General features: G+C 44.7%; 2 protein-coding genes across 2 annotated transcripts; one reads left to right on the forward strand and one right to left on the reverse strand.

Moving 5' to 3' along the window:
• The first annotated feature begins 16,046 nt into the window (after positions 1 to 16,046).
• On the forward strand, positions 16,047 to 17,198 carry CCR9 (C-C motif chemokine receptor 9). Its single transcript, XM_030208033.1, has one exon. The coding sequence runs from the start codon at positions 16,047 to 16,049 to the stop codon at positions 17,130 to 17,132; it is 1,086 nt and encodes a 361-aa protein (XP_030063893.1). The 3' UTR covers positions 17,133 to 17,198.
• Positions 17,199 to 80,484: 63,286 nt separating this feature from the next.
• LOC115473286 (thyroid hormone receptor beta-like) lies at positions 80,485 to 200,596 on the reverse strand. Its single transcript, XM_030208150.1, has 9 exons — positions 199,684 to 200,596; positions 198,974 to 199,172; positions 170,291 to 170,364; positions 145,700 to 145,800; positions 135,896 to 136,043; positions 114,345 to 114,550; positions 102,831 to 102,977; positions 92,218 to 92,476; positions 80,485 to 81,014 (listed from the first exon to the last, which is right to left on the reverse strand). Exons 1-9 carry the CDS (start codon positions 200,594 to 200,596, stop codon positions 80,773 to 80,775), a joined length of 2,289 nt encoding a protein of 762 aa, XP_030064010.1. The 3' UTR covers positions 80,485 to 80,772.
• Positions 200,597 to 288,358: the final 87,762 nt, after the last annotated feature.

Consider the following 288,358-nt stretch of genomic DNA (forward strand, 5'->3'; position numbering starts at 1 on the left):
CGCTGGGAGCTGCGTCGGCTCCGCTGGTTCCCTGCTCTCTCTGCCCTGGAACAGGAAATAACCTGTTCCAGGGCAGAGAGAGCAGGGAACCAGCGGAGCTGGTGTGCACCCAGGGCGAACCGCCCCACCGCCCCCCCTTCCTACGCCACTGCACCTACTACTACTACTACTACTTAGCATTTCTATAGCGCTGCCAGGGTTACGCAGCGCTGTACAAGTTTAGACAAGGGGAAGGACAGTCCCTGCTCAAGAGAGCTTACAATCTAGGGCCTGATATTGAAAACTATTTAACCAGGCTGCAGAGGTTTCTGCCCAAGTAAATCACGCTGTCCGGCCATAATTTGGAGGCCCATTTACTAAGTTGTGGTAAAAAAAAAATGGGCTTAACGTGTCCTAATGTGTGATTTTTCCCTTGCGCCAAACCCATTTTTATTGCGACAGTAAAATAGGGCATTTTAAAAATTTTTACAGACTCTGTTCTAATTTTTCAATTAGTGTGCGAGACTTGCAAAAGAATAATGCAACAGCACTTGCTGCCTTTTATTTAGGAGTTGTTAAGGGTTCCCACATCAACAGGCCCTTTTACTAAGGCCTACCATGGGCCTACTGCATGCTAAACGAGCATTATCACAGGAAGCGCTGAGGTGTCCCATAGCAGTGATCTGCTTAGCGTGCACTAATCCCGCGCTGGAAGGTATTTTTTATTTTCCAGCATATGAGGTGTGTCTGGGGGTGGAGAGTAGGTGTGCCTGTGCTAATCAGGTAGCGCAGGCACATTACTGTGTGGTCCCCGATTAGTGCAGGAGTAGCGTGGGAGCTCTTACTGCCTGCTAAATAGGGGATGGTAAGGGCTGCCAGTGGTAATAGCCACACGCTAATAGGGAAATTAGCACATGGGCATTACAATAAAACCCCCGAACACAGCCATTTTGCTACCATGCAAAAGGTGGTTGCAGCATGCAGGAGACCCATGCGCTGATAGCTGCACAGGCCACTTTTTAGCACGGCTTATTAAAAGGACCCCTTAGTCTGCGTTATCCAGTTAGCGTGTGCTAATGTGAGCACGCTAACTAGATAATGTTTCCTTGCCCATTCTCTGCCCATGACACATCCCCTCCCAAAAATACAAAAAAAAATGAAACAGGGAATATATACCACAGGATGCCTTAGTGTGTCTTGCGGTAAAAGCTTGAGTTAGAGCTTAGCACATCTTCATTAATGGGCACCTTGAATATTCAGTGGCACTTACCCAGATAATGCCACTGAACATCTGGGCAGGTCACGCCCGGCTACTGCATGACCTGGGTGGTAATTCTAATTTTTACGCATATCCGATATGTGCGCCAGAAAATATTTTTTATTTTCTGGCATGTAGCGCTAACTGGACTGTAATCGGCAGTGTATGCACGCTGACGATTACCGTCTGGGTAACAAGTGAGACCTTACCAGTAAGTCAATGGGTGGCGGTAAGGACTCGGACCCAAAATAGACGCGCACCAATTTTTATTTTGCCAGACGTCCATTTTCAGCTAAAAAAAGGCCTTTTTTTTGCAAAAATGTTTAAAAATGGACCTGTGTGCATCCAAAACACATGCCTACTCTAGTGCAGGCCATTTTTCAGCATGCCTTAGTAAAAGGACCCCAAAGGCACTATCCGGGTAGTGCCACAGCGGTCCAGGAATAACGCATTGGTGATATTCAGTGCTGGCACCTGCATAACTATCTAGGCAAGTGGAACCACATAAATAACAGAGCTAATCTGCCCGAATAGCTATCCTGGTCCTGGGACAGAATATGACCAGTACCTGATAATTTCCAGGAGCCGGCAGGTGAGCAGATATTCAATGCCCATGCCCAGAGAGGGGCTGGCACTGAATATTTGGGCATAAATCAGGGGCCCAGTTACTAAGCCACACGCACCAATTCGGAACTACCGCCCAGCTACTGCGTGGCCTGGGTGATAAATGTCATCCAGTACATGTGCTGGAAAATTTCCAGCACATGGTGCTAATGGCTGGTAATCAGCAGTGTATGCGGGCTGATGATTACCACCCGGTTAACGTGTGAGACCTTACCAAGCCCCCTCCCTACCCATCTTCAAATCCTTGCTCAAAGCCCACCTCTTCAATGTTGCTTTCGGCACCTAACCTTTATACCTTTCAGGAAATCTAGACTGCCCCAATTTGACTGTCCCTACTTGACTGACTGTACATTTGTCCTTTATTTTATTTTTTTATTTTTGTTACATTTATACCCCGCGCTTTCCCACTCATGGCAGGCTCAATGCGGTGGGCAATGGAGGGTTAAGTGACTTGCCCAGAGTCACAAGGAGCTGCCTGTGCCGGGAATCGAACTCAGTTCCTCAGTTCCCCAGGACCAAAGTCCACCACCCTAACCATTAGGCCACTCCTCCATTCTTTGAGCAGGGACTGTCCTTTATGTTAAATTGTACAGCGCAGCGTAACCCTAGTAGCGCTTTAGATATGTTAAGTAGTAGTAGTAGTAGGCCCAAAATGGACATGTGCCAATTTTTATTTTGCTGCACATCCATTTTTGGCCCCCTAAAAAAGGCCTTTTTTTGCAAGTGCACTGAAAAATGGACCTACGTGCTTCCAATACATGCGTATACAAAAGCGCAGGCCATTTTTCAGCGCACCTTAATAAAAGGACCCCTCAGTCCATAGTGCACAGCACATATGAAAAAGCTGACCTACCACTGGCTGATATTGGGAGGGGGGGGGGAGGTTAAGTGGAGGAGTGGCCTAGTGGTTAGGGTGGTGGACCTTGGTCCTGAGAAACTGAGTTCAATTCCCACTTCAAGCACAGGCAGCTCCTTGTGACTCTGGGCAAGTCACTTAACCCTCCATTGCCCCATGTAAACCACATTGAGCCTGCCATGAGTAGGAAAGTGCAGGGTACAAATGTAACAAAAAAAAATGTATAATTTATTAACTCCAACGGCATACCAAGGGCGGGGCGGTGGGGGCAGTCCGCTCTGGGTGCATGCCGCTGGAGGGGTGCAGAGAGCGGCCACGCGCCTGTCGGCCCCGCTGGTTCCCTGCTTCCTCTGCCCCGGAACAGGTTACTTCCTGTTCCGGGGCAGAGGGAGCAGGGAGCCAGCGGAGCCGACAGGCACGCGGCTGCTCTCTGCACCCCTCCAGCGGCGTGCATCCGGAGGGGGGGGGGTTGATACGCCAGGGGGGTGTCGTGCTCCACCCGGGGGGGGGGGGGCGCATCGTCACTGATTAACTCCTAAGAATAGAAAAGTGCTACATACAGAATGAAGCAAAAAATTCAAAGCAGTTGCTGAAAACTCTAGGGAGGTTTTTTTTTTTTTTTTGCATCACCCTGTATAAGTTATATAAAAAGATAATGTCAGTCATTCGCTTTGATTGGGATGGAAACTCTTTGAAAGTTTTTTAAAAAGTCATCATAAGCTATAGTTTTACATTGTGCCTGCTGTGTTTTACCATGTGCAGGTAAACCACAAGGCTTCAAAAGCTGCAGGTGTGATTTAACACGAGACTTACTCCCTGCATCCTGTAGCCCTCCAGCATGGCTGCCTGCAGAAGTTGAAGATTAGGTCTGGGCTTTTTTTTTCTTTCTGTTTGACAATAGCTGAAGAACACTTTGATGGCAAAGCAGCCATTCTGTGTCAGGAAAAAAAAATCCTCTTCACTGCTGTAACTGAAAAACCTGCATCTGTTGCTTTGTCAGTGGTCACAGTGGAATATATGTGTATGTCTGATCTCAAACACACTCAAATAGCTCTGGGGGTTCATTAAAGGTTGTCAATAGAAATCAAACAAAATAAAACATGGAAAAGAAAATAAGATGATACCTTTCTTATTGGACATAACTTAATACATTTCTTGATTAGCTTTCGAAGGTTGCTCTTCTTCGTCAGATCGGAAATATGCAAATGTGTTAGCAGATAGTATATATAAGAGAAACATCAAAGCATTACTTTGAGAGTCTGACAGAGTGGGAGGGTGGGGATGGGTAGAAGGTATGCATGAGGACATCAAAGCATTTCATTGATAGTCTTGATACCAGAACTCGTCCCTGCCAGAGAGGGCAGCACTTCTCTCTGCTGTGAAATGGCCACAATATTTGTGTGCTTTGTCCCCCTGATTCTGTAAAGGTCACCAAAAATTGTGTGTGCAAATTTAGTTATGCTCCCGATTCTCATGCACAATGTAATAAAATAACATGCCAATTAGTGCCGATAATTAGCTTGTTAACAAGCAATTATTGGCACTTATATTTAATTGGGACTTGTGCGCATAAAGTCAGATGCATGATCCATGCCTAAAATTTACCTGCGGCCCCTAAAAAAGGGGCATGGAAATGGGAGGGTCATGGGTATTTTGGGGCAGATCGGGGGCATGGTTTTGAGTTACACATGTAATTGTAGAATAACAGTGCTCCATGCATACATTTGCGCACGGGCATTTACACCACATTTTCATTGGTGAAAATGGCGGTACCTAAATTTACGCCCAATCTCTCTGCTTAAGTGTTAATTCCATATACTGCACCAAACTTTGGCTTATAGACATGGGCATAGTTTGGGGAGGGCGAGGGGGCATTGCCCCCCCCAAACGCAGGGCTGGCACAATGCTGCAGGCAACTCACGGTCCCTCCTTCCCGCCCTCAGCTCCCCGACAGCCCTCCTCTTCATTTCTTCCTGCCCCTCCCCCCCCCCCCCCCCCCCCGGAATTTAAACCTTTTATTTTCAGTCACAACAACGGCAGTGAATAAAACAGCTCAGTGAGCAGGCTCGCCTCCATCCTTTCCTTTCCCTCACAGACAGTGTTCCGCCTTCCTATGATGACGTATTTCCTGTTTCCGCGAGGGTGGGATACTGTCTGTGAGGGAAGGGAAAGGTTGGAGGCGAGCCTGCTCACTGTGCTGTTTTCTTCACTGTCATCGCTGCAACTGAAAATAAAAGGTTTAAACGCGTGGTGGGGGGGGGGGGGGGCAGGAAGGAACGGAGAGGAGGGCTGTTTGGGAGCTGAGGGAAGGCAGGTGAGGCTGGGTTGGAACTGAAGGAGACTGGAAAAGGGGAGCTGGGGAAGTCACTGGACATGGATGGGATGGGAAGTTATGAGCGTGGCATCCCAATTCTGACTTGGATGTTCTTTTGAAAATGCCCCTCCATGTGTAACAGCTATGTGTTATGCGCACGGCTTCCTAATGCAAAAGTAATGTCAAAGGTTTGTTCCTCAATGCAGAAATCAAAGAGTATGTAAATAAGCCCGGTGCAAAAAAAAATAGGTGCTACCATGTGTCTGCCCTAGCAGCAGTGACATCATGCAGTCAAAAAAATGTATCAGCACCTGGAGTCAGTGGCGTTCCTAGGGGGGGGGGGGGCGGTGGGTGCGGTCCGCCCCAGGTGCACGCCGCTGGGGGGGTGCCACGCGCCTGTTGGCACCACTCGTTCCGTGCTCCTTCTGCCCCGGAACAGGTTACTTCCTGTTCCGGGGCAGAGGGAACATGGAACGAGCAACGCCGACAGGCGCGCGGCAACCCCCCCCCAGCAGGTAAAAATGCACCCGGGGGGGTGTTGGTTCGCCGGGGGGAGGTGTCGTTTCACCAGGGGGGGGAGGTGTCATTTCGCCGGGGTGGGGGGGGGGGTGCTGCACCCGGGGGGGGGGGGCGCATCGGCGATCCGTCCCGGGTGTCAGCCGCCCTAGGAACGCCACTGCCTGGAGTTGCATGTGAACACCTTTACACATGTGCTGGAATGCAGGGACAGACTGACAGTGATCTGGGCCCAGCTGCAGCCTGCCATCCCCCCCCCCCACCACCACTGCGCTGCTGCCCTCCCTACTGCTGCAGCTGCCGCCCCCTCCCACACACCACAGTTCCCCAAGCCTCAGTGGGTCCTTCCCGGTCCTACCTTGAAGGGCCCTGGTTGTCTAGTGGCTTCTTTGCGGGCAGGAAAGAACCCCACTCACTACCGCTATTCTGCCCTCTGCCGCCGTATTTTCCAAATGGCAGCCGAGACCGGTTCTCGATAGTCTCACGCGACTGCAGCAGGGAGTCTCAGCAGTCATTTGTAAAAAAAATGGCACCAGGCAGAGTAGCAGCAGCGGGCGGGAAAGAGTATTGTTCTTTGCTGCCCACCCCCCACAGAGGCCAGTAGACCACCAGGGTCCTTCAAGGGACCAGAGGGGCAGTGTGTGGTGGTGACGGGCAACTGGGCAGAGCCTCTGGGTCCCCTAGAGTACTACTACTACTACTACTTATCATTTCTATAGCGCTACTAGACGTACACAGCGCTGTACACTTGAACATGAAGAGACAGTCCCTGCTCGACAGAGCTTACAATCTAATTAGGACAGACAAACAGGACAAACAAGAGATAAGGGAATATTAAAGTGAGGATAATAAAATAAGGGTTCTAAACAAAGTGAATAAAGGTTAGGAGTTAAAAGCAGCATCAAAAAGGTGAGCTTTTAGCTTAGATTTGAAGACGGCCAGAGATAGAGCTTGACGTACCGGCTCAGGAAGTCTATTCCAGGCATATGGTGCAGCAAGATAAAAGGAACAGAGTCTGGAGTTAGCAGTGGAGGAGAAGGGTGCAGAGCCTCTGTGTCCTCATTCACTGCCTGGTTGCCCGAATAGTCAGTCTGCCCCGCTGGAATGCTATTTTGCCATACCAATTTTTATGCAAAGTGTTGTGTTCCAACACATGTACAGATGTATGCACATAAATCTCCAGATGCTGATAAAAATTTTTTATATATACACAGCCCCGGCCCCCGTATGCATATACCTCTCAGTAATCCAGCTCTTTTGCTTTTGTTCCAGCACCCCCCCCCCCCTCCCCCAGTTACGTCTCTCTCTCTCTTTTTTTTTTTTAACGCATGCTCTTTACTGAAGCCAGAAAACAGTTGCAGGTCTTATATACATACAGTAAAGAGAAGAAACAGGCATGAAATCTTCACTATTGCTGAATGTAGAAGAAGGAGCTAACCTTTTACAACTCCTCAGATTTATGTTAAAGCTCCAGCCTTTTGGTCCTCTGTGCACTTATCTGCATCTGCACAGAACAGCTCAAAGTATCATTAGCGTGGGCTTGAATGTGCTGTGTGCTAGGGTCTACACAAGGCTTTGTGCATGGTTAACTTGCGAACAAAAGCTGTTTTTGCAAAGGTTACCCACAAAACAGATCTGAGCTAACTGATGCGCAAAGCCTTATGCACTTTATTCTATCAGCCATTAAGACAGCTACAGTGCCAGAAGAAAAGAGAACAGCTGTACCAATTTCAAGCCTCAAATAAGGAGGGTATGTATCAGGGCCAAGAGATAGCATGCCACAGTAAAGGGCCATAAACCAATACTAAATGGACTTGGGAAAAATCCACAATTCCGGGAATAACATGTATAGAATGTTTGTACGTTTGGGAAGCTTGCCAGGTGCCCTTGGCCTGGATTGGCCGCTGTCGTGGACAGGATGCTGGGCTCGATGGACCCTTGGTCTTTTCCCAGTGTGGCATTACTTATGTACAGTTAGGGTTAAATGAGGTCCCCCTGGCTCCCCTGATCCTTAAAACATTGCCTTAGAAAGACAATCTCATGGGCTGCCAGATCTGGAGGGATTCAAGATTTACCCATCTTAGCAGTGCCAGAACCCCCAGATCCACCTATCTGTCTTGGTAGAGCCAGATCCAATGTAGTGCACATTAGAGGAGCTGCTGGCCCTGAAGCTCCTGGGGGATCTGGCTTTTACCCATCTTAAGGCACCTTCTTTAATGGGGAATGCATCAGATCTGGAGGTTTCAGCTGTACTAACAAGGACAAAAACCAAACCCTCCAGATCTCCCAGAAGCTGTCAGACTGGTGGCTCTGCTCAGCTGTACTAAGGTGGGTAAAAGCCAGTTCCTCTGGATCTTTCATGGTGGAATGCATCAGATTCAGAGGAGCTGGCTTTTACCTGCTTACCAAGCTAAATCCCCAAGCTGCTCCGTTCACTCCTCATTTGTAGTCTGTAATCACACATGTGCTTCATTTAGACCACAGACTCGATTTGTTCACAATATGTGCTATAGGCCATAGGCCTTAAAAAAATTGTGTTCCACCACACTGACTGTAGCATGAAAAGAAATCTACATTTAAGCGCCTCTGGCTTATAGGTTTATGAAGAATCACTGTAACCATCTGAGGTGGAGATGCAGTAGCAGAATGGTTTACATCTTCTCACTGTGCTAAGGTAGGATGGTACAAGAACATCCAGGATCCAAAGAGATCTTTACACTAGAGAGCTGCACAGGAACGGGAATAGCGTGATTCTCGCACGTACCGTGGGAATTCCGCAGGGATCCCCTCCATGTCTGCGGGGATCCCGCCGGGATGGATCTGGGTCTGTGGGAATCCCATGGGGATGGACCTAGGTCCTGTGGGATCCCTGCAGAAGTGCCTTTCCTCCCTCGAGCGCAGGCTGCCCTCTGGGCACATACTTTGAGGTACCCTGGTGGTCTAGTGGCTTCTTTGGGGCAGAAAAGATTCCTACTCTTACCTGCCCGCTGCCGCGGCACTGATCCTCTCCTCTCTGCTCTTTTAGCATGGCTGCTGAGACTTCCAGCAGCAGCCTCGCTGGAAGTCTCGGCAGCCACGTTAAAAAAAAAAGCAGAGAGGAGAGGATCAGCACTGTGGTACCAGGCAGGAAAGAGTGGGGATTTTTCCTGCCCTGAAGAAGCTATTAGACCACCAGGCTGCCTCGAGCTATGTGCCAGGAGGGCACCAAGGGTCAGAGGGGAGGTGGATGGATGGAGTCAGGAAGGTAAAAGGGTGAGTCTGTTTCTCCTTCCTTGTGCCGCCGTCATTGCCGTACACTCAAAACAAAGTGCGTGAACATATAAGCTGCTGTATCCATCTTTGTTGGTGGCATTTTTATTTAATCTGCCTTATATTTTTTGTGCAGCATACAGATGTACACAGAGGAATTATAATGATGGAATAACTTTTCATAGATAGAATAGTAATTTGTTATAAATCGTAATCAGTGTGTTATTTGGAGGGGCTGGTTCTAGGGACACCCTAGCATGTGATATATTCGTGCAGAGATTTTTTTTTTTCTCCTGGTAAAGGGCCACTAAAACAGACATGTTATGAGAATCGTGTGCTCAACATTCAGAGTTTCTATCTATCAATTTACTTATTTGTGAAATTTATATCCCACATTAAACATGAATTAAGTTGAAACCTGGGAGCATTAAAAAAAATGTTCCCTGTGCCTACATCAAAAGAAAAAGATGGAATGTGGGAACTTGCTCCTTTTGTTTTGAGAATTTCAGTGGTATAGTATAAAAATGCACTTGTCTTTTTTATTACTACTTTTTCATAGAAATGTACTGAATAATTAGAGAAGGGCTTCCTCCATGCAGAAGTTGTGTCCAGCTCAGCACACTATTAGCCGCCAAGTTCATACAAAGTTAATTATGTTCAGTAGAAAATAAATTTGTTGCCTCAGGCTGCTTGCTATGTGAATACTGCATCAAGTATTACATATTAAGGGCATTTGCTTTAAACTTTGCTTTAATTCATTTATCCAGTCCTTACATGCACATGGTTTTGTGTTTTAATCCCAAAGGTGAATCCTAAGGGTGGTTGAGCAATTAGGAATAAACTGTGGTGTTTCTGACTTTACTTGTTTTGGAATTTGGACTGCTTTTGGTCCTGTGCTGATCTGTCTTAGAGTACGGAAGAAAATGATTTATGTTACTTTTACTAGTATTTTTACTGCTTATAGAATCTGGCTTTCTTGGGTTGGGGGGGTCAAGGTGATTGGGGCTAAAAAGGAGGACGGATTGAGCCAGCCGGGTTTTACTTCCATTGCATTTCCATTGAAAGCAATGGAAGTAAAACCCGGCTGGCTCAATAACTTCCATTGAAAGCAATGGAAGTAAAACCCGGCTGGCTCAATCCGTCCTCCTTTTTCTGGAGCCATATGGTAACCCTAGGCTTGGCGAGCCAGGAGATGGGATGGAGGAGATTACTTGCAGCGGGGATGGGGGACGGGGATGGGTTAGATTCCTGCAGGGATGGATTACATTCCCCGCGGGGACAGGTTAAATTCCAGTGGGGACTCGCAGGTCGGGTTGGATTTCTGTCTCCATGCAACTCTCTACTTTACACATATAACAGTGAACCAAACCAATGACATGAGATATGTACCCATACAGAGAAAAGAACGAGCCAAGTAGTAGCCATGCAATGTGCAGAAGTGCAACTATGGTACACTAGAGGAGAATCGCTGGACATGGATGGGAGGGGAGGGCAGAGGTGAATCGCTGGACATGGAGGGGAGGGCAGGGGAGAGAGGAGAATCGCTGGACATGGTTGGGAGGGGAGGGGAGGGCAGAGGTGAATCACTGGACATGGAGGGGAGGGCAGGGGAGAGAGGAGAATCACTGGACATGGTTGGGAGGGGAGGGGAGGGCAGAGATGAATCACTGGACATAGAGGGGAGGGCAGGGGAGAGAGGAGAATCACGACATGGTTGGGAGGGGAGGATAGAGGCAAAGGAGAATCGCTGAACATAGATGGGAGGGGAGAGCAGAGGAGAATCGCTGGACATGGATGGGAAGGGAGGGCAGGGGAGAGAGCAGAGTTGCTGGACATGGATGGATGGAGGGAAGGGCAGGAGAAATGCTGGACATGGATGGAGGAGAGGGAAGACAGGAAGGAGATGCACATGGATGGAGGGGAGGGGAGAAAGGAGAAATGCTGGATATGGATGGAGTGGAGGGCAGGGAAGAGAGGAGAAGTGTTGGAGGGAAGGAAAGACAGAGGCAGGAGAGGCACATGGTTGGAGGGGAAGGGAGAGAGAAGAAATACTGGACATGGATGCAGGGGAGGGAAGAAAGAGGAAGTAGATGCAAATGGATGGAGTGGAGGGGGAGAGAAGAAATGCCGGACATGGATGGAGGGGAGGGGAGAGAGTTGAAATTCTGGACATGGATGGAGGGAAGGGAAGAAAGGAAGTGAGATGAACATGGATGGAGGGGAGGAGAGAGGAGAAATGCTGGACATGGGTGGAGGGGGAGAGGAAAAATGCTGGGCGTGGATGGAAAGAGGAAGGAGATGCATACTGACGAGATGAGGGAAAGGGAAAAGAAGAGAAAAACTGCACATGGATGGGTAAAATAGGCAAAAGCTGGATCCACTCTATACCTCCTCCAGTCAAGTCAGCGGAGGGCCCAGCTTTTACTTATGGATGTAGGGCAAGAAACGAAGAAGAAAGGAGGAAAGTAAAGAAATAAATGGAAAGGAAGCCCTGGAAACGGAGCAGAATCAGAGACTGGGACCAACATGATCAGAAAAACAAAGTCACCAGACAACAAAGGTGGAAAAAAATCATTTTATTTTCATTTTAGTGTTTGGAATATGTCCAATTGAGAATTTATATCTGCTGTCTTATTTTGCACTGGGTATACTGGAGCTGTAACAGCTTATAGAAATTATTTATAATAAAAAAAAAAATCACAAGTTATTTTTTTCTCCTATACTGGTATAGTATTTTCAATGATACTGCTTATATGCGCCACGGCAGGTATAAGGGATGTGGCTACTGTGGGTGTGGCTACCATAGGGACAGAGCCATAGATGGTGACCCCGCCCATAATGAGTACCGGTACCTTATTTCCTACAAAAAAAGCACTGAGCACACATAAACACAACACAGCACCTAACGTACCAGCATTCAAGGCTGATATTTTACATGAAATCACATTTTCCCTTGCACACAAGACATCATGCTTGACAGCAAAATACTCAGAAGATGTTTATGCAAGACATGCCACAGCTGGGATCCTGGTCCCTTGTACAGCAGGGCTTCTGGGGACCTGGGAGCCCATGAACTGTTCCTTCATGCTAGCAATATTGGATTCTGTTTTCAAAAATAATTTGTCATAGATATAGACCCCTGGATTCTATAAATGGGGCACTACACTGCGTGTGCAAATTTGGGTGCATGCCCAATTTGTGTCTGCAATTTCACTGAATAACAAGCCAATTAATGCCAATAATGGGGTGCTAACAATCAATTATTGGAGTTCATTGGCAACAATATTCAAATTCAACTCCAGCAAATTCAAATAGTACATGAAAATATCGTGCAAAGTGTATGTCCATTAACTGGTGATTTACTTAAATCAAAGGCACCGATACTCCATCCTGAACAACAACAGAGATGCCAAATCTCACTCATGGAGTGTGTCGCACTGGTTTGACAACTTTCTCACTCTCACACTCTTCGAGCCCTATTTCTCACTCATTACAGTTTCAGTACCAGTGCATTGATCTTGTTCACTGCTTTCGTGAAAGGGAAGCCTCAGAGAAGTAAACCATGTGGTCCAACCAGTAGAAAGAAATCTGAGCACACCTTCCTGCCTACTGCTTTCTCTTGTCCTATCCCTTTTCCCTTTACTGCAAGTACATGTGCTCTGAAACTAATGTACATAGTACATACTAATGTACTAATGGGTGGAGAATAATTTTCAGCTCAAACAATTTACTCAAATTGTTCCTCACTTTGTATTCTTTCAGAGGCTCCAAAGAAAAGCCAATCTAATTAATGCTGCCTTGAGTCCTTTGCAAAACAGTCCAAGTAAATCATTCTAGATTTGTACCCTGGGGGTTTCAATGCTCTCTAGCCCTCCCCAACCCTCCTCCCCCTGATCCTGCTTGGTGCATCCCAGGATGAAACACATGGGGTGAGGCGTCACCATTTTCCAAGATGGAAACAGGAGTGAGTGGGCATCACTCTTGTATCTTGAAGAGATATACAGGGGAGGTAGTTGTCTGAGTAGCCCGGATTGATGGGGGTTGGGGTTTCCTCTAGACGCCATGAAGTTTGTTTAAGTCAGGGGAGCAGGACGCTAAACTACCAGGGAATTTTTGTTTTTATGTTGGGGATGGGGGGTTGAATTGGGTTAAGGGACTGCTAGATTACCAGGGATTTTTTTTAAATGTTGGGTTGGGTGGGGAGCCACTAGACTAGCACAGATTTTGTTGTTGGAGGACATGCTGACTGCGGCTTGTTCTTTTTTTAAAGTCACCCTTTCTGTCAGTATGTGAGTGAATCACCCTTCAAGCAGAGACAGGAAGGGGGACAGTTTTGCAATGAACTGCATATTTGCATGCTCTTTGCTTACTACGTAGAAGCAGTATATTTTATTTTTAATTTTGTGATAGAAGCCACGCACTGAGCCATCAGCATACAGCTCTACAACAAAGCTTTCTGCATGAAGAGCTTTGGTGAAGCCAACTATACTTGACATGAGAGTACTGGCCTAATCAGGGGTGGCCCAAGGCAATCTGCCGCCTGAGGCAGGGATGAGATGCAGCCCCCCACCCCGTCCGCACCCATGCCTGGTCTGGCATCTCCCCCTTCCCTCTTCAACACTCTTCCCCACATATACCTTATTTTTTTCTTTTTCAAGAGGCAGTAGGCTGCTCTTCCACAGTGCTGCTGGTACTGGTCTCTTCACTCTATTGCGTCCTGCCTCTGAGGAAACAGGAAGTTACGTCAAGAAGCGGGCCGCAGTAGGGAGAAGAGGCCAGTGCCGGCAGCAGGGCAACCTATGGGAATCGCTATCGCTGTTGCTGCCACTGCCGCCTTTTTGGAAAGGTAAAAATAAGTTAAACGTGGGGAAGAGGGTTGTGGCAGGAAAGGGAGAATCCTAATGGTAGGGCTGCCATGCTGTTAGAATCAATCCTTGTACCACCAGAAGAAACTATTTTGAAAATAGCACCCACTGTATCTGAATTTTATGTTCTCACTTTGACTCATGGCTGCAGTTAGGTCTTGCAGTAATGCTGAAGTCATGCTTGCTTATAGTATATCTTTGCTTTGCTTGCCTTTAAAAGCAGTAGTATGTGGTTATAAGGCTAAAGGAACTGGGGTATGTGAATACTCTTTTGCTATGTGACAGAGAAATTGCAATGCAGTGTGGAAGATATAATGATTCAGATTTTGAAAAGAAGAGCTTTACTCACTAAATAAAATTATAAAAGGCAATTTGATAAATTGATGCCTCAATCTAGACGCCAAATGCCATGTGCTTAGTGTCAGTTCTATAATGGCATCTCGGCACCAAGATTCCATTATAGAATACTAAGGTAAGGTTGGCATTGGCACACCCATGTACACCATGTCAATGACAGGCTAAGCTGGTGCGCCTAACAGGCTTATTTTCGAAAGAGGACGCCCATCTTTCGACACAAATCAGAAGATGGGCGTCCTTCTCACAGGGTCGCCCAAATCGGCATAATTGAAAGCCAATTTTGGGCGTCCCCAACTGCTTTCTGTCTCGAGGATGACCAAAGTTCCCGGGGGCATGTCGGAGGCATAGCAAAGGCGGGACTTGGGCATGCCTAACACATGGGCGTCCTCGACCCATAATGGAAAAAAAAGGGCATCCCTGATGAGCATTTGGACGACTTTACCTGGTCCAGTTTTTCTTATGACCAAGGCACAAAAAGTTCCCAAACTGACCAGATGACCTCCCCTTACTCCCCCAGTGGTCAGTAACCCCCTCCCACCCTCAAAAAATAGTTTAAAAATATTTTGTGCCAGCCTCAAATGTCATACTCAAGTCCATCGCAGCAGTATGCGGGTCCCTGGAGCAGTTTTAGTGGGTACAGTGCACTTCAGGCAGGCGTACCCAGGCCCATCCCCCCTACCTGTTACATGTGGTGGTAAATGTGAGCCCTCCAAAACCCACTGTACCCACATCTAGGTACCTCCCTTCACCTGTAAGGGCTATGGCAGTGGTGTACAGTTGTGGGTAGTGGATTTTGGGGGGCTCAGTACACAAGGTAAGGGAGCTATGTTCCTGAGAGCTTTTTCTGAAGTCCACTGCAGTGCCCTCTAGGGTGCCTAGTTGGTGTCCTGGCATGTCAGGGGGACCAGTGCACTACGAATGCTGGCTCCTCCCACGACCAAAGGGCTTGCATTTGGTCATTTATGAGATGGACATCCTTAGTTTCCATTATCGCTAAAAATTAGAAACGACCAAGTCTAAGGACGACCATCTCTAGGGACGACCTAAATGTCAAGATTTGGGCGTCCCCAACCATATTATCGAAACAAAAGATGGACGCCCATCTTGTTTCGATAATACGGGTTTACCCGCCCCTTTGCCGGGACGTCCTGCGAGGATGTCCTCAGGAAAACTTGGGCGCCCCTTTCGATTATGCCCCTCCACGTGTGTCAAGTAACATGTGTGGTTTATAGTATTCTATAAACTATGTGCGTAACTGGGAGATGTGCCCATGGCCTGCCCATGCTCCACCTATGTGTGTGCCCTCCTTGCAGTTAGGCACTATCTGCCTGATATTTAAAAGCATTTAACCAGCTATTCGGCAATATTCAGTGGGAGATAGCCAGCTATTACCCGCTGAATATTGCCGATTAGCGTGTTCAGCGGATAACCAGTTATATCATACGATATAACCGGCTATTGGCTAATATTCTTACTGTACACTGCCTTGAGTGAATTCTTTCAAAAAGGTGGTAAATAAATCCTAATAAATAAAAATAAATAAAATTGCCAGTTAAGTTTGGCAGCCAAATTAGGTTGCCGAAATAACAGGCCTATTTTTGGCCGGTTTCAACTTAACCGGCCAGCACTGAATATTAACTTGGCCGGTTAAGTTAAAACAAGCCAAAAATAAACCAGATATTCAATGTCGGTCAGCGGAAATGGTCTGGCATTGAACATCCAGGCTCAACGCTGACCGTGGGAGGCAGCCCCACTACCTCCCATGCTCTGAATATCAGCCCCTATGACTCTTAGGTGCTATCTTATTGAATAGCTGCTAGTGCACATAAGATGCCTAACTGCACTTTATGGCACTTCTGACATGTGTAAGTGGGCACCACTTAATAGAATTGCCCCATAGATTCTACAATAGCTTCAGTTTATCAGAAAACAGCTTCTGTTTTTTTCTTATTTCTCTTTAGTGTATCTTGGCTGTCTTTATTGGCCAACTAATTGACTAACTATGGATGTTTTGTCTCATTGCAGACAATGGAAGTGACGGAGGATTACACCATTGATAATATCTCCGATCTTTATGAAGATCTTGGCTCTTTTTGTGATAAGAGCAGCGTCAGAGAGTTTGCAAAATATTTCCTTACAGTCATTTACTGCTGTATCTTCTTCGTGGGCATCATTGGGAACAGTCTAGTTGTCCTTGTCTATATACAGTTTAGAAGGATGAAGACCATGACTGATATGTATCTGTTGAATCTGGCTGTCGCTGATATCCTTTTCCTCTTCACTCTGCCTTTCTGGGCCATAACTGCTTCTTATCATTGGATTTTTAAGACAGCCACATGTAAAATTGTCACCAGCATGTACAGAATCAATTTCTACAGCTGTATGTTGTTACTTGCCTGCATTAGTGTGGATAGGTACATTGCCATTGTGCGAGCGATGAAATCACAGAACTATAAACCCCAAAGATTCTTTTACAGCAAGCTTGTTTGCCTATGTGTTTGGTTATTCGCAATAGCTTTAAGTATCCCAGAATTGTTATACAGCACAGAAATACCTAGCTTTGCCATGGGAAATGATACAACTATAAAATTGTGCACCATAGTTTACCCCTCTGATGTCAGCCAGACCTTGAAAATGAGTGTTCTTATTTTAAGACTCGCCATGGGATTTGCCATTCCTGCTGTTGTCATGATCTGTTGCTACACTGTTGTAATCAGGACTTTGCTTCAGGCCAGAAGTTTTGAGAAGTTCAAAGCCCTAAAAGTAATCTTCTCCGTTGTGGCTGTTTTTGTCCTCTCCCAGTTGCCGTACAATAGCATTTTAGTGCTGAAAACCTTAGAGGCTGCCAACCTGACTGCTCCCGATTGTGACACCAGCAAAAAAATTGATATTGCTGGTCAGGTAACTCAAGGCCTCGCTTTCCTGCACAGCTGCCTGAATCCCTTTCTTTATATGTTTGTTGGTGTGAGGTTTCGGCATGATGTTTTTAAAATCCTGAAAAGTTTTGGCTGCATCAGTCATACAACTTGGGCAAAGTACATGAGGTCAGAATGGAACGCAAAACGGTGCTCTGATATACTAGAAACCAAATCCTCTGGTACACTATCATTATAGGGAGAGCCAAGTGGAAATATTTGCCATAAAAAGTGCCTGAGTATTCATAAAAAAAGCAGTGTCTGATTGAAGAGAGAGTTGGAACCATTCACAAAAGAGACAGGAGTATTACTAGTACAGTCAAACTTTTATCTAATTTTGGGCCTCTTTTGCCAAAGTGTATTCAGCAACAGAAAAAAAAAATATCATGTACTCCTATTAATATGGCATGCACAGTCTCATGCAAGCAGAGGTGGCAAGTGGGCCAGATGTTTGAGAGGGAGATTTCAAGACACACCCCTAGCCCCACCCCACACCCCAGCCCCACCCATTTTGCCTCCTGGCACACCAAAATTCTGTTGTATCAAAGCACCAACAAGCCACCTCTCCCTCTGGCAGCAAGAGACATCTTTAAAAAGTCATATTCTGCTGCTGCAGGACCAGTCTTGCATTAAGAACTGTGAGATTTTGTAGCTCTTATCGCATCTTATTAATGCATCTCCTGCTACCGATGGATAGGGTTGCCAACTTTTTAACAGAGAAAAGCTTGATGCTCCATGCTTCTCCTTTGCTGTATCTGTACCCTTCCTTACGTTGCCACATCTACTGTTGCACCCTTCCCCTGCCCCACCCCTCTAGATCCAACCGTCTGCCATATGTTCTAGGATTTTTTTCACAAACACTGTCTGATGTTATAGCAAACTAAAATTATATTAAAGTTTTCTTCTCCCCTCATTAAGGCAACAAACAATCCCTCCACTGGAAAACACTATGCAAAACACACTCAGAACCTTACCATAGCATAACAGCACCAACTCCCAGGACTCCAGTAGTGTAGCCAGGTTGAGGGCGTAGGGGGAGTGGAGAGCGGACTGCCAATGGTGCCAGTGCGTATTTTAAATGCAACAGATCACGTGAAAAATAGGTGCCATCGGAAGTCCATTTTGGGGAGCGTCTGCTCCCCTGGTGACCCACCCATCTACGCCTCTGCAGGACTCAAAGAACAAGAAACATCCATGAAAAGGAAGTACTATAAATATTACAGCAGGCATTACAACACCAACACACCACCTAGTGAGAATACAGAACATACGGGACTTCTACAGATGTCTACACAGAAACTACATGCTAGCAGAACATTGCATCTTGGTCACATATGCAAAACATAGACAGACCCTCAGCAAATATGAAACAAGGGACCACAGATTAGTAATAGAGATATGAAGGCAAAAAAACTGTAAACCTCAAGAAGTCGGACCTGCATATACCAGGGGCGTAGCCAGACTTCGGCGGGAGGGGGTTCCAGAGCCCGAGGTGAGGGGGCACATTTTAACCCCCCTGCTGCCACCATCACCTTTGACCCCTCCCTCTGGCGCCAACCTTTTCGACCCCCCTCTTCCCGCCACCGCCGTCGGGTACCTTTGCTGGCGGGGGTCCCCCCATTTTGAACTAGAAATAATCAGACACCATGAAACAAATACAAAAGGGACTCACTAGATTCATTGATTCCTTAGCTATTATTAACATGGAGGAGCATTTTTGCTATGACATCTAAACTCACCTCTTCAATGCTGCTTTCGGCACCTAACCTCTTGAGAAATATAGTATGCCCCTCAATCTATCTGCCCTATCAGATTGACTCTACACTTGTCTTTTAGATTGTACACTTGTCTCTAGATTGTACACCTGTCTTTTAGATTGTAAGCTCCTTGAGCAGGGACTGTCCTTCCATGTTAAATTGTACAGCACTACGTAACCCTAGTAGCGCTTTAGAAATGTTAAGTAGTAGTAAATCAGATTTTGAACATTTTGCTGAAAATGTCCAAAAATGAAGTGGCAAACATGTTGACAACTTTTGCCCTTACTTGAAGTTTCCATTGTAATGTATGGTATTGTATAAAAGTGTGCATTTTTTTGATTGGGAATAGCCCTGTTTCTCCCGCTGTTGAAGTTGTTGCTTAAATTGCCTCTGCTAGTGCTCACACCTAAAATCTTCTTTGTGTAATATTGGGCAGGGCCGTGCCAATACGGTAAGCGAGGTAAGCATGGCAGGGGGGCGCCGTCATTTGGGGGGCGCCGCCGCACCATGCTTACCTCCTCGCCCTCCCACTCCCATTGCCCAACTGCCCGTGCTCTCTTCTCCTGCAGCAAGATCCCTTTTTCTTTTTTTAATACTTTTAATTTTACCTCCGTCCGGCAGCGCAGCGTCAGTGCAGGAGGCGGCGCTTCCGATCTAGCCTTCCCCTTCGCTCATGTTCCGCCTTCTTCTGACGTCATTTCCTTGACGTCAGAAGAAGGCGGAACATGAGCGAAGGGGAAGGCTAGACACGTCGGGAGCGCTGCCTCCTGCACTGACGCTGCGCTGCCAGGTGGTCACGGAGGTAAAATTAAAAGAAAAAAAAAAGAAAGGGAATAGTTGCCGGAGAGCAGGGGAGAGAGAGGAGCATGCAAGGGCAGGGTTCATGGAAGGGAGAGAGAGGAATTGCTGGATAGGGTCAGAGATGAATGGAGGGGGCAAGGGACAGATGGGCATGGATTGATGGGAGGGTAGGGCTCATGGAGAGAAGGGAATTGCTGGATAGGGATGAATGGAGGGGGCAGGGGACAGAGGGGCATGGATGGATATGGATTGCAGGGCAGGGCTCAGGGAGAGAGGGGTATTGCTGGATAGGGTGAATGGAGGGGGCAGGGGACAGAGGAGCATGGATGGGCATGGATTGGGAGGGCAGGGCTCAGGGAGAGAGGGAAATTGCTGGATAGGGTCAGAGATGAATGGAGGGGGCAAGGGACAGATGGGCATGGATTGATGGGAGGGTAGGGCTCAGGAAGAGAGGGGAATTGTTGGATAGGGATGAATGGAGGGGGCAGGGGGCAGGGGACAGAGGGGCATGGATGGATATGGATTGCAGGGCAGGGCTCAGGGAGAGAGGGGAATTGCTGGATAGGGTGAATGGAGGGGGCAGGGGACAGAGGAGCATGGATGGGCATGGATTGGGAGGGCAGGGCTCAGGGAGAGAGGGAAATTGCTGGATAGGGTCAGAGATGAATGGAGGGGGCAAGGGACAGATGGGCATGGATTGATGGGAGGGTAGGGCTCAGGGAGAGAAGGGAATTGCTGGATAGGGATGAATGGAGGGGGCAGGGGACAGATGGGCATGGATGGATATGGATTGCAGGGCAGGGCTCAGGGAGAGAGGAGAAACTGCTGGACATAAAGGGGAGGGAAGAGAGATGAAGGAGATGAAATGAGGGAAAAGGAAAAGAAGAGAAAAATTGCACATGGATGAAGAAAATAGGCAGAAGCTGAGGACCAGAAATGAAGAAGAAAGGAGGAAAGGAAAGAAATAAATGGAAAGGAAGCCCTGGAAACGGAGTTAAGAGGACAGATAGCCGCAGAATCAGATACTGGGCCAGCATGATCAGAAAAAGAAAGTCACCAGACAACAAAGGTAGAAAAAAATCATTTTATTTTCATTTTAGCGTTTGGAATATGTCCACTTTGAGAATTTACATCTGCTATTTTATTTTGCAATGTATAGCAATTTGTTTCTAAGAATATTGCTGACAATTCCTGTCAGTGTGGTAAGTGGTGAGCGATCATTTTCACTGGGGGGGGGGGGCGCCAACTGATAGTCTGCAGGGGGGCGCCAGAGACCCTTGGCACGGCCCTGATATTGGGGGTACATTGTACATTGAGGGGGAGTTATCAACATGGGCTACTGTTAAGTCAGGTTACTTTAGAAAGGGTCACATTTTATTAAATGACACCATGGGTTAAAATAATCAAACTTGTGAGAAAATAACCCAACTTAACAGTAGCCCAAATTGATAACTTCCCCACCTTTATGCTCTGAGATCCTGTGCTAAATTAACCCAACTTGTGGTATAATAACAGTAGCCTGCATTGATAGTTTCCCTCCATACTGGCCTTCTTTCCTAGAAGTACTTCTTTTTCTTCTTTCGTGTCTCCAGTGTAAATCATTGCTCCATCCCATTTATGAACTTTGATTAAAGGGTACATTTTGATTTGTAAGATATATATTTAGTGATGCTCAAATTGCTGCCTTGTAATATTTCTTATTGTGTACTTTCTTTCAGTATTTGTTTTATTGTACTCTTTGTTTCTTTACAAGTTTTGTATTTGGGTGTTTCTATTTGAAAATGGTTGAAATAAAACAACTAAGCAGCCATGATTTATATGTGCTCCCTTGAACGTAGCGGCATTGATGATCTAGAAGGGATCAAGGGAGATCAATTTTGTAATACTTGGGCACCATTTTGGGACACCTTGACTCCAGTGGCCCGCAGCAGAATATTGAATTCCTGAAGTGAGAGAGGGATGGGGAGGGAAGGGAAGGGGAGGGATTGGATGTGGAGGGGGGGAGGTGAGGTAGTTGGGTAGATGGGAAAAGTTTTAAAATGTTGCAAACTGTTATTTGATTGTGCACAAGGACATGTACAGTGCCATTTTGGAATGTTAATGCGGTTGACTTTGTCCTGTTATATTGAATTATGCTAATAAACATGAGTTTTAAAAAAAAGCACAATGACACTGAATTTCAACACTTGGCAAGCTCAAAACTAAAACTGAATCAAGAAGGTGTGTTCCCACAAAATTTTTTAGCAGGTCGTACATTAACATATGGATTAACACATCCTGCTCTGAGTTACTGCAGGAGCAGTTACATCTCCTATTTTAAGTAGAGGAGTGTGGTAGCCGTGTTAGTCCACTCTTAAGGTTATCAATAGAAATCAAACAAAATAAAACATGGAAAAGAAAATAAGATGATCTGACGAAGAAGGGCAACCTTCAAAAGCTAATCAAGAAATGTATTAAGTTATGTCCAATAAAAAAGGTATCATCTTATTTTCCTTTCCATGTTTTATTTTGTTTGATTTCTATTGATCTCCTATTTTGAAAGTGCTAAGCACTCTGGCATGAACAGTGCTTTAGTCAGTTAGTGTGCAGTAAGTATAACATGCTTTAATGCCCACCTTTGGCCCATGCCACACCCCCTGAATGAAAACTTTTAGAAAATTCAGTGATGCATGGTTTAATGCACAGAAACAGACAAACTATCACAAAGCCCCTTAACACAGTCATGCGGAAGTCTATTTTCACATATTAACTCTCCAGGTTAAGGGCTTAACACCCTTTTATAAAAGGGCCCCTACAGTAATAAAACAAAATCAACATAGATAGATAATAGATAGATACTTGAATGAGACCTGGCAAGAGCCACCTTGATTAGCAAGTGGTAAAACATCTTACAGCCTACTTCCTTATGGCAAAGTATTAGTTTCTCAAGTCTGAATACACGAAAATAACCGTTAATAAAGGCAACACTATTTTATTGGACTAACTTCATAGATTTCTTCCATTTCAAACATTTTATTGAGTTGAAACAAAGCTAACAGAAACTGTAATAAGTTTGTGTCAGGGAACCATATAGTTCGTCACATGACCGGACTACAAACGTCCATGCTAACTAAACATTAATCAGCTTACTACTGGCGGCCATAGAGCAATGACTTTCTGCCCAATGAATAATTTGCTTAGCTCATGCCTTTCACATTTTTGTACCACACATACACTGTTCCACCAATAATAAACATTCAGGAAGTGAGCGTTTTTCCAGTTGGAGAGAATCATTTGAAGAGGCAAAGAAACAAGCAAGTCCACAAGTTGTCTAGCATTAGGTTAAGGTCTACTTTCAAGACCTGAGCTTAAAAATAAATCACAAATCCAAGTTTCAAATCTTTGTTTACAAAGATTTTTTTTTGTATATAAACCCATATTTGGTTCCAAAATTCCTATGCAAAAGGTCACTCTGGGAGCTTTTACAATGCCAGCACTCATCGTTTCTCAAAAGCTTCCGCAGTGTCCAAGTTGTCCTATGAGTAGGGGATGGAACTTGTTATACCACCTTTCTGTGGTTACAATCAAAGTGGTTTACATATTATATACAGGTACTTATTTTGTACCTGGGGCAATGGAGGGCTAAGGGGCTCTTTTACTAAGGCGCCATAGGCACCTACATGCGTCCAACGCTTGGAACTACCGCCTGGCTACTGCATGTCCCAGGTGGTAATTCCATTTTTTTTTACATCCGTCTGATATGCATAGCAGAAAATTTGTTATTTTCTACTGCGTAGCGCTAACCAGGCGGTAATCGGCAGTGTACACGTGCTGACGATTACCGCCCGGTTAATGCATGAGACCTTACTGCTAAGTCAACGGGTGGCAGTAAGGTCTGAGGCCCAAAATGGATGTGCGACAATTTTAATTTTACCGCACATCCATTTTCAGCCCCCCCCCCCAAGGCCTTTTTTGCAGGTGTGCTTAAAAATGGACCTGCATGCGCCAAATACACGTGCCTACAACTGCACAGGCCATTTTTCAGCACACCTTAGTAAAAGGACCCATACGTGACTTGTGTAGGGTCACAAGGAGCTGCACTGGGAATTGAACCTACTTCCCCAGGTTCTTAGGCAGCTGCACTAACCATTAGGCTACTGAGCGAGGCTGGCTGAAATAGCTGGACAATGATTCAAACAAATGGTCCAATCAATCTCATCATCTGAAAGTGTCATATCTCTTTCTCAAGCCCACTCAAGTCCCACAGTAGAGATAAACTGATGCCTCATGTCCCATGCTAGAGATATGTAGACACATTTGTATTATACCTGATGCTTACTATACTTGACTTAAGATATGAATTTGCTTAATTGGAGCTATTTGAAATAACGCAAGCCAGGGAGGTGATATTTGGTCTGAAGTGCAACAAAAGCCTGTAGGATATCTTGAACAAACCTCACAGATTTCATGACTAGCATTCAAGAACTAAAATCACCTTCCTTAATTCAGGAAAGAATGAGCAAGAGATGGCAAAGCTGAAAGCAAGTCAAGAATTCTGTTAAGTTAGTACAATAAAAATGTATTATTTTATAATTTTGTTTTCTTTATTAAAGTGTATTTATGTGCATTTAAATGGAGTAGTACAGCAGCCACAGTTCTTTATTCAGTTTTGAATGGGATCAGTAAACCCCCTGTTTACAAAGCTGTGCGAGTGGCTCCCAGTGCGATAATGCCGACTCAGCCCATTCACTTTGCCGCACGGTTCAATGTTTTTGATGGAAACTTTGCATTGTGCATTTATGTAAAAATAGCCACAAATAAAAATTTCTTCTAAAATCAGGTGATAGCCAGCCCTCAGATTCAAAATGTACACACAACATATTACTTAGGTAATCCACTTTCACAGTACAGTAACATGCACTGAATTACACTTTTATATGTAATTGACAGGAATCACTACCACACAGTACAACTTATTTTAGACAAATTAAAGCTGTTTTTTTAAAACATATTTCTAAATGACCTAGGGGGTTGTTTACTAAAGCTTAGCTCGAGTTATCTGCAGCAGGGCCCATTTTATTCCTATGAGCCCTGCTGCAGAAAACTCAAGCTAAGCTTTAGTAAACAACCCCCCCTAGAAATGGGAATAACAAGTGAAGCGATCAAAAGTGCTGATAACATGAAGTTATTTAAAGTTGTTAAATCACAAGAGGATTATGAAAAATTGCAAGAGGACCTTAAGAGACTTGGAGACTGGGCATCCAAGTGGCAGATGCCATTTAGGACTAGAATCTATAAATGGTGCTGAAAAATCGGTACTGAAAAAAATAAGCGCTCAGCGCTATTCTATAAAGGATCCGCTTCCTTTATTAATAAGTATGGTTTCTAAGTTTTTAGTTGATCATTCTTCAAGATTGTTTAAACAACTTATTCTCTGCCCTTTGTCTTCTGGTTCCATAGGGTATTTAATACTATTTATGCGGTTATTGTTATCCCACTATGGAACTCTCTTCCATTAACCATCAGAGTTGAGAGAAATTATTTGAAATTCTGTAAACTGTTGAAAACATATTTTTAAAAAGTTAACTATATTATTTGCTTTTTTAATTATTTACTATGAATAGATTGTGTTATATGTACCTTTGGGATCACTCCCAACTGTACATCATGCTGAACCCTTGATTAACTACGTTTACTAAGCGCAATATTGACACTGTCAATAGCACTAAGCGCATAAATGATGCCGAATTTTAGGCACTGGCAATTATGCCTGTTGAAAGCATGTAAGTTAGGCACTAATCAAGTCTATTCTGTACCAATCTGCGTAAATTCTGGGAACTCTCCTAGAACACTCTCCCAAAACACCCCTGTCGTCCATGCCCCCTTGATATTACGTGCTATAAGAGTTCCATGCACAGCGTTATAGCATTCAATGTGCGCGTAGCTTCCAAGTAATGCCAATAATTGGTTGTTAGCAGCCAATTATTGGCTCTGATTGGCTAATTAATCAAGTTCCATGCGCAAATTGGATATGCATGCTGATTTGCACACATAACTTTAGTTGCCATATATAGACTCCGGGGATTAATGTGAGCAAGTGCAAAGTGACACATATAGGGAAGCTGAACCCAAACTATAGCTATATGATGTAAGGTTCACCACTAGGAGTCACTGCCCAGGAAAAGGATCTAGGTGTCATCGTTGATGATTCGTTGAACCCTTTGCTCAGCGTGCAGCAGCATCTAAGAAAGCAAATAGAATGTTAGAAATTATTAGGAAAGGAATAGAAAACAAAACTGAAATATTATAATGCCTATGTATCACTCCATGGTGTGACCACACCTCGAATACTGTGTGCAATTCTGGACACCGCATCAAAAAAGAAGATATAGTAGAAATAGAAAAGGTACAGAAACGAGCAACCAAAATGATAAAGGGGATGGATGACTTCCTTAAGAAGAACTAGGGGTTTTGAGCTTGAAGAAGAAGAAACAACTGAGGGGTGATACGATAATATGATATGGATGATATGGAGCGATACAAAGGCATTATAACATCCTCATTTTTGTTTTCCATTCCTTTCCCAATACCACCTAACATTCTATTTGCTTTCTTAGCCGCCACAGCACACTGACCACAGGATTTCAACGTATCATCAACGTCGGCGCTGAGATCCTTTTCTTGGTCGGTGACTCCTAACGTGGAACCTTGCATTTCGTAGCTATAATTTGGGTTCCTCTTTCCCACATGCATCACTTTGCACTTGCTCACATTAAACGTCATCTGCCATCGGTATATTAAAGATAGTGGGTGAATGGAGATATCTTGGAAGTACTCAACATGCATGGCAGACTCTATTTAAAATCATTAATAGTAGGTTAATGCAAAAAAATATAAAACTCATAATACATATAAATACACAGTCTATTTAGCAAAGTAAGATAAATCGTGCCACAAGACAGAACTAAAATTAAAACTTGCATCAAAATTATTTCCTTACCAAATTAAAGAACACAAAAGATTGAGAAAGGGAGTTACATCCTAAAACAAGTAAAAGGTTAGTCCAAATAAAAAAACAACAAAAAAAAAAAACGAACAGCTCAGCCTTTATATATTTCAGTTAAATATTCTTGCATGGGTCAATTTTACTGTACACAAGAGTCATCTTTTTTTCTCCTTTCCTAGTCCCAGAGGAATAACGCAACTCTTCCGATGTACGTTTCCCTAATGTGGCTATGCCACATGAACTTCATCTTACCACAACATCACTTTGTATTTGTTCTTACAGGAGTCTGCAAATGCCTCTCTGGTACTATGTAAGCCACATTGAGCCTACAAATAAGTGGGAAATACAAATGTAAAAAATAAAATAATAAAAATAATAAATAAAATAAAGGTCTATCATATCTCTCCTCAGGTCTAGAGTGGAGTAGAATGGATAGACGTGAAATCCTTGTTTACTTTTTCCAAAAATACAAGGACTGAGCAGCACGCAATGAAGCTACTAAGTAGTAAATTTAAAACAGATCAGAGAAAATATTGCTTCATTCTGCATGTAATTAAGCTCTGGAATTTGTTACCAGAGAATGTGATAAAAGCAGTTAGTGTAGCAGGGTTTGAAAACTGTTTGGTCAAGTTCCTGTAAGTCCATAAGACATTATTCAGGTGGACTTTGGAAAATCCACTACTTACTCCTGGAATAAGCAGCATAAAATCTGTTTTATTCTTTTGGGATCCTGCCAGATACTTACGACATGGATTGGCCACTGTATGGCAATGTTTATGGTTATATACCTAAGACTGAAAGCTTAGGGTCTGAATACGGCTGCTAATCAAATAACACTTCTGGGTTTGCACTGACATCAGATATTCAGCACTGGTCAATATTTGGTTACTGGCACTGAGTATATGGACTGGAAAAGTAGCCTAGTGATTAGTGCAGCAGACTCTGAACCTGGGGAACTGGGTTCAATTCCCTCAGCAGCTCCTTGTGACTCTGGGCAAGTCACTTAACTCTCCATTGCCCCAGGTACAAATAAGTACCTGTATATACCATGTAAACTACCTCAAATGTAGTTGCAAAAACCACAGAAAGGCAGTATATCAAGCATCCTTCTCCCTCAAATGTGATCAGTAATCTTAGTAAACAACAACAAAAAAGGATATTATTCTGTCATTGGAGACCATCCTTTCTCTCCCTCTGACATTAGGAGACAGTACACACCATCATAAGAACAATATCTTAACATTTCAGCAAAATCTTACAGATCAGTTTTAATTTTGATGAGTTACCTTGAACTGCAATGAATACTGCTGGTGTCAGCATGATGTATGTAATTAGATTTGCTGCAAGGAAATTAGCTTCTCCAGTAAGAAGAGAGCACAGTTTGGTACACCTGTCTCACCTGACACTGTTCCATTTGTTTGGTTATGAGAATTACTATTATGTCGGGCTTAATATAGTTTAGAGCATCAGTGAACACCAATGCACATGTGGTGCATTCAGTGACAGCTGACAGATCCGTGAATTGTCAAAACCTTTAGTATACCAAATCTTAGGGCTGAAAGAAATACTGATCCACATTGGCACAAGATATGAGGAAACTTTTGTACAAAGGGGCAGATTGACCACTCTTCCCTAGCCTCCTAGTTTAATCACTTTTGATAGGTGGTGAGGGGCCCATGACTTTTATTGCCCAGGGGCCCAAATTACTGTAATTCTGCTTCTGTTTGTACAATAGGATTTAAGGTACACAAGCACATTGTTATAATGGGGAATAATTGCAGAAGGATAGTAGCATATGCTAATCTCTATATCTGGCTCTGGGAAGTGGTGCCTGAGAGTCATTACTAGTCTGGATGCCATTGCTGGGGCTCTATGAAATAAGTTAGTGATCCCAGTTCGGCTTTCTCACATAATTTTGCAGTAATTAGTCTTGTCAATAGTGTCGGTAAAGAGACCACAAGATAGCAAAAGTGCAGAAACGGAATTCTGCTGGGGCAGCTGGGACTGTGCATGAATGCAGGGCTTCGGTTTCCTCTACTGTCACTCCGGAACCTCACATGCATAGGAGCCAACTTTTCAAAATTATCAGGGGTGCTAAACCCAACAGAAATTACCCCTCCCTGGACAGAGACAAGAGGTTTGTTCAATACTAGGGGAGCTCAAGAGCCTACAGCATCCACAGACCTGGCTCCTATCCTTTCATGCATTTCTACACTCACTAGATACAGGAACATGATTTGGGATTTAGCTCATGTTTTTTGGTAGCTTAAGGTGAGTTACGTTCAGGGCCAGTAGGTATTTTCCTGTCCCCAGAGGGCTTGCAATCTAAGCGGATAATATTCAGCAGTGTTTCTTTTAAAAGCTGGTTGCCACTGACTAAATTAGTCCTGGATATTCAGGGCCGACCCCTATCCAGGGCTGCTAGGAGTTAACCAGGTACCACTGATATTCAACAGTGGTAGTCAGAAAGCTACCCAGTTAACTCAGGACAGCTTTTTTTCTGTTTTAAGTTAACCAGATTATTATTCCAGCTCTGCTGCTGAATTTCAGCAGTGTTTGGGTAATTCTGGGTTTCCACCACTGAACCACCCAGCATTAACCAGTGAGAAGTCAGAGGAGTCAGGGCAGATATTCAGTGACTGTATCTGGTTAAATGCTGCTCAGCACCTCGCCCAGGCAGCACTACTTAACCTGGTAGGAGCCTCTTTTACCTAGTTACCAGTAACTAGCAGTAAATATTGATCCTGAAGGTTGTACATAAGTATTGCCATACTGGGACAGACCAAAGGTCCATCAAGCCCAGCATCCTGTTTCCAACAGTGGCCAATCCAGGTCACAAATACCTGGCAAGATCCTAAAAAAGTACAAAACATTTTATGCTGCTTATCCCAGAAATAAGCAGTGAATTTTCCCCAAGTCCATTTTAATAATGGTCTATGGACTTTTCCTTTAGGAAGGCGGGCAAACCTTTTTTAAACCCTGCTAAGCTAACCGCCTTTACTACAGTTTCTGGCAATGAATTCCAGAGATTAATTACATATTGAGTGAAGAAAAAATTTCCCTGATTCATTTTAAATTTACTACTTTGTAGCTTCATTGAATGCCTCCTAGTCCTATTATTTTTGGAAAGAGTAAACAGATGCTTCACGTCTACCCTTTCCACTCCACTCATTATTTTATAGACCTCTATCATATCTCCCCTCAGCCGTCTTTTCTGCAAGCTGAGAAAATGGAAAGTTATGTGACTTGCCCAAGATCACAAATCACACTGGGATCTGAACCGAGCTTCCCTAGTTCTCAGCCTATTGCTCCGACCATTAGACAATTAACGCATGTGAAATTTGTGAGAGATAGTGCTTTTTCATCCAGGGATCACTCCCACATGCTTGTTTTTCTAGAAATTAAAAAAAAAAAGCATTTCCTCTTTTTTAGGAAATCTATCTAAAATTCTCCAAAAGTAGGTCATGGGATTGATCTGCAATTTTCCTTGATAATATTACACTTTTGTTCTTCCAACCAAAGACAAGTTCTCCCTTTTACCACTGCCACCTCTAAGAGAGCATCATAAGCCACTACTGAACACATTAACGGAGAAAGTAAAACTCCTGAGCTAGAACTGGATCTCTTAGTCTGGTACGATTCTGCTGCTTCCAGTTCAGATGAGCAAGTCCCACCTCAAATTTTTTGCCTTCCTTTGGATTGTAATCCTTACTGTTAAAAATGGTTTAACAATGCCTAGCTAACCAGGGTTTAGCTATTTTTTTCTGTTGAAGTGTCTTTGAAGTGGAGGTGTAGCATAATGATTGTAACAGTTGGCGGGGAACCATGGAATAAATCCTACTATCACTCCTTTTGATCATGGGCAAGTCATCTGACCTTCCATTGCCTTTGTTAAAAACTTACCCCCTAATATTCAGCAGATGGCGGTAAGCATTTTACTGCCCGCTGCAGGCATTATTCCCCGATATTAAATGCTGGCCCCTGTACGGATTTTGGCATTGAATATCCATTTTTTAATTTTTGAGCCATTTAACACATAGCCACTTAAGTCAATATTCAGCCCTTGACTCCATAAGCCAAATTGCTTAAAGATAACAAGATAAGATAATTACTTATCATTTCTATAGCGCTACTAGATGTACACAGCACTGTACACTGGACATAACGAGACAGTCCCTGCTTGACAGAGCTTACAATCTAATTAGGACAGACAAATGGGACAAATAAGAGATAAGGGAATTACTAAGGTGGGAATGATAAAACATGGGTACTGAACAAGTGAGTAAGGGTTAGGAGTTAAAAGCATTAAAAAGGTGGACTTTTAGCCTAGATTTGAAGATGGCCAGAGATGGAGCTTGACATACCGGCTCAGGAAATCTATTCCAGGCATATGGTGCAGCAAGATAAAAAGAACAGAGCCTGGAGTTAGAAGTGGAGAAGAAGGGTGCAGATAAGAGAAATTTACCCAGTGAACAGAGTTCCCAGGGAGGAGTGTAGGGAGAGATAAAAGAGGAGAGGTACTGAGGACTGCTATTTATGCGGCCTGATTTAAGCGGTTTACTTACGCAGTGAAGGGCTGAATATTGGCACTTAACCTGACTCTGCCCCTGGAATGCCCATGAGTTAGCCACTTTTGAATCAATGCTAACCAGTCATTTTCAGCGAAGATAACTGGTTAAGTGTTGCTGAAAATGACTGGATAGCTGCTAACAAGCGATTTAGTCAGTTGGTGGCCATTTCCGGCCAGTTAAGTCAGTTTGAATAGCGGTCGGTTAGATTGTAAGCCCTGTGGAGACAAAGAAAATACCTATTGCACATGAATATAATTCATCTTGCACTATTGAAAAAGGTGTGAAATAAATCCAAGATCCCTCACATGCTCATCATTTATTTCTTTATCGCCATTTTGAAGAAATTCCCCCAAGGTGATGTACAGCAAGAATAAACCAGACATAAGCAATAGACAATTACAACACTAAAACTATTCAAATAACAGTCCACATTGTGGCATAGTATGTGACTTACGTTGCCAATAAAATACATATGAAATTCCCCCATTCACTCAAATATATTATCTACCTTTGAAAAATTTTGTATCTCAAGAAAAACCAGCTCTAGATGTCTCGATGATGTTGGCAGCCCCAGATAGTGAATCAATAATGCAATCAACATTGATAACCACGGTGGCCCTGTCACCAGACAAGAACTGGTTAATGAAATTATTTTTCCAAAATAAAGATAAGAGCTTTCTTGGACTTAAGATTTGACTCTTTCCTGATGTTACTAAAGAAACACAGAAACGCAGGCAGAGATTTCTTCTATTGAGATCAGGTGTACTCCAATTGGGGAGAACTTTGTTCCTAAAATACCCCTGTAAATGTGTTATAAAATATCAATCAAATAAGTTTGTATTGTTTGAACCCTTGCAATTAACTGCCTTTTTGGCAGCTAAAGGTTCTAAGGGAGATATTGGAACTTAGCTCTCATTGAAGTAATTGGGGTATTGGCTGAAGCAACTGACACAGCTAAGTTTCTTTGATACATTTTCTTAAAAATATCCATATTTGTAGATCTTGAATCCCAAATATTGTGGACTTTAGTAAACTGGCATTAATGTTACTTAAATACTTAAATGTTTCTTTTATCTCTTAAGGGGTATAATGTTTGCCAATGTTTAATTTCCAACGAGTATTAATGTGCTTGTTTTTGGTATTGTAAATCAATAAATAAATAAATTTAAAAAAATACATATGAAAACATTTTAAAAGACAGCATAAGGAGTAAGCGGAGATGGAACATATATAAGACAAGAGTATCAGGAGTAGATAGAAATAAGGTTACTAATTTAAGGAAAAATTGCACATGAAGTCAGAAAGGTTGGCCCATTTTTTTGAATCATCATCCATCTATCTCAGCCAGTCTCATTCAGTGCCTCTACTTCTTTGCTCATAGGACAACATGGACACTGCGGAAGCTTTGGAGGGCTAGTATTAGAAACGTTAATGAGGGTTGGCATTGTAAAAACTTCAAGGGTGGCCTTTTGCATAGAAGTTTTGGAACCAAGTATGGATTTATATACAACAAATCTTTTTTTGCAAACAAAGATGTGAAACTTGGATTAGTCATTTTTAAATTTCAGTCTTGAAAGTGGACTTTAACCCAATGCTAGCCAACTTGTGGACTTGCATGGTGTCCTTTGGAGAGAGTATGGCTAAAGATACTCCTTGAGAGGACCTTAGTGGCCTTGGAGGTTTGTAGAGGGAGATCTTGATCTTCAAGTCTTGAAGATGATACATATGGGTCTAAATTTAGCCCTGTATTGAACTGTATCTAATGGTGGGGGGGGGGGGGGGCAATTTGGATTTCATGGAAGAAGGCAGGGGTTAAGGAATCTGAGCAGTGCTACTGCCTAGCCTTTGATTTTGGTGTCATTTTTACTGAAGATAGATTCTGTGTGTGTGTCCAGCTCATACCAGTTTGCCAGTCAGATGAAGAAACGCCATCAGAGGTGAGGTGAATTTGGCTCAGATTGGTAATTCAGGCCAATAACAGCAAATCCTAACAACTCATCCAGGCTTCACATTTACCAGTTCAAAAATTCTGAAATCACAAAAAGATCCTGCTCAGTGTTACCAGTAGCTCTGTATCTGCTCTAGCCCATTCTTCCTTTGTAAAAATGAAAATGCTTCTGGAATCAAAATGGGTTCCTGTTGCATCCTGCTACTCTAGGAAGAGCTAATTTGTTTAGGATGAGAGTTTTTATTTATTTATTGCTTTTCAACAGTCAAAATACAGAAAATAGGAGAGGCTAATATCTGAACCTTGAAGCAGAAATTAAATGGGAACTCCATTTTTACCCCCTTTTCAACCATTATCCCTTCATGAATGAGCAAAAACAGTTCCCATAGCTACTGACCTGGATGACATCTGTCCCCATCCATCAGTCATGGCAAGGATTGCTCTGCAGGCTGTTCAGGGGACAGGTACTCAAACCTGAATCTTCATGCTGAGGTGCTTTGTACAGTCACAATTTCACTGCTGGAATCCAACTGACCCTATTCTGAAAGGGCTCTGCAGTTTCTTGCAGGTCCTGTATGAGAACTGTCTTGAATAAAGAAGCCATCACATGACACAAATATCTAGCTACACAAGCCACATATCACATTATTACTAAGGAAAGCCACAAGCTTTGCACTTGTCGTGGGAAAAGTGGAAGGACATAGTTCATGGCACGTACACTACTTTTGTTCTTACTTTAGCTCTCTGTCTCTCTGTCATTTGAATTCACATGTTGCCTTTCTAATGAAAGTGAGAACCGGAAAACACTGTGGTATTTCCCTAGCCTGAAAGAAAACAGATCATTCTCACAGTCTGTCACGTAAGCTGATTTGTAGGCCTGTGAAAGTTCATGTCATGCTTCTGAATTTGTGAGTGAAAGGTTAAAAGGTTAAGATAGTGGAGAGACTTGGATTAGGCTGGTATTTCCTAACTGGGATTGAACTGGTTATAAAACCAGTCCCAATCCATCTCACTGGATGGATATTTTACATGGAGATCTCAGGGCAATTCTCAAAACCATTACCCCAGATAAAACAGTGCTTCACACATGGAAATGAGTTTTATAGAACTGCCTGCCTAATACAAGGGTAAACATTGGTGCAAAATCCGTCCAGATTGAGTGAAGGGTTGGCTTTTATGTATATACATTTGCAAATTCAACTATATGTAGATAAATAAAATGTAAGCACACAGAGGCTAATATTGAAAAGGGTTTAGCCAGGCAAGAGATACTCCTGCCTGGTTAAACACTGCTGAGTGAGCGACTGCTGATATTCTGAGACACCTAACTGGTTAGTACTGCTGAATATCTCCACTAACCAGCCATCCCCTAACTGGCTAGATTAGGGCAGAGCAGCAACTCAGCCACTTAGCAGCAATATTCTGTCTGCTAACCAGCTAAACAACTGAATTAAACTGGGACAGCAGAACAGCTGTCCTAATTTTGTGTGGCAGTTACTTTTCACATTGGTGATATGGGTGTTGGATAACTTTGTTCCTTAAATAAATAAAGTCATAATGTAAAAACTGTGTTATGTGTTTAGTCAGATTTCCTTTGTCTAATATCACATTTTGTTTAAAGATCAGAAAACATTCAGTGTGACATATATGCAATAATAGGGGACATCAGGAGGGGAAAATCTTTTCACATCACTGTATCTATCCTTACCTTCTTTTGCAACAGTTGTGCTACTTCTAGTCAATTTAGTTCAAAATAAATAGAAACAGAGAAAAATGTAGGCAGCTAAAGACCATAGGCCTATCCAGTCTGTCCAGCCGTGCCATCTACTCTATCAACTCCCTTAGAGTACTTGTCCCAAGCTCTCTTGAATTCAGATATTGTTTTCGTCTCCACCACTTCCACTGGGAGGCCATTCCATGAATTCACCACCATTTCCGTGAAGACGTATTTTCTCAGGTTACTTTTGAGTCTATTCTCTTTCACCTTCATCCTACTCCCCCCTCGTTCCAGAGCTTCCTTTCAATTGAAAGAGACTCGCCTCCTGTGCATTTATGCCGCATAGGTATTTAAATGTTTCTATCATATCTCCCCTCTCCTGCCTTTCTTCCAGAATATACGTATTGAGATCTTTAAATCTGTCCTCATACACTTTATGACGAAGACTACTGAACATTTTAGTAGCCGCCCTCTGGACCGACTCCATCCTGTTTATATCTTTTTGAAGGTGTGTCTCCAGAATTGTACACAATATTCTAAATGAGGTCTCACCAGAGTGTTACACAGGGGTATTATCACCTCCTTTTTCCTACTGACCATTCCTCTCCCTCTTCATTCAGACACCCTTCTAGCTTTCACCATTGCCTTTTCTACCTGTTTTGCCACTTTAAGTTCATCACATACGATCACATCCAAGTCCATCTCCTCTTTTACACACAAAAGTTCTTCACCTCCTAAACTATACCGTTCCCTTGGGTTTTTGCAGCCCAAATGCATGACCCTGTACTTTTTTAGCATTAAATCTAAGCCTCCAAATTCCAGATCATTCCTCTAGCTTTGCTAAGTCTTTCCTCATGTTATCCGCATCATCAGATGTGTCTATCCTTTTGGCATCATCTGAAAAGAGGCAAACCTTAATAGACAGCCTTTCAGCAATATTGCTTTCAAAAATGTTAGAAAGAACTGGCCCAAGAACCGAACCTTGGAACCATGTCAAAGGCTTTGCTAAAATCTGCAAAGAAAAACCCCATATCCAGCACTCTCCCTTGATGTAACTCTCTGGTCACCCAGTCAAAGAAATTAATCAGATTTGTCTAACAAGACCTGCCTCTTGTGTGAAACCATTCTGCTTATTTTCGAAAGAGATCGCTGGCCATCTTCCGACACAAATCAGGAGATGGCCGGCCATCTCCTGAAGCCGGCCAAATCGGTATAATGGAAAGCCAATTTTGGCCGGCTCCAACTGCTTTCCGTCGCAGAGCTGGCCAAAGTTAAAGGGGGCGTTTTGGAAGGGTATGGAAGGCAGGACGGGGGCGTGGTTATGAGATGGCCGGCTTCGGCCGATAATGGAAAAAAAGATGGCCGGCTCTGATGAGCATTTTGCTTGGTCCATTTATTTTTAGGACCAAGCCTCAAAAAAGTGCCCCAATTGACCAGATGACCACCGGAAGGAATTGGGGATCACCTTCCCTTACTCCCCCAGTGGTCACCAACCCCCTCCCACCCCCCCCCAAAAAAATTTTAAAAAAAAAAACATTTTTTTTGCCAGCCTGAAATGCCATACCCAGCTCCCTGTCAGCAGTATGCAGGTCCCTGAAGCAGTTTTTTTGTGGGTGCAGTGCACTTCAGGCAGGCAGACCCAGGCCCACCCCCCTACCTGTTACACTTGTGGTGGTAAATGGGAGTCCTCCAAACCCCCCCCCCCAAACCCACTGTACCCACATGTAGGTGCCCCCCTTCACCCTTAGGGCTATGGTAGTGGTGTAGAGTTGTGGGGAGTGGGTTTGGGGGGGGGGCTCAGCACCCAAGGTAAGGGAGCTATGCACCTGGGAGCAATTTTTGAAGTCCACTGCAGTGCCCCCTAGGGTGCCCGGTTGGTGTCCTGACATGTCAGGGGGACCAGTGCACTACAAATGCTGGCTCCTCCCATGACCAAATGCCTTGGATTTGGCCGGCTTTGAGATCGCTGGCATTAGTTTCCATTATTGACGAAAACCAATGCCGGCCATCTCTAAATCTGGCCCAAATGTTGAGATTTGGCCGGCTCCAACCGTATTATCGAAACGAAAGCTAGCCGGCTATCTTTTTTCGATAATACGGTCGGGGCGCCGCTTTCTGGGGCCGGCCTTAGAGATGGCCAGCCATATAGATGGCCGGCGCCATTCCCACTCAAGTGGGCTTCAGAATTCATTCCATACTTGGGAGTTAAGATTACTATGAAAACCTCCCTGTTATACCACCTAAACTTCACTAATTTGCTAGATAAAATGAAAAGTAGACTAGTTAGGTGGGAGGCATTACCACTTACACTGCACGGGCGGATACATTTATTTCGCATGGTGGAATTTCCGAGGTGGCTATACACGTTCCAGGTACTCCCCTTGCGGCTTAAATGCAGAGATCTAAAACAGATACACCGACATCTGAGGAGATTTGTGTGGAAGAATGCGAAGCCAAAGATGCCACTGACTTTACTCATGGGTTCCTGGAAAGAGGGGGGCTTGGGCCTTCCAAATATTCGTAGATACAATCAGGCCTGTCTGTTGAGACATTTGGGGGACTGGTTGTTGGGTAGGCAAGACTACACACCACGAAGTATGGAGTATGATTTCTTTAAACCATTCCATCCGCACTACCTATTACATGGGGATGGGAAAATGGTACCGGCCCATATTCGTCACAGCGTACTTCTGGGCCCTTTGAGGGAGGTGTGGAAAGATTTGAATAAGTCATGGGGCTTGGAGGCAGATATTTTGGATTTATTGCCGTTGCAGGATAACCCACAATTCGGCCCCGGTACAGAGAACAAAATATTTCATAGATGGGCGACACTGGGGATCACGAGACTGGAGCATGTACTAGACGCAGGAGGGAAGATCCTGTCCTTGGGAGCTTTGGGAGTAGGTATAAGTATGAACCACATATTTGCATACAATCAGCTAGCCCACTATGTTCGGTCCTTGGACCTACTACTCAACACTACTACTCAACATTTCTAGAGCGCTACTAGGGTTACGCAGCGCTGTACAATTTAACAAAGAGAGACAGTCCCTGCTCAAAGAGCTTACAATCTAATAGACAAGTGAACGGTCGGTCCGATCGGGGCAGTCAAATTGGGGCAGTCTGGATTCACTGAACGGTAAGGGTTAGGTGCCGAACGCAGCATTGAAGAGGTGGGCTTTAAGCAAAGACTTGAAGATGGGCAGGGAGGGGGCTTGGCGTAAGGGTTCAGGAAGGTTGTTCCAAGCATAGGGTGAGGCGAGGCAGAATGAGCGGAGCCTGGAGTTGGCGGTGGTGGAGAAGGGTACTGAGAGGAGGGATTTATCCTGTGAACGGAGGTTACGGGTGGGAACGTAAGGGGAGATGAGGGTAGAGAGGTAGTGAGGGGCAGCAGACTGAGTGCATTTGTAGGTAAGAAGGAGAAGCTTGAATTGAATGCGGTATCTGATCGGAAGCCAGTGAAGTGACCTGAGGAGAGGGGTGATATGAGTATATCGGTTCTGGCGGAATATGAGACGTGCAGCAGAGTTCTGAACAGACTGAAGGGGGGATAGATGGCTAAGTGGGAGGCCGGTGAGGAGTAAGTTGCAGTAGTCCAGGCGAGAGGTAATGAGAGCGTGGACGAGAGTTCGGGTGGTGTGTTCAGAGAGGAAAGGGCGAATTTTGCTGATGTTAAAGAGGAAGAAGCGACAGGTCTTGGCTATCTGCTGGATATGCGCAGAGAAGGAAAGAGAGGAGTCAAAGATGACTCCGAGGTTGCGGGCAGATGAGACGGGGAGGATGAGGGTGTTATCAACTGAGATAGAAAGTGGAGGAAGAGGAGAAGTGGGTTTTGGTGGAAAGACGATAAGCTCGGTCTTGGACATGTTCAGTTTCAGGTGGCGGTTGGACATCCAGGCAGCAATGTCGGATAAGCAGGCCGATACCTTTGCCTGGGTCTCCACGGTGATGTCTGGTGTGGAGAGATACAGTTGGGTGTCATCAGCATAGAGATGATACTGGAAACCATGAGATGAGATCAGGGAGCCCAGGGAAGAGGTGTAGATTGAGAAGAGAAGGGGTCCAAGGACCGATCCCTGGGGAACACCAACAGATAAGGGGATGGGGGTGGAGGAAGATCCATGAGAGTGAACTTTGAAGGTGCGGTGGGAGAGATAGGAGGAGAACCAGGAGAGGACAGAGCCCTGGAACCCAAATGAGGACAGTGTGGCAAGAAGTAAGTCATGATTGACAGTGTCAAAAGCAGCGGATAGATCCAGGAGGATGAGGATGGAGTAGTGGCCTCTGGATTTGGCAAGGAACAGGTCATTACAGACTTTAGAAAGTGCTGTTTCTGTCGAGTGAAGAGGGCAAAAACCGGATTGAAGCGGATCAAGGATGGCATGAGAGGAGAGAAAATCAAGGCAGCGGCTGTGGACTGCGCGCTCAAGTGTCTTGGAGAGGAAGGGTAGGAGGGAGATGGGGCGGTAGTTGGAGGGACAGGTAGGGTCTAGTGATGGTTTTTTGAGGAGTGGCGTGACTACAGCATGCTTGAAGGTGTCGGGGACAGTTGCAGTGGAGAGAGAGAGGTTGAGGATATGACAGATGGAGGGGGTGATAGTAGGAGAGATGGTGTTAAGTAAGTTGGTGGGGATGGGATCAGAGGAACAAGTGGTGCATTTTGAGGAGGAAAGAAGGCGGGCGGTTTCCTCCTCGGAGATATCAGGAAAGGAGGAGAAAGAGGTCTGGGTTGGTTGGTTGAGGGAGAGGGTTGAAGGGTGAAGAGGAGGAGGTGGCTTGGTAGTGAACTCAAGGTTGATCTTTTGCACCTTGTCGCGGAAGTAGTCAGCCAGTGATTGAGGAGAGAGTGACGGGGGGGTGGGAGCGGAGGGCACTTTGAGGAGGGAGTTAAGGGTGGCGAAGAGACGACGAGGGTTAGAGCTGAGAGAATTAGTCAATTGGGTGTAATAGTCCTGTTTGGCAAGGAATAGTGAGGACTGGAAGGAGGATAGCATGAATTTGTAGTGAAGGAAATCTGAATGGGTGCGAGATTTCCTCCAGAGGCGTTCAGCAGATCGGGCGCAGGAGCGAAGGTAACGGATGCAAGGGGTCAGCCAGGGCTGGGGATTAGTACGCCTTGTGGGACGGGAGGTGGATGGTGCAAGGGTGTCCAGAGCAGAGGAGAGAGTGGCATTGTAAGCGGAGACAGCCTCGTCAACAGACTCGGAGGACATGATGGAGGGGAGGAGATTAGAAATACTAGATGATAAGGTGGGAGGGTCAATAATCTGGAGATTCCTGGAAGTAGTGGTTAATGTTGGGCGGGGCTGAGGGGGAGGGTGAAGAAGTGTGAAGGTGATCAGGTGATGATCAGAGACAGGAAGAGCTGAGGTGTGGAAATTGGAGGGTGAGCCGGAAGAGGAGAGGACGAGGTCAAGGCAATGGCCATCACGGTGAGTAGGGGTGGTGGAACAAAGCTGGAGGTTGAAGGATGATGTTAGAGTGAGGAACTGAGAAGCGTGAGAGTTGGACAGGTCATCAACGTGTATGTTGAAGTCTCCGAGAATGAGGGATGGAGATGAGGGTTCAAGAAAAACAGAAAGCCAGGCATCGAAGTCGGTGAGGAAGGAAGGGAGGGATTTATCAGGGGGGCGGTAAATGACTGCCACTCTGAGTGGCAACGGGTAGAATAGACGGATGGAGTGGACTTCAAAGGATGAGAAGCAGTGAGACTGTGGTAGGAGGAGGGGTTGGAAGCTACAGGAGGGCGAGAGTAGTAACCCGACGCCTCCTCCACGGCCAACTAGGCGGGGAGTATGGGAGAAGAGATAGCCTCCATGGCATAGAGCCGCAACTGAGGCAGAGTCGTCAGGGGAGAGCCAGGTTTCAGTTAGGGCAAGCAGGTGAAGGGAATGAGAGATGAAGATATCGTGGGTGAAGGGAAGTTTGTTGCAGACCGAGTGGGCATTCCACAGTGCACATGAGAAGGGGAGGGAAGAGGGGGGGAGGAGGGGAATAGATATGAGATTGGAGACATCCCGGAAACGTTTGCATGGATAGGACGAAGACAGGTGTGGGGGACCTGGATTGGGATTGATGTCTCCTGCGGATAGCAGGAGGAGGAGCAAGAGAGTGCGGAGGAGGGTGGGGGAGGTAGGGCGACGAAGGCGACGAAGACGGGATGCGCTTATGAGGAATGGGGATGGGTTAATGGCAGGAAGGAAGTGTTGAAGGTTGAGAGCTAGGAAGGAGGAGGGGGACAGGAGAGATGGTGAGGTGGTGAGGGACGGGGGTGAGTAGGGTATTGCAGTAGTGAGCAAGATGGGAGAGGACATGGGTGGGCAGTGAGTTCCAGTGGTAGACAGCGGTAGGGGGAGGGGAAAAAGATTAGGAAGGGACAGGGCAAGGAAGAGAATGTGTAAAGGGGCCATAAGTAGTAACTGAGGTGTTATGGGTATATATGTAGTGACTGAGGTGTTAAGCGATAGATAGAACGGCAGAGCTGGATTAGAGGCTTAAAACTGGAATGGTAGGCAGCAGGCAGGTAGGCACTGCCCAGTAAGAACAAGTCACACCCACTATGTTTGAAAAATGTGGGAGGAAAGGAGGTGAAGAGCCTGAACACAGAGACAGAGCAGTTATCTGCAGGCAGATTAGGTTGCTTGGGAGGGTATATAAGAACTATCACCCTAGGGGTGGGTGGGTAGAGGGACCAAAGTAAATTAGGGAGCGGTCACGGCAGGAAGATTAGGGCCTTCTTTGGGAAGATCACAGGAGACAGGCTGTCCGTTTCAAGTTTGCATAGAGCTTTGGGGGAGCTAGAAGGAGAGAGAGACACGTCTGCTGCCTGTCAAAGATGGGCAGGAGACCTGGGGCAACCGCATTTAAAACTAGATTTCCGCAAATTGATAGCACGTGTCCCTCAGATATCAGTAAATGCGGGCCTACGGGAATGCCAATACAGAATCATGTATAGGGCCTATATGACCAAAAACCAATTATTCAGGTTTGGGGGAGTCCCAGACCCGCTATGTCTGAAATGCGGGCAGGGGGAAGGCACGTTGGGGCACGCTCTCTGGACGTGCCATAAGACTCAGGCTTTCTGGAAGCAGTTAATCCAATATCTTGAATCTTTGGTGCACCTGCGGATTCCATTCTCGCCCCAGGGAATATTATTAGACAAATATGAGGTATTTAGGCTTCATGGGAAGGGGACCCAGCAGCTCATTCGCAAAGCAAGTCTGGTGGGGAAAAAGATCATAATGGGCGTCTGGACGAATGAGTCTCCACCAGACTTTTGGCATTGGAGGAACAAGCTCCATGATCTCCTCTTGATGGAGCGTAGGGGAGTAGGGTCCTCCCCCAAGAGGCGAAAAGCATTTCTAGCTGTTTGGGAGCCTTACATACAATCACTGTCACCAAAAGCTCGCAGTTTAATATTCAATAAGCTCTGAGGGGAACTCAAAAGGCACATATGGGAGAGAGGAGGCACAAGGGGTCACACAAGGGGGGTTACAAGCCATAAATAAGTAAAACAGCAATTTTGGGCTCTCAGATGGGGTGGGGGGAGGGGGGAGGGGGGGAGCAAGTTTAGGAGGAAGGTATCCAATGGTTAGTGACTACAATAACGGAGGAAGTTATTGATGATATGTTTCTGTTGTAACGCTGAGGGTGTAGTTCTGGTTTCTGTGAGTTGTAACGGTAATGGATATACACAAGAAGTTATGTTTTGTAAGAGGGAGGATGGGAGGGTGGAGGGAGAAAATTAGAAAGTCTGATGGCAGACAATTTTACGCTGTTCAAGGAATTAGACATACACATCTTGTATTATAGATTTGTTTGTTGACTGCAATAAGCACATAATTACGATCAATAAAAGCGTTGACATATAAACTAAAAGGAAGGGAGGGTGGGGGGAGGGGGTGTTCGGGGATAAAAGAAGAAAATGATTTGATGTACGTGGACGGATTGCAAGTTGTCTGTTGTATTTGAAGGTTATTTGCTGGACATTATATATATATGTTTTATATAATACATCAATAAACAGATTTAAACATAGATGGCCGGCGCCGTTCAATTATGCCCCTCCACGTTGCCTTGGGTCCTGTAATCCATTGGATTCCAAAAGCTTTACTATTCTCTATTTTAAAAGTGTTTCCATTAATTTACTTACCAAAGAAGTCAGACTTACTGGCCTGTAGTTCCCAAGCTCTTCCTTACTTCTGCTTTTGTGGAGAGGGACCATATCTGTTATTCTCCAGTCCTCCAGGACTACTCCCGACTCTAGAGAAGCATTGAAAAGGTCATACAGCGGAGTCACTATAACTTTCCTAAGTTTCTTCAGTACTCTCAAATGTATGCCATCTGGCCCCATTGCTTTGTCCACCTTTAGTTTAGCCAGCTCCTCACAAACAGAGTCCTCTGAAAATTGTCCAGAGACTACCACCTCCCATTCCTATTTGTGTTTGTCTTCTGCAGTCCTGCTCCCAGCCCTTCAGCTGTGAACACAGACCAGAAATATTTAAGCAATTCTGTCTTATGTTTGTCAGCTTCTATATACTCCTCCCCTTCACCTTTGAGTCTCACAATGCCACTTTTGCACTTTCTCCTATCACTAACATAAATTAAAAAAAAAAGGCCTCCCCCCCATTTTACTTTATTGGCTAGTTTTTTCTTCCATTTGCATCTTTGCTTTCCTGAATACTCTACCAACTTCTCTTAGTTTTTCCAGATATTGTTGCCTGTTCTCTTTCTGCGATCTCTTTTAGTTTATAATGGCTAATCTCTTTTTCCTTACCTGTTCAGCTACTACTTTTGAGAACCAAAGCAACCTTCCTCTTCTATTTACTTTCCTTACAAAAAAAGTTTGTTGCCCTTACAATAGCCCTTTTCAGTTTTGCCCACTACTTTCCAACTTCTTCCAGATGTTCCCAACAGACAGCAATTCCTTGAGGTAATCCCCTATCAGAATACATTTAGATTTTTTTTAAAGTCTAGAACCTTCACTTTTGAATGAACCTTCTCCACATCTGTCTTTATATTAAACTACACCATCTGGTGATCACTGGATGCCAGATGATCACCTACTATAACATCAGAAACACATCAGTAACTACTAAGTCCAGTATGACCCCCATCTCACTTGGGTTCCATTACCAACTGCTGGAATAATTTCCCCTGTAGAGAATCCAGGATCTCCCTGCTTCTAGAAGAGCACACAATAGGGATACCCCAATCCACACCTGACATATTAAAATCACCTGTCAGTAGTACTTCCCCCTTCACAGCTTTATTTTGAAAGTCTTGAATTAAATCTCTGTCCACTCCTTCTGTCTGTGAAAGAGGCCTGCGTGTCACACCAATGTAAATACATTTGCCATTCTCTCTTTCCAGACTGACCCACAGTGCCTCTTCCTTACCCTGTAGGTCCTGCAGTTGTGTGCCTTTGATATTATTTTTAGCATATAATGCCACTCCTCCTCCCTTTCTTCCTACCCTGTCTTTCCTGAATGCATTATAGCCCAGTATAACTATATCCCAGTCATGGTTCTCTGTGACCAGATGAAAAACACAGAAAAACAAACCTTTGCAACCAACATGAAGCTACAAAGAAACACAGCGAAGGGGATGAAAACGCATAAAACAGTGTAGTAGGGTGCTGGTAAAAGTCTTTATTGTGAACAAGACTCGACATGGGCCATGTTTCGGCCACTAGGCCTGCATAAGGAGTCAAACATGACATTGTATGTGTCTCAAGTTGTTGATCTGTATTTCTCAGATCCGGAAGTGACAGCTGTTACTCCGGCATTATGTAAGCCACGTTGAGCCTGCAAATAGGTGGGAAAATGTGGGATACAAATGCAACAACTAAATAAATAAATAAAATCTGAGATATTCTTGTTTTATTGAGAGCAACATCAGTGAGTGCTTTGGTGTATTAGTACCTAAGCCACAAACCCTTTTAGTCTGATATTGATCAGTGATCTGAGTTGAAATGACTTTACCCTCAACAGGGAGGATCGACGAGAACACCACCTGTGCCCCTATCTGCTTCACCCTCTCTCCCACAGCCATGAAGTCATTTTTTTGATATGTTCGGATGGGTACCTAGCAGTGTCATTTGTGCCAACATGGATGAGCAGCACTGGATAATAGTCATTAGGCTTGATGAGTCTTGGCAAGCTCTCTGCAACATCTTAAACTTTGGCACCATACAGACAGCACACCTCCCAAACATGTTGCAGTGTGGAACGTTTGCTGTTCCTGTCTCTCTGCATTTGACCTGATTTTTCTTCAGCACAGGAATTGCAGTATATATTGGATACTTATGCATTTAACAGAGAATATATTTGGAAATCACTTTGACCCCTGATGAAGGTTATCCAAAACTTGGCCAGGTTGGGTCTAGTTTCCATTAAAGTTACATTTGAGTGAACTTTTGCTGTCTGGTCCTTCCTTGGATCACTGCTGCTAGTTTCTACTATCTGCTTGGATAATGCAGTGGGTTGTCTCCTGTTTCGTTTCCGCAGCACTCCTCCCAAAACATCATGTCTGGTCTGCAGATGGGACGCCTCTTTACCTCTCAGAAGAGAATCACTACCTTTCGCCTCTTAATGGTCACTGATATAGCAATTGGGATTCTGAGCTTTGATTCCTTCTCTCTGGGATGCTCTCACCTGCTCTACTTCCAGGGCTGCAGATCGGTTCTTCAGTTCGAGGGCAGGTGAAGTCCTGGTACTGATCCTGCAGAGTCTAGTGATCTGAGTCCAGTTGTCCTATTTCAGCACAGCTTCTTCTTCACCACTACTGGAGATCTTTGATGTCTTATGAAGCGTTTCATCGACTTAGTTCTCATTTTTGCAGATGCCTCTCAGCCTTGCCACCTCCTCTCTCAGTTCGTTCACTCCTTTCAAGAGGGGTTCAAGCTGAAGTCATCTTGCGCATGGAACCAGCCCCTCTCCTGAGTTCACATTTTCTATCTGCACAGAGGCAGAAGCTATAAATGGGGCAACAGCTTTGGTGATGTTTCCCAGCCATACTGCAGTTGCAAAAGTATTTGCACCTGTAGAAAGAAAACAAAAAAGCCCTACCCAAATCCCTACCATTCCTTAGCTGTAATGTAGGCTAAAGTAGCAGCTGTTTTCTTTTGTGTAAGGTCTAACCCTCAGAAATATGGGGACTTCAAAAGAGATTATTTAGGTCAGCTCTGCTTTTGAAATGGAGGTAAAAGAAGCTCCTTAAACAGAAAATTAAACTAAGTTCTCTCTACTAAGAAAAAGAAAATAAAGAACAATTTTCCCAGCAATATAAAACAAGAATTTAAATAAACCTGTTCCTAAAATAAATAAATAAATAAATAAATCACAGCATTTGTTGCAAAAAAACCCAAAACAAAACAATTTCAATCTACAATGAGGGGACTTTTTGATATGACATCTAAGTCCGATTTTGGATGTTTTGCACCAGGGGCGTATCTGAGGTTCGGCGGTAGGGGGGGCCAGGGCCAGAGTGAGGGGGCACATTATAGCCCCCCCATCGCTGCTGCCGCTGCCATTACCGACCCCCCTGCCACCGCCGCTGCCGCCATTGCCGACCCCCCTGACGCCGTCACCTACCTTTGCTGGCGGAGGACCCCAACCCCCCACCAGCCGACGTCCGCTTCCTCCTGCCTTTAAAAATATTCCTTCAGCTGGCGGGGTCTTCTGTTCTTCATCCTCCGTGGCGTGCTGTTCATTGAAAGAGCTGCAATCCAGTTTCGGAGTCTGAGGAAGCGGCGGCTGGCAGGGGGTCGGGGTCCCCCGCCAGCAAAGGTAGGCGGGGCCCAGGCCCCTGTGATCCCATGCAGATACGCCCCTGTTTTGCACAAAACGTCCAACATCCAAGTAGGAAATAAGGTCATTTTTGAAAAAGAAAAACGTCTATCTTTTTTTTTTTTCAAAAATACTGTTTCAAATAAGGTTTTATGCTTTGGACGTTTTGATTTTTGTTCCATTTTTGAAAAAAGAAAACCCAAGTAAGTGGAAACGTAGAGATTAATGCTATTGGGATGTAGGAGAAGCCAGCATTTCTGTGAACATAAGAACATAACAGTAGCCATACTGGGTCAGACCAATGGTCCATCTAGCCCAGTATCCTGTTTTCCAAACAGTGGCCAAGACATGTCACAAGTACCTGACAGAAACCCAAATCGTAGCAACACTCCATACTACAAATCCTAGGGCAAGCAGTTGCTTCCCATGTCTGCCTCAATAGCAGACTATGGACTTTTCGTCCAGGAATTTGTCCAAATGTTTTTTAAACCCAGATACGCTAACCAATGTTACCACATCCTCAGGCAAAGACTTCCAGAGCTTAACTATTCGTTGAGTGAAAAAATATTTCCTTCTATTGCTTTAAAAGTATTTCCATGTAACTTCCTCGAGTGTCTTGATCTTGTGCACTTTATATAAATGCTCCCAGGTGCACATCTCACCTTTGCTCCCTTATCTTGTCCCCTGAGCGCTCCAAAACCCACCCAAAATACACTGTCCCCCACTACAATAGCCCTTATGGGTGAAGGGAGCACCTATATGTGGGTACAGTAGAGCTTTGGTGACTTTGGGAGTTGCCATAGTTTCTATCACAAGTGTGACAGGTAGAGGGAGATAGGGACCTGGGTCTCCCACTGTGTACTACACCGACCACTATGCTTCTCCAGGGACCTGCATGCTGCTCTAATAGACCTGCCTTTAACATCAGAGGCTGTCATAGAGGCTGGTAAGTCATATTTTTATTTAAAATTTTTAGGGGTGGGATGGGGTCAGTGACTACTGGGGTGGTTATTAAGAGGTTACCCCTGGTTCCCTCCAGTGGTCACCTGGTCATTTAGGGCACTTTATTGTGTATTATTCATTCTGAAAACAGGTCTAGACCAAAAAGTCTTGGTTTTAGTCCTGGATGTTTTTGTTTTGTTCCATTATGGCTGTAAAATGTCCAACAAATTCCAGAATTTAATTACATGTTGAGTGAAGAAATATTTTCTCTGGTTTGTTTTACATTTACTACTTAGTAGATTCATTGTATGTCCCTTAGTCCTTGTATTTTTGGAAAGAGTAAACAAGTGATTCACGTCTACCCATTCCACTCCACTCATTACTTTATAGACCTCTAACACATCTCCCCTCAGCTGTCTTTTCTCCAAGATGAAGAGCCCTAGCTGCTTTAACCTTTGCTCATAGGAAAATCATTCCATCCCTTTGTTGCCCTTCTCTATACCTTTTCTAATTCCACTATATCTTTTTTGAGATGCAGTACCAGAATTGCACACAGTATTTGAGGTGCGGTCACACCATGGAGCAGTGGGTTAGCCACAGGTGGCCTGGGTGGGCCAGGGCTCACCCACTTATGGCTCAGGCCCACCAACAGTAGCACATGTTTAGAGGTAGCTGCTTTGGATTCCAAGATCCGCCAGCTGAAGACTTCCCCCTGATGGTAATTCAAATGCTACTCTCCACGATACCGGAATCTGCGCATGCCTGCTGCAGACTACCAAGGTGGAAAGAAGAGTTTTCCAACCAGCTGAGATTTTTTTTTTGGTGGTGGAGGAGGGGGAGAATACTTGGTGCCCACCCACTTCTTGCCTAGGCCCACCTGAAATCTGCTGTCTGGCTACGCCCCTGCCATGGAGTGATACAAAGGCATAATATTCTCATTTTGCTTTCCATTCTCTTCCTAATAATCCCTAACATTCTAACGGCTTTCTTAGCCGCCACTGCACACTGAGCAGAGAGTTTCAACATATCATCAACAATGACACCTAGATCTCTTTCCTGGGTGGTGACTCCTTGCATCACAAAACCATAGTTTGGGTTCCTCTTTCATATATGTTTCACTTTGCGCTTATTCACATTAAATGCCATCTAATCTAATCTAATATAGGCATTTCTAGTCTGCTTTACCCTAAAAAGGCTCAAGGCAGATTACAGATAAAGACAAACCCACAGAACTCTTGCGAGGCCACCGCTGGAAGTCTCGGCAGCCATTTTATAAAAGCAGAGAGGAGAGGATCAGCACCATTGCAGAAGCCGAAGAAGCCACTAGACCACCAGGACGCCTCGAGCTATGTGCTGGGAGGGCACCCAGGGTCAGAGGGGAGGTGAATGGATGGAGTCTGGATTCGGGAATCAGGATGGTTAAAAAGGGTGAGTCTCTGTTTCCCCTCCCTCACACCGTCGTCACCTCCGTACAATCAAAACAAAGCGAGCAAACCTATGAGCTGCTGCATCCACATTGTCGTTCTTTATTGTTGGTGGCATTTTTATTTAATCTCCCTTATATTTTCAAACATGCCAGCTCGTGCAGCATAAGGATGTACACAGAGGAAGTAATGACGGAATAATTTTTCATAGGTACAGTAGTAATTTGTTATAAATCATAATCAGTGTGTGATTTGGAGGGGATGGTTATAGTGACAACTTTACACTGTTATAGTCATGCAGAGATTTTTTTCTCCTGTTAAAGGGCCACTAAAACAGATATCATGTTATGAAAATCAGGTGCTCAACATTCAGAGTTTCTATCCATTTATTATTTATGACATTTATATCCTACATTAAACATGAATTAGGTTGAAACCTGGGCGCATTTAAAATCTTTTTTTTTTTCTGTGCCTACATCAAAAGAAAAAGATGGTATGTGGGAACTTGCTCCTTTTGTTTTGTGAATTGCAGTGGTATATTATAAAAATGCACTTGTCTTTTTTATCACTACTTTTTCACAGAAAGGTATTGAATAATTAGGGAAGGGTTTCCTTCATGCAGACGTTTTGTCCAGCATCAGTCTAAATGCACCAACATTATCCAGTTCGTAATCAACTTCACCAAACAAATGAATAGGCTGTTGCGTGATTTATTATGAACTGCACATTCGTTGTGTGAGGGGAGAAGTCTCATAATGTCACTCATAGGCGCCCCGTATAAGAGGCTTGGGGAGGCTAAGCCTCCCCAGCCCGCCACTGCCCCGCCGCCGCCCGCCATACCTTTAAATATTATATTTTTGCTGGAGTCGCGGCCAGCGCCGGCATTGAAGGCATCAGCAGGCTCATCGCGGTTCCAGCAGCATTCCCTCGCAAGTCGGATGATGGCTCCGCCCTCTTCTGGCGTATTTTCTGTTTCTACGAGGGCGGAGCCATCATCCGACTTGCGAGGGAATGCTGCTGGAACCGCGATGAGCCTGCTGATGCCTTCAATGCCGGCGCTGCCCGCGACTCCAGCAAAAATATAATATTTAAAGGTACGGGGGGGGGGGCAGGAAGGAAACGAGGGCAGACGGGAGAGGAGAGGATGGTTGCTGCAGATGGTGGATGAAGGGGAGAGGAGAGGGCAGGGGAGAGGAGGGTTGCTGGACATGGGTGGATGGAGGGGAGGGGAGAGGAGGGTTGCTGCATATGGTGGATGAAGGGGAGAGGAGAGGGCAGGGGAGAGGAGGGTTGCTGGACATGGGTGGATGGAGGGGAGAGGAGAGGATGGTTGCTGCAGATGGTGGATGAAGGGGAGAGGAGAGGGCAGGGGAGAGGAGGGTTGCTGGACATGGGTGGATGGAGGGGAGAGGAGAGGAGGGTTGCTGCATATGGTGGATGAAGGGGAGAGGAGAGGGCAGGGGAGAGGAGGGTTGCTGGACATGGGTGGATGGAGGGGAGGGGAGAGGAGGGTTGCTGCATATGGTGGATGAAGGGGAGAGGAGAGGGCAGGGGAGAGGAGGATTGCTGGACATGGGTGGATGGAGGGGAGGGGAGAGGAGGGTTGCTGCACATGGTGGATGAAGGGGAGAGGAGAGGGCAGGGGAGAGGAGGGTTGCTGGACATGGGTGGATGGAGGGGAGGGGAGAGGAGGGTTGCTGCACATGGTGGATGAAGGGGAGAGGAGAGGGCAGGGGAGAGGAGGGTTGCTGGACATGGGTGGATGGAGGGAAGGGGAGAGGAGGGTTGCTGCACATGGTGGACGAAGGGGAGAGGAGAGGGCAGGGGAGAGGAGGGTGCTGGACATGGGTGGATGGAGGGGAGGGTAGGGGGGAGAGAAGGGTTGCTGGACATGGAGGGGGAGGGAGGAGTGAGGAAGGAGATGAGATGACGGAAAAGGAAGAGAGTAGAAAAACTGCACATGGATGAAGAAAATAGGCAAAAGCTGGATCCACTGGACAGTCAAGTTTGCAGAGGACCCAGCTTTTACTTATGGATGTAGGACAAGAAATGAAGAAGAAAGGCGGAAAGTAAACAAATAATTGGAAAGGAAGCCCTGGAAACGGAGTTAAGAGGACAGATAGCAGCAGAATCGGATACTGGGCCAGCACAATCAGAAAAACAAAGTCACCAGACAACAAAGGTAGAAAAGATCATTTTATTTTCATTATAGTGTTTGGAATATGTCCACTTTGAGAATTAGGTGTTCAACATTAAAAGTTTATTTACTTATTTATGACATTTATCCCACATTAAACATGAATTAGGATATTTTGTGGCTCTACATGAGAATTGTGATATTATGATCCCTTGTTTCATATTGTTGACGGTCTGCATTTACCGTTTGGGTGATATATTAGTGTATTAGGGTCTGCCCAGTGTAATATTTATGGTACAGTAAGGTTCTGAGTGTGTTTTTGCACAAAGTTGTGCATAGTGTTTTGCAGTTGAGTGATTGTGCTTAGAATATGCTTTGAGCAACCACTTTATTCTTTGACATATGATACATAACTAATATCTACATTTAATAAAAGGTATTAATTGTGACATTTATTATTTTTTTCTGTGTGTGATCAGACAATTATGGATTTAAGCTCCACCCCTGGCCCCACCCCTAACCCCGCCCCCTTTAGCCTCCCCAAACAGTTGGGCCACTGACCGCCTATGATGTCACTGTACTTATGTCCTATGTTATCGCTCATCATCTGGATATACTTTGGTATTCGTGACTTGTCTAATCACTGACTAAAACCCCCAACCTCCTATATTTTAAGTGTAAAAGTGCAGTAATTCAAATGTTGTGCATAACACATAGAAAATGGTTTTTTTTGTTGTTTTACATCTTTGCTTTAAACTATCATTTACAATGTTACATCACAAATTGTGCTGTTTATGGCGTTCACAGAAGGATAATCACTTATCTGCATAACGTAAGCATTCTCCGGACCCCGACAGATTCCTGTTTCACCTGAGCTTTATCGAGTGATCTGGGTTGTTGCAGATTTGTGTCCTTCTCACTCCTGGTTCAGGTCATCAGGAGTGAGGACACAAATCTGTAACAACCCAGATCCCTCGATAGAGCTCAGACGAAACAGGAATCCGTCAGGATCCAGAGAATGCTTACGTTATGCAGATAAGTGATTATCCTTCTGTGAACGCCATAAACAGCACAATTTGTGATGTAACATTGTACATGATAGTTTGAAGCAAAGAGGAAAAACAAACAAAAAAAAAACATTTTCAATGTGTTATGCACAACATTTGAATTACTGCACTTTTACACTTAAAATATAGGAGGTTGGGGGTTTTAGTCAGTGATTATACAAGTCACAAATGCCAAAGTATGTCCAGAGAATGAGCGATAACATAAGACTCAAGCACAGTGACATTATGAGACTTTTCCCCTCACAATGAATGTGCAGTTCATAATAAATCACGCAACGGCTTATTCACTTGATTGGAGAAGTTGATTACTTATTGGAAGTTTAGGCCATTTTTTCTTTGAAGTAATAAACATTATCCAGTTCAGCACACTATTAGCCACCAAGTTCATACAAAGTTAATTATGTTCAGTTGAAAATAAATCTGTTGCCTCAGGCTGCTTGCTATGTGAATATTCTATTCCTGTTTCATTATTGCTACCAAGTATTACATATTAAGGGCATTTGCTTTAAACTTTGTTTTAATTAATTTATCCAGTCCTTACATGCACATGGTTTTGCTTTTTAATCCCAAAGGTGAATCTTAAGGGTGGTTGAACAATTAGGTATAAACTGTGTTGTTTCTGACTTTACTTGTTTTGGAATTTGGACTGCTTTTGGTCCTGTGCTGATCCGTACATCTGCTGTCTTAGCAGAGTATTGAAGAAAATTATTTATGTTACTTTTATTAGTATTTTTACTGCTTATGGAATCTGGCTTTCTTGGCGGGGTCAAGTAACTGTGGCACGGAAAGGGCTTGGCGGGCCGGGACTCGGGAGCTGGGATGGAGATTACTAGCAGGCGGGGATGGGCGAGGTCTGGCTAGATTCCTGTGGGGATAGGCGGGGACAGACTACATTCCCCATGGGGACGGACAGGGACGGGTTAGATTTCTGTCCCCGTGCAACTCTCTACTTGAGACTTCTAGTGGCATAATGTCCTGAGTCTGCAGATTATAAGCAGAGATCTTGTGCTCTGCAGCATCATTTTCCTCCTCAGAGTTGAGAATGCCCCACATGCATTGGAACCTTCTCCAACAGCACAGCCACAGTGGGGAGAGTCTGTGGTAGTATTAGCTTCTGAAACTGGGGTGCCAAACGCCCCATTCCTTGGCCCTCTCCAAGAAATGGACATCAACCCTAATGCAGGTGGATATGAGGTCGTCCAGATTGGGCGGCAGGTCCCATCCCGCAAGCTCATCCTTAATGTGCCCAGCAAGACTCCTCCAAAATACCACCACCTGGGCTTCTTAGTTGCACTGAAGTTCTGAAATCAGGGTCCAGAACCACACGGCATACTGGCCCACAGTGTTCCTTGTCTGATGCACAGTAGCTTGGATGCCACTGAGGAGGAGTGCCCCAGCTCATCGAACACCTGCCAGACGTGGGTGAGGAAGTCCACCAGGCTGAACATAATTGGGTTATCCTGTTCCGACAGAGGGGATGCCCAGGCCAGCACCTGCCTAGAAAGGAGCGAGATGATGAAGGTAACCTTGATGCAGTCAGTTGGAAAGCTAACTTGCTGCAGTTCAAAGCTCATTTGCACATGATTTCCTTCCTAAGGAGGGGAAGCCAGTGCAGAGCAGCCAAGCATTACGCGTGGCTGCTCTGCGCATGCCAAAGACGGCTTCATACATGCAGACAAGCTGCATGTATAATAGCCATCTACAACCTTAAATAAATTGCTGTCTACAACCTTAGAAAAACAGAAGTCCAGGTGAAAAAGTCCAAGTGCTTGGGATGTCTTTTTTTTTAGGCTATGGGTGAAGGATATCCTTTGCTATGCCTCTGTGATGGCAGTTGATGTTTCTGTGAGAAGGATGTCCATGCCTTTGCTATGCCTCTGACATCCCCTTCATTTATTTGGATTTTGGATCACAAGTAGCAGTGGTGGGACTTGAACCAGCCACTGCTGGATTGCAAGACCAGTGCTCTAACCACTAGGCCACTCCACTCCCTTGAAATTTGGCTGTCCCTGTGGGTGGGTGGGGGGGGGGGGCAGTTCAGGATGTCCAAAATGTTTGAAAGAAGGACGTCCACGCCTTCGCTATGCCTTCGCTGACACATACATACCTCCCTCCCCAGGGACCTGCATACTGCTGCGATGGATCTGAGTATCACATTTCAGGCTGCCAAAAAAAGTTTTTAAAGTTGCTTTTTTCAGGGTGGGAGGGGGGTTAGTGACCACTGGGGGAGTCAGGGGAGGTCATCCCCGATTCTCTCCGGTGGTCATCTGGTCAGTTCGGGCACCTTTTTGAGGCTTGGTCGTAAGAAAAAATGGACCAAGTCGCCCAAGTGCTCCTCTGGGACACCCTTCTTTTTTCCATTATCGCTCGAGGACGCCCATCTGTTAGGCGCGCCCCAGTCCCGCCTTTGCTATGCCTCCGACACGCCCCCACAACGGGAAGCAGTTGGGGACGCCCACAATCGGCTTTCAATTACGCCGATTTGGGCGACCCTGAGAGGACGCCCATCTCCCGATTTGTGTCGAAAGATGGGCGCCCTTCTCTTTCGAAAATAAGCCTATTGTCATAATTCCCATAGAAGATATATCTTTTGATTGCTTGTTTGTAAACTTTTTATACTATAGGTAACTGCATATATATATATATAGTTCTCATAGTTTATTTTTATGATAGTGTATCCTATTAAACTACAGCATTTTAATGCTGTCAAAAAGCAGGTTCGGAATGTTCTTTTCAATTAAAATATTAAATTAAATGTAAGCTATTAGCTTCCAATGCTCATTTTACTTGAATATGGTCATACTATTATTTTGTCTTCTAAAATGAAGAAAGAATAGTTCCAAATTTGAATGTTATTAATTTATTTAATTTATGTACTGGGATTTATAAACCGCTTTTATGAAGAGATTCACTCAAGGTGGTGTATAGCAGGTACACTTTAACTTATAATTTTGTTAGCATAACAATAGTAAAATAACCAAGAATAAACATAAATACAATAAACGAGGTAAACTTGAAAACAGTAAACTAATAATAGAACTACCGTACAACAGTATAAAAAAATATACACATTTAACAGCACTGGAATTCAAATACCAGAGATATATTACATAAGGTTTTGACTTCTAGAAGCTTTCTTGGTGCCTAGAGATGGATGTCCATTTATAGAATTGCCCTCTAAGGGGGTAATTGTATAGCTCGGCACCTATGTATATGTGTCCGATTGGCACTTTATAGAATACTAACATAATCAGGTATATATATATATATATATATATATATATATATATATATATATATATATATATATATATATACACACACACACACTTGTGCCAGCCATAGATTGGCTAAATCTATGCATCTATGTTCCTGAGATACACGCATAACTTATAGTGTTCTATTACATGCATAAATGTTAGTCCAACCTATTTGTATGCCTACCTGTAAAATATGTGCTATGTAAGCGATGTGCACATTTACAAAGTAATGCTTAGGTCCAAGAAAACAAAGGGGCAGACGATCTGCAAACTCCAAGATGGAAACTGTACAAAGCAGATCGTAGATAAACCAAAAAATATATTTATTGATATAGTAAAAATCAAAATAAAATATGCATACAGTAGATAGCCCGACACAGGCCGTGTTTCGCCCGACTGGGCTGCTTCAGGGGCTAAGAAATAATAATAAATAAATAAATATATAAATAAAAATCATATAACAATAATATTGTAAGAAGATATCATACAAATCATATAACTTCTTAAAGACAACAAAATTAATATAACTTCTTAAAAACACCAAAATTAATAATAAAATAATAATAAAATCCCACAATATTCAAATTATGATAAAATCCCACAGTACTAGAATTGTAAAAAAATATATATATATGTGGTAAAACAATAATAACTACTAATATATCTGCGACATATATATACATATATATTACAGAAATGCAAAAATATATTTTGTACCAACATCTAAAAAGGACACATAGAAAAACAAAGATAATTTCTAATTATGAACTCAAAAATAACATATGCACCAGACAGCCATCTTTTACAATATACCATACAAAACACCCACCTAAAAAAATGATTCCTCATTACCAAGCAAGGGATATGCTTTGGAAAAAGCAACTATAAATACAAAAGGAAAGAGAAAGAAAAAATGATGAAAGAAATAACATATAATGAAAAGATCTCTTAAAAAATGTATATATAAAAAAGACTCACGTGTATGAACAAAATCTTTAAAAAACGGCTCATTCAGAGATATAAAAGCAAAGGATTTGTAAACCTGCATGAAATAAAACTTGAATGTAAGAAAAACTGTTTAAGGCAGACGGACAGCAACTGCATCGGGGGACAAATACATCGGGGGAATACTATGGAAGGCTATATTATTAAGCATAGGTCTTCTTACTTAACTGAAAGGGGTTAAATCCCAAGCCGTGAACCTCCGTGGTAGTATAACAGCGTCTGCTATCGGGAGTATAGTGACTATGTTAACCTATTTTAAAGCGATGCCCCGGTGACGCATTATTTTATTTAAACCGGGCTTAGTGTCGAAAGGTATAGATCCCGTGTTATAATTGTGAAAAAGTAAAAGTAGTAGTCAAGGAAAAGTAAATAACACTTACCTAGAATCGTATGAACAGTCTCTAAACTCTGAGTTTGCCGAAAAAGCTACGTCGAAGAACCGGAAGTGTATTTAAAGGGAAGTGGAGGTCAAAAGTCAGAAGTCAAATGTTATGTTCTAAAAATATTCATTATTCCGAATGCAAGTCATGAATAATGATCACCCATGAATAAGAATATTAATAAGTACTTATATTAAAAAATACTAACGTTAGAAGGACATAGAGGTATAAACAAATAGGCAGGCTTAAAGAATAGCCAATCAGAATGGCCGCAATGACTCAAACAAACGGGTCATAATTTGAACCGAAAAAAAATATATACATGTGTAAACTAAAAGAGACAACTTATGTGGTGGAAAATTTAATACAAAAGTCAATGGACACCACGAAAAAAAGGGGGGGCCACGAAAAAAGGGGGTTATCTCATATTTAAAAATTTTTTTGGCAGCCACGGAGGTAGGGGTTAAAGGTCATCTTGTTTACTTGCACATGTCTATTTAATTAATGGGAAGGCACAAATCGTCACTATGTTAACAGACAAATAAAATGGGGGACAATATAATAAATAAAATAAATGGATAAGGAATAAAAAAATATATATAAAAATATAATATAAAAAGAGAAATAAAATAGTAATAGTGATAATAATAATAATAAACAACCAAGGGGCACTGGAGATTAAATAAAAAATCGAAAATAATATGGTATAGTATATTGTATATTATAAAGATGGATGTCTAATGTACCTACTTGTATTTAGAATCATAAAAATACAGAATAATCCGTTTCACCATTTAGACCATATGGATGGAGGGTATTTAACATGAAAATAAATTCTTGTTCTTTCCGTAATAGATACATATCAGTCGGTCCACCTCTCCATTTGCTTTTATATACAAAAATTGCACAGAACCTATAGTCATCAAATTTATGACCTAATGATATTGAGTGTTGTACTAGTGGTTTGTCTATTTGTTTTCGTTTAATTGCACTTCTGTGTTCAATAATTCTAGTATTAAGTTTCCTTTTTGTTTTTCCCACATACACTAATTTGCAAGGACACATAGCAATATATACAACGTTGCTAGTTTGGCAATTTGAAAAATGTCGAAGATGAATGTCTCTATTTGCTGATGGTATATAGAGATTCTTGGTCTTAGTATTAACTTTACAAACTGAACATTTCCCACAAGGGAAATGACCAGTTGGCAATTTATTTAGTGTATTGGGAACATCAGGTAATGCAGAGGGAACTAAAAGGTCCCTCAAATTGCGTTCTCGTTTGTATGCAACTATTACTCTCTTCTGATGAAATGGTTCTAGACCTTCTAACAGATGCCAATGTTTTTTAATAATATTGACTATAGAGCTGGACATACTGGTAAATGGTAAGGTACAGACTATCTTATTCTCATTTGTTCTCTGGATTGGGTTGAGCAGTGATTCTCTCGAATTATTGGATGCTTTATAGAATCCTTTTTTAATGCATTTTGATGGGTACCCTTTCTCTTTAAACCGTCTGGACATATCCTGGGAGCGAAGTGTATATGTTCTTTGTTCTGAACATAGCCTTCTTAGGCGTAGAAATTGGCTGTATGGTAAATTAGCTTTCAAACTTCTACTATGACAACTTTCATAATGCAGAAATTTGTTCACATCCGTGGGTTTGCGGTATATGTCAGTAGTGAACTTGTCTCCCATTATGTTTATGTTGATGTCTAGGAAAGGGATTTTTCTTCCATCAAATTGCATTTTAAATTTTAGATTGATATCCAGAGTATTTAGCCAATTATAAAAATCTTTGAGCTCCTCTTCTGTACCTTTCCATATCATAAAGATATCATCAATATATCTTTTCCAAGTGTGTATATGATCTATATATTCATTCCTTACAATGAATTTCTCTTCAAATTGGGCTACATACAGATTAGCAATTGATGGTGCGAATGTGGCGCCCATCGCTGTACCTTTAGTCTGTTGATAATATTTGCCATCAAATGAAAAAAAGTTTTTTGTAAGTGCTATTGTTGCAAGTTCAACAATGAGTTGAGTCGGTATCCTAGGTCTTAGATTCTGATTTGCCAGTTTTTCTTTGATAATTTCTATTGATTCTTTCTGTGGGATATTAGTGTACAAACTCTCTACATCAAAGGTTACTAATAACATATCTTTACTAGGTGTAATCTTATTCAACATATTAATAATATCTGAAGAATCACGTGTATAAGAAGGGATGCTGTGAACCAGAGGACGTAAAAACTTATCGGTAAAAATTGATAACGGTTCTAATAAGGAGCCACAGGCAGATATGATTGGTCTACCTGGAGGTTTAGACAGAGATTTATGTATCTTTGGGAGAATATATATAGTAGGTATAGTGGGTTCTTTAACCACTAGAAAGCTGGCTTCTTTTTCAGTTAAATACTGTGCTTTTCTTCCTATTTCAACAAGAGAGGAAATTTCATTTTGAATATTAGTTGTGGGGTCTTTATTCAATACCTTATAGAAGGACTGATCATTGAGTTGTCTATAAATTTCATCTATATAGTCTTTCCTAGTCATGACTACAACGGCTCCGCCTTTGTCTGCCGGTTTTATAATAATACTATGGTCTTTCTGTAATGTTTTAATAGCAGTATTTTCTTCCCTTGTTAAATTATAGAAAGTCCTCTTATTACCTTGTTTCTCTAACGTTGCTATATCTTTAAGTACAACAGTTTCGTAGGCTTGTATTAGATGATGGGTGTTGGCAGGCGGGAGCCATTTACTATTATTTTTGACAATTGATTGGTCATTATACTTGGATGATTTTTTTGAAAAAAATTCCATGATTTTTAGTTTGCGTATAAACTTAAAAAATTCAATTCTTGTTTTAAAAGCATTATATTTTGGCGTGGGTATAAATGACAAGCCCTTACTCAAAACGTTCTTCTCTCAAAACGTTCTTCTCTATTCTTTAAGCCTGCCTATTTGTTTATACCTCTATGTCCTTCTAACGTTAGTATTTTTTAATATAAGTACTTATTAATATTCTTATTCATGGGTGATCATTATTCATGACTTGCATTCGGAATAATGAATATTTTTAGAACATAACATTTGACTTCTGACTTTTGACCTCCACTTCCCTTTAAATACACTTCCGGTTCTTCGACGTAGCTTTTTCGGCAAACTCAGAGTTTAGAGACTGTTCATACGATTCTAGGTAAGTGTTATTTACTTTTCCTTGACTACTACTTTTACTTTTTCACAATTATAACACGGGATCTATACCTTTCGACACTAAGCCCGGTTTAAATAAAATAATGCGTCACCGGGGCATCGCTTTAAAATAGGTTAACATAGTCACTATACTCCCGATAGCAGACGCTGTTATACTACCACGGAGGTTCACGGCTTGGGATTTAACCCCTTTCAGTTAAGTAAGAAGACCTATGCTTAATAATATAGCCTTCCATAGTATTCCCCCGATGTATTTGTCCCCCGATGCAGTTGCTGTCCGTCTGCCTTAAACAGTTTTTCTTACATTCAAGTTTTATTTCATGCAGGTTTACAAATCCTTTGCTTTTATATCTCTGAATGAGCCGTTTTTTAAAGATTTTGTTCATACACGTGAGTCTTTTTTATATATACATTTTTAAGAGATCTTTTCATTATATGTTATTTCTTCATCATTTTTTCTTTCTCTTTCCTTTTGTATTTATAGTTGCTTTTTCCAAAGCATATCCCTTGCTTGGTAATGAGGAATCATTTTTTTAGGTGGGTGTTTTGTATGGTATATTGTAAAAGATGGCTGTCTGGTGCATATGTTATTTTTGAGTTCATAATTAGAAATTATCTTTGTTTTTCTATGTGTCCTTTTTAGATGTTGGTACAAAATATATTTTTGCATTTCTGTAATATATATGTATATATATGTCGCAGATATATTAGTAGTTATTATTGTTTTACCACATATATATATATTTTTTTACAATTCTAGTACTGTGGGATTTTATCATAATTTGAATATTGTGGGATTTTATTATTATTTTATTATTAATTTTGGTGTTTTTAAGAAGTTATATTAATTTTGTTGTCTTTAAGAAGTTATATGATTTGTATGATATCTTCTTACAATATTATTGTTATATGATTTTTATTTATATATTTATTTATTTATTATTATTTCTTAGCCCCTGAAGCAGCCCAGTCGGGCGAAACACGGCCTGTGTCGGGCTATCTACTGTATGCATATTTTATTTTGATTTTTACTATATCAATAAATATATTTTTTGGTTTATCTACGATCTGCTTTGTACAGTTTCCATCAAAGTAATGCTTAGACACACTTTTGGTATTTATGCACTTACTGTATGTTCTAATGCGTGCTTATTAGATGCATCATTAGTATTGTGCTGACATTGTATTATATCTCTGGGATTTGAATTTCAGTGCTGTTAAATGTGTATATTTCTGATACTGTTAAACGGTAGTCCTATTATTAGGTTTCAGTTTGCTGTTTCCAAGTTAACCTCATTGAGGGGTCCTTTTACAAAGGCATGCTAGCGTTTTTAGTGTGTTCCTAACACTTGGATATTTTACAGCCATAATAGAAGAAAACAGAAACTCTAGAGCTGAAACGTCAATGTTTTGGTCTAGACCTGTTTTTTAGAACAAATAAGGCACAAAAAGGTGCCCTAAATGACCAGATGACCACTGGAGGGAATCAGGGTTGACCCTCCCTTACACCTCCAGTGGTCGCTGATCCCCTCCTCCAAAAAAAGATGTGATTAAAATGTTACTTACCAGCCTTTATGACAGCTTCAGATGTTATAGTCAGGTCTATTAGAGCAGCAAGCAGGTCCCTGGAGTAGTATACTGGTCAGTGGAGTGCATTATAGAGAGGACAACCCAGGCCCATATCCCACTCTACCTGTTACACTTATGGTGGAAAGTGTAAAGCCCTCCCACACTCCCCCAAAACCTACTGCACCCACATATAGGTGACCCTTTTACCATAAGAGCTATTGTACTGGTGTACAGTTGGGTATAGTAGGTTTTTGGAGGGCTCAGCACACAGTTTTAAGGGATAATGGTGGTGAGATGTTTACCTGGGAGCATTTATTTGAAGTCCACTGCAGTGCCCCCTAGGGTGCTCCATTGCTCTGCTGGGATATCTGTGTGGCCTATCTACTAAGAATGCTGGCTCCTCCTACATCCCAATGACTCGATTTTCTACATTTTCACTTGGATTTTATTTTCTTCAAAATAGCCCCAAAAGATAAACACACAGATCATGAAAACATCTTGCACGTGGCCATTTTTGAACAAAAAATATAAATGTTTTGCTGTTTTGAAAATTGCTATATTTCCTGTTTGGATTTGGAATGTTTATCTCAAAATGTCCAAAGTCTGAATTAGACGTCATATCGAAAATGCCCCTTTATATCTGCATACAAAACCTGTGCATATATGCTTCCACGATCATTTAATAGATTTGAAATTATAGATTTTTTGTTGCTTTTTAATCTTTTTTCAGATGAAAATATATTACCATCTGTAAACATATTACTTAAATATACTATTCAAAGTTTGAAGCCCAGCCATATACCTGCTGTACCTGAATGCAACTCTCCTAAAACTACAACTGATAAAGGTGTGAGCCAAATCCTAATACTATAATAATACTACTAATAATGATGATTTTTTTTAATTACATTTGTACCCCGCGCTTTCCCACTCATGGCAGGCTCAATGCGGCGTGCAATGGAGGTTAAGTGACTTGCCCAGAGTCACAAGGAGCTGCCTGTGCTGGGAATCAAACTCAGTTCCTCAGGACCAAAAGTCCACCACCCTAACCACTAGGCCACTCCTCCACATAAATTGTGTCACACCAGAATTTAGTTCAGATCAAGGCAATTCTATAGAAAATCTTTCCTTATTTATATATTTTAGAAAACATTACAAAACATTCATTTTTGAAGTTCTCTGTACTTCAACAGAAGTATAAAATATACAATTCAAAATCTTTGAAATCAGCAGGCTTACAGAATAGTGAATCTTTCTGTCCCAGTAACACCTCTCTCTCAGCACTGCATCTAGTTTAATGCAATAACATTTCATTTTCTGTACTGTACTCAGAAATATAGACAGGATAAACATATTCACTAGTACTCATTTTGGTGGATAATAGCAGACAATCCTTTTGCATGCTGTGTACCTGGCTACAGATATTTATTTCAGCAGTGTGAGATCACCATCACAAACTGACAAATTACCATTCAAAGACGTCCGTGCAGCCATAGAGTCATATGGTGCTAACAGTATTACAAGATGGAGAAGTCACTTAATTCTACATTGCCTCAGGACAAACTTAAGATTATGAACCCTCCAGAGACAGGAAAATATCTACTGTACCTGAATGTAACTGACCTTGAGTTACAACTGAAATGAGGTATGAGCTAAAGCCCAAACCCCCTTCCCTTCCTATCAGAATAGTGCAGGACGCACATTACAATCTGCAAAATTCATAACAGATGCTTTAACAAAATACAAACGATTTGCCAGGTTTCTTGAGATTGTGTAGCAGCAGGAATCAATTCTGTAAATTTCTGAAGTCATATTTGTTTGAACACACATAGAGTTGATATTCGTCTGCTTTATGAATGGTGATTTCTTGATCTGCTTTTGATTGTATATCAGTTTCATTGTTTGGCTTTTTATTGTGTATGTTGATTTGTAATCTGCCTAGTTGTAGGCGGAACAGAAATGTTTACATAAATAAATCCTTAACTGCATTTAGAGATATATACTGCACTTTCCTGTTATATACCACCTGCATGTACATGTATACTTTAAGGCAGGGGTCCTCAAATCCAGATCTCGAGGTCCACAACCTATCCTAGTTTTCAGGATTTTCACAACGACTCTATGTATGACATCTAGATCTCATACATATTAATTGTGGAAATCCTGAAAATCAGGCTGGGTTGTGGACCTCGAGGACTGGATTTGAGGACCCCTGCTTTACGGTTTGGTATCAGGGCATTCATCCCCTGCATCTTATTCAGTTTGGATGTTAATACACATGATAAACACCACATTTACACAAGGCAATTGCTGCTGTTAGTACACTTTAGTACATCATCCCCTTTGTCATGTAGTAAGTATGCACAATGAAATCTGCTTGTTAGTTACTCCCTGCTGCAAGATATACAAATGTGCAAACTTTGTACAAACAAGTTCCATTTTAATTTGATAGATGTGCAAGGTCCACAAACATTGAATTATTTGGAATACGTACAGATCAGTTTAGTGCAGAATCTTGAGTTTAAAAAAGCCAATGGATTTTTTTCAGAATGAAATAATATTGATTGGGCTGACTTAGTTCACATTTCCCTAGCTACGTGTATACATTCACTGACAGCCTGGCTGTAGCCCTTAATATGGTTGATTTTCTTGTGCATAAAAGAAGTTTGCTTTAAAAGGGGCCCTTTGACAAAACTGCATTACTTGCTAACGTGCTTAGGACTAGATTCTATTTATAACGCCTACAAAATCAGCGCTGAAAAAAAAATACACCTAGGCGTATTCTATAAACTATGGCTAAAGTTAGGTACAGTTTATAGAATACACCTAAATTTAGGCATAGTACAGAATATGCCCAGTTTCCTGTGATTATATTTAGTCGCAGCCATTTATGCCAACTAAAACCTGGTATAAATGCCAACGCCCAAGTTATGCATCGAATGGGCATGTTCTATAACACACCCATACCCCTCCCATGCCCCATTTTCAGATTTGTGTCCTTGAATTTACATGCATCTTTTTTTAGAATATGCTTAGAAAGTTGTATGCGTAAATTCTAATTAATGTCAATTAGTGTCAATAATTGCTTTTTAAGTGGAAATTATCGGTGCTGATGGCTTAAGACGATTACGTTGTGTACACAATACAGAATATGACCAGATTTGTGTGCAAAAATGAGGTCATACTACATAGAATTTGGGGGTTAACATGCAAAACGTGGCCTAATGCAGGACATGATAAAGCGTTATGTATTAGTTTTGCCATATGCAGTATACTTTTTTTTGGAGGGGTGTGTTAGGGGCAGAGAATGGATGTGGAAGCGCTATTCAGCCAGCGTGTTGATATTAGCACGTGTTGACTGAATAACACTGTCTTAGCATGGAAGCCCTTAGTGCCTCCTAAATAGGAGGGGATGAGGGCTCCTGCGTTAGCATTAACATGCTGCCAGAAAATGAAATAATTGCAAGAGGCCAAATTTACAACTGCACTAGAAATTGGCTTAGTAGGCAGAAAAGTCCTATGTTAAGACACAATAAGGGCCAGATTCTATATATGACGCTAAGAGTTATGCGCATTAAATTGGGCACGTGCCTAATTTAACAGGCATAACTTAATACAGTAATGAACCAATCAGCGCTAATTGGGTGATAACCAATTATGGCACTAGTTGGCAATAATTAGGATTTACATGCATATCGTATTCTATAATGATGTGCACCTAAATCCTAACGCGTGAACATATTTGGGGGTGGATAGGGGCATTTCTGCAGACGTTCCCAAATGTTATGTGTGTTGATATAGAATTTGGCCAAACTGCGCCTAATTGTAGGCACCTGCATTTAAGTCTGTCCATAGCAGACCTAATCACAGGCGCCTGCAGTTAGGTGCAGTTTATGTCTAAGCGTGATTCTATAAAGTATGTATACTCTTCATAGAATCACGCTAAGCACGTTACATTTTCAGTGGTACTTATATACCCCTAAGTCCTTTTACTGAAGCTTAGTGTACACTAAAGGACATTAATGTGCGCTAAATGCCACATGGTCCATAGGTATAAAATAGGACGTGCAGCATTTAACGAGCGTTAATGTACATTAGCCCATGCTAACCTTTAGCAAAAAGACCCCTAAGCAAGCTGTGCAGTGAGTATGAACACCTTATCGCCTGCACAGTATTGCTTTGAAAGGAATCTTCTGCTCATACATACAAGTTTACAGAAGAAATGCACATAACATTTATATGACACAGCAAAACCTTTATGGTACGGCCAAACCTTTTTTTAAAATTTATTTATTTGGTAAATGTTTAAAGCAACAAGACTTTAGTTGTAAAAATACACTTGTACTAGTTTGGATCTTTATGCTTAAAATAAATATCTCTATCACACTATTATAAAATTTCTCTATACAATTTATATACGACTTATGTCTGTATCATATGAAATGCTATCTTACTATTTCCATATTACAATAGCAATAAAATAAAATGCAACTCAACTAATGCACTTATTTGAACAAAAACACTTGTACCCTGGTCCCCTTTCAGAGAGATTATAATTCATCTCATATTTTTTTTAGATTTCATTCAAAAGGTTTATCCTTTACAAACAACCATAAAATGATTGCATAATTTCAACATGATTCATACAGCGACCCTTGGAATACAGCAGAAACATGCATTGCTAGCATTCACATGAGGCAGTGATCAGCAGCTCTGTTCTTCTGTAAGACATCCAGATTTTACATTTATCTTTAATGGTGCGCCTACTTGAGCAGTAAGCAATTATGGTAATAGTAATGGTACTTATAGTTTGCCGACTCCCATATCTAGGTTCAATGCGGATTACAAAGAGTCATAAAACAAGAAACCAAATAGAAATTTAAGACCAGAAAGTACAGTAAAAACTTAATAAACACATTTTTAAAACAAATAAGTGTTTAACTGTTTACAAAATGCCAAGTATGATGGAATCATCCTAATTTTAGCAGGCTGAGAACACCAGCTAAAACTGCTTGATAAGGAAATGAAACGGACAGAGATTTTTTATACTGACTCCAGCAAAAGATGGAAAATAGACAAGACACGACTCACCAGTTCATGATGAGGATAAAGATAATGGGAAATGTCTTGTAGATCCAGCAAGAAAGTTTAAAAATAATATGCGCCTTAATAGGCAGCCAATGAAGTTTATTAAAGCAGCTGTAATTTGATCTGTTTCTGTCAAAATCATCTTAGCTGCGGAGTACTGTAGTACTTGTAATTACCCCCTAAAATTCTAGAGTACCTTTAAGATAGCAGCCATTACAGATAACATGCTGGTCCATTTGACTGACCCTCAGAGCTCCTTTGAGGAGCTGTTAGAAGTTTTTCGAGAAGACAGGGATTATGTGGATTTTAAACTAAATCTTTCAAAGTTGGAAGTTTTGGCCACTTGCATTTCGCTGCACTAAAATTCGAGGAGGGAGTTTCCACTGCAGTGGGCCACACAATCTTTTAGATATTTGAGGATTCAGCTGCCTCATTCTGCCAAGTTGGTGCGCTCTCTTAATGTGGGAACTCTCTTGGCCGCAACAAAATGACTACTAGAGGGTTAGTCAGCATTACCTTTATCCCTGTCCTGCTGGATCAGTCTGTATAGGATGGTGGTCTTTCCCAAGTGGTTGCATGTGCTCCAAATTTTACCCATCTGCCTCCTTAGGAAAGACCTTTTGCAAGCAGCCAGACTTGTGACTAAATTCTGTTGGGGAGGGAAAAAAGTGAAACTGCGCTTACCATACTTGTATGGCAAATGGCAGGGTGGAGGACTGGGTCTGCCAAATTTGCAACTATATAATTATGCTTGCCTTCTGCACCATATGGGGGACTGGTTGTTAGTCCGAACGGATTATACTCCCATCATATATGAACAATTGCTCTGTACTCCATATAATATTCGGTCCTTTCTACAGGTATCCCATCTCCTTCCCTACTCATTGGAGAGGAGTGTCCTATTTCGGTCACTAAAAGACACCTGGAATACACTGACATGATGGCTAGGTAGTACTCCCATGGAAACTGACCAATTTCCACCGGGGTCAGATAACAATACTTTTGTTCATTGGGAAACAGCGAAGATACTTACCTGTAGCAGGTATTCTCCAAGGACAGCAGGCTGATTGTTCTCACCTGTGGGTCGACGTCCGCATCGGCCCAGGAAACGGCAATTTTTTAAAGCAAAAAATATGTATACATAAAAAGTTTTGCCAGAGTCTTCTGGCGTGCAAATCGTGCACACTGCACATGACTTTCCACCCATCGCACGAGCATGTCCCTTCAGTTAAATCAAAAAGCAAACAAACAAATAAATAACAACTCCAAAGGGGAGGTGGGCGGGTTTGTAAGAACAATCAGCCTGCTGTCCTCGGAGAATACCTGCTACAGGTAAGTATCTTCACTTTCTCCAAGGACAAGCAGGCTGCTTGTTCTCACATGTGGGGTATCCCTAGCAAGCAGGCTCACTCAAAACAATGAACACTGGTCAACTGGGCCTCGCAACGGCGATGACGTAACATACACTGACCTGAAACTATAAAGTAACTGAGATTGCAGCCTGGAACAGAACAAAAATGGGTCTAGTGGGGGTGGAGTTGGATTCTAAACCCCGAACAGATTCTGCAGCACTGACTGCCCAAACCGACTGTGCCGTCGGGTATCCTGCTGAAGGCAGTAGAGAGATGTGAATGTGTGGACTGATAACCACGTTGCAGCCTTGCAAATCTCTTCAATGGAGGCTGACTTTAAGTGAGCCACTGACGCAGCCATGGCTCTAACATTATGAGCCGTGACATGGCCCTCCAGAGTCAGCCCAGCTTGGGCATAAGTGAAGGAAATGCAATCCGCTAGCCAACTGGAGATTGTGCGTTTTCCGATGGTGACTCCCCTCCTGTTGGGCTCGAAAGAAACAAACAACTGGGCAGAATGTCTGAAGGGCTTTGTCTGCTCCACGTAAAATGCCAATGCTCTCTTGCAGTCCAAGGTGTGCAAACTGTTTTTGCTAGGGTGGGCATGAGGACAGGGAAAAAATGTTGTAAGACAATTGACTGGTTTACATGGAACTCCGACACCACCTTTGGCAGGAACTTAGGGTGCATGCGGAGGACTACTCTGTTGTGATGAAACTTGGTATAAGGTGCATCCACTACTAAGGCAAGAAGCTCACTGACCCTACGAGCTTCATCGCATGCCCCCTAGTCCTAGTATTTTTGGAAAGAGTAAACAAATGATTTACGTCTACCCGTTCCACTCCACTCATTATTTTATAGACCTTTATCATATCTCCCCTCAGCCGTCTTTTCTCCAAGCTGAAGAGTCCTAGATGCTTCAGCCTTTCCTCATAGGGAAGTCATCCCATCCCCTTTATAATTTTCGTCGCCCTTCTCTGCACCTTTTCTAATTCCACTATATCTTTTTTGAGATGTAGCGACCATAATTGAACACAATATTCAAGGTGCAGTCGCACCATGGACCAATACAAAGGCATTATAACGTCCTCACTTTTGTTTTCCATTCCTTTCCTAATAATACCTAACATTCTATTTGCTTTCTTAGCCGCCGCAGCACACTGAGCAGAGGGTTTCAATGTATCATCAACGATGCCGAGATCCCTTTCTTGGTCGGTGACTCCTAACGTAGAACCTTGCATTACGTAGCTATAGTTTGGGTTCCTCTTTCCCACATGGATCACTGCACTTGCTCACATTAAACGTCATCTGCCTTTTAGATGCCCAGTCTCCCAGTCTCGTAAGGTCCTCTTGTAATATTTCACAATCTTCTTGCGATTTAACAACTTTGAATAGCTTTGTGTTGTCAGCAAATTTAAATTACCTCACTAGTTACTCCCATCTCTAGATCATTTATAAATATGTTAAAAAGCAGCGGTCCCAGCACAGACCCCTGGGGAACCCCACTATCTACCCTTCTCCATTGAGAATACTGACCATTTAACCCTCTATCCTTTAACCAGTTTTTAATCCAATCCACAGTAGGACACTACCTCCTATCCCAGGACTCTCCAATTTCTTCTGGAGTCTTTCATGAGGTACTTTGTCAAACACCTTTTGAAAATCCAGATACATAATATCAACCGGCTCACCTTTATCCACGTTTGTTCACCCCTTCAAAGAAATGTAATAGATTGGTGAGGCAAGATTCACCTTCACTAAATCCATGTTGGCTTTGTCTCAATAATCCATGCTTTGAATATGCTCTGTAATTTTGTTCTTTATAATAGTCTCAACCATTTTGCCTGGCACCGACATCAGGCTCACCAGTTTATAATTTCCTGGATCTCCTCTGGAACCTTAAATATCTGCGTTACATGGGCTACCCTCCAATCTTCCGGTACCACGCTCGATTTTAACGATAAATTACATATTACTAACAATAGTTTCACAAGTTCATTTTTCAATTAAATCAGTACTCTGGAATGAATACCATCCAGTTCAGGAGATTTGCTACTCTTCAATTTGTCAAATTGCCCCATTACATCCTCTAGGTTTATAGAGATTTCATTCAGCTTCTCAGACTTGTCAGCTTTGAATACCATTTCTGGCACCGGTATCTCTCCCACATTTTCGAAAGCAAAGAATTTATTTAATCTCTCCGCTATGGTTTTGTCTTCCTTGATCACCCCTTTTACCCCTTGGTCACCCAGCGGTCCAACTGATTCTTTTGCCAGCTTCTTGCTTTTAATATACCTAAAAAAAAAAAATTTATTATGTGTTTTTGCCTCCAGCACAATCTTTTTTTCAAAGTCCCTCTTTGCCTTCCTTATCAGCGCTTTGCATTTGACTTGATATTCCTTATGCTGTTTCTTATTATTTTCAGTCAGTTTATTTTTCCATTTTCTGAAGGATTTTCTTTTAGCTCTAAAAGCTTCCTTCACCTCACTTTTTAACCATGTCTTCTTCCCTCCTTTTTTAATACACGGTATATATTTCGCCTGGGCTTCCAGAATGGTATTTTTGAACAGCATCCACGCCTGATGTAAAATTTGACCCTCACAGTTGCTCCTCTAAGTTTTTTTTTCACCGTTCTTCTTATTTTATCATAGTCTCCTTTTTGAAAGTTAAACACTAATGTATTGGATTTCCTGTTTATACTTACTAAAAGTAACAGAGTCTGGAGTTACCAGTGGAGGAGAAGGGTGCAGATAAGTGAGATGTTGTCATGTAAGCTTTTTTTTTTTTCTCTCTCTCCCCTCCCCTCCATGTCCAGTGATTCTCTCCTCCCCTCGATTTGTACCTGAATGTTCTCTGGCTGGCTGACGCTGGCTTCCGTTCCGTTCGTAACATCCCTCCTGATGTCAGCTCGCCTCCAGCGTTCCCTTCCCTCTCACTGTTCCGCCCTCTGACATCATTACGCCTTGACGCGAGGGTGGGACAGTGAGGGGGAATGGAATGCTGGAGGTGGACTAATGTCAGGAGATGTTATGAACCCAGGCTGCCAGACATGGAACGTTGGAGATGCAAATTATTATATAGGATGTGCATGGTTGACTCCTGAGCCCCCCCTCTTTTTGGCCACAGTGCTCTCAGATACATCACCTTTCCAGGTTGTGGGAAAGAAATATATATTATGTGCTTGGTTGAATCCTGAGCCCCCCCTCTTTTTGGTCATGGCACTCTCAGGTACATCACCTGGCCTTATGGGAGACGAGGGAGGCCAGCACTTCTGCAAAAAGAGAAAAAATATATCTGTCCACTTGGGACACATATATCCAGTCTCTCTCGTCTACAGCAAGAAGCTCGATCTTGAATTCTCTGTAAGTTGGTACTCCCTAAGGTTGTATATTATTATATATTCTGTACAGGTTTTACACTATCACTAAGTGCAGGGTAGGGTGGAACTGGGCAGGAGGAGGGTGGGGGTTGTCAGAAAGGAGATTTGTGAAGGATTGTGCATGGTACGGGGGCTATAAGAAACCAAGCCCCTTATTCCATTTGACTGTTCAGTTGATATTCTTTGGTTCCATTGCATTTTGTTTTTGCAATAAAAAGAGTTAAATATAAATGATCTACAGACGGGAATAACTAGTGAGGTAATTTTATTTGCTGATGACACAAAGTTATTCAAAGCTGTTAAATCGCAAGAGGATTGTGAAAAATTGCAAGAGGACCTCATGAGACTGGGCATCCAAATGGCAGATGACATTTAATGTGAGCATTTGCAAAGTGATGCATGTGGGAAAGAGGAATCTAAACCATATTTACATGATACAAGGTTCCACATTAGGAGTCACCACCCAGGAAAAGAATGTAGGTGTTGTGGTTGATGATATGTTGAAACCCTCTGCTTAGTGTGCAGTGGCAGCTAACAAAGCAAATAGAATGTTAGAAATTATTAGGAAAGCAATGGAAAACAAAAATGAGATAATGCCTATGTATCGCTCCATGGTGTGACCGCACCTCAAATACTGTGTGCAATTCTGGTCACTGCATCTCAAAAACTTTGGAGAGACTATTTATCTTGGGTGACTGTTCTGGACTGAGTATTTGTTTGCTCCTACTTGACTATAACCAGTGACATTTGTTCATCATTTTTGGAACTGTTTATCATGACACCAACGTCTTCAGATAAGTGCAGCACAGTGATTTGCTTAGCTTTGTTTTAGTGTGCTGATTGGAATTGTCACTTTAATATTTACTTGTGTTTCTATAATTATACAAGTAGCTATATTTATGTACAATTTACATCTCCTTTGCTTCTCTATACTTGTCATCAGTGTGTTTTATGATAGTAATATATATCTCTGGTTTAACGTTGGGCATCAATATACAGTGGGGGAAATAAGTATTTGATACCTTGCTGATTTTGTAAGTTTGCCCACTGACAAAGACATGAGCAGCCCATAATTGAAGGGTAGGTTATTGGTAACAGTGAGAGATAGCACATCACAAATTAAATCCGGAAAATCACATTGTGGAAAGTATATGAATTTATTTGCATTCTGCAGAGGGAAATAAGTATTTGATCCCCCACCAACCAGTAAGAGATCTGGCCCCTACAGACCAGGTAGATGCTCCAAATCAACTCGTTACCTGCATGACAGACAGCTGTCGGCAATGGTCACCTGTATGAAAGACACCTGTCCACAGACTCAGTGAATCAGTCAGACTCTAACCTCTACAAAATGGCCAAGAGCAAGGAGCTGTCTAAGGATGTCAGGGACAAGATCATACACCTGCACAAGGCTGGAATGGGCTACAAAACCATCAGTAAGACGCTGGGCGAGAAGGAGACAACTGTTGGTGCCATAGTAAGAAAATGGAAGAAGTACAAAATGACTGTCAATCGACAAAGATCTGGGGCTCCACGCAAAATCTCACCTCGTGGGGTATCCTTGATCATGAGGAAGGTTAGAAATCAGCCTACAACTACAAGGGGGGGAACTTGTCAATGATCTCAAGGCAGCTGGGACCACTGTCACCACGAAAACCATTGGTAACACATTACGACATAACGGATTGCAATCCTGCAGTGCCCGCAAGGTCCCCCTGCTCCGGAAGGCACATGTGACGGCCCGTCTGAAGTTTGCCAGTGAACACCTGGATGATGCCGAGAGTGATTGGGAGAAGGTGCTGTGGTCAGATGAGACAAAAATTGAGCTCTTTGGCATGAACTCAACTCGCCGTGTTTGGAGGAAGAGAAATGCTGCCTATGACCCAAAGAACACCGTCCCCACTGTCAAGCATGGAGGTGGAAATGTTATGTTTTGGGGGTGTTTCTCTGCTAAGGGCACAGGACTACTTCACCGCATCAATGGGAGAATGGATGGGGCCATGTACCGTACAATTCTGAGTGACAACCTCCTTCCCTCCGCCAGGGCCTTAAAAATGGGTCGTGGCTGGGTCTTCCAGCACGACAATGACCCAAAACATACAGCCAAGGCAACAAAGGAGTGGCTCAGGAAGAAGCACATTAGGGTCATGGAGTGGCCTAGCCAGTCACCAGACCTTAATCCCATTGAAAACTTATGGAGGGAGCTGAAGCTGCGAGTTGCCAAGCGACAGCCCAGAACTCTTAATGATTTAGAGATGATCTGCAAAGAGGAGTGGACCAAAATTCCTCCTGACATGTGTGCAAACCTCATCATCAACTACAGAAGACGTCTGACCGCTGTGCTTGCCAACAAGGGTTTTGCCACCAAGTATTAGGTCTTGTTTGCCAGAGGGATTAAATACTTATTTCCCTCTGCAGAATGCAAATAAATTCATATACTTTCCACAATGTGATTTTCCGGATTTAATTTGTGATGTGCTATCTCTCACTGTTACCAATAACCTACCCTTCAATTATGGGCTGCTCATGTCTTTGTCAGTGGGCAAACTTACAAAATCAGCAAGGGATCAAATACTTATTTCCCCCACTGTATAGTGCAGCTGATTTGCAAGGTCTGCACTTACGAGAACACAAGTGGTGCAATGATGGTTCTCTACTCAGCCAGTCACTTACTTTATGACTGATGTGTGAACTGAGCACTCTTTTAAAAAATTCTAAAAATATTTTTAAAAATCAGATATTTTTCGGGTTATTATACCTAAATTTATATTGTTCTAAGAGAAACAGGTAAGGAACACCAGAACTTTATTGCCTAGTAAGGAAAAGATAACTCTAAAGACTTCTTATATCTAACACCCACTGATGATGGAAAACAGAGAAGTCGAGGAGAAGAGGGTGAAAATGGAAATGCAAAACAGTTTTACCAAATATTTTGGACAAAAACCTTCAAATATTTTATAAATCAGACAATTCATGACTGTTGCACATATGAAGAGACCTAGCCTAATTGATATTCAAATTAAACAGAGGGAAAAGTAATAGAATCTGTATCTACTATTCAAGCAGCTACTGTAACCATTAAGGTGACTCCACCAGAAATTCGAAAATTAAATCAAATTGCAGCATATAACAATGAACCACAAAATAGGTGCCATGTCCTAGTAAGGGGTAAAATACTTTGCATTTTAACTTGAGGAGAGCTAATAAATATCTGAATTTTCTTACTGTGACTCAAACAGTCAGGGATCACTTAAAGAAAACAAACACCAGCTGACAGAAACGGAGGAAGAATTCTGGTGGGAAAAATAGAACACTGAGGAAAATGTAGTCATATAGAAACAGGAGTAGCAAATCCTCCACATAACAGAGTCAAAGAAATATTCACTGCTTATAGGTAGTCATATAGAACATTTCACTGCATATAGAAAGCGGAACCTTCAGTGATCCCTGCTGTGAGAAAAAGTCAAGCCAGATACCAGTGAGAACTTAATAAGGAACAGAGGCACAAATATCAGAGTGCTGAAATAACTGAAATAAATCAGAATAGGCTCACCCAATGCAGACTGACTTCCACAGGCTAGGGGAAGGGGGAAAGGAAGGAGGGGGGCTTGGAGATGTTGATAGTCCAATGGTCTGGTGTTTAGAGTGTGGGGGGGGGGGGGTGTGGAAGGGATGTCAGAGACCTCTGAGATATACCTCAGCTCCATAGAAAAGCTGCCTTTTTAATTTTTTTTTTAACAGCACCTTATGCCAAAGAAGGCACTCCATCTCAAATGAACCCTAGGCATTAAACTGGGTTAGGAGAACAAGCCTAGGAGGGCACTCCCAACTCAACTTTAACACAGCTAAGAAGCTGTTTCAAGAGAACAAGTCAAACAGTCACCCCCCAAACTCAACCAAGTCTCAGTATAAAATTGGCTCAGTAGCAGAAAATCCCAAAAGGGTAGTAAAGCTCAACTGAAACTAGTTATAAACCAGGTCCGCCACAGGGCTGTTAGCCCATCATCCATCCAACTTGGGAGACACAGGAAATACTGAACATCTATGCTGCATAGTACCCTTAAGGGGTGAGTCACCAAGAACTACTTTCTTCCTCTGTCTCCATCCGCTGATAGAGGGACACAACCCATTGGTCTGGACTGGTCTCACAGGATGCTATGGAATGACTAAATATGAACTGTCCATATCTTTTTTGTAGCTGGACTTTCAGGGTCTGAATCCAAACTGGACGTTGTTGGAAAAGTGCCTGTTTGAATCATATTGAACATAGAAAACTATGGCAGATAAAGACTATGAGGGTAATATTCAGCTGGTGGTGTTAGTGTTTTTTAAAGTGTTGATTGGGGCCAGCTAAATTACCTACACATATTCACCACTGGACCATGTGTGGGCCCCGGCACTGAATACCTGGGACTAATTATACTGCTATTAGCACCCACAGCTTATGCCAGTCCCGGCTGATATTCAGCTGAGGCCCACTGGCCGGGACCCACATAACAATTTAAAATCTTTCTGGAGCCCTCCAAGCCCCCTCCTTCCTTTCTCCCTTCTCCTAGCCTGTGACATTCAGAACCCACCCCACCTCAGAATGTTTCTCCAAACCCTTCCTCCAGTCTGGATAGGCCCCCTGGGCCTACCTTAGATCTCTGGTGGTCAAGTGGGGGGTGATGGGGTGCCAGGAGCAAACCTCACTCGTTCTTGTCCCTAGTGGACATTCTAGGCTTTGAATGTTGCAGTCTGGGGAGTGCGAAGGGAAGGAGAAGGGCAAGAGTGGGCTTGGAAGGCTCCAGAAAGCTTTTAAACAGTTATGCAGGGGCCAACTGATATTCAGTACTGGCACTTGTATAGTTAAGTGGCTGAATTTAGGACAGCTTTTGAGCTGTCATAAATTTTCCCACTTAGATATGTGGGTGCTGACACTGAATAATGCCAGCACCCACATACCTGCCAGTTCCACCCCAATGCTGCCTCCTTACTACCCCTCACCTGCCCATTTTTTTATTGGCCAGTTAGAGCTGATATACAGGGGCACTGCCCGGTTAAGTGCCATTGAATATTGGCGATTGGTCCACCAGGAGTGATTTAAGTGGGCCATGGCCTCTCCTGTCCACTTAAATTGCTTTGAATATTGGGCAGAACATGGCCTACCAGCCTGTCATCCACACAAATAGCTCATCTCTACAATCCCTTTTTCTCCCTCAGAGATACTCTTTGGTTGTTCCATGCTTTCTTGAATTCAGATACTGTCCTCGTCTCAATCACCTGCGCTGGAAGGTTGTTCCACATATCAGTCACCCTTTCTGTAAAGAAATACTTTAGATTACCACTGATTCTATATCACCCTCTTCTAATGACCCCTTGGTTTTGAATTTCCTTTCCATTAAAAGAGGCCCACTTCCTGTACATGTATGATAAAGGTATTTAATTGTCCCCAAGGTATCTCTCTCTCTTATTCAACCTTTCTTCCAAAGTATAATATTTAGATCTTTCAGTCTATTTGGCTACCTTAATATATCCGATACAATCATAGTCAGATCCTGTTCTTTCATGCACAAATCTTCATCCTCTATACAGTATCACTCCCTTGTGATTTTGAATCCCAAATATATGACCCTGCATTTTGTTTAGCATTAAATCTTAGCTGCCAAAATCCAGACCATTTTGTAAGCTTCACTAGATACTTCCTCATATTATCCATGCCCACCCTTGGTATCTACCTTGTTGTAGACTTTGATATCATTTGAAAAGAAACAAACTTCTTGATAGGACTTTCCATTATTGTTTACAAAAATGTTGAAAAGAAACCATCTGATAACTGCTCCCCGCAGCACATCACTGACAATGCTCCTTTCCTTTGAGTGAACTCTGTTTAGCACTACCCTCTATTGCTTCCCACTCTACAAATTTGTAACCCAGTCAGTCATTTTAGGTTCCATATCAAGGGTGCTTATTTATGTCCCTTCTGTGGAACCACGTCAAAAACTTGATGAAATCTAATTAGACCATAACTAGCACTTTTCCCTGATTCAACTCTTTGATCATCCAGTCAAAGAAATGAATCACATTATCCTCTGTGATAGCAGCAATTCCATTAACTTACCACTGAGGACAGATTAACATAGTTCCCAGCCTACTCTGTATATCTGCTTTAGTTACTCTTTATATCTGCTTTAGTGAAGAGGAAACCTGTCTGCCCAGAGGTCAGACAGTAGAGCTGTCTGGATTTCTGTAAGTTCCTTCAATACTCTCAAATGTATCCAATCAAGTCTCATTAGTTTGCCTACTTTTAATTTAGCTAGCTCCTTACAAATACAGTCTTCTGAAAACTGCTTGAGGCCCACCTCACTTTGATTCCTATTTGTATTTGTTTTCTGATGCTCTGCATCCAGAGGTGGAAACCGATTTATACCCAGTCCTCTCAAGGGATTAAAATGTACTTTACCCCTGGAAAATCCAACTCCTACTCCATTGGGCTACTCCTCGAAGCATTTAGGACATTCAGGGATCGATATTCCGCCAGAAGTGCTCAGCGTTTTGCTGACCGCTGCTGGCATCATTCCTGGATATTCAATGCCGAGCCACATCCAGGCTTGGGAACTGAATATCCGGTTTTGCGTAGCCAGTTAACACATACTCGATTAAGTCCGATATTCAGTACAACCGGTTATACATTACCGCAAAAAGGGCCTTTTTTTACAAAGCCACGCTACAGTTTCTCAGTGCGGCAAATGAGAGGAAGCCCATTCAATTCCTATGGGCTTCCTCTCATTTGCTGCTTGGGAATCGCTAGCACGGCTTTGTAAAAGAAGCCTAAAGATAGGATTGACTTGTTAAGTGGTACTATTTATGTGGTTAATCTGGCTGGGTAAGTGCTGAATATTGTCATTTAACCAGTTAAGTGTTGACTCCGCCCTGGAATGCCCCCAAAATAGGCAGTTTGCAGTTCACAGCTAACTGGTAATTTTCAGCGGCACCAACCGTTTAAGTGCTGCTAAAAATTAAAGGTTAGCTCCGAACAGGCGATTTAACCAACCACGAGCTATTTCTGGCCGGTTAAACACTTTGGGGCCGATATTCAGACTGCGGGAAGCAGTTCGGCTAACTCCTGTGGCCGGTGATGAGAACGGATATTCAATGTCAGGCTGTTTCTAGTTACTAGCATTGAATATCTGGTTTCAGCGTTGGCCAGTTAAGTTTATAGTGGCCAAAGATAGGCCTGCTATTTGGACGTCCAGGTTTGGCTGCCAAACTTAGCTGGCGATGTGCTTAATATTAGTGGATAGCCAGTTATATTATGTGATATAACTGTTTAGCTGCTAACCCCCGGATTCTATATAGACCGCTTAAATTTAACCCCCGGATTCTATATAGACTGCTTAGATTTAGGCGCCAAAACTTGCACAGATTCTATAACACCGCATGTAACTTAATTGGCTTAACAAGCTAATGAGCGCTGATAACAGCACTTAACAAGCAATAATGAGCACTAATTGGCACAGATTAGAATTTAGGTGCACAACTCGCTAAGCGTATTCTGTACTGATGTGCGCCGAACTTCTAATGTACGGAGGCAAAAAGGGGCATGGTTATGGGTGGGGAAATGGGCATTTCATGGGCTTTCTAAAATTTAGGCACCTAGTTATAGAATATGGCCCAGTGTACCTAAATCTATGCACCAAGATTTACACCAGGTTTTCGTTGGCGTAAATGGATGCGTGCAGATATCGGCGCTGAAATATCAACTAAGCATATTCTATAATCGGCACCTAAATCTAGGTGCGAATTACAGAATACACTTAATCAGCACTGATTTCAGTGCCAATTTTTTAGGTGCCATATATAGAATCTCCTCCTATCATGAATATTCAGCGGGAGATAATTGGCTATCTCCTGCTGAATATTCATGGATAGCCCATTAAGCACTATTTAACTTACCAGGAGACGTTCCTGGCCAGTTAAACAGCACTGAATATAGGGGGTATGACTATCAACCCATCAGTGCTTCATAAGCTTCACAAACATTTATTGCCAGTTCAACCAGCAAACTTACAATGGACTCTTGAGTCACAGCAGACTTTAAACATCTCATAAAAGCATTTATCATTGCTCCCCTCTTGGTACACTTAGACCCTTGCCCCACCCATTTTGCTTTACATATTGCACTATACATTTAAGAAGATTTGTACATATAGCACTATATATATAGGAACAATTCTAGAACATAGGTGCCAACATTTAATGTGACAATTCCACGTGTAAATGTGTTGATTAATCAATCAATTTCAAAATAGTAGATGCGATCTCAATGTATGGGCTCAGCAAACATCTCCAAAAAAGAGGCCCAGCGCTAATGCAATTTTTCTTCTTAATTCTTTATTAGAGTTCATATAAGAGCTGATTTGTAATAAGAAATTTTGCAGTAGCGCTGGGCCTTTTTTGGAAATGTGTTGACTAATGGCATTTACACATGTATGTGCACATATAAGCACGCAAATGTCAAAATTTCACCTAAAATATGTGCATATCTTACATAGCATGCATTTGTGGGGGGGGGGGGGGGGTACACACAAGAGTGGAACTAGGGCACAACATGGACGGGGTTCAAACTTATATGCGTAACTTACTAAACACTGTAAGTTATGTACGTTTCTTCACACTTAGTTGCCAACACACCAGCTGTATGGATGATGTAAGTGCTTTACATCTGTCAGGTGCCTATATACCCAGCTAGGCTAGTATTTCATAAAGGAAAGAAGTTACCTACATTCCTTCATATAATAAGCTCCTACCACATACCCTGTTATGGTACTGCCCTTATAAAAACGTATGTATTTTTTTAAAAAATAGATACTCTTTTGGCATGGTACCAAACATAGAACTGCCTTTTGAATATTGACCTGATAGAATATAATAGTACCTAAGGATCATATGGCCCATCAAGTCTGCCCAATTTACTCTCTGGTGCAATGCCATGCTGCTCTCTGGTCTGAAGATATTTGGACTACTAACTCAAGAAATATTTGACCTGTATCCTAAGATTACATAGTTCCAGATCTCTAAATATAGAGTCCAGTGTAACCTGTTCATATTATTTGGGCTGCTGGTATGCAAATTGACTGATTTTAGCAAATATCATCAAGATATACAGGCCATGCAAATAAATATGCCTTAGTCCCCCTAAGGAGTTCTGTTACCTCACCAGTGATTGAAAATCCCTCCTTAATGAACAAGGATCCCAAGGGTTGCTAATGCACATTTCACCACTATTGTAAAGCATTCAATCCAGGGCAGAATAACAAAACACTGCAGTCACAAATACCCACAATAGAGGGACTTGTCATTTGTTTGTAGACAAAATATAAAAATAGAAGATGATGATAAAGACAGTGGAATGACAAGACACTCCAGTCATGTTACTGGACTCCATAGAATAATGCTGTGTCTTTCTAATCCTCGAACACTTCCAAGAATAAAGGGGGAAAGAGTTCTGTGGGGCACTCCACCTTCATGTGCAAGAATCGGCTAGCATGGCAGGCTCCAATCATTCGGAGGTCAGTCACCTTCATCAATAGCTTTGGCCAAAAGTGTGCAACCTTGTGCTTTCTGTAATTGATGTAGTGTTCAAATGCCAACAGGAACCCTTCCTGACATTTCTCTATTCTCTCTACACTGATGAGACCCGGGCGATCTGTAGACAACAAGGAAAGACATGCTGAATGTTATTAATGAACGTAAAAGGACCAGGCACTTAACTCTTGCAGGAACTCCTAAAGCAGGTTACCAGTTAATATGTATTAACTTGCCAATTGATGGTTTCATGTTAAACAGAGCAAAATTGAAAACTAAAAGAAGGTAAATTGGAAACTTCAATTCATACACAGGTAAAGAAGACACACAATGAGGCCTCAGATTTCAGTGATACCAGAATTCTGATGAGAGGTACATTTGTTACTCTGGCAATGACTGGTTAGAGATTGTTTCAGTAGAGCTTTCAAATTTATGGACCTTTCTAATTTAAAAGCTTTGGGTAGATTCATTGTAACTCAGAACTACTGGCATTCTAAGGTTCAGGAGTAATCAATAGAAATCAAACAAAATAAAACATGGAAAAGAAAATGAGATGATACCTTTTTTATTGGACATAACTTAATACATTTCTTGATTAGCTTTTGAAGGTTGCCCTTCTTCGTCAGATCGGAAAAAAAGGTAAATAAAAAAGGTATCATCTTATTTTCTTTTCCATGTTTTATTTTGTTTGATTTCTATTGATTACCTCTAAAAGTGGACTAACACGGCTACCACACCTCTCTACTTAAGGTTCAGGATAAACCTAGCCATATTACCATATTACAGAGCATATGAATCTACATTCTGAACTGGTATCCCAAAGAGAAACTGGGTGATTCATGGGCTTCCAATGATCTTCACTATTTTGAATTGGGGGGAGAACAAACAAACAAACAAACAAACAAACAAACAAACAAACAAAAAAGCCTTCAATGTGAGAGCCAGAATCAGTCTTTGATAAAATGGTCCTAGAGTCCTGGCTATTAAGGGGGAGGGTGTTCCTCTCCAGTGATGTAGCCAGTCCAACTGCACAGATGAATGTGTGTAAATAAAATTAAATTTGCTTCTTCAGACTCTCTCTCTCCCCCTTAGCTCATCTTGCCTCCCCAACCCAGATTTATCAAAAAAACTCTTTTTTCCAATATAAACTCTCCCCCAATCCTACCCTAATCAGTCTAAACTCCACCAGTCTCTCTTCCCAGTCAGCCATCATCCGGTCCACAATCCCTCAAAGCTGTGTTTCCCTCTTGCTGTATAACTCAAACTCACTGATGGGCAGATTATTGAAAGCCCCGCACTGTTTCAAACAGCGCTCTAAAATAGCAGTGGAACAGCGCAGGGCTTTACCGCCCCTATGATCAGAGATAACAGTATGCAAATTTAAGCACGTTATTATCTCTGATCATAGGGTAAAGTGCGGGAGGAACCTCCCACACTTGTTTGACAGATCTGGGCTGTAAAACGCCCAGACCTGTCAAACACAGGGTCTGGAGGTCCATGGGACCACCAGACCCCTAGTACCCCCACCCTGAGCCAAGCGACACGGGGGCTGGAGGTCCGGCGGGCCTCCAGTCCCCCGACACAATTTCAGGGGGTGCGGCTGGAAATCCAGTGGGTCTCCAGCCCCCCCCAACACAAGTTCAAGGGGCTAGAAATCTGGTGGGTATCCAGTCCCCCCTAACCCCCCCCATCATCCCCTCACATGGAGCCTTGGTGGCTCAGTGGGCCACAGGTCAATCCCCCCCTGACCAGGTGCTCTACTGGCCCTTCCCCACCCCCCTATCTTCATTGGAGGGAGGTGGCCTGCCTCCCTCCCTCCCATCGGTGCTGCCTCGAAAATGGTGGCACCCAGCCCTGGGCACCGCCATTTTTGAGGTGGTGCTGATAGAAGAGGAGGGAGGCCACCTCCCTCCTCCAATGAAGGTAGGGGATGGGGAAGGGCTGCTAGACCACCTGGTCGGGGGGGGGGGGATTGACTCATGGACCACTGGGCCAGCAGGGCTCCATGTGAGGGGATGCTAGGGAGGGGTTAAGGGGCTGGAGACCCACTGGACCTCCAGCCCCCCCTGAACCTGTGTCGGGGAAACTGGGTTGGGGTACCTGCACCTGAGGGGGGAGGGCGGGCTGCTGCTACATTGGGGGGGGGGGGATTGGGGAAATGGGGGCCTGCTAGCATGCAAATGAATGCTGGACAGAGCTCACCATTCCTCCCCAATGGTCTGCAAACCCTAACGCCAGCTCCGAGCTGGAGTAGGGTTTGCCGCGGACAGCGCACGTTACTTGCACTAAAAAAAAAAAAAAGCTGTGTTTTGCATGTATTTGCATGCTAGTGCATTCAGAGCCCACGAGCGCATTGTTTCACATGGACGGGGCTCTGATCATGGGGCGGTAGCAAACGCAGGCGCTAGTATGGCACTAATAGCCTCTAGTACCTACATTTGTTTCTGATCATCGGCCCATGAGAGCCATACAGTCCTGAAGGAAAACAAAGCAGTTGTTCTGGAGACAGTGCCAGTAGAAAGCCTCTGGACAGGGTGGGGGGAAGTATACATCATTGAGGGGGTCTTTTACTAAAGCTTAGCTTGAATTAAATGCAGCAGATGTCCAGGAGGTCAGTAATCAGCCACTGCTGAAGAACAGTGCTGATGCCTGTGAAGCCAAGCTCCCGTCTGTGACTAAAGAAGCGGTGAACCAGAGCATTGGACCTGGATGCCATGAGATTCATCAGAGGAGTGCCTCACTTCTGGGTGATGAGGTGAAAAATCTCTTTTGACAATGCCCACTCCTCTGGATCCAGGGAAGTCTGGCTGAGGAAATAGGCCTGCTCATTGTCCACCCTGGCAATATGAGCTGTGGAATGCAGGGGCACCCAGAACTCCACTCACTGAAGGAGGAGACAAGCTTCAAGTGCAAGCACTGTTGTCCGTTCTCACTGTTGATGTAAGTCGCTGTTGTCTGATTGTCCAAGAGAACACGGACTGGACGTCCCCGGAGCATCTCCTGGAAGAACTGGAGAGCCAGCTGCACCACCTGCAATTCGAGATGGTTGATAGACCAAGCAGCTTCCTCCAGGATCCACTGCACCTGAACAGAGTGGTGAAAGCAATGAGTCCCACAGCTGCAGACAATGGCATCCATTACCACCGCAACCCATTGAGGGGTCTGTAATGACATGTCAAGATGAAAATAGTGTGCCTGCAGTCACCAGCTCAGGCTGGCCCTTGCTTGAGGGGACCAGCAGAAGCGATGGGCTTTGTCCTGGGACAATGGGGACCAGTGGGAGAGAAGCGAGAGCTGTAGAGGTCTAATATGAGCCCTGGCCCAAGGAACCACCTTGAGAGGCGCTGCCATGGATCCCAGCACCTGGACATGGGCCCAAACCTGAGGGGCCTGCAGCTGGAACAAAGCACGAATGTGGCCCTGTAACTTGATTCACCTGTGATCCGGCAGGAAGACATGACCCTCTAAGTATGTTGAACAAAATTCCCAAATACTCCACTGACTGAGTTGGTTGAAGTGAGGAACTTCCCCGATGATCCGCAATAATGACCAATCTCAGAGTCTCCTTACGGAAATGGCGGACTTTGAGGGGCCAATTCAACCACTTGAGGTCCAATACCGGCCAAACTGAACCTCTTTTCTTTGGGACCACAAAATAGAGTAGTGGCCCTATTCCCTTTCGGGGACCGCAACCAATTAACTGCCCCTAGTGAAAGAGCTCCCGAAGCGTGACAGCGACCACACACTGCTTCTGAATGGCTTTGCATGAGGAGACCAAGAAAAAATTTGCGATGGGAGAGGTGAACCCTAACTTGTAAATGTCTCTGATAATGTCCAACATCCATTGGTCTGACGTTATCTTGGTCCATAAGACACCCCCCCCCCCCCGATGACTGAAGGGGAAGAGTGGACCTGAACCCCATCATTGGGAACCGTGGGCAGCAGGAGTCACTTAAGAAGTCTGCTGAGGAGACTGCTTGTCTCCACGAAAAGGCTGTCGTGACTGATATGTGGGCCTCTGAAAGGACAGGGCCCAGCCAGGTCTGTAACGCTTTGCATCCTTCAACTGAGGGAGGGAATGAGTCTGACGTGAAGAGGCATGGGGCCTATCCTCAGGCAAGCGCTGACCCTTAGAGTCACCTAGCCTCTTCACCAACGTTTCCAGGTTCTCCCTGAACAGAACCTTCCCCCAGAAGGGAAGCTTGGTAAGGTGCTGTTTAGAGGTCGCATCCGCCAACCAATGCCAGAGCTACAGGAGCCATTGGACTGTGACTGCCAATGTGACCTGCTTACCTGAAGCTCTGGGCAAATCATAGAGGGAGTCCACTAAGTACACCAGCCCAGTCTCCAAGGCAGGAAATTCCAGGGTGGTGACATTCTTCATATCCGATAGCAGATCAGTTGCCAGCTGTACCCAGGCCAAACAAGCCCAAGCAGCATATGAGCTGAAAACGAAAGCCTGGAGAGACAAACCTGCAATAAAGGAAAGAGAGTATTGTCCAACTTCCTACCCTGGGTGTCCTTGAGGCAAAGCCACTCTCCACCAGAAGCATAGTCCTCTTGGTGACTGCCGCCACCAAGTAATCCATCTTCAGGAGCTGAAGCTTTTCCAGCTCCTTGGAGGGAATAAGGTACAACCTACCCATAATACTGGCCATCTTAAGCCTGGCATTCGGCATCTCCCACTGCACAGAAATGAGCTCCTGCATCGCCTCATGTACTGGAAACGTGCATGGGGGCTTCTTAGTACCCGCCATCAATGGATTGGAGGCTGTCGAAGGATGAGCAGGAGCGGAAATATTGAGAACCTTCAGAGCCTTGGTGATAAATGAGGGGAGTTCCTCCTTATGGAAAACAAGTACCACTGTGGGGTCATCTGACTCATCTGAGGGCAGATCTCCTCCAAAGGTTCAGGCCACTGGAAAGCCACAGAGAGGACTGAAAGCCCCCCATCCAAACCTGGGGGAGGGGGGAATGAGGAGAAGTGGGGTCCATTTCTGGCACCAGGTCCACCCTCCTCCTCTTCACCACCACCACTAAAGGGGACCCCAAACCCTGTGAACCAGAACTCTGAACAGAAGCTCCAGGAGGAAAGGATCTCTTCAATAAATATGCCTGGTGAAGTAACCACACAAACTCAGGTGAAAAGGGCACCTGAACAGGTGGCAGCGAAGGGTCCACCCCATAGGAGGTAGAGGAGGCAGCCAAAGAGCCTGGCAGGCCCGCAGATACAGGAAGAGCAGACCATCTCAGTGAGGGGAGCAGAGCCACAATTTTCCAAAATGGCTATCGGTGACGGGCTTGCCGAGGAGTTGGAGAGTGTAAGAATCAGTAGTACCCACCATGATAACCACCCCGCATGCCCCCCACACGCTCTACACTGCTCCTGCCACCAAAAAACCCCATCTGATGTGAACCGTGAGAAGGAAAAGCAACCGCGTCAAAAGCAAAACTAAAGCGTGAGCCCGGGGGAGCTGACAGCAATTAACAATTTAAAGCGATACTCACCGTGGAACCAGAGAGGAGGGCTGCCAGATAGCTGAAGCTGCCAAAACAGTGCAGGAAGGCTGGATTTGTGGTGCCTCTCAACTCTCACTGCCCAGATGCCACCCACAGACTACAAAGTCCTGTGGAAGCTGCACCCCAAAGGGGACTTCTGCTGCCTGAGCCCAATTTAGAGTCCCAAGGGGAGGATTACCTATCCTATTTTTTTTTTTTATAAGGGAGGAAGGAGAAGCCTGCGGCCGCAGGAGGAAACAGGGTGGGGAGGGACCTGGTGCCACCAGGTGTACCCCAGATGGCACCAGCCTCGCCAAAGGTCATGGGCTCAACTGAACCAAAGGAACTGGAGCCCAATGCAGCAGAGACCAGACACAGATGGTAAGCTGTCCTCAACCTGCTGGAGATACTGACTGACCAGACTACAGGCTGTCCTACATATCTCAATTCAGTGTTCTCTATCTTCACCTGCTGGTAGATGGACATAACCCATCCATTTCTGGATTCATCTGCTCTGATGACAAGGAATCTTTAATCCTACTAATGAACTCACCATCCAAATATTCATCACTGATGTCTTCAGGAATATCTTGGACCACTATGTAATAGTCTACCTATTCATCAATTCAAAGAACATGAAACTCCACGACTAACCTGTAGCTTCAGTACTAGAGAGTTTTTAAGAATCTGGACTGTATGCAAGATCAAAAAAGTGCCTATTCATTCAATAGGAGGCTGAACTCAGTTAAATTACATTCTCTAGATATTAAAATGGATCCTTGGACAACCCACATCATACAACGAGCAACTTCTTCAAGCATTCAGGACATTCTGTTATTGTGACAGGCTGGATTCTATTACTTTTTTCTTTCACTAACTCCCCCCTTAAAGTTACCTTCATATAGTAGCCTTGCTTCGCTTTCCACAAATGTATCTTCTTTTCTCCCTGCCTTTCCTCCCTAATTTAATGTTCGCTGCTTCCCTTTCCCCTCTCTCTTTCTCCTCTGCTTGATGTTCCTCTTTTGAACCTGTCTTCCTCCCTTCCCCTCTCTCTCTCTCCTTCATTTCATCCTCTTCATTCCCTTTCATCATGTTTCTTACCTCTATCTCTTCTCTATCCTTTTCTCTCTCAAGTATCTCCTGCTTCCCTCTCTCCCTCTTTTCCTACATTCTTTCCTCATTCCAGCATTTATCTCTCCCTCTTTCCTACCAATTCCTTCATCGTCCTCCCCTCTTGTCACTGCCAGAGCAGTTGAGGCAGTTAGGTAATGGGTGGGAGGCAAGATAGCCCAGTTTGAACCAATTTTGTTCTTGCTGTAGACTGACAGCAGAAAGGATGACCCACATCAACAAGTAAAAGGAAGCACAGTGACCAGAAAATTGGGAGCCTTGGATACATCATAAGATCAATGTGATCAAAACAAACTATTCAAGAAATGCACAATATGTCTATTATGGCTGAATTCCAATCCAGTTTTCATGAATTGATGATTGCAACTTATCCTTGAATTGCAGTATGTTCTTGTATATCACTGCCTTCCTCAACTACGTTTGGTTTCACTAGGATGACAAAATGCTGTGACAGTACATGTCACGCTATCCTATGCACTACAAAATATCATGGTGTTCTAAGCTAGTCTTGAGAGCGAATTTAGAAGGGCAGGGTACAAAAGAAAAACACACAAACTGGTGGCAGATAAAGGGGAAAGGGAAAGAGAATGGGATTTGATATACTGCCTTTCTGTGGTTTTTGCAACTACATTCAAAGTGGTTTACATAGTATATACAGGTACTTATTTGTGGGCAATGGAGAGTTAAGTGACTTGCCCAGAGTCACAAGGAGGTGCAGTGGGAATCAAACCCAGTTCCCCATGATCAAAGTCCATTGCACTAACCACTAGGCTACTCCTCCACTCCAATAAAGCCATCTTCCTAATTCTATAAATGGGCACCTGTACTTACATGCCACTTGTGCGTGAATATACCAAATACTAGCACTTTCATAGATAAATGCACACATAAGCACATAAGTGGCAGCAAATCAACTAAGCACTATTCTGTAAGGGTGCATGTAAATGGTATAGAACGTAACTGCAAGAGGGGCCTTCACAAGGGCTAAGCATGGGAGAAGAATGGGTTGTAATGCCACTCACACCCGCTACTTACAGAGGGGCCCTTTTACAAAGGTGCGTGAGGGCCTACGTGCATGCAGTGTGCGTCAAATTGGCATTACCAGGTTTGGCACACACCAAAAACACACGGTAGAAAATAATTTTCTATTTTCTACCGTAGAGGCGTTCCCGGAGGTAACGAGCAGTTGGCGCTCACTGGTTGGTTACTGCATGGGTAACGCGTGAGCCCTTACCACTAAGTCAATAGGTGGTGTTAAGGGCTCAAGCCGTAAATAGACGTGCACTGGTTTTCATTTTGCCACCTGTCCATTTCCTGGCCCCCCAACCCCTCTTTTTTCCCCAGATGCGCTGGAGAAATGGTCCAGCGCGTGTCCAATACACACACCCATATTACCGCAGCCCACTTTTTGGCACACCTTTGTAAAAGGCCCCAGAATACTTTAAGATACATGCGTGCTTGACACATTTAGGTACCCACACTTATACTATGTCTGTGGCTTTAACTACAGGCACATAAGGCCCGATATTCAGTGCGAGTTAACCAGCTGGGAATGGCCGCCGACTGGATAACTCGCGTCTCGGTGAATAACCGGTCATTTTCAGTACCATTTAATTGGTTATCGCTGCTGAAAATGCTCAGTTAGCACCGAAAATAAAGCCAATGATGTTGGGGGTGTTCCTGGTTAACTGCCGATATATGGAACTTAACAGGCCAAGCTTAGCGGCCAAATAAGATCGCATAAAAAGCAGGCCTATCTTTGCCTATTAAGCCATGGTCGGTTAAGCCTGAATATCGACTCAGCCAGTCATGCATTTGTCAGCATTGAAAAACCCAGATATTCAATGCCGGTCACTGGAAATGGCCCTATGTTGAATATCTGGGTTGAACACAGGCAGCCAAAGTGCTGCCCATCACTGGCTGAGTATCAGGGGGATAAATCTTAGATGCAGCAATGCTGGGTTACACCAGTATTCTATAACGGAATCAGAATGCCCAGATGCTGCTAAAGAATAGGTTCTCCCCACACAGAATCAGGATGTCTAAATGAAGGTGACCAGGAATTGTTCCCCATATGGCCTACCAGTCTGCCCTTCCACATCAACTGCTAATCTCTACTATCCTTTCCTTAAGGATCCTCTGAGCTTGCCTCATGCTGTCTTATTTATTTGTAGCATTTGTATTCCACATTTTCCCACCAATTTGCAGGCTCAATTAAGGCAGAGTCCTTGTCTCTAGCACCTCTGCTGGGAGGTCTTTCCATAAGAAATGTTTCTACTATCCCCTTAAACTTTCATCCTATACCCCCTGTTCCAGATCTTCCTTTCAATTAAAAGAGGTTCGTCTTCCATGCACTTATGCCACAGAGTTATTTAAATGTCTCTATCATTTCTCCCCTCTCCAGCCTTTCTTCCAAAGTATACATATTGAGATCCTTAAGTCTGTCTCCATATTCATTATGATGAAGACCACTGCCCATTTTAGTACCTGCCCTCTGGACTGACTCCAACCTGTTTATATATTTTTTTGAAGGTGTATTCTCCAGAACTGTACATCTAAATGAAGTCTGACTACAGACTTATACAAAAGCACTCAAGCACTATCTCCTTTTTCCTGTTGATCATTCCTCTCTCTATGCACTCAAGCATCCTTTAGGTTTTTGCCCTTCACTTTTTCTACCTGTTTGGCCACCTTAAGATCAGTCACTCTTGAGTTCCACTAAAAGCTTGACAAGTGTAGCTTTTTCTATTCTCTTCCCACCATTGCACAGGGAGACTTGCAGTTCCAACCTGATACATAGGCACCATGTCTCCGCCCCTAGGTAATAAATATCATTGTATTTAAATCCACATCCTTTACACTATCTCTTGCGGGTTGTTTATTTGAGTTTCTATTGACAAGCAAAATTTCCTTCTTCAAATTTCCATTCCGTTCACGAGCACTGATGCCAATTTTGATAACTGTCATTCGTGCCAAATGAAATTAACCTTATTCCACTTCAACAGTAGGGGGAAAAACACCAGGAGGTCAATATTCAATGCAATTTAACCAGCCATAAATGGCTACTGGCTGCTTAAATTGCTGGTTCAGGGCTAACTGGTCATATTCAGCAGCACTTAACCAGAAAGTGCTGCTGAAAATGACTGGTTAGCACCTAAAGCAAAACTGGCTATTTTGGGAGCATTCCAAGGGTGGAGTCAGCACTTCGCCAGTTAAGATATTCAGCACTTAACCGGCCAAGGTAACTGCATACACAGGACCACATAAAAGTCAGTCCTATCTTTATGTGGTTCGGCATAACCGGTTGTGCTGAATATTGCACTTAACTGTCTGTTTTCGCCACCCCCGTATACCTGGAAATTCAATGCTGGAGCCTGGATATGGACCGGCACTGAATTTCCGAGGATAATGCTGGTGGCAGCCAGCAAAATACTGATCACAGCCAGCTGTATATCAGGCCCCAGGTTTTCATTAATTGGAGAAATGACATACTCATGACATAGAGAATGTGCACGTCACACATTACTAACTGTATCTGATATATTGTTACAATAATGTCAACAAATCTATGTAAGCCACATTGAGCCTGCAAATAGGTGGGGGAATGTGGGATACAAATGCAATAAATAATAATAATAAATAATAACTCTGTATTGGGAGTCCGTGGAAACTGTAGGCTATCACCTAAAATGTGATATGATAGTTGCTGGTTGTACTCAGGATCAAAGGTAGCCTGTCAGAGCCTTATTTTGCAAAAAAGCCCAAACTTGCCCAGAAGAGACTTAACTCCTGCCAGCTGGGGTCTGAGCACACTGCCTCTGTGTTGCTCCTGAGTACCAAAGGATACATAGCAAGAAAGAAGAACATATCTTGTGTCTCATAGTATGCAATTTTGCCACTAAGTAATGGTGCCAACCTACTAGTAGTTATTACAGACATAAGAAACTAGAGTTTTAAAATGGGGAAACGACTTATTGGTACTGGATATTTATTAATCATTAAAAAGGAAATTATTTTCATATGTGTTTACATCTGAACAGGGATTTTGGTTAACCTCAATAAGGGAGTTTATAGGCAGGAGACACAACTCAGAATTTCTGTCCCATTATTCCGCCTCATATTCTTTTGTTTTTTTCCCTACAAAGGAAAGTATAACCAAATACATATGATTCAGCCTTATCATTTACAAATGACTTCTAATACTATAAAGACGTCAGGTAATGAACAAAATTAATGTGAAAATTCTGGTGACTGTGGGGTCCTTTTACTAAGCTGCGGCAAAAAGTGGCCAGAAGTAGTGTGGGTGTTTTTGGTGGCGCCAGGCCAGCTTTTACCGCGTCTGGGAAAAAGGGCTTTTTTTTCAATGGGCCGGGAAAAGGGTCTGCGGTAAAGCTGAAACCAGAACACGCCTATTTAGGCCTGAGCCCTTAATGCCACCCATTGATCTAGCGGTAAGGGCTCACACGCAACACGCGTGGTGACCGGTGGGCGTGTGCTAACTGCCGATTAACACCAGAAACGCTGAACACGGTAGGAAATAAAAAACATAATTTGTCCGAGCGGTATGGGCACACGCCAAATCCGAAATTACTGCCAGGGGGGCACGCTAGCCTGGCGGTAGTCTCGTTTTGGTATGCGCTACGTGTGCATACAGCCTACCGCACCTTTGTAAAAGGGCCCCTGTATGCACTAACCTGAGGACATGAGGAGCACGGCCTGCAGCAAGGCGACTTCGGTATCATCCAGGTTGAATGAAGACAATGACATGCCCAGGTCAAAAATTGCATCAGACACAACACCAAGTCCCCCGTTTTTTAACTGGCCCCTGGTCACTGCCATTTCTCCATTCAGTGTTAAGGTTTCACTTTCTGGGTCATAGCGTACTGCTGCCCGCAGGGACATGATTTCCATACAGCAGCCTTTCAGGAGGATGATTTGGTCTTCACATGGCAACTATAAAATAGGAAAAATGAAGGGCATTGCACAAAACTCTGATAAGTCACAAAATTTCTGACGAAAGCAGTTTTTGTATTTAGATTTCTTTTTCACAGGTTATATTATTGTTGTTAACTTTGTTACATGTCATCAAAGCAAAATGAGAATGACAAAAATAATGTGAAGACTACTTTCTAAAGCTTCTTAACATATTTTTTGTCTAAATATTAATATCTGATTAATAATATGATAGCTGTGTTAATAGAAAGAGCTAAGATTTATTGTGTACTCTAGAAATTATGTTTTCTTATATTACATCATACTGAATAAAAAATGTTAAACATTTCATATCCATGTCCTGTTTATTGCACATCACAGAAGTAGGACATGACACAACTCGTTTGTGCAAGAACCTGCTAAGTTCATTCATCTTAAAAGCCAGCTGCAGCTTCTTTGTTTCGCATTTTCATTTCCGTGTGGATGCCATTTGACATCTAATTTTGTCGCCATTCCTTGCAGATACAAATTCTGGGTGGCTGAATGATCTGCTTAATAAAGCATGGACGCAAACACGTATTACAATGCAAACTATTGCTACAAATTAAATTGACCTAAATTAGCTCTTTAAAATTAATTTTAGCAGTAGTTAGCAGAGGCAAAAATATTACACATGCTAAGGGATTAATATGGTATTGAGCCACACAGATTACTGCAATGGAATATATGCGGGTTGTAAAGTACAGCTTATGAAAAAAACTCCAGACAGCCCAAAACACAGCTGCCAGACTGATATTCAACTTAAATAGCAGGATCCAAAAAGAGGTGGGACAGTGTCTTGCAGCAACAGCAAGAAAAACACCAAAGCAGACACTATAAGATCCAAAGAGTCTCTTTATTCAAACAGTCCCAATGTGGCCACGTTTCGCCAATTAGGCTGCATCAGGGGTCAAAAAATAAACTAACCAGGGTCACACACAGTACTTAGCCCTGGTAGTAAAACTGAGCATCCAAGATGACTTCATCAGCAGCTTCATACTTCTGTGCTGTGGTGTTTTTCTCACTTAAATAGCAGGCCTATCTTTGGCCACTAAAAAGTTAACTGGTTAGCGCTGAATATCGGCATAGCTGCTTAACTTTTTAGTGGCCAAAATTACCCCAGATATTCAATGCCGGACACCGGAAAAGGCCTGGCATTGAATATCCAGGTTTAATGTCAGCAGCAAACGGGCTGCCTGCTGCTGGCTGAATATTGGGTCCCTAGAATTTAATTGAAAACTTTTCTATTTTTTAGCTGATAAATGTAGAGATGATGATTTATAATGTTGTAAACTCTTCCTTGTATTGTACTGGTCTTTTCCTACTGTAGTATCATGAGGCTGCCACTAGATGTCGCAGCAGCCATTTTGAAGAGGAGTCATGATGATCATTGCCTGTTCCTTGCTAGATCAACAGAGATCTATTTTCTTTATTTTAATTAAAGCATTTATATTCCACATTATCTTAAATTCTAAGCGGAGCACAAAAATCAAGCATAATCAAAATACGTACAATAATACACAGGCAATTACGTATATCAGAGGTCTCATCAGCCTGCATAAAGAAAGATCGACCAGTAAGTGAAGAGTTTGCCCTTTCTGAAGAGTTGAAAAATCAACCATTTGCATGAACCCTAGTGCCCTTATTGCATTCACAAATTTTTCTATTTCCAGCAACAAAGGTACCAAATCTATATATCAGTTAACATCGCCGAGTACAACGAACTCCGATATGTCTGTACCATACTTTAAAGAATCTCAGTCAGCTGCAGAGGATCAATCCCAGCCTCTCCTAAGGGTTGATAAACTAAACAAAGTTCCCAAATTTTAAATGAGAGCATTAAGATCTCACAATCAGATATTTCAGGACACAAAATGCACTTTGAATGCAGTATGACACAGTACCCCAAAGGGCATAACTGTGTCAGTACAGACTGATCACACTGCATTAACCAAATCTGTCATACAAAACTTATCAATTTAATGATCACCAATCAATTCAAGTAATGCTTCCATATTTGGCTTTACTGGATGGACATAAAACATACAAAGTTATTCCATTAGACTGAGTAAGACAGAACGTAAGAATAGGGGCTGGATTCTATAAATGGCGCTCAAAAATGGGCACTGAAAAGATCAGTGCAAAGCGCGATTCTATAAAGGGCACACGCCTTTTATAGAACTATGCTTAGCACCGATTCCCAGGCTTTAACTTTGGGCACCAGAGTTATGCCTGCTGAAATCTGGTGTAAATGCTGGTGCCCAAGATGGGCATGCTGACCCATTATTCTGTAACAACGTGAGCAACTTTTTGGAATCACCTTCACATGCTCATGCCCCTCCCATAGCCATGCTCCCTTTTGAGTTGTGCAGTATGGCATTTAGATGCCAAGCATTATTGAATAGTGCAGCCAGATGTGCCCACAAATCCTAATTGGTGCCAATTATCAATAATTGGTTAGTGGCCAATTATTGCTTGTTAATGGCTCATTATACAATTAAGTTGTGCATGCATCTTGAGATCACACCCAAATTTTAGTGCCTTATACAGAATCCAAAGGTAAATGTCTTTATCAAAATGACCTGTGTAGGGAATGAACCATGAAGCCCTCTCCCCACTGCCAGTGGAATCAAACAGACATTTCTCAGGTGGAGTAAGTGTTAACCAAAAGTCTTAATTCCACTAGAACAGTAATTTCACCCCACCCCACCAAGATCACATCAAAGGCCAAACAAAGAAGCACTTTGGGTCTGCTTCTTTGATAGGTAGAGTCTCCCTGCAAGGGGACGGGGCCTAGAATTCCAACTCCCACAAAAAAAAAAAAAAAAAAGCAGCAGCAGTTCAGCAAAGAGATGAAAGGAAGATTATATGTATATACAGAATCCATACAAACAGACCTCTTAAATTTAAACTGGTTGATATTCACCCAGTGGCTGTCAGTATTTTCTAAATACTGACTGCTGCAAGCAGAATTAGCCCCAGATATTCAATGCTGGACCATGTCTGGGCACTGGCACTGAACACACAGGGCTAATAACTGTTGTCCTGGCCACCAGAGCTCATGTGGGTTCTGGCCAATATTCAGCTGGGACCTGCATAAGGAATGCAAAGAAAGCTAAGTTGATTACCTGTAGCAGGTGTTCTCCGAGGACAGCAGGCATATATTCTCACATATGGGTAACATCATCCAGGGAACCCATATATGAGAATATTATGTTTGCTTGTTCTTGCAGAACGTCGTGTACACCCACAATTTCCCTCCCTCCCCGACCCTAACATGCTTCCAGGAATAAGAAATAAGAACATAAGCGTTACCATACTGGGACAGACCAAAGGTCCATCAAGCCCAGTATCCCATTTCCAACGGTGGCCAATCCAGGTCACAAGTACCTGGCAAGATCCCAGAACACTAAAACAGATTTTATGCTGCTTATCCTAGAAATACATACACCAGTAGAAGTGATCGTAAGCGTATCAGATGCGTGGATATTCTGATTTACTTCAGGGACAGTCTCATATGGTCACCAGGACAATGTGTCACACCAATCACGGGTGTATCCTTCCTCTGTGACAGTTGTAATCATCGACTGACCCCCTCCTTCCACTATTTGTTAGGTTTTTTTTTGTCTGTTTTTATATTTCTTCTTTCTACTATTACTTCTTTTTTTTCTTTTTTAAATATTCCACAACTTATGGAAATGCTTTATGCCAATTTTGCTTACTCCTATATAGATCCAATAAATGTCAACAGTGTTTCTCGTAATGCACGGTTATTGCAGTAATGCTTAACACGCCCTTACACTGGGCGTCCACACTTAACTATAGCAGTCTTCACTCTGAGCTTAATTGTTCACGGCTCGGGCGACCATGCTTTTTGCCCCAAACAATAGCTGTCTTAACCGTTAATAATGGCCATCTGTACTAAACAATGGCAGTCTGCATTCTGCACTTATCTGTAAGGATGCTCGCTCGTTTCCTCCGGTCCAGGTGCCAGTTTTGCCCCGACAGGTGCCTGTTTCACTCCTTATGGCTTTTTCAAGGGGTATATGCACTGAGGACAGTCTCTCAGTCACCGCTTTCTTTCAGCTGAGGGGGGGCATGGGGGGACAAAATTCCCGTGGCCTGGGCCTCCAAGGGGGGCCCAGCGCCGGGGTCAGGCTGCCGACGCTGCAGTTCCTGGTCTCACCTGCCTGCCTCCTCAGCTCCGGGCCCCCTGCATTTGAAGCGGAAGCCAAAGATCACCTCCCTTCGGGCCTTCCCTCCCTGTGTCCCGCCCTCGCGGAAACCGGAAGTTACATCAGACGAGGGCGGGACACAGGGAGGGAAGGTCAGAAGAGAGGCGATCTGCAACTGCTGCGTTGAATGCAGGGGGCCCGGAGCCGTGGAGGCAGGCAGGTGAGACCGGGGGCAGCAGCGGCGGGGGAGCGACAGGGGGCAGCAGCGGTGGGGCCCGGCTGAGCTTTGAGGTCAGGACACTACTGTACTGGGGAAAGAAAGGATGAGCGCATTCTTACCCTTCCTCCTCCAGAACCTTCTCTCGCCCCTTAGGAAGTGTAGGATATAGTCAGTCTCCTTTGCTAAAGTTACAAGTTTCAAGTACTGATGATCAGCTCCCTGCGCTGAAACTCCCCAGGGCCGCCCCCGGGGCCCCGCCCCTGAGGTAGTCATCTTCGCCGCCCCCCCGGGCCGCTGCGCCGCAGTCCCCACCCGCCCCCCTCTGTTCGCCATCGGGCCAGGCCCTCAGCATTGAAATCATCACAGCACCTCACGTCACCTCGCTCCGTGACTGAAAGCGCAGTAGCGGCAGATTGTATTCGCCTCCCTTTGGGCCTTCCCTCCCTGTATCCCACCCTCGCGGAAGTTACATCAGATGAGGGTGGGACACCTCCAATGTTCCATCGCTGTCTGGCTGCCTGGGTTCTTAACATCTCATGACGTCAGCCAGCCTCCAGCGTTCCATTCCCCCTCATTGACCTGCCCTCGCGTCAAAACGTAATGACATCAGAGGGCGGAACAGTGAGAGGGAAGGGAACGCTGGAGGCGAGTTGACGTCAGGATGTTACCAACGGAAGGGAAGCCAGCCAGAAAACGATGAGGTACAAAGGAAGAGAGAATCGCGGCACATCGAGGAGAGGACAGGAGAGAAGAGAATCATGGGACATGGATGGGAGGGCAGGGAAGAGGAGAATCGCTGGAGGGGAGGGGAGGGGATGGTCTGGGATGGGAGGGAAGAATCGCTGGACATGGAGGGGAGGGGAGGGCAGGGGAGAGACAAAAAATCGCTTATAAGAGAGCTTTTCTAGGGCCCGTTTCATTGTTGAGGAAATAGGCTGGGTTCCACTAGTTTTTAATAAAACTCCCCCTAAATTACAAAACTGAGATGCTTTTAGTAAAACATAAGCATATGGTTCATTACAAGCTGGAATATTTATTTATTTGATGCACTTTTACCCCACATTTTCCCACATAAGCAGGCGCAATGCGGCTTACATTAAGTCAAGAGTATACAATTCAATATAGAGATGGCACAGAAACAGAATGTGACAGAAGGGGAAGGTACATGGGAGGACACGGGCAAAAAAATATTTGGAGAACTAAAGCAGAAGGATGAATTTATGGTTCCTTAACTTCCAAGTTCCCCTTGATTTTCCCATGTGACATACTGAAAAAAACATTATGAAGAGTTTTGAGAGTTCTAGTCTACCAAGCACTAGGAGTTGTCTACATTTTGTCTACATTCCAACTTGGAGGTCAAATAAAATCCTGGGTGTAATGGACAGACTCTTGTTGATGGCTTTGAAGTGAATGGTTTCATGGAAAACTCTTGGAGATTATAACTAGGGGTACTCTTCCAGTTAGGAGTGGAGGAATAGCCTAATGGTTACTGCAGTGGGCTGAGAGTGGGGAATTGGGTTCAGTTCCCATGGAAGCTCTTTGGGATTCTGGATAAGTCACTTGACCCTCTGTTGCCCCATGTACAAAAACTTAAATTCTGAGTCCACCATGGACAGAGAAAGTACTGCATATAATAAATTCAAGCTACTTTGTATCACAGAAAGGCAGTATATATGACCCTGACCCTTTACTTTTGAGATAGACAGGAACTAGACAATGAGAATGTATTTCAAATTTAAAGATGTGAACTTTTTTTGAATGCTGTATACCGGTATATGTTTTTCTAGATATCTGAAAAGCATCTCAATGACGAAGCAAAATATTTTGGTTACACAACAAGCAGTTCTCTTTTTAGGAGCAAAATTTATATTGTGATTTCCTTCTATATGTGTTATTAGGTATAACGGTAATAAGAATTTCCCCTTTGTTTCAAACAGTTGCAGAATTGTTTAGATAACAGAGCAAGCCCACAGGAAAAAGTAGCCTGAGCTAATACTGGGTAATGCAATTGCTGAATGAATTTTGGAGTCATATTTGATTATAGCTTACACTATCTGTTTTATTTGAATTTTCTATTTTCTTATTATTGTCATCTTGACAAATTCCATATGTTTCTGAAATCTTAGATCCCTCTAAATGTGGTCTTTTGTAAGCATGTTTTACTATAGTTACTGCCTCCCCCTTTGGGGGTATAAATTTATGGGTTGACGGACAAGTTGCTTTTTTTTTTTTTCCAAGATTACTCTTGAAAGCACTTGTAAATCAACAAATAACCCTCCCCCCCAACATAATCACAAGAAATCATTTGAGACCTTAATTAGGGGGTATGTCTAAGATGATGACTTAGCTAGTGAGGAGTGCCATTTGGCATCTGATATGCGTCTCTTGGACTGGAGTTACCTTCAGCCCCCCTTGTAGGCCTGATAGACACCATTGTTACTCACAGTGAGGTTCCTGAATAGGTTATTCTGCCCCTGAAGAAAGAGTCTCTCTGTTGGTACCAGAAGGGAGATGAATCATCGATCTTCCTACATGGGCAGTGAGTGATAGTGCTGGTGATGCGACTGTGGTTTGAACAGGAAACATCAAGCTTGATTCTAAAGGAGTAGTGATGAGTGGCTGTAGAGGTGCAGAAGGGAAATTGGAGGAGCTGGTGGGATCAAAACAGAGGCAGCTACTTAGAACTAGAGCTTGTGAATTTGACTCTCGTATTGATTCTGTGGAATTTGTTGGGATTTTCCCTTCTTGTGCAGTCAAGAAAAGGCCTATTGAAATGCCCAGAGGTTTTTAAGATGGAGGCACTGTGGCAGGCAATAGCCAGTATGCAGACTTTTTTGTCTGACAGATTCAAAAGTTATCTAACCAGATGGAGTTGGAGATCTTTGAAATTCCAAGGTGAAAATCCAGATGTCTGAACAGAGGACTAAAACTGAATAAACATCAGAAAAGTTGGCATTAAATAGAAGCTTGACTTCTACCACTAGAGGGCACTGGACACAATTTAAGCTTGATGCTAATGGGACAGATGTGAACAGAGATAGCTTCTGCTCCTCCACTAGCTACTAGGAAGACCCTCAGTAGGTGCTGGGGGGTAGGAGATTTCAGGATTAATTGATTTGGAACCAGCCCTTTAAAACATAGTAGGTCTTGCTATCTTTATGTTGCTGCAGCTAGGAACAAGCAGTGATCTTGGCTGCAGCAACGCAAAACAAAATTTACCATGAGTCGATAACCTGTGCTACTGAGCTAGTGAATGTTAGTGACTCATGCAGTAAACTTTGCTGTAGTAAAATATTACATTTTAATGCAGCTTACTTAGGGGTCCTTTTACTAAAATGCATTAAGAAATGGGTTTACCACATTTTAACATACAGGACTTTCCTGCACTCTGAGCCCATTTTTAATGCAGCGATAAAATACAGCTTTTTTTTCTTTTGGCAGGTCCTGCATTAATTTTTCCATTATTTATCACACGAGACCTGCAGAAATACTAATGCAGGTGCACCTACTGCCTCCTATTTAGGAGGGGCTAAGTGCTCCCATGTTAAGTCTGCTTTATCCAGTTAGAGCATGCTAATGCCTTTGCTATTTGCCCCCTAGTAGATAGTAAAGCTTCATATTGTAATTCTCTCCTTCATGACCTGCCTCAAAAACAACTCCATCAGTTTCAGACTGTTCAAAACTATCTCTATTAAATTACTCATTGTATATGCATCTCAACCCTTTCCTTGGGGCACACCAGGACATTCATTGTGGATATTCTGAAAACTCAACTGGCTGGGTGTGCCCTGAGAACTAGGTGGAGAAGCACTGCTCTATGGAGCTAAAAAAATGACAGGGTTTCATCACTGCTGTCCAAAGAACATTCGATTCCAGTTAACTTTCATATCCCGTTTAAGATCCTTAACACTAGCTCATAAAGCTTTTTATACTGGTGCAATTTCATTTTTGTATAGTGTTCTTGTCCTGTTTACCCCTTTTAGACCTCTTTGCTCTAAATCTTGTCGCTCCTCCGAGCAGCAACTGTTTGTTGTCCCTTATATATTGAAGTTTTGTTTGGAATTTGTCCGCCATTCTTGATTCCAAGTTCTAGCTCCGGTGCTGTGGAATGAACTATCATTATATATCCTTTCAGAGGTGTATCTTTTGTTAGGTTCAAGACTGCACTAAACTCATTATTACGCTTAGGCTTTTCCTTCCAAGTGATTCTTTATGGAAGAGCTTTTGCTGGCAGAGTAGCCCTATGACAGCCATCCCACCTTAGTTTTGTATGTTTGAGTCTTGTGTCTCTCTCCTTTTTCTTGAATTATACTTTGCTATTCACAGCATAATTGAATGAATTGTAACTTTTCCCTTTTGTGGTTCTTGATTGTTTTAACTTTGATTTCTGTACATTTTGAAAACTGCTTAGATATATTTTATGATTTTTGCAGTATATCCAAATAAAAATGATGATGTGCAAACATGCTAACTGGATAATGCTTCCATGCCCAACTGGATAATGCTTCCATGCCCAGTTTCCACACATGACACACTCCTTGTTAAAAATAATTTTAAAGACTGAGTACCCATGTGTGTTAGAATGTTGAATCATGCAAATTACTGCAAAACACTAACTCATTTTGCAGTATGTCTTTTCTTGCATACTAACCTGGCATTAGGGCTTAGCGTACTTTATTAAAAGGGCCCCCAAGTACCTATTTAATCCTCTCATTTATTTTTCACTCATTCAACTTTCCAGTCTCATGCACGATATCTATACCTGTTATTTGAATGTTCTAATGTGTGCTTATTAAGTGTTTCATTGGTATCATGCTGACATTGTATTATAGCTGTTATTTGAATGTTCTACCGTGCTGTCTATTATGGTATTGTTTGTATTACACTGACATTCATCGTATTTCTGTTATGATTGCTCTATAGTGCCACTAAATGTATATATTTCTGATACTGTTTCATGTCAGTTCTTTTAGGTTTCAATTTACTGTTTCCAAGTTTCCCTCATTTATTGTACTTATGTTTATATTTGGTCATTTTACTATTATTATGCTGTTAACAAAACTGTAAGTTTTATATTAAACTGTACCTGCTGTACACCACTTTGGGTGAATCTCTTCAAAAAGGTGGTTGATAAATCCCAATAAATACAAAAAAATAAATAAATAAAATGATGCCACTAGCATACTAAGGTGGTTTTAGGTATACCATTAGTATACAGAACTACCTGAGGCACTGGGTACAATTTCTTCAGATGGGTTAGTTCTGCACATACCATGATAGTAATCAGAGGTATAGCCAGACCTCGATATTGGGGGGGGGGGGGGGGCTGAGCCCAAAGTGGGGTGGGGGCACATTTTGCCACGCTGCTTTCTGCCCCTGCCACAACCCCACATACCTGGGTTGACGGGGGTCCCCAAGCCCTGCTAGTAGAAGCCTTCCTGTGATGATACTCAGCACTGTGCTGCCTGCCCTGATTTCCCGCCCTGGCGCGCATGCTCGGTTTTAGTGAAACAATTTCATTAAAACTAAGCATGCGAGCGAGGGAGGGGGAAGCGCAGGGTAGGCAGCGAATATCAGTGCAGGAAAGCTTCTGCTGACAGTGCTTGGGGACCCCCGCCAGCTAAACTAGTAGACTTTGGTGGGCCTGAACCCAAATTGGGGGGGGGGGCAGGCCCCCAAGGGCCCTCCAACATGGTTATGCCACTCCACTGATAGTAATGGACTTCATTCTTAAACCCAGGGTATGTGGAATATGATCTCAATCTCTCAGATTTATTACTAATACATACCATGAGAATAGCTCAGTGCAAATGCAATTCATATAAGAATAAGCATATATTTTGAAAAGAACACATTCCACACTGTGCTAACTTCTATATTTGATGGCAAGGTTTTGGATGAACTGATCTAAATAACACAAATATATATATAAGTTTCTCACCTCACAAAACATGGGTAACTTTTTGGCAAAATCCACCACTCTTGTAATTGCTGGTGTGATGATTTTTGTAAACTGACTAAAGGCTTCTAAGTCCACTTTTCCACCTTCAGGAGCATTGACTATTGGTGCTTGTCCGATATCTTCTGGCTGGTTATACCAAATAAAACAAATTTTAAACCATGTGGAACATTTTGGCAGTCATTTAATTTCTAATTGACTCTCAGTACTGAGTATTAGGGCCCTGTTTACTAAGATATGTTAGTGTTTTTAGAGTGCCTACACTTAGCGCGCACGCTAACCACGTAGGCACCTATAGGGATATTGTAGGCACGTATATGGTTAACGTGCATTAAAAACGTTAACGTGCCTATAACACTGCTTAGTAAACAGGGCCCTTAGAGGCTCATTTTCAAAGCACTTAGCCTCCCAAAGTTCCATAGAAACCTATGGAACTTAGCCTCCCAAAGTGCTTTGAAAATATGCCTCTTAGTGTCCTAAAAACGTCTGCTAGTATATATCAATTTCCATAGAAAAGCTGTATTTTCAATGATGCTCCAAGTCACCGATAAAAACAGTAATGTACGCATCTCTTCAAATCAGTGACCTTGAAAAGAGAGAGAGCAAGGATTCCCTTTCTCTGTCAGGTTACACTAACAAATATTACCTCCGGAGTTATGTTCTCATACAGCAAATACCCACTAGGGACAGAAAAAGTACCTGCATATATGTAAACTGCTTTGGTTGTACCCACAGAAAGTCGGTATATCCTGTGGGATACCACAAGGATCAATTCTGCCACCTATTCTGTTCAATATCCACCTCAAGCCACTAGCCGATAGACACTCAGTTCTACATCAACCATTTTCAAGCTGCAGTAAAAATGGCCGTAGCATGCAGGAAAAACCCACTTAAGGGCATGCTAAGGCCACTTTCTACTGCAGCTCAGTAACAGGACCCTTGTGTGTGTGTTTTTTTAATTTACTGAATTCCTCAGTGTAGGCTCAGACACTACAGTCACAAAGTTCTGGAGAAGAGTGACATATGAGACTCAAGGGCTAGAAAGAGGGCAGGCTCCATAACACTCCAGCCATGGCTGACTTAAGATACAGGTACCTGATTCAGGAATCAAATGTACAGCTGCACACTAAACCATGGGGCTACCCAAAGTATTGGGAGCTGACGGTGACCAAAGTCTGAATCAAGACTGACCGAAATGGAGATGGGTGTTCTTGAAGGCAATTTTAAAAAGGCATTTTCACAGGTACAACAGCATTTTACACCAAAAAAACCTAGGCTTTTATAAAGTAACTCTCCTGAAAAAGAGGTAAGTAAATTTATATGCATACAACTCATATGCCCAGTTTACCTTAACTGAGCGGAGACATTCCTAGGGGTGAGCTGGGGGAACTATTAGCATTTAAAAGCGTACAGAGGTGTACTATATGTGCATAAATGTTTTTCATAGCTGTGCTATAATTCAAATGTCTAAATTACAAATGGGGCCTCTAAATGAGCTTCAATCCAAAGGCCAAGAAAAAGTGATTAGCCACCAAGGAGGACCCCAGATGAGTCCTGGAGGTGGTTGGATGGGAGAGGTCAGTTTAGAGAAAGTGGAATGGGCTTTTTGGCAGAGGGAAGGGGGGATTCGGGGGTGCTCAAAGTGGGAGTAGAGGGGGATTGGAGTGCTGTGCTTGGTGAGGGACGGGGGGGAGTCAGGATTCATTGCAGTGGGCATACAATACTTTTCACTACAATGTCTGTGGTCTAAAATCTCTATGTAGACATTGCAGTGCTGAATCAGACATGTCTATATGGAGGGGCGGTTGCTGTTGATATTCTCAATGTCTGTTCTTCTAAAATGTGTCTTCGCACTATAGGGATGCGTATGCCAGCATACATTTTAGAAAGGGATCTACCTTCAGCAGACCTTTCTCTAATACACTTGTGGAACTGTAGATGTCCCGACCTACACTTCTCAATGCCAGTTTATGTGTCCTTTCTAAAATGCTGCACATCTTCACAGCAGATGTAAATTTTGCAAGTGTGCATTTGCTATTGGAGCTGGTTCTGAGTGCCTATATTGCCCTTATATAATAGACTTAAAATACGTACCTTTTCCCAGCTTTTTGAGCTAGGTGCTCAGTTAGAAATAAAGCCTCATGGGGAACAATTTTCGAAATGCATGCAGGAGAGAAGAGTTCCAGGACAGCAGAAAATTGACACTGAGTATGTCTTCTGTGTCTGGAGGGTTCTTCAGAGAGCAATGTCAGTAGACATGGCTGGAAACAGAAGACAGTATGAAATGGAATGAACTAAGGATGAACCTGCCCCTCCCCCCGACTCAGAAGGGCAATTGCATCTGAACATGTCCTCATCATAACCATCAGAAAGTGTAGACACTGCAATGGTTTGAATATATACTTTGATAATACATCCAGTACAACATACATACTTGAGTTCTGTACTTAAGCAAAACAATTTGCTGAGGCTCAGATAGCTCTTTTGTCTCAGGTCTCTGAACCACTTTGACCACAGTAACAATGACAGTGGTAACAAAGACCTTTGTGGTCTAGAATCCATTGCTAGGAAATACAGAAATACATTTGCCTTATTTAATACAAATAGACTTATTTTTGAAGTGCTCAAATGCATGTTAGCATGTCTCTTTTGCATCCCCCCTTCTCTCTCTCTTTCCTTCTCTGTGTCATTCACTTCATATCTTCTAGGTCTTCTTTGTACGTCTGGTGCCCTGTGAAAACTTCTAATTTGAAAGGGGGACTAGGACTACGGGAGATCCTTTGCTTAGTTAAATGCCTACTGAGGGTAGCCCCTCTCAAAGGATGCTCTCTCTTGTGGCTACCCAAGGGGTGGGGTGTGCCCACAATATAAAACCTACTGTTTAGCCCAGCAGTTCACAAACATTCTCGGTTCTCAGCACCTTTAGTGTTTAAGTAATAATTTTCATAGCACCACTAGGCCACACATTTTCTCTCAGGTCTTCTTTCATCTCCCCCCCCCCCCCCCCCCAGGGTGGAGGCAATGACGATGACAACAACAATGGCAGCATGGAGTCCTACCTTTGCTGGCAGGGATGCTCTAGACCTGCCAGCTGAAGCAAGTTTGCTGCTCAAACCCCAAGCTGCCTGAAGAACTGAGCATGCGCGGGAACGTCAGTGTTGATGGCTGAAACATGCCACTGACTTCCTCAGGTAACATGGAGCTCAGGGCTTAGGCAGTGGGCCACTTCAGCTGGCAGGGCTTGGGCATCTCCACCAGCCGTTCCATGGGAACCACAATTTTGAAGGAGATCTTAAAATATGCCGCAGCTCCCCTGTAAAGTTGCTGCGGTACCCTGGGACCCCACGGTGCACAGTTTGGAAACTGCTGGTTTAAGCTGAAGCCTGAGAATATCTGCAGCACTCACAGCAAGGCTCACAATGATCATATCAATCAAACCAGTATTTTGCAGATTTTCCATTGAAATGCCACTATGAAAACGTTGCTGCTACAAGCAAGGTACGGAGCAACAACTGGAAAAACTCACTGATATGCAAGTTTTATTTTTTCCTGAGAAAAACACATTTGTGGTGTGAATATCTTGTTCAGGTAAAATTTATTTTGGATACTTTAATATAGAAACATAGAAAATGATGGGTGATAAAAGACCACATGGCATATCCAATCTGCCCATCCATAGCAAACAATATATTCAATAACTCTTTCTTCTCTTTTACAGATCCTCTGTGCTTATCCCATGTTTCCTTGAAATAAGATAATTCTTATCTCCACTGCTTCTGCTGGGAGATTGCTGCTTGCATCCTCCACCCTTTCCTTGAAGAATTATCTCCTTGAGTTATTTTTTAAGTCTATCCCCTTTCATCTTCATTCTGTGCTCCCTCATTCCAGGGCTTCCTTTCAAATAAAGAGGCCTGTCTCCTTTGCCTTTATATCATGGAGATTTTTAAATGCCTCTAGCATATCTTCTTTTTCCTGCTTTTCTTCCAAAGTATACATATCAGGGTTGATATTCAAAGCGATTTAACTAGCTGAAAATGGCTCCTGACTGAATAAATCACCTGTTCTGGGCTAACCACTCATTTTCAGTGGTACTTAACCAGTTAGTGTCGCTGAAAATGTCCTGGTAGAGTCAAACTCAAAACTGCTCCGGGGGCAGAGTCTGCACTTAGCCAGTTACGTGTCGATATTCAGCACTTAATCAGTTAAGGTCACCACATACATAGGACCATATAAAAGTCAGTCCCATCATTATGCAGTTCCCTATAACCAGTTATGTACTGGATGTCGTACTTAACTAGCAATGATTTAACTGGCTCCGGAAACTTGGAAATTCAATACTGAAGTCTGTACATGGCCCGGCACTGAATTTCTGGGCATAACACCGGTGATGGTCAGCAAAATGCAGAGCACCACCAGCTAAAAATCAACCCAATCGAGATTTTTCAGTCTATCCCCATATGCTTTATGATGGAGACCACTGACCATTTTTAGTAGTTACCCTCTGGAGCGACTCCATCCTACTCATATTTTTTGAAGATGCAGTCTCCAGAACTGTATACAGTACTCTAAATGAGGTTTCACCAGAGTCTTATGCAGAGGTATTATCACCTCCTTTTTTCTGCTGGAAATTTCTCTCCCTACCAGTGGCGAAGCTAGGGCTGAATGGGCCACGAGTGGAAAAATTGAGATAGGCCCCCTTTAACACCATCTCTAACAAAGTGGTGGACAGTTATGTTTAAAAGAGGATCATTATATTTCAGGGGCTTTTAATTAGTAATTAGTAGAGTGAGACCCTGAGTACAGAGGTCTCTTGGAGAAGGACTGGGAGTGGAGGAATCCCCATTGTGTTGTCTGGGCTGCAGTACCTGTGAGGGAGACCCAGGGAAGCAAGGAGTGGCTGGCAGCTAAGGTAAAGAGTCTCATCCGCCCGCACCCTCGGAGTCATCTTCGACTCCTCCCTCTCCTTCTCCACGCATATCCAGCAGACAGCCAAGACCTGTCGCTTCTTCCTCTTTAACATCAGCAAAATTCGTCCTTTCCTCTCTGAGCACACCACCCGAACTCTCATCCACGCTCTCATTACCTCTCGCCTTGACTACTGCAACCTACTCCTCACTGGCCTCCCACTCAACCATCTATCCCCCCTTCAATCCATTCAGAACTCTGCTGCACGTCTTATATTCCGCCAGAACCGATATACTCATATCACCCCTCTCCTTAGGTCACTTCACTGGCTTCCCATCAGATACCGCATTCAATTCAAGCTTCTTCTTACCTACAAATGCACTCAGTCTGCAGCCCCTCATTACCTCTCTACCCGCATCTTCCCTTATGTTCCCGCCCGAAACCTCCGCTCACAGGACAAATCCCTCCTCTCAGTACCCGTTCTCCACCACCACCAACTCCAGGCTCCATCCATTCTGCCTCTCCTCACCCTATGCCTGGAATAAACTTCCTGAACCCATACGCCAAGCCCCCTCCCTACCCATCTTCAAATCCCTACTCAAAACCCACCTCTTCAATGTTGCTTTCGGCACCTAACCTTTATACCTTTCAGGAAATCTAGACTGCCCCAATTTGACGACCCCTACTTGACTGACTGTACATATGTCCTTTAGATTGTAAGCTCTTTGAGCAGGGACTGTCCTTTCTATGTTAAACTGTACAGCGCTGCGTAACCCTAGTAGCGCTTTAGAAATGTTAAATAGTAGTAGTAGTAGTAGTAATATCTTATTAAATCTTTGCGATAAGCCTACAAAGGGAACACATTAGATTTTACACCCCAGATATATTGTTGAAGTATGTCGGAATGAGATAAACCACTGTCAGGCTTATTTTCGAAAGAGAAGGACGCCCATCTTCCGATACAAACTGGAAGATGGGCGTCCTTCTCACAGGGTCGCCCAAATCGGTATAATCGAAAGTCGATCTTGGGAATCCCCAACTGCTTTCCGTCGCGGGGACGACCAAAGAACCTGGGGACATGTCGGAGGTGTAGTGAAGGCGGGACTTGGGCGTGCCTCTAACACATGGGCATCCTCGACACATAATGGAAAAAAAGGGCGTCTCCAACGAGCATTTGGACGACTTTACCTGGCCCTGTTTTTCTTATGATCAAGGCACAAAAAGGTGCCCGAAATGACCAGATGACCACCTGAGAGAATCAGGGATGACCTCCCCTTACTCCCCAGTGGTCACTAACCCCCTCTCACCCTCAAAAAATATCTTTCAAAATATTTTGTGCCAGCCTGTAATGTCATACTCGGGTCCATGACAGCAGTATGCAGGTCCCTGGGGCAGTGCACTTCAGGCAGGTGGACCCAGGCCCATCCCCCCCACCTGTTACATTTGTGGTGGTAAATGTGAGCCCCCCAAAACCCACCACAAACCCACTGTACCCACACCTAGGTGCCCCCCTTCACCCCTTAGGGCTATGGTAGTGGTTTACAGTTGTGGGTAGTGGGTTTTGGAGGGCTCAGCACACAAGGTAAGGGAGCTATGTACCTGGGAGCTTTTTATGAAGTCCACTGCAGTGCCCCCTAGGGTGCTCGGTTGGTGTCCTGGCATGTCAGGGGGACCAGTGCACTACGAATGCTGGCTTCTCCCATGACCAAAGGGCTTGCATTTGGTCGTTTGAGATGGGCGTCCTTGGTTTCCATTATCGCCAAAAATCAGAAACAACCAAGTCTAGGGGCGACCATCTCTAAGGACGACGTAAATTTCAAGATTTGGGCGTCCCTGACAGTATTATCGAAACGAAAGACGGGCGTCCATCTTGTTTTGATAAATGGGTTTCCCCGCCCCTTCGGCGGGACATTTTGCGAGGACATCCTCAGCAAAACTTGGCCGTCCCTTTCGATTATGCCCCTCTGTGTATCCCAATAACAGGGGAGCAAGCGAATCGGCAGGACTACACACAGGGAACTGGAACAGAAGTGTTAGATCTCATCTAAAAAACATCAGCAGAGGAAAAGGTACAAACTTGGGTGGTAGTTTATTTTCCTTCAACAGGTACAAAAGTTTCTACAACTGCAATATGGAAGGGAAATATCTTGCCACCAAAGCTGTTGCCCCCATTAGAGCTTCTGCCTAGAGAATGACACGGGGACAAACTTGTCCCCATTCCCACCCCATGGGTTGTCTCTGTCCCCACTCCATCTTCACAGGCTCTGTCCCTATCCCTATCCCGTCCCTGCAAAATCTGTACCAATCCCGCCCCCTCAAGCTCTGTCCCCGTCCCCATCCCCGCAATTACTGCATGTCCCCATCCCTGTGTCATTCTCTACTTATGCCTAAGTCCAAATGGACATCGTGATTCAAGGCAACAGACTGTTTCTGTGTGCAAGATGCCTGTAGGTTGAATTCTTCCTGAAACAAGTAGAAGAACTGAGGAGCATAAACAGTAAAGTAACACATTTTACTAATGGTGTGAAAATAGCTCGGTCCTTGGTCTGAATGTTTCTGACATTTTTGTGAGAAATATTGCACAAGAGCTGTCAAGTAAGATTTGCCTTTTTGTGGATAATACCAAAATCTGAAATAGGGTAGACACTCTTGAAGATGCAGATAACATAAGGAGGGATCTAGCGAAACTTGAAAAATAGACTGGCAGTTAAGATTTAATGCTAAAAAAAATGCAAGATCATTCATTTGGACTGCAGTAATACAAGGGAGTAGTAAAGTATAGTGGGTGAAGTACTTCTGTGCATTAAAGAAGAGTGGGACTTGGTAGTAATCATACCTAATGATCTTAAGCTAGCCAATTATGTAGACGAGGCAATGGCAAAAGCTAGAAGGAAGTTTGGGTACATAGGAAGCAGGGGCATAGCTACCATTGAGCGCGCCCAGCAAAAGGCCCAGGACTGCCCAATGGTAGAGGCCCACCTGCAATTGCACCCTCCCTTCCTCCTGCTCAGGTTCAGCATCTTTTCATCCCCCTCCCTGTGTCCAGCATCTTTTTAGCTCCTCTCACCCACATGCCAGTCTTCCAGATTGCTGCAGGGGTGAAAACTGGCCGGCAGAGTCTTTCCTCTGCTGGGTCACACCCAGTGGCGTAGGAAGGGGGGGGGGGCGGTCCGCCCCAGGTGCACGCCACTGGGGGGGGGGGGGTGTCGGCTCCGCTGGTTCCCTGCTTCCTCTGCCCCGGAACAGCTTACTTTTCGCCCGCCCCTCGCTTCCTAATTCAAGTAAGAATGCACTCCGGGGGGGGGGGGGGTGGGCCCCGCGGGGGGGGGGCCCGTGCTGCACCCGAGGGGGGGGGGGCCCGTGCTGCACCCGAGGGGGGGGGGCACCGTGCTGCACCCAAGGGGGGGTGCGCAGCGGCGACCCGCCCCAGGTGTCAGCCGCCCTCGCTACGGCACTGGTCACACCTATAGGAAGTTGCAAAAAATGTGTTAGGATGTGGCAGAGGAAAGGCTTTGCCCACTAGACAGCCAGTTTTCATTGCTGCATTGAAAGACTGGCGTGGGAAGGAAGGGGGTAACTAGAAATATGTTGGTCCCAGGAACTAGGAAGGGGGGGAAATTAGGAGAGGGAGAGATGCTTGACTTGGGGGCAGGGAGCAGAGGGAGAGTGCCGAGGAGGCCAAAGGCAGCATGTTTGAATTAGTCCCGTGCCGGAAACCCTCTGTTTAGAAAAAAATAATTTTTAAGTTAGACTGGCAGGTGAGGGAGATGCAGGACAGGGATGGAGAGAAGGGAAAGACATGCCGTGCAGCGTGTGCCGTTTCTGGTGCCCCCAAATGTTGGCATCCCCCTGCTGTGCATACCCTGCTTACCACATATCGCTGGTCCTGTTCTCTTATAGTGACAGATTTTCTTTACAAGTCTGGAATGAATTTGCTTTTTGCAGTGTTTGTTTACTGGATGCATTGGCAGGGCTGGGCGCCACCATTTTCAAGGCGGCGCTGCTGGAAGAGGAGGGAGTCTACCTCCCTCCTCCAACAATGGTATGGGGGGGCAGGGAAGAGGACCGCTAGACCCCCAGGTTGGAGGGGCTTGATTCACGGCCCACTGGACCACTAGGGCCTTTCTTAGGGGAATGCTGGGGAGGTTAGGGGGCCTGGAGATTCACTGGATCTCCAGCCCCCCCAAGAACTTGTGTCGAGGGGGTGTCGGGTGGACTGGAGTTCTGCTGTTTTCTGGCTTAGGATGGGGGTTCGGTGGGGGCACTAGGCTACCAGGGCCATGCTGTTTGGGGTCTGGTTGTCCCATGGACCTCCAGCCACTGTGTTTGACAGGCCTAGGCTTTTGACAGCCCTGACTTGTCAAACAAGCGCAGGAGGACTGTGCCTGAGCGCGGAAAATTTTGCATGGTATTATCTCTGATCATAGGGGTGGTAAAGCCCTGTACTGTTCCAGCGCTATTTTTGAGCGCTGCTTGGAACAGCGTGGGGCTTTCGATCATCTGGGCATCAGTGAGTAGCAAGAACTGCATTTAGAGACCCCTATTCTAGTATGCCTTAGTATATTCTACTTCATGTTTTTCTTACAGCTTACCAAATGCAATAGTCAGGGTCGGTCTTAGGCAGGGGCGACAGGTGTGGTCGCACAGGGCCTCGCGCTCCCATGGGCCCTGCAGCGGCCTTAGCATCACTCTCCTCCTTCCTGCTTCAGCTGTCATTATCGTCTCCTGTTCTCAATCTAACCGCCTTGGTCCGTTCCCTCCTACTCCTTTTTGGCTCTTTGCAGAGCTGCCTTCTTCAATCTGGGCCGCAGGCAGCGTCAGTGAGGTAAGCACACTGCCTTTGGCGGCCTGGAAACTTTCTCTCTGATGCAATTTCCTGTCGCGCGGGATGCTGCTACATTTGGAGAGCTTCTGGGGACGCTGAAGGCAGTGTGCCTACCTCACTGACACTGCTGGCGGCATGGAAAATTAAAGAAGGCAGTGGTGCTGCAAGCCAGAACTAAGGGAGCGGGTAGAAGAGAGCTGAAGGCGGTTAGATTGAGACGGCCGGTGAAGCCCATGAGGTTGGTCTCCTTTTCCCTCTCCTCCGTGCACCCCTTTCCCCTTACCCAAACAAAGGGCCCCTTTTACTAAGCCGCATAGGTGCCTACACGCGCCGAATGCACGCCAAATTGGAGTTACTGCCTGGTTACCGTGTGGCCCTTGTGGTCATTTCAATTTTGCCCATCTGAAAGATATTTTTTATTTTCTAGCGCGCGTAACGGACGCGCACCAAGTGGCATCTGACGTGCATAGGTCATTACCGCCCAAATTCTTTATCGCTAGGTCTATGGCTGGCGGTAAGGTCTCAGACCCAAAACAGACGCACGGCAATTTTGATTTTCCCGCACGTCCATTTTCGGCAAAAAACAAGAGGCATTTTTTGCAGGCGTGCTGAAAAATGGATCTGCGCATGCCCAAAACCTGTGCCTACATTACCGCAAGCCATTTTTCAGTGCGCCTTTGTAAAAGGACACCAAAGCAAGCAAATCTATGAGCTGCTCTATCCATGTTGTTGATCTTTATTGTTGGTAGCATTTTTAATGGACCTCACTTATATTTTCAAAGATGCCGGCTTCTGTACCATATGGATGTACACAGAGGAAGTGTTGGCTTCATCTAATTAGATCTAAATCGTAATCATTGTGTCATTTGGAGGGGCAGATTATAGGGACTCACTCTATTCTGATGTTTTCACCTAGTAAAGGGCCAAAACAGACATTATGAGTATCAGGTGCTTAACAATCAGACTTAATAAGGACAGTTTAAAAAAATCATTAATTAGGTTGAGACCTGGGAGCATTTAACATCTTTTTTTTTCCCTGTGCCTACATCTAAAGAAAAAGATGGCATGTGGGAACTTGCTCATTTTGCTTTGTGGAATGCAGTGGTATATTACAAAAATGCACTTGCCTTTTTTTTTATTACTACTATTTCACAGACAAGGTACTGAATAATGAGGGAATGGTTTCCTTCATGCAGAACTGTCCTGAGTCAGTCTAAATGTGACTACATTGTCCAGTTCAGCACACTATTAACTGCCAAGTTCATACAACGTTAATTATGTTCAGTGAAAAAATAAATCTGTTGGCTCAGTCTGCTTGCTATGTGACTATTCAATCACTGTTTCATTATTGCTACCAAGTATTAAACATTAAGGGCATTTGTTTTAATTTATCCAGTCCTTACATGCACATGGTTTTGCTGTTTAAACCCAAAGGTTTCCTATGATAGCATTGTGCTTATTTGAATTAGTTTTTCGGTGCAAGTTTTGCTTGATTTATCTTTATTTGGAATAAAAAATTTTAAAACACATCTTGTCAACAAGGGGCAGGGCTAGATGGGGGCAGGGGGTGGGGATAGGTAGGGGCAGGGGACCCCACCGAACTGGTCTGCACAGGGCCCTGCAATTACTAAGACCGGCCCTGGCAATAGTTAACTGCAGAAAAAAAAACTCCACAAAGTTGCAACAACTAGAGTGATAAGCAAGAGGTCTTGATGAAAAGTTGATATAAATGCATCAATAGGCTGAGAATGAATTTTGGTGCTTACCAAAAACTTCCTCTTCTGTTTCCAGTGGCTTCCTTGTGCATTGGTGGCCACATGGGCTTCTGTAACTACATGTATTAGACTCCACTCCTCCTGATTTGGCTCAGGCTTGTGCACAACAGTCTTCTGTAGCTCATCCCGCCGCCTCTTTTCTCTGTTTTCTTCTATAAGCTTTCTTTTTGCCAACCGCTTGCTGTCATCCAGCACCACTAGCCAACCATAACAACAGATGGTTATTTTGCCAGTCTGAACTGTACCTTTGCAAGACAGTTTGTATTTAGGTCCTCCCTGGCATATATGTTGCCACATTTCATGATCTTTAAGAGCATTTGATAAACAGGATGTGTCATCAAACTCAACAGTGTGGACTCAGTCAAAAATGCAAATACTTATAATGGAATAAAAAAAAACATTACCTCACAGCAATGCAGACCATAGCCTGATCTAATACAACAGAGTGCATATAACAGGAAGTCAACAAAGAACATTTCTCTGGGTTCTGGAGAGGATATTCTGAGCAAAGACTCGTAATAAGCAGGGTGCAATATCCTGGCTGCCACAAATTTCTAAAGTAGAATCAACATGGATGCTTTGAGAAGAATTTTCAAGGCCAGCTTATATATGGGTTTCATATTGCTCGTACTTTTATAACCATACTCTGGGGTGTGACTAGGATGGGGGAAACAATATTTGAAGACAACATTTTCAAATCTATGCTTTTGGGGGCAATTCTATAAAGGGCACTAAAAGTTATGCACCCAAAATCTAGATTCAGTAAATGGCGCTCAAAATTTGACGCTGAAAAACATCGGCGATGAATGGTATTCTATAAAGGGTGTGCCAGGATGGTGCCCTTTATAAAATAGCGCCAGGATCCATGCTCGACTTTGAGTGCAAGGATTTACACCAAGTGAAACCACGTGCAAATCCTGGTTTATAAGTTAGATGTACATCCCCCGAATTCTATAACACTGTGCGCATCTTTAGTAAATGCCCCTGACCCACCCACGTCCCCTTTTGAGTTGCACACAGATCTTTATAGAATAGCACTTAGCAAGATGTGTGTGCAAATACTAATTGGAGCCAATTAACTGCAATAATTTGTTGTTAGACCCCAATTACTGCTAGTTAATAGATCATTACTCAATTAAGATGTACATGGACCTTAGGTGCACGCCCAAATTTGGGTGCACAATTTTGGGCACCATATATAGAATCTGAGGGTAAGCTAATATTCTAGAATGGCAAATTTGTAAGCCTAATCCGTTTCAGAATACTAGTATAAGTTAACAATTAGGCACATAAATAGGTGCAGCCACTTAGGTTTGCTCTGTGGCAGGTGTAAATGGGTGCGCCTAAATGCAGCAGTTAGGCACCTGACAGTATTCAATAAAGCACGTGCTTAAATAGTCAGAATGCACATGCCTCTCCCATGTGAACAACCTTTAAAAGAACTATAGTGACACCGCTCTTAAAAAGTGAGCAGCTTGACAAATCAAAGGTAGGAAACTATCATCCTGTTACTTTCATTCTTTTTTTAGGACTTTCTCGAAGAGTGCTGTATTCTGGATGACCTTCAGTTTGGTTTCTGCCTTAAATTTTCTAATGAGACTTTATTGATCTCAGTCTATGACAGTATTAGAGCTGGCTTTGATTATTTGATGGTTAGATATTGTGATAAAGTCACCTCCAGGATAGTTGGGTTAAGGCAGTTTCAGTCTGAAATACAAGTCCCAGAAGGCATTGCAGGCAAGGAGCCAGAGGGTGAGATGAAGAACCCGGACTGGACTCCTAGCTGCAATCGGGGAAGACATGGGTGTAAACTGGCAGGTTGTGTAGAGTGGCTGCCACTAGGCGGAAAGAGAGTTAGGAAACCCTGTGTGCAGGAGCTCATCATTGGTCTCATTAGTCTAATGCTTAACTCAGCTGGTTTGGGTGTGAGGAAGCTAATGGGAGGAGAATGATTGGTTGTGGTAGCTGAAGCCAGGGATTGATTAGGCAGGTGGGAAGGAGTCCCAGGAGGAGGAGTTCAGTTCAGGAGAGAGAAGCAGAAGGAGAGAAGAAATTTGCAGGCTGAAAACCCTTGGGCAGGGAGGTCCCTAAAGTACTGAAGCAGGTGAAATTCCTTGGGTGAGAGGAAGTCCCAAAAGTATTGAATTCACTGTGAAGCTGATGCAGGGGAAAACCCTTGGGTAGAAGGAGTCCCTAAAATATTGAACTCTCCTGAAGGTAAAGAGGATAGAAGGTAGAAACTGCTGCTTGGTGACTGAACTGTGATGATGAACTGAAAGAACTGTTTGTCTTGGGAATTGAATTACTGTTTATTGTGCGCTGGATAAAGAGCCCAGACTGGAGTCTGTAAGCCTGTATTGAATCCTGGTATGTGCTATGCTGCTGTTGGAACTGTGTACTAGAAACCTGCATGGAATAAAAGTTCTTAAGATTGAAGTTACTGATGGACATCTGTTTCTTCACTGTACCGGGAGCCTGTGGCTGGAGGAGATTGTTCTATCCTTGGCTGCACAAGAGAGGTACCTGGTTACAATATAATGACAGCCTTTGATACAGAGCATCATGGTCTTCTTTTAGATCGTTTGGCAGCATTGGGTATAAAAGGGAAAGTATTAGAGAGGTTTTTTTTTTTTGCTTAAAAGAGTTTTTTGGGTTCAGATAAATCAAGACATCTCTGAGTAGGTAAATATGGATTCAGGGGGTCCCACAAAAGTCAGCCCTCTCCCCTGTACTTTAATATTTATGATTTCTCTCTATCAACTTCTTGCAGGACTAGGAGTCTCTTATAGATTATACACAGATGATAAACAGGCTTCTTTTTTTTTTATTTATTTAGGGGTAATTTTAGATTCATCATTATCATTTAAAACACGTTTAAGATCTCTGTTGAAAAAGATTTTTTTCAAAAGTGATAAGAAGGCAAAAAGATCTATTATCGGCAGTGAACTTTAGAACAGTAGTACATGCCTTAATGATACCACTATCCCCTGGATTCTTTATATAGTACTCAAATGTCACGGTCTCAGGCTCTTGAACACTGGAACAACGTGAGCCCTTGGGCTACTGTCGAGGAGCGGTAGCAGCAGACAAAATCCCCCAACCAGAAACGAGCAAGGATGGAGCTGGAATCTGGAACGGACTTGGCTGGACCCAAATACTGGAACAGACTAGACTGGAATAACAGAACTGGAGCAACCGGACTTCACCTGCGCTGATCACCATTCCCCAGAGGTTGAGCCCCTAGTTGCGGGTGGCCTGCAGGACTTATAGGACGGAGCTGGTAGACAAGAAATGCTGGACTAGACTGACTGGAACAATAGGATACTCACACCAGACACTGGGTACTAAACAAGCTTGACTAAAACAGGATTCAGGATTCTCACACAAGGCATAGGATACTGAAACAAGCTTGACTGAACAGGGACTGAAGGTCAGAGGAGAAAAGAACAAACAAGGCAGGCTAGGCAGGATACAAAACTAGGCCACACAGACAAACAGTAAAGCAATGGCTGAAGGCTGACAAGGCAGCCACAAAGAAGGATACACAGACAAGCAAAAGAGCAATGGCTGAAGGCTGACAAGCAACCACAAAGAAGGATATAGAGACAAGCAAAAGAGCAATGGCTGAAGGCTGCCAGGCAGCCACAAAGAAGGATACAGAGACAAGCAAAAGAGCAATTGCTGAAGGCTGCCAGGCAGCCACAAAGAAGGATACACAGACAAGCAAAAGAGCAATGGTTGAAGGCTGCCAGGCAGCCACAAAGAAGGATACAGAGACAAGCAAAAGAGCAATGGCTGAAGGCTGCCAGGCAGCCACAAAGAAGGATACAGAGACAAGCAAAAGAGCAATGGCTGAAGGCTGTCAGGCAGCCACAAAGAAGGATACACAGACAAGCAAAAGAGCAATGGCTGAAGGCTGTCAGGCAGCCACAAAGAAGGATACACAGACAAGCAAAAGAGCAATGGCTGAAGGCTGACAGGCAGCCACGGAGAAGGATACACAAACAAAAGAGCAATGGGCTGAAGGCTGACAGGCAGCCACAAAGAAGAATACACAGACAAGCAAAGAGCAATGGCTGAAGGCTGGCAAGCAGCCACAAAGAAGGATAAAAGCAGTAGTGCTTAAGAGCTTAACTGCACACAGACTAAACAAGAACAAGGCAAGGCATACAGGCAAGAAATAAAGCAAGGCAGAAGTGCTAGACAGCACACCAACTAACCTAGAGACTTTTGGCGTTGCAAAAGCAAACTAGAAAGTTCCCAGTTGGTTAATAAAGGCAATCTCACAGCTGAGATCACCAGTAAGGGTGAGGCATAGTACTAAAAATCCCAAGCAAGTCTGGAAAACTGGAAGATCCGGACCGGACTGGAATGACTTCTGGAACATGCTTGAGAAACAGGAACAAGACAGTCCATAGCAACCATAGGGGCAAAGTGAGCACAGACATGGAAAATAGTCACAATCGTGACAACAGTTTTGGACACCTGGTTTCGCTATCAAACCTAACAAAAAGAAACACACTATTTATTTATTCTAGCCTGTCGTGTCATCCTTCTAAAATAGTTACAAGTTGCACCACTTGATGTGACCCAATGGTTGAACCTGGAATATGCTTTTATGATCTTGGAGCATCACAAGGCAGGCTGGGACCATCCTGGTCATTGGAAATAATTTCAAAGTATCTGGGAACCGTTTTGGACTATGCCGCATAGACAGGCCCTTTCACAGAGCGGTGGTAAGCCCAATGTGGGCTTACTGCTCGTTTTTGGGACTGCCGTTGCCCCAATGCAGCTGCTGGTGGTAGTCCCACTTGAGCACGCACCACTTCCAGGGGAAATAGAAAATCCCCGGAAATGGCTTCTGTGGCGGTAACCCGGCGGTAATTGGGCATCATCGTGTGCTGCCTGGTTACCACCAGGTTAGCGCAGGAGCCCTTATCACCACCTAAATGGGTGGTGGTAAGGACTTCCTGCTGCATGGCCATGTGGTAAGAGTTCTCTTACCGCATGGCCATGTGTACTGAGGGCTTTTTTACCTGCTGTGGTAGAAAGGGCCCTGGCACATGGGAAAAACAGCCCCCACCGCAAGCGCAGGGCCCTTTTTCCCGCAGCTTGGTAAATTTCCAACTTCATATATAATTTATAGGCTTTTTTGTGTCTTTGAGCTGTTGGGACTTTGTCTGATCTTTCTGTCTAGAAATCAAATAAATGCTTTATTTCCTACTGACTATAGTATAGAACTTATTTCTAGCTAAAAATAAAATAGATTGCTACATGGTGATTCACAGCCACCATCATACTCTTCAGAGCTTGGTAGCTTGGACATTTTCCTTTGCCTATTATGACATCAGTTCAAAGAGAATACTGGCAGGACAAATATTTGAAGTCTGACTCATAAGGACCATGGTCAAATCAGGGTTGGAAAAAACCCCCCAATAAGGCAGACGATCTGCAAGATCCAATGCTGTAAAGGCAAAGGAGCAGACCTGAAGAAAATCTTATATTTAAAAGGATTTTATTCACTAAAATAGTTAAATGAACAAGATGCCCGACACAGGACGTGTTTTGCCCTTTCCAGGGCTGTATCAGGGGCACTAAAGACTGTTAATAAACACATAAAATCAATGTTAGTATCAAATCATAAAAAACAAGTACATAAAAGTAAATGCATAAGTGATTACATAATACCACAAACTTATAATAAGACCATATAAATAAAGGAACAGCAATACTAAATGTAAAACTACTAATAAAGGACATAAATACTGTATTGATTATGGGTAGTTAAATAAATATGTATGGACATAATACATAAAATAAGTAATTATTTTAAAAAACATGCAGATGAGATAACAGTACATTCCCACAAGGTGTAAAACAGTGATAAAATAGCTGGGAACAAATAAGAAACAGAAACCATTAAGAAATCTCCTGCAGTTCATAAGGAATGAGAGTGCAAACTTGCTAGCTGTTTATGCAGCCACAGCGAGTCTGACAAGCAACTCCCCAAAGTGATCTATGGGGCCGATATTCAGACAGCAAGAGGGATAGCCAAGTCCTGCAGTTGGCATTCAGCCCGGATATTCAATGCTGGGCCATTTCTGGTGATTGACATTAAATTTATTTTTGGCCAGTTTAAACCAGCCACAGATATTCCAGCTCTTTAAGTGGCCAAATGTGGCCACTTATAATATCCAGCTATGCGGTGAATATTCGGGGATAGCCGGTAATATATCAAGTGATATAGCCGGTTATCTCCTGGCCGCTACATGGGAATTTCACCAAACAGCCAGTTAAGTGCCATTTAACCGACCAGGTGCAGTTCTGGACGATTTAATGGTTTTCAATTTCTGGTGGTATATATTTAAAGCACCAGACAAAAGTGAGCTTACCAAACAGAAAAATAAAAATAAATAGGACCCATACCTCATCAGTCAGAACTATATAGTAAAAAAGATGAGAGCATTTAGAAAGGATATCTAAAATTAGCATTTAAAACAGCAGTACATAAGAAACGAAAGGCACACTTACGAACTCTTTCTCCAGCACACTCTGCAGCACAACTTGCAGCTGTGGTGAATCAGACAGACACTTTCTCATAATGCCTTTTAATGCTTAGAGCACAAGTCAAAAGTGACTTTACTAAACCATTAGGAAATCTCCTTCAGTTCATAAGATGACACTACAAACTTCCTAGCTCTCTATGCAGGCATTGTGAATCTGACAAGCAGTTCCTCATAGTGTTCTATATATTTAAAACACCGGTCAAGCAAACAAGAATAGATCAAAATAATCAAGAGCTATACCTCACCAATCAGAACTATATAGTAAAAATAATTAAGAACTAAAAAAACAAGAACCTTTAGAAAAGATATCTAAAAGCAACACCTAAAACGACATTATATAAGGAATAAACGGCACATTTATTAGCTATCTCCCGCTGAATTTCATCAAATTAGCCAGTTAAGAGTCTTTATCAAGCCGCAAAAGTGGCCCTCAATGCAGCAATGCAGAGAAAGCCCATTCGCTTTGAATGGGCTTTGTCAGGATTGCCGCCTGGGAACTGCTACCGTGGCTTGATAAAAGAGACCCTAACAGGCTTATTTTCGAAAGAGAAGGACGCCCATCTTTCGACACAAATTGCAAGATGGGCGTCCTTCTCACAGGGTCGCCCAAATTGGCATAATCGAAAGCCGATTTTGGGCATCCTCAACTGCTTTCCGTCGCTGGGATGACCAAAGTTCACAGGGGCATGTCAGAGGTGTAGCGAAGGCGGGACTGGGGCGTGCCTAACACATGGGCGTTCTCAACCGATAATGGAAAAAAGAAGGGCGTCCCTGACGAACACTTGGACGACATTACCTGGTACTTTTTTTTTCTTACGACCAAGCCACAAAAATGTGCCCTAAATGACCAGATGACCACCGGAGGGAATCGGGGATGACCTCCCCTTACTCCCTCAGTGGTCACTAACCCCCTCCCACTCTCAAAAAATTTTTTTTTAAATATTTTTTCCAGCCTCTATGCCAGCCTCAAATATCATACCCAGCTCCATGACAGCAGTATGCAGGTCCCTGGAGCAGTTTTAGTGGGTGCAGTGCACTTCAGGCAGGCGGACCCAGGCCCACCCCCCTACCTGCTACACTTGTGGTGGTAAATGTGAGCCCTCCAAAACCCACCAGAAACCCACTGTACCCACATGTAGATGCCGCCCTTCACCCCTTAGGGCTATGGTAGTGGTGTACAGTTGTGGGGAGTGGGTTTTGGGGGGGGGGGGGTTGAGGGGCTCAGCACACAAGTTAAGGGAGCTATGCATCTGGGAGCAATTTCTTAAGTCTACTGCAGTGCCCCCTAGAGTGCCCGGTTGGTGTCTTGTCATGTCAGGGGGACCAGTGCACTACGAATGCTGGCTCCTTCCATGACCAAATGGCTTGGATTTGGTCGTTTCTGAGATGGGCGTCCTTGGTTTCCATTATCGCCGAAAATCGGGGATGACCATCTCTACAGACAACCTAAATTTCGCGATTTGGGCGTCCCCCACCGTATTATCGAAATGAAAGATGGACGCCCATCTTGTTTCGATAATACGGGTTTCCCTGCCCCTTCACCGGGACGTCCTGCGAGGACGTCCTCAGGAAAACCTGGGCACCCCTTTAGATTATGCCCCACTAAGTGCCATTTAACCAGCTAGGTGCCATTCCTGGGCAAATAGTTTTCAATTTCGGGGGGGGGGGGGGGGTATATATTTAAAGCACTGGTCAAAAATGAGCTTACCAAGCAGAAAAATAAAAATAAATAGGAGCCATACCTCATCAATCAGAATGGCATAATAAAAGAGATAAGAACTTTTAGAAAGGATATCTAAAATCAGCATTTAAAACAGGAGTGAAAGGCCCACCTACTAGCTTTCTCCCCAGCACATTCTACAGGACAACTTGCAGCTGTGGTAAGTGAATCCAACAGGCACTTTCTCATAATGCCTTTTTTATGCTTAAGGCACAGGTGAAAAGGTAAAAGTTCTTACCTGATAATTTTCTTTCCATTAGTCCCAACAGATCAATACAGAGACGAGTGGGTTATGTCCCCCTACCAGCAGGTGGAGATAGAGAGAACTTCAGAGGTTTACTATATGTGGACATATGCAGCCACTTCAACCTCAGTATGATCGATACCAAAGCAGAGGAAGAAGAATAAGAAGACCGTAATGTGAGCCCTCTCCTGTCTCTATACAGCCTAAGCAGGCTTTACCTCCACCGCTCCTGCCGGAGGAAACATCCAAAGCTCATGTCGCAACGTTCTTGTTGAAATACTTAAAGGCCCTGGAAAAAAGAGGAAGAAATACTTCATGAATAATCACAATGGGCGGGTCTCTGGATTGATCTGTTGGGACTAATGGAAAGAAAATTATCAGGTAAGAACTAATTTTACCTTCCATAGCGTCCCACAGATCAATCCAGAGATGAGTGGGATGTACCGAAGCAGTCCCAAAGCTGGGTGGGACCACAGAGACAGACTAACCTGTAACTTGCAACGCCAAAACCAGTCTCCCAAAACGTAGGCAGAAGAAAAGTGAGGCCCTAGAGACCTCGATATCCTGATCTTGTGCTCTAAATCCTCACCAGGAACAGTTGAGCCTACCAGAAACCTTAGCACTGAGGAAGGCCCACCAAACCAAGGAGGAATACGGTCTTGAGCTCCAGAACAAAAAATAAAAAAGGATGACCCCTGTCGACAAGGCCAGTCCTGAATTCTTGAGACGGGACCAGTCGAAATGACCAACTTATAGCGGAAAGTCTGACCGCTGCTCCATTCCACACAAGAGGAAGCCTGACTACTAATGCTCCAACAGATCCCATTTTCTACAGAGCAGGGCAGCCAGAGATAGCTCTCAAGACTCTACAGCCAAAGCAAAGTCCGAGTGGTCTGCCCGTGAAGGAGCAAGACCCAACTGCCAGTCACTAAAATCGGAGACCTGACCCCGGCTGACTCCACATGAGGAGGCCATGGCTCAAATTGCAATGCCAGAACTTCAGTTAGAGATGGGACCCAATGCTATCTCTAGCCAAAAATAAAAATGTTTACTCGCCCAATACAGAACTAGGCTTGACCACCGAGACCGACATGACCGCAAGTCCCTGATTCAACCGTGAACGGGAGGCAAGGAAACCTTCTCCACCCCCAGCTAAGAACCAGTGTAGCTACAGAGATGAAGTCCGGCTCAATGGTCAGAGACGGAACAGGGACTCCCTGCAGAAATGGGCAAGGAATGCTAACCAGAGGCAAAGGCAATCCTAAACTCGAAGGGAACCGAATAAGGCCCATTCAGTCGAACTTGGCCCCCTGAGACCTCTGAGTGAGGCCAGAAACCCAGAAGGGAGTAAAGGAATGGCTCTAGAGAAGGAACTCCAGTCGTGTTCTAGAAGTTGAAAGCGGCTCTACCCTAAGGTAAGGAGCCAATGCTGAGTTCTAGATGGAGTCAGTGGCAACCCCCAAGACAGGGCAAGGCATGTGACCAAGGCAAAGCGAAGAGCAGCAGATAAAGACGGAAGCAGGTGGGATGTACGAACGGCCTGGCCCGACAGCCAAAAGTGGAGAAGCCTCAGGAGGGAAGGGCCTGGAGGCAGAAACAAGGCCGGTCTCGACAGCTAGAGACGAAGCTCAAAAACCATCATCTGGAGACAAGGCAATTACGACATCCATCCAAATAGATAAGCGCCTCTAAGGAAAGAGACAAGAGCCGGTGGGGGGAGGTGGGGCTGGTGGTTGGGAGGCGGGGCTAGTGCTGGGCAAGACTTCTACGGTCTGTGCCCTGAAAATGGCAGATACAATCAAGGAAAGGTATACACAAAAAGTAGCACATATGAGTTTATCTTGTTGGGCAGACTGGATGGACCATGCAGGTCTTTTTCTGCAGTCATCTACTATGTTACTATGTTACTATGACTGTTTCCCAAACAAACAAAAGGAACCAAGTCCCTGCCTCTAGGGAAGGAGCAGAATAATGAGGCAGCTGAAGGCGCCTCTACCAGAATCAGAGCAAGGCTAAATACCCCCACATGGGGTAAAGGCCCAACCCCACCAAGTAGCCAGAAGGCTCGACTAAGGGAGGTCCTGGCAACCAGTGTCAAGGCAAGAGCTGGAACAAGTCTGCCCTCCAGAGGTGGAAGACTCGACCTCAAGAAACAGGCAAAGTTCAAAACCACCGTCCGAAAGCAAGCCAGGCCCCCCCACTCAGCGATGAAGGGAGGCTCAACACTGATGCATGCAGACGAGGCACGCAGTAAGACTCTATATGCAGAGACCATGCAAGGCCTGACATTCATAGACAGAGCACGGTCTAACGTCCATAGGCAAAGCCAGGCTGACTACTAGAGATGTAGCAAGGCCTGACGTCCAAAGCCGAAGCAAGGTCCAACTTCCAGGGACCAATCAACGTTTACGACCAGAAACAGCGAAAGGCTCAATTTCGAGAGGCAGTGCTAGGCCGGACGACCTGTAGAACGAAGATTAATGCCCAGAGAAGAAGCAACACAGAACGTCCCAAAACAGAGCAAGGCTCCACGTCCCAAGACGGAGCGAGGCTGAACGTCTAGAGACGGAACAAGGTTCAATGTCCAGAGATGGAGTAAGGCGTGATGCCCAAATACAGAGTAAGGTGTGACATCCAGAGACAGAGCAAGTCCCTAAATCCCTAGACGGATCAAGGCTCGCCGCCCATAGACGGAGCAAGGCTCGCTGTCCGGAGACGGAGAAAGGCCCGATGCCCGGAGACGGAGCCAGGCTCTACGCCCAGAGACGGAGCCAGGCTCTACGCCCAGAGACGGAGCCAGGCTCGACGTCCAGAGATGGAGCCAGGCTCAGCATTCAAAGATTAAGCAAAGCCCAGACTGAGTAATGAAGGGGAAGGAAAGAGACAACAGCATTCCTGACCTCCAAGAAAACTGACGGAACAGAGCCCAACGACCCGCAGTGGTGCAAGGCCTAACATCCAGAGGAAGAAAGCTCAACACCCAGATTTTTTAAAAAAGGGGTTCTAAGTGACTTGCCCCAAGTCACAAGGAGCTGCAGTGGGATTCAAACCTAATTTCCCAGGATCAAAGTCTGCTGCACTGACCACTAGGTCTACTTCTCCACTCTTTAGAGACAGAGCAAAGATTGATAAAAAGAGTCGGAACGAGAGCCGAAGACCAGTGCTGAAGCAAGGCTCGACTCCCAGAGACTGAAAAAAATCTGATGTTCAGCCACCCAGTAAGGCCTGTCTGCCGAGACTGAGTGAGACCTGACCCTCTGTCAGGCCCAACACCCCTTACACTGTGTCCGGCTCAAAACCCAAAAAATGAATCTCATCCAGGGTACCCTGTGGGACCACAGAACAAATACTAAGTTGCCACCCTGCAGAAATCAAGGAGACCATAAGGATAAGACAGGGATGCTGGAAACCTCGGCAGCCGGAAAGCAGGCCCATGCAGAAGGGCTGCCACGCAGGGCACAAGGAAACATGAAACTGCCCTGTAGGACCCACCCAGGGAGCAGGTAAAAGAACATCGCGTGCCGCCCACCAAGAAGCTTCCCAAAGACCGCCTGCCAGAACGGCGTACAATGATGGTACGGGGATGCAACCACCCCATGGCTAAATTTGTACCTGTTGACCAGCTGAGACGGCAGCCCGCCAGTGACAGGGTAGAAAGCGAAAGCTTGCAAGCAAGGACAGTAGTCTACCCACTCCACGCAGCGGGAAGCACTGACCCCCCCACAGCAAAACAGGCTACGCAAAGGAACCATACTGCTGTGGAGCTCATGAGTTGCAGGAAATCCCATGAGCAGAGAGATAGACAACAGCCCTGAGAACTGAAGCAGCCTGCCATCAAAAACTGCCAGGCAAAGACTCCAAGGGGCAACTGTGTCGCGAAGATTCCCAGCAACTATAAGTACATAAGTATTGCCATAATGGGAAAAACCAAAGGTCCAACAAGCCCAGCATCCTGTTTCCAACAGTGGCCAATCCAGGTCACAAATACCTGGCAAGATCCCCAAAAAGTACAAAACATTTTATATTGCTTATCCCAGAAATAGTGGATTTTCCCCAAGTCCATTTAATAATGGTCTATGGACTTTTCCTTTAGGAAGTCGCCCAAACATTTTTAAAACTCCGCTAAGCTAACCGCCTTTACCACATTCTCTGGCAACGAATTCCAGAGTTTAATTACACGTTGAGTGAAGAATAATTTTCTCCAATTCGTTTTAAATTTACTACATTGTAGCTTCATCACATGCCCTCTAGTCCTAGTATTTTTGGAAAGCGTAAACAGACGCTTCACATCTACCCAATCAACTCCACTCATTATTTTATAAACCTCTATCATATCTCCCCTCAGCCACCTTTTCTCCAAGCTGAAGAGCCCTAGCCGCTTTAGCCTTTCCTCATAGGAAAGTCGTCCCATCCCCTTTATCATTTTCGTCGCCCTATGTGTGCCCTAAGGAACTGCAGCGGCTCAAAGCTGACAGGAGGCACTAGCAAGGACAGCACAACTACCACGTCCACGCCGGAAAAAGAAATGCGGGAGACAGGACCGCCGGAGCCGCAACACTCAAAGCGCCAAACCCCCCCTCCAGTCACGGCGGGGAAACCAGAGACGTTGCAGAGAAGACCGCGAACAGACTTACATGCTAGAGAAGGGAATAGCGGCCGGCGGCTCACTATTGCTGCGATTGCCTCCCAATCTCCTTGAAGCAGGGAAATTCAAAATGGCGGCTGTAAGAAAGCAAGAGCTCCCGAGCCTGCCAAAAACAACAACACTGTCCCAATTCGGCTGCCCCCTGTCCCAGACTGCCCAGGCCCCGTAGCACCCGAAAACGAAAAACACTCAGAGCGGGAGGCAACCTCATAAACCATAAACACAGAAGAACTCACTTCGGCAGAAGTAAAGGAGAAAGATCCTCATATGGTGCAGCATGATCCCCACTTCTGTAGTGCTTAGAAATTTCTCAGTTTTTTTTTTAAAGAGGTAGGAGTACAGGCTCACAGCGCCAGTCACCAGGGACAGGCGATAGGGGAGGGAGGGCAGGGGAGGGACCTGGCACCACCAGGTATACCCCGCACTGGCCAGGCAACACCAGGACCCCCAAGCTCAACTAATCCTCTGGGAACAGGCTAGGAGCAAGTATCAATCCAGAGATCTGTACAGCATATGTCTACCCACCTCATGAGACAGAGAAAATACTGAGGTTGAAGTGGCTGCACATGTCCATATATAGTAAACCTCTGAAGTTCTATCGCCACCTGCTGGTAGGGGGACATAACCCACTAGTCTTTGGATTGATCTGTGGGACACTATGGAAGTGATTTTACCAAGCCATAAGGAAATCCCCTACAGTTCATAAGGGATGACAGTGTAAATTTGCTAGCTCTCTATGCAGCCATAGTGAGTCTGACAAACAACTCCTCGTGGAGGCATATTTTCAAAGCATTTAGACTTACAAAGTTCCATAGCAACCTATGAAAGTTGGTAAGTCTTTGAAAATGAGCCCCTATATAGTTCTATATATTTAAAGTACCAGTCAAAAGTAGGCTTACCATGCAAACAAAAAATAAAAAAAAGAGCAGGAACCATATTAGATCAAGCATCCTATGGTATGTTTCTTTGCTCTTTGTTAAGTTTCTCAACATTTAATAAAGACTTCTACAACAAAAAAAAAAAGAGCAGGGACCCACACCTCATCAATCAGGACTATATAGCCAAGAAACAAAAAATGTTAGAAAGGGTATCTAAAATCAACAATTAAAACATCAGCACATAAGGAGTAAAAGGCACAATACTAGCTCGCTCTCTCTACACTCTGCAGCACAACTTGCAGCTGTAGTGAACCAGACAGGCACTTTCCCATAATGCATTTTTATGCCTAGAGCACAGGTGAAAGGTGACTTTACAAAAAAATTAAAAAAAAGCCTAAAAGGTTCCCAAATATCTCATTGTGCCACATAAAAATATACCTCATCATAAAAAATTATATATAAGGGGCATAGCCAGACCTTTGATTTTGGGGGGCCCAGAGTTAACATAGGGGGGGGGGCACTAGGCATATGTAGGTGTGAGTAGTGCTTGGTATGCTCCTAAAATGCCTTACAGTGCCCTTGCTCTGCCCACCCCACTCCCGGCAGCCTTACTACACTAGTTTATAGTGTAGCCCTAAAATGTATTTAAAATCCTTAATGTTATTCTCACTTCTAAGGATTTGTACTGCTGCAGTCACTCCTTGCAAAGATATATGTGTGTAATGTAATGTAGTCTCACGTGTAATGTAGCCACCCCTGCTTGTTGTATAAAGTTAGTTGTTAGTGGCTTATTCTCCTGCAAACACCTCCTTCCTTTCTCCACCAAGCTTGGTTCCTTTGTTTACCTACTATCATTTCTACTATCTTTGTCATGAAGGGTCAGCTAGGGTATGACCTGTCTCTCCAATCAAGGACTGCCAGTGCCCTCTGTGACCACCTCTGCTACCTGATCTCAGGCTCTATTCTTATTGGGTCCTTCTTTTTCTCTCCCCTGGACGTGTGTATGCGCGAGCTCTTCTCAAGTCCCTGGAGTTCCTGGCAGTGTTCCTTCCACCCCCTTCTCCTTATGAAGGAGCAGACAAATAAAGGATTGTCTGTCAAATTACTTTGTGAAGTAACACTAAATCCTGCAAAGAAGCTTCTCAGAGCCTAGGTAAGAAGCTTAACAGCACCAATTCTGAACACACAAATATCGGTAACTATACCTTTAAAAAGGCAAAAGTGAATATACAGAACCAGAACCACAATATGCTTCCTAATGGAAAAACCAGAGAAGTCAGACTCCTATGACTCCATGCACAAATTACATGCCAGAAGAATCTCTCACTTTGGTCACTCACAGAACATAGACCAATCCTCACCAATTACAGAATAAAGGACCAAAATTAGAAAAGGAAACACTGAGAAATCACATTCTCTGTAAGCAGTACTGCACAGGAGAAATAAAAATAAAAAGGGATTATCTACTGTAGGGAGCAAAATACAAGATCACTTTCTACCCCAAAATAAAACACACAAATAAATTATCTGGATAGCCATGAAAAATTAAAATCTTGTGGGACAACAGAGACCTCTATTTTCAAAGTACCAGACTTACAAAGCACTTAGACTTACAAAGTTCCTTAGTAGCCTATGAAATTTTGTAAGTCTTAAGTGCTTTGAAAACGAGCCCCATAGTAACCTATGGAACTTTAAGTGCTTCTTTAAGTACTTTGAAAATGAGCCTCAGTGTCTCCAGCCAATTTATTAGTGGAATATAACCACAGACGCATGACATGGTTGCATATTCAATATGGTAATACTAGAGCTCAGCTAAGGAACAGGTTATTTTGCGTTAGTCTTCACTGGACCAAACTTGCTTTCTTTGTGCCATCACCATCCAGCTAGATAGGCAGTGTCTTAAAAGGTGGAGGATAAAGGATTTTTTTTTTTTTAAACATTTATATCCCACATTATCCCAAGCAAACTCTGGTTCAATGTGGCTTCCATTTGAAAATACAGCAAGACAGAATAATAGAATTCAGTTATATCATGGGAGCAAACAGATGGGTATATATGCTAATCTCTGCTTTGTTAAATGTTTCAGATATATCCAACTGGGCATTTAAAAGTCTGTCCTTTAACGATGCCGTATGATCAGAAATCATAGCCATATGTATAGACATGAACACACCACCAGAACAGGCATCCATACAAACATTGCAAAAGTAAACAACTTCAACAGAGTACATCCAAAACTTAATTTTTATTTTCTCATTTCAATCTTCCAAAATTCTAGACAGCAGATGAACAGATCAGTAGGACCCAAACAGTCCAAAACAAGTAAAGTCAGAAACAACACAGTTTATACCTAATTGTTCAACCACCCTTAGGATTCACCTTTGGGTTTAAAATGCAAAACCACATGCATGTAAGGACTGGATAAACAAATTAAAACAAAATTTAAAGCAAATGTCCTTAATATGTAATACTTGGTAGCAATAATGAAGCAGTGATGGAATATTCACATAGAAAGCAGCCTGAGCCAACAGATTTATTTTCCACTGAGCATAATTAACTTTGTATGAACTTGGTGGCTAATAGTGTGCTGAACTGGACAATGTTGGCACATTTAGACTGACTTAGTCTGGACAGAACTTCTGTATGAAGGACGCCCTTCAATACCTATCTGTGAAAAAGTAGTAATTAAAAAAAAAAGCAAGTGCATTTTTAAAATATACCACTGCATTCCACAAAACAAAACTAGCAAGTTCCTACTGCCATCTTTTTCTTTTGATGTAGGCACAGGAAAAAAAAGATGTTCAATGCTGTCAGGTTTCAACCTAATTAATGTTTTTTTTAAAAATTGTACTTATAAATAGTAAGTCTGTTTATAAAACACCTGATTCTCATAACTTGATGTCTGTTTTGGTGGCCCTATACTAGGTGAAAAGTCTTCACCTAGTAAATGGCCATCAAAACAGACATCATGTTATGAAACATCTCTGCAGGAATACAGGAAGTCCCTATAGCCAGCCCTCCAAATGAACACACTGATTTACAGTTTAAAACCAATCACTACTCTAACAAAACGAAACCAATGTATTTTCTGTGTACATCCCCATGCTGCACAAAGCAGCATGTTTAAAAATATGTGAGATCAAATAAAAATGTTACCAACAATAAAGAACTGCTCTGATGATATAGGGAGAGTGTCTAACATCACAGAGCTAGGGGGGGGGGGGGGGGGGGGAGCAAACTCCCACACCCAGTACCACAGTGACAAATTCAATTATAGTCCAGCGAACTGATCTGTGACTCATAACACAGTTCAGACAGATGAAGCACACACAGGGGAGCTTTTGGATGGTAACTTAAACCTCCCTGGCCACTCCGATGACATAGGGAGAGCGTCTGATGTCAAGGAGCTGGGTGCGATAGGAAGCAGGAATGACAAATTCAATTGTAGTTGGCGAACGACAGAGTGGCTTATAGGTTTACTTGCTTTGTTTTGCGTGAACAGGGAAGACTGACAGCTGAGCGGAGGAGAGGAAAAAGGAGACTTACATTGGCTTCAGCTTTTTAACGCCGCCTGTTCTGGCTCCTTGCATCGCTGCCCTTCTTCAATTTTCCGGCCCGCCAACAGCGTCAATTGGATAAACACATTGCCTTCTGCGGCCTCGGAAGCTCTCCCTCTGTTGCAGCGTCCCGCCTATGTGGGACAGGAAATTGTAAAAGAGAGAAAGCTTCAGAGCCGCTAAAGAGAGTGTGTTTACTTTACTGAAGCTGCTAGCTGTTTGAAAAATTGAAGTACAGCGGAGTAGGGAGTGGGAGGACAGCCAGTAGTGTCAAAACACAGGCACTTGACTGACCACCAGGGTTGGGGGGCCTGGGGCTAGAATTGGGGGGCCTGGGCCTCCCATAGCTACGCCACTGTGATTGATATATATATATATATATATATATATATATATATATATATATATCGAAAGCTACATACCTGTAGAAGGTATTCTCCGAGGACAGCAGGCTGATTGTTCTCATGAATGGGTGACGTCCACGGCAGCCCCTCCGATCGGAGATCTTCACTAGCAACAGCATTTGCTAGCCCTCGCGTGCGCATGCACCGTGCGCATGCGCGACCGTCTTCCCGCCCGAACGTGCTCGTATTCGTCAGTCCAGTACATAGCAAAGACAAAGACCAGGGAAGACACAACTCCAAAGGGGAGGCGGGCGGGCGGGCGGGTTGGTGAGAACAATCAGCCTGCTGTCCTCGGAGAATACTTTCTACAGGTATGTAGCTTTCACTTTCTCCGAGGACAAGCAGGCTGCTTGTTCTCATGAATAGGGTATCCCTAGCCCCCAGGCTCACTCAAAACAACAAACATTGGTCAATTGGGCCTCGCAACGGCGAGGACATAACTGAGATTGACCTAAAGTCAACTAACAGAGTGCAGCCTGGAACAGAATAAAAATGGGCCTAGGGGGGCGGAGTTGGATTCTAAACCCCGAACAGAATCTGCAGCACCGATTGCCCGAACCGACTGTCGCGTCGGGTATCCTGCTGAAGGCAGTAATGCGATTTGAATGTGTGGACAGATGACCACGTCGCAGCCTAGCAAATCTCTTCGATAGTGGCTGACTTCAAGTGGGCCACTGACGCTGCCATGGCTCTGACACTATGAGCCGTGACATGACCCTCAAGAGTCAGCCCAGCTTGGGCGTAAGCGAAGGAGATGCAATCTGCTAGCCAATTTGAGATGGTGCGTTTCCTGACAGCCACTCCCCTTCTGTTGGGATCAAAAGAAACAAACATTTGGGCGGACTGTCTGTGAGGCTGTGTCCGCTCCAGATAGAAGGCCAATGCTCGCTTGCAGTCCAATGTGTGCAGCTGGCGTTCAGCAGGGCGGGTATAAGGACGGAGAAAGAATGTTGGCAAGACAATTGACTGGTTAAGATGGAACTCCGACACCACCTTCGGCAAGAACCTAGGGTGAGTATGGAGGACTACTCTGTTATGATGAAATCTGGTATAAGGAGCATGAGCTACCAAGGTTTGAAGCTCACTGACTGTGAGCTGAAGTAACTGCCACCAAGAAAATGACCCTCCAGGTCAAGTACTTCAGATGGCATGAATTCAGTGGCTCGAAAGGAGGTTTCATCAGCTGGGTGAGAACGACATTGAGATCCCATGACACTGTAGGAGGTTTGATGAGGGGCTTTGACAAAACCAAACCTCTCATGAAGCAAACAACAAGAGGCTGTCCCGAGATCGGCTTACCTTCCACACGGTAATGGTATGCACTAATCGCACTAAGATGAACCCTTACAGAGTTGGTTTTAAGACCAGACTCAGACAAGTGTAGAAGGTATTCAAGCAGGGTCTGTGTAGGACAGGAACGAGGATCTAGGGCCTTGCTGTCACACCAGATGATGGCTAATGGCACAAAAAAAGTTAGAAAAAACCCGTACGGAGGGCGAAAAGGCCACGCCCGACAACGAAAGGAAATTTACGGGAAAAAACTTGACGAAAGCGAAGTTTTTTTTAAAAACTAAGAGACACACGACGGAAAAACAAAACCTGACACTTCCAAACGGAAGAACGCGGCAAAAAGACGCGAGGGGTCTCCTTGGGGCACAGACCGACCGAAAAACAGCCGTCCTGAGCCGTGGAAAAAAAGAAGACTGACGAACATGAGCACGTTCGGGCGGGAAGACGGTCGCGCATGCGCATGGTGCATGTGCATGCGAGGGCTAGCAAACGCTGTTGCTAGTGAAGATCTCCGATCGGAGGGGCTGCCGTGGACGTCACCCATTCGTGAGAACAAGCAGCCTGCTTGTCCTCGGAGAAATATATATATATATATATATACATATATATACATACATATATATACACACATAAAAAACTCCTCAATTCCATCTTAAGTGTGCATGTTTTTAAACTAATTACTTATTTTATGTATTATGTATGTTTATACGTATTTATTTAACTACCCATAATCAATACGATATTTATGTCCTTTATTAGTGGTTTTACATTTAATATTGCTGTTTCTTTATTTGCATGGTCTTATTATATGTTTATGGTATTATGTAGTCCCTTATGTACTTACTTTTATGTACTTGTTTTAAATGATTTAATACGCATGGAGGGACATTTTCGAAAGAAACATCTAAGTCAGAATTTGGACGTTTTACAAAGACGTCCAAATTCTGAACCGGGAAGAAGGTCTTTTTCGAAAAAGATGGACATCCATTTTTTGTGTTCGAAAATACCATGGATGTGCTGTGATATGGATGTCTTTGATTTTCGGCCATTTTCGGGAAAAAAAACCGTCCAAGTATAAAACGTCCAAAGTCAAGCCATTGGGACGTGGGAGGAGCCAGCATTTTTAGTAGACTGGTCCCCCCAACATCCCAGGACAGCAATCGGGAACCCTAGGGGGCACTGCAGTGGACTTCATAAAATGCTCCCAGGTAAACATCTCACCATTGCTCCCTTACCTTGTGTGCTGAGCCCCCCCCCAAACCTCCCAAAAACCCACTACCCCCAACTGTACATCACTACCATAGCTCTTACGGGTGAGGGGGGCATCTATATGTGGGTACAGTGGGTTTCTGGTGAGGTTTGGAGGGCTCACAGTTTTTTCTCCATAAGTGTAACAGGTAGTGGGGGTATGGGCACTGCACCTACAACTAAACTACTCCAGGGACCTGCATGCTGTTGTAATGGACCCAAGTATGACATCTGAGACTGGCAAGTAATGTTCTTCATCACAATTTTTGGGGTTGGGAGGAGGTTAGTGACCACTGGGGGAGTAAGGGGAGGTCATCCCTGATTCCCTCCAGTGGTCACCTGGTCATTTGTGGCACCTTTTTTGTGCCTTATTTGTAAGAAAAACAGGTCTAGCTCAAAATGTCTTAAGTTTTAGTGCTTTGTTCCAAGTCTTAGGAATGCCCAAGTCCTGCCTTGAACACGCCCCTGGTACGCCCCCTTGAGATTTGGATGTCCTTCTGATGGACATCGGAGAAAGATGTCCAAAATGAGGTTTCGATTATACCGATTTGGACGTTTCTGTGAGATGGATGTCCAAATGCTGATTTATGTCACTTTTTGGACGTCCATCTCTTTCAAAAATGAGCCTAACAGTGATTTTATACGTTTATTAACAGTCTTTTCTGCTCCTGATACAGCCTTGGAAAAGGCGAAACAAGGCCTGTGTTAGCACTTGGGTTATTTATCTATTATAGTGAATAAAATCCTTTTACATATAAGATTTTCTTCAGCTCTGCTTCTTTGCTTTTACCACCATGGTCAAATGTGATCAAAAACCTACTAACACTTAAGTATATAATTAATTAGAAATATTTCTAATTGCTAGATATACATATTCAAGTAGAAGAAAAATAGCTATAATTGTGCTTTCTGAATGTGTATATAACCCAACTTCATCTATCAACAGGCAGTTAAGAAAAGGTAAAATAAAGCCATATTTAAGCTGCTTACAATCAGGTGCCATGCCAAGAGCAATGCACTTTTTGAAGCGACATTCCTGGCATTGGTTTCTTGTTACTTTATCTATTACACATCTCCCTTCATATTTACAGGAATAGCTTGGATGGAGGTTTTTCTGAATAGTCCTTCTGAAAAAGCCCTGTAAGAAAATTTTGGACAAATTAAAAGAAAAGTCAGTATTTAGAAGCATACCTGGCTATGAATTGTTTAATAAAATGACACTTGAATGGAAACAGAAGAACAAGTATACTTTTCTTATTCTCAAAACTCAGAAGTGATCATTGGAAGTGTGTCAAATTATTCATCAGATTTCAAAAAACAATGTCAAGGTTTCCACCATGGTATTTTGCCACATGAAAATTCTAGACCAAGAGAACCCAAGGGACTGAAACCCCAAGGCCATCCCTTTGGAATGGTGTCTAACAATATTTGAGATGCACTATTTGGGTTAATCTCACTACGTTTGAACACTGGCCTTCCTGCATTTATGGGAAACATTTTTAAAAAATGTAAGTTGATGTATATACTTATTTGGAGATCATATTACCATCCAATACATGATATAAATAATGTTCGTATGTTGAATATTGTAAGCATGCTATCTTTCTCTTTAATTTGAGAGTGTGGTACACTGGAATCCCGATATAACACACCCCACAATATCATGATTCCTCATAAAACACGATCATGTCTTGGCTCCCCTGTTTTACATACAGCTCCTTTTGCAACAGATCATTTTTTTGCTTCAATTGTGTTCATGTTCTATTGACCCTGCTATAACGCAACACTGCATTTCAAATGAGGGGATTGTGTGCCATTATCATATAGAGGTTTGAAGGGCATCCCTCGAGGGATGTTTCACAGGGCACTATACCTAACTTTGCAACATGCAATGATATATACAATCAGTGTGGGGTCTGGCAAATGCAAGGCTATCCATTTACGTGGCAACTTGTGTTCTCACAGCCCTCTGTGCTCAGTGTACTGTTCTCCTTGCACACTTCTTTATCAAGTACATGCGTGTTGAACTGTAGCCCCTCAGTGCAACGGATGTGGGTTTGATTCCCACTGTGGATCTTTCTGGTTACAGTTTTATTTACCCTGCCATAGCTGCTGCAATGTGCTTGATAGATGTGTGCAACATGCTGGCTACTTTTATTTTGGACACAGGAGGGTGCTGTGCAACATCCCTTCCATTCCTTCCTTTCTATGTCATTTCATAGATTTGGGTTTGGCTGCAGCACATTCTAGTGCATATGGGGGTTGCAGGCACACTGTAATGAGAGTAGCTGCATACTCAAGCCTTGATCTAGGACACAGCTGTTATAGGGGTGCAATATCAGTGGAACTTACATCGGGTCTTAAGGCGCTCCCTCATACAATGGATGAGGCCTGGGTTTTCCTGCTGTGTCTTCTTGTATCAGAGCCTGAGCGCCTCAAGATCCCTACGATTGCTGAATTGTCTACAAAACACAAGTTGGTGGAGACAGGGTTCAGGTGATGGGCCTTCTTGGCATTACATACATAATTTTATTTTGATATGTTGTGCAATGCTCCTCACATATTTTTTTTTTTGGGGGGTGAGGGGTCTGAGGGGGAGGGTATACAATACACAGGCACAGGTGCTATGTGAGCTGAGGTGGCCATGGAGACAGAGGATGGCATGTTGGCCTTTCTGAGGAGCATGTGCACTGTTGCAGGGAGGTGGGGGATGGGCAGTGGGGTAAACCAGGTGTGCCACTGGGTGGCTCAATGTACTCTAGTGAGTTGCTACAAACGTTCTCATCGGTATGCAGGTGTGGGGTAGGATGCTGGTGCTGGAGAGGGGGAAAGCAGTCCAGATATTCGCAGCCCCTCACTTTAGCACTGAATGGTTAATGGAGGAGGCCCCATAATTACTTGTCATTGGATATTCTGGACATTCTGATTTCACCAATATTTTGTCATTCTTTCATATGAAAAATCAATAAAGTGAATGATACATACCTGTAGCAGGTGTTCTCCGAGGACAGCAGGCTGATTGTTCTCACGACTGGGTGACGTCCGCGGCAGCCCCCACCAACCGGAAGAAGCTTCGCGGGCGGTCCGCACGCAGGGCACGCCCACCGCTCATGCGCGGCCGTCTTTCCGCCCGTGCGCGACCGTTCCCGCTCAGTTGAATGACAAGCAAAAGAATGAGGAAAAAACGCAACTCCAAAGGGGAGGAGGGAGGGTAGGTGAGAACAATCAGCCTGCTGTCCTCGGAGAACACCTGCTACAGGTATGTATCATTCACTTTCTCCGAGGACAAGCAGGCTGCTTGTTCTCACGACTGGGGTATCCCTAGCTCTCAGGCTCACTCAAAACAAGAACCCAGGTCAATTGAACCTCGCAACGGCGAGGATACAACAGAAAATTGACCTACGAAGAACAACTAACTGAGAGTGCAGCCTGACCAGAATAAATGCGGGTCCTGGAGGGTGGAGTTGGATTTACACCCCAAACAGATTCTGCAGCACCGACTGCCCGAACCGACTGTCGCGTCGGGTATCCTGCTGGAGGCAGTAATGTGATGTGAATGTGTGGACAGATGACCACGTCGCAGCCTTGCAAATCTCTTCAATAGTGGCTGACTTCAAGTGGGCCACTGACGCTGCCATGGCTCTAACACTATGAGCCGTGACATGACCCTCTAGAGTCAGCCCAGCCTTGGCATAAGTGAAGGAAATGCAATCTGCTAGCCAATTGGAGATGGTGCGTTTCCCGACAGCGACCCCTAGCCTGTTAGGGTCGAAAGAAATAAACAATTGGGCGGACTGTCTGTGGGGCTGTGTCCGCTCCAAGTAGAAGGCCAATGCTCTCTTGCAGTCCAATGTGTGCAACTGACGTTCAGCAGGGCGGGTATGCGGCCTGGGAAAGAATGTTGACAAGACAATTGACTGGTTAAGATGGAACTCCGACACCACCTTCGGCAGGAACTTTGGGTGGGTGCGGAGCACTACTCTATTGTGATGAAATTTGGTATACGGAGCATGAGCGACCAGGGCTTGAAGCTCACTGACCCTACGAGCTGAAGTAACTGCCACCAAGAAAATGACCTTCCAGGTCAAGTACTTCAGATGGCAGGTATTCAGTGGCTCAAAAGGAGGTTTCATCAGCTGGGTGAGGACGACGTTGAGATCCCATGACACTGCAGGAGGCTTGATAGGGGGCTTTGACAGAAGCAAGCCTCTCATGAATCGAACGACTAAAGGCTCTCCAGAGATGGCTTTACCTTCCACACGATAATGGTAAGCACTAATCGCACTAAGGTGATTCCTTACTGAGTTGGTCTTGAGGCCAGACTCTGATAAGTGCAGAAGGTAGTCAAGCAGGTTCTGTGCAGGGCAAGAACGAGGTTCTAGGGCCTTGCTCTCACACCAAACGACAAACCTCCTCCACTTGAAAAAGTAACTCTTTTTAGTGGAATCCTTCCTAGAGGCAAGCAAGACACGGGAGACACCCTCCGACAGACCCAACGCAGCGAAGTCTACGCCCTCAACATCCAGGCCGAGAGAGCCAGGGACTGAAGGTTGGGGTGCAGCAACGCTCCGTCGTTCTGCGAAATGAGAGTCGGAAAACACTCCAATCTCCACGGTTCTTCTGAGGACAACTCCAGAAGAAGAGGGAACCAGATCTGACGGGGCCAAAAGGGCGCTATCAGAATCATGGTGCCGCGGTCTTGCCTGAGCTTCAGTAAGGTCTTCCCCACCAAAGGTATGGGAGGATAAGCATACAGGAGGCCGGTCCCCCAATGAAGGAGAAAGGCATCCGATGCTAGTCTGCCGTGTGCCTGAAGTCTGGAACAGAACAGAGGCAGCTTGTGGTTGGTCTGAGAGGCGAAAAGGTCCACCGAGGGGGTGCCCCACTCTCGGAAGATCTTGCGTACCACTCTGGAATGGAGCGACCACTCGTGCGGTTGCATGACTCTGCTCAGTCTGTCGGCCAGACTGTTGTTTACACCTGCCAGGTATGTGGCTTGGAGGAGCATGCCGAATTGGCAAGCCCAACGCCACATCCCGACAGCTTCCTGACACAAGGGGCGAGATCCGGTGCCCCCCTGCTTGTTGGTGTAATACATTGCAACCTGATTATCTGTCCGAATTTGGATAATTTGGCAGGACAGCCGATCTCTGAAAGCCCTCAGTGCGTTCCAGATCGCTCGGAGCTCCAGGAGGTTGATCTGCAGATCCTTTTCCTGGAGGGACCACAGACCCTGGGTGTGGAGCCCATCGACATGAGCTCCCCACCCCAGGCGAGATGCATCCATCGTCAGCACTTTCGTGGGCTGTGGAATTTGGAATGGACGTCCCAGGGTCAAATTGTCCGAATGGTCCACCAGAGCAGTGAAGTGCGGCAACTGGTGGAGAGGCGGATGACATCCTCTAGATTCCCGGTGGCTTGGAACCACTGGGAAGCTAGGGTCCATTGAGCAGATCTCATGTGAAGACGATCCATGGGAGTCACATGGACTGTGGAGGCCATATGACCCAGAAGTCTCAACATCTGCCGAGCTGTGACCTGCTGAGACGCTCTGGTCTGCGAAGCCAGGGACAGGAGGTTGTTGGCCCTCGCTTCGGGAAGGAAGGCCTGAGCCGTCTGGGTATTCAGCAGAGCTCCTATGAATTCCAGAGACTGGTTGGCTGGAGATGGGACTTTGGGTAATTTATCACAAACCCCAGCAGCTCCAGGAGTTGAATAGTGCACTGCATGGACTGGAGGGCTCCTGCCTCCGAGGTGTTCTTGACCAGCCAATCGTCGAGATATGGGAACACGTGCACTCCCAGCTTGCGTAGATATACGCCGCTACCACCACGAGGCACTTTGTAAACACCCGTGGGGCAGAGGCGAGCCCAAAGGGCAGCAGACAATACTGAAAGTGCCGTGCGCCCAGGCGGAATCTGAGATACTGTGTGTGAGCTGGCAGTATCGGGATGTGAGTGTATGCGTCCTTTAAATCCAGGGAACATAGCCAATCGTTTTTCTGAATCATTGGCAGAAGGGTGCCCAAGGAAAGCATCCTGAACTTTTCTTTGACCAGGAATTTGTTCAGGCCTCTCAGGTCTAGGATGGGGCGCATCCCCCCTGTTTTCTTTTCCACAAGGAAGTACCTGGAATAGAATCCCTGCCCTTCCTGCCCGGGTGGTACGGGCTCGACCGCATTGGCGCTGAGAAGGGCGGAGAGTTCCTCTGCAAGTACCTGCTTGTGATGGGAGCTGAAGGATTGAGCTCCCGGAGGACAATTTGGTGGAAGGGAGGCCAAATTTAGGGCGTATCCGCACCGCACTATTTGGAGAACCCACTGGTCGGAGGTTATGAGAGGCCACCTTTGGTGAAAAAATTTTAACCTCCCTCCGACCGGCAGATCGTCTGGCACGGACACTTTGAGGGCGGCTATGTTCCCGTGGATCCAGTCAAAAGCCCGTCCCCGGCTTTTGCTGTGGAGGCACAGGGGGCTGCTTAGGCGCACGCTGTTGACGAGAACGAGCGCGCTGGGGCTGTCCCTGTGCCTGTCGAGGCCTTCGGGCCGGCTGGGTGTACCTACGCTTGGCAAAAGCATAGGGCGCAGCCTGCCGGGCCCGGGAAAAACGTCCACCTGCTGAGGTGGATGCTGAAGGCGCCCGGTGGGAGAGCTTGTCGAGGGCGGTTTCCCGCTGATGCAGTTGGTCCACCAGCTGCTCGACCTTCTCGCCAAAAATATTATCCCCCCGGCAAGGGACGTCGGCCAGTCTCTGCTGGGTGCGGTTGTCCAGGTCAGAGGCACGCAGCCATGAGAGCCTGCGCATCACTATACCTTGGGCCGCAGCACGAGATGCCACGTCACAGGTGTCATATATACCCCTGGACAGGAACTTTCTGCACGCCTTCAGCTGCCTGACCACCTCCTGATAAGGCCTGGACTGCTTCGGCGGGAGCTTATCAACCAGGTCCGCCAGTTGCTTCACAGTGTTCCACATGTGGATGCTCGTGTAGAGCTGGTAAGATTGGATGTGGGTCACGAGCATGGAAGATTGGTAGGCCTTCCTCCCAAACGAGTCCAGAGTGCGAGACTCCCGCCCCGGGGGCGCCGAGGCAGTATACCTCGAACTCCGTGCCCTCTTGAGAGCAGAATCCACGACCGCCGAGTCATGGGGCAATTGGGGCCGCGTTAACTCTGGGTCCGAGTGGATTCTGTACTGGGACTCTGCTTTCTTGGGAATGATGGGATTAGATAATGGTCTCATCCAGTTCCGAAGCAGTGTCTCCTTGAGGACATTGTGCAACGGCACCGTGGAGGACTCTCTAGGTGGTGATGGATAGTCGAGAACCTCGAGCATCTCAGCCCTCGGCTCATTCACAGAGACCACGGGGAAGGGAATGCAAATGGACATGTCCCTTACAAAGGAGGCAAAGGAGAGGCTCTCAGGAGGCGAGAGCTTCCTCTCTGGTGAAGGCGTGGGGTCAGAGGGAAGGCCCACAGACTCCTCTGAGGAGAAATATCTGGGGTCCTCCTCCTCCCCCCACGAGGCCTCTTCCTCGGTATCGGACATAAGCTCATGTAGCTGAGTCCTTAACCGGGCCCGGCTCGACGTCGAGGCACCGAGGCCTCGGTGTCGTCGAGCGGTGGACTCCCGCGCCGGCGGGGACGAAGCTCCCTCCATCGACGTCGACAGGGACTCCACCTGCGTGGCGGTCGAGACCGGCGCCGCAAGCGGGCGGCGGTGTCAAAGGCCTCGGCACCGGGCTAGAGCTCGCCGGCGCCACAGTCAACGGCGCCGAGGGCGCAAGCACCCCTGGCGCCGGCACAGCCTGGCGCATCAGCCCTTCCAGGATCCCCGGAAGGATGGCTCAGAGGCACTCGTCCAGGCCCGCTGTCGGGAAAGACGGGGGGGCCGGTAGAGGTGTTGGTGCCGGAAGCTGCTCGAGTCCAGGAGACTGCACCGAAGTGCTGGGACCCTGACGCGTCGGTACCTCCACTACCGAACGGGACCTCTCCTCTCAACGCTGACGCTTCGGCGTCGACTCATTGCCGGCACCGAGAGCCGGATGCATCGAAGGCGACCGATGACGGTGCTTCTTTGATTTTTTGCGGTGCCCGTCATCGGCGCCAGGTGGGATGGAGGAGGTCAATCCCCCTCGGTCTCGAGGAACCGGGTCAGACAGGGTTCGGTCCCGAGGGCCATGGGCCAAGGGAGTGACCGGGGCCGATTGCCCACGCGGCCTCTCACCCCTACCGTCAGCGGAGGACCGGCGGGCCGACGGGACCTGTGCTCCTGGGGTCGATGCCATCGGTGCCGATTTCGCGGACATCGATACCGGTACCGAAGAACCGGCCGTCGATACCGATGCCGTCGAGGTCGACGTCGAGGGGCCGGTGCAAGTTCCAAAAAGACGGTCCCGTAGAACTTGCCTCGCAACCTGAGTCCGTTTCCGGAGACCAAGACACAAAGAACACGACTTGATATTGTGCTCCGGCCCGAGGCACTGGAGGCACCAAGCGTGGGTGTCGGTCTGCGAGATAGGCCGGCCGCACCGACCACACTTCTTAAATCCACTCGGGACCTTCGAGGACATCGACGGAAAAATCGCGTTGGCGAAATTAAAGTCGTCGATGGTGGCGGTAAATCACACCTCGAAAAATAAATCGACCGCGCGGCCACAAGGCCGCAACGCGACGCCCCCGCTAGAAAACGAGGGAAAAAACAAGCGCGTTCACCTTTTTTTTTTTTTTTTAAACAAGAAAAAGAAAAGGGGTCCGGAACGCGCGGGAACCAGAAAAAAAAAAATAAGAAATTTGCGAAAACGCGACGGTTTTCCGGGGCTGACAAGAGAGAGCGGCGACGCACGACTCTCTCCAGTGCGGAAAAAACAAGACTGAGCGGGATCGGTCGCGCACGGACGGGAAGACGGCCGCGCATGCGCGGTGGGCGTGCCCTGCGTGCGGACCGCCCGCGAAGCTTCTTCCGGTTGGTGGGGGCTGCCGCGGACGTCACCCAGTCGTGAGAACAAGCAGCCTGCTTGTCCTCAGAGAACAAGTATTACAACAACACAGGGACCTCACTGTATGTGACCCTGCCTATATATGGTGCTTGCACATGAGTAGTGCTGTGATCCTGGGGGGCGGGGCACTGCTTCACACTCACCTTTCCAGACTGCCTCTAATCAATCTCCAAGCCCTAATGGAGACGTTGTGGGGTGGCAGGTGGTGGTGGTGCTTGAAAATTTTTCTCCTGTATCTGAGGCACAGGAGGAACAGGCATTCTGTTTCTGGCACAGAAAAATTTGGTTCCCTGCGCAGAGACATGACCAGACACACTGAGGAATGTTCCTCCACATGCTGGAGGTATATATGTACATTTGCCATGTGGAGAGAATGTGCTGCCATTGCCGTGGACATTTTCTTGATGAGGGGACCAGTACTGCCATTGCAAGTTTTATATAATGTATTTCCAATTGGCGGAGACTTTTATCTCAAAACATCCAAGATGGTTGCAGTGCATTCTCTTTCTAAACATTTTTCTTCTGTATTTTCAAATATTGGACCATGTTTTTGTATTTCTTCATTAGGTTTATTTCAACATTAGGACGTCATATCGAAAATGCCCCTCATAATGTGTTTTAAGTTTAGGTAATTTGTTGACTGATACCATTAGAATATTTGGCACACAACATGTAATGTATTTAACGGACTACATTGGAGAATACACCATGAAATATGTACTTTATGCATATTGCTGTGATAAAACATAAATTTCTGAAATCCAGTAGATATATTTTATACATAGGACTGTTTATCACACTAATTCAACGATCTTCCAGAGTCATGTGTCTTTATAACTTATATCTTACTCAAACCATCTCCCACTGGTTACCCCAGAACCTCAGTGATGTTAATCACTACAACTTCAACTGCAGTGATATAATTAACATCCAAATCTTCATAGTTCTTTAACACCTAACATTCTTTATATTATTGAAAGCTTTTTCACTTCTCATTTCATTGTCGGACCCAGGGGGAAAGATGTCCGACATGCACGTTTCGCCCAAACCTGGGCTGTCTCAAGGACCTTCCCCTGCAAGCACATAAACCCATCGGTTAAATTAATTCCCCACACTTCGGCTCTAAACCTCCGTCTGGGAAAAAAGTTCTAAAAAAGAATATATTCTTATAACTCACCCGGTCTTTTCATTAGTGTCAGCTCAGCAAAAGTAACTTAGTAGCCAAGATGGCGCTAGTGTTTTTTCGACCACATTAAATAACAGCTGATTGATGACTCATCCAGCCCCGCCCCCAGGGCATTCCACCGACAGCAAGAGTTCTCCTAAAATGCTGCCGGTGGTAGGGAGGAACAACTTAAATTAAAGTAGCCCACTCAATCTCAAGCTTTAAACCCTTAGGCGCTACTGTTTGTAAAGAAAAAATATTATATTGCTCTCTAAAATTCAAAAGATTCTTTAATGACCCACCCTCCTCCCGATTATCTATACATTCCACAATTCGCCATTTAATATCATCCCATTTATGTTGTTTCTGTATCCAATGATTCACAAGAGGGGCTTGAAGGTTTTGAGTTAAAATCCTAGATTTATGCTCATTCAATCTTATTTTAATTCTTATTTAATTTTATTTTATTTTGAATTAGTGTGATAAACAGTCCTATGTATAAAATATATCTACTGGATTTCAGAAATTTATGTTCTATGGTGTTTGGAGATCCAGTCTTAGAAATATAAACGTGCCGTGTTATTTAGCTATTGCTGTGATAAATACATTCATATGTTTGTTTTCCTATTTACCTTGCAACCTTCACATGTGATGCAGCGATAGTGATAGCCAGTAGCTTTGTCACCACATACCACGCACAACTCATCTTTATCTAAGTAACTGGGTATGTACCCTAGAGAAAATAAAGAAAAGAAATATTTTAAGTAACACTTCTTAATGGCCTATATATTAAAAACAACAACAACAAAAAAAGACAGTATCTTCTTCCAAACAGGTTTTATCCTTTTTACAGATACCAATACAACTTGACCTTTAGCATAAATTATGGCCAAAAATATTAACCCTACTGTTTACTAAGCCGCGCTAGTAGCTGCCGTGTGCTAATGCCGACACAGCCCATTCACTTTGAATGGTCTATGTTAGCATTGCTGCGCAGCTTAGTACACAGGGGGGTAAGTTTCAGACCACAAGATAAGTTTTCTTTTACAGTGGTGGAAATAAGTATTTGATCCCTTGCTGATTTTGTAAGTTTGCCCACTGACAAAGACATGAGCAGCCCATAATTGAAGGGTAGGTTATTGGTAACAGTGAGAGATAGCACATCACAAATTAAATCCGGAAAATCACATTGTGGAAAGTATATGAATTTATTTGCATTCTGCAGAGGGAAATAAGTATTTAATCCCTCTGGCAAACAAGACCTAATACTTGGTGGCAAAACCCTTGTTGGCAAGCACAGCGGTCAGACGTCTTCTGTAGTTGATGATGAGGTTTGCACACATGTCAGGAGGAATTTTGGTCCACTCCTCTTTGCAGATCATCTCTAAATCATTAAGAGTTCTGGGCTGTCGCTTGGCAACTCGCAGCTTCAGCTCCCTCCATAAGTTTTCAATGGGATTAAGGTCTGGTGACTGGCTAGGCCACTCCATGATCCTAATGTGCTTCTTCCTGAGCCACTCCTTTGTTGCCTTGGCTGTATGTTTTGGGTCATTGTCGTGCTGGAAGACCCAGCCACGACCCATTTTTAAGGCCCTGGCGGAGGGAAGGAGGTTGTCACTCAGAATTGTACGGTACATGGCCCCATCCATTCTCCCATTGATGCGGTGAAGTAGTCCTGTGCCCTTAGCAGAGAAACACCCCCAAAACATAACATTTCCACCTCCATGCTTGACAGTGGGGACGGTGTTCTTTGGGTCATAGGCAGCATTTCTCTTCCTCCAAACACGACGAGTTGAGTTCATGCCAAAGAGCTCAATTTTTGTCTCATCTGACCACAGCACCTTCTCCCAATCACTCTCGGCATCATCCAGGTGTTCACTGGCAAACTTCAGACGGGCCGTCACATGTGCCTTCCGGAGCAGGGGGACCTTGCGGGCACTGCAGGATTGCAATCCGTTCTGTCGTAATGTGTTACCAATGGTTTTCGTGGTGACAGTGGTCCCAGCTGCCTTGAGATCATTGACAAGTTCCCCCCTTGTAGTTGTAGGCTGATTTCTAACCTTCCTCATGATCAAGGATACCCCACGAGGTGAGATTTTGTGTGGAGCCCCAGATCTTTGTCGATTGACAGTCATTTTGTACTTCTTCCATTTTCTTACTATGGCACCAACAGTTGTCTCCTTCTCGCCCAGCGTCTTACTGATGGTTTTGTAGCCCATTCCAGCCTTGTGCAGGTGTATGATCTTGTCCCTGACATCCTTAGACAGCTCCTTGCTCTTGGCCATTTTGTAGAGGTTAGAGTCTGACTGATTCACTGAGTCTGTGGACAGGTGTCTTTCATACAGGTGACCATTGCCGACAGCTGTCTGTCATGCAGGTAACGAGTTGATTTGGAGCATCTACCTGGTCTGTAGGGGCCAGATCTCTTACTGGTTGGTGGGGGATCAAATACTTATTTCCCTCTGCAGAATGCAAATAAATTCATATACTTTCCACAATGTGATTTTCCGGATTTAATTTGTGATGTGCTATCTCTCACTGTTACCAATAACCTACCCTTCAATTATGGGCTGCTCATGTCTTTGTCAGTGGGCAAACTTACAAAATCAGCAAGGGATCAAATACTTATTTCCACCACTGTATATTAAAATGTTGAATGGTTTCTGCAGAAACCACTGAAATACACTTTAAACTCTTTGGAGTTTCTTTACATAAAACATTAGAGAGATCAGTTCTTTGAAATTAGAAATAAAAGTTGAAATGTAATAAATAGAAATAAATATATTTTGGGTTGTGTTAAACATAAAATATAGTCTGAATTTAGAACATTCTCAGACACAAAGGTATTAGATGGTAACCGAATTAAAAGCCCGCCTCCCTCTCTCAAGCTCCCTCTCCCACCCAGAGGCCCTCCCTGAGGCTACTGTACACCCCCTGATGGTGTTGAGGCAAGTCAGGGCAGGAGCAATCCCCGGTCACTCTTGCCCATGTCCTCTCTGCTGCCAAAATGGCTGCTGCAATCTCTATACCTATTTCTCTATTAAAGTTTCTGTTCCTACTAAAGGGTCATGTGAACATAAGAATAGCTATACTGGGTCAGACCAATGGACCATCTACTCCAGTATCCTGCTGCCAGAAGTGGCCAATCCAGGTCAAGTACCTGGCAGAAACCCAATTACTAGCAACATTCCATGCTACCAATCCCAGGGCAAGCAGTGGCTTCCCCCCATGTCTGTCTCAATAACAGACTATGGACCTTTCTTTCAGAATAGTGATAGGAGTGTACTACCGTCCACCTGGCCAGGATGAAGAGACAGATGTAGAAATGTTATCAGAAATTAGGGAGGCTAACAAACTGGGGAACACAATAATAATGGGTGATTTCAATTACCCAGATACTGACTGGATAAATGTAACATCAGTGCATGCTAGAGAGGTGAAATTCCTTGATGGAATCAAGGACTGTTTTATAGAGAAGCTGGTTCAGGAGCCAACAAGAGGAGGAACAATTCTAGACCTAGCCCTTAGCGGAGCGAATGATCTAGTGCAGAAGGTAATGGTGCTGGGGCCTCTTGACAAAACAGTGATCATAACATGATCAGATTTGATATAAGCTCTGAAGTAAACATAGGAAACCCAATACGTTAGCATTTAATTTTCAAAAGGGAGACTATGAGAAAATGAGAAAAACTTAGAGAAGCAGCTGTGAAGGTCAAACATTTACATCAGGTGTGGTGGATACTGTTCCAAAATACCATCCTGAAAGCCCAGGCCAAATATATTCCGTGTAATACAAAAGGAGGAAGGAAGACCAAATGACAGCTGGCATGGTTAAAAAGTGAGGTGAAGGAAGCTATTAGAGCTAAAAGAAAATCCTTCAGAACAAGGAAGAAGGATCCGACTGAAAATAATAGGAAACTACATAAAGAATGGCAAATCAAATGTAAAGCACTGATAAGGAAGGCAAAGAGAGACTTTGAAAAGCAGATTGAATTGGAGGCAAAAACGCATAGTAAAAACATTTTTAGGTATATTAAAAGCAAGAAGTTGGCAAAAGAATTGGTTGGACCGCAAGATGACAAGGCCATAGCAGAAAGATTAAATGAATTCTTTGCTTCGGTCTTCACTGAGGAAGATGTGGGAGATATACCAGTGCCAGAAATGGTATTCAATGTTGACGAGTCACAGAAACTGAATCAAATCTCTGTAAACCTGGAAGATGTAATGGGGCAATTTGACAAATTGATGAGTAGTAAATCACCAGAAGCGGATGGTATACATCCCAGAGTATTGATAGAATTGAAAAATGAATTTACAGAACTCTTGTTAGTCATGTAATTTATCTGTAAAATCAAGCATGGTACCAGAAGATGGGAGGGTGGCCAATATAACACCGATTTTTAAAAGGTTTGGATAGTTTCCTAAAAGAAAAGTCCATAAGCCATTATTAAAATAGACTTGGGAAAATGTATTGTACTGTTTTGGGATCTTGCCAGGTACTTGTGACAAGGATTGGCCACTGTTGGAAACAGGATACTGGGCTTGATCTGTCCCAGTATGGCAACATTTATGTACTTGTCCAATCCTTTTTTAAACCCAGATATGCTTTCTTTAAGTGGAAAAAACTATTTCCTACTATTTGTTTTAAAAGTATTTCCATGCAATTTCATTGAGTGTCCCCTGGTCTTTGTACTTTTTGAAAGAGTGAAAAATCGATTCACTTCCACTCGCTCCACACCACTCAGGATTTTGTAGACCTCAATCATAATATCCCTCAGCCATCTCTTTTTCAAGCTGAAGAATCCTAACCCAGTGGGGCCCCCAAATTGTCTCTGAGACCCCCCCCCCCCCCGGTTTGGCTGGCGGGGGTCCCTGACCTCAACCCCCGCCAGCTGAAGCATTTATCTGTCCTACGCTGGTCTCGCACTTGCCTCCTCTCCTGTTTCCAGTCGCATCATTCATGCTCTCATTTTAATGAAACCGAGTATGCTCATGCATGCTCAGTTTCATTAAAACAAGCGAGCAGTGCACAGTGCACTGAAAACAGGAGAGGAAGCAAGTGCGAGACCAGCGCGGGACAGGTAAATGCTTCAGCTGGCGGGGGTTGGGAAACCCCACCAGCAAAGGTACCCTGCAACTGCGGTGGAAGTGGCATCAGTGGGGGGGGGGGGGGGGGGACTAAAATGTGCCCTCCCACCTTGGGCTCTGGCCCCCTCTTCCCACCAAGGTCTGGCAACACCCCTGCCCTAACCTCTTTAGTCTTTCCTCATATGGGAGCAGTTCCATCCCTTCTATCATTTTGGTCTTCTTCGAACCTTTTCTAATTTCACTATATCCTTTTTGAGATACGGCAACCAGATCTGAGCACAATACTCAAGGTGAGGTTGCAACATGGAGCGATAGAGGCATTATAATATTTCTGGCCTTATTTTGCATCCCTCTCCTAATAATTCCTACCATTCGTTTGGCTTTTTTGGCCACTGCCACACACTGGGCAGAAGATTTCAGCGTATTGTGTACGACACTTAAGTCTTTTCCTTGAGTGCTGACTCCTAAAGTGGAGCCTAGCATCAGATAACTATGATTTGGATTATTCTTCCCAATGTGCATCACTTTGCATTTCTCTACATTACATTTCAACTGCCATTTGGATGCCCAGTCTTCCAAGTTTTCTAAGGTCTTCCTGAATTTTCCACAATCCGCATGTGTTTTGACAAATTTGAATAATTTGTGTCATCTGCAAATTTAATCACCTCACTCATCGTTCCAATTTCCAGATCATTTATAAATATGTTAAATAGCACTGGTTCCGGTACAGAAACTCACAGCACTCCACTATTCACCCTCCTCTTCCACTGAGAAAAATAGCCATTTAACCTTACCTTCTGTTTTCTGGCCAATAACCAATTCTTAATCCACAGAAGGACATTTCCTCCTATCCCATGACTCCTTAATTTTCTCAGGAGTCTCTCATGAGGTACTTTGTCAAAAGCTTTCTGAAAATCTATTAAATTGAGCATGTGTGAAGTGTTGCGCATACTTAGTTTCAGTAAGATGAGCATGCACGTGATGTGAGGGGAAGAGAAGGGCAGGCAATGTGGTGGAGACCAGCGCTGGACAAACGCTTCAACTGGGGGGAGTTGGGGACCACCGCCACCGAAACCAGGGGCCCCAGAGCCAATTGGGGGGGGGGGGCCCAGGCCCCCATGCCCCACATAGCTATGCCACTGCCACAGACAGCTGGAACATCTGATGCCACATAGGCAGGTTTGAAACTGTGCCATACACACAGCTTCCATAACTGGGCCATACAGACAGTTGCTGGAACTGTGCTATATAGGCAGCTGGTACCATACCTGCTGTTGCAGCAGTTGCATGTATATGGTAAGAGAGTAGCTGTGCTACACAGCTGGCTATTAGAACAGTGCTATATAACTGCCTTGGAACGTTAGGACATGTAGGTGACTGCTGAAGGAAAAGAAGAAATTCGCCTATTTCAGCTGATTGTACAACCATATAAGACAGATGGTTGTCATATCTGTGAAATACTAGTACTGTGCAACCCATTATTATTATTATTATTACATTTGTACCCTGCGCTTTCCCACACAATGCAGGCTCAATGCGGCTTACATAGTAATTTGAAATACAAAGTTAATAGAATTTTAATAAAACAGTAGTAAAACAATGTAAAGTTGGGCTTAGTAGTGTATGATAAGTTGAGCTAGATAATATATGAATAGGATAAAAGAGGGTAGACAGGATAGGATAGTGTAATTTGGGAGAAAGGGTAAGGAGGGATAAAATTAAGGAGAGATGGAAAGAGAAGGATGGGAGGTTGGTATTTAAGTCAGAACAGAACTGGGAGTGGAAGTTGGCGAGATTAGGTTGGGGCATTTGGGTAGGCTTGCTTAAAGAGATGAGCTTTCAGCATTTTTCTAAACAACCATGTGGTTGTTGCAGACATAGAAAATAAGCGGCTGCTTAAGCTGAGTTGTACCGGCGGTTGTTGCAACTATGGAATGAGCCAATTATTGCAGGTAAGCAGTGACTGTTGCAACTACAGAACAGAGGTGACGGTAGCAGGAGCGACACAGATAGATGTTGAAGGACAGCTAGACTGGCAACTGCTTTAGGAGAGCAATACAGGTGGTTGGTGCTACAGGGGAGCAACCCAGAGGACTGCTGTCATTGTGCAATACAGGTGGTTGCTGCTATAGGGAAGCAACCCAGAGAAGTACTGCCACTGTGTAATACAGCTGGACACTGGTTGCTACCATTGCGCAACACAGCTGGATGTCACCACTGTGCAATACCAGTGCCACTGAGCAACCATTCCAGTGGGTGCAAATGCACAACCTAGGTGGTTGCTGCCATCATGCATCCCAGGTGGTGCTGCCATCATGCAACCCAGCAGGATGTCACCACTGCAATACCAGTGAGTGCAGTTAGTGGTCTGGACTGGTCAGATAGGATGCTAAGGAACACAGAGATGATGCAAGTACACCTAAGCACCTCCTAAATAGGAGGTGGTAAGTGCTCTCACGTAAACTCTATGTGTGCTGTGTGCTAATGGGAACATTAGCATACAACTTGCAGTAAAATATTTAAAAAAAAAACTCCTCATATATGCTTCATTAATTCTGGGCTTAGCGTGCGGGAAAGTCCTGCGTTAAAACACTTTAGGCCCAGATTTTAACACACCTTAGTAAAAGGTCCCCTTAGTTAGTTGTTTTGATTTAGCTCATGCCATTTAGCAGTAGCTTTCGGTGAGTTACATTCAGGGACACTAGGTATTTCCCTGTCCCCAGACGGCTCATATCTATGAGATGATTTACAGTACATGCCAAAATTCATGTGAAACACCTTCACTTCCTCTCAATCCTGAAGAAAATACCAGACTTTGAAAAAATTACAAATTTCAAATTGTGAAGACTATAGACATAGCTTGGGTATGCTTTGTGTCTATATTACAGTATTTCTGAGTTTCATGGAAGAACTGGAAACATAGACTGCAGTGGCAAAGTCTTCAGGACACCTGTTTTGGATTTTTGTTTTGCCTTAATGAGATACTATCAAAGCCTCACTAAGCAAAAATCAATACTGGATCCATAAGAACAGACATAACTTCTGCAGAGCCTTCTGACCTTTGGCCAGGATTAAGAGATTCAGGAGGCTTAGAGCAGTTTGCATTAAAAAAGTTCTTCCTACCATCTTGAACGAGTTTGCACCTTGTGACATTTTCAATGCTGACAAAAACGGTCTCTACTGGCGAGCGATTCCTGATGGAACACTTGCATTCAAACAAGCCGAAACTACAGGAAGTAAAACGTCGAAGGACCGACTGACGATCCTCCTTTGCTGCAATATGGATGGGAGTGAGAAGTTGGAACCACTCGTCATTGGAAAGAGCAAACAGCCCCGTTGCTTCAAGAATATTAAGCAACTTCCTATGTCATACGAGGTGAACGCAAATTCATGGATGACTGGGGAAATTTGGAAGCAGTGGCTAAAGAAGTTAGACACTAGAATGCGGGCACAAAAGCGTCAGATTTTGTTGCTTTGTGATAATTGTGCTGCACACAGTGATGACGTCAGGCTAACGTTAAGGTGGTCTTCCTGCCACCAAACACTACCTCTCTGATCCAACCTATGGATCAGGGCATAATAGCCAATTTCAAACAACATTATCGGGCTCTTTTGCTACGTTGTCTGATGAGCATTATGGATGACCAGACTGGCAAGAATAAACGTGCTGTTGAACTGGCTTGTAATCTATCACTGTTAGATTCCCTACATATGCAGAAAGAAGCCTGGAATCATGTTACACAGGCAACCATTGTGGACTGCTACAAGCGGGCAAGCTTTGTTAGGGATGTGGAGAGTGACGAAACAGATGCAACTGTTGCAAGCGTGTCAGATGAACAGGCTATTGACATCCAAGCCAGTGTTACTGAAGAGGAGTTTCATCACTACGTAGCTGTTGATTACGATCTACAAACAGCTGACGACAGCACTGATGTCCAAATATGCGCCTACACGCAGGCAACGGCTGATGATGAAATAGATGATGAAATGAGCAGCGAGGCACATGCTGACGAAATTCAACAACCTCCTGTCACTTTTGCAAGAGCGCTGGAGAGTCTCAACACTGTGCGAGCCTATCTGGAGGCCACTGGATGTCAGTGCTCTGACAGTTTTTACCGCCTGGCAGACAGTCTATGGAACTCACAGACACAAGAGTGTACAGAGGACTATGACTGATTACTTCAAGTAAGCCTAACGTCAGTTAATGGAGACTGTATACTGTACGTATAAACATTACTGTACATATGTTTATCAGATGTCAAGCTTCTTTGGGTGACAACGGTTAAGTGCACCCTCCGGTTAAGTGCATGTATTTCTTTGGTCCCAGATGGCACTGTGTGTGAGTGTGTGTATATATATATATATATATATATATATAGATATAGATATATATATATATAACCTTGTATTTGTTATCAACCTAACTGGCAAACACCTCTATGGTGCTATGTAAGCCACACTGAACCTGCAAATAGGTGGGAAAGTGTGGGGTGCAAATGTAACAAATAAATAAATATATAAAATCAGATGTTGACTATAATCAACAGAAATATTAACTTGGAAAGAAAAAAAATAGAAGTATTCTTTTTAGATTAATGTTTATTTGATATAAAGGACTTGCTGCTTTAAAGAAACAGTTTTTGATATCCAGCTTGAGCTCCTCTAGTTCACAGAATATGCATACTACCTACATATATGTAAGTCGGGTTAGGTGCATATAATTCTACTGTTTAACAATATAGTATGGCTCATTTATTAATGTACCTTTTGCGCATTTCAGGGCACTGAGTAGTCAATTCTATATCCAGAGCACATTGTTAATCAACCCTGAGCACGCTGTACATAAATTCTAACTGAAACCCAGATAAGGCTTATATTTTAAAAAAAAGATAATACTTTTTCCTTTTCTACCGCCTTCCACCTTCTTTTTATTGCATAGTGACATGAAGGAAATGCATCTATCTATCTATCTATAGACAAACAGATACACACATATGTGAGAATGATTTTTTAATGAACAAAAAAGTAGCTGGAAATCCTCTATATTCACATTTAAAAAATCCCCTTTCAATCACCTAGCAACTTCTTCTGCTGCATTCTGCAGCCAATATTGAAATTCAAGGATCTGTCTGCTGTAATTATGACCACTGCAACTTTTAAACAAACAACAAACCAGAAAGAAATCAACAGGGACCACATCCGTGCATTTTTTCTTAATTAAGAATTCAGAATAAAATTATCCATACCTTTCTTTTGAGAGTATGAATAGAACTGCCCAACAGGAAAAGTAGGTTTCTCTTCTGTGAAATATTCAGACTGACTGTACTGGTTCAGGGCCATGTCCATGTCAGTGAACTCGTTTTTAAACACGTTTCCAGGGTAACTACAGCTATAGGGCTGATTCGCCACCCAGGCCTGTTCCATATATATGTTGTTATGCAGGACCTGAGAATCACAAGCGCTGTTGTAACCTTCACGGCAAAGCAAACTGCTTTACTTTGGAGCATCACCTGATGTGCTAAAATCCTATTACATCAGGGCACCTTATTCACTCCCCCCCCACAATCAAACATATCAGAAAGCCAATTTATGAATGCTAAAAAGGTCCTAATCTGTGACAGCGCTAATTCCTGAGCAAGGCAGACAGGTAGGAGTGAGTGCCAGACAGAGATGCATTTGGACACGCCCTCTGCTCCTGCTCTTGACTTGGATAGGAAGAGGGCGGACAGAAAAAGTCTTTTGTAGACCCACTTTCAAACCCTCTCAACATGATTAGAAAATAATTTCAAATGCAATCACATGGTAATGCTACTCTAGTTGACAACTTAAGTGAGAATTAGCACAAAGACTTCTTAGAGGGAGCTACATGGCCTGCACAGTAAATCCTGAAATCAATAACCCTGAGAAGTTTCTTTTGGCTATTATTCCTAGACAATTTATGGTTCAGTGTGGGCCAGTTTTACACACTGCAGCATCTTAATCTGCCTTCAGATCATTATCTAAATTAAAGGAACCCTGCTAATGATTTTTGTATTATATATATTTTTTCTTAATAGGTAATAAATAGCTGCAAGGCAAGGAGATAATTTAAAGTCATATTCACTTTTTGTGGCCACATTCATGCATAAAGGCCTTTTATAAAATATCAATGCACCTGACTTGTGAAGAAGAAGCTTACTTTGCCGATATGCAGAGTTGAAGGTGTAGTCTAGGTGGACCACAGGTGGAATTCGCAAATAGATATGTTGATCATGATAAAATACTTACAAACTTTGTGTACTTACAAACTTTATGTGCAGGCATTTACACCTGATTTTGAGCAGGTGTAAATGTCCGTGACTCCATTCAAGCATGATTTCTGCAATACACACTAATATTTTATAAGACACATGGAGGGGCATAATCGAACGGGGATGACCATCTCTAAGGATGTCCCGGCAAAGGGGCGGGGAAACCCGTATTATCAAAACAAGATGGGCGTCCATCTTTTGTTTCGATAATACGGTCGGGGACGCCCAAATCTCAACATTTAGGTCGACCTTAGAGATGGTCGTCCCTGGTTTTCGGCCATAATGGAAACCGAGGACGCCCGTCTCAAAAATGACCAAATCCAAGCTATTTGGTCATGGGAGGAGCCAGCATTCAAAGTGCACTGGCCCCCTTCACATGCCAGGGCACCAACTGGACACCCTAGGGGGCACTGCAGTGGACTTAACAAATTGCTCCCAGCTGCATAGCTCCCTTACCTTGTGTGCTGAGCCCCCAACCCCCCCAAACTCACTCCCCACAACTGTACACCACTACCATAGCCCTAAGGGGTGAAGGGGGGAACCTACACGTGGGTACAGTGGGTTTCAGGTGGGTTTTGAAGGGCTCACATTTACCAGCACAAGTGTAACAGGTAGGGGGGGGGGTGGGCTTGGGTCCGCCTGCCTGAAGTGCCCTGCACCCACTAAAACTGCTCCAGGGACCTGCATACTGCTGTCAGGGAGCTGGGTATGACATTTGAGGCTGGCATAGAGGCTGGAAAAAAATTTTTTTTAAGTTTTTTTTTTTTAGGGTGGGAGGGGGTTGGTGACCACTGGAGGAATAAGGGGAGGTCATCCCCAATTCCCTCTGGTGGTTATCTGGTCAGTTTGGGCACCTTTTTGAGACTTGGTCGTGAAAAAAAATGGACTAAGTAAAGTCGACCAAATGGTCGTCAGGGACGCCCTTCTTTTTTCCATTATCGGCCGAGGACGCCCATCTCTTAAGCACGCCCCAGTCCCGCCTTCACTACGCCTTCCGACAAGCCCCCGTGAACTTTGGGCGACCCTGAGAGATGGACGCCCATTTCCCGATTTGTGTCGGAAGATGGGCACCCTTCTCTTTCGAAAATGCCCCTGATAGGCACCATTACTCATTACTATTGGGCTCATTTTTGAAAGAGAAGGGCGCCCATCTTTCGACACAAATCGGGAGATGGGCGTCCTTCTCCCAGGGTCGCCCAAATCGGCATAATCGAAAGCCGATTTTGGGCGTCCTCAACTGCTTTCCGTCATGGGGACGACCAAAGTTCCCAGGGGCGTGTCGGAAGCATAGCAAAGGCGGCACTGGGGCGTGCTTAACACATGGGCGTCCTCGGCTGATAATGGAAAAAAGAAGGGCATCCCTGACAAACACTTGGCCGACTTTACTTGGTCCTTTTTTTTTTTTTTACGATCAAGCCTAAAAAATGTGCCCTAAATGGTATGACCACCGGAGGGAATCGGGGATGTCCTCCCCCTACTCCCCCAGTGGTCACTAACCCCTCCCACCCTAAAAAAAACCTTTAAAAATATTTTTCCAGCCTGTATTCCAGCCTCAAATATCATACCCAGCTCCATGACAGCAGTATGCAAGCCCCTGGAACAGTTTTAGTGGGTACTGCAGTGCACTTAAGGCAGGCGGACCCAGGCCCACCCCCCCCCCCCCACCTGTTACACTTGTGGTGGTAAATGTGAGCCCTCCAAAACACACCAGAAACCCACTGTACGCACATGTACGTGCCCCCCTTCATCCCTAAGGCCTATGGTAGTGGTGTACAGTTGTGGGGAGTGGGTTTTGGGGGGCTCAGCACACAAGGTAAGGGAGCTATGCACCTGGGAGCTTTTTCTGAAGTCCACTGCAATGCCCCCTAGGGTGCCCGGTTGGTGTCCTGGGACCCTAGGGGACCAGTACACTACGAATGCTGGCTCCTCCCACGGCCAAAGGACTTGCATTTGGTCGTTTCTGAGATGGGCGTCCTCGGTTTACATTATCGCCGAAAATCGGGGATGACCATCTCTAAGGTCGACCTAAATGTGGAGATTTGGGCGTCCCCGACTGTATTATCGAAACAAGAGATGGCCTGTCCATCTTGTTTCCATAATACGGGTTTCCCCGCCCCTTCGCAGGGACGTTCTGCAAGGACGCCCTCAGGAAAAATTGGGCGCCCCGTTCGATTATGCCCCTCTATGTGAATTACAAAAAAAAAAAAAAAAGACACATGGAGGGGTATTTTTGGAAAAGAAATCCAAGGCTGAATTGGGAAGTTTAGCTCATTACGTCTAAACAGAACGTCCATCTTAGAGCCATTTTCGAACAGGAAATATGTCTGTGTTTCCCTTTTGAAAATGGCTTTAAGATAGATGTATTTGCATAGTTCACTTCTCAAAAGAAGAGCCATTTTCCAAACGGACATGTCCAATTTATAAACACATTTAAAAATAGGCACTAGAACATCTGGCACCATTTTGAGAGAAATGGCCACACAGACATCTGAGCAGAACAGAGGGACAGCCTAGTGCTCAGTGTAGTGAACTTTAAGCAATGGCACCCAGGTACAATTCCCACCGTAACTCCTTTATTTTGCACTGTGAGCCCTCCAGGAACAGAATAACTACTACTACTTGACATTTCTAAAGCGCTACCAGGGTTACGCAGCGCTGTACAATTTAACATAGAAGGACAGTCCCTGCTCTAGGAGCTTACAAGCTAAAATACAATCTAAAAGACAGGTGTACAATCTAAAACAAGTATATAGAGTCCGTCTGATAGGAATACTATAATTCACAAAGGTTAGGTGCCGAAAGCAGCATTGAAGAGGTGAGTTTTAAGCAGAGATTTGAAAATGGGTAGGGAGGGGGCTTGGCGTAGGGGTTGAGGGGCTGAAGAATAAAACCTACTGTACACCATTAAAAATGCCTTCCACCCCGTAGGTGTCTCCTATATTTAGGTATAGTAGGTAATTTCGTGATTCTGGAGGGCTCAAAATTTCCACCACAAATGTACTAGGTGGAGTGGGATTTGGACCTGGATCCCCTTGTTCACAGTCCACTGCACTGACCACTAAGCCTCCTGTTTGCTGCTTGTTGCTCTGTTGGGTATGTCCATAATAACTGATGTTGTTATAGCACCTCGTATCCCCTTCCAGTTTCAGTGCTTAGGGGGTAGGAAGAGACAGTATTCACTGAGGGATTAAAGCGGGGCCCAGCCTTAATCCATCCACTGGTCAATCTGGTCATTCAGTACGTATTTTTAAAACTTGGACATGATTGAAACTTCTTTCTAGACTTGGACGTGTCTTCCTGTTCCATTATAGCTGAAAGACATCCCAATTTTGAGCCCACCCCAGTCCCACCTGGTAACAAGTAGAGAGAGAATGAGAGAGTGAAATGTATCATGGCCAAAGTATCTTCTGACTTGATAGTAGTTGACAAAGGATATAAAAGCCGATCTTCCATAGGCTGGAAATCGGTGGGGGAAATGGTGATTTGGGAATCGAGAGTAATGCTTAAGTAGCGAAAAAAGTCTACAGGTATTTTCAAATAAGTTTAAAGAGAGAGTTGGATGAACTCTGCATGCTAGTTGAATATATCCTCAGTAGAGAAGGAAACCGACAACCTTTAAGAAGGTATACAGACTCGTTCTTCTCTTTAATCCAACAGAAAATTGTCGAATTAAAAGTTGCATCACCTTTCTTGTAACCACCAAACAATGCAAGTAACCTATTAGCTCACCAAAGTTCTTGCATCTTCCCCAAACAATATTAAAAACTTTTCTGCATGTCCAACCAATGAAGGCTTCTGTCATCATTTTTCTTTGAATTTTCCCAGAATACCAGTAAAACTACTGACAGATTAAGATGGAATGAGGAAACTACCTTAGGAAGAAAAGGAACTAAACGAAATCACTACTTTTTCTCAACAAAACATAAAGGTTCTTGACAAGATAAAGCCTGCAACTTTGAAATTTTTCTTGCATAACATATAACTACCAAAAATACAGTTTTCAAAGTAATCATAGCTTGTTTAATTGGTTCAAAGGGTGCTTACACTAGTGCAGTCAGAACTACATTGAGATCTCACAGAGGCAAGATAGGACGTGTAGGGGGTTGTAAAAGTTTAACTCTCTTTAGGAACCTGACCACATCAGTATGTGATGCAAGAGATTTGCTTTGTTCTAATCTTCTGTAGCAAGAAATTGCCACTATCTGAACTTTCAGCAAAGCTAGGGCCAAATCCTTATCCAAACTATCCTGTAAAAAAACCAAACTTTCTAGGACTGAAGACTTCAGCGGTAGCAGAGCCTGCTTCTCACATTACTGCTCAAAGATTTGCCAATCCCTAACATAAGCTAAGGAGGTAGAAACTTTTTCAAATGCAAGAGCACGCCTATGACTTGAGATGAATATCCTGTCTTACACAACCATGCACTTTCAGGAGGTGAACCATAAGAGAAAATTCAGAAATGCCCAGCATCCAAACCAGACTCTGCATTAGCAGAACTTCCATCAGAACCAATGGTTCTCCCAGTTTTAGACACACAAGATCTCTGTACTAAGGCCTCCTTGGCCAATCCAGAGCAGCTAACATGATGGGACCCTAATGTCCCTCTATTCTTTCAGTGACTTACCCAGGAGGAAATATATAGACCAATCTTCCCCAAGGACATGGCTGAATCAAAGCATTGATGACTGCTGCTCTGCATGATATCTCTGACTGAAAAACCTGGGCACTTTGGCATTCTTTCCCAATGCCTGGTGATCCACCCCGCGGTTGCCCACCTCATGGCAATGAACATGAAGCCTTCCCTCTGCTAGACTCCACTCTCCCCAATCTAGGGTGTATCTGCTCAAGAGGTTCAACTTGAATCGTCCCCAATCCAGTGACATGAGCTCCTGATAGGTGAAGATTTTTCTGTGCACAGCTCATTAAGATTAAGATCTGTGACATTCCTTGGCTCTTGGTGCCATCTTGTTGATTGACATAAGCCACCGCTGTAGCTCTGTCCAAGAGTAGATGAACTATTTTGCCCTGCATAAAGGAGAGAAAGGCTTGGAGGACCAAATAAATGGTTCTTGTTTTCAAGCGGTTGATCGACTATGCAGTTTTCTTCACTGATCAATGACCTTGAGTCACATTGTTCCGACAGTGTCTTCCCCAGCCTTAGAGATTGTCATCTGTTACTAGAATTTGGTCTGGGGTTTCCAGATCCATTTCCTTGTTTAGCTTGCAGCGTGAAGCCAGCATTTCAGGCTGTTTCTTGTCTCTCCCTACTAGGGAAGGACTTTTTGCCAACACTGACTCTGGAGGGGCCAGCAAGAATGCAGTGACCTCTGTAAGCACCTCATGTGTGCTCTGGCCCATGCAACCAGATTCAATGTGGCTGCTATTGATCCTAAAACCTGAAGATAATTCCAGGTTGTGGGCTTGATCATTTGCCATAGGCTGTAGATCTGACCTTGCAACTTGATGTGGCAATCTCTAGTTAAGATCACTTTTCACTTTTTAGTGTCAGAGGGCTCCCAAGTAATATATGGCTTGTGCTGGAAATCAACTGTCTCTTGTCAGTGTTGATGACTCAATTGAGATCTTTTAGCAAGGCACTTACTTCCACTGTTGCTTCCTTGATCTCTTGAAATGACTTTGCTTTGATTAACCAGTCACCAAATACAAATGAACCAATACACCAGCGCTCAAAACTGATAATGCTGTCCTAAAATTGCAAGGCACAGGAATTTCTGATGGTCTGCATGAATGGAAATATACAGGTATGTCTCTGTCAAATCTAGCAAGGTAAGAAACAATGTTGTACCACCACTATGATGAACCAAGGGGTTTCTATGTCGAATCTTTGAACTTTAAAAACCTGTTGACTCTTTTGAGATCCAATATGGGTCAGAATGTTCCTTCTTACTTGGGAACGATGAAATAAATGGAACAATCTGACTCCCATTCTTCTCAAAGGACAGGCACTACTACATGCAGATTCTAATGAGGATAGGACAATGAAACCCCAGCCCTAGGGAATAACCATCATGAATGACCTCTAGGACCTACTGATTTGAGGTGATTTGGGCCCATGTCCGGAAACATTGCCTCAGGCATCCTCCTACCAGAGGGCTTGGAGTGTGGGCTCAAGGAAATCATGTGGTTTTAACAGCTGCCATACCCCCTGAAGAAATCTCCTGACCTCCTCATTGACCATCTCAAAAGAACTGACCTCAGGACCAATATCTATCATGCAGCGAGCCATTGATCCTTCCAGTCTGTCCTGCCTGGCAACTCAAAAATGGCCTGGGGCCAACTGAATGCGCACCTTTTAGGAGGGTGATCAGGCAGATTGGGGGTGGGTGGCTGGAGGACTGGGAGTCATCTTAGGGGGTTGATACTAGACAGAAGGGAAATTTGTTTGTGGGACGGGGGGGGGGGGGGGGGGGATAAGATTATCAGGGGTTAACTTGGTGTTGGAAGATCAGGGGATTTTATTCGGAGTGTATGGAAGTGACCTCTTGCACAGCAGCAGGTTTTTAAAAAAATAAATGTCCCCCTCCCTGTCAATGCATGAGCAAATCATCATTTACACACTGATAGGAAGGGGTACATTTTACAATGAGTTGCAGTTTATTGTTATAGTGCACAGTTTTTCTCTGACTGCACACACTTTTTAACATGACAGCAATTTGTATGCTCACTGATTATTACATCTCCGTGGTAAATTTTTGCAGAAAGTTCACATTACAGTCACTGACCACACAGCTTCTAACATGCAGCTTTCTGCATTGACCCATGACTGAATGTTTGCCTCACTTCAACCAGTACCGCTCTGATGAATGGAGTGAGAGATCCTGTTATAGAAGTACCCAGTTTACCCTCTGATGAAGAGGAAATGGATAAACCCAACTTTCTCATAAGGGCATGCAACCATAAGCAGGCACAGTGGGAGGTTTACGATGAGAGTTACTGAGTTGTCTAGAAACTGGGTACCTTCCCACCTTGTTTCTCTCTATTTGCCCTGAGATAGGACACAAGTTCTGAAAGACAGCTAACAGAATTAAAGCAAGAACTGTAGGCTCATACTTCAGTTTTTGTTTTCCCTTTGTTTTTCTAAATAATTTGGATAGTTTGCCAGAGACATCTAAAGAGATATTTCCACTCTCTATACTGTATGTGTGAGCCAGTGGGCTACAAAGGATTCAGAGCCCACTGGTTAAAAAGCATTTGTCACGCAGTTATAGTTAAAAGTCTGGTGTCATCCAAGCCAAATTTTAAAAGAATTTGTTTTTGTGCTCTTTCCCTGTACTTGGGCTATAAGACTCGAAGACAGCTTACTGGTTAAAGTGCATCAGCTACAGTGTTGGGCTAAGATGACTGAAGGTAGGAATAACTTCATAGATAGAGTAGTAATTTGTTATTAATCAAACTCAGTGTGTCATTTGGAGGGGCTGGTTATAGGGCCACCCTAGCATGTGTTAAATTTGTGCAGAGATTTTTTTTTCTCCTGGTAAAGAGCCATTAAAATAGATATCATGTTATCAGAATCAGGTGCTCAACATTCAGAGTTTCTATTTATTTATTTAGTTACTTATTTATGACATTTATATCCCAGATTAAATATGAATTAGGTTGAAACCTGGGAGTATTTGAAATCTTTTTTTTTTTTTTTTGCTGTGCCCAGTTCAAAAGAGAAAGATGGTTTGTGGGAACTTGCTTCTTTTGTTTTGTTTTTTGGAATGCAGTGGTATATTATTATAGAAAAGCATTTAATATTGTTTATTACTAGAGAGAAAGAATGAATAATGAGAGCAATGCTACCTTCATGCAGAAGTCCAGAGTAGAGAGCTGCATGGCTTCCGTCCCCGCGGGAATCCCGCGGAACCCGCAGGATTCCCGCGGGGACGGAGGCAGTTCCTGCAGGGTTCCCGCGGGGATGGAAGCAGTTCTGCGGGGTTCCCGCGGGGACGGAGGCAGTTCCTGCGGGGTTCCCGCGGGGACGGAGGCAGTTCCTGCGGGGTTCCTGCGGGGATGGAACCAGTTCTGCGGGGTTCCCGTGGAAGTATAAGCTGCACCTGCACCAGCCTCTCATCTATCGAATACCAATTTATTTGAGTGCTGTCTCCTCCTCCTCTTCTTTCTTGCTTTAACAGCATAAATGTGGAAAGTCTTCCATTAAGGAGGTGGTAGAGTCACAAATGATGACGGAATTCAAAAAGGCATGGGATGAACACAGAGGATCTCTAATTAGAAAATGGAAGTTATATAAAAGCTAACCTTAAATGGCTGCATGTGTGTGGATATGTCAAGTGACACTTAGATGGCGACTCTGGCTGTGATGAACTAGAGCTGATACCTGGCAGACTTGTATGTTCTGTGTCTCATACATGGCAATCTGGTGTAGGATGGGCTGGAAAGGGCTTAGACAGCAACTTCAGTGGCTGGAACATAAGGACAGTGCTGGACAGACTTTTATGGTCTGTGTCCCACAAATGAGAACATGAATAGGCTGGAGTGGGCTTCGATGGCAACTCCAGCTGTTGGAACATAAGGATGGGGCCAGATAGATTTCTGTGGTCTTTGTTCCAGAAACACGAAAGAAAGACCATAATCAAGTATATAATATCACACTTGTTGATTTAATGATGAATTGATTATGAGTGTGACTATTGGGCAGAGTGGATGGACCGTTCAGGTCTATTTGCTGTCACTTACTATGTTTCTGTTAATCCTCTTTGCTCCCAGGCTGGTGCACAGACCTCAGCTCTGACACAGGCACGAGAATCAGATGTCACCTGACCTACTGGCGCGTGCATGTGGCGGCCTCTCAGCACACACTGCCAGTGAATCAGAGACAAACCTTACATGTGCGCACCAGAGTGTTCCAAGTTCCAACTTCCGTTCCTTCCTTGCCTACAGTGCTGTGGCTCAAATCCAGAGAGAGACTGAGGGAGCTGACTGGAACTTTCTTTTTTGTACTATTAAATTCTTACGGGGATGGGTGGGGATGGGTTAAATTCTTGCGGGGACGGGTTGGGATGGTTTAAATTTTTGCGGGGATGGGTGGGGATGGGTAAGATTCCAGAGGGGATGGGTGGGGACGGGTAAGATTCCAGCAGGGACGGGCGGGGATGGGTAGGATTTCTGTCCCCGTGCAACTCTCTAGTCCAGAGTCAGTCTAAATGTGCCAATATTTCTTTCTTCTTCAAGTCTGCTTGGTTTTGTGGGGTGGGAGTTAATCTTTGTCTCCCAGATGTGTGTTTGTATATAGATGAGACCTGGGAATAATGATGACATATGCCTTAAAATATAGATTGTTTAAATTCATTTATCCAGTCCTTACATGCACATGGTATTGCTTGTTAAACTCTTAGGCAAAACCTAAGGGTGGTTAAACAATTTGGTATAAACTGTGTTGTGTATAACTACTTGTTTTGTACTGCTTTTGATCCTATTGATCTGTACATCTGCTGTGTTATTTTATTGAATGGAAACAGTCAGGTGGGCTTATAGAAAGGGAGGGGAAGGGTTCTTGTGGTTGCATGGCCATATGGAATTTACAGTAAAGAATATTGTATATTTGAATATTATTTGTAACTTGCTTGCTACACTGTACCTTTGTACCAATAAAACATATAATAAAGTTATGTACATATATATATCACTTTTTTTTTGGGGGGGGGGGGGGGGAAGAGAGAGCCTGTTGTTAAACATTTACCAGCACACCACTGATCCAGGCTCACCCAAAATAATACACATTGGTCAATTGGGCCTCACAATGCTGAGGACATGACATAGATCAATCTGAAAGTACATACAAACTAGATGAGAGTGAGCATGGAACAGAATAAAATGGGCCTTGGTGGGTGGAGTTGGATCCTATACTCCAAACAGATTCTGCAACACTAACTGCACAAACCGACTGTCGCATCGGGTATCCTGCTCAAGGCAGTAATGCGATGTGAATGTGTGGACTGAAGACCACATCGCAGCTTTGCAAATATCTTCAACGGAGGCTGATTTCAAGTGGGCCACTGACGCAGCCATGGCTCTGACATTATGAGCCATGACGTGGCCCTCTAGAGTCAGCCCAGCTTGGGCATAAGCGAAGGAAATGCAATCTGCTAGCCAATTGGAAATGGTGCATTTACCAATGGAAACTCCCCTCCTGTTGGGATCAAAAGAGATAAACAACCGGGCGGACTGTCTGAAGGGCTTCGTCTGCTCCATGTAAAAAGCCAACGCTCTTTTGCAGTCCAAGGTGTGCAAGCTGCTTTCGCCAGCAAGACAATCAACTGGTTCAGATGGAACTCCAACACCACCTTCGGCAGGAACTTAGGGTGCGTGCGGAGGACTACTCTGTTATGATGAAACTTAGTATAAGGTGCATCCACTACTAAGGCCTGAAGCTCACTGACCCTACGAGCTGAAGTAACAGCCACCAAGAACATGACCTTCCAGGTCAAGTACTTCAGATGGCAGGAATTCAGTGGCTCAAAGGAGCTTTCATCAGCTGGGTGAGAATGATGTTGAGATCCCACGACACCGGTGGAGGTTTGAAAGGGGGCTTTGACAAAAACAAACCTCTCATGAAGCAAACAACTAAAGGCTGTCCAGAGATAGGCTTGCCTTCTAAACGCTGATCATAAGCACTGGTTGCACTGAGGTGAACCCTTATGAAGTTGGTCTTGAGACCAGACTCTGACAAGTATAGAAGGTAATCAAGAGGGTCTGTGTAGGACGAGAAAGGGGATCTATGGCCTTGCTGTCACACCAGATGGCAAACCTCCTCCATTTAAAAGAGTAACACCTCTTAGTGGAATCTTTCCTGGAAGCCAGCAAGACTCGGGAGACACCCTCCGAAAGACCTAAGGAAGCCAATTCTAGGCTCTCAACATCCAGGCCGTGAGAGTCAGAGACTGGAGGCTGGGATGTAGAAGCGACCCCTCATTTTGAGTGATGAGGGTTGGGAAAGATTCCAATCTCCACGGTTCTTCGGAGGACAATTCCAGAAGAAAAAGGAACCAGATCTGACAAGGCCAATATGGTGCAATCAGAATCATAGTTCCGCGGTCTTGCTTGAGTTTCAACAAAGTATTTCCCACTAGAGGTATAGGAGGATGTGTATACAAGAGACCTGTCCCTCAATGAAGGAGAAAGGCATCTGATGCTAGTCTGTCGTGGACCTGAAGTCTGGAACAGAACTGAGGGACCTTGTGTTTGTGCTGAGTGGCAAAAAGATCCACCAAGGGGGTGCCCTATGCTCAGAAGATCTTGCAGGCTAAGCCCATATTCAGGGACCACTCGTGAGGTTGCATTATCCTGCTCAGTCTGTCGGCCAGACTGTTGTTTACGCCTGCCAGATAGGTGGTTTGTAGAAACATGCCATGACAGCATGCCCAGAGCCACATCTGGACAGTTTTCTGACACAGAGGGCGAGATCCGGTGCCCCCCTGCTTGTTGGTGTAATACATTGCAACCTGGTTGTCTGTTTGAATTAGGATAACTTGGTTGGATAGCCGATCTCTGAAAGCCTTTAAAGCATTCCAGATTGCTCGAAGCTCCAGGAGATTGATCTTTAGAGTCTTTTCCTGGAGGGACCAGGCACCTTGCTGCATCATATGTCTGGAATAGACTTCCTGAGCCAGTATGTCAAGCTCCATCTTTGGCCATCTTCTAATCTAGGCTAAAAGCCCACCTTTTTGATGCTGCTTTTAGCTTCTAACCCCTATATACTTGTACAGTACTCTTGTATGTTTTATCCTTCCCACCTTATCCCTTATGCTTTATTTGTCCTGTTTGTCTGTCCTGATTAGATTGTAAGCTCTTTTGAGCAGGGACTGTCTCTTTATGTTCAAGTGTACAGCACTGCGTACGTTTAGTAGAACTATAGAAATGATAAGAAGTAGTAGTAGTATTACTGAGGGACTAAAGCCCTCAGTGCTCGTATGGCTTGTCTCGTCTGTTTGGAGTATGATTTTGTCTTAAAGTGGCGCCAAAACAAAGAAAAGGTTCTTACAAAGGTTTTTAAAATGAATAAGAGGAAATATTTTTTTACTCAACGAATAGTTAAGGTCTGGAACTCGTTACCAGAGGACGTGGTAACAGTGGTTAAAGTATCTGGGTTTAAAAAAGGTTTGGACAAGTTCCTGGAGGGAAAGTCCATAGTCTGCTATTGAGATAGAAATGGGAAAAGCCACTGCTGTCCCTGGGATTGGTAGCATGGAATCTTGCTACTATTTGGGATTCTTCCAGGTATGTGTGACATGGATTGGCCACTGTTGTAGGGTAATGGGCTACATGGACCATCGGTCTGCCCCAATATAGCTATTTTTATGTTCTTACAGCTGCTGGGGCACCAGGCTGAAGACTGATGTAGTTGCATTGGAAAGATCTATTGGGAGTTGGTATGGCAACTTTTTTTGAAAGTAAGAAATATTTGCCAGTCTCTGTCTTCAAAGTGCAGGGTTGCTGGACATCCTTTTTGTCTGGGCTCCCCCACACTGCAAGGGCTGCTGGGTAGAATTTATACCACTGGTTAAGATAATCCTGAACTTGTCCTGGGTTCAGTTTGGTATGTATAAAACCACTGTACCAAAACCTCATACTGCAATTCTTTCTCTCTCTAGCCAAAACTGTTCAAAGTGTCAAGTGCCCCATCTCTCAACTGAGATTCATTACAAATAGACATTAATTAGACTGTTTACCGGTTTCAATGGGGTAACATGCATATGAGTCCAGAAAGAAACTTGCATTAGTGCCCAGAAAAAAAAAGAAAGAGGACACGCTATATGGCCAGACCTCCAAAATCAAACGATTTCTAAACCTTGTTTTACTTGAAAAAAAGTAAAATAATAACTGTACAGATAGGATACAATCTAATTAGCATTGCTCTTGCAGAAACTGTCTGCCTTTATCAGACAGCCCTGAGTAAGAGGTTAAAGTGATAAATACCTGACATCTGTCAACGGCAAGGCAATCTGAGGTAAAGAACAGCTAAACCTAAAGAAGTCAGGTGCTTAAGCCAGTTTAACTTTTTCAGGAGGTGACAACCTCCTTGACACTTTAATCTTTCTTACAGAGTGCTCCTGCAGATGTCAAGTGTTCACTGTGAGCAAATGCTGTTTTAGAAAAGAAGCCACTAGTTTAAACAGACACAAGTATGTCTAGCATTTAATAGTAGTTTGGACTTGTATTGATTTACTGTTATTGTGTCTTGTAATAGTTCTGTACTATCCCCCTAATTCTATAAAATTGGGCACCCAACTCCAAGCTTAGCGCGCAAAGGGCCCATTTTACTATGCTGTGGTAAAAGGGGCCTAAAGGTAGCATCAGCGCATGACAAGTCCACATGCTAATGCGACCTTTGGGCCCCTTTTACTGCAGTGGGTAAAAAGTCCCCCCCCCTTTCCAAAAAAAAAAAAATGGCTGTGCAGCAAGTAAACACTTGCCACACAGCCATTTCAGGGGGGAGCCCTTACTGCCACCTATTTAGGAGGCATGAAGGGCTCCAGGGCTAACCCCACATTAAAAAAAAGAGAAAAAATTCCAGTCATGCCGGAAATGGCATGGGCTAAGGGAAGCACTACCACTGGTTCCTGTGGTAGTGCCAGATTGGCGCATGACAAAACGGCTCTACCGCAGCTTTGAAATTACTATTCAAGCACAGAAATCTCCTACTAGGGTGTAATACATTCCACTTCAAAATGAAAAGCTGTTATTGGTCTTCTTCTTGTCTGAGACTCATATACGAACTGAGGTGGAAAAAGTGCTACTCAATATGGAAAACTTTTCACTCGTTTACATTATTTTCTCTAACCTTCACAGTATTGCATACTATTTTATGTTTTGCACCTTTACCTTTTCTGTCTTCTGGCTTGTCTTCTTGTTGATCTAGTGTATTCTGTGGATCCACCTCCCTGGGATGTGGTGGGCTGAGAGAGCAGAACCATGGAGCTGAGGCATGCATCACCTTTGCAGGCTGATCTCTATTTTTCATGATGTGATTTTTCCCTGAGCGCCTCTTTCTGCAGAGGTGTTTTTTTCGCTGTTGCTTCTACCAAATTCTAATTAAGTTCTATAGTAGGAAGGTGCATCAGCTTATCCCAGGCTGGAAGATCATCTTCAGCAAGGTCCATAAACACTGTTTGATAAGATGTGGGTATTGTCAACGTTTTGCTCAGCTGAATTTTGGAAAGCAAGTTTTAGTTCATTTCTTTGGAACTAGTTTTAAATAGGTGCCTCTTTTCTTCACTATCTATATAAGGCACAGTATTTTTGAACTGATCACATTTTGCTACTATAATTAATTGGTGTTCTGAGGTAGCACCAAGATATCTCATTTCATTCCACTTCTCATGTAAACTAAGCATGTACTTTTATCTCTGTGCAGAAAAGTTGCACTTGATACACTCTCTCTTTCTCACAGAAATATACCATGGATTGTGAGCCAAGTGAAGATCCCATCAGCTTATTACCTAATGCCCAAGACCATTTGAGGTGCTGTGGATCAAGGCTGGCCACGAACAATCTTCAGAACACAAAGCATTAGGATTCAGCCTTTTTTGACTGTTGTGATTGTAGAGTGAACTGAGGGACCCTCTGTTACCCTGATCTGACATTCTTATGCAGAACTGCTTTAGTAGTTCTACTGCTGTCTGAAGAAATATTTCAAAACACAAAGTTTTGGGGTTTCCCTGAAAACATCTTTTCTCACAATGAAGATGCGTGAGATAACTTTGCATATAATGGAGACAGTGCATGCAAATTTATCTCATGCATATTCATTATGGATGTTATGGTATAAGCCAATCATCAGAATTAAATGTGTAGCATGATGTTGTGTTGGATCAGATATATATTTGTGCAGCTTTTAAAAATATATTTTTGACACTGCAGCAGAGAGAATAGTTTCATTTCAAGCCCCTCTCTCCCCATCCCTTTTTCTGGGAACTCCTGAGAGCAGGGATAGTTAATTACAAACACTTAACAAACACAAAAGAGCTTCCTCTGCCCTCCCACCTAACAAAGGCTTGACTAAGGTGGGCACCTGAATACCCCATTGAAGACAAAGAACTCAGAGGAAAACCATAAACAAGACATTTGCTTGTCAAAGGTATACCTGCCCCTCCCATCAGCTTTCAGACATGTGCAGAAAGGAAGGACTTGTAATGTGTATCTGCTCCAGAGACTAAGCAGGAAGCCCTGTACATCAAAAGACCATTTGCCAGCAAAATCCAGACAGCAAGTCTCGTGATGTCATAAGACATGAGACCAAGACTCAGGGGTCGTGTGCAGACATGAGTCCAAGATACCACAATGCTTTGCAAATGCCCAAGGGTCGTGTGGAAACCAGGACAAAGATCCACATGGCATATCCTCCTGCAGCTTGCAAGGTATAAAAGGACAAGCTGTTTCCCAAGACTCAGATTCTCTTCAACTGCAAGCAACTCAGATTCTCTTCAACTGCAAGCAACTCAGATCCACTCACTGCAGAGGCTCTCTCTTCTCTCTTCAAGACTCTCCCTCCAGGAGATTCTCTCTTCAGCACCAATCCAGATGCCTTGCTCCTGATCTGCAGTTCACCTGCCTCATGGCTCTTCAATGGACCACAAAATGCTTTTGCAACAGACTGCTTTGTAAGTTATAACTTTTGATCTAGACCTGCTACTTTACCTTACTTAAGCACAGATTATCTGTAAAGATCTCTTAAAACCTACCTCTCGTGTGCAATTGTATATTAAATCAACCTTTTTGAAGCTAAAAATACGGTCTCTTTGTGTTCTGAGTATATGGTATCTTTTATATATACTTAATTTATTTAATTTACTGCAATTATCACCTTTGGTGATTGGTGGAGAAATTAATATCCTAAAACTTATAAATACAGCACCTGCTCTTAAATTATAAACAGTAGCGAGTGCTCTCTAGAGCTCTTTTCCCCAAGATAAATCATTTCTTGTAACATGGATATCTTGAAACCGGACTGGCTTGGGAAACCCTGTTCTAAAATAATTAATGTGCATCTGTTTACTTACCTCCCTGTTTACTAATCTGCGCTAGCGGCCTCCGTGCGCTAATGCCGACACAACCCATTCACTTTGAATGGGCTGTGTCTGAATTGTTGAGCGGCTTAGAAAACGGGGGGGGGGGGGGGGGGGTTAATGTTGACCTGGTTAATGAGTCTCAACTGACTGCCATAATCAATGAAATCGTGGATATGATGGGTGGGATGAAGAGAAGGACAGGGCACTTGTGGGGATAAATGATGGCTAGCTCGTGCGGCCTTTTTGACTGATATAAACATAATACAAATATTTAGAAAAAAATTGTGAATTACTTTAGTTTATTCAGATATTTTTATAGCACTTTCCACAGAGATATATCAAGGTGGTTTTACAATAATTTTATATCATAAATAGAAACAGAAAACAGAGGAAGAGGGAAGGATCAAAAAGAAAAGTTATATGTTACAGTGTTAAAAGAAGAGACAGACAGAGATGATAAAGCCGAGGAGACAGGAAGTGCTTCTGTTGCCTGATGCATCTCCTTAGACCAAAGAGAAATAAAGGGATAGATATTCAGTCAGCGGACGTTTTCAGGGGAAGTCTTTTATTCAGTCTGGAAGAGTGACTGATTGGACTAAAAGATTCTGGGGGAAAAAAACGTTTTAAGATAAGTACACATTTTTTTTTGATTCAGCACAATGTTTTGTTATAGCACTATTAACTGAGGAAATAGCACATACACATATGTTTACGAACAAGAGTGGCCCGATGAAAGAGGTGCTATGTCACCGTGGCAAAAGAAATTATATTGCCTTTAAATGAGTGGTTGTTTCTGAGGGCACTCTTTCACTATCGAGCAACAGCAGCAATTAATGTGTATACTAAAAAGCATTTTGTATTGTAGTATCAGCTACTTTCCTCATTGTATTTTCACAAAGAAAGTCCTAGTTCTATAGAAGATATTACGACCTCTCTCTAGACAGTATACCTATGTTTTATCTTAATAGTTTCATTGTAAATTTGACAAAACATGAATCATAGTGCAACAGGTTATTTTTTTTTTGTTGTAGAATTTTACATGGTACAATGCAAAATCTGATTCCAACATCTATGGATGTATATAATAAGGACGAAGGGTTCAGGATTCTTATGTTATTAGACCTGCTGGGGCATTTTATCAAGGATATTTACCACATATATCTAATATTTTAAAGTACAAGAATGGATGTTTCAGCAAAGATTGTGTTTGAATGTAAAAAAAAAAAAAAAGAAAACAATTATATTACTTTCAAGATTGATAGGTCTGGATTATTTATAAAATTTGAAGTTAGAAGAATATGATTTACAATTTATTTATTTATTTATTTATTTGCATTTGTATCCCACATTTTCCCACTTATTTGCAAGCTCAATGTGGCTTACATAGTTTTAATAGCATTGTCATTTCAGCATATCAGATACAGTTAGTATTGTGTAAAGATTAAGTAGGGAAGAGAGAGGAAAGAAGGGATTGATTAGGGTAGTTATAGAAGGTACAATCTTTCTGAATTGAGGAATTTACATATTTGGATTGATTCACAGCTGTAACTAAGATCTCGAGTGAAAACAGTGGTACAGAAAAGGTTTTACAAATTTAGGATGACAAAAAGATTAAAACTATTTTTAGATAATGATAATTTTAGGTCAGTGGTTATGGTAGCTGATAAGTCTTCATTCACACCATTTCAGTTGCTGGAGCATTCCCACAGTTTTAGTCAAGGGATGTTTGAAGATGTTGTGAAGGGGTTTCTCAAAGATATAGCAGTTCGCTCTAGGATACAATGTAAGGGAGCCATTTCACTTCTACTGCACAGAGAGCTTCCTGCTCAGATCCTATGATCGCCTTATTATCCTCTTCAGATTGGGAGCACAAACTGGCTCATTTCCTCCCTCTGTCCTCCCCAGACTCACTTCCATGCAAGCTAGATCCTTTTCATATTCACCTACCCTCAGCAGAATGGGAAAAGAAGGGATCTACAGGAATTCCAGTCTGGCGTTTCCCCTCCACTTTTAAAGAATGAGTCCCAGTTCAAGGATGTTTCATATTCAAAGTTTATAAATAAAATGTCCTGTTGATTTATGGCATTCCTTTCATTTTAAAGCTCTTGGCTGTGTAATTTTTATTCTAAGCTGCCTTGATTTTGTAAGAAAAAAAAAAGCAGTATAAAAAATGTTAATAAACTAGAAACTATACCCTTTTCTCCTTCAATAGCAAACGGAGACCAGATCAGATGTCTTTGCCCTTTTAAAATATAGAGAGAGACCTCAAAGACAACAGTTGCTCAGCGACCAGCAACCCCACATGTGGCAAAATCCACTCTGTATTCAGCCTGTCTCTATACAATATATATATATTACGCCAAGCCCCCTCCCTGCCCGTCTTCAAGTCTTTGCTTAAAGCCCACCTCTTCAATGCTGCATTCGGCACCTAACCCTTACCGTTCAGTGAATCCAGACTGCCCCCAATTTGACTGCCCCTATCGGACCGACCGTTCACTTGTCTATTAGATTGTAAGCTCTTTGAGCAGGGACTGTCTCTCTTTGTTGAATTGTACAGCGCTGCATAACCCTAGTGGCGCTCTAGAAATGTTAAGTAGTAGTAGTAGTAGTAGTATACAGTTGGATGTGAAGTATAAAGGATTTAATAAAATCTAGCTGTCACAATCTTCCGTAGTCACGGAAGCAGCAATGCATAAAGCCAAAAAAATGTAAAGATTTCTGTAATATTTTTCCTGGAAAGATCCTAGATTGTTGGACCACACTGGAAAGAAGGTGTTTCAAGGAACTGCGGGCCCCTTTTACCAAGCTGCGGCAAAAGAGGACCGGTGCTGGCGTCAGTGCGTGTTGTACATGCGTGCCGAGACCCCTTTTGCCGCAGCTGGTAAAAGGGAAGTCTCGCCTTCCCGAAGAAAATGGCTGTGCGGCAAGTAAAGCAGTTGCTGCGCATCCATTTGAGGGGGGAGCTCTTACTGCCACCCATTGAGGTGGCGATAAGGGCTCCCATGTTAACCCAGTGGTAACTGATTACCGCCAGGTACACTCCAGTGCTACAAAAATAAATACATTTTTGTAGTGCCGGACATGAACGTGTGTTAGGGGTGGGAAGTACCGCTGGGCTCCTGCATAATGAGCAGTAAGCCCGCATCGGGCTTACCGCCGCCTAGTAAAAGGAGCCCTATGCTCTCTGCAATACACATCTTGCAATTCAAATGGGGGGGGGGGGGGGGGGGGGGGGGGCAGAGTTTGGCTGTTCATATAAACTTGGCAGCAGATCACTATATATTCTTGTCACCTCTGATTTGCTATCCATCCTCCGGGCTGCCCTCTACCTGGCAAAAAAAAACCCCTCCTTCCAACTGCCAAGATATGTTGCAGGAAGAGATATCCAGGACTCACCATTTATTTCTGACTAAATCCTGCTTGTCAGTGGAAAAAGCAATGTTGAAAACCTATAATAGGCATATTCTGTAGACAGCAGGATTGATAAGAAACACAATCCCCCCCCCCCCCTCCCCGCAACATCTCTAAGCATTGTCTCACTGTTTGAGCTTTAGAACCAACTGAAAAATTGAAGAGACCACAGCATGTGGGACAAGCCACACATGTTCAGTACTCTACATTAAATTTTGAGTTCAGGGAGAGCACTTCCATCCCAGCATGTCAGATGATGACACACACTTGTCTATGTAAAACACCTTGCTTTATGGATTTCCTCACATTTTCTTCACTGACAAATTACTCCTTTTTCGATATTTCTTTTCATGTTTCTTTAATTCTCTCTTTTCTTTTTGAAATGGCATAAATTGGTCCTATCCTTTCACCCTGCTACACAGATTTTATCTTTGTCTAATTTTTGTTGTCTGGATCATTTCTTTTGTCATTCTAGACATTTCCAAAGTTTATTTTTAATCTAACACCCTGATTGCTATTTTGTCTCTTCTATTTCTATTCATGTTTTATATGCTGCCAACTCTCCCAAAGAATCTGAAGCAGTTAAACAGAATAAGCCTTCACATAAAAGGGAATTAGATTTAGTTAGCTGTAAATTACATCAAACAAGTACAATTATGTTATAACTCAAACGAAAATGTTTTTAAGGCTTTTCTCAAAGCAAAATATGATGGAATGGATTTAATGTCTCGAGAGGGAGATCATTCCAAATCTTGACTGCCTGAAAATAAAATGAATTCTCATGAACCTTTTCTAAACGTATGTTTTTAGATGTGGAATAGCCCATTCGTAAAGTGCGTAAGAAACAGTTACTCCGTCCAACGGCTGGAAAAAACGAAAGATCTACTACAACTTCAGAATTTAAGCCACAAATTGCTTTTAAAACCAAGCAAGCTAGCTTGTATCTAATCCGTTGTTTGATAGGTAACCAGTAAAGATCTTTCATAAAGCTAGACAGAGAATCATATAAGGAGCTGCAATAATCTAACAGTGGCAACAAAATCGCCTGGGCCACGATCTTAAAATTAAGTGGGTGCAGTGATGCTCTGATTGCGCAGACCTGCCTGAGCTTGAAAAAAAAGAAATTCTTGCTAAGTGCATTGATCTGGTCAAAATAGGAGAGATTTGAGTCTAAAATAATCCTTAACACTTTAGAATGATTTTCAATCATTAATTTTTCCCCCGTTATGTTATCTTTGCATAAAGATGTGTCCACATTGCCAAACTATAATATTTTCATTTTATTTAATTTTAAATGATCAAATGCCTACCTACCCATAATAGAAATATAATACCTTAAGGAGGCCAAAGTATTCTCTCAATTTTTCATGACAGGGCACAGCAGAAACATGTCATCAGCATATGACAACGTGAAAATCTCTGAACCTTCAAATAAAGAACTTAGGGGTTCTTTTACCAAGTTGCAGGAAAAAGGGCCCTGCGCTAGCAGCCGGGGCTGTTTTTCCCTCGTTTACTGCAGTGGGTAAAACGCCCCCAGATACACTTGGTCATGCAGTAAGAGAACTCTTATCGTGTGGCCATGCGACAGGGGAGCCCTTACCGCCACTCATTGGCGATCAAGGCTCCCACGCTAACCCAGCGGTAACCGGGCAGGATGCAGCAATGCCCGATTACCACCAGGTTACAACTGCACAAGCCATTTATGGGGGTTTTCTCTTTCCCCCAGAAATGGAGCGCGCTTGGGGTGGGACTTTCGCCGGCAGCTGTGCTGGGCTGGCAGTAGTCCTGGAAGAGCGAGCGGTAAGCCCGCGTTGCGTTTACCACCGCTCTGTAAAACAGCCCTTAAATGAGTGGTAATGGATTTCTGTTTTGACACCCACCACATGCTGTTCCTTATGTTGTATTCAGAAATTAAGTATGTACCATTTATTGAATTCATTAAGTCTTCTGAACAAACAGAATGTTTCTAGCTCTAGAAAACCTAGTTTGTTGTAAATATTTTGGTCAATATTCAAAGCAATTTAAACGGACAGGAAAGGCTTCTTCCCATTTAAATTGTGCTCTGTGGCCAGTGGCTGATATATTCAGCAGCAATTAACTGGGCGGTGCCTCTGAATATTGGCTCTGACTGGCCATTTTTGCAGTGGGCCAGACGGGTGTATTCTGAGAGGAGAGTCAGGGAAGAGTCCAGGGGAGTCATCTCAGGTAGAGGGTTTGGGAGGCGGGGTCAGAATTGGCAGAGTGGGGGGGTTGGGAGGGGGGGTGTCAAAATCGACATGGGGGGAGGAAGAAAATCATAAAGCCACTTACTTGTGCAAGTCCCAGAAAAGAAAGGGTTGGAAGAATGGGAGGGGAAGTGGCATTATATGTTAAAGATAATATTAAGCAACAGAATTGCAAGACTTACAGGCAGTGGTGTGCTGGAGCCGGCTCGCACCGGCTCGCAAGAGCCGGTTGTTACATTTTGTACCGACTTGCGAGCCGGTTGTTTCCCACTGCGAGCCGGCTCTCCTCCCTCCCGCCCGATCCGGTCCCTCACTTGACTCTTCTAATTCTTTGGCGGGGCAGGCAGTCAGCAGTGACCCTAATCTCCCCTGCCCTCCATCCACCCATGCCCAGCAGTGACCCTCCTCTCCCCTGCCCTCCATCCACCCATGCCCAAGGACTCCCTTCTCTCCCCTGCCACCCCTCCCACGTTGCTCACCGGCGACTTCTCCTCCCTCCCTCCCTCCGGATCCGTCCCTCACCGACCTGACTCTTCTGATTCTTCGGCGGGGCAGGCAGTCTTGCCTGCCCGCTACCAGCGCTGACTCTCCCCTGCCAGTTTGCGCTTTAAAAATGGCTGCCGAGACTTCCAGAGGCGGCCTTGCGAGACTTCTACTGCAGCTATTTTGAAGCGCGAACTGGCAGGGGAGAGTCAGCGCTGGTAGCGGGCAGGCAAGACTGCCTGTCCCGCCGAAGAATCAGAAGAGTCAGGTCGGTGAGGGACGGATCCGGAGGGAGGGAGGGAGGAGAAGTCGCCGGTGAGCAACGCGGGAGGGGTGGCAGGGGAGAGAAGGGAGCCCCTGGGCATGGGTGGATGGAGGGCAGGGGAGAGGAGGGTCACTGCTGGGCATGGGTGGATGGAGGGCAGGGGAGATTAAAGTCACTGCTGGGCATGGGTGGATGGAGGACAGGGGAAAGAAGGGTCACTGCTGGGCATGGGTGGATGGAGGGCAGGGGACATTAGGGTCACTGCTGGACATGGGTGGATGGAGGGCAGGGGAGATTAGGGTCACTGCTGGGCATGGGTGGATGGAGGACAGGGGAAAGAAGAGTCACTACTGGGCATGGGTGGATGGAGGGCAGGGGAAAGAAGGGTCACTGCTGGGCATGGGTGCATGCAGGGCAGGGGAGCGGAGGGGAGAGAGAAGAAATGCTGGACATGGATGGAGGGGAGAGAAGAATGAGGAAGGAGATGAGATGAGGGAAAAGGAAGAGAGGAGAAAAACTGCACATGGATGAAGAAAATAGGCAGAAGCTGAGGACCCGAAATGAAGAAGAAAGGAGAAATGGAAAGAAATAAATGGAAAGGAAGCCCTGGAAACGGAGTTAAGATGACAGATAGCAGCAGAATCGGATACTGGGCCAGCATGATCAGAAAAACAGTTACCAGACAACAAAGGTAGAAAAAAATCATTTTATTTTCATTATAATGTTTGGAGTATGTTCACTTTGAGAATCAGGTGCTCAACATTAAAAGTTTATATTTATTTACTTATTTATGGCATTTTATCCCACATTAAACATGAATTAGATTGGAACCTGGGATCATTTAATTTTTTTTCCTGGATAATGCATTGCCACCCCCCACCCCCCAGGCTCTCTCCCCGGCTATAGTCAGCTCTGCAATTTGGGGGGGCACAGTGGGGGGCGCAGAGGGGGACCGGGGAGAGAGCCTGTTGTTAAACATTTACCAGCACACCACTGCTTACAGGGTAAGAAGACAGGTGAGAGAGGTAAGACATGATAAATGCACCGGAGGCAAGTTTTTCAATTGAAAGAAAGCTCTGGAAAGAGGGGGCATAGAAAGAAGATGAAAGGGGACAGACTCAGGAGTAATCTGAGGAAATAGTTATGTTACTTTTTCACGGAAAGGGTGGTGAATTTGTGGAAGTGGAGGTGGAGGTGATGAAAACTGTACCTGAATTCAAGAAAGCTTGGGACACCGACATGGGCGTAGACTGGGGGAGGGGGCGAGGGGGGGCAGTGCCCCACCAAACGACGACGACGACTTATCCAAAGTCGCTTCGGCGAACTGGCGGGCGGGGCACCAGTAGTAAAAGCAACAAGCAGGCACGCTCGTCTCCGTCCGCTTCCCTGCCCTCTCAGCGTCCCGCCCGAAAGGAAATGACATCAGAGGAAGGTGGGACGCAGAGAGGGCAGGGAAGCAGACGGAGACGAGCGTGCCTGCTTGTTGCTTTTACAACCCCCGCTCGCTCGCTCGCCCGTCCGCCACTGGAGTGGAAATGCTGGCTCGGTCTAGTCCATTTGGTAAGTCTCTGCTTCCACTCCCCCGCGCAGCCGTCGCCGTTCACTCAAACCTGTGAGCTGCTGCATCCACGTTGTCGTTCTTTATGGGAGATGCTGCGAAGGGGGCGAGAGGGGGGGGAGACGCTGGATAGAATGGGGAAGGGGATGGATAGAAATATATTAGCATATTCATTTGCATATATATATGCAAATGAATATGCTAATATGCTCCGCCCCATCCTTTGCCTCCCCAAATGAAACAGTCAAACTACGCCCATGGACACCGGCACAGGATCTCTAAGGGAGAGGATGGGATAGTAGATGGTATGGATTGGCAGTCTGGATAGGCCATAGGGGTCTGAATATTCAAAATGATTTAAATGGCCAGGAGATGCTAACAGTGCATTTTCAGCAGCACTTAACCAGCTACTTTGGGGGCGTTCTGGGGGCAGAGTCAGCAGTTAACCACTGAAGGTTAACCTCATAAATAGGATCATATAAAAGGCAATCCTATCTTTATGCGGTCCTTTATAGTTGGTTAAGTGCCGAATATCACACATAACTGGCTATAATTTGGCTGGCATCATAAACACCCAGAAATTCAATGCTCTGGTCTGAATATCGGCCCCTCTCAAAACAGTTCTTGCAGTGGCATTCTGCACTGTAATGCTCTAAGCGTGGAAATAGGCAAGCCAGGAAATAAAATATTATTATAATCCAGGCAGGGTATTAAGACGGTCTAAAACGCAGTGCAAAAGTCACCAGCATCTAAAACTGATCGAAAAATGATGAATTACTTTAACATTGTGAAAAGCCATACACACAGCCTTGTTAATATGGGAACTCCATAATAAAATGTTGATTTATCAGCCCCAAATAAAGTACATCCTCTTTTACTGCTGTATCAACGTTGTCCACAATAAGGACTGATGGGAGGACAAAGGACTTACTGCTTGTAGCCTCATTTTTCTTGTCATTTATAAGTAACCTGTGGTTCCACAGCCAAAATATTGTCAGCATAAATATGATAGTAAATATTGTGTGGTTGAATAACATCACACCAAGGCCACATATAGATATTAAACAGTAAGGCTGTCTGCAGGACACCTTTTGACAATTAACCCCAGCTAGAGGTCAATGGACTTATATGAACTTCCTGTATTTGTCCAGTCAGACAGGAAGAAAGCCACTGGAGAACTGCACCACTAATACCAAAACTCTGCAGCTGTTGAAGTTGCAAAGCATAGCTCACAGGATCAAAAGCTGCTGCAATATCCAGAAACATCAGAACAGAACCCACTCCAGTACTCTCTGTGCTCCGCATCAGATTACTGGACAAAGATATCAATAATGTCTCCACACCATAACTCTATGCTACTGATTATCTAAAATATGATAAGTATCGCAATAAACCTGCAATTGCTAAAGAATAAGTCACTTTATAAGGTTTGCTAAGAAAAGGATGCATATTTGCCCTCATTAATTGCATAGTTAGTGATCTGGTTGCCAGGGATAGGTAAACTAAGCTTGTCAAAAATAAAAAAGCAGCAACTTACCCTTAGGGGCTTTTATCCACCTAGTGGAAATAAGGGTCTGCGGGAGATGTGTCATATCCCTCACCTGTTCTCTGTAGTCTCCAGCATGGAGGTTTAATGAGAGGAGTCTGCATGACATCAAAAGGTTGAAGTTGTCCCCCCCACGCCCCTATATATAGTGCACATAGGGCCCCTTTTAATAAGTCGTGTAGGTGTCTATACACGCCCAACACGCGCCAAAATGGAGTTACCGCATGGCTCTCGCGATAATTTCATTTTTGGCGCGCGTTCGCTATGTGCAACTAAAAAATATTTTTTTATTTTCTGGCGCGCCAAGTGGCAGATGCGCACCACGTGGCATCTGATGCGCATAGGTCATTACTGCCCAAATTCTTTACCACTAGGTCTATGGCTGGTGGTAAGGTCTGAGACTCAAAATGGACATGCGGCAATTTTGATTTTGCTGCATGCCCATTTTCGGGGGAAAAAAAAGAGGGCTTTTTTACAGGTGCACTGAAAAATTATTCTGCACGCGCCCAAAACCTGCAGCAACACTACTGCAAGCCATTTTTCAGTGCACCTTTGTAACAGGACCCCATAGTGCAGCAATGAAATCCACAACACAGCACTGACAAATACATTTGGAATATAACCATCCCCCCTTCAGAAACCCCTCGAAAACTCCCCAAACATCTCTTCCACCTCCCCCCCTTACATCCCACCCTCCAACCCCAGTTCCCAAGAATGCAAAACCTAGGAGGTTTAATAAAACAATATAAACCTCATAGGTTTCCTACTGTTTTCAATAGCGATAGCAATTGTTTTGTTCTGGCCAATATGGCGGCAAGCGTCCACTGCCATCAGCCCAGATAATGGGCCAGATAGGATGATGACGGCTCCTGTCATCAAACCCTCCTGGTCTCCACTCTCCAGCAGCATTCCATGCCATGAAGAATCTGTTTACTTTCTAGAAACGTAGGACTTACTTTATAGCCCTGCAAGAGGGCGCTGGCTGATGTCATCACTTCCTGTTTGGCAGTACATAAGGAAGTTTCTGACTCCCAGCCAGTGCCTTTGCAACAGGTCTCCTAGAATTGTCTAGCGTGTGTTGCAGCCTATCTCCTGTTCCTGCCTGTGTTGCAGCCCTGCTCCTACCTGTGTTCTAATCCTCTTCCTGTTTGTGTCTTGTTGTTCACAGCCTCTGAGCCCTCTGACTCTGCTTACTACTACTACTACTATTTAGCATTTCTATAGCGCTACAAGGCATACGCAGCGCTGCACAAACATAGAAGAAAGACAGTCCCTGCTCAAAGAGCTTACAATCTAATAGACAAAAAATAAATAAAGTAAGCACATCAAATCAATTAATGTGATCGGGAAGGAAGAGAGGAGGGTAGGTGGAGGCGAGTGGTTACGAGTCAAAAGCAATGTTAAAGAGGTGGGCTTTCAGTCTAGATTTAAAGGTGGCTTTGTCAAGCCAGACCCCCAAGGGCCCTCTTGAGGGTCATTCCTTGGCCTCAACTCTTGTCGGGTAAAACCCCAAGGGTTCTTCTGAGCCATCCTCTGGTCACATCCTTACTGGGGTGTGACTCGCCTACCAACAGTTGGGGCCTGCCTAGCCTTCAGGCTAAGTGGGAAGCGTAAACCCAACTGCAACCCAAGGACCCACCTACCCTGAGCCATAACAGAGTACAAAGGCCATGAGCTCAGGTGAGTCACCCGCTCTGCAGTTGCTCCAGCAATTGGCTCTTCAGCTTCAGCAGTTGTCTGGTTCAGCTCAAGATCTGACTACCTGTTTGGGCCACGTCCTTGACCTCACTAAGGAGGTTCCTGCAAACAGCAGGAACTCCAGTTTTGAATCTGCCTCCAGGGCCTGCCTTAGCGACACCACTTCCAGCTCACCCAGTGCTTCGGCCTCAAGTCTAGGAACTGCCGCACTTTGATGGGAACCCCAAGGCCTGCTGAGGATTTATTAACCAGTGTTTGATGAACTTTTCATCTGATCGGGTCAAGATCACTTTCATTGTCTCTCTCCTTGCCGGGCAAGCACTGGCTTGGGTATCTCCCCCTATGGGAGCAGAATGACCCACTTATGTCCAATCTGGTGGCCTTCTTCATGCGGATCCAGCATGTATTTGACAAGCCAGGGCATCTGTCTTCAGTAGCTTCTGAGCTCCTGCACCTACAAGAGACACTAACTGTGGGTCAGTATGCCATTCAATTTTGGACACTGGCTTCAGAACTGTAATGGAATCAGGAAGCCCAGGTAGCCGTCTTTTGGCAGGATATGGCAGGGCACCTTAAGGATGAACTTGCAGGACAGAATCTCCCCACCAGTTTGGATGATCTGGTTTCCTATGCATCAAGGTGGACATTCATTTTCAAGAGAGGGCTAAAGAACGTGGAGGCAAATGCCACACTACACAGTCGACACCCCAATTTCAGGACCCTACAGATCCACAGATGCCAGCTCCTTCTGCCACCCTGGAGGAAGAGGTTTCCATGCAGATAAACCACTCAACTTTTGTCGGAGGAGAAAAGGCATCAGAGAATGTAAGACCACTGTTTTACACTGTGCAGACCTGGGACATTATGCTAAGTGATACAGGAAACTGGGAAACCTATGAGGCCTAGGAGTAGTGGGGGAGACTTCCCTAGGTCATTTCCGAGTTGTTCCAACCTCCCTCTTTACTCTACCTGTCACCCTTCAATGGGAAAGTAAATAGATTGTTATCCAAGCTCTCCTTGATTCTGGAGCAGCCGGGAACTTTGTGGGTGAACAGCTGATATGTAGTATGATATTTCTGTGAATCTCCTCAGAGAACCCCTATATATCTCTTCAGTCTATAGAGACCCACTGCCAGGGTATCTGCGGACTATTGCTCAACCTGTTTCCCTTCAGTTTGGGTCTGAGAAATCTTGCCCCCCCCCCCCTCCCCTTGGCGGGCCTGCCTTGATCTCCCAATCTGTGTTTGTGTTTCAATGCTACACCATCTAGAGAAGTACGCCAGTGCTGTATCAATGTGTCTGGGGGCTCAGGGTGCTATGATGTAAGTAAGGGTGCCAAAATATCCAATAGGGTATTCTTATCAAACTGCTTAAAATGGCTATGTGTAGCCATAGTCTGTGATGTCCCACAAGTGTTATCATGCATGGGAAAAGAAAGCAGGAAGGATAATAAAAGGCAATGAGACCAGGGTACAAGGAATTACAATCAAATTTAACATACAGTATTCTCACATCCATAAGTAGGGCATTTTCTTCAATCCTAAATTTTCTTTTTTAGAGAATATCAGTACTCCAACCCTGCCTCCCCCCCCCAAAAAAAAAACCTTCTTAGGATGATGAAAAATCATATACTGCCAGATATTCAGTGCCATTTAACCGGCCAGGAACAGCTCCTGGCCAGTTAAATAGCACTTAATTGGCTATCTGCAAATATTCAACAGGGGATAGCCTGGTCAGCTCAATATAGCCGGCTAGCCATGAACATTCAAATTCTGGCCAGCTAAGTTTTGCAGTCAAATGGGGCCGTGTAAATAGCAGGCCTGTCTTTTGCTGCTATGAACTTAGCCAGCCAGCCAGTGCTGAATATTGCCTTAGTCGACAAAGTTTATAGCTGCCAAAAATAAACCGGATATTCAATGCCATCACTGGAAACAGCACAGCACTGAATATCCAGGCTCACTTCTAATTCTGAATATCTGCCCCATAGTCATTACTAATCAACTAATTTAACAATATTGCATCTGTATGAGATAACAAAGACTCTGGAACACAAAAAGATCAGTTTAGGCATCAATGAATCATTTACAGCAGGTATCTTATTACAAATAAATTTAGCATTTGCTAGCATCATATTTAATGTAACGGCACCACTATACAAATAAACGTTTTTGAGCACTGGCCTAATTATAATTGGGAAAGAATGGCATCTTGTTACCTAAATGACATCAGGAATATTAGAAGTTAGACAAAAATAAATAGTACTGTACGTCTAAGACAGGTGAAACACAATATTGTTTCATGAAATCTGTTTTCAACTTAGACTTTCTTCTTATTCATATGAAAATCATGCAGCAGCTGCATGTTTAAGTTCCATAAGCAAAATAGTTCTTCCTCTTCCTCCTCCCCATCCTTGTATATAATTAGCAGAAAATTATGACTCACAAAAACTGGGGGAACCTAAGGTGAAAAATGAGTCATGGAAATCCTTACCTTCCTCTAGTGGTTCAGTTGCAGTGTAAATGAAATATTCTGTTATATTATTTCATTTCTATGGCACCTCTGTAATACAGATTCAGAAAGGGGAAGTAAAAAAGGTGGATTTGCTTAGAAGTGCTAAAAAAAAACATCTGTACAATGACATGGTGAAAGCAAGTCCATTGAAAATCCACTTTTGCTGATTTAAGGATCTTGGCATGAAAAATATATTCTGATATTTATAATTTTGGCATACATTGCAATGCTAAAAGGCAGCCAGCATGTTCACATGCTTTCTGAACGAATGAACAATAATAATTGGCCTTTTGTAATTATTAATCATCTCAACAGGGAGTTTTCTTTTTTAGATAGGAGGGCCTGGTTTGGGAGTACAGTATGTTTCATCAGTGTGAATGTTTCTCTCCTTTATTCTTTTAGGGATCTTTTTACTAAGGTGCAAGTGGATTTAGCACATGCTAAAAATTAGCATGCACTAAATGCTGAGATGCCCATAAGAATATAATGGGTCTTAGCGTTTAGCGCACATGAATTTCTAGTGTATGCTAAATCTGATAGCGCACCTTAGTAAAAGGGGCCCTGTAGTGAGAATGACTGTCCTATTATTTAATGGAGTTCCCTTTTTAATTGTTAACCAGGGCTTAATTTGTGTTGGAACAGAGCGGAATGGCATTCTGGCATTTGTTTGGGTCCAGGAAGTGATGTCACCACCCATGACTTCCTTCCTCCCCACTCCCCTCCCATGATCAGGCTTCTCTCCATTTTTCTCCTTCTCTAATATGCAATGGCATTCCTTCCGCCCTCTCCCCGCCCCCTATACCTTTTCAAAGCTGTCTTCTTGTTTTAGAGATTGCCAGCAGCGAGCAGCAATTTGCAATATGCTACTCGTGCCGACATTGGAGCCTTCTGTCTGACACAACTTCCTGTTTCTGCATACGCGGAAAGGTGAGACAGAAGGTAACATTTTCCTTGGCAAAAAATTGTGTTTCTTTGTTAAAAAAAATTGTTGGAACATGCAAATCTTACATTCAGTGTATGGTGTTAGACCTGCTGGCAACCTATGTATGAAGAATTGTCAACCCAGTTCCTGTATATATGTTCTATGAATCCACTCTCTTCTCCCTGCCTGGACCATGCCTGCGGGGTCCTGATCTGCATCTCTCTGGACCTTCACTGAATCCCTGGGCCTTGCTGAACTTCACATCCAAGATAAGACTTTCTCCAGGCTCCAGCAACAACTTTGCTACAAAAAGACTTCTTTTCTAGCAAGGACCTCCTGCACCACTCCAACCAGCAGCCTCCATCAAAGCGAGTTACTATTAATTCAGCCTAATTTATAATTCAGACTTTCTAACAATATTTATCTTGTGGCACATTTCCCATGTTTAAAATCCCTAAAAACTGTCTTTTAACATTATTGCATTACCTGTATTGTAAATAAACATTTTAAAGGTAAATATCTGGTCTTTATGTTCTGAGAACATGTCCTTAAACCTTACAGTGCAAGTTAATGTAATTTCCCAAATATATCCCTTCATCCCCCTTCCCTCCTTCCTTTTTACATTTTCATGTGGGGTGGGGTGGGGGTGGAGGAGAAGAAAAGCTGGACCAATGGTTGGTTGGTCTGTGGGTGGGGGGTAACAAAAGAGTAAAAGATGGACCAATGGTGGGTGGGGGGGATAAGGGGAAAAACTGAATCAGTGGTGGGTGGTTGGTTGGGAGAACAGTTGGACCAATGGGTGGGGTGGGAGAGGAGGAGAAAAACTGGAGCACTGGTGGGGGAGGGGAGGAGGAGAAATGCTGGACAAGGAGGAGATGGCCTTTAGGGGACAAGGGGAAGGAAGAGACAGCAGGATTATAAATAAGACGTGAGAAAGAGTGGGGAGATGCTATTGGGGGAGAGGAGAGGAATGGGAGAGAGGGAGAAGATGGAGTGGAGAGAGAGAAGGGGAGATGCTCACTTTGAGGGGAAGGAGAAGAAAGGGATAGAGAGGAGGATGCTATGGGAGGAAGGAGAGAGAAAAAAGGAGATGCTACATTGTTGGCTAGAAAGGAGAGAAGCTGCACTATTAGGGTAGGGAATGAAGAGGGGACAGGGAGATGATATGCTACAAATGTTTGGAGGGAGGAGAGAAGGAAGATGTTTGGCTACAAGAGTATGAGAGTGGAGAGGGGAAGAGAGAGGGAAGATGTTGGGTAGAACAGTGTGGGGGTGAAAAGAAGGAGAGAGAGAGATGAGATTTTGAGCTACAAAGGTGGAGGGTGGGGAAATGCTGAACAACATGCGAGAGAGGCCATGAGGTGTTGTCAAGGGATGAGAGGAGAGTGGTGAGTACAGAGGGCAAAAATGTGGTAATGGGGGTGAGAGAAGGGAACAGGAGAATGGGGAAGGAGTGCGACTGGAAATGGGAGAGCTAGGGACTGAGAGAAGGAGATGGATAGTTGATAGGTATGTGAAAAGTAAAACAAAGGAGTTGGAGAACTGGAGGGTGAGAAAGAGGATGAAATCTGAAAGGACAGAAAGGCAGAAAAGGCAGGAAAGATAAATATGTCAGAGACATATGTGAGGGAACAAAAGAAGACAGGAGGAGTGAGGAGAAAGGACAAATAGAGAAAGTTGGCAGAAGACAAACAAGAGAAAAACTCACTGGGACCAACAAAATTGGGTAAATAAAATGCCCAGACAACAAAGTTAGGAAAAAAAAAGTTTTATTCTGAATTTATGAACTGGAATATGTTAGTTTTGTGACCTGGACTGGCAGAAAAAGGATGCTCAGCTTGATGGACCTTCGGTCTGTCCCAGTATGGCAATACTTATGTACTTAAGTAGGTTGAAATATTTCTACCCAGGGTTTAGGTTTTAGAGAGAATAAACTAATAACATTATTCTCAGTCTGTGAGGGGAACTCCAACCATAAAGGAACTTTGTCAATCCTATCTAGTGTAGATTTTGATATTTTCATTTCTATTTAATTGTTCACCTATCTTTGCAGCCCAAGATGATATACAAATATAAAAGCAATTTCATGTGAGAAGTAAGTGATGCTACCTGCCAGGATGCTATCTGAGAAGTTCCATGTGGCCTGCAGTTGAATCACAGAAATCCCTAGCATATCATCAGCAGCAGTGATCCAATTTGAAGGGAGAACCTTCCAAAACCACTCAGCACTGACACGGAAAAACACCTGAGGATCTCAAGGAGTTTCACCTGTGCAGTGGCTCCTCTTGTGGGAGCATTCCAAAATGGCAGCAGCAGGATCATGATCACTGAATAGCAGCAGAAACTGGTCCCTGGCAGATGATGAATGTAATCATGGCCTTAGAGGGGAGATGCAGAACTGGTTCAAAGAAATTTGTCAAGAAGTGGTGGTGGTGAAAAGGCAAATTACTGAAAAGACTGCAGATCTTTGAGATCAGCCACAGACAGAGGAGACTGAAAAGCTTGTTGTGGAGTAGGCGGAAGTGATTGGTGAAATGCAATGTTGTTCAAAGTACTACAGTAAAAGTAAAATTAAATGTATATTTTAATACTTAAGTAAAATGTACAGTGAACACATTAAAAATGTACTTAAATGAAAGTAAAAGTTATTGCCTAATATTTTTAGAGTAAAAAGAAAAAGTACTGCAACTACAGTGAATTCAATCATTGTTAGCATTTTTATCCCAATAACTTTACTCTTCTACCATTCAAACCACTTTGCTTTTAGTAAAACTAAATTTTGAAAATGACTGTCATTTCTGCGAGCCATTAATCCAGCACGGGTAAGGAGAAATTAGATCTTACCTGCTAATTTGCTTTCCTTTAGTCCCTCCGGACCGGACCAGGATTGGACTGATGGGTTGTGCTCGCCTACCAGCAGGTGGAGACTGAGAAAAAACTCTGACTCTAGAGAGCCAATAGGAGCCCTGGCCATGTGACCTTAGCCTCAGTATTTGAATAACAAAGCAGGAAAGAAAGAAAGACCTTCTGTGCCGTATGGAATCCTAGCAGCCACAAAGCACTCGGCAATGCCAAGTATCAGAGCTCACCAGCAACTCTCACCAGAGAAGTGGTATGGCCCGATATGTATTACAGCTCACCAGCAACTCTCACTAGAGAAGTGGTATGGCTCACTTGTACTATAGCTCACCAGCAACTCTCACCAGAGAAGCGATATGGCTCACATGTAATATAGCTCACCAGCAACTCTCCCCAGAGAAGTGGTATGGCTCACGTATAATATAGCTCACCCGCAACTCTCACCAGAGAAGTGGTATGGCTCACGTATAATATAGCTCACCCGCAACTCTCACCAGAGAAGTGGTATGGCTCACTTGTCTTATAGCTCACCAGCAACTCTCACCAGAGAAGTGGTATGGCCCACTTAAGATTTTATATATATTCCATCAACTGAGCTTACCAGCAACTCTCACCAGAAAAGTGGTAAATCATATTTAAGGTTTTATAGATATTCCAGCAACTGAGCTCAGCCACAACTCTCACCAGAGAAGTGGTATGGCGTATTTAAGGTTTTATAGATAGATTCCAGCAATTGAGCTCACCAGCAACCACCAGAGAAGTGGTATAGACCACGTAAAGTTCTGTATATAAAAAGTATTGTTCCACGAATCGTAAAGGAATGAATACACTTCCTACTGAATACACTTCCTACTTAATAAAAGAAGCTAAAGAGTAGAGAGAACATGGGAGGGGCCTGGTCCGGTCCGGAGGGACTAAAGGAAAGCAAATTAGCAGGTAAGATCTAATTTCTCCTTCCTTAGCGTCCCTCCGGACCGGACCAGGATTGGACTGATGGGAAGTACCAAAGCAGTAATCTGAAGGGAGGGACCCTATGAAAACTGCAGAGAAATGTTCATGCTGCATAGGCCACCTGGCGACAACATGTAGTGTGTCCCAATGAGCAAAATAAAATGAAACTAGGACTAAGTTGCCAACTTACCAATGTGCACCGAGAGCACCAAAAATCGCCATAGTAGGAATAGAGCCCGCTTCTGAAGTTGTGGAATATGTTGTAATACGCTGTGGAACTGCCCTCTCAGCGAGAAGAGAAATAGACATTCTCATTTCCTTGATCCTTCGCGATATAGCGGGTTAGAAACAATGAAAAACTTTTACGCCTACTGGCTAGAAGGACAAAACCAATAAGAAAAAACCGATTGGGAAAGGTGAAAACTTTAAACTACAGCAAACCGAAAAGAAGTTACCAACCGTAGAAGTATTCCACACATAGATCTACTTGCTGCAATGGCTACTGGGAAACACTGCTTGAAGAGGAAAACTTTATAGAAAAAGTTATGGCTACTAGAAAACAGAACTTTAAGAGTCTGTTCACCTAGTTCACCTAGCTGGTGGACGAAGCGGGAGGTACAGGTGCAGGACTCCTTTAAGAAACCGCTTTGACAGTGGATGCTGCATAAGCGTGCGGTTGTCAACAGTATCATGCATCACTGATAGAGCTGCCAAATGAACTCTAATGGATGAGTAAGACAGACAAGATTTCGCAAGATGCAGAAGATATTCCAAAACATGCAAAATGGATACTGTTTGTGGAATGAAGTGGCGAGAGGAGTACCACAGAGTGAACCGTCGCCACTTTGATTCATAGGACTTTAATGTAGATTTCTGTCTGGAAGCAATTAAAACTTGAAGTACTTCCTGCGAAAATATCAAAGATGTTGCAGACCCAGTAACCACGCCATAAGTTTGAGTGACTGGGGGTCCGGATGTAGAAGGGTGCCTTGGTTCTGCGTAAACACCTACTGAGATGATGGAAGAAACGCATAAAGAAGGCTGAAAAACCCCTGCTGGACGTTGGCATCTGTCCCTGTCTCCGTCAAGACTGTTGCTGAACGGAAGAAGCAAGAAATGTTCGTGAGCCTGAAGGCAAAAAGAGATAGCCCTGAAGTGTCGCAGTGAGGAAGTAAGGCTGAAAAAAATGAGAGTCCATTCACCTAAATGCAGGGTGACACAACTAAGAAAAAATGAGTACAAACTCAAGAGTATACTCTTAACTCCTCCTTGGCGGATGACATAACCCATTGCCATGGCAAGGACCAACATAGCTCTCTCCGCCTTGTTTGTCAGTAGGGAAAACAAAATTCACCCGAAGGTAAAACGAATTGCTGAGGTCCCCCAGAAAAAAAATACAAACAAGCTTCTGCCAAAAAGTGTACTGCACGATGCATCCCAATGACAGAACTAAGGTTCTTGAGATAACTAGATGACACTTAAATAGTGCGATTGATGACCCTGAGATTCGCAATAGGATGAAGGAAAATTCCTTCTTGGGCATTAGAAAGTAAAATTGCATTCTGCAGAATAGAGCGAGGAAATGGCCGAAGGCCCAAGGTCACCAAGAAAAATATAAACTGGGATGTTTGCAGAGGAGACAAAAGACTGTGCGCCAACCTGACTAAACAAAGAGAAAATCAGAGATATCTGATGAGAGATCAAATGAGAGATCAAATGAGAGGCCTGGCTACAATCACCACCCAACCTAGCGACTGTAAGAAATGCAACACCCGGTGCGTGACCTGAGAACTCTGCTGATAAGACTTTCTCCAATTAGGCAGTCGTCTAGGTAAGAATGAAATGACCCTAAGAGCGCAATGAACATCCTCTTAGATCTATAAAAGAACGGAAGAGAGAGTACTGCTGAAAATGACCGGTTAATGCATAAGCAAAAAACTAGCCATTCTCTGGATCCTGAGGAGAAGAGGAAGGGTGACCAAGGACACCAGTTAAATAGGGCTACAAACTCCAACCCTATCTCTATGGCGTTCCATAGTTGGGTAAGTTCTGAATATAGAAAGTTCTGAATATAGGAGTCCACCAGCTATGGTAGTATGCTCCGGACAGAAAAAAATTGTCCCAGTATGAACGTCTGATTCACCGGCCTGTAATTTCTTGGATCTCCCTAATCCACATACCACTAATCCACGTACCACGGTCATGCGTCCTCCCTCACTGAGATGTAGATTGTAAGCTCCTTTGAGCAGGGAACGTCCTTCTTTGTTAATTTGTACAATGCTGAATAACCCTAGTAGCGCTCTAGAAATGTTAAGTAGTAGTAGTAGTACCAGACTCACACCCAATAGATATGAATGTTGAGCTTGTTTCAGGTTAAAACACCGAACCTAGGCCCAGGGACCCCGGTGTTCCTAGTGGTGAACAGCCATGGCAAATATTGTATGCGTTAGTTTGCAGAATTACTGCAAAACCTTGCTTTTGAAGCAGAGATTTCTGTTCGATACTCTCGTGAGAGGTTTTTTTTATTTTTTTTTTTTTCTTTAATGCTGTTCTGGCTGTAGAAAGGTGGACATTTGAGCTTCCCCAGAATGGCAAAACTTATGTACCTATGCCCATTAGATATGAATGCTGGACTTGATGGACTTTAGGCCTTACCCAGCATAACCATACTTATGTACCTATGGTATAAATACACAGGAAGTGAGTGAATCCCCTTCCAACTGAAAGAACACTCTGGAGTGAAGGCGCATAGAATGAAAATGAAAAGGACAAACTTGGAAATTACCTGTAACGAAAAAAGTGAAGTTGTGCCACAGCCACTTGGTGAAGGCAGTGTAGACAAGACTGTATCTGAATTCAAGAAAGCTTGATATAACATCAGGTCTCTAAGGAAGAGGAAGAGATAGCAGATGGTATGTATAGGCATACTGGACCAAACCAGGATGTTTATAATCTGCCAATGCTGAACTGATAGAGTAGAGACAAACACGAGTAGATGGTTCGAGGACCGTCCACTATCTTTAAGTGAAAGGATGACTTTATTCTCTAAGTGACCATATGTCCTGTAAAAACCATAAGAAAGCTAAAATGAAAAATGAGAGGCTTCAAGGCAGTTGGAAAAGAAGGGAAGACATGAATAAAGCATGCCTGCTAAGGCAGCTGAGTGACTGGGAGCTTGGTAGACAGGACTGTCCCTCAGAGAATATGAAAGAGCTGATATATCCCCATGGCATCTGAACAATATACTGTATGCCTCTAGAGAAGGCTTCTTAAAGTCGGAAAAAGAAAACACTGTATAACACTACAGCCACTGAGAGTGTCTGTTAAGTTCTTAAAACACTATATAACATCATACGCATGGAGTAAAATGCTTGAAAGGAACTAATATTATGGTCAGAATTGCAAAGTACCAATCAATTGACTCTTAGACAATGTAGTCCTATTCACAAGGGAATGAGAAAGACAGAAATTTACTCTATGCCTATAGAGAAAGTTTCTAAAGTTCTTAAAACACTGTATAATACTACAGCTGTTGAGGAAAATGCTTGAAATGAATTATGATATTATGATAAGATGTAGATTTTCCACCAGGCAATGAAAAATGACTGAGCACCAGAAAAAACTAGTGTTAACAGCCCCGTGATACATAGAAATTTAAAAGAAGAAAAGCTTGTTATATATCCATATATGAAAGGAGCCCCCTTTCAACCAAATATTGCCTGCTGATGTGAAGAGCATTTTAGAATACGCCGTTCAGCACATACAAAAGTGTACACATCTTGGAGCCGAACTGCTCTATGAACTGCAGCCTTACCTTCAGCAGAGAGATCCCCGACTGATAAGATGGAGGGAGAAACAAAATGGCCGCCGTTCGCTCCACTGGCCCTGTGGCGATCGTCGACAGCGCGCCCGACACCTCCGAACAAGCGGAGCCCAGTGGAACGGCGAAGAAACAACAGCCGGCGAAAAAGGCCCCGAAAAAACTGGAGGCAGCACCGGACCCGAAGAAACCTTGAAGGGAGAGCAAAATTTACACGTTCCGGCTGCGTGAACTGCGCGACGCTGACCGACAGCAGCTGTTTGAACTTTTAAGCCATATCAGAAAAAACAGGTGGCCGCGCTTACGCGGTTCGCACCTTTCTTTTTTTTTTTTTTTTTCTTTTTCATTTGTTTAAACTGCCGCCGCCAAAACGCAAGGAAATGGAGGAAATTAAATCTGACGAGAAAAATCGCTGTTTAAAGTCACAGATACTGAATTATTTTCTTCTGTTTGTTTTTTTTTTTTTTGTTTGTTTTTTTATAACCCCTCAATCATAATAAAACACTGGAGCTGCCTGCTCGTTAGAAGTCTGGGGAAAGAAAGGCTGCTTCTTTCAATTTACTTTTATTTGATTTAATTCTTTTAAAGCAGCTACCTGTTAAAAGTGGCTGCCTCTCCCAAAGACGGTACACCTTTCCAGAGAAAGGGACGGCCCTTCCCTGCTAAGCCAGGGAGATGGGGAGGAAGGGGGGTGGACTCGAGACACCCGAGTTTAACACCCCCGAGGCTGTCAAAGAAAGAAGAGAAAGGAAACCCTGTCAAGCCTCTAAATAAGATTCCAGGCACAGAAGAATTATCACAAATATCTGTAATATCTAAAGAGAAAAGGAGAGAGACTAATGGGCTCACTTCCTACCTGCTGGGAGACTGAGAAAATACTGGGGCTAAGGTCACATGGCCAGGGCTCCTATTGGCTCTCTAGAGTCAGAGTTTTTCTCAGTCTCCACCTGCTGGTAGGCGAGCACAACCCATCAGTCCAATCCTGGTCCGGTCCGGAGGGACGCTAAGGAAGGAGAAATTAGACCTTACCTGCTAATTTGCTTTCCTTTAGTCCCTCCGGACCGGCCCAGGATTGGACTGATGGGTTGTGCACGCCTACCAGCAGGTGGAGACTGAGAAAAAACTCTGACTCTAGAGAGCCAATGAGAGCCCTGGTCCTGTGACCCTAGCCTCAGTATTTGAATAACCAAGCAGAAAGGAAAAGAAGGACCTATATTCTGTGCCCTGAGGAATTTAAGCAGCCAGGAAGCACAAGAGAAATCAACGTGCTTAAACTACGGCTTCGCCGTGACACTGGGCGCACCAACAACTCGGTTCAGAGCCGTGGCATGGCCAATTATGTACAGAAATGTGTATCCCATAAACTGTGCAAGTTGTATCATATTATGAACTGAATAAACAGATGAACTGAATAAACAGAGAACTTGCAAAACATTTAACTTGTAGAACATAATGTATTTCTTATAGACCATAATGTATCTCCTTTAACTGTCTAACTAGCAGAACAGCTCTGTAGACGACAGTTGCATCTCTGTACACAGTAAAGTTGAGAACCATAGAACACGGGAGGGTCCTGGGCCGGTCCGGAGGGACTAAAGGAAAGCAAATTAGCAGGTAAGGTCTAATTTCTCCTTCCTTAGCGTCCCTCCGGACCGGCCCAGGATTGGACTGATGGGACGTAACAAAGCAGTAGTCCTAAGGGAGGGACCCCAGCAAACCCGCTGTGAGTACGCGAGATGCAAAGACGGTCTCCTGACGACACTGTACATCTAGCCTGTAATGCTTAGAGAAAGAATGAAGTGACGACCAAGTCGCCGCCTTACAGATCTCTGCTGGAGGCACCAAGGAACACTCCGCCCACGAGGCTGCCTGCCCCCGGGTAGAATGAGCTTTAAGTGCTGCCGGAACTGGTCTGTCTGCTAAGAGATAAGCAGACGCTATCATTTCTTTGATCCACCGAGACAAAGTAGGCTTAGAAGCTGCCAGGCCCTTGCGGTGACCAGCAAACAGCAGAAAGAGGCGGTCCGAGCGACGAAAGTCCTCCGTAACCGCAAGATACCGTTTAAGTACTCTCCTAACATCCAGAGTATGCAACTTTCGCTGCTCCTGCGTTCCAGATGAGGATCCCAGAATAGGAAGAAAAACCGACTGGGACATATGAAACCGAGATAGTACCTTGGGCAAAAAGGAAGGAACCGGCCGAAGGACCACTCGCTCTTTAGAAAATTCCAGAAATGGAGATCTACAGGAAAAAGCTTGCAACTCTGAGACTCTTCTAGCTGACGCGATAGCCACCAAAAACACCGTCTTAAGCGTTAAATCCTTCAGAGAACATGCTTGTAAAGGCTCAAAAGGAGGCTTTGTCAGCGACGAAAGCACCAGATTAAGGTCCCAAGATGGAAAAACCGATCTGACCGGAGGACGAAGAAGGCTGACCCCCTTCAAAAAACGAGCCACCTCGGGAAGACTAGCCAAAGACTTACCCCTTATTCTACCTCTGAAACAGGACAGAGCTGCCGCCTGCACCTTCAGCGACGAAAGAGAGAGCCCCTTATCAAAACCTCGCTGTAAAAAGTCTAACATCTGAGGTACTGACGCTCGAAAGGGAACAATGTCAGCTTCTGCACACCAATCCTCAAAGATTCTCCACGTGCGAATATAGTTTAGAGAGGTGGAACGGCGACGAGACTGCAGCATGGTAGAAATCACTGGCGTTGAAAATCCTCGCTTAGTTAAACGAGCTCGTTCAAGAGCCAAGCCGTAAGACAAAATCGAGCTGGATCTGGATGCGAAACTGGTCCTTGAACCAGCAAAGTCTTGTGTGCCGGAAGACGAAGAGGAGACGCCACGGACAGACGCTGGAGATCCGCGTACCAAAGACGCCGAGGCCAGTCCGGTGCCACCAAAATGATCGGCCCCCCGTGGTCTTCGATCTTCTGTAGGAGACGACCTATTAGTGGCCATGGAGGAAACGCGTAAAGAAGGCCGGAGGGCCACTGCTGCAAGAGGGCGTCTACCCCTGCCGCCCTCACATCTTTTCGGCGACTGAAGAAGCGAGGAACTTTGGAGTTGAGCCTGGAGGCGAAGAGATCTAGTACTGGAAGACCCCAGCGCTGTACTATCAACTGAAACGCCCGATCGCTCAGAGCCCATTCCCCGGGATCGAGAGTGTGACGACTGAGGAAGTCTGCTTGCACGTTGTCCACTCCTGCCACATGCGAGGCTGAGATGGCCGTGAGGTGAATCTCCGCCCACGCCAGAAGACTCTCCGCTTCCCGACACAGGAGACGGCACCTCATACCTCCCTGGCGGTTGATGTAGGCTACTGCCGAGGCGTTGTCCAAGAGAACTCGCACAGCTGTGCCCTCCAGAAGAGAACCGAAGTGGAGCAGAGCTAACCGAATTGCCCTGGTCTCCAGAAAGTTGATGGATTGACCTGCTTCCAGCGGCGACCAGAGGCCCTGGGCCCACTTGTCCAGGCAATGAGCCCCCCAGCCCCGGAGACTGGCATCTGTTGTTAGAGGTATCCACCGCGGAGGCTCCAACGGCATCCCCACAGTGAGATTCTGCATCCGTAGCCACCAAAACAGAGAGATTCGCTCCCGGAGCCGCAAAGGCAGTCTCATCAGAAGGGAATCTGTTTGAGCAGACCACCGGGCCAGGAGAGACCACTGAAGAGATCTCATGTGAGCTCTGGCCCAGGGAACTACTTCTATCGAGGCAGCCATGGAACCGAGAACCTGAAGATAGTCTCGAGCACAAGGTACTTTCAGATGCATCAAATTCAGAATTTGAGACCGGAGCTTTAGGATTCTGCCCTGCGGAAGAAAAACTCGACCCCTCGCAGTATCGAAGGTGACCCCCAAATACTCTAGAGACTGAGAGGGAACCAAACGGCTCTTGGCTATGTTCACCACCCAACCTAGGGACTGCAGGAACGTTACTACTCGCTCCGTGACCTGACAACTTTCTTGATAAGACTTTGCCCGTATCAACCAGTCGTCCAGGTAGGGATGAACCAAAATCCCTTCCTTCCTGAGAGCCGCTGCAACCACGACCATCACTTTGGTAAATGTGCGCGGCGCCGTCGCCAGGCCGAAAGGCAGAGCGCGAAACTGATAATGCCGGCCTAGAATTGCAAAACGCAAAAACTTGTGGTGAGCAGGACGAATGGGAATATGCAAATAGGCCTCTGTCAGGTCCAAGGCTGTTAAATACTCTCCCTTGCGCACTGCTACTATGACTGACCGAAGGGTCTCCATACGGAAACTGGTGACCTTGAGAGCGCGATTGACAGCTTTGAGGTCGAGAATAGGACGATGGGAGTCCTCCTTTTTGGGCACCACAAAGTAAATGGAATACCGACCTCGCTTGTACTCGGCAGGAGGAACTGGATAAATCGCCTGAAGATCTAAGAGCCTCTGTAGAGTCTCCCGAACCGCACGCGCTTTGAGGGGAGAGCGACAGGGAGACTCCAGAAAGGCGTCTGAAATAGGCCTTGCAAATTCTAAGGCATATCCGTCTCGAACCACCTCCAAGACCCACTGATCTGATGTAATGTGGGCCCACCTCTGATAAAACTGAGAAAGCCGAGCTCCGACAGGTACCAGAGAAGGGGCCCTCGCACCTTCATTGGGAAGTACGCGCAGGGGAGCGAAAATTGCCGCTTGAGAATCTGCCTCCTCTGCGGTAACCTCGAAAGGACTGGTTCCTGGTAAAGAAACGCGATCTCTGAGGCTGAGAAGCTTTATCAGGCTGAAATCTACGGAAAGACCTTAGCCTACCACGTCCAAACAAGGCACCCCGACTGGACAGGCGAGGCCGATCTTCAGGGAGACGAGGCACCTTAGAGTCTCCTAGGGAGTGAACCAATTTGTCCAAATCCTCTCCAAACAAAAATGAACCCCTAAAGGGAAATTTACTTAACTTAGACTTGGAGGCCGCATCTGCCGACCAACCTTTCAACCAAAGAGAGCGGCGAGCTGCAACTCCCAGGGCCAAAGATTTAGAAGATGCCCTCAACAGGTCATACAGAGCATTGGCTAGAAAAGCAGAGCCCGTTTCAATCTTTGCCACCTCGACATCTATAGCTGCGAGATCATCCGAAGATCTATCCAGGACTCTCTCGGCCCAACGAAAACAGGCCCTGGCCACTAAAGATCCGCAAATGGCCGCCTGCACTGCCAAAGAGGAAACCTCAAAATTATGCTTCAAAAGAGAGTCCAAACGCCTGTCTTGCGTATCTTTAAGCGCCGTTCCTCCATCTACTGGGACTGTGTTGCGTTTAGTAACCGCAGAGACCACAGCATCAACCACTGGGAGCTTAAGAAGTGCTTTATCAGCTTCGGGCACCGGATATAGACGAGACATAGATCTAGTAGGCCGAAAAGCAGCATCCGGGACCTCCCACTGCGCTTTAATGACATCCCAAATGTCCTCATGCATAGGAAAGGTCTTGCTGGAAGCCCTAGAGCCCTTAACCAACAAATCAACCTTTCGGACTTGTGAAGCTGGAGGCTGATCATCAAAATTTAAAGTAGTAGCCACCATAGCAATAAGATCCTGTAAATCTTCCTTATGAAACACTCTAGCCACCGAGGGATCTTCCCCCTGGCCCAAAGGAACAGTGTCAGGATCTAAAGAGGAAGGATCCTCCCAAGCCAGCTCATTAAGTGCCGGTCCTAAGTCTTCCTCTTCCTCCAAAAAGGGCATGTCTGAACTATGCTCTGGTACCAGATCTGAAGGAAACTCACATGTCCTAGGCTTAGCTGCAGTAGGAACCGAACTGCCCATAGCCCCTGACAGCCCCGCTGTAGCCCCTGCCAGCCCCGCTGCTGAACCCTCTCGCTGCATCAGGAAGGCCTGGTACATCTGAATAACAAACTCAGGGGGAAAACCTCCTCCCTGAGTGGCTGTCGAATGTACCAGGACCTCCGTATTTAAATCTCCCAAAATCGCGGAGTTTAAAGGGCCAGACGCGGCACCCGACGTTGAAGGAGCAGGAGACAAAATGGCCGCCGTTCGCGCCACTTTCGCTGCGGGCGCTTCAAGAAGTAAGCCAGAGGCCTCCGAACTAGGAGCGAGGGAGCGCGACGGCGAAATCGGAACCCCCGACGGAACAGAAGACAAAGTCGGCGGAGGAAGAGAAACGGCGGGCATGTCAAGCGCTGTACAAAATTTACAGGCGCCGGAGGCATTAACCCCCCGACGCTGACAGACTGCACATCTTTTCAACTTTTCCGCCATCGCGGAAACAAGCGAGCACTCGCGAGAAAGCGGCAACGCGGTTCGCGCCTTTTTAAACAGCCTATTTAGCAGCTAAAAGAACCCCGAGGGCTGACAGGAGCAATAAAAGGGTACTGGCTTGCCTTCGTTCGCTTCCCCTATCTCGTAGCTCTTTTTCTTTTTTTTTTTTTTTTTTTTAAACAGGTGCTGAAAACCCCACACAAAGTTGAAACCAGAGCTGCCTGACAGAGCTGCCTGCTCGTTAAGTCAGCGGGGAACAGATAACTCAGCTGTTCAGTTCTTTTTTTTTTTTTTTTTTTTAAACACTGGCTGCCTCTCCCAAAGGCAATACTCCTTTACAATGAAAGGGTAGCCCTTCCCTTAATTATTAATAATGCCGTTAGAGGATACACCAGAAGGGAGATGGGGAGGAAATAGGGGGGAGGGACTCGGGGCACCCGAGTTTAACACCCCAGAGGCTGAACACTAAGGCACTTAGTATCAGGAATGACCTCAATAAAATTCCTGGGCACAGAAGAACCAATAAAGAAAATATCTACAAATACCAAAAAGAGAGACTAATAGGCTCACGTCCTACCTGCTGGGAGACTGAGAAAATACTGAGGCTAGGGTCACAGGACCAGGGCTCTCATTGGCTCTCTAAAGTCAGAGTTTTTTTCTCAGTCTTCACCTGCTGGTAGGCGTGCACAACCCATCAGTCCAATCCTGGGCCGGTCCGGAGGGACGCTAAGGAAAAGAGTATTTAACAACTGCGCTAGCAGGAAGTGGAGTATTCAGTCTGATGAAAAGTTCCTTCAAATGAGAATCGGATGAAAAACTATTGATGTTTTCTGACAGGGTCTGCAGGTGCTGATCAAGGGATTCCTTGTCTGAAACACCTGACTTCCTTTTAGCAAAGAATATTTTAGCATCATTGTCATCATCATCTGCATTAGTTCTGTCTAATTCATCATTCGCATGCCATGTAAAATGAGTTTATCTTGTTGGGCAGACTGGATGGACTGTACAGGTCTTCATCTGCCGTCATTTACTATGTCATTTACTATGTTACTATCATTATCATGCTGTTCAATTACAGAGAAGGCTTTTTTACAAAGTTAGAAGCATTGTCTGTTGTTGTTCTAACAATTTTTCATCTGGCAAGCTCTGAATAACTTTGAGAACTAATACAAGTACAACACATGTGTGGGAACCCTTTAGTCTTAAGGCCAGACAAGCAGTGGATAGTCACTCCAATGTAAAAGTTTCCATGGAATGACAAGCAGTCTGTTGTGGTAGAGACATATGTCTATTCACCAAGAATTGCAACCAGCTTCAGCTTCATCTACATTTCAAAGTGACTCATCACTGTTCAGTTTGGCTGGAGACCAGTAACCAGTTCCACCATCACAGGCAATTCCACTGTTCTTATAGGCTATATTCACTGAACAGCAAAATTTAATGTGAGATGATCCATTGTTTGTGTGAGGAGGTTTGCAATAGCATAATCCTGTTTCAAGTTTTGCTGTTTCATGTGGTTAACTGAGGAATCATCATTTACATCTTGCTTCCACTTTTACTTTTTACTTTTAACTGCAAGCATCAGATGTAACTGAGTAAAAGCAGTAAAAACTGGTGAAATTATTACTTTGGTAAAAGTAAAAAAAACAAATGTTTCCTGTACTTCTTTACAAGTAAAAGGGACAAAAGTTTTACTTAAGTACAGTAACTAATTACATTTACTTAGAAGCCACGGCAAAAAGTGGCCTGTGGCAGTGCCAGCATGTCTTTTGAGCGCAAGCCAGGCCAGTTTTTACCGCATCCTGGAAAAGGGCCTTTTATTAAGGGGCCGAAAAATGGACGTGCAGCAAAATAAAAACTAGCGTGCATCCATTTTCAGCCTGAGGCCTTACCACCACCCACTGTCTTAGCGGTAAGGTCATCCCTAGTGGAAAATATTTTCTACCACGTGTTTTCGGCAAGTGCCAAATTCAGAATTACCGTCTGAGGAATGCGGTAGCCAGGTGGTAATGCCAATTTGGCGAACTTTGAATGCGTGTAGGCCCTTACGCACCTTTGTAAAAGGGCCCCTTAGTTACAATACTGGTGAAATAGAAAAGATAATCGAGGGCCTGGAAAGAGGTAATATGGAACTTGCTGAGAAGCTAGAAGATACTGAAAATTAAATGCAATGCCAGAACCTCTGCGTCTGTGAGATGGCTGAGAGAGATTAGTAACGAGGTTGTGATCCAGATATTCGGGGCTATTTTGAGCACAAATGCCACAGAAGCTGAGCTCCTAATTATTAAAAGATAGAGAAATTCGGACACTCCCCCACCTCCCCACAGAGTATCCCACAGGAGATTCTGGGGCATGCTTTCATGACCTCTTGGTGAAGGAACTGCTTGCTGCTGAGGCATGCTCCCTGGGGCATTTGCACTGAAATTTGTGCAAGGTTGAAATGCTGCTGACCTGACACTAGTAAGACTGAGTTAATAGTTTATTAAAATTTCCTATACTGCCTAATCCAAACAAATGGCACCTAATCCAAACAAATGGGTCTAGGCACTTTACAAAAGAAGTTGAGGGAGCTAAGAGACACCACTAATAAGCTAAGGAAAGAAAATATGCACTGTAGGGGGGCTTTCCCTTTTGGATTATTCTCCATTTCTACAACAGTGGCAAGTCCTCCTGAATGTGGTCCAGGGAAGAGACAATCCAGGTGCTGAAGGAGGCTGATCTTAGGTTAGAAGTCTCCGTGGCTAAGCCTACAGGAACATGGCAGGAACACTCCAAATGGCAGTGCATAGTATCTGGGAGAAGACATCTACACAGATACTCTGAAGAATCTTTAAGGACAGCAGACAGTGCAGCTAGAAGAAGCCAGACAGAGACATCTGTCATGGAAGGACCTCAAATAGTAGGCTTCCCTCTATAGCTGGTGTTTACTTTACTTCTGGACAGGTTTAATCTGGCAACTGATATGCAGTGTGAACTGGGGGAGCCATGAGTGGGTTGCAGTTAGAGGTTTTTTTTTTAAAATCCTGTTGATTTTGTATGAGACTGAGGGGGGATGAGTAGGTCTAGGTAGAGGTCATTCATGCCTCTAATGGAGTAGATGGAGATACATCAAACCTCTGGTGACAAAAGTGATGATGGGGGAAGAAGAATGGTAGATGTGAAGGAAAGAGGAAGTGCGAGCTGATTCTAATGGACGAAAGTGGATAAGTGAAACTATGGCAAGGTAGGACTGGACATTAGAAATGGTAAAAGAAGCACTTAAATTTGTCTTCCTGAATGTGAAGGGCCTAAAGTTTCCCTAGAAATTATGATCATTGTGGAGGAGAGAGGTTTGCGAGAGTAGTGCTATTGACCACGTCGGGGGGGGGGGGGGGGGGGGGGCTATAAACCTGGCTAGGGAAGTGGAAGGGGAGATTGGAGGGAAAACACAAATCTTTTTTTATGTGGGTCCCATATAATATTCAGTGCCAGGGCCTGCATAGCTAATTAATCAAAGTTAGGACTGCTTTTAATATGGTTCAATTTGGTTGTTTAGCTTTTTGGGTGTCGGCGCTGAATATTGCTGGCACCCACATAACTGCCAGCTCCTCCCTAACACCATTCCCTGTACCGCCCCTGACCTACCCACTTTTTATATGGGCAGTCAGAGCTGATATTCAGTGGCACTGCTCACAGGTAAAAAGTAATCATAGGTCAGAAAAACCTCCATCAAAAAAGATATCCAAAACCATTGCTGTCTGTTAATAACTATATCCAAAGTCACCCATGGTATAAGTAAGCCCCTCCTGGGCCTACCTTATGTCCCTGGTGGTCTGTGGGGTCGTTGAGGGCAGGAGTGAAAGCCACTTACTCCTGCCTCTTGTGGCTGCTTAAAAAAAGGCTGCCACGAGTTTGTGGTACTACAAATTAGACTGCTTAGCTATGTGGGTGCCGGCATTGAATATTGCAGGTACCCACATGACCCCGAGCTCCTCCCTAATGCCACCCTCTGTACCGCCCCTGACCAGCTCACTTTTTTCTGGTGGTCAGAGGCAATATTCAGTGGGGAAATATCAAGGGTTTGGCGGCCCCTGGGGATTTAAAAGGGTAGGAGCCTCTCTTTTTATTTGATTTTGTTGGTCATGTGACAAAGACTAAATTTTTTTGTGTGTATGTGTCACAAGGTTGGCTGTTACAGCAACAAGCCAAGGGATAGAGAGAGAGATAGTAAGTAACCTCTTCATCTGTTAGCCAATTCAATCTAGGTCTAATTCATTTTGTTTTTTAGGGTTCCTTTTACAAAGGCGCGCTAGGGTTTTTAGCACACACTAAAAGGTAGAGATGCCCACAGAAATATATGGGCATCTCTAACATTTAGCATGCGCTAAAAATGCTAGCTTGCCTGTGTACAAGGATCCCTTATTCTTTTAGTATTTATCAAATTTGGTGTAAGCCCAATTTTGACAATGCTCTGAGTATGTAATTTTGGTGAAAAACAGCCAGTCACACTCTCAAAGGGTCGTGTGAAATAATTGTACAGCAATAATTCACAGGTGAGAAATACCCTCAGAAACCAAGGTCTCCGCCAATCACATATATTATTTTATATCAGTTTTTTTTAAATATGGATGTTATTATTTATTGATTTATCATTTACTACATTTTATGTGATGTCTATATTCATTCTGTTTTGACAGTACTACTAGCCTCTGAGGCAGCCAAGTAGAGCATAACTTGGGCAGGTCGGGTACAGTTTTTACCCTCCAGTGTTGTGTTTTGGGAATATTTTGGTCCACTCACCATTTTGCCAGTCTGGCTTTTGTAGATCATTTGCCTGTTTGTTGTCTGGAATCATTCACAAGGGAGGGGCATGGGTGGAACTGACAGTTATGCACATAGTTTACAGAATACTGTGCTATACATACATACATGCTGCATTTAGGCACGCACACATACAACAGCCATAGACCTGGTTATTCCAATTTAGGCTAATGCCAGGTTATGCTAGTATCCTATAATGAAATCTGAGAGGCTAGATGCCATTATAGAATAGGTGCTCCCTACATTGCATTGCCATGCCTAAAAAAGAAACACACACTTATAGAATTATCTCTGTGGGGAGTAATTTTATGAAAAATATTTCATGCATTAACACTATTTTATGTACATATGAGGCCTCTTATAAAATTAACCCACAGGGTATGTATGTAAAAAGGATGCACTATCACTAATTCAATATATGGCGCTCAAAATTGTGCATGCAAATCGATTTGCGTGTGTGATTTAATTGACAAATGAGCCAATTAGCACTGATAATTGGGTGCTAATTGGCAATAATTTTAATTTACGAGCGCATCTTTAGGCGATGGGATCTGCGTGATCAGTAAAGGGGTCGTGGCCATAGGAAAGACATGGGCAGATCAGGGGCATTCCTGAAATTTGCGCAGTGTTACAAATTAAAGGAAGACTGGTGTAAATCCTTGCACCCAAAATTGGGCATGGACCCGACACCAAATGCAATTCTATAAATGGTGCCCAACTCTGAGCACAGTTTATAGAAGAGCACTTAGCGCTAATTTTTAATTGGGAGCCATTTATAGAATTGAGTCCTATGATAAGAAGGTGTACATGCATGCAGTTACATTTTATATGTGAGTCCTGTAGCTTTATAGACATGTAATCACCTAACTGGCTCCTAAGTTAGGTGGCCTATTATAAAATACAGTACAACTCCGATTATCCACATTATCCTCTACAGGGGGTGGGGTCTGGATAATCATAAATCCAAATAATTGGACATTCCTTTTTGAAAACAGAGCATATTTTGAGAGCTGCATGTTAAGTATTAATTTTTGTTTTCAATTATAAATAGGAGCTATCTGTATACCAGGCATAATATGATAACTATGATAATAGAGATTATGATTAAAAAAATGGAAAAGATAAGGAACAGAAGCAATTCGGATACTTGGACATCCAGATAATCAGAGTTCGGATAATCGGCGTCCTACTGTAATCCTTACAATATGCAGGAAAACAGAGTTTTTAAGATCCAGCAGATAACATAGGTACCTGACATACTGCTGGGCATTATGGGTCAATATTTATCTTGGTCCATCTTGGGAACAAATATAAATCTGCAAAACACAAGTTAAAATATATAATGAATATAATAAAAGTTTATGAACAATAAGGTATTTAGATATAAACATAAATAATACTGTTAAAATCAGTACTTCTCCAATATGTTTAATTCCACCCGATATTCAGTGATTTATACCCTCATGATCAAAAGCCCCGCGCTGTTCCAAACAGCGCTCTAAAATAACGCTGGAACAGCGCGGGGCTTCACCGCACCGATGATCAGAGATAATGCATGCAAATTTAAGCAGCGCAATTATCTCTGAACATGGGGTAGAAGTGCGAGCGAACTGTGCCGAGCATGCACTCAGCACAATCCTCCCGCACTTATTTGACAGGTCTGGGCTGTCAAAATCCCAAACCTGTCAAACACAGGGGCTGGAGGTCCATGGGACCACCAGGCCCTGACTACCCCTGCCCCGAGCAATGGGGCTGGAGGTCCGGTGGACCTCCGGTCCCCCGCCGACGATCCCAACCCCCAGGTTCAGGGAGGGCTGGAGATCTGGTGGGTCTCCAGCCCCCCGAACCCCCAGAAAAAGGCTTCCTGGTGGTCCAGTGTCCGCCACCGCCGGTCAACTCCCCCCCCCCCAGCAAGCGACAGGGGTGGGCGGACCTCCAGCCCACCCCAACTCCTCGAGTTGTCTGCCGCCGAATCCCTGGTAAAAATAACCCCAAACCCCCTCCCGACCCCCTTACCTTAGTTGGAGGAGGGACGCAGCCTGCCTCCCTTCTCTTCCTTCGACGCCGCAAAATGGCGGCGCCCAGCCCCACCCAGTGCATCCTGGGATGCGCTGGGCGGGGCTACACACCATATAAGCTGTGATTGGCTCAGAGACTTCCAGGTCTCTCAGCTAAGTGAAGCACGTCCAAAAAGGCCATTTTTATTATTGCGGGTGGGGGGGGGGGGGGGGTGGGGGGAGGACATCCAAAAAGGACGTCTTTTGGGATGGACGTCCTCAACTGCACTCTCCTCCTAGGATCGAGCTGCATCGGAGCTGCTAAACGCTATTTGCCTGAAATCATGAAAACTCCTTTTTATTATCTGGTGGAAATGTGCAGGCACATTTGGGGTAGAGAACAGGAGCATCTGAAGTTTCAGAGAACAAAAAAAGTAGCCCGGATTAAAAATCAAACAATTTGGGCTCCGGTACTTCCTCCTGGACCATCTCTCGCTGCTCATTAGTATCTACAGGAACACAATTTTAAATGCAACAGTATTAAACAAGACAAATAATACCAGCTCTAAGGCTTAAGGGTGTTTTTTTTTTTTGAGTGAAGGACGTCCATAAAGGATGTCCCTGACGAGCACTTGGACGTTTTTTTCCCCCGATTTTTTTTTGTTACATTTAAAGAAGTTTTTCAATCCCGCGCCGCCCCAACGAGAGGTACAGACCTCTTGTTAGATTTTTCACGGTTAGGCAATCGGAAAACGGTAGTCCATCTCATTACAATATGGTTTCTACACATTATAATACTAATTTGCTCATCTGCATTCCATTTTTGTTAGCTACTACTGTGATCGGAAAATGGCTGGGAGAAGCCTTTAGTGCATGCCAGGGTTTACTACTTGCTCGTTAATTGCTCGTTAAGTTTAGTGCATCTGGCCCCTAATTTTAGCCGTGGAGATAACTAGGCACTGGTCTGAACATTAACCTCCTATAGTTTATTATGATTTGTTATACTGCCATTAGCTAACTAGCTGATTACAGAGGTTCACAATCTAAAAATCAACAAATAGGAAAAAGAAGAACTATAAATTCGATAGGAAAGGTGATACCACATTCAGGCAGACTCGTTCAGGCAATTAAAGCTGAATGATAGGAATGCTGGTGGTAGAAACAGAGAATAGCCCTAAGTGGAGTCAAAAGCTTGGTAAAATAGCCAAGTTTTTAGGAAAGTGGCAAAGGAACTTTGAGTGCCCTCAACTTCATCCCACCATCCCAGAGAAACCACAAGGCCCAGGCCAACCCTCCCACTCCCCACCCCCATAGGCCATGCCAGGCCTACCTTGAAGCTCCCTGGTAGTCTAGGGGGCTTACAGACAGAAGCAATGCCCACTTGCTCCTGCCCATTGTGGGACAGGTCTCAAGGTGTGAATATTTATGTGAGTACTGTGAAACTGCCACTAGGAGTCATGACAGCCATTTTGAGGCTAGATCTGTGATGGGAAGGAGTGGGCATCACTCCTGTCCATATGCACCCTAGAGCACCAGGGAACTTCAAGGTAAGTCTGGGGAATCCTAGGAGGTGGGGACTAGTATGGGCCTAGTAGATTTTTTTTGGGGGGGGGGATGGGGGATCAAGACTGGGGTGAAGGGAAGAGCTGAGGCACCTCTTTTCCGTTATATGGGTCCCAGCTAATATTCAGCCAGGGCCCACAAAAGCTCTTGCAGCCAGTGCGGTGTCAATCAGCCCCAGATATTCAATGTTGGTGCCTAGACATGGCTTGGCATTGAATATCTGGGGATAATTCTGCCTGCAGCGGTCAGCATTTTTAAAACAATGCAGGCGACTGCAGGCTGAATATTAGCTGGATTATGTTTATGCTTATTTTAAACTTTCTATACCGCCCTTAGCAATGCATGTCTTCAAAATACAGCATCACCCTTATTCTATAACAGGTCACTTAAATTTATGCACCTGTTGTGCATATACAGATATAGAATACTGTCATCCATGTGTACACACTTCTGTATAAATGGCACCATTGCACTTTGTCGCTGTTCTATAATTAAGTGTTCAAATGGTATAGCACATAACTGTTAGAGAGGCGTGCACAGGGGAGGAGCATGGGCAAGGCATAGGTGGGGTCAATATTAGTACAGGCAATTTACATAATATTGTAAGTTGCACCTGTTCCTCACGCATTTAGGTGTGAACATTTACATTTATTTTATTTATTTATTTGTAGCATTTATACCCTGCTCTTTCCCGCTCGATAGCAGGTTCAGTGCGGCTTACAATGTATGTGTACAAAATATAGCAGAGATAACACAATGTATGGGTACAAAGTATCCTAGAGGTAACATAATGAATGGGTACAAAGTAAGACATGGATAACACAATTGTATAGAGAAGGGTATGAGGGAGAGATGTGAGGGGAAGGAATGAGTTATGGTAGTGTTAGTGGTGTGGATTAGGTTCGTGAATTAAGGGAAACTTAGGTTCTTACCTTGGTAATTTTCTTTCCTTTAGTCATAGCAGATGAATCCACTGTGAGTGGGTTGTGTCCATCAACCAGCAGGGGGAGATAGAAAGCACTGAAAAACCATAGTGCCTCATGGCCAGCTAGCTCCATCTGCCTCTTCAGTATTTGAAGCTTCCAAAGCAGTGTTACACCGCAAAGCATAATAACATGAAGTTTCCTCACAGTGGATGAATGCCCCAAAACTGGAGCTATAATTCAAAGGAGGGAATGAAGTCATCCTCCTGTAACTGAACAGAAATCCTGAAGACTGTTTTCCAACTTCTCCCAATGATGGAACATATCTACAGGAAAAACTGAACATAAAAGTAACATAAATCACATAATGAACCACTGAGGGAGGGCTCATGGATTAATCTGCTATGACTAAAGGAAAGAAAATTATCAACGTAAGAACCTAATTTTCCCTTCCTTGTCAGCAAGCAGATGAATCCATTATGAGTGGGATGTATCAAAGCAATCCCTAGATAGGGTGGGAACAAGCCACACCACGCGCCAGCACTTGTGTTCCAAAATGCGCATCTCTCCTGGCAGCCACATCCAGCCTGTAATGTTGCGCAAACGAGAGCTTAGATGCCCAAGTAGCTGCACTACATATTTCTTGAAGAGAGAGTGCTCCAGTTTTAGCCCAAGAAGAGGAAATCGCTCTTGTGGAATGTGCCTTAAAGGCTTCAGGCGGAGGCCGGCCAGATAGCAGATATGCTGAAAAGATAGCTTTTTTGAGCCAACGGGCTATAGTGGCCTTAGACGCTGGAGACCCTCTGCGCGGACCTGACAAAAGAACAAAAAGATGGTCAGAGGTCCTGAAGGCATTTGACATGCGCAGATATTGCAACAGAGCCCTTCACACATCCAGAAGGTGCAACTGCCCATAGGCTTCTGGAAACTCCTCTTTAGAAAAGGAGGGCGGGGAAAATAGGCTGGTTTAGGTGAAACGCTGAAACCACCTTAGGCATGAAGGAAGGCACCGTACCTACCATTACTCCGGACTCTGAGAATTGCAGAAATGGGTCTCGACAGGACAGTGCCTGGAGCTCAGATACCCGTCTCGCTGATGTCACGACCACCAAAAAAGACAATCTTTAAGGTCACATCCTTCTCCAAAGCTTGCCTAAGTGGCTCGAAGGGCGAACACTGAAGGACCTTTAAAACTGACCCCAGGTTCCAGGCTGGACACGGAGCCTGCACGGGAGGACGGAGCCGAAGCACCCCTCTAAGAAACTGTGTCACATCCGGGCAAGCAGCCAGAGAGAGGCCAGCGACCTTCCCTCGAAAACATGTTAAGGCTGCCACTTGAACACGCAGGGAATTATAGGCTAAGCCTTTTTGTAAACCATCCTGCAAAAAGTCAAGTATCAGTGAGACAGAAGCCCGCATGGGTGTAATCGCTTTAGAAGCACACTAAGCCTCAAATTGGCGCCAAATCCTGGCATAAGCCACGGAAGTGGAATGCTTGCGGGCCTGTAGGAGAGTGGAAATGACTTTACTGGAATATCCTTTGTCTCTCAATTGTGCCCTCTCAATAGCCATGCCGTAAGACAAAAGCGGCAGGCGTCCTCCATGGTCACCGGGCCCTGTGACAACAGGTTCGGTACCAGAGGTAACGGCAGGGGATCCTCTACCAGCATCCACCGGAGGTCCGCATACCATGGCCTCCTGGGCCAATCTGGGGCAATGAGAACCACCTCTCCTTGGTGGAGCCAAATCCGCAGGAGTACTCGCCCTATCAAGGGCCACAGAGGGAACACATACAGGAGGCCCTGAGGCCAGGGTTCAGCCAAGGCATCCAACCCTGCCAAGCGAGGATCTCTGCGTCTGCTGTAGAAGCACGGGACTTTGGCATTTGTGCTTGACGCCATAAGATCCATTACGGGCTTTCCCCATTTGGCACATATCTGCAGGAATACTTCGTCTGCAAGTTCCCACTCCGCTGGGTTGATCTGATTCCTGCTCAGATAATTGGCTTGCACGTTGCTCTGACCTGCAATATGAGCTGCTGACAGAAACTGCAGATGAAGCTCGGCCCAGTGGCAAATATGCACGGCCTGCGCTGCTAGTGCTATGCACTGAGTGCCTCCTTGGTGATTTATGTAGGCCACTGCTGTCGTGTTGTCTGACAGAACTCTGACAGCCAATCCTTCCAGGGTCAATTGAAAGGCCAGAAGCGCCTGGAAAATCGCTTTCAACTCCAAGCGATTGATGAACCACTCCCACTCAGACTCCTTGGGTGTCCAAAGACCCTGGGCATGCCTTCCCCGGCAATGTGCACCCCAGCCCTTCAGGCTGGCATCTGTTACCACCAGGCACCACTCAGGGAGCACTAGCGGCATTCCTTGCCGCAGCATGCTGTCCGAGAGCCACCACTCCATACTGAGCCGGGGCGCAGGGAGAAACGTGAGTCTGTACTGATAATCCTGAGATATTGGAGACCACCATTGAAGCAAGGAACACTGCAGAGGTCTCAGGTGTCTCTCACCCAAGGCACCACTTCCAAAGTGGCCGTCATCGACCCCAACAGCTGGACTATGTCCCAAGCTCACGGGCGAGGCATCCTCAGGAGCAGATGGACCTGGTTCTGAAGCTTGCACCGCCTTTGCTCGGGTAGGAAGACCATCCCCGAGTCTGTGTCGAACCGGACCCTCAAATATTCTAGAGATTGAGAGGGGGTCAGGTGACTTTTGGCTATATTGACGACCCAGCCCAGAGACTGCAGTACAGAGACCACTCTGCCTGTAACCTGATGACTCTCTTCTGCAGAGTCTGCTCTGATGAGCCAGTCATCTAGGTAAGGGTGAACCCAGATACCCCCTCGCCTGAGAAAAGCAGCTACTACCACCATTACCTTGGAAAAGGTTCGGGGAGGTGTGGCAAGGCCAAAAGGCAAGGCCCGAAACTGGAAATGTTTTCCCATCACTGCAAAATGCAGAAACCTCTGGTGCGGGGGCCAAATTGGTATGTGCAAGTAAGCTTCTTTCAGGTCCAGAGACGTGAGAAACTCTCCTGGCTGTACTGCCGCTATGACGGAGCGCAGGGTTTCCATGTGAAAATGCCGCACATTCAGACCCTCCTTTTCGTGGCACCACGAAGTAGATGGAGTAACGGCAAGAGCCACATTCGGCGGGAGGCATGGGGGAAACCGCCCCAATGTGAATCAAGCCTTGCAAGGTCTCCTCTACCACTGCCCGTTTGGCGGCAGAACCGCATAGGGACTCCAGAAACACGTCTCTTATCGGGGCATTGAATTCTATTATGTAGCCTTCTCTGATCATGTCCAAGACCCACTGATCTGAGGTAATCTTGGCCCACTCCTCAAGAAAGAGGGAAAGTCGTCCTCCTATCACAGGAATCGAGGAGGGGGCCGACGCCCTTGAACTCCAGGTCTTGAGCCTGCTGCTGCGGAACGTTTGTCTGAGCGAAAGGAGTTCCTCTGCTGAAAACGGGCACGCGAAGTGAACCCAGCAGAATGCCCCAGGTGGTACCTTCTAGCTTCATGGAAGCGAGGTCTTAAGAGGAGGGAACCGCCTGACCCTTGGAAGAAGGCCGCAGCCTATCCTCAGGTAAGCGCTGGGGTTTGGCATCCCCCAGGCCTTTCACAATTTTCTCCAACTCCTCACCAAACAGAAGAAGGCCTTGAAAGGGCAACTTCACCCACCTTTGCTTAGAGGCCATGTCAGCTGCCTAATGCCGTAGCCACAGAAGACAGCGAGCCGCCACCGCTAAAGCCATCTGTTTAGCCGAAGCTCTGACCAGAACATAAAGGGCGTCAGCCAAAAAAGACAAGGCCGACTCCATCCGTGGTGCCACCTCCGAAAGAGGCTCCGCTCCATCTCCGGGCTGTTCCACTACCTTTTGTAACCAAGCGAGGCAGGCTCGGGCAGCGTAGCAGCTGCATGCAGACGTCCGTAAGGCTAGGCCTGAAATTTCAAAGGACCGTTTTATAGCTGCCTCCAGGCGACGGTCCTGCATGTCCTTCAGGGTAACTCCTCCTTCCACTGGGAGGGTAGTTTTCTTTGTCACAGCCGTGACCAGGGCATCCACTTTAGGCACTGCTAGGCGCGCCAAATGCTCCTCACTTAGAGGGTATAATTGCCCCATAGCCCTGGCGACTTTCAAAGGCCCCTCGGGGTCAGCCCATTGAGCCGTGATAAGCTCTTGGATGGAGTCATGCAAAGGAAAGGCTCGAGCAGGCTTCTTAGTACTTGCCATCCTCGGATTACCAGAGGAGGTCTCAGTACTCCCAGGGTCTTCTATAGAGAGGACCTGAAAGGCATCAGTAATAAGCGCTGGCAGCTCATTGCGGTGGAAAATCCTGACCGCGGAAGTATCATCTGGATCCGGTGGCAATCCTGCACCTTCTTCTGGCTCTCCCGACCACAAAGGCCTGCCAGACCCCTCAGAGTCCTCACATCCCGACCACAGGGGGGGGGGGGAGGGGGTGCGCCACTCTCTGAAGGGGAAGCCACCCTTCTGCGCTTGTCTTGCGGCCATCTGTCAGGGGAAAATGCACCTGATGGTAATCCAAGGCCAGACTCCACTGGAGGGGATACAGAAAGCAGGGCCGCAGAGGACCCCTGCGGAAGAGCTCTTTTTAACAGGTATGCATTATGCAGCAATAAAACAAATACAATTTATGCTGTTTATCCCAGAAATAAGCAGTGGATTTTCCCAACTCCAATTTAATAATGGCTTATGGATTTTTCATTTAGGAAGTTATCCAAACCTTTTTTAAACCCCGCAAGCTAACTGCTTTTACCACATTCATAATTGTAGCTCCTTTCTATTTTTCATACTCTTGTTTTAATTGTAAATCGCCTAGATTTGGTTGAGACCTAGATTGGCGAGCCAGTAAATTTTAAAATAAACATATTCTGTAAATACATGCATATCTTACACATTGCATATTTTACGTGAACACATAGGCAGAGTCTGGGTGGAATATGGGTGGGAAACACACTTATATACGTAACTTATAGAATACTATCATGCTTTTAGAAGCACAATTCACATTTTAGACATCTAAAAACTGGTATCTGGATGTCCATACTTCATGAATGTTCAAATCCTGATTTTAAAAAGCTGAGTTATGAACATCTACAACTGAAGAGCATCCATATGGCAAAGGGGTATGGTTTGGATGAGACTAGAGGAGGGTTAGGGTGGTGCAAAAACAGACATCCATTCTGCATTTCATAAGGGGAGGGCATCTCTATGACCCCCAACATGAACATCAGGAGTTAGACCTGCTTCTGAGCATGTCCGGGATGCTAAAAAGCACAGTGGGTGGCTGATTACCCATGTAAATAAATGAAATGAAGGTAAATCCCTCCAATTTTTCTGTTTAAACAACAACAATATAAATTTATGGAAAGGAACAGTCAAAACATCTACTGGTGATTCAGCTGACCTTATTTAGATTTATAGTTTCAGGTGACGCCTCACGAAGCCCCCGGCTACACAATTTGAAAGCTCACAGGGGCTGGGCTGCTTCATCATAGGCAGTCACCTATATAAATTTTTCTTTAATAGTTTTCTTTTCTTTTACTTATTGCTAGTCCTTTACTTATAAATTTTCATTCTACAAAACACTTAGCTCAAATCAAGACGCTGAATTTTGACCACGACCAACAGTGGCCAGCGTTTCGTTATCTGCCTCAGGGTCACGTGGTCTGCGTCGATCTTAGCTCCAAGAAACCTCAACTTCAAGTTGAAGTTGAGGTTTCTTGGAGCTAAGATCGACGCAGACCACGTGACCCTGAGGCAGATAACGAAACGCTGGCCACTGTTGGTCGTGGTCAAAATTCAGCGTCTTGATTTGAGCTAAGTGTTTTGTAGAATGAAAATTTATAAGTAAAGGACTAGCAATAAGTAAAAGAAAAGAAAACTATTAAAGAAAAATTTATATAGGTGACTGCCTATGATGAAGCAGCCCAGCCCCTGTGAGCTTTCAAATTGTGTAGCCGGGGGCTTCGTGAGGCGTCACCTGAAACTATAAATCTAAATAAGGTCAGCTGAATCACCAGTAGATGTTTTGACTGTTCCTTTCCATAAATTTATATTGTTGTTGATTACCCATGTAGTCAGTTATGCGCGGACATTCAGCACCAAACCAGCTATGTAAAGCAGTCAAAATAGGCAGCTTAAATAGCAGGCCTATCTTTAACTGCTAAAAAGTTAACTGGTTAATGATGAATATCAGCATAGCCAGTTAACTTTTTAGCAGTCACAATAAACCCGGACAGTCAATGTCAGTCAATGGAAATGGCCCGGCACTGAATATCCAGGTTTAATGCCGGCAGCAGACAACAAACACGCTGCCTGTCGCCAACTGAATATCGTGCTTTATTTTTAAGTTACTCTACTTATTTAGCAAAAGCAGTTTAAGGAATAGTTTTTTGTTTGTTTAGCATTTAAAGTCTTTATTACAATTCCATAGGCTAGCATCAGTGTAGAGCAGAGCTGATAGTCACAGAAAACTGCAGCACTGCAACCCATGATATTACCAGTCTCCCTAATGACAACAGAAAGACGCTCTAAGGCCAAATTAAACAAAAGAGGGAATAGTGGACAACCTGATATAAAACCATTACTCTCAAGCTTGGCACAGAATACAAAAGTCATATATTTATGACTTTTAAAAAACCCAGTTACATATAGAAAGGGGGTGGAGGAGGAGTGGCCCAATGGTTAGTGCAGCAGGCCTTGATCTTGGCAACTGGAGTTCAATTCCCTTATTACCTGGCAAGTCACCCAACCCCTCCATTGCCCCAGGTACAAAAACTTAGAATGAGAGCTCTTTAGGGACAGAGAAAGTACCTGCAAATAGTGTGTACAGCACTGCTCATGTCTAGTAGCACTCTAGAAATGATTAGTAGTAGCAGTAGTACCATATATTTGAAGTCACTTTTGCAGAAGTGAAAAAAATTCCTTCTACAAACCACACATACAAACCAGCTAAATTTAAATTGGAAGAATTAACTAGGAGACAATGTTTTGTGTATGATGACTATTGTTTTATGTGTTTTTATTACAAATTACACCACACAGAATGGTAGATAATTGTGGTATAAAAGTGTTGTAAATAAATAAATAAACATATGGCATGCTGGATTAGCATTTTTTCTCTTTGTGTGTACCAAAAGTACAGTGCCTGTTTAAACAGCATCCTCGCAGGTAGGGCAGGAAACAAATACTATTAACCAGGAGATGAATGTAAATGCAAGTTAAATATCCTTATTCCAAAACTCTATGCATACAATTGTCCATGAGACTATCACCCAATACCTGTCAGCACTGGCGATAGTGCTGTTGCATTCACCACAATGTCAGTAAATGCGTCCATGCTACTGGCCCCACATCAGCTGACCTCCCACACATCCCCATCCCCACCCATACCACCTGATAGCAGGTGCAAAATATCTACAGGTCCCTTATAACTACAGCAAATTGCAAAGTGAAAGTAGAGTGCATATTATTACTTTGAAAAGCGATGTAAAATCTATAGGTTAAAAGTACCCACAGACTTTTGTCACAATGCAGAGTCTGACAATTATCCCCTTACAAGACACACAGATTTAGCTAGTCAAAAATGTGGTAGGACCAGAGATACTTGAAACCGGGGGGGGGGGGGGGGGGGGGGTTGTTTTTTTTGCTGGTCAGCCCATACTTTCAGCACTGACTGGCTAAATTTGACCACACAACTCTAATGGCTGTACCAAATTCTGCTGAACATTTTTTTTGTCTACCTACATTTAGAGAAATATTCTATCATAAATCTAGCCTTTTGGATGCAGATGAAAATCTGTCTGAAGATGACTGGGTAAAACAAGTTTCTGAAAACTGGTCTCTTGGGTGCCATAAGGACTAAAGTGTTTTTCCCCACGTTGTGGCCATGGGAAGAAAGATTGGTATATCAGGGCCATAGCAGCTGTTGGTTTGGTGGCCTAACTTCAGACACACTGCACAGCTGACAGGTCCACTCACAAATAAATAAACAGAGCCTTAGATAGGGTCAGTTCAGAGCTTCTCTGTACTCACAAAGTAGCCCAGGTCCTTAGAGTTAAGTTCAGCAGCTCCAGAGTCTTTATAAATGCAGCAAGATTTCTTACTCAGTGTCCTTATAACTCTCTTAGCAGTTCTGCTCCAAGATCCATTCCTTTAAGAGTTAATCTGCTGACTTGCTCCTTTTATACTGATTTAGCCTCAGACTCCTTCCATCTAGCTGAGCCTAACAGTTTTGAGTTACAGACCTGCCTTCTTCCCAGAGCTGTGCCCCAGGGCCTTATTATAATACACAGCCTACTTTCTGCCAATGTAATCAGAAGGTAGCTCCTCCTTGGGGCTGTTCTCCTCATGCATATTAAATGATACACCTGGGCATGTCCATTTATCCTGCCACACCTATCAACACCTTGTTTTTCTTAGAAAACTTGTCCAGATGCCTTTCAAACTACTTTAAGTTTTGCAGCTGTGACTGTTTCCATTGGCAAAATGTTACACAATTTTACTACCTGGAAGGAAAAAATGTTTCAGCTGCAGATAGTGACATCTATTTTTCCTAAGCTTTAGAAACTGCTCCCTTGTCCTGTTTGTTACTGTTGGGATAAACTGATTACCTGTGAGTTACCTATCAGCACCACTGATATGTCTGTAGGGCTTAATGAAATATCCCTTCAAATGCCACTATGTTCATGAAAGTGATTTCATAATCATGAATTTGGGAAGGTCTAAATGGAACCGACTAAAAACAAAAAAAATCACATTGTACTTCCCTTTCCATTAACTGAAGCAGAAAAAAACCCACTCAAATGAACTTTCAACATAAACAAAATACAATACACGTAAAACACAACAAAACAAAAACATGATAATGAGATGTTGAGATGTTAATCTGCCAAAATGAAGATTTTAAAGAGAATTACATAAAAAGGATCATCTTGTTCCTTGCAGTTCTAATGTAAATAATGAATCTGCATTAACGTTCTACAGGTATTATAAAATGCATGACTGTACAGAATACCAAAAATGTTCACAGTCAAGTGAATTCTCACAGGGCAATATTTTAGGTTTCCATGCTTCAGAATCTGCTGCTTTTTATTAGAGGAACCCCATGTAGATGTGCAATTTTATTCACTCAGTAGCGGTTATCAAACACAACATGGCACATTTCAACATGTACCAACATAGAAAAAAATTTTTCAGAAAGCAACAAATTGTTCAGCCTTGGTTATTTTTAATTGTGGTTTGGCAAAACCACACTACTCTACTTTTCATGAATTACTATCATGCACAGCTGTGATGCTGATGCCTTGTACAGTATTAAACATTATGTGGTTGAAGAGAAATACTGTAATAACAAGGTTAGCTAGAGTCCGACAATCAGTGGCTATGTGCTACATTCTATCCTGGAAATGGTCCAAACATCAGCTGCCACTCCAAAATACATGAATGCATGCTAAAAACTCTTATTTCTGTTTCACTTTGCACAAAAATTCTCTTATCATAAAAAAGAAAAAATAAACTTAGGGCTCTGTTTACTAAGCCGTGCTGTAGGCATGCACACTTTTTAATGCATGCTAAAAATTAGTGCGCGCTAATGCTAGAGACATAATTTATGACCTTATACAACAACAATAGAACAGTAAAGTAGTTACTTCTTGTAACTACTTAAACCAAGCCTAATAGAAGAATGTAAATATGCTGAACTATAAAATACTAAGGGGCCCGTTTACCAAGCGGCGGTAAAAGATGCCATGCACCAAGGTCACCTTTTACCGCCGCGGGTAAAAGTGTTTTGCTTTTTAAAGGAGGCAAAACATGGCCATGCAGTAATTAAAAAATGGCCATGCGGCCATTTACTACTGAAGTCCTTACCGCCTCCTATTTAGAAGGCAGTGAAGGCTCCAGCAGTAACCTAGCAAAAATCTGGCATGTCCACTCCCCACCCACCACCGCGAGAAAATAAAAAATATATATATTTTCCAGTGCTGGAAATGGCGCAGCAGACCCGAAACTACCACCGGGCTCCTGGGTGAGCCTGGAGGTAGGGCCCATTTGTCGTGTGCAAACCCAGCAGTAGCCGTACCGCTGGGTAATAAAAGGGTCCTTAGAGACCCTTTTACTAAAGGGCGTTAAGCCCTAATGCGCAGTTACAATGCCAAAAAAGGCTTACCAAAAATGCATTGTGTAAATTGGTCTGTTAGTGTACATTTAATCATGAATTATTTTTATTGTAAATTTTTTTAGAAGGGGTGTGCCATGGGCAGGAAATGGGCATGGAAGCATTATCCAGCTAGGGTGTTCTGATTAGAGTGTGCTAATTGGACAACACGGGCTTAACAAGGGAACACTAAATAGGAGGCGGAAAGAGCTCCAGCATTTATTTTTTGCAAGTCCTGCGCACTAATGGAAAAATTAGCATGAGACTTGCAGAAAAAACAATTATTTAAAAAGCACTAAATACTACTGCATTTGGTCACAATGTGCAGGAAAGTCCTCCTGTGTTAAAGCGCATAGGGACCTATTTCCAAGCTGTGCTAAGATTTTGCAGTACTGCACGATACTTGTCAAAATTAATGCACAGAAACTGGGGGGAAAAAAAACTCCTCTGTGTTAACTGCTGGGAGTGTTCCCTGGAGTTTCCCATTTAGGGGTCCTTTTACTAAAGTGCACTGAAAAATGGCTTGTGGTAGTGTAGGCGTGGGATTTGGGCATGCGCAGAATCATTCTTCAGTGCACCTGTAAAAAATGCCTTTTTAAAACTTTTTGCTGAAAATGGACGTGCAGCAAAATCAACATTGCCCCATGACCATTTGGGCCTGCGACCTTACCACCAGCCATTGACCTAGTGGTAAAGTCTCATATGGTAACCAGACAGTAATGACCTAAGCGCCAAATGCCACTTGGCGCGGATTAGAAAATAAAAATTATTTTTCGGCCATGCGTATTGGACGTGCGCCAAAAATGAAATTACCACAAGAGCCAAACTGTAGCTGGGCGGTAACTCCATTTTGGCATGCATTGGGCACACGTAGAGCCTTATGCAGCATAGTAAAAGGGCTCCTTAGTTAACACATAGAAAGATTTTATTAACATGTGTTAACTGCATTGCAGTAACTCGATGCAGTTAGCTATACCTATTCAGGTGATGTTAACTGCACCACATATCTGACCTGTTAACAGTTTACATGCAGCAACTACCTCTATTCCTATGTGCTTTCATTGCATTTGCCGCACCAGAATCGCTAGCATGGCTTTGTAAATGGAGCCCTCAGTAAATAGGCCACTTAATTGGGCAATTTTGGTGGAAATTATTCATGTAAAATACTAGAAACTTTTACTGTACTTAGGCAGCAGTTACACTGTGAGGTATGAAGATGGGTAATTTAGTCAGAATTTATTTCTCCTGATCCCACTTCAGTACTACAGCCTTAAAAGCTGTGTCTCTGCCACCATGCTAACTGCCAGACAATCCATGTTACTAATGTTCTGAAATGTACAGTGCTATATAATGAAAAAGAAATCAAATATTGTAATTTTTGTTAAAATTAGTCATATCACTGCACTTCCAGTGTACAGCCATGAGATGCTAACCAAAGATAAGGCAGCTTTAACAATGCTTGGCAGAATGACAATGCACTCTGTATTTAATAGAATTTCAATTAAAACTGTTAAACATATAGGAAAAAGACAATAAAATATGTTTTTTAAATCCAAATATTTTCTTATCTGATCCAAGAAAGGGTATGATACATACCTGTAGCAGTTGTTCTCCGAGGACAGCAGGCTGATTGTTCTCACGACTGGGTGACGTCCGCGGCAGCCCCCACCAACCGGAAATAAGCTTCGCGGGACGGTCGACACGCAGGGCACGCCCACCGCGCATGCGCGGCCGTCTTCCCGCCCGTGCGCGACCGCTCCCGCCAGTTGAATGACTAGCAAAAAATATGAAATACACAACTCCAAAGGGGAGGAGGGAGGGAAGGTGAGAACAATCAGCCTGCTGTCCTCGGAGAACAACTGCTACAGGTATGTATCATACCCTTTCTCCGAGGACAAGCAGGCTGCTTGTTCTCACGACTGGGGTATCCCTAGCTCTCAGGCTCACTCAAAACAAGAACCCAGGTCAATTGAACCTCGCAACGGCGAGGAAACAACAGAAATTGACCTACGAAGAACAACTAACTGAGAGTGCAGCCTGACCAGAATAAATTCGGGTCCTGGAGGGTGGAGTTGGATTTACACCCCAAACAGATTCTGCAGCACCGACTGCCCGAACCGACTGTCGCGTCGGGTATCCTGCTGGAGGCAGTAATGTGATGTGAATGTGTGGACAGATGACCACGTCGCAGCCTTGCAAATCTCTTCAATAGTGGCTGACTTCAAGTGGGCCACTGACGCTGCCATGGCTCTAACACTATGAGCCGTGACATGACCCTCAAGAGTCAGCCCAGCCTGGGCGTAAGTGAAGGAAATGCAATCTGCTAGCCAATTGGAGATGGTGCGTTTCCCGACAGCGACCCCTAGCCTGTTAGGGTCGAAAGAAACAAACAATTGGGCGGACTGTCTGTGGGGCTGTGTCCGCTCCAAGTAGAAGGCCAATGCTCTCTTGCAGTCCAATGTGTGCAACTGACGTTCAGCAGGGCGGGTATGCGGCCTGGGGAAGAATGTTGGCAAGACAATTGACTGGTTAAGATGGAACTCCGACACCACCTTCGGCAGGAACTTTGGGTGGGTGCGGAGCACTACTCTGTTGTGATGAAATTTGGTATATGGAGCATGAGCTACTAGGGCTTGAAGCTCACTGACCCTACGAGCTGAAGTAACTGCCACCAAGAAAATGACCTTCCAGGTCAAGTACTTCAGATGGCAGGTATTCAGTGGCTCAAAAGGAGGTTTCATCAGCTGGGTGAGGACGACGTTGAGATCCCATGACACAGTAGGAGGCTTGACAGGGGGCTTTGACAAAAGCAAGCCTCTCATGAATCGAACGACTAAAGGCTCTCCAGAGATGGCTTTTCCTTCCACACGATAATGGTAAGCACTAATCGCACTAAGGTGATTCCTTACTGAGTTGGTCTTGAGGCCAGACTCTGATAAGTGCAGAAGGTATTCAAGCAGGTTCTGTGCAGGGCAAGAACGAGGTTCTAGGCCCATGCTCTCACACCACACGACAAACCTCCTCCACTTGAAAAAGTAACTCTTTTTAGTGGAATCCTTCCTAGAGGCAAGCAAGACCCGGGAGACACCCTCAGACAGACCCAACGCAGTGAAGTCTACGCCCTCAACATCCAGGCCGTGAGAGCCAGAGACTGGAGGTTGGGGTGCAGCAACGCTCCGTCGTTCTGCGAAATGAGAGTCGGAAAACACTCCAATCTCCACGGTTCTTCGGAGGACAACTCCAGAAGAAGAGGGAACCAGATCTGACGGGGCCAAAAGGGCGCGATCAGAATCATGGTGCCGCGGTCTTGCTTGAGCTTCAGTAAGGTCTTCCCCACCAAAGGTATGGGAGGATAAGCATACAGGAGGCCGGTCCCCCAATGGAGGAGAAAGGCATCCGACGCTAGCCTGCCGTGTGCCTGAAGTCTGGAACAGAACAGAGGCAGCTTGTGGTTGGTCTGAGAGGCGAAAAGGTCCACCGAGGGGGTGCCCCACGCTCGGAAGATCTTGCGTACCACTCTGGCATGGAGCGACCACTCGTGCGGTTGCATGACTCTGCTCAGTCTGTCGGCCAGACTGTTGTTTACGCCTGCCAGGTACGTGGCTTGGAGGAGCATGCCGAACCGACACGCCCAACGCCACATCCCGACGGCCTCCTGGCACAGGGGGCGAGATCCGGTGCCCCCCTGCTTGTTGACGTAATACATTGCAACCTGATTGTCTGTCCGAATTTGGATAATTTGACAGGACAGCCGATCTCTGAAAGCCTTCAGTGCGTTCCAGATCGCTCGGAGCTCCAGGAGGTTGATCTGCAGATCCTTTTCCTGGAGGGACCACAGACCCTGAGTGTGGAGCCCATCGACATGGGCTCCCCACCCCAGGCGAGATGCATCCGTCGTCAGCACTTTTGTGGGCTGCGGAATTTGGAATGGACGTCCCAGGGTCAAATTGGTCCGGATGGTCCACCAGAGCAGTGAAGTGCGGCAACTGGTGGAGAGGCGGATGACATCTTCTAGATTCCCGGTGGCTTGAAACCACTGGGAAGCTAGGGTCCATTGAGCAGATCTCATGTGAAGACGAGCCATGGGAGTCACATGAACTGTGGAGGCCATATGACCCAGAAGTCTCAACATCTGCCGAGCTGTGATCTGCTGAGACGCTCTGGTCTGCGAAGCCAGGGCCAAGAGATTGGTAGCCCTCGCTTCGGGAAGGTAGGCCTGAGCCGTCTGGGTATTCAGCAGCGCTCCTATGAATTCCAGAGACTGAGTAGGCTGGAGATGGGACTTTGGGTAATTTATCACAAACCCCAGCAGCTCCAGAAGTTGAATAGTGCACTGCATGGACCGGAGGGCTCCTGCCTCCGAGGTGCTCTTGACCAGCCAATCGTCGAGATATGGGAACACGTGCACTCCCAGCTTGCGGAGATACGCCGCCACCACCACGAGGCACTTTGTGAACACTCGTGGGGCAGAGGCGAGCCCAAAGGGCAGCACACAATACTGAAAGTGCCGTGCGCCCAGGCGGAATCTGAGATACTGTCTGTGAGCTGGCAGTATCGGGATGTGAGTGTATGCGTCCTTTAAATCCAGGGAACATAGCCAATCGTTTTTCTGAATCATTGGCAGAAGGGTGCCCAAGGAAAGCATCCTGAACTTTTCTTTGACCAGGAATTTGTTCAGGCCTCTCAGGTCTAGGATGGGACGCATCCCCCCTGTTTTCTTTTCCACAAGGAAGTACCTGGAATAGAATCCCTGCCCTTCCTGCCCGGGTGGTACGGGCTCGACCGCATTGGCGCTGAGAAGGGCGGAGAGTTCCTCCGCAAGTACCTGCTTGTGAAGGGAGCTGAAAGACTGAGCTCCCGAAGGACAATTTGGAGGCAGGGAGGCCAAATTCAGGGCGTATCCGCACCGCACTATTTGGAGAACCCACTGGTCGGAGGTTATGAGAGGCCACCTTTGGTGAAAAAATTTTAACCTCCCTCCGACCGGCAGATCGTCCGGTACGGACACTTGTAGGGCGGCTATGTTCCCGTGGATCCAGTCAAAAGCCCGTCCCCGGCTTTTGCTGTGGAGGCGCAGGGGGCTGCTTAGGCGCACGCTGTTGACGAGAACGAGCGCGCTGGGGCTGTCCCTGTGCCTGACGAGGCCTTCGGGCCGGCTGGTTGTACCTACGCTTCGCAAAAGAATAGGGTGCAGCCTGCCGTGCCCGGGAAAAACGCCCACCCGTGGGGGCGGGTGCTGAAGGCGTCCGGTGGGAGAGCTTGTCGAGAGCGGTTTCCCGCTGATGCAGTTGGTCCACCATCTGCTCGACCTTCTCACCGAAAATGTTATCCCCTCGGCAAGGGACGTCAGCCAGTCTCTGCTGGGTGCGGTTGTCCAGGTCAGAGGCACGCAGCCATGAGAGCCTGCGCATCACTATACCTTGGGCCGCAGCACGAGATGCCACGTCACAGGTGTCAAAAATCCCCCTGGACAGGAACTTTCTGCACGCCTTCAGCTGCCTGACCACCTCCTGATAAGGCCTGGACTGCTCCGGCGGGAGCTTATCGACCAGGTCCGCCAGCTGTTGCACATTGGTCCGCATGTGGATGCTCATATAGAGCAGGTAAGATTGGATGCGGGTCACGAGCATGGAGGATTGGTAGGCCTTCCTCCCAAATGAGTCCAGAGTGCGAGACTCCCGCCCCGGGGGCGCCGAGGCGGTATCCCTCGAACTCCGTGCCCTCTTGAGAGCAGAATCCACGACCGCTGAGTCATGGGGCAACTGGGGCCGCATGAGCTCTGGGTCAGAGTGGATCCTGTACTGGGACTCTGCTTTCTTGGGAATGGTGGGATTAGTTAGTGGTCGCACCCAGTTCCGGAGCAGCGTCTCCTTCAGGACATTGTGCAGCGGTACCGTGGAGGACTCTCTAGGTGGTGATGGATAGTCGAGGACCTCGAGCATCTCGGCCCTCGGCTCTTCCACAGAGACCACGGGAAAGGGAATGCTTATAGACATATCCCGCACAAAGGAGGCAAAGGAGAGACTCTCAGGAGGTGAGAGCTTCCTCTCCGGTGACGGCGTGGGGTCCGAGGGAAGGCCCGTAGACTCCTCTGAGGAGAAATATCTCGGGTCCTCCTCTTCCCCCCACGAGTCCTCATCCTCGGTATCGGACATTAGCTCATGTAGCTGCGTCCGGTACCGGGCCCGGCTCGACGTCGAGGCACCGAGGTCTCGGTGTCGTCGAGCGGTGGACTCCCGCGCCGGCGGGGACGGAGCTCCCTCCATCGACGTCGACGGGGACTCCACCTGCGTGGCTGTCGAGACCGGCACCGCAAGCGGCGGCGGTGTCGACTGCCCCGGCGCCGGGCTAGAGCTCGCCGGCGCCACAGTCATCGGCGCCGAGGGCGCAAGCACCCCCGGCGCCGGCACAGCCTGGCGCATCAGCCCTTCCAGGATCCCCGGAAGGATGGCTCTGAGGCACTCGTCCAGGCCCGCTGCCGGGAAAGGCGGTGGGGCCGGTAAGGGTGTCGGTGCCGGAAGCTGCTGGGGGCCAGGAGACGGCACCGAGGTGCCGGAACCCCGACGCGTCGGTACCTCCACCACCGACGGAGATCTCTCCTCTCTACGATGACGCTTCGGCGTCGACTCCCCTTCAGGGTGCACCGAGGGCTCCCGGTGACGGCGCTTCTTGTCCTTTTTCCGGTGCACGTCACCGGCGCCGGAGGGCATGGAGGAGGAGGAGGCCGATCCCCCTCGGTCTCGAGGTACCGGGTCCGACAGGGTTCGGTCCCGTGGCTCACGAGTTGAGGGAGTGACCGGGGCCGACTGCCCACGCGGTCTCTCTACCCCACTCTCGCCGGCGGACCGGCGGGCCGACGGGACCTGTTCTCCTGGGGTCGCTGCCATCGGTGCCGATGTCTCGGGCATCGATACCGGTACCGAAGAACCGGTCTTCGATACCGATGCCGTCGAGGTCGACGTCGAGGGGCCGGCGCAAGTTCCAAAAAGACGGTCCCGCAGAACTTGCCTCGCAACCTGAGTCCGTTTCCGGAGACCGAGACACAAAACGCACGACTTGAGATTGTGCTCCGGCCCGAGGCACTGGAGGCACCAAGCGTGGGTGTCGGTCTGCGAGATCGGCCGGCCGCAGCGACCACACTTTTTAAATCCACTCGGGACCTTCGAGGACATCGACGGAAAAATCGCGTCGGCGAAGTCAAAGTCGGCAATGGTGGCTAAAATCACACCACGAAAACTGAAACCGACCGAGCGGCCACTAGGCCGCAACGAGGCGTCCCCGCTAGAAAGCGAGGGAAAAGAAGGAGCGCGTGCTCCACACGCGCAAAATTCTCTTTTTTTTTTTTTTTTTTTTTTTAATAAAAGAGAAAGAAGAAGAAGAAGAGGCCGAACAGGCCAAAAGCGACGATCCGCGTAAACGCGGTCGAAAAAATCCGGCGGCTGAAACGAGAGAGAGGGGAAAACACAACTCTCTCAGTCGCGGAAAAAAAGTAACTGGCGGGAGCGGTCGCGCACGGGCGGGAAGACGGCCGCGCATGCGCGGTGGGCGTGCCCTGCGTGTCGACCGTCCCGCGAAGCTTATTTCCGGTTGGTGGGGGCTGCCGCGGACGTCACCCAGTCGTGAGAACAAGCAGCCTGCTTGTCCTCGGAGAATATTTCATAGGTACAATTTCATATTATTGATTAAAATGCATTGTCCTCATGCATCAAACATGCACTGAAATTATTTAATGTGTACTTTCTCTTGAATTAATATCTTTCTAATGTACCTCTCTAGGGCATCGTTCTTCACTTATCAGTAAACTTAAGTTAATATTTATTTATTACATTTGTACCCCGCGCTTTCCCACCCATGGCAGGCTCAATGCGGCTTACATAGTAACAATAAAAATAATTACAAAGTCGTAAGAAGGATATACAGTTTGTGGTAAGTGCAAAACTAATGGGGTTAACGGAAAGTAAATTAAACATAGGAGGGATGAAATATGGCAATGAAAGAGCTTTTATTTCAGGTACTTCTAAATTAGCATATCCTTAGGATAGCAAACAAAACTTCTACTTTCAAGACACAGACAATACGTAATCCTTACAAACTGGACAATTTGAAAAGATTATGGCTACCTCAATTGTTTAATTTAGATCATTCTATGGTCTAAGAAGTAGTAGAGACACAACCCCTGATATTCAAAGGGATTTAAGTGGGCAGGAGAGGTTCCTGCCTGCTTAATCCCCTAGGGCCCTGATGGCGAACCTATGACACGCGTGTCAGTACTGACAAGCGTAGCCATTTTTGATGACACGCGGCCGCATGTGGCCGCATACAGAGAAGCAGCGGCGTTCCTTGCTGACACCTGGGCGGATCGCCGATGCGCCCCCCCCCAAGGTGCAGCGCGACCTCCCCCCCCCCACGGCGAAATCACACCCCCCCCCGGTGCATGTTTACCCGTGTGCGCTCCTATTGGCTCCCTCCGCTCGTTCCCTCCCTGCTGCTCCCTCTGCCCCGGCTCCTGCACGGCCGTTTGACCTCACTTCCGGCCGGCAGAGCAGAGAGCAGCGGAATGCCGTGGGGGACGCCTCTCTGAGGGCCCTGTGATCGCCATTACCAGCAACCACATAACCACAGCAACCATCATCCAATCTACTGTTCTGGGTTGTCGTGGATTTCTAATTGACCATCATTACTGAGATAGGTGAGGGGGAGGCTGGGAGAGGCGAGGGCATGTGCTATGGGTGCCGTTTCCCGCCATTAGAAATAGCGGCAGCCATCTTAATTTACATAAGGTGGTCAGTTAGGCTAGTTAACCCCTAATTGCCTGCAGGGCTAACAGGCTATCTATAATTCTATCTTCTGTCACTGCCCCCCTGATGGAGAACCCAAAAAATAAAAAACCAAGGTTAAGTAAAGGAAGTGGTAGTAGCAGTAGCCGACCCTTTCAAGAGACATGGACCGAGATGTATGGCATTATAGAAAAAAATGGCAGATCATTTTGCGTTCTATGTACTGAAACGGTAGTAAGCAGAACGTGGAATATAAATAGACATTTTGAAACTAATCATTCCCAGCTCTTGAAAAAAAGTGAGGATGAAAGGAAGGAATACATTTCCAGGCAGCTACACTTTTATAAGAGCCAATCTAATTCCATCCTTACATTTGTAAAAGGTTCTACAAATTTAACATCTGCAAGTTTGAGCATTGCTCACTCCATAGCTCAGCATGGAAAAGCACTCAGTGAGGGAGGATTTATTAAAGAAACTCTCCTAAGATGTGCACCAGTTCTATTTCACCATATGCAGAATAAAGATGCAATTATTAAGAGAATATCTGAGTTACCAGGAAATTTGGAGTGCCTGGATCCAATTACCAGACACTTTTAGCACCCTGAAAAATATAGCAATGGCTTTACTCACAATTTTTCCCTCTACGTACTTTTGTGAAACCTTATTCTCAGCGTTAAATAATATCAAAACCAACAAAAGAAACAGATTGAAAGATGATGTTAGTAGCGCTTGCTTGGGCTTGAAGTGTACAAAATACCAACCTTCAATTGAAGATTTAGCCAATGAAATTCAGCAACAAAAAAGTCACTAATAGGCAGATTAGTTAAAGAATTCCCCCTCCCCCTCACTTATCTTAGTTCACGGCACCCCACACAAGTTAAATAATATCAAGACCAACAAAAGAAACTGACTGACAGATGAACAAAGAAGTCACTAAGCAGGTAAGTTAAATAATTAGGTTTTGGTTTATTAAATACAGTTATATATTACAATTACCGTATTTTTCGGACTATAAGACGCACCGGACCATAAGACGCACCTAGGTTTTAGAGGAGGGAAATAGGGAAAAAAAATTTTCCTTTTTCCCTCCTTTAAAACCTAGGTGCTTCGGTGCGTCTTGTCCGAGTTCGGGATCGCCCTCCCCTACTCACGTCACGCGATGTTCTCTGGTGGTCTAGTGACGTCGGGGCAGGAAAGAGCCCCCTCTTTCCTGCCCAGTGCGCTGCTCTCCGTCCTCCTGTATGCTGCCTGACGGTCTCGGCGAGATTCAAAATGGCCGCCGAGACTTCAATTCTCGGCGGCCATTTTGAATCTCGCCGAGACCGTCAGGCAGCATACAGGAGGATGGAGAGCAGCGCGCTGGGCAGGAAAGAGGGGGCTCTTTCCTGCCCCGACGTCACTAGACCACCAGGGAACATCGCGTGATGTGAGTAGGGGAGGGCGATCCCGAACTCGGGGGGAGGGCGATCCCGAAATCGGACCTCGCTACCTTCGGACTATAAGACGCACCCCCCATTTTCCTCCCAAATTTGGGGGGAAAAAGTGCGTCTTATAGTCCGAAAAATACGGTATACATTTTTGTTATTTAAACTATAAATATCGCAAAATTATGGTTTTTTTCTCGAAGTGACATACCACCCGAGTTATGCTCGGTTTTTTGGCGAATTTTGACACACCAAGCTCAAAAGGTTGCCCATCACTGCCCTAGGGCAACCTAACCCCCCCCCCCCCCCCGATATTCAATGGCACTAAACTTGGCAGTGCCACTGAATACCCCCTCTGACCACTGCCCAAAATAAATGGGCATGTCAGGGGCGGTACAAGGGGATGGTGTTAGGGAGGAGTGTGGGGTTATGTGGGTGCTGGCAATATTCAGTACCGGCATGCGCACAGACTATGCAGACCCAGCCCTGAATATCGTCCGGAACCCACATAAAATTGTTCTTTCCCTCCAATCCCCCCGATGATTTCCATAGGCCCTCCCATCCTCCCTAAAATGCTGCATAGCCCCCCCCCCCAACACACCCCCCAAACACACACACATACAGTTTCCCATCCACCTCCCATCAGTCAGAATAGGTACCTGACCTCTTTGGTGGTACAGTGGGGTGACAGGGGCAGGAGTGAACTCCCCTTGCTCCTGCTCCTAGCAGTAGCTTCCTGAAAATGGCTGCTACGATCTCTTGCGGTAGCCTCGTGGTATTACAAGTACCACAGTGCTACAACTCTTAATTTTATGTGGGTCCCAGCCAATATTCAGCTGGGGCCCACATCATTCATTCATTTATTGATTTGATATACCACTTGTACTGCTATTGCATAACTGTCTTATGTGGGCCCCGGCTGAATATTGGCCAGTTTGACCCACATAAGCTCCGCCAGCCAGCCTGCAAATAATTAGTCCTGGATATTTAGTACCAGTGCCCAACATGGCCTGGCACTGAATATCCAGGGCTAAGTTTTTTTTAAAAACCATGACTGCCGCTGGCTGAATATCAGTCAGGCAGAATTCTACTTGGTTTTCTACTATTGACCAGATTGCTTCTCTTTATGATATTTCTATTAAGCATGCTAACAAAGCTCCTTGGTATATTTCACAACTGCATAATCAAACAGTTTCTGTATGTAAACTTGAAAGGAAATAGCACAAAGATCTAAACTACGAGTCAAAGGAACTTTACCTAACAGCACTGAATGATTATCAAAAAGCTACTTGTTTAGTGAAAAAATAATTTTTTTGATTAAAAAAAACAATTGAATGCCTCTTCTTCTACTAAGGAATTATTCATCTTGTCATCTTACTTTTGAAAAATGGAATACCTGTCAACAGTTTGCTGACAGGTTTCAACAGAAGATTTAAGAGATTTTTGCAATATTAGATACTGATGCTTTACCAAAAGTTGATTCTGTTTGCGAGGACTCTGAACAATGGGAAGGTTTTGCTAAGATCTAGAGAGAACAAGTTACTAATGCAATTCATTCACTGAATAATTCCAGTGTTTTGAACATTTGTTGGAGATCCATTTGTGAATAGTCCTTTTCATTACTGTTATTGTAAATAAATCTTTCCAGGAAGGAATTGTTCCATATTCTTTAAAGGAAGCAGTAATTAGACCACTGTTTAAAAAATTTTAAAATTTGACTCAACTACTGTAGATAGTTTTAGGCTAATTTATTTTTTTAACTTTTTTGGCAGAAGTTTTTGATTAACTCACACTGGAGCAATTACAAAATTTTATTAATGAAAGTTTTCTTGATCAATTTCAATATAGTTTTAGACATGAACATAACAGTGAAACTCTTTTGATTTCTGTATTGGATTCTATATGCCGGGGTTTTGACTGAGGGAGTGAATTCCATATGGTTACTTTGAATATTAGTGCAGTGTTTGATACAATTAATCATGATCTTTTGTTGATGCTTCTACTGGCTCTTGGGATCTCTGGACAGTTCTTGAGATGGTTTACTTCCCCAGAACCGCAAAACACAGGAAGCGCTGATGTGGAGGCCAGATTGGAATATGAAAATAAGCTTCCTTGAGGTCCAGAGATGTGAGAAACTCCCCCAGCCGAACTGCCGCTATGACGGAGCACAAAGTTCCACCTGAAAGTGCTGGACCCAAAGCAATCTGTTCAACTTCTTTTAGGTCCAAAATTGGATGACAGGATCCTCCTTTCTTTGGCACCACAAAATAAATGGAGTAGCGGTCCTGGGAACCAGAATGACAGCCCCAAACTCCTGCAGGACTGGAGAGTGCCTAGAACAGTCTGCCACTTGTGCCCTGAACGGGGACTCCGAGAAAGAATCTACAATTTGAGAGGAGAATTCTAGCCTGTAGCGTTCTCTGATAATATCCAGGACACATTAATCCAACATTATCTTGGCCCACTCATGTTATCTGCAGAAGGGCCCACAGGAATAAAACGGGCCCTGCTGCAGATAACTTGAGCTAAGCTTTAGTAAAAGACCCCCTTAAAGCAGTACTGAAATACGTGCCATGATTTCTTATACCCTTTTTTGTAAAGCACTTAAGACACATTTCTTAACTAGTTAAGTATCTTGATTAACAAATGATGTAATTTTAGTATTTTTAATGTTAAAGTTTTAATTGTAATGAGATATGTAAATTCCTTCCACTTGGAAAGCTTCTGTACTCTGCTTTGCACCTTTTGGTTTAAGGGCAGATTATAAATCCCCAAATAGAACAGAAAATAATAGAGTACTCACCCCCCCCCCCCCCCCTAATTACTGCTGACACCGCAGCTTGGTAAAAGGCTACCTAAGTGACTTGGCCTGGATCACAAGGAACTTCAGTGGGAATTGAACCCAGTTCCCCAGGTTTTTAGCCCACTGCACTAACCACTAGGCTACTCCTCCATTTCACTTACTTCATCTTTTGAGCCCCAGTAATTTTCATATGGTGGTTCAAGCCTTTTTATCTTTATACCTTTCAGGAAATCTAGACTGCCCCAATTTGACTGCCCCTACTTGACTGACTGTACACTTGTCCTTTAGATTGTAAGCTCTTTGAGCAGGGGCTGTCCTTCTATGTTAAATTGTACAGCACTGCGTAACCCTAGTAGCGCTTTAGAAATGTCAAGTAGTAGTAGTAGTTTTGAGCCCCAGTTATTTTCATATGGTGGTTCAAGCCTTTTTGTACCCATTGTTTGTTATAATTTTCTACATAAGAACATAAAAATAGCCATAGTGGGTCAGACCAATGGTCCATCTAGCCCAGTAACCTGTTTCCAACCAGGTCACAAGTACCTGGCAGAAATCCAAATAGTAGCAACATTCCATGCTATCAATCCTGGGGCAAACAGTGGCTTCCCCGTGTCTGTCTCAATAGCAGACTATGGACTTTTCCTCCAGGAACTTCTCAAAGCCTTTTTTTAAAACCCAGATACACTGTTTAAATCACCTGTCCAGGGCAAAAAGGTCAGTCCAATCTTTATACAGCTCATCTTAGCTTGTTAAGTGCTGAATACTGCACTTAACCGGCTTTATTTTCACCACTCCCGTATGTCCAGAAATTCAATGCCAGCAGTGGTCAGCAAAACATTGACTGCCACTGGCTGAATATCGGGCACTACCATTGCAGCACTAATTTTCAAACTCATATAGGAAAAATTTTACCTAGGAAAAGGAAGCATTGTAAATATGCAATGGTCCGAGAATATCAGTACACCTATTGGGAAAACTGAACAAGCTTACATAGAAATCCCCATGCTAACAGAATATCCAGCCTTAGTCACACATGCTGAACACAGACCGACTGTCCTGAAATAAAAATTAAGTGACCACAATCTAAAATTAGAAATATGAGGGTAATATTCAACCCACAGGTGTCAGCAGTCAATATATATTATTTTCTCTTGCACCCCCACTATGTCTTCAATTAGATCCTTCCCATGTCAAGTTTAGGTTGGCTTTAGCAACCCATCTTTTTGGCTAGGCCTTTGGGGTGTCTTGATCCTTACAGCACTGGGCCAAGTTTCTGCCTGCCATATACTAGCTCAGTGTTGCAATTCCCCATTTTCTCGTCTGTCCCATCAATTTTATGGAGTTCCATCTTTTCTATTTTTCAATTTTATTGTACACTGCTTTAATATACTGCCTTTCATACAGAGGCAAATCAAATTGTGCTAAATAAACCAGAATCCCCTAAGAGAAAAACTGCACTGGCTCCCAATCAAAGAACGAATTGCGTTCAAAATCTGCACTCTGGTTCATAAAATTATCTATTGCAAAGCCCCGGGATACATGATAAACCTCACAGACCTACCAACCAGAAACACAACAAGATCAACACACTCATACCTAAACCTTCACCACCCAAGCTGCAAAGGACTCAAATACAAATCAACCTATGCATCCAGCTTCTCCTATATAAGCACGCAACTATGGAACTCACTACCAAACGCCGTGAAAACAACGTATGACCTACCAAACTTCCGGAAATCACTAAAAACTAACTTGTTCAAAAAGGCATCCCCTAACGATCCAACTTAAAAGCCTGAATCCTGCAACATAACGAAACTAATACTCGAAATGGACATAACTTAACTTTTCCTCTGTTCGATTCCCTAATGTGTCTTGTTACACATGAACTTTACTATACTAAATCACTCTGTATTTGTCATACCAGAATGGCCTCACGGTACTATGTAAGCCACATTGAGCCTGCAAATAGGTGGGAAAATATGGGATACAAATGCAACAAATAAATAAAATAAATAAACACAAATAATTGTAGAAAAGGATCTACCAATGTAGAGCTTTTCTAAAATACGTGACGGTATGCACATATATTTGCCAGCATTTGAGATAGGAGCAGCCATTTTACAAAGATACCTATACATGTTAAAAACCTGAACAATTTACACATATGCTGACATTTTAATATGTAAGTTGATATTCCACAATCTACATATATGTGTTATTTTTTTCTCTCCTTCCAGTACAATAGATATTTTCCTGTCTCCAAAGGGCTTACAATTAAATTGTGTACCTGAGGCAATGGAAGGCTAAATGGCTTGTCCATGATCACAAGGAAGCTTAGTGGGATTTAAACCAGAATCCCCTGGCTCTTAGCCTGCAGCTCTAACCATTGGCTATGCCTCCACTTACACATGAATGCCTACCATTTTGCAAACCTACTACTACTTATCATTTATATAGCGCTACAAGGCATACGCAGCGCTGTACACCATACACAAAGACAGTCCCTGCTCAATCTAGATAAGACAGTACACAGACAGAACAATTAAGGGTAAGGGAATAAATAGGTGAGGATAAAGGACAGGGCAAGTAAGTTAGGAGTCAAAAGCAGTGGTAAAGAAGTGGGTTTTGAGTTTTGATTTGAAAATGGCCAAAGACGGGGCCAGATGCACAGGTTCGGGAAGTCCATTCCAGGTGTGAGGAGCGCAAGACAAAAGGAACGGAGTCTTGAATTAGCAGTAGAGGAGAAAGGGACAGATAAGAGAGATTTATCTACAGAACGGAGTACTCGAGGGGGGACGTAGGGGGAGACAAGAGTGGAGAGGTACTGGGGAGCGGCAGAGTGAATGCACTTATATGTCAATAGGAGAAGTTTGAACTGAATACAGAAACAGATAGGGAGCCAGTGAAGTGACTTAAGGAGAGGGCTAATGTGGGCATAGCGACTTTGGAGGAAAATGAGTCGCACAGCAGAGTTTTGGATTGATTGAAGAGGAGAGAGATGGCTAAGAGGGAGGCCGGTGAAAAGCAGGTTACAATAATCAAGACGAGAGGTGATCAGAGTGTGGATAAGGGTTCTGGTAGAGTGCTCAGAGATGAAGGGACGGATTTTGCTGATGTTATAGAGAAAGAAATGACAGGTTTTGGCAATCTGCTGAATGTGAGCAGAGAAGGAGAGAGAGAGGAGTCAAAGATGACCTCATGGTTACGAGCTGATGAGACATGGAGAATGAGAGTGCCATCCACCGAAATAGAGAAAGGGGGGAGAGGAAAGGTAGGTTTTGGGGGAAAGATGAGAAGCTCGGTTTTAACCATGTTAAGTTTGAGATGTCGTTGAGACATCCAGACAGCAATATCAGATAGGCAGGCTGAGACATTGGTCTGGATGCTGGTTGAGATTTCAGGGGTAGAGAGGTAGATTTGGGAGTCATCAGCATAGAGAAAGCAATGGGATGATATCAGAGAGCCAAGGGAAGAAGTATAGATGGAGAACAGGAGAGCACCGAGAACAGAACCCTGAGGTACACCGATTGGTAGAGGGATAGAAGTGGAAGAGGATCCATCAGAGTGTACACTAAACGTGCGAAGCGAGAGGTAGGAGGAGAACCAGGAAAGAACAGACCCCTGGAATCCAAATGAAGACAGCGTATCAAGGAGTAGGCTGTGATCAACAATGTCAAAAGTGGCGGATAGATCGAGAAGGATGAGGATGGCCAGGAACAGGTCATTGGAAACTTTTGTAAGGTATTTTTGTAACACCTACATGTATACATGCTGCTAATTAACAACAAAAGATTCAATCCTTATTTATTTTTAAATTGGAAAGGGGAATAAAGGGAAGATCTCATGTAACCCCTACTAAACGTGTTCTGACCCATACTAGCCTCTCTAAGTCACTTTTCAGAGTGGGATTTGTGTGCCAGTCTTTACATCTGTCCATGGGCTTTTTTGGAGGAGACCAATTTTATAGTCATAGACACCAAAAACAACTTGGTGTACCCACAGTTGGGGGTCACCTTCAGGCCCATCACATTGGGGATTAGCTACATACATGTAGTGGCTTTCACTGTAAGATCATACTCTTGAATTCTGAACTAGCAACTTCATCTCAGAAATCTGTCTCACCAGAACTCTGAACCAGCACTGACCTGCTAGAGATTACTGATCAACGTTTGCAAAAAGGGCAAATAGGTTTTCAGAGGGTGTTAATTCTGTCAGAAAAATTTCCCTGAAGAGCTGAAAGAAATCAAATGTCATGTTTTCATTAATGTTATGAATAAGTACCAATGGCATTTTCACAGTAAATAACAATCCTCTCTAGGCATACATGATAACAATTACTACTGCATCAGTATAGCATTGGAAAGGTCACAGTTTAGATGTTCTGTGGTAAATATGAAGACAGCCTCAGTAACTGATATTCAGCCCTATTAAGACCAGATTGTAAACACTGATTAAGCTTTGCAGTTTCAATATGCTAACAGCAAAGCAGAATTACAAATTAATGCCCCTTGTAAATGTCAGAGGAAAAAGTGAAGTAGAATCAAAGTGAAATAATATCCTGCCTTGTTACAGTTATTTATTCCCCTTATCTGATATCACATATATCTACTCTGTTCTAGCAGAAATAAAACAATTCTTTTTTATATCATTTTTATTATAAACAGCATCAATAAGTACAGAGATAAACATATAGAAAAATTCTCAACGATGTAAGCATTGAAACTACGCAATAAGATCCATAGGGGTCCTTTTACTAAGCTGCGGGAAAAAGGGCCCGCAGCGGGTAAAAAGCCCCCACAAAATGGCCATGTGGTAATATAACTCTTGCCCAATTACTGCCAGGATAGCACCACGTTAGACAAAAAAAATTTCCAGGCAGCGCCGAAAATGATGCATGCTCAACCTGGAACTACCGCCGGCGGCCGCATTGCACCAGCTGTTCACTTTTAGCATACAGTAAGCCTGAGTTGGGCTTACCACCGCTTTGTAAAAGGGCCCCATAGTTTCCAAAGATATTTGTTCTCAATGTGACCAGTCCAGTGGAAGAAAAGGGATAGGGTAAAGCCTCATGATGCTGATGCGAGCCCCTAGGCAGCCGCCTAGACTATGAATTCTACGCACAACTAATTCACAGTCTAGGCAGCTGCCTAGGCACTCACATCAAATGGTACCAGAAGTGGGGTTTCCCTAAAGATATCCAGCAGATAACACAGCTGTGCATGCTATCGTAATATAATTGTGCAGTGGATAGTATTATTGTGAGTGAATTACTGCTTACATTTGCGTTGATATTTGTAAAGATGTTTGATTTTAAATTACGTACAAGACGGCAGAGTAGAAAGAAACAAAGGCCACACAGTGAGTTCCATTCTGGGCCATGGAATCTGTAGGGTAATGGGCCAGTCCAACATCTTGGCCAGAGGTTTTTTTTTTTTTTTTTTTTACCTTTTTATTTATATATTTAATAATATTACATTCAAAGAATAAACTTATAAATGTATTAGCAAAATCAGCAAAAACATGATTCAATGAAATTAAAGAAAATTAAGGAAATATTCCTTCAAAAAGTTAGTCCATAAAATTCTTTGACCAAGATACAAGGAAATAACTAAGGAAAATACTTTATGATTAACCTAAATCAATTATGGAGCAGAAAAAAGTCAAGTACTCGCAGCCAGTTTATACAGCATATATATCAAGTGGGTTCATTCAAGGAAGCATTTCTTGCACCCTCCTTATAAATTCCTGCAATTTCTTCGGGTCTAAGAAAACATAATTAACTGCATTTAGAGACACCAAACATCTACAGGCAAATTTAAGTACAAAGGATCTACCCAGAGAGAGAATTCTTGGTTTTAAAACCAAGAATTCTCGTCTTCTTTTCTGTGTGTCTCTAGCTAGATCTGGAAAACCTTGAACCTTAGAACCCAAAAAAGATGCATTAATGTAACAAAAATACAAATGGAATATATTGTTTCTATCTGGTTCCAGAGCAGAAGTCACTAGAGTTGTTCTTTCAGTTATAACCGCCAATGAGCTTTTAGAGATGTTTGATTTTAAATTACCGTACACATAAGACAGCAGAGTAGAGAGAAACAAAGGCCACACAGTAAGTTCCATCTGGGCAATGGAATTCATAGCTGAATCTGCTCTCCTGGCACTGGGAAATCAGACACAGAGCAGGTTATATCCTGATTTTGGGCAATGACAGGCCTCCTCCCCCACACAATGACAATTTGGCAGATCTCCTGTTTCAGTTCAAACAATGGGGACAGGAGATCTATGCCCATATGACCCATACACAAGCTATGAGCCACAGGGAAACACACAGATGCTTGATTTAATTGATATAGAAGCAGAAGAGATCCTTTTTGAATGGCAATGTAAAGAAACTGAAGGGAGAAATGTTTTGTAAATTGTTGTGAGGGTGCCAGTATCCCAGCAAAGCATCTAAAATAGCAAGTCAAGCAGCAGTGGGTCCCTCCCCTTCATTTACAGCTGCAGTGTCTAAGGTTTGGCAATTAAAATTCAATGCCAAGAAATGCAAAGTGATGCACTTAGGGAATAGAAATCCACGGGAGACGTATGTGTTAGGCGGGGAGAGTCTGATAGGTCCGGCGGAGAGAGGGATCTTGGGGTGATAGTATCTGAGGATTTGAAGGCGACGAAACAGTGTGACAAGGCGGTGGCCGTAGCTAGAAGGTTGTTAGGCTGTATAGAAAGAGGTGTGACCAGCAGAAGAAAGGGGGTGTTGATGCCCCTGTATATGTCGTTGGTGAGGCCCCACCTGGAGTATTGTGTTCAGTTTTGGAGGCCGTATCTTGTTAAGGATGTAAAAAGAATTGAAGCGGTGCAAAGAAAGGCTTCGAGAATGGTATGGGATTTGCGTTTCAAGACGTATGAGGAGAGACTTGCTGAACTAAACATGTATACTCTGGAGGAAAGGAGAAACAGGGGTGAAATGATACAGACGTTCAAATATCTGAAAGGTATTAATCCGCAAACGAACCTTTTCCGGAGATGGGAAGGTGGTAGAACGAGAGGACATGAAATGAGATTGAAGGGGGGCAGACTCAAGAAAAATGTCAGGAAGTATTTTTTCACGGAGAGAGTAGTGGATGCTTGGAATGCCCTCCCGCGGGAGGTGGTGGAAATGAAAACGGTAACGGAATTCAAACATGCGTGGGATAAGCATAAAGGAATCCTGTGCCGAAGGAATGGATCCTCAGGAGCTTAGTCAAGATCGGGAGACGGGGCTGGTGGTTGGGAGGCGGGGATAGTGCTGGGCAGACTTGTACGGTCTGTGCCAGAGCCGGTGGTTTTGGAGGCAGGGCTGGTGGTTGGGAGGTGAGGATAGTGCTGGGCAGACTTATACGGTCTGTGCCAGAGCTGGTGGTTGGGAGGAGGGGCTGGTGGTTGGGAGGCGGGGATAGTGCTGGGCAGACTTATATGGTCTGTGCCCTGAAGAGCACAGGTACAAATCAAAGTAGGGTATACACAAAAAGCAGCAAATATGAGTTATCTTGTTGGGCAGACTGGATGGACCGTGCTGGTCTTTTTCTGCCGTCATCTACTATGTTACTATGTTAGTGTTTATTTATGACAAGCCTAAGGGCATGCTGAGCACTGACATCCTCTCAGGGGGAAAGGGCATATATATTGAGGGACATTTGGTCCTGAGAAACACATGCAGGAAGTCTGTCCCTTTAAGCAGAGTATGAAATGCCATGCAAAACAGTATCTCTTGCCAGGGAGACACAGAGAAATAAGAGAGATGGTCAGAGAATTATTGCAGATGGACATCAGTTGATCTGCTCTAAATTCCTATCATAATTCAGTGTGGTCTGTGCCCAACCAGAATGTTGTGAAAGAAAAAGTTGTCAATGGGAGTCTGAGCAGGAAAGAGACTTTGCTGATGTAAAAGAAACTATCATGCAATATCAGACACTAAGCCCTGTTGATTTTACACAGCCTTTTGAATCAAAAATCACAGAGCTAAACGACATTGTCTCTGTACAATGACCAAGTATTTGGCAGAGTGTGTAACTGACTAACGACCAATTCAAGCGAAGACAGACATACCCATAGAAAGATGGGCATGGGACACTGGCCTAGAGACAAAGACAGAGGTTGCCCAGAACCAACTATTAATGAGGGCACAGTTACAAGGTGAAAAAACTGTCACAGATATTTAATTTTATCCCTAATATGTCCTTCTTCAAAGTTGTGGCAACATAGACCTGTGGGAACAGAGGATAGGACCAACACTTCTGATTTGTCACAATTGATTTTTAAACCAATGAAACTCCCAAACTCCTCTAAGAGTGTAATAAACAAGTTTCATGTTCTTATCAGCTTGAGTCACACAGAGAAGCATATCATCTGCAAATAAACTAATATGATATTCAGTATCCATTACTCAAAGTCCCTGGATGGTACGATCTAACCGTATCTTAATAGCTAATGGTTCAAAGAAAAAGCAAGAAAAGAAGAGGGGAAAGGGGGCAGCCCTGTCTCATTCCTCAGTGCAATTCAAAGGCAGGAGTCAAGTTACCATTAATAAGAATTTGAATGGTTAGGATGGAATAGAGAGTACATCCATGTTACAAAAGCTCCTGAAATACCAAACTGTTCCAAAATCCAGAAGAGATGCTTCCAGTAACCATGTCAAAGACCTTTTCTACATCACAGCTAGCTATAACAGCCGCACAGACAAATCCCACCTGGCCCTCATAAATGAGGGATGCTAGATACTTATTTTAATCTATGAGCTAGTATAATGGCTAAGATTTTTGCATCTTGATTAAGTAACAAAATAGGGTAATGTGAGCCTAGTTGATCCTGTGCCCTACCTGGTTTCAGCAATATCACTACATAAGCTCTATTATATGCTGGATCCAGGTAGAGTTCGTGTAGCATCCCACTGCACATCCGTACCACAGGGTCCATAATTAAGTCACTGAGAACTTTATAAAATTCTGAGATCAGTCCATCTTCTCCAAATGATTTAACTAATTTAATATTCTTGATAGTCCTAGTGAAGGAGTGGAACGCCGAATACTACCCGAATACTGCTGAACAACAGGACAACCTCATGTTTTTGTGCCTACTGATGGACGTATACTTATGCACTCTACCTCTGCTTTTGGCTGGTTAGCCACACCTTATTACTGCACTGGACATTTGTGCCTTATCCAGTTTTACTGTTTACTAACGAAAGAAGGTTGCTGTTTACTAATGTAAGGACAGAATGCAGGACTATTAGACATATAGCTTGTAACAGTAGTTTGCAAGGCCTATACAAGACCAGCTTGCATGTAGCAACGCGACCTTGGAGGGTGCTGACACCCCCTGCATTCCTGAGCCGAACCTTATCTCCTGTGCTAGAAAGGAGCATTGTGTGTGTGTGTGAAGAATAAGCTGCTAAGTTTCGTTTCTCTTGCCAGTATCTTTTCAGTATTATGACGTGTGTACGTACTGGGACTACAATTTTGTACTGTAAGAACTACAAATGTTCACTGCGCATGCCAGTGTGATGTGTAAGGGGCCAAATGCGCAGGCCCAGTAGGGAAGTATAAATGTAAGTGTCAGATGATTTATGACACACAGTGTCCCGAGACTACTCGGTGCTGTTCACTTGCTAGCAATAAAGTTGCCTTGTTTGGAACCAAAGTTTGCCTTTCGTCTCCTGATTTCCCACCTGTTTCATTGGCGACCCAGATGGGACAGAAGTAGAAAGGGGAATCGGATTATATTCTTCCCCTCCCCCACTGCGGTCGAGTCGGGTTATCGATCCCCACCCGAGAAGGTGGTGAGTGGCCACCGCTGATTTCAGCGTCCATCTCCCGGAGGAGGGTCGATCAACTCCGCCTGACTGTAGAGGGGGCTGTGTGGTTCCGGCAAGGCACCTTTTCTATTTCAGAAAGAAGCGTACGACGGCACAGCCTGCGACCCCGGCGGACAGGCGAGTATACTCTACGTAGTGACCGGCCCAGTAAGGACCGAAGAAGAGGCGTGATCACCCTCTTTTAGCCAGTGACTAATACGGACTATTGGTATACGACTAGGTCCCGAAACTCACTAGGCTCCGGCGACGAAACCGAGCGGCGAACGGGAGGGTTTCTTGTGGCGTATGAAAGTGTGTGGATGGGCTTGCAGTTCCAGGCCGGGCGACCGCGTCCTGGTCAGGCCGAGTGTTGACCCTTTTGTGTCTGGTGGAACGAGACCCCTTACTCCTCCACCGCCCCTTCCCCCTTTGTCCGTCACCTGTCCTTTGGCACTCAGGTTAGGATGGGCGGGGGTGGGTCTTCACCGTTAGACTTAATGACGGAACACTTTAGCGAAGTGTTCGACCAAGATAAATGTAGCAGGGCCGGGATGATACAGCGATGTCAATTTATGTGGCCAGGGCTAGGGATTGCTGAATGGCCCCCGGGAGGGTCATTTGAGTATGAAAAGGTGGCGGCGGTCATGAATATTGTCATAGTTGAAGGGAACCCAGGCTGCCCCGAGGACATTCCATACATCCAAGCCTGGTTGGATGTGGTCCGGGATCCGCCAGCTTGGGCCCAACGGAAGGTAGAAAAGGCCGCCCTCATGGTGGTAAAGCAGAGAAAAGGCCGGAAAACTAAACTTAAGGCCCTGCCGACCCATGCCTTCGCTCTCCAAAGCTCGGCAACCGCTGCCGTTCAGAAGGCCGCAGGGACCGCCCCCATACGGCCTACCGCCCCTAGCGCTGAAGCCACTGAGACCACGCCCCCTGCTACCATTGGTAAGGTAGGAGCTACGCCCAGTACGACCAGCACACTTTCTAGAATGAAACCCCCAAAGAAAACCCTAGGGAAAGATCAGGGGTTGCCCAAAAAGAAGCCTCCAAAGGCCCCGATACTTGCTACGGCGGAAGCATACGAAGACGACATCGCGCCACCGCCGTATGCCCCGATATACCCCGACATCGCGAGCCTGGAGGAGGGCCCGGATAACGCTGATGCTTCCGGGTCAGAGTCGGAGGCCGGAGAGACGTCCCGTCCAGACTCACCTGAGTCACCGGGCCCCGCAACCATACGGAAGAGTAAACGGGTTGTGAAGAACATTACTCGGTTCCCCCAATCGAGTCCGCGCAATGCCCTCCCTTCGAGCAGGAAAGAGGGAGCCACTAACCTATTCCCAGTTCGACAATCTACCACCTATACCCCTAACCCGGCGGAAGGGGGGGGCCAGCCCATTGAATCAACAGTTTATAGCCACGTTCCCTTCTCGAGCGCCGACTTGTATAACTGGAAATTGCATGGGCCGTCCTACGACCAGAAACCCGAGCAGTTGGTGGAGCTGGTGGAAGGCATTATATACAGTTATAATCCGACTTGGGGAGACCTTAGGCAGTTGAGCGCCCACATCCTGACCACTGAAGAACGCCGCCTTTTACAACAAAATATGGAGCAAGCTGTCCGGGATGCGAACCCCACCCATGCCAACTTACAGAATCTAATAGAGACGGAGGCGCCCCTCGCTGCTCCTGCGTGGGACTACCGAACCGCTGAAGGCCAAACCCTTATCCGCCGATACCAGCAGGCGTACCTGGCCGCCTTAAAGAAGGGGAAACAGAAGGTTACCAATATGGGGAAAATTCACAGTGTAGTCCAACAAAAGGACGAGAGTCCGGGGGATTTTCTGGAACGGCTTATGGAGGCATTTAGAAGGCACAGCCCGATAAACCCCGAAGACCCCAGGAACCTCCCAACCGTAGTTATGAGTTTTGTTAGCCAGTCAGCACCGGATATACGAAGAAAGCTGCAGAGAACGGAAGGGTTTGAAGGGATGAGCCTCAGCCAATTAAAAGCTATAGCTGACCGCGTATTCGGGTATCGCGACCAAGAAGAGAAGACAGAGGCCCGGAAGGAGTCGACTAGACGGATGCGGGAAAAGGCAGATGTGTTGGCCACGGTACTGGAAGAACGCTTGAGGTCTAGACCAAGGGGGAGGGGCAGAAAGACAAGAGGAGCACGGTCCCCCATAGGACGTAACCAGTGTGCAAATTGTAGAAAAGAAGGGCACTGGTGGGCTGACTGCCCAGAGGAGATACGGGACCACCCGAGAGAAGAAGAAAATGGGACCAGCCCAGAGAGGAGGAGACGGACGACCGTGCAGGGGCCCCCAGACGAGGCCGGAGCCGGGGTCGAAGAGACAGGGGACGGGATGACCGGAGGGAATGGCAGATGGCTATGGAGGCTACCCGAGACAGTACCGCATGAAGAGACCGGGAGGGCAGAGTCCCCACTGACCCTCTGGTGGAAATTCGGGTGGGGACAGAGTCTATGAAGGCCTTACTAGACACGGGGGCCCAACGATCTGTTATCACCACCGCCATAGCCCCAGCCACGAAAGAAACTATACCAATTGTGGGAGCCTCCGGGAAATCCCTTGCAGCCCCCCTCCTCAAGGAACGCCAAGTCCAGATCGGAGGGACAATGGTGTCTCATCAGTTCATACACATCCCTGGATGTCCAGTCCCCTTGATTGGTCGAGACCTACTCTGTAAGCTCCAGGCCACCTTGAAGTTCAAGACCACGGGTGAAGTGGAAGCTCGCTTTGAAGATCGGCCAGTGACACTTATCTGCCCGGTAAGGGAAGAATGGAGACTACACGCTCCCCCAACCGTAGGGCTTGGCAGCTGCCGTTACGACCAGAGTACCCCTTTTGCCCAGCAGAGGCGAGCCATAATGGATGAAGTGCCTGATGTATGGGCAGAAGTGAACCCCGGAGGACTGGCCGTTAACGCTATCCCCATCTGGATTGAACTCAAACCAAATGCTCAAGTTGTCAACCAAGGACAATACCACATCCCCTATGCAGCCCGGCATAGTATGCAAACTCATCTACAGAAACTCCTCCAAAAAGGGGTCCTTAAACCGATCAGATCCGCGTGGAATACCCCATTGTTGCCCGTTAAGAAGCCAGGAACATCCGAATACAGACCCGTCCAGGACCTAAGGAAAGTTAACAACCAGGTGGCCGACATAGTTGCCCTCGTACCGAATCCCTACTCCATCCTAGCCCAAGTGCCATCCCAGACCAAGTGGTACAGTGTCATTGATTTGAAGGACGCCTTCTTCTCAATCCCTCTTGCTGCCGACAGCCAAAAGTTGTTTGCCTTCACGTGGGAAGACTTACAGACTGGTAATAAGCAGCAGTTTACCTGGACCAGACTCCCCCAGGGATTCAAGAACTCCCCTACCCTCTTTGGTGACCAGCTCGCCCAGGACCTGAAAATGTACCAAGATGAGTACGGGCCGGTCGTCCAATACGTGGATGACTTGTTGGTGGCCCGGGAAACGTACACGGACTGTGCAGAAGCTACTTTTTACCTCTTGAAAACCCTGGAAGCCCAGGGGTACCGGGCCAGTCGCAAAAAGGCCCAGATATGCGAGATCGAAGTCGAGTATCTGGGGTTTCGCCTCCGAGAAGGAACCCGAAGGCTCGGTACCCCCCGAACCCAAGCTATCCGCAATCAACCCACCCCTGTGAATAAGAAGGAATTGCGAGCACTCCTCGGAGCCGCTGGATACTGCCGGATATGGATCATCAACTTCGCTGTTCTGACCCATGATCTGTACGCCAAGCTAAAAGGACCTGAACTCGAGGGCCAAAACCTCCAGTGGGAGAAAAACGAACTGAAAGCCCTTCAGGACCTCAAGGAGGCCCTTGTGGCCCCACCAGCGCTTGGACTGCCAGATGTGACTAAGCCGTTCCACTTGTTCGTCGACGAAAAGAAGGGACTGGCACTTGGAGTCCTCACCCAACTGATCGGCACCTGGCAACGCCCTGTAGCATACCTCTCCAAGAGCATGGACAACGTGGCACGAGGATGGCCGGGCTGTCTCCGAAGCATTGCAGCGGCCTGTCTGCTGATACATGAGGCCAATAAACTCACGTTTGGCCAAACACTTTTTGTGACCACACCCCACACCATCCGCGGCCTACTCGAGAGCCACGGACCTAGATGGATGACCAACTCCCGATTGGTTAAATACCAAGCCCTCCTGTGCGAAAATCCGGAGGTGCGGATCCTGGACACGACCAACCTCAATCCTGCCACCCTCCTCCCGGCCCCTAAACCGCCATTACACGACTGTGAGGAGGTAATGGCCACAGTGCATTCTAGCAGACCTGACCTCAAGGACCAACCCTGGCAAGGGGGCATCACCCTGTTCACCGATGGAAGTAGCCAAGTAATAGAGGGAAGTCGAAGAGCTGGCTATGCTGTTGTATCTGAGGACCACGTGATCGAGGCTATGGCCCTGCCGCCCGGAACGTCAGCCCAGAAAGCGGAGCTGATCGCCCTCACCAAAGCCCTCCTGTGGGCTGAAGGAAAAGTTGTTAACATTTACACTGACTCCAAATACGCCTTCCTCACCCTCCAGGTGCATGGAGCCTTGTACAAGGAGAGGGGATTCCTGACAGCTGAGGGAAAAGGACTTGCAAATGCCACTGAGATTTGCCAACTGCTCGAGTCGGTGTGGAAGCCAAAGAAAGTAGCTGTAATGCATTGTAGGGCCCACACCGGCCGGACGGACCCTATTGCCCGCGGTAACCAACGAGCGGATGATGCCGCAAAAAGGGCAAGTCTGCTCCCTTGCTCTACTAACTCTTCTGATCCTGTACTCGTCGTCCATCTCCCTACAGAAATCCCCATCTACACCTCCCAAGAAACGGAATGGGCCCGACAAGAAGGCCTGGAGTCACGCAATGGCTGGTGGGTACTACAGGATGGACGCATATGGATACCCGAAGCCTTGGCCTGGACGGTGGCCAAGGAGGCTCACGATCGCACCCACCTGGGCAGGGACGCCCTGGGGCGCCTACTCGAGAAAACTTACTACATCAACAAACTGTCCCTGTGGACCAAAAGTGCTTCCAGCCGATGCGCAACTTGTGCCCGGAACAACCCTCGAACGGGGCCCGGTCCTATGCCAGGACATGTTCTCCGAGGCACTAGCCCTTTCCAAGTCTGCCAGATTGACTTTACACACATGCCCCCGGCCCGGGGCTACAAAGCTATCCTCGTCGCCGTGTGTACCTACACCGGATGGATTGAAGCCCAGCCCACTAGAACGGAAATGGCTAAAGAAGTCACCTCCCTACTGCTTCATCAAATCTTACCCAGATACGGTCTCCCCAAGCAGATAAACTCCGACAACGGTCCTGCCTTTGCCAGTGAAGTAACTCAACAGCTCAGTACGAGACTGGGCCTCGATTGGAAGTTACATTGTGCCTGGAGGCCCCAAAGCAGTGGAATAGTGGAGAGAGCTAACCGTTCCCTGAAGAACCAGCTAGCCAAGCTATGCCAAGAAGCCAAAGCCAAATGGCCCGATCTGCTTCCACTGGCCTTGCTACATCTTAGGTGTACCCCCAAGGCTACCGGCCTTACTCCTTACGAGATGATGTATGCTAGGCCACCACCACTACCCTCTTTTCCCGACTCCTTGCAGGTACAGGGCGAGAGTTCCTTAGTGAGACAGATGAAAGCATTACACGAGGTAGTGCAAGACATCCAGCAATACACTGAAAGAGTAGCTCCCTTGGTTCTCACCAATCCCACACATCGGTTCAGGGTAGGAGATGAGGTCTGGGTAAAAGAGTGGGATGAATCTGACTGTCTAAAGCCCAAATGGAAGGGGCCCTCCCTTGTTCTCCTAACGACCCCAACCGCTGTTAAAATTGCAGGAAGCTCGGTGTGGATACATTGGACCCGACTGAAACCTGCCGCTCCCACTAACAGCACCCCGAAGCGTTGGACTGCTCATCACCATCCAGACGCTCCATTACGGCTGACCTTAAGAAAGACGTGAACCACCAGATTCATGCCTGCCCAGCAACAGGAACTCAGCTTCTGGACCCACTGCGTTTTTGGCTCCCTGTTTATCGCAGCCTTCATTGTGGGCCTCATTATCTTCTTGCTGCAAAAGCTCGGATACCTCCCACCAAATCTATAATGCTGAGCATCTTCCTTCTCCTGTGCGCAGTCCCGAGCTATCCTGCCACCCTGAGCCTGAACTGCACTGAATGTTTGCGCCTGGTGCGCCATCGTATAGAGGGAGGATATCACCTGGTTACCACCCTCATTCACCAGACGCAGCCCCCGGAAGGCGATTGCCGGCTTCTCCCGACTTGTGCCCTCATAACCCCGAATGGCCTCCAACAGTTCCACAGATGCCTCCAAGGCAATCTCACTATCTGCCATAGCCCTACCAAGCCAAGATACTACAATGTCACCCTCAGCGTAGGACTCCCTGCGTATGTGGCCGGGCCTCCGGGAGTCGAGGGAGATGGCATTCTGTATTACATAAATTCCACTCGCATCCTTGTCGGTGGCATCCAAACGGTAGCAACCCTAACCTTCGACGTTTGTGTCGCCATGGACAAACACCCTTGGTCTCGCAAATGTGGCAGCCAGAGTTGGCGTAAGGCATATGTGAACGACCACAAGTATGTCTGCCCCTTCAGTCCAGACATGAGATGCTGCTCTCCGTGGGTTTGGCTCCCATGTGCCGGTGACACTCGAGCCTCGGGCTGGGACCGAGTATGTGCTTATACGGGTGGAGGATATGCCGGATGCACCGGCCTGGGCGAGTTTCGTCGAGGTTCTGGTAACTATGTGTCCCTAGACTGGCCCATTCGAGGACACGATATGCCATGGAGAGGGACGTGGGGCCTTGGCATTGACGGAGGAGGAATGGATCCGTTGACATATATTACCATATATCAGAGCCTCGAAACAAAGCCTCCTACGCACTACCAGACTACTGTCGTCGGCTACCAAGAGGTATTCGATGAAATCGCTCGTGCTGAACAGACCGAGACTAAATTCCCCATTTCCCCAGAAGCCCGGAATATGTTCCTCAACTTGGCCGAAAACATTGCCCTCTCCCTGGGAATTGCCAACTGTTTCGTCTGTGGAGGCACCGACATGGGTGAACAATGGCCCTGGGAAGCGAGAGAGATCCGACAGCAAACATGGGATGCACTCAACACCACTAACATTACCTTTCCCCAACGGCCGAAGCCGTACGAATGGGCCCTGAGAACAAATATCATAGGTACCCTCTGCGCTAGTCGAGCGCCATCGAAGCGGTACTCTGTACCAGTGGGAGATTCTGCTTGCACGGGGGTCCTTCAGTATAATGGAAGCCGGACGACCTGGTGGCAAACGGATAACCTGCCCGCCCCGGAGCCTATTTGGACAGAACCCACCTTGAACACGACATGGACATGCGGAGGAAACGCCTCCCTCAAGTGGGTAGCCCCGGAGGGCTACTACTATATCTGCGGGCGCAGGGCCTACGAACAGCTCCCGGCCCGCTGGTACGGTACCTGTCTCTTGGGCACTGTTCGACCTAGCTTTTTCCTTCTGCCCCTGCGAGTTGGCGAAACTTTGGGTATCCCCCTATACGTGGAAAAGGGGCCAGATAACCCTGCCAGACGTAAACGGTCCTTTCTAAATACCAAGCCCAAAGTCCAAATTGGAGACTGGAAAGACAACGAGTGGCCGCCAGAACGCATCATTCATTACTATGGACCGGCCACATGGGCTGAAGATGGTACATACGGATACCGAACCCCTATCTATATGCTGAATCGCATTATTCGCCTACAGGCCGTGCTCGAAATCCTTACTAACGATTCGGCCTTTGCCCTCAATATCCTAGCCCGACAAAACACTAAGCTCATTACCGCAGTTTACCAAAATCGCTTGGCTCTTGACTACCTCCTAGCCCAGGAGGGCGGGGTGTGTGGCAAGTTTAACCTCAGTAATTGCTGCTTACAGATTGATGACCAGAGCCATGTCATCAAAGAGATAACTGACCGGATGGTCAAATTAGCCCACGTCCCCGTCCAGACCTGGAACAGCGCGTGGGACTGGACTTCCTCCCTAACCAGCTGGTTGCCAACCTCCGGGAGACTGCAAGGCCTCCTTGTCATGGGTGGCCTGTTTTTGTTGTCCTGTTTACTAATTCCTTTATCTCTTCCCTTTGTTTTCAGGTGTCTCCGCTCCACCATGGAAAGTATCGCTGACCGCCGGGCTGCTGCCCAACTTATGGCTCTCCAGGTGTATTCCCCCATTCCCCAGGCTGACGAAGAAGAACCTTGTGGCTGACGCGGACTTCTGTCCTCCCGAATCAGTTTATGAGCCAATACCCTTGTGCCAGCATAAGACCGGCTACAAAGGGGGGGGGATTCCACTAGGGGCCCTCCGTCTCAACCCCGGCGAAGTAACCAGCGGCTGCGCAAGGGACTAGGGCTCGCTTGTTGCCTCCCTCGCTGACTATCCTTGTCCTTTCTTTCCTTTTCAGGGTTCATGGAGGTGATACTCTCCACCAGAATGGATGTTCAAGTATCAAAAGGGGGGAATGAAGGAGTGGAACGCCGAATACTACCCGAATACTGCTGAACAACAGGACAACCTCATGTTTTTGTGCCTACTGATGGACGTATACTTATGCACTCTACCTCTGCTTTTGGCTGGTTAGCCACACCTTATTACTGCACTGGACATTTGTGCCTTATCCAGTTTTACTGTTTACTAACGAAAGAAGGTTGCTGTTTACTAATGTAAGGACAGAATGCAGGACTATTAGACATATAGCTTGTAACAGTAGTTTGCAAGGCCTATACAAGACCAGCTTGCATGTAGCAACGCGACCTTGGAGGGTGCTGACACCCCCTGCATTCCTGAGCCGAACCTTATCTCCTGTGCTAGAAAGGAGCATTGTGTGTGTGTGTGAAGAATAAGCTGCTAAGTTTCGTTTCTCTTGCCAGTATCTTTTCAGTATTATGACGTGTGTACGTACTGGGACTACAATTTTGTACTGTAAGAACTACAAATGTTCACTGCGCATGCCAGTGTGATGTGTAAGGGGCCAAATGCGCAGGCCCAGTAGGGAAGTATAAATGTAAGTGTCAGATGATTTATGACACACAGTGTCCCGAGACTACTCGGTGCTGTTCACTTGCTAGCAATAAAGTTGCCTTGTTTGGAACCAAAGTTTGCCTTTCGTCTCCTGATTTCCCACCTGTTTCACTAGCAACTTCCTTCTTTGAGATAAGCCTACTATGCATATTTGCTTATTCCTCTATTAGCGGTGGAATTTCCAAATGGACAAAATAATTGTGTCAGAATGAAATCTCACAGTGAATTCCCAACCATGCCACCAATCTCCTCCTCTCTTAAACTCACGGGAAGCAGGTTTGCTAATTCCCTTATTCTGATCCAGCTCTCTCCATTCAGTGTGTGTGCATCATGGATCCCACAAGCTTTATTCCCTTCAGCGAATTAATCCACTCATAATGCACAAAACAGCACCCAACATTCTGCCTGTGGGTCTTCATTTACATGTAGGCAGAGCTGAGGGACCCATCCACCTGCTGCAAATGTAACAATGTTCAAACAGCTACATTCCTATGCAGCTCTACTAAGGCAAGCAAACTGACAGTTATGAACTCAGAAAGAATAAACCAGTCTATGTTTTAAAACACTTTACCATGGTTTCTTCTCTCTCTTTATTCTCAAAATAACCCACCCACAGGGGAGGTTTCACATGCACAGAAGTACTTACCATGCACTGTCTCATCACAAAATGCCTTTGTGCTATACATGAACAATTCAACTTGTTATGTATAATGATTATTCTTTTTTTAAATTGTAAATCAATTTGGGGCCCCCTATTATAGAGGAAGGCAGCATATAAACTAATATAATCAGCATCCCAGAGAGATTATTAGGTGCTGCACCCCTAATGGAAAGGGAGAGTTACGTCTCAAGGTCATACTTTTGCAGGTGTTCTTCAATAACTCTCCCCCCCCCCCCCCTACCAAAAAAAAAAATACCTTCACTAGCAGATTTGAAAAGGTAACAGGATACAAACAACCAACTATGAAAAAAAAAACTGGAAATCTTCAGCTCACACAAAATATTTTGTAAGGCAGATGGACAACACAATCAACAGAGCAGCTTTGGAGAAAAAAATGCTCATCCATATCTTATGATAATAATGTCCAACATACTTCCAAAGTAAATAATACAATTATTTTTGTTCAAGTGTCTCTGATGCCTTCTGCTGTTTTTGTTTCCTCTACTTGTGCAGTTCCCTGTCAACTTTTCCAGTAGGCCATTTGTTTTGAAAATATATCATACAATTTTTTCATTATTTAGTCATGTTTTCATTGAGTTTCCATCCACTGCTTTGTGTGCCTATTCTGTGTATTAATAGGTGCTAAGAGACTTTACAGCATCATCTGGTGGAGATGAAAACAGTAACAGAATTCAAAAATGCGTGGGATAAACATAAAGGAATCCTGTTCAGAAGGAATGGATCCTCAGAAGCTATGCAGAGATTGGGTGGCAGAGCCAGTGGTGGGAGACAGGGCTAGTGCTGGGCAGACTTCTACGGTCTGTGCCCTGAAAATGGTAGATATAAAACAAGGTCAGGTATACATATAATGTAGCACATATGAGTTTATCTTGTTGGGCAAACTGGATGGACCATACAGGTCTTTTTCTGCTGTCACCTACTATGTTATTATGTTACTAACAGGCTCATTTTCAAAAGAGATAGGTGCTTAAACACTATTTGGACGTCTAACTACAAATATTCAATGAGAGATAACCGTTTGTCTCCCACTGAATATCCCCGTTAGCAGCTAACCAGCTATATTGGGCAACATAGCCAGTTAAGTGCAGATATTCAGCGCCTAACCGGCTATGTTGAGCGGTCAAAATAGGCCACGCAAATAACAAGCCTATGTGACTTGTTAGAATTTAACCAGTTAGTGCTCAATGTCGGCATCGCCGGTTAACTTTTTATCTGCCAAAATAAACTCAGATATTCAATGCCAGTTGCCAGATATAGCCCAGCACTGAATATCCAGGTTTAACGATGGCAGTGGACAGCAAACGCTCTGCCCTCCGCTGGCTGACTATTGGGCTCTAGCCAGCCGATACTGAAAACTATTAACCAGCCAGGAATGGCTCCTAGCCGGTTAAATAGCCTTAAGCTAGCTAAGCGCTAATATTCAGCGTAAGATAGCCAGCTATCTCGGCTGTATATTACCACTCAGCAGCTAGCCCGTTCACCGCTATGTTGCGCAACATAGCTGGTTAGTGCCAATATTCACTGGCTGCTTAGCTAAGTCTAGCGGCCAGATAGACCCGCATAAATAGTAGGTCTATCGTTGGCCACTATAACTTAACCGGTCAGCCGATCAATATTGGCTTAACTGGCTATGTTTTTAGTGGCCAAAAACCCCCTGAATTCAAAGCCCCAGCACTGAATTTCCAGGTTTGCTGCCATGGGAGTTAGTTGAGCTCCCTCCCACGGTCTCAGTATCAGCTCCTATGTATCTTTCAATTAGACCACAGAGAAGGCAGTTGTAATCAATCCTAGTGGTCACAAAACCATGTACCGAAGTGACTACCTTCATATAGTCCAAAAAAAGAATGCACTTGCCACCAGTGATATAGCTAGATGGGTATAGACCCATCCATTCTTGGCTCAGGCCCATCCAGTCTGGTGGCTAAAGAGGCCCCCACAACACCTCAGTGGCAGCTGCCTCATTCCCCTGTCTCCTCCTCTTCCACCCTCAGATCCAGCAGCTGCCCCTCCCTGCCTACAACCCGGCAAATCCCTTGGTCTCTGAACCCTCCCTCCCCTCCCCTGTCTACCTGAGAACCACTGGCAGCAGCAACGATTTGCATCATCTGCCTGCAGCTGTCCAGTAGGCTTCCCTCTGCTACGTCCTGCCAGAGAGGAAACAGGAAGTGACATTGTGAGGACAGGGTGTGGCAAAGGGAAGCCTGTGGTGCCAGCACAGATAGCAGATGTGAATTGCTTCTCCAGGTTACAGATGTTCAGAGCTCTAATTCTGCCTACATAGTCTTTATGATACAGACATTTAGCCATGTCAATAGTTGCCATCTGGTTTATATCCTGTTGAAAGTGCAGTCTCCAGAATTGCACACAGTACTCCAAATAAGGTCTTACCAGAGACACTATCACCTTCTTTCTCTTGTTGGCCATTCCTCTTCCTATGCACCCAAGCATCCTTCTGGATTTTGCTATTACTTAAGATCCTCAGATATGATCATCCTAGATCCTGCTCGTCTTTTGTACGCATAGATCTTAACCACTTATACTGTGCCCCTCTCTTGAGATTTTGAAGCCCAAATACATGACTGTGCAATTTTTAGGATTAAGGCCCAGATGCATCAACCAAACGTTAAAAAATCAAAATCGTAAAAGTCCTTACCGAATTTTAAAAAACGAAGAATGCACTAAAAAAACAGCTCAGAAATGTTCGGTGCGGTATTGAAAAGTACAATGTATCATACGTTCGTAATCCCCGTCGGTAATCGGCCCCTAAAGCATGCGCAGAGCAGCCAAGCATTATGCTGGCTGCTCTGCGCATGCCACAAACAGTCAAAACAAAAAAAACACAAACACGTGGCTCCCAAAATCAAAACAAAAATCAAAAAAGGATCGGGAGGGGGCAAAGGCGCTCGTCAGGGCCATCCTGTATGGACGGCCTTGCCCCCCCCCCCCACCCCGCCCGAGGTCGCCGCTGCTCCCCGCTTCCCCCTGCATTATAAATTAAAAAGCAAAACTAAAATCATTACTTTAGCAGCCCCAGGCCGGCCCCCTCCCTTCCTCTCTACTCTTTCGCCCCACAGCTCCGCCTCCCGACATCCTCCGCCCTGTGCCCCGCCCCCTCCTGGGGTCGTCGCCGCCATTCCCCCCCCCACCTGACCGGGCCCCCCTCCCTCTTACCGGCCCGTGCAGCGCCTCTCACCTCTGTGTGAAGGCACTGCACGGGCAAGAAGAACAGCTGATGCCATGTCTTCGGCCAGTTTTCCTTCGCGTCTCTCTCCTCTTGGGCCCGCCCCCGTCTGACGTAAGTAACCAACGTAGGTTACTTACATCAGACAACAGTGGGCCCAGGAGCAAAGGAGGACGTCCTTTCCTCTTCGGCCTGCCCTTGTCTGATGTAAGTAATCTACGTTGGTTACTTACATCAGATGGGGGCGGGCCCAAGAGGAGAGAGACGCGAAGGAAGACTGGCCGAAGACATGGCATCAGCTGTTCTTCTTGCCCGTGCAGTGCCTTCACACAGAGGTGAGAGGCGCTGCACGGGCCGGTAAGAGGGAGGGGGGCCCAGTGGAGGGGGGGAATGGCGGCGACGACCCCAGGCGGGGCACAGGGCGGAGGATGTCAGGAGGCGGAGCTGTGGGGCAAAAGAGTAGAGAGGAAGGGGGGGCGGCCTGGGGCTGCTAAAGTAATGATTTTTGTTTTGCTTTTTAATTTATAATGCAGGGGGAAGCGGGGAGCAGCGGCGACCTCGGGCAGGGTGGGGGGGGGGGGGTAAGGCCGTCCATACAGGACGCTCCTGACGAGCGTCTTTGCCCCCTCCCGAACCTTTTTTTTTTTTTTTTACTTTTGTATTGCTGCAGAGGGAGAAGGGAGCAGCGGCAACCTGGGGCGTTAATAAAGGACACCCCTGACGCTCGTTTTCGCCCCCCCTTGATTTTTTATTTTGATTTTTACATTTACGTTTTTAGCCGGACAGCCCTAACGAGAGGTACAGACCTCTCGTTAGATTTCTTGGCGTTTCATTCGATTTTCCTGCGTTAAACCAATCGGAAAAGGTTAGTGAATGCCATTTCAATAGGGTTTTTACACTAATTGCTCATCTGCATTCCGTTTTCGTTAGCTGCTACTGTCGTCGGATAATGGGCTTTAGTGCATGCAACGGTTAGAAAATTCTTTGTTAAAGGCTCATTTTTGGCTCGTTAAAGTTTAGTGCATCTGGCCCTAAATCTTAGCTGCCAGCCCTAAACCATTTCTTGGGCTTCACTAGCTCCCTCCTCATAATTTCTACACCTTCCAGGATGTCTACTTTGTTGCAGGTTTTGGTATCATTTACAAAAACTAAAACTTTCCTGATAACCTTTACATAATGCCTCTTACAAAAATATTGAAAAAAACCCAGAGCAAGTACCAATCCTCCCGTTTTCTTGAAGTAAACTCTATTTACAATTACCCTTAGCACCTCCCACTCAACCAGTTTCTAACCAAGTCATTCACTTTTGGGTCCATACCATACTTTTTTATGGAATAGAGTCGGAAGTGGGATGGGTTTCCATACCTTGGACAGCTAACTTGGGGGCCGGTGCAGACAGCTACCGCAGGTGGTCACCTGATGCAGGAAGGGGTTCAGCATGGAAATCAGCTCACACCGTAGACAACAGTGCACAGAAGATTAAAATTAGGCTATTAGCTATTCCACTCCAATGCAGATACGAGAAAGGTTACACTGGCGCCCACTTAAAGAACGCATCACGTTTAAAATTTGTACCCTAGTTCACAAAATCATTCATGGAGATGCCCCAGTCTACATGTCAGACCTGATTGACTTACCACCCAGGAATGCTAAAAAATCATCCCGCACATTCCTCAATCTTCACTTCCCCCAACTGTAAAGGTCTAAAATACAAACTAATGCATGCATCATCCTTTTCTTACTTGAGCACACAATTCTGGAACGCGCTGCTGCGAAACCTGAAAACGAACTACGAGTTAGCTAGCTTCCGCAAACTACTGAAGACCCATCTCTTTAACAAAGCATACCACAAAGATCAACAAATGTGAGCTCTTATACATATACCCAGAATTGTCTTATAATGTTTGCTTGCTACACTAATATCATGTTTCTTCATTATCATGCTGCCCAATATCTATATGTATTACTAAATGTATATTCTCTTATACATGTCCACCATTCATGATGTATTGTAAGCCACATTGAGCCTGCAAAAAGGTGGGAAAATGTGGGATACAAATGCAACAAATAAATAAAATAAGTTCAGAGCTGATTTTAAGGTGAGCACAACATGAAAATTTTACCTCCAGGTCTGAGATGGCGTACAAGGTTAGCTTACACCTTTGAACTGGAGCAGAAAAACACAAGCCCCATGCCCAGCTCCTCAAAATATCTGCACCCCAATCCCACAAACCCTCTAAGATGATCCCCCAACCCCTGATCCACCTCAAAAATATATGTCCCCACCCCCTGACCGCTCCCCCAAATACGTCTGATGTCTAGTGGTACCCACCCCGCCCCTTGACACCCCTGACCATCCAGACCACTCACTAAATACCTTTAAGAGGCATGAGTGATGCCCACTCACTCCTGCCTCCACACTGCCATCTTTCCTACTTTTCCATCAGGAAAGGATCTGAGATTGTGAGATTTTTAGTGCCCCCACATGTCCCCCCCCCCCCCCCCAAGCTCCAGAAAATGAAACAGGGGATCAAATTAAAATCAACATTACTGAATTATATGACACCCAGTGCTGTTACTGGTGTAGTTTTAATTTAAAACCTGAAATACAGGTTGAAGTTTCATCGGAAGTTTTTCAAATCTTACAAAAGTGAAAATAAAATCAGCATCTTCAACAATAGTTTGAATTCCTGATTAACCAAATGCAATGTTTTCTGTCAAATTGCCCTGCCTCTCCCTCTGATCTTTATGAAACTTTACAGAATATTCACACTTTGAATAAAATACCCAGCCATAGCAGTACACAATGAATTTTAAGACAACTGTGCAATTAAACTGTTCTTTTGATAGCTCTAGATTGCAGTAAACCAATGAATGCACCTCACATGACTTTTGAGAACCCTTCCAGTTTAAACGAGGTAAGACAGTCAACATAAGGATGGCATGGGAGAGTAAGAGCAAGCACAGTAATTACCAAGGGCCCTAATACCACAGAGAGAGTTATGAAGTGGATTTATACCACATTTTGACAATCACTGGGAGTAAATCCAGAACTGAGCAAATCACAGGTACCAGATAACCATGACATTTACAAATTTCATGTGGCGCCTGGGATTTTTGTGCTCTGCTGACAGAACAACCTGGCTCTATCTCCTTCCTGATACTGACACGCTGCTCTGTTTCCTGCTTCCTTAGTGGATTTCCTACCCACCCCGTCTTCCAATGCTGCTACTCAGGTCCATGACTGTCTCTTACCCACCTTGTCAATGCTGCCACCATCAAGTTTTTTGCTAGTACACTATTTCCTCCCTCCCAAAGCTGGTGCTGCACAGCTCTAAATCTCTCTCTGTCTCCTGGATCCTGCCTGATTAGCAGGAGAACAATGGCTCATACTGTACCAATCTTCTCTGGTAGTTGGATTTAGTCTTGTAGTTCAAACCGTAAGAACATGAATGAGTAGGTAATGGTATATAGTACAAGACAAGAGTTGAGGCCCACTCTTTAGAGTCTACTCTGATCCCCAGTGTGCCTGTTGCCAGTTCTGAATTAGTTGTATAGTTCCAAATGACTAATGAATAAAAAAATAATTGATGAGAACTATTCTGTAAAGCTCACCAAGAGGTAGTTATGTTTTAGGAGGCAGGAGCACAGGTGATTTTTTTAAAATACACTTTCCCCGTCCCTCTCAATCGGAATATTATATCCCTGCCCCATGTCACTTGCTTGATCGTTCCTACGCAGTTCAACCTGCAGCTGTTTGCCAAGAAGCAACCTTTCAAAGCAGTCATGACTGATCCATCCTGATTCAGCAACCCAAAACAGTTGAATTGAAAGGGGATACAAGGGGAAGCAGAACAATACACTATAAAAGACTGGGAGGTAGAAATAAAACAAAATGAACCTTTTATTCCACCATCTAAATAGAGGGCGCAGAAAAGAGAAGATATTCGTATCAAAAGCCACTAATAAACTAGTTGCATTACTTATGATCACATGTTCAAGAAACAGTAAAATGTGGTTTGCTTTAAATTCTGGGCCTTGACAAATTATGAGCAACAGAAACATGTGGGACCTCTGGATTAGTCTTAGTAGGTCAGATCTGACATTATTTCCAGTGGATCTACACAGTAGCCTGGTCTACACTACATAAAACAGCCTCCTCCTCAAACTTTTCTTTGTGAATCTCCAAATATCACCATGCTACTGTATTGTAATGTGCTTGCTGTGCCAACATACAAACACCCAAATGGAAAAAAAATATCCCATAAGTGCTAATTAAGGATGGGACAACTTAGAGGTGTTTTATGATCTGTGAAATCTGTGCCACTTATTTAAAAAATATTGCTTGTTCATAAAAGATTTGAGACTTCACAAAAAGCTCCTGACCTTTAGAAATGTTTCCAAAACACTATCATCTCTTCCAGCAATATTACATAGAAAATAATGGAAAAGGCTGAGCGCTGCTAAAAGTTTGAAAATAAAACAGCTACCAACCTGCCTTATTCTGTCATTATTGTTTCTGGCCCCTTTAGCAAGAGAGATGCACTCTGTTTCTTAAAACCCACAACTTACACCAAGGAAGTCAGCTTAGAAAGCTTGCATGTGTTTTAGATGTGTAAACAGAAGAATTTACACATATTAAAGCCCTATACATGCAAATAGTGATTTTAGAATGCCACTCTACAAGTATAAAAGCCAAAGTACACACAAGTCTGGAGGGGGACATGTTGTGAGTGTATTTTAAGTGGGCAAGAAAAGAATGCATGTAATTCCAGTTTTAAAAAAATATATGCACATGATTATTTACACCTGCTCTGAAACAGGCATAAATATCAGCTAACCACTCATTTGAACCAGTGATGTGCTTACCTCTCTGATGTTAAGAGGTGTGGTAGCCGTGTTAGTCCACTCTTAAAGGTTATCAATAGAAATCAAACAAAATAAAACATGGAAAAGAAAATAAGATGATACCTTTTTTATTGGACATAACTTAATACATTTCTTGATTAGCTTTCGATTGATTGCTTTGATGTCCCCATGCATACCCCCACTCTCCCACTCTGTCAGACTGTCAAAGTAATGCTTTGATGTTTCTCTTATATATACTATCTGCTACCACAGTTGCTTATTTCCGATCTGAGGAAGAAGGGCAACCTTCGAAAGCTAATCAAGAAATGTATTAAGTTATGTCCAATAAAAAAGGTATCATCTTATTTTCTTTTCCATGTTTTATTTTGTTTGATTTCTACTGATAACTCTCTGATGTTTAAACCACCTCCAAAATTCCCTAAACTTGGTTATTTTGTTTGACCCGTTAACTGGCTGATCCTGAAACATCCAGTTTTGTAAAATCCAGCACATACATGTGTAGCTGGCCTCTCACCAAGTAGACCCAGAGGTGCTGCAACAAAAGAAATGTATAGGGGTGCCTGTCATTTTAAATAGAGATGAAAACACTAACACAACAGAGCACCAAAAGTACAATATTAGGGCCCTGGTGCAAAGCTGCCAAGTTAACCAGTTCCAGGAGGAAGATTACAGGCCAGTCCTAGATTCTGACAGATCCTTCTAATGCATTTTGTGACCTGAGTTCAATGCACAGAATCAAGGATTGCAAATATCACGCTGGTTTCAGATGTAAGTTCAAGACCAGGACTGTGGCCAAAAAGTCTCCCTACTGCTAGGGGCCTCTTTTACAAACCAACGCTACTGATTCTCGGTGCAGCATGGGAATCGCTAGCGCGGCCTTGAAAAAGAAGCCCTAGGTAACTTAGTAGCTCTGCAGATGGATAGGGGGAGACAGAGCTCAAGACCTAAACTGGTGTAAATAACAGACACCAAAAAAAACAAAACAGCAAAATTTCATTTTCAATTAAAACATCTTTATTAGGTGATCCTCACAAAATAAGCATTTATAGTCCTTTAAGTCATCAAGCAATGTAAAATATAAAGAATAAGCTGTCTTTCACACTCCTCTTCCTTATTTTGCTCTCCTAGATGGTTTCTGGGAGATGTACCTCATATTAACTCTTCTCTGCAGTGTATTTGTAGAAAACTGTGGCCGCTTGAAATAGGTGCTAACAGTGTATAGAAATTGCTCTGGACAATAAAACACAAAAACTCTCCTTCAGATCTTCCAGTTCTGCCCCCACAGATGTATGTGAATGTTTACAGTTATCGTAACGTATATTTGAATTATATAATTCAAGCTACATCAGTTTTCTGGTAGGACTTTTAATCTTCGTTTCCTCCAAGTTCATGCTTCAGCCCAAAGCACATGCTCTGACCCTACTGGTCATTTCTTCAGCCCCCTAGTCCTATGGGAATTCTCTGTAACCTCCTTGAAGGGCAGATGCCTCCATCTGGGGCTGAAGAGCAAGCTTTCACCAGCCTCTCTGTCCCTCTCTCTTCTCCAAAGAGAAGTATCCTCTTTTTCACCTCACAGATGCCCAACATCCTCCATTCACAAGAGCCAGCATCTTTCCTGCTCTGAACTTGAATCTATCCTTCAACAGACAAACAGCAAATGAGGCTGCTGCACCACAAAAGTATACAAAGAAAAGAAAGTGTGCATTCACAAAAACACAAAATAATATTCAAGGTCTTGTGTACACATCAAAGCACTGTTTACTGAAAATCATACAACCTAATGGGGCCACATTTTGCCTATACCAGCTGCCTCAGGGGTAACATGATGAGAACCACTAAAAATAAACTAGTTGATATTCAAAACAATTTAACCAGAACTTAATTGATTATCGCCGCTGATAATTAGAGGCTACTACTACTTAACATTTCTAGAGCGCTACTAGGGTTACGCAGCGCTGTACAAATTAACGAATAAGGACGGTCCCTGCTCAGAAGAGCTTACAATCTAAAGGACGAAATGTCAAGTTGGGGTAGTTGAGATTTCCTGAGAAGAGGTGTAGTGATTAGGTGCCGAAGGCGACATTGAAGAGGTGAGCTTTGAGCAATGATTTGAAGATGGGTAGGGAGGGGGCCCGGCGTATGGGCTCAGGGTGTTTGTTCCAAGCATGGGGTGAGGCGAGGCAGAAAGGGCGAAGCCTAGAGATGGCGGTGGTGGAGAAGGGTACTGAAAGGAGGGATTTGTCTTGAGAGCGGAGGTTACGGGTAGGGACATAAGGGGAGATGAGGGTAGAGAGGTAAGGAGGGGCTGCAGATCGAGTGCATTTGTAGGTGAGTAGGAGAAGCTTGAACTGTATGCGGTATCTGATCGGAAGCCAGTGAAGTGACTTGAGGAGAGGGGTGATATGAATATATCGGTTAAGGCGGAAGATAAGACGTGCGGCAGAGTTCTGAATGGACTGAAGGGGGGATAGATGGCTAAGTGGGAGGCCGGTGAGGAGTAGGTTGCAGTAGTCAAGGCGAGAGATAATGAGAGAGTGGATGAGAGTTCGGGTGGTGTGCTCGGAGAGGAAGGGGCAAATTTTGCTAATGTTATAGAGGAAGAAGCGACAGGTCTTGGCTATCTGCTGGATATGCGCAGAGAAGGAGAGGGAGGAGTCAAAGATGACACCGAGGTTGCGGGCAGATGAGACGGGGACGATGAGGGTGTTATCAACTGAGATGGAGAGTGAAGGGAGTGCCTAAATGAAAATCAGCTATTTTGGGGGCCTTCTGGGGGCAAAGTCGGCAGTTGGCCAATTACGTGCCAATATTCATCACTTAACTACTACTACTACTTAACATTTCTAAAGCGCTACTAGGGTTACGCAGCGCTGTACAATTTAACATGGAAGGACAGTCCCTGCTCAAGGAGCTTACAATCTAAAAGACAGGTATAACTGGCCATGGTAACTGCAAAAATGGGACTGCATGTCTCTGTGCAGTAACGCATGGCTGGTTAAGTTTTGAATATTGACTTAACTGGCAGTGCTGAAGGACGCTCACCACCGCTGGCTGAATATTGACCCCAAAACGCATTCACATCTTTTTGCCTGTTGCCACCCAAGTATAGCGGTCTGCAATTTGCTCAGTGACCAAATTTAAAACTCCCCGGAAGCAGGTTAGTCTGAACCAGAATGCCATGCTTTCCTCATAGTGGGCGTCGGGAGCTTTGCTTAACCTTCAGTGATGTGCCATTGTGGTATTAGGTCGTTGACCTTTGATTTTATTGCACAATTTACCTATAAAAATCATTAAAATTTAAAAATTGTATTACTAATCACATAATATAAAAGATTTACCCCAGTATGGGAGGCAGATGATTAATACATATAAATATGCTGTAGATCTGGAATAACTTAGCGCTATAGGAGATCACATAGCCTATTTGACTTGCTTTATGATGCCTCCCTTCTGGTCTATTCTTGTTAAGCTTATTTGTCTCTCACCACTTTTGTTTGTTTACTCCCTCTATCTATTAATAGCTAGATTTCATTCCCCCCCCCCCTTCCACCTTATCCTCTAGTTCAGTGATTTTTGACCTTTTTCATCTCGTGGCACACTTAGAAAACACAAAAATTGTCAAGACACATCATTAGTTATTAAAGGATACATATTGTTTAATAAATAAGTATTAAGATAATGTTTAAAGTTCAATAATTAAAATTTTAAACATTGTGTTATCTTTATAGTCACAAACAACATTCATTCATACAACAATTTTAATGCAAATCCTCCACCCACCCATCACCCTCATCTTTATAAAAAAATAAATCAGTGTGAAATCTGTGCTTGGTGATGTTTTTTCCAGTCCCCCTTCCTGCATACAAACACAATGCATCTTTTTTCAACCTTCTCCTCCCTGCACCCACACTCCATCCACTTTTTTTCCAGCCCCCCTCTCTGCACACACACACTCACACCTATCAGTCCTCATCTGTGACTCAGAAAGAGAAATAAAAAGAAAAAAGGGCAGCAGAAGGTGGCATCACCCAACAGTTGCCAGAAAGCCCAGCCTACTTGGGAATGAAAGCAAGCTGACAGCAGCAATGGCGTAGCTACAGGTGGGCTTGGGTGGGCCAGGGCCCACCCATTTATAGCTCAGGCCCACCCAACAGTAGCACATGTTTAGTGGTAACTGGTGGGAATCCCAAGCTCCGCCAGCTGACGATTTCCCCCTGATGGTAACAAAAACGCTACTCTCCACGACACCGGCACCTGCGCATGCTCAGTTTTCAGTGCATTACTGCTGCCAAGGTGGAAAGAAGCGTTTTCCTTCCAGCTGAGATTTTTTTTTTGGAGGGGGTGAGAACACTTGGTGCCCACCCAATTCTTGCCGAGGCCCACCCAAAATCTGTTGTCTGGCTACGCCCCTAGACAGCAGTCCTGGAATTACTACTACTACTATTTAGCATTTATATAGCGCTTGCAAGGCGTACACAGCGCTGCACAAACATAGAAGAAAGACAGTCCCTCCTGTCTCCCAAGGGCAGACCACATTCCCAAAGAAGAAAACAACGTTTCAGGCTTTGGGATTGTTCATGAGGCTGCCTCCTCTTCCTCAGATCCAGAAGTGGACTCTATTTTACCAAATTTCACACGTTCCGGACGCTTGCTGTCTGGAAAACTGATGTGTGCGTTTTTCGATGGCAAAACTTCGGCCGATTCCTTGCCCAGTGGGGAAAAAAAAAAAAGAGGGCTCAATGATAACTGCAAAGGGCTGGATCAGAATATTGTGGGTGCAATAAAGGTGTTCACAGAAGAATACTGCACTGCCAAGCAACCATGTCGATAGCATCAAACACTTACCGCTTTGGTGACAACCGCTTTGGTGACAAACCACTGTTAACTGCCACTGTGAACGTCATCCCTTCAGTAATTCAGTGCCGCACTTGCTCTCTACCCAGGCTGGTGCAGAAAGGCTCACACTGACAAATGCATGGGCGGGCCAGCAGCACGTGGAGGATGCCACACACATGAGTCAGTAGATCAGGTGACCTCTGACACTGCTGGCTCGTGCATGCATCAGTGTGAACATTGCTGTATCACCCCAGGTAGACAGCAAGTGCAGCTATGCTGAATTAGTAAAAGGAGGAGGAGGAGGAGGCGGTACTTCAGTGTCGTGGAGGACCCAGGGTAGGTAGTTGGTTGGTAAGAGGCTTGTAACTCCCACAGGAACCCCGCAGGAACTACTTCCATGCCCGCGGGATACCCGCAAACCTAGAGGGGATTCCGACGGGATCTCTGCAGATTCCCCATGCACCTCTGGAGCAGCCAGGGCACACTCTATACATGTATACCCTGGAGGAAAGGAGAAACAGAGGTGATATGATACAGACGTTCAAATATTTGAAAGGTATTAATCCGCAAACGAACCTTTTCCGGAGATGGGAAGGCGGTAGAACTAGAGGACATGAAATGAGATTGAAGGGGGGCAGACTCAAGAAAAATGTCAAGAATTATTTCTTCACGGAAAGAGTGGTGGATACTTGGAATGCCCTCCTGCGGGAGGTGGTGGACATGAAAACGGTAACAGAATTAAAAAATGCGTGGGATAAACATAAAGGAATCCTCTTCAGAAGGAATGGATCCCAAGAAGCTTTGCAGAGATTGGGTGGCAAAGCCGGTGGTGGGAGGTGGGGCTAGTGGGTGGGAGGCGGGGCTAGTGCTGGGCAGACAGTCTGTGCCCTGAAAATGGCAGATACAAATCAAAGTCAGGTATACACATAAAGTAGCACATATGAGTTATCTTGTTGGGCAGACTGGATGGACTGTACAGGTCTTTCTCTGCCGTCATCTACAATGTTACTATCCAGCTTATTTTCGAAGGAGATCGCCGGCCATCTTCCGACACAAATCGGGAGATGGCTGGTGATCTCCTGAACCATATAATCGAAAGCCGATTTTGGCCGGCGCCAACTGCTTTCCGTTGCGGAGCCGGCCAAACTTAAAGGGGGCGTGTCGGTAAGGTAGCGAAGGCGGGATGGGGGCATGCTCACGAGATGGCCGGCTTCGCCCAATAATGGAAAAAAGAAAGCCAGCCCTGACGAGCATTTTTCCGGCTTCACTTGGTCCCTTTTTTTAAGGTGTCCCAACTGACCAAATGACCACAGGAGGGAATCGAGGATGACCTCCTCTTACTCCCCCAGTGGTCACCAACCCCCTCCCACCCAAAAAAAAATATATATATATATTTTATTTTGCCAGCCTTTATGCCAACCTCAAATGTCATACCCAGCTCCCTGACAGCATTATGCAGCTCCCTGGAGCAGTATTTAGTGGGTGCGGTGCACTTCAGGCAGGTGGACCCAGGCCCATCCCACCTGTTACACTTGTGGTGGTAAATGTTAAGCCCTCCAAAACCCCCTGTACCCACATGTAGGCGCCCCCCTTCATCCCTAAGGGTTATGGTAGTGGTGTACAGTTGTGGGGAGTGGGTTTTTGGGGGGGATTTGGGGGCTCAGCACCCAAGGTAAGGGAGCTATTTTTGAAGTCCACTGTAGTGCCCCCTAGGGTGCCCAGTTGGTGTCCTGGCATGTCAGGGGGACCAGTGCACTACAAATGCTGGCTCCTCCCATGACCAAATGCCTTGGATTTGGCTGGGTTTGAGATCGCCGGCATTAGTTTCCATTATCGGTGAAAATCAATGCCGGCCATCTCAAACCCAGCCATCTCTGACATTTGGCTGGGCCCAACCGTATTATCGAAACGAAAGATGGCCAGCCATCTTTTTCGATAATACGGTTCAGTACTGCTCTTTGTGGCGCCGGCCAAATAGATGGCCGGCCATCTATTTGGCCGGCGCCGTTCAATTATGCCCCTCTACATTACTCTAGCTCTAAATTTCCATTTTTTTAATTAATTTTGAAAACTGTAACAAATCTACAATAAAGCAAGACAGAGAAAGTGTCAACGAGAAGAAAAAAATATCATCCAATATTCAGCGCTATTTAACCAGCCAGGAATGGCTCCTGGCCAGTTAAATAGTGCTTAACCAGGAATATTACTACTATTAATCATTTCTTCAGTGCTACTAGATGTACGCAGCACTGTACACATTATATGCAGGTACTTCTCTGTACCTAGAGGGCTCACAATCTAAGTTTTTGTACCTGGGGCAATGAAGGGTTAAGTAACTTGCCCAAGGTTCTACAGTGGGAATTGAACTTAGGTTACCAGGATCAAAGCCTGCTGCACTAACCATTAGGCCACTCCTCTTATCATACATGGAATATTCCCGGCCAGTGCTTAGTGGGTAACTCGCTATATCAGGCGATATAGTCGGCTATCTGCTGATATTCAGTGCATTGCCGGCTAAATTTGGAGGCCAAATTCAGGTACTGAAATAACAGGCCTAACTTTGGCCAGTTTCAACTTAACCAGGCAGTGCTGAATATTGACTTGGCCTATTAAGTTTAAAGCGGACAAAAATAAACCAGATAAGGAAACGGCCTGGAACTGAATATCCACGCTCAGCACCAACTGCAGCCAATACAGATAATTACCAAGAAAAGATTACAATATCATTTCCATAATAAAGGCTTAAACAGGCAGGCTAACATCTGAAATACACTACTTGAAAATATTTACATCCACGGCCGCAGAAGACCTGTGAGCCACAGAAACTAATGAACACATTGTAGACAAGAACAAGGTTAACTTGCTGGTTGAAATAAAATAAACTTTGTAGCTTGACATTGGGATGGAAGAGTAGCCTAATGGTTAGAATAGTGTGATGGAAACTGGAAGACCCAGGTTCGAATCCCACAGTGGCCACCTTATAATCTTGGGCAAGCCACTTAACCCTCCAATACCCTGAAATAGCCAGAGGTAGATTGCGTAGGTGGACGTTTTGGCACTTACATTGGTATGTGCACACATACATGTGTATATATTATTATTCTAATCCAGCCAGTCAGCCAGTCAGGTTTTCAGAATATCCACAATGAATATTCAGAGAACAATTTGCATACACTGCCTCATTGGTAGGCAAAGCTATTTCATGGATATTCATTGTAGAGGTCCTGAAAACCTGACTGGCTGGGTTCCCCCAGGACAGGTTTGAGAATCACTGGATTAGAATAATAATTTATACACATGTATGTGTGCACATACCAACGTAAATGCCAAAAATTCCACCTACGCTATATTTTAGAACCACATGCATATCTTACAATAGTGTGAATTTTACAAGTGTGCATATGCATAGACAGAGTCTAGGTCAGAGCTTCCCAAACTGTGGGTCTGGACCCCAAATATGGTCACAAAACCCACATTTGGGGTTACAACCTGGGTGGGCTCTCCACAGTTGCATCATTATTCCGCACCTCCAGAAGGTCACATAACTGAATTTGGCCACAGTCATGCTATCATAACCACAATAAGATTGACAAAGCACTGGTCTAAGGGTTGAACTTAGGACCGAAAGTGGTGAACTGGATAGGAAACTGGTTGACCGACAGGTGGCAGAGAGTGGTGGTAAATGGAATCCGCTTGGAGGAAAGGAAGGTGAGCAGTGGAGCTCCTCAGGGGTCGGTGCTGGGGCCTATTCTGTTTAATATATTTGTGGGAGATATTGCTGAAGGGTTGGAAGGAAAGGTTTGCCTTTTTGCGGATTACATGAAAATAGCCAATAGAGTGGATACCCTGGAAGAGTAGACATGATGAGAAAGGATCTCCGAACATTAGAAGAATGTTCGAAGGTCTGGCAGTTAAAATTTAATTCTTAAATGGCACTCTAGAAACCTAAATTTGTTGTCCCTATACTCTCTCTCTCTCTCTTACTTTGTGTTGTGTAATATAATAGTGCTCAGTATCAAGTGCTTCTGTTTTAAGCTAACTAGTAGCTCATGCCATTGCACTAGTAACCACCATCATTGCACTCCATGTCCCTTCCTTCCTTCCTTCCCATATGTATAGTATCTTGAGATACTGTCTGTAGTATGTACTCTCCTTATGTTGTAAAAATCTGGTATTTTAAATTCCATAACATACTAGACAGATTACTTATCTCATCAGACTATGCCGTGGATCTCTCGGAGTGCCGGGTATGCTAGTGCTCAGGGTGGCTGCCCGTCTACTCCTTTTTTTCTTTGCTCGTGCAGTGCTCCCCTTAGCCCTTGTTTTCCAGTCTCAACATGCCTGCATGTTTCGCCCAAATGCGTCATCAGGAGAATGAATATCTAAACCTAAAACAAATCAGTATTGCTCACTATTATATGTTCTATACATACTTTATCCTACCACTTATTTTTTTCAAAAGGCATCATCTTTAAACTTACAATTCTTGGAGACTCTATGGTGATGATCAGTCAACAGTCCCAACTCAGACTGGCAAAACGCTGGTGCATGCGCACTCTCAATATATAGTCCCACCCTGATTTAAATCCCTTACATGTTAAAATTTAATGCCAAGAAGTGTAGAGTAATGCACTTCGGGTGCAGAAACCCAAAAGAGAGATACTGGATAGGAGGGGAGGGATTAGTAAACTCAACTCAGGAGAGAGAGCTTGGGGTGTTGGTGTCTGAGGATCTAAAGGTGAAGAAACAATGCGACAAGGCGATGGCTGTGGCCAAAAGGATGCTAGGCTGCATAGAGAGGGGTATCACCAGCAGAAGAAAGTAGGTATTGATGCCCCTTCACAAGTTGCTTGTGAGGCCCCACTTGTGTTCAGTTTTGGAGGCTGTATCATGCTAAAGATGTAAAAAGACTGGAAGTGGTGCAAAGAAAAGCTACAAAAATGGTATGGGATTTACGTTGCAAACCGTATGAGGAGAGACTTGCTGACCTGAACATGTATACCTTGGAGGAAAGGAGAAACAGGGATGGCATGATACAGATGTTCAAATATTTGAAAGGTGTTAATCCGCAAATGAACCTTTTTCGGAGACGGGCAGGCGGTAGAACTAGAGGACATGAATTGAGGTTGAAGGGGGGCAGGCTCAGGAGTAATGTCAGGAAGTATTTTTTCACAGAGAGGGTGGTGGATATGTGGAATGCCTTCCCGCGGGAAGTGGCGGAGATGAAAATGGTAATGGAATTCAAATATGCATGGGATAAACACAAAGGAATCCTATTTAGAAGGAATGGATCCACGGAATTTTAGTGGAGATTAGGTGGCAATGCCAGTAATTGGGAAGCAAAACCGATGCTGGGCAGACTTCTACGGTCTACGCCCTGTTCGTGACTGAATAGATAGGGATGGGATGGAGTGTAAATTTTAAGGGGTTTCGACGTTAGCTTCAGAACTTAGTACCAGAACAGTACTGGGCAGACTTCTACAGACTGTGCCCTGAGAATGGCAAGCACAAATCAAACTCGTACCATGTAAAATGAGTTTATCTTGTTGGGCAGACTGGATGGACCGTACAGGTCTTTATCTGCCGTCGTTTACTATGTTACTATGTCTAGGTGGAGCATATGCAGGGAGCTAAGTTACATGCATATCTCCAGTATTCAGCTGCAACCACTTACACCAACAATATGGCTGCTGTTAATTGCTTACATCTAATTTATAAGCATATACCTAACCCATTACACCATGATTCTTTAAAGGAAAGTAGGCACTTATTTTTCCTTATAGAATATCTGCCACATGTCATCAAGCTGCATTTAGGGAAGGTCATAGTACAAAGATTGTAACAGGCTCTGTGAGCAATGATATTCTGATGAAAGTAGACAACGGAGAACATGCCTGCAGGTATTATTGGACCTGATGTCTGGATTTGGTTTAATACCAGAAGAAAAAAAACCCAAGTGTCCACAAGATACAATCCTCAGGTTTCAAAGGAAAACAAGTATATAGAGTGCAGACTACCACCAACGCTTTCCATTTCGTTGCATCTGTCTGATAGACTGGTTGCCATGGAGATCTCCAACAAATCTGCAGGATGTTTTACGTACTGCCAGAATTGTAGCAGCTGGCACTACATCACCCTGAAATAACTCTTCCGTGTGCAATTTTAGTAATCTTGCTGAAAAGTAATCAGATACAATTAAGCATAAATGTCTGGATCTAGAAAAGTTGCCTAAATTTGGTCAAAGATCTCGGATCCATATGCAAACTAATTAGTTAACGAGCTGCTAACTGTTGATGCTAATTGGCACCAATTAGGATTTGCATGCAGATCTGCCTGCATGCTATTCTATAACACTGCAGGCCTAAATTGTCTCATGCACAACTCAAAAGGAGGTGTGACCATGGGAGCGGCATGGGCGGGTCAGGGGCACTCCCAAAATTTGGGTGCAGTGTTATGAAATACAGGGGTTACGCACCCAAGTTGCGAGCCAGGAAGTCCTTGCACCCAAAGTTGGGTGCAGGATTCCCCACTATGCACTACTGTATACAGGACACTCATCCCAGAATGCCCTTTATAGAATAGGTGTTAATGTGAATGCTTCCTGGCACCCTAAGGGCTCCTTTTACTAAGCAGCGGTAAGCCCAACGCGGGCTTACCGCTCGTTATAAAGGAAGTACCGTCGGGCTACCGCAGCAGCCTGGTGGAACTTCCCATCCCTAGCATGCCATTACTTCTGGCGCTACAAAAATTTATTTATTTTTGTAGTGCCAGAGTGTACCCGGCGGTAATCGCTGCCCGGTTACCGTCAGATTAATGCGGGAGCCCTTACTGCCACCTCAGTGGGTGGTGGTAAGGACTCCTCCCGAAACAGCCATGCGGCAAGGGCTTTATTTTCTGCATGACCATTTCCAGTAGGAAAGTGAGACTTCCCTTTTACCAGCTGCGGTAAAAGGGGGACTCGGCACGCATATAAAACACACGCCAACGCCAGCGCTGGCCCCCTTTTGCAGCAGCTTGGTAAAAGGGGCCCTAAGTCAGCTAAAAATATGGTAACCAAAGACTTCTATGTTTTATTCTGTATTTCATTTTTTAAAATTAATATCAACAGCTGAGACACTTTATAAGGAACATCCCGAGCTGGAACAGTGCCCTATGCTACACAATCACTAACGCCCTTCCCCTGCCCACTGCACCACAACCAATGCAAGGCAGAAAATAGACAGGGAATTTGTGTGCTCCCATTTCCCTTGCACCCTGGGTAGCAACACTGCCCACACAGTCCTCGGGACAGCTCTACACCTTACACATCTACTAAAACACATTCTCAATCTTAATCTTTGATTTACAATCACAACATACACCTAAAAATTCAACTGGGAGCTTTGGAAGAAGAAACAAAAAAATGATAAGATTACAGATAAAAATCTTTTAAGACTTCAAATGTTCAACATTCTGTTAAACAGTAACATTTAATTTATTCAGAACTTGCTTCACCACGTGAACTAACAAGTAGAGCAATCACTTACGCCATGTCAAAGGCTGGTGCAAATGCTGGCAACAAAGGGGCCCTTTTACTATGGCACGTCCAACACGCATCAAATTGGAACTACCGCCCGGCTACCGTGTGCCCCGGACGATAATTCCATTTTTGACATGTCCAAAACATGCAGTATAAACTATTTTCTACCGCATGGCATTCACACGGTGGTAATCAGCAGTTTATGCTTGCTGACATTTACCACCCAGTTAGCACTCGAGACCTTACTGTTAAGTCAATGGGTGGTGGTAAGGTCTCAGGCTGAAAAGGGACGCACGCTGGTTTTAATTTTGCGCTTTCCAGGTGTGCTGAAATATGGACCTGTGTGCATCCAAAACACGTGCCTACACCAGCGCAGGCCACTTTTCGGTATGACTTAGTAAAAGGGCCCTAAAATTTGACAGTTGTGTACGCATAACTGATAGCATTCTGTAACTCATGCACACAACTGCAAGACATGGCCCTCACCTTCCCATGGGCATGCCCCTTTTGTAGTTGCACCCTACAGCATTAGATGCTTTTCTCAGATTCTATATATATTTTGGTGCCATAATTTCTGCACAGATCGAAGATGCACACCCAAATAAATTGTTTAATGAGGCATTAACTAGCAATTAATTGATGTAAACAATCAATTATTGTGCATGCCTCTGCCTGCATGCAAATCTATATGACTGGGTGCCTAAATCCCCTACTGTGCAAGTCAAAATGGTGTGTATCCATGGGAGTGCACAGAAACACAAACAGAAATAAGCAGACCCAAAAGAAAAGGCCAGAAAATTCCAGAACAGGAGGGGCAGGGGCATTCTTATAATTAGCATGCAGTTTTATAGAATAGCGCCACTTCTGTACCAAAATGTTATGAGTTGGGTGCTAGCATTTACACCAAATTTCAGCTGGTATAAACATGGGTGCTCAACTTTTGGCACAGGAATTAGCTCTAACTGCTATTCGTTAATAGGCAGTCATCCCAGAGCACCCTTTATAGAACAATACTTAGCACCAATGTTTTCTGGTGCCGATTTTTCAGTGCCATTTATATAATTCTCTCCTATGTTTATAGAATAGTGCCTAAGTGCAGGTCAATTAATGTCACTTAAGGGCTATTAGTAGTATTTAAAAAGTACAGGTCAGTGTGTAACTGCGAATTAGTATCAATTAATGTCACTTAAGGGCTATTATTAGTACTTAAAAGTTCAGGTCAGTGTGTAACTGTCAATTAGCATCAATTAATGCAACTTAAGGGCTATTATTGGTAAAGACAATTGGCACCTCTTTTAGCAATTAAGGTAGGAACGCAACTGACACTATTCTATAACTTGTGCACAATAGTTTGAAACTTGGGCGCCCAACTTTATAGAATCCGGGATTGGTGTATGCGCATACAGATCATGAACCCTGCAAACATAATAAAATGTATGCTTCCAGCTGTAGCCAATCCAGGTCACAAGTACCTGGCAGAAACCCAATCAGTAGCAACAATCCATGTTACCAATCCCAGGGCAAGGACTGGCTTTTCCCCATGTCCATCTCGATAACAGACTACAGACTTTTCCTCCAGGAACTTGTCCAAATCTTTTTTCAAACCCAGATACTGGCATTACCACACCCTCCGGCAACGAGTTCCAGAGCTTAACTATTTTTTGAGTGAAAAAAATATTTCCTCCTATTTGTTTTAAAAGTATTTCCATGTAATTTCATGAGTGTCCCCTGGTTTTTGTACTTTTTGAAAGAGTGACAAACAGTGACACTTTTACCCATTCTACACCATTCAGGATTTTGCAGACCTCAATCATATCATATCCCACCCCCATCATCCATCTCTTTTCCAAGCTGAAGAGGCCTAACCTTTTTAGGCTTTCCTCATATGGGAGGAGTTCCATACCCTATTTGAATATTTATATTTCATTATATAGACTCCAATGAGAATTGCAATCAATTAAAGAAATTAGGTTACTAATTCCTGCAGGAAAGATCTTAGACTGAAATGATGTGTGGGAAAACAATTGTGATGTGAACCAGACTGGTAGAATGAGCTCCCTTTTGAAATGAGAGAAGTTTCTAAAGACAATTCGTTTGGAAGGACTTTAAGACTTGTGGGCTCATTTTCGAAAGAGAAGGACGCCCATCTTTCGACATAAATCGGAAGATGGATGTCCTTCTCCCAGGGTCGTCCAAATCGGTATAATCGAAAGCCGATTTTGGACGTCCCCAACTGCTTTCCATCACAGGGACGGCCAAAGCTCAAGGGGGTGTATCGGAGGCGTAGCGAAGGCAGGACTTGAGTGTGCCTAACAATTGGACGTCCTCGACCCATAATCGAAAGAAACAAGGACGTCCCTGATGAATACTTGGACAACTTTCCCTGGTCGTGTTTTTCTTACGACCAAGGCACAAAAAGGTGCCCGAAATGACCAGATGACCACCGGAGAGAATCGGGGATGACCTCCCCTTACTCCCCCAGTGGTCACTACCCCCTCCCACCCTCAAAAAATATCTTTCAAAATATTGATTGCCAGCCTCAGATGTCATACTCAGCTCCATCACAGCAATATGCAGGTCCCTGGAGCAGTTTTAGTGGGTGCAGTGCACTTCAGGCAGGTGGACCCAGGCCCATCTCCCCCCCACCCAACTGTTACATTTGTGGAGGAAACTGCGAGCCCTCCAAAACCCACCAGAAACCCACTGTACCCACATCTAGGTGACCCCCTTCACCTGTACGGGCTATGGTAGTGGTGTACAGTTGTGGGTAGTGGGTTTTGTGGGGGGGGGCTCAGCACACAAGGTAAGGGAGATATGTACCTGGCAGCAATTTATGAAGTCCACTGCAGTGCCCCCTAGGGTGCCCGGTTGCTGTCCTGGCATGTCAGGGGGACCAGTGTACTAGAAATGCTGGTTCCTCTCACAACCAAATGGCTTGCATTTGGTTGTTTATGTATTTTTTATTTTTGTTACATTTGTACCCCGCGCTTTCCCACTCATGGCAGGCTCAATGCGGCTTACATGGGGCAAAGGAGGGTTAAGTGACTTGCCCAGAGCTACAAGGAGCTGCCTGTGACTGAAGTGGGAATCGAACTCAGTTCCTCAGTTCCCCAGGACCAAAGTCCACCACCCTAACCACTAGGCCACTCCTCCACTGAGATGGATGTCCTTGGTTTCGATTATCGCTGAAAATCAGAAACGACCAAGTCTAGGGACGACCAAATTTCAGGATTTGGACGTCCCAGACCATATTATCGAAACGAAAGATGGACATTCATCTTGTTTCGAAAATACAGGTTTCCCCGCCCCTGGATCGGGATATTTTGCGAGGACGTCCTCATAAAAACTTGGCCATCCCTTTCGAAAATGCCCCTCTTGGTTATTTTGAAAATATTATGGAGTGTAGAGGGACTAACCTTGCTATTTTATTTTCATGTATAGTTTTATGTTAAATATGTATGGTAAAAGTAAATATGAGACGGTTATAGAATGATTCATAATTTTAGAATTATTGTTATCGTTTATAGATCTTGTATTTTAATATGTAGCATGACAATGACACTGTAACGTTATCTTACCAGAGATGTTTTTTGCTGTGATCTGCCTTGAGCTATTGTTATGGTTAAATGGAATAAAAATCTCTGTATTAAATTAAATTAGGAATTGAATTTCACTTTTATGCTGATGACATTCTGTTAATTGCTCTACTCAACCAACAAAGCGACCTGTTTAGTAAGACGCGCTAGCTTTTTTTAGCGCGTGCCTAAAATTAGCACATACTAACCACTAGAGACACCCATATATTCCTATGGGCGTCTTTAGCATGCAAAAACACCAGCGTGCCCTTAGCACAGCTTAGTAAGCAGGGCCCAAATACTGTAAACCATTTTAAGAAAATTTTGGATTGATGTACCATAAATAGTTAACAATTAGTTTGAAAAAGATTGAAGTTCTTGTAGTACACTCTGAGTGGCAGCATTCTCCTCTGGAGGTGTTAATCGTTGATCTGGGTTTTTTTTGCTCATCATTATTCATATGAAAATCCAATATCCTGGTATATTGATCAATTCTCAGCTGACATTTCATTTCATGTATTTCTCATGTGTTTCATTCAGGTAGCAAGTTTGTTGAACACGTTTCAACAGTTCTGAGAGAGTTGTACTGGCTCCTCATCAAATGTCACTTGACTTTGAAATGCCTGTATATGGATTTTAAAGCTGTGCATAATATCTACAGATTTGAAATATTACATGGCTGCTTCATTCTCAATAGTTAAGTTTGTTAACCATTCCCACTGTTACAACAATAAGAAAAGAATTCATGTGTTCACACATATTTTCTATACGTGTATCACAACTTGGTTTCTGGGGAAAAGAATTTTTTTAAAGTTTCAAAAGAAGCTAAAGGCCCTGATGCTCATATCTGAATTCTAATAATTTTAATTAAGTGATGTTATACTGACTGTTGCAGTATTGCAATTTATGGTTTGTTTTATGTGAATTCTTTTAAATATTTGTTTTACCTAATTTATTATTCATGTATTTTTGTAAAATACTCAGGGGCTCTTACACTAAAACGTGACAAAACGTGGCCTGCAGCAGTGCAAGCACGTCTTTTGGGCACGCGCTGGGCCAGTTTATGCTGCTTCCTGGGCCTTTTTCTAAGGGGCCGGAAAATGGATGTGCGGCAAAATAGAAACCAGTGCGTGTCCGTTTTTGGCCTGAGACCTTACCGCTACCCATTACGGTAGGCATACAGTATGCATCCACTGTCGTTTACCTCTGGGTAAGCGTCATGCAGTAGAAAATATTTTTTACCGTCTGTTTTCAGCATGTGCCAAATTCGGAATTACCACTCGGGGCAGGGGAAGGGGTTCAGTCCAATGGACTACCAGGGAAAGGTTTTTAAAAAGGTTTGAGGGTTGTAGGGGAGGTCATCGCTGGGGGATCACGGGGTCTACTGGACCACCAGGGAAAGTTAAAAAAAAGATTGGGGGAGGGGGACAGGGTCCACTGGACCACAAGATGCAACCACCAGGGAAATTTTTAAAAGAATTCATGGGGGAGGAGGGCACTGGGAGGTGAGAGGTAGGAAGCACAAGAGGGCAGCCTTTGCAGTTTCCTGTGCTTCTCTCCTCTCCGATAGCTCCAGAGCAGCTGTAAAATTTGCTCATTAAATTAGGGCTGCTCTAGAGCTCTGCATCCCTTGGAATACACATTAGACTATGAATGAGCTCATCAGAATATTAATGAGCTCATTGTAATACATTTGCATGGGGTTCTCAGTAGCTACTTACTAGCTACATAAAAGTTTGCTTTAGACTGGCTAGAACCAGTCTAAAGCAAACATTAATAGCACAGTAAGCTTCGTGCATCTAGGCCTTAGTAGACAAAAGAAGTGAGCAGGTGGTCAGTGCAGGGAAAGGTAGTTGTACGCAGCAGCGTAAAAGATAAGAGAGGAGAAGTTTCATTATGTAGGAGAACCAGCGTATGTCCCGCAGTACAAATCAGAGTATTTAGTATTTACTAATTGGGTAAAATGGAAGTCACATGTAAAAGAATGAAATACAGATAACCTAGAGGTGTGGATCTCATCGATATGAATATTGAACTCGCCTGTAATGATGAGATTAGGGTACTGAGTGGAAACGTTGACTAAAGTCTGAATGAAAGCTTCCCAAAGCTGTTTAGAAGGATTTGGGTGGGAGGTAACAAACCATTAGAGAAAGGGAAAGGGAATAAGGAGCAGTCAACTTTAGAATCAATATTTCATGATACAGAAAATCTAATGTTGGAAGTTCAGCCACCACTATCAAGGGGGACAAGCAGACTGCCACACCCCCTCCAATTTGCAACTATTTCTCATCATTATGACTTGTTTTTGTCCTTGCTGGAAAAGCTTTCCTTCTGTCCTGTAAATGTATGCAAACCACCAATAGATGGCTAATGTCCAGGTTGCCCTGATGGAAAATGCACACATACCCTAGTCTTTCCTTTTTCCTTAGGTTCTCAAAAGGGATGTAAGGTCCCCTATTCCTTCAGGCACCAAGCAAAGCAGATGCTTAACAAGCAGTCTTTGTCTTCTGTGTACTCCTTAATTATTTCTCAAATTTCATTATACCAGCTAAGGTAGACAGGTATAAGTTCTTTAGACTTTCTGGGTCTATATGGCTAGAGGTTTAGGCTGGAAGGGTCTCTTCCCTTGTGTGCTGGGAAAACACAAAAAGTCAAAGATGGTTATTCAAATGTGGTACAAAGTTTTATATTAAAGGCAGTTTGCTCCCTTTGCTTATAATACAATGGTATTCAACCCTCCTTCCTTCTGGAAGAAGATAGAAAGTCTAATGACTATGTGATGCTCTGCCCAGCAACTACTGCTGTCACGGAAAACTCATTCTCTAATTAATACATAAGAAAAATCATACTACTTAAAGTAGAGGCTACAATTTCTAGCTTGGCGACTTTCCTTAGTGGAGACTTCCTGCCCAGGTATTTTTTTTTTTAATGTTTGAATATTTTTATTAAGCATCATTACAATACAACAATGTAAACGTATTCATTTTTCCCCCATGTTTCCCCCCCATCCCCTCCCTCCTCCCCCTCCCAGCTCTATTTCAACTGTCCTTATTGGGATAATCGCTTAAATCGAGACCACAGTTCAGAAGATGGGTTGTACTTTCCCATTCTTTTGTCCGTTAGTTGTTCCAATTCCCCGACCAGGGAAAGTTTCAGAGTCCAGTCCAGCTCTGAGGGAGCCATCTGTTTCTTCCAGTGCATTGCAATGACACTCTTAGCCGCTGTTAAACAAATCCTCTTAAGGCGTCTTTGCCATTTAGTTCCTCTTCTGTTACCGAGACCCAAAAGACACCATTGCGGCGTGCATTGGAACGGCTTATTCGTGCTTTCTGAAATTTTTGTCGTTACTGTCTTCCAAAATGGTTGTAAAGTCCGGCACGACCACCAAATATGCAAGAAAGTCCCCTCCTCATCTCCACACCTCCAACACAGTGAGGATGCCGAGGAGAACATAGCATGTAATCGTTGCGGGGTATAATACCACCGCGACAATATCTTAAAGGCATTTTCTTTTAACAACACACAATTCGAAGCTTTTTTGACTTCTATTACTATAGCCTTCCACTCATTTACTGTAAACTCCCGTTGCAGATCCTGTTCCCATTTTATCATATAAGCACATTTCTCAAAAGATCTACCTCTAATCAATTTGTACAGCATAGATATAACTCTTCTCATTTTCCCCAATGATCCCCACAAATTTTCAAGTTCCTCATATTCTTCCGGGTCCCTCTTCAACCACCCTTGTTGGCTCATATAATGCTTGACTTGTATATAAAAAATAAGTATCTCCCGCACCTCCCCCACACTGTTCCCGAATCTCCTCTAAGGGTCTTAACTCCCCATCATCCAGGAGATCCCTGAAACAAGTCAACCCCTCCTCTTCCCACCACCCTGCAACCTGGTGACCCATTCCCACTTGAAAAGCCGGTTCCCAACCTATACCTGCCATTGTGGAAGTTTTCCTCTTTAGCCAGAACCTGGTTCTGAAAGAGGCCCACAAGGTCAACAGATGATTCACAAATGGATTTGTTGTCATTTGACCGTATATCCTCGGATCTATTGAAGCCCATATAACCGACTTCAACTTATAACCCTGCACCATCTCTTGGTCTAAACTAGCCACCACCGATGGAGCCTCCTGACTCCATGCCACTACAAACTTTACCTGTGCAGCCCAAAAGTACCATTCCAAATTGGGCACCCCCCTTCCCCCCAGGTCTACCGACTTCCACATCAATTTCCTATGTATTCTCGGAGCTTTACCCCCCCCCATATAAATTTCATAATCTCCCCCTGAAGCTTATTTATTTCCCTCTTAGGTACCTGCACAGGCAAAGTCTGGAACAGGAACAAAATCCGGGGTAAGATATTCATTCGTACTGTAGCTATTCTCCCCCACCAGGATAGCCATTTACCCTGCCATCCCGCCATATCTCTATGTACTTGTTGAAACAACGGTCCATAATTTAGTGAATATAGCTGATTCAACTCAGAGGGTATCTGGACCCCTAAGTATTTAATATTGCCCTTCTTTAGTCGAAATGAGAACCCCTGGAGCATTTCTACCAGTCAACCCTGTGGGATAGACACCCCCAGAACTTCAGACTTGTCATAGTTTATCTTAAAACCTGAAATTCTACCAAATTGACTGAGCTCTTTCACCAAGTTTGGCAAAGTCGTCAGGGGACTCGTGACAAAAAACAGAATATCATCAGCAAATAATGCCAGCTTGTGCTCCCTGCCCGCTACCACCATCCCTTTTATGTCACCCATCTCCCTTATCCTCTGTGCCAGCAGTTCAATCGATATAGCAAATAACAAGGGAGATAGTGGGCAGCCTTGCCTCGTACCTCTCCCTATCTTAAATGCATTAGAATACCCCCCGTTTACCTTGATCCTCGCCGAGGGTCCTTCATATAACCTTTGCAACTATCCTATCAACCCCTCTCCAATACCTAGATGCCTCAATACCTCCCATAGATAGGGCCACTCCACCCTGTCAAAAGCTTTTTCAGCATCTGTACTTAGCAAAGCCATATGTCGACCCTTCTGTTGAGCCTCCCAAATAATATGCAGTGTATGACGTATATTATCGGCTACTTGTCTCCCCGCCACAAACCCTGATTGATCTGGGTGGATTAATTTGGGCAATATCCCCCCTAATCTGTTCGCAAGGACCTTGGAGAGAATCTTAACATCCAAATTAATTAGAGAAATTGGTCTATAGGACCCACATGCGGAAGGGTCTTTGCCTGGTTTCAGTATGAGCGATATACCAGCTTCATGCATAGTAGATGGGAGGGAGCTGCCCTGAAAACAAGCATTGCCCACCCTTACCAACAACGGCCCTACCTCCCCAGCAAAGATTTTATAAAACTTTGCAGAGTATCCATCTACTCCTGGGGACTTCCCTCCTTTAAGTCCTTTTATGACCTGCCTAATTTCCTCCAAATGAAAGGGGGCCTCTAGCTTTTCACAATCCTCCCGAGATAACTTGGGCAACCTAAGAGAGCACAATTCCTTTCTAATTTCACCTCCCTCCACCCCAATAATGCTAGTATATAGTGTACTATAAAATCTCAAAAATTGATCCCTAATATCTCTATCCTTATAAAGGATCTGATCCCCCTGCCCTTTAATTTTGGTAATCAGCGAGTCCCGTTGACGGTGTCTCAAACAGTTAGCCAGCATTTTCCCTGACTTATTGCCAAATTCAAAAAACTTATGCTGGAGACGTTTCCTCAGGAACTCCACTCGTTCAACCTGTATTTGATCCAAGGCCGCCCTCCATTTACGTACCTCCCGCAGCTCCTCTCCTAACCCCCCTTCCTGATGCTTACGCTCCCAGTAGGCCAACCTCTCCCTGGCTTCCAGTTCTTTCGCCTCCCGTTCCCATTTTTTCCTGGCGCCCCATTTAATTAGGTAACCCCGTACCACCGCCTTTAAAGCATCCCAGAGTGTGCCCTCCGATACCACCCCCATGTCATTCATACTACAGTAATCTTGAATTACCTTGCGTAAATCCTCACATACCTGTTTATCGCCCAAAATTCCCTCATTAAGCCTCCAAAATCTCTGTTTATCCTCTTCTCCCAACCCCTTCAAGTCAAGTTCTACTGGGGCATGGTCAGAGACTGAGATAGACCCCACATCTGCATCCACAACGTGTTCCCATAAGACCCGGCTACACCAAATCATATCAATACGTGTATATGAGTTCTGAGAGTGAGAAAAAAATGTATATGCCTTCTGGGTCGGATGTTTAAGTCTCCAAACCTCTAGGAGATCTAATCTTGAGGCCAGTGCCCTCAAACTCCAAGTATAAGGCTTGTGTACTGTAATGTGTCCCTTAGAGTGATCCATAGATGTATTCTATAAATTAAAATCTCCCCCCATAATCATCCCACCTCTTTGAAATTGAAGAAGCTCCTCCCTTATGTGCTCAAAAAACTCTCCCTGACCTGAATTAGGTGCATAGATATTCACAATTGTCACAGATTTCCCATATAAGAGCCCTCTGACCGCTAAACAGCGCCCCAATTCATCTCTATAAATGTCATCAGTTACAAATGGAATCCCTTTCCGAATATAAATGGCTAGGCCGCCCACCTTTCCCCCTCTTTTATCAAAGTGTGCAATACATTCACTGTAAGCCCTCTGATGTAATAAATGTGCCTCTCGGCATCTAATGTGTGTCTCCTGCAGCAAGACTATATCCCATCTACTCCTCTGTAACTCCCGATATACCAAATTTCTCTTCCTCTGCGAATTTAACCCATTCACATTCCAAGTTCCCACCCTCAACCCTTTCCCTCCCTGTACCCCCCTCCCGCCCCCCTGTTGCTGAGCGGTACCATTTGCCGCCAGCCTAATACTGTAAGGAAATAACCCCTCGCCAGAGCTGGCTCCCCCCTCTCCCCCTCTGTTTTTCCCCCCCTCCCCCCAAATTCGTATTCCCTCTCCCTCCGCTCCACCTTTCCCAAACTCATTACATTATAACAGTGTAATAGACATCCATTCTCTGTACTCATAACAGAAGAAAACTATTGCAAACCCTGTCTGGCAACCCTCCAGGGCTACTCAACAACCTATAACTGTGGTGAACTGAAACCAGTAGTCTCTCATACTTTCCATCAGGGTACTCTGTCCATTTCTGGCCTGTGGGAGCCCGGCCCTTTGCGAGAACCCGCCTTTTGCCACGACGATCCTCTCTTCTCGGTTGCTGCTTTTCCTGGTTTTCCTGTATTTCCTTCAGGAGGCAAATTTTTACAGCCTAGCTCCTTCAGCACTTTCCACGCTTCAACCAGCGAGGTCACCCGCCTCGTTTGGCCCTCTACTGTAAGCTGCAATCCAAACGGGAAAACCCATCTGTACCTGTAATTGGCCTGTTGAAGAAACTTGGTCAAGTCCCGAAACTCACGTCTTCGTTGCAGCGTGCCCAGGGCTAGGTCTTGAAATACTAGCACTGTTTGATTGTCCCAGGGAATTTCACCCATCAATCGTGCCTTACGCCAGACCAGATCTTTAGTCTCATAATCCTTAAAGCATGCCACTATATCTCTGGGCTGCTTATCTCTTCGGGGTCCCAGGCTTCTGTGTACCCTATCAAATTGTATCTCAGTCCCGTCTCCAAGCATGTGCTCGTCTCCTTCAGATGCCAGGATAAAGGCACAAATTGCTTTTACCACCTTAGTGCAGTCCATATTTTGATCCGTTTCTGGGACCCCCTTGAATCTTAAATTATTTCTTCTGGATCTATTTTCTAAGTCCTCGAGATCCAGCTGCATTTTATCTTTCTCTGCACGCAGAGAGCCAATCTCGTTTTTCAACTCCAAGATGTCTCCCTCCACGTGCTCCAGTGCTTCCTCAGCTTGTTCCACCCTGGTGCCAATTTCCCTCACCTCTTTCTGAATGTCCACCACTGCATCCTTGATTGTTTTCCTCACTGCCGCCATTTCAGCTTTAAGCGCTTTAAACCAGCGCGTTACCTCCTGCTTCGTGAGTTCAGTATCACTCTCTTGCTGCTCCATCAGCCCCTCCGTATCTGAGCCCGAGTCCGCGTCCGCCATTTTGTCTCGCGCCTTGCGCGGGGTGCGACTCGATGCTGCCGCTCCGTCCCGCTGATCAGCGCTATATTTAAATTTCTCCAGGCTTTCGGGTCGCCATCGATCTCCGGACTCTGACCGCCTAAATTCGCGATCGCGGTTTCGCTGGGGGAAAATCGCTGTTTTCACTGCTGCCCCGACGGAGCTCAAACATCAAGCAGCCATCTCTGACGGTGACGTCACTTCCACCCCTGCCCAGGTATTTTAACCTACTAGGTAGATGCTTTGCCATAGATTCTAATCAAAAATTTTCCAAGCCAACACATAGTCCCTTGACTAACTGGTTCTAGGTACACTTCCAACAGTAAGTAAAAGTCGCTCTTCCAGTTGATTTGAACCTAAAAAGACTTAACCAGTCATGCTCTGTTTGTTAATTACTTAATAAATCTGTTATACTATTCTTTTATTCAAGCTTCTATCTCATGTCAGAGTTTGGCATTCCTGACAACTAAGCCCATTTGAATCTACTCCTCTATGTTCCTCCTGTCTATCCTCCTGCTTCTTGCAACAGTCTGACTTGTTTCATCCCACAACAGTTTGGTTCCAAGCGCTCAACTACCTTCTGATTCTGAACTCCAACTGCTTCCTCATCAAACCCTCCAGACTGCTCTTCTCCAATGTGAGCTCATTTCCTGCCAGTTAAGATCCCTCACAAACTACATCTCCCAGCATGCAAACTCACTTCCTGTAGGAGCTCTCAAACTCTCTTGAGCTCCCTTTGCGGAAGAACTATATAATCAGCACATCACAATAGTTAGACACTGAACTTCACAGGAGCAGAGCCATGCAAGTAAAAACTGCTTCATAGGACTTCTACTTTTTGTTAATGGTGAGACAATCAGTAAATTATGTTGAGATGATCTGAACAGCAAGACATCAGAATATATGACAGTTATTCTGGGTGACCTGTATATAATGCTCCATGGATCAACATCAGCATCTTGAATTTTGCATGTATGATCACAGGGCGCCAGCACTGATCTCTCAGAAAGGGGGTGACATCAAAATTCTTTGATTTACAAACCAGTTTAACAGCTGTATGTTGGATAAGCATCGTGTTTAAATGAAAAGCACATTACAGTAATCTAAACGCTTAAAAATAAGAGCTCAGATGAGAATTTGGATATCTTTTCCCTTAACAATGAATTTGATGAGTGTATTTTCCACATAGTCAGGAAGGGCATTTTCACGAGCAAGGAGATATGATGTCCAAAATTTAAGCCCAATTTGAGGCAACTTCATCAAGGCTATGTGTTCCAGTCTGAACACAGAAATGGCAGGAATAATGTTATACAGATACAGTAGGTTATTCATATAAATTTATGCAGGTGTTTTCAACATTCAGAGTTGATTGCATAGCCTGGCTGAAAATGTACATAACTTTATGCTTTTTGGCAGCCAGCTGAAAACTGGCCTCCCCAAAATTTATGCAGGTATGGACTTATGCCAGCACGAAGCCTATCCTCCCTCACCGAAAGGCAGCTTTCAGCTCCTGAGCAGCAAGAGTATAGGAGAGAATATTAGTGGTGCAGAAGCATCCACTACTGCACCCAAAGAGCTGGCATCTGTGCAATGGAGCCAGTGAAAGCACGTATCATAGACAATAATGAGCCTCCCTGTGAGAATGCAAACTCATAAAGGGAAATTCCTTGTTGAATTTCCCTTTGAAAAGCTTACTAGTTCACACAACCTGGGTATAAAGTACTTAGAGACTGTGTGCCTGCACTGAAGCAGATACAAAGTATGTACCTTGCCTCCCCTTTTCTGTGTATTTAAAAGTGCATGTGCTGTTCACAGTGCACATAATTTTAAATAAATAGAAAGGGGAGAGAAGAATAATCAAAATGTAATTTTACAACATTAAATAGTCATCTATCCATATAAATCATTTTGATTATTGCCCTCATTGCTCATGCATATTCATTCTAGGTATCCTGAAATCCTGACCAGGCGAAGATCCTTAAAACAGGTTTGAGATACATCATCACAGTTGCCAATTCCAGCGCACACAGATCTGTGAGACTTAGAGGGCCATTTTCAAAAGAAACGTCTAAGTTGGAATTTGGACGTCTTTGGAAAACGTCCAAATTCGGAGGTGGGGAAAAGGTCATTTTCGAAAAAAGATGGACGTACATCTTTGTTTTCAAAAATATCATGGACATCCTTGGATTTGGATGTCCTTGGATTTGGACGTCTCTGATTTTCGGCCATTTTCGAATGCAAAGATGTCCACCTATAAAACGTCTAAATTCAAGCCATTTGAACATGGGAGGAGCCAGCATTTATAGTACACTGGTCCCCCTGACATGCCAGGACAGCAATTGGGCACCCTAGGGAGTGCTGCAGTGGACTTCATAAAATGTTCCCAAGTACACATCTCCCTTGTGTGTTGAGCCCCCCAAAACCCACTACCCCCAACTGTACACCACTACCATAGCCCTTACAGGTGAAGGGGGCACCTATATGTGGGTACAGAGGGTTTCTGGTGGGTTTTGGAGGGCTCACAGTTTCCTCCACAAATGTAACAGGTGGGGGCCTGGGTCCACCTGTCTGAAGTGCACTGAACCCACTAAAAAACTGCTCCAGGGACCTGCATGCGATGTCATAGACCTGAGTATGACATCTGAGGCTGGCAAGTAATATTTTTAATAATGTTTTTTGAGTGTGGGAGGGGGTTAGTGACCACTGTGGGAGTAAGGGGAGGTCATCCCTGATTCCCTCCAGTGGTCATCTGGTCATTTCAGGCACCTTTTTGTGCCTTATTCGTAATAAAAACAGGTCTGGACGTCTTTGCTTTTTTCCATTATGGCTCAAAGATGTCCAAGTCTTAGAAATGCCCAAGTCCTGCCTTGACTACGCCTCTGGTACGCCCCCTTGAGATTTGGACGTCCTTGCGACGGAGTTCCGATAAAGACGTCCAAAATCGGGTTTCAATTATACCAATTTGGATGTCTCTGAGAGATGGACGTCCAAGTGCCGATTTATGTCACTTTTTGGACGTCCATCTCTTTCGAAAATGAGCCTGTTAGTGCTAATGATAAACTAAACTAAGGCCATAGAGTATTCACTTTTTATCCTTCTCTGTTTAATGGGGTATTCTAATGTTGAAGTCAGGGCTGCTTTTAGCTCTGGGTAAACAGGGGAGCTGCTGCCCTGGAACTAGTTGAA

Source organism: Microcaecilia unicolor, chromosome 1 (genome assembly GCF_901765095.1).
Source record: "Microcaecilia unicolor chromosome 1, aMicUni1.1, whole genome shotgun sequence".
Classification (NCBI taxonomy): domain Eukaryota; kingdom Metazoa; phylum Chordata; class Amphibia; order Gymnophiona; family Siphonopidae; genus Microcaecilia; species Microcaecilia unicolor.

Coding starts and splice junctions, on each gene's coding strand:
- CCR9 (XM_030208033.1), top strand. CDS start 16,047: ATGGAAGTGACGGAGGATTACACCATTGATAATATCTCCGATCTTTAT.
- LOC115473286 (XM_030208150.1), bottom strand. CDS start 200,596: ATGTACCAGGCCTTCCTGATGCAGCGAGAGGGTTCAGCAGCGGGGCTG. Junction 199,173..199,683: donor CCGCTCTCTTTGGTTGAAAG/GTTGGTCGGCAG, acceptor CTCCCCTCAAAG/CGCGTGCGGTTCGGGAGACT. Junction 170,365..198,973: donor TTCCGTATGGAGACCCTTCG/GTCAGTCATAGT, acceptor CTGCTCTCTCAG/CCCACCACATCCCAGGGAGG.